We start from the raw sequence: 288,358 nt of genomic DNA, 5'->3' as shown, positions 1-288,358 counted from the left end.
GAATCCCAAGAAGTAAAAATGCCAGATGGGACTGTGTGATGGAAGGAGTGCCATAGTGCTATAATTGAGTAAAAAATGCAAATTCTTTTTCTTGTTTATCTAACTGAGATGCAGATCTCGAAACAGTGGCGGGAGAATTTTGAACTCAACTAAGAAGAATGAGTTGGGTGAATGAAAAAACACAATTTTGATTTTCAGTTGACTTACTTTTGACACTAATGGTGCTGATGTCAACTGTATTCATGTGGGAATAATATACACATATTGGTCAAGTAAGTTTAAGTAAGTGCTTCACTTTTTTCAGTGTAGGAAATGGGGAAGAAAAGACCTACTGGAAAAATTGTTGTGCACATTGCAGTAACTTTATACCTTCGCCGCGAGCTGCCTCTGCTCCTCTTCCTTTCTCTGCTCCTCCTCCCTCTGCCTTTGCTCAGGTGTCAGGTATTTCTCTATCTTGATCTAGAAACACACACAGAAACCTACTGTCTTCGACAAGCAAAAGTCAAATTAAAGGTTCTCAGGATCTCAGAAATCATTATAATAATAATTATAATTATTTTAAAAGTTAATTTTGTTGTTGAGGATTTGCCAAAAAAACCTCTCAGTCTCAGCCCCTGGCCAGATGGAAATGTTCAAGGTGCCTGCCCTGACCTGTTACCCGAAATCTGGAAGCTTCTACTACTAAAGCTCTTTTATACATTTCTGTGTTCAAAGTGAGAGCAATAAAGTTATGTGGAATGCATTTTGGCATCAACTGCTCTTGAGGGACTCACAGGAAACCCAGCCAAAAATCTGTAAGCTTCAAACTGAACCAGGGATGGTACACTACACTTCTGCTATACTAATGAAGGAGCAGAACATTTGTCAGATCGTATACCTAATGATCTCAGAGTGCCCTGCTATAACACGCAAAGGACACTCCCGGGCACAGCATGACTCGCCTGAGTAAGAAGTTATAGATGCTTCGAGACATTGAATAACAGCTTATAGAACAGGTTCAGAACATTACATCTATAACATTTCAGAGCTTATTTCACTTGATAGAAAGATGTAACTGGTTTGTATTTAAGTTTAAATTTTATTTTATTTTATATTGTTGCACTGTTAAATCAGAGGTTTCTAACTTTCTGGTTAAAGTAGCCCAAATGGACATTTAGGAAATTTTCTGCAAGCCAAGTAACTTCATTTTGTTTACCAAAGAAAAAAAAAGAATTTTAAGTTTGTTGGCTTTCTGTAAATGTCTTTTAAGGTAGTTTCATGCTTTCCCTTGAGAGGACACACATAAGACATTTTTTGGCTTGTGCTTGTTATTCACTGTTTGTAACTGCCTATTTGTGAATTCAAACCACACCCAAACTGAGCTTGAGACAGAGGAGGAGAACTCTGAAGTTTGAGAAGGAATATCGGGTGGCTTTTTCTATGCTTAAGGAAGCCAGACCTCCATACCACTCAGTAATTGAGAGCAGTCGTGGAAGAGTGAGAGGTGACAGGATGGTGGTGGGATGCGAAGTTTTTGGGTGTGGTTCTTTTCTTCAGCTTAAGCTATTTCAGAATTCCATTTCACTGAATGTTTCAGCACATTTTCTTGTTTCCTGAGCTCAGTTGCTCCACAGTCTCTATGGCTTCAGAGTGCCTCAAAGTTTTGGGGGAATTAGTAGACAAAGTAGAGCAAGTTGTCCAGGTTTTATTGCTTTGCTAGTATGATGTTAGTGACATTTTCAAAACAGTAGCACACAATATCGTCTTCATAGTTAGAGTAATATTTGTGACATTTGTAGATTAAGAAAACAGAAGTAAAAAAATAGGGAGTTTCTCCCATGTTTTCCCTATATGTAAATGAAGGCGCAACACATGGGGTTGCGACCCCTGGTTTGGGAACTGCCTTTAAAAGAAGAGAAAGTTCTGGGTTGGAGTTGCAATTATGCTTTCCATGCAATACTTTTATACTTCTAGATATGGAGGCTAGAATCTTAATCCTGCTGTTACCTCAGAGTCGCTGACCGTGAGCGCTCTCTCTGGCCTCTCGTTGTCTGTCAGAATCGGCTCCCACAAACTCTCCTGCAGCCCCAGCTCTGTCATAATCTCTGTGATGCGTCTGTTCTTGTCTCTCACACGGCTGATCTCTTGCTCCTTCTGCTTATATACAGCCTCAAATTCTGTGTTAAAAGCTGTTTTCACTTTGTGGATAACATCCTAGAATTAAAATATTTAAATGGTCTCAAATATGCTGCCATTTATTTTGTAAGAGTTTTAATATGCACTTTGAAAGCAATTTCAAATTGCCTGAAAGTGACATTTTGTCTTTTTATAGATAAAGACAATATGATATATGTTACCTGGAGCAGTGTGATTTGGTTGATTTTCTGCTCTCTGGTGTGCAGGTTGAATTGGCTATAAAGGTAAGGGTTTGAGCCTCCGTATTGAGAGCTCAGACTGCCAGCTAAAGCCAAGCTGTCTGCCTCATGCCCTTCCTCCTCCTCTTCTTCCTCCCCCTCTACCGGAACCTTGCTCGACCTCTCCAAACTTTCTTGCTGGAGCTTGCACATATCGAGTCAAAAAAGACATAAAATATAGTTAAATGCTTTAAAAACCTACAATTCATTGATCTGTCTGTACAGTCCATTTACTGAAACTAAGCTGCAGAAATGACCCGTTTTGAGGAAGTTTTTGTGATGTCATAAAAACTGATTCATTTACATATATCCGCCTATTTAACCTATAACAGTTAAGTTTACGGTGAGATTGTAAGGAGTGTTTTAGTCCAGACTGCTTTTTAAATTAGGCACAATACCGAGTGTGAAATAATAACAGAGATCATTTATATATATCCGTTTTAAAGGCACAGTAACAAAACCAGCCTGTTTTATTCAAAGGGACTGTTTTTGGTAAAAAAAATGCATAAATGTCATAAGTGGATCTCTGAGGAAAAAATACTAGGAAAATCTCAGATATGGCCTCTTTAAATCTAACACACAATACAACCTCAGAATAAATACAAATAAACACAAATACAGTAAAACCAGGATTTTTTGTTTTTTATGAAAGCTGTTAATATGTTGGTAAGAAGAATATGATTAGAAGAACATAGGTTTTGTTTCTGACTTTTCAGTGTACTCCAGCCATTGCTTGTATTTATTACATTTCACCAGCAGCACACCTCAATTTAATAAAGAACTGATTAACCAAACTAGGTACTGGATGGTAAAAAAAACAATGGGCATCCTAGAAGATAGTTTATTTGTATTTATTCTGCTGTTGTTAATACATGCTTACTGCCCAGATAAATAGCTTTACATATCATTTTATGGTTTAAGATCTTTGAACAGTACTGTATAAAGTCTATAACATACATTAGACTCAGCCTGTTCGATGTTTCGGATGGTCTCCACCCTTTGAAGCTCTTCTAGTTCCTTAGCTGAGCGTTCCTTCATGGGATAGTTTTTCACTTCATACTCAGAGTGGAAGGCCTGAGGGGGGCAGCCATATATGAATAAAATAATACCCACAAAAGAGTAATGGAGAGCCACAATCCTCATATACAGTAAACAATTGTCAGAACTAAAAAAGACTCTTGTTAAAACTATAATACAAGTGCAAAATAGTTGCTTTAAATTCCTCTGTAAATTCATGTCATACATGCAGCTTATATGACAGAAATCTTCACAATCTTTTCATTTGTTTATTTACCTTAATGGCTTTCTCTTTGACTTTCATACAGTCCCAGCATTCTTTCTTGAGGACCTCACGTAGATAGCATTTGGCCAGATTCTCCAGCTCAATCTCATTTCGAACCTTACATAATTCATCAACAGATTGAAAACATCAAGGAAATTTCAGTCTCAACAATGTAATGGTGGTGCTTCCAGCTTTTTGACAATCTTTCCCATATTATAAGAAGAGTAGTTGTACACACTGAGCATCGGCAGTGTATCCAGCTACATGATTGTCCTGTCAATTTTTACCCTGATGACCTCCTGCTCTCCCTCAGCCTGCAGTCTCTTCTGCTCCTCTACGTCCAGGTTAAACTCCTGCTGCTCCAGCTTCTCCATGTCCGGCAGACTCTCATTTTCCCGCATCATAACCTGGATCTACCAGCAGAAGAGCAAGAGTTAGGTCATTTGAGCAGCCTGTTTTGACTCGTCCACTCGTCATGGAAGATAAAGGAACTATTTAAAACGTTCTTGTTATGCTTCTCTTGGGTCTTTAATAATAATAGTTTAACAAAAAAAACTTGGAAATCTGATTCCTTCTCCAGTATGTAGGCTCAGTAAATACTGATAAATTGGTATGGCCAAACTAGCAACTTGGCTCACAAACAATCTGAGGGACTGAAAAAGAGAGGACAACTAAAAAGCAAAACAAACAAAAATGTCAGCATTTACTCAATGATAGCTCCTCCAGAAGTAGATAATTAAAGCTGACTAAATCATGTACACTGTTGGAACAAAACCTTGTATATCCATTCTTGTTCGTCCACAAAGGGCAACTGGACTTTTCTAACTATGCAAAAATAGTAAAAACAGAGAAAAACAGAGAAACAAGGTTTTTGTCACAACAGCAACGATATCTCGTTTCTCACTGTTTCTCGAAGTTCTTTTATGCTCTTCTTAAGGCTCTTCCTGGTTTCTGCAAACTGATGGCTCTCCTCCTTGAGTACCTGTAGAGATAGCAGACTTATTCAGACTCTGTTGAGGGTGGCAGTAAGCGGATATATAAATACATATACAGTCTATTGGAGATCCTCCTGATTTATGATGGATATCCCAAATGGTGTATACATTCCAGGGCAGTCCTTGAATTAAACTCTACGATTATGATCTCGCCCCACAGTAAAGCCTCACAGCTTCATAATGGCGAACAGATGGAACATTTGATAACTGCCGCAAAATTGTATGGTAGTTGTGATGCATGAAATTCAATGAGTAAAGCCAATTCAAAACAAATACAAGACAAGATCTTTTGCTGCGAAACTTAACACTGCACAGTTGTGAGCCTGCAGCAGCCATACAAGCGTTTAACCTGTGTAAAAAAATATACCTTCCTTCCATTACAAATTTTGAGCAAGACGCACAACCACAATACATACAGCAGTTTCTTGCTTTACCTATGGATCTCCTTTGTTCCAGTACAAATTGTTTAGGATGAAGAATGGAGGAATATTGTACATTGTTATGGATTTCCTACTGCCATTTTTAGCTTTAGTCTAACAAGGCAGATATAATTCTAGCAATTAGAATGTCTAAAAATATTGCTTAAAATACTGTTCTTAAGTGACACCAAAAGAGAATATTTACTTCTTCTAGTTTATCATCTAGCCATGTGGAATTGGATGGAGTCGCAGAGGGCAGACTGGTGTTGCTCTCGTCCTTGTCAGTTATATCAGTTATTCTCTGGGTCCTTTCACTGACCTGCATTAAAAACAGGTAAAAAAAACATACATAATCTCCAAAACAACATGACAAAAGAAAAAAAAAAAGAAATGTAATCTGTTCCACACAATCTGGCTCTGTTCCACTTATTCATAATTCTGGATCCACTTCTGCTTCATTATGTTATTGGAATCTGACCGGTTCTGACCTGCACTAGCATAAAAATATGCTTAACTCTCAGCACTAAAATCCCATCCCTGTTTAGCACTGCAGTTTATTTGTGCTTCAGATGTTCCCTTCTGACTAGCAGGGATGTACAGAGAATGCTTGATTGAGTTACCTAAGTACAGTCTGGCTAAATTGATTCTTATCTTTTTAATTTATGCTTTTTCTGAGGCAATCTTGCATTTCAACAACCCTTCTGCCGGGGTGATGTCAAGTCCCAGTAAAGTGAAAAGCAAAAGAGGAAACCAGTTAGAACCTGTTAGTCATTGGACGAATTATAAAGCAGTGGATAGCTGTATGGTGCTATACCTCTCCTCTGTGAGACAGTACAGATGCCAGTGGGGATTGAGCCTGCTGTTCCCAATCAGCCATGCTGCTGAGGACAGGGTTCTCAGAGGACATTATGGCCTCAAAGGACATCACCATGGACAGGCCATACTGGGTAGCTGTGTTTGCTTTACCAGCTCCAGCCACCTTTAACCTGATCAAATTTGCATTTTAACAGTTAGGTTTTAAGTAGTTAAGTAGGAAACTTTTCTGCATTTCACGTTAAGTTATCCAAAGTAGTGAACAGTCCCCCAACAAAGTAAAATATATTGTTTGTTACAAACAGTGATTCATAAACAATATTAAATTTCACACGTATTATATACTCATTCACAAACGTTGCTAAACGTTTTATTGATTTTCTAAGTGAAAATAAGTTAACACATCCTCCACAGAAAACACACATCAGTGTAATTTGACTGGGGTGTTCAAACTTTTGCATATGACTGTGCATTTTAAACACAGGATTAAAAACAAGACTGTCTCTTTAAGAAATATCCTGAAGTGTTTTTAATAAAACAGTGGAAGCCATCCCTACTAATGTCAGTATGATTGATGCTACAAATCTTTTTATAGCATACAATCTGTAGTTGATTCACAGTGCATATTGACTCCAAAAGCCAGTTAGGGAAAAATGAATATTATTGTGTGTTTTGTAACACCTCTAGCAGATACAATACCACTATAAAAATATGTAATGACAATTTATTTTACCTGAGCCTGCTACAGACCAGAGAGCCATCTTGGAAGCCAGTTGTGATGAGTGTCTGATTGTCAGGTGTAAAAGACACAGATCGAACTCCTCCCAGCCAGCAAGAATGGCACTGCATTTGCACATACCTTTCCTGAAAGAGACATAAGGTATAAGAATCGGCTGTAACCGCAGCGCACAGAGAGTACTCGTGAGTGAAGCTGTGAAGCAGTGTAAATCAGATATTACCACAGTGGAGACGTCACGGATGCGGAGCAGTCCGTCTCTGCCGACGGAGGCCAGCCAGCTCTGATGGGGAGAGAGATGGACAGAGGCGGGGCCCAGAGGATGCCCCTCTACTTCTTTCTCTGGACTCAGTGGAACTGCTTCCTGTGTGCTGGTCGATTTACTTGTAATCTGCCAATCAGATCAGAAATGTCTGTCTTAAGCATAATTATATGCTTAATACCTTCAGAGGGCAGAATAATGACAACATTATATCGAACTTCTATCTATATAACCATAACAAGTTTACAAAGTGCTTTCCGTGGAGAATAAAGTGCTTTACATGGACAATAAAATGAAAGAAAATAAAATTAAATCTGCGTCCAAAACAACATACTACCAAACTAAATATTATGTCAAAACCAGTACACTACCATCAAAAGTCGATTTATTTATTCAGTATGTATAGTATAGGAGTATGTGGTTTTGGATGCAGCTTTAGTGAAATACAAGGAAAGAAAAGAAAAATAACTGATAAATAAAACACAGTGCGACTGAAATGAAAATAAATATTAAAAATAAAATATATATCTTCTGGAAGACAATGATTCTATTTAAATGAAATATTAAGTAATGGTATTTGAAAAATCTTTATTTGAAGGCTACCTACAGAGAGACTTCATACCACATGTATAAGCACTAAATAATATATTTATAAACAAAACCCCAATATTTATAAACAGCTTAAGCCAATTATCACATGACCTCAGATATAACATGAAGTAAATTACATGGTGTTGACATAAAGGGTCTTAAACTAAAATGACAGACATTTGCTCCATTTACATGACACTGTTATCAAGCATCAAATTGATCTTTAAGAGCAGAGGCCTAGTTAAGAGCACCACATACCAGTTCTACAAAAAGACTGTATCGATTATACTTTTTAATTTAGAATTATACAAAACTGATATATGCTGTTCTTAACTATCCCTCTGCCTTAGAAGTTTCATCACTTGCAAAGGATCCTTCACAACAGTGTTGTAAGTAGAACAAATGTCTGTCACTTTAATTTAAGGGCCCCTGTTTCAGTGAAATGTCACTCAATTCATAAAACATTTTATATCATATTGTGATTACTCGCACAAGCTGTTTATAAATATTCAAGCATTGCTTTTTAAATATGTTATTTAAAGCTTACGCATGTGTTATGAACCATTTAAATAAAGTGTTACAGTTTATTTTAACATGCGTTTTAAAACAGAACAGACAGAATGCTTCTTACTACTGGAAGTTGAAATCTCTGCAGGACTTTCTTCTGCTGGCAATAAGCAAAGATGTTTTTGGTACCCAGAACACATGAGGAAAGAGAGTGTGGGGTCTCATAAACCCAGCTGTGAAGAACATCTTTGCGCAGGCAGCCACGACGATCCACGCAACTCTCTGGACCTGCATATGAGTTAACATAAGCTGCATCACAAAGCTTACAAGTTTGTAATGCTTTTAAAATGAGATATTTCATTGCCAACCTCATATAAGCAAAAATGTTTCTGCCTTTTTCTGTTTCTTTTCAAGTCTACCTTCGAACTGCTGCACAGACAATGAAAGGAGCAGCAGTATGTTCCCCTCTTTCTGTTCCTTTTCTTTCCTCTCCTTGCGGCCTTTGTCACAGAGCACCAGCACTTTCACCTGTTTGCTCTCTTTCTGATACTGGGTAGACAGACTCACAGTGGCACCCATTGCCTCTGAAAAAAATGACAAAAGATGTAAGTTAAAGATAGACTTATGCTTATAAATTAGCTGTAGTTACTGTATCTGTAGATTACCTGTGTAGCCAATAATCTCAAATGCTTTAGATGGTCGTGCATCCAGCACAAATATGTGACGATCTGATGCTCCTGTGATTAGGAAATTGCCTCCTTGATCAAAACTGTTAAGGACAAAGGTAACAATTTAGTACAGGACAGCATTCATGAAGCTCCATGACACCTACATAAGCCTTTCATGATGAGTGACATATACCTATATAAACATTTATAAAGACTCTTTCCAACAAACATCAGTTGTCACAAAGGCTGCTTTAGTCAATTTCACACCAGAAAGTGTTATGACAGCTGATGCCTGTCAGAACAGGCCTTTACATAAATGCTAAATAGGCATATGTCAGTTCTCATGAAAGGCTTATGTAGGTGTCACGTAGCCTTATGCACGCTGCAATACATAATTTGCGAGTTCAGATGGTGCCTTCAACATATGGTGATAGTACGAGGGGAGACTGCGTGACTGAAGGAGGGCAGAGAACTTGGGCCAGAGGTCTGAGTGGCTGCCTCTTGAACCTAGAAGGCCAAACCCTTTTTGAACAGTGGTAGGATTAACAGACAGAACCGAGGAACAGGAAGGAGATGGGATGCTTGTGGGCACTGCAAAAACTTCATGAGAAAATGAAGGTAGAGAAGGGAATATGTAGGGCGTAAGACTGAAAGGAACAAGGATTTCAGGCATGATCCCCCCTATAAATCTAAGTTATTCCATAACCCCATTAATAATATAAAAAAAATCTTAAAATGCAAGGGCCTGTATGAGGGCCCACACTTCAGCACCACACTCTCACAACTACTGAAATATTAGTTTCAAAATAGTACCTAACACTTAAGAGTAATAACTGAATAATCAGCCTCTGTGCAGCCTCAGAAACTCAATAAAGACACTAACATTTACAAACGTTACCACTACCGTTGACTGTAACGTTAACTGTAATAACAGCACTCACACTAGATGATCTACAGGCACATGGTAGAGATGGATTCTATGGACCAGTCGTGGTTGCTCCTTCCTTGTGAACTCCACGAACAAAACGTGCCCAGTGACTGTGCCCACAGCAACGTACTGAGCTATAGGACAACATGCCAAGCTAGTCACCTGCAATCACATCAAAACACATTTAAACAAAATCAAGTGCTGGACATATCTGCCATAAGAATTTGTATTGTAATTTGCATTGTAATGTAAAAGTCAGATTCTCAATGTGGTGGTTAATAGTTTTATTCTCTATTTGAAAGTATGATAGAATGGAATTAGGTAAATGGAACAAGAACACTGAAAGCTAAGCAAATGGTACTAACATTTGTCTGCAGAGAGATGGAAGCAATGCAAAGTCCTGCATCCAGTGACCACAGCTGTAGCTCTCCACATTCTCTGACTGACTGGAATCACATACAAACACATGGACAACACATTAGTCTGTTTTGAGGAATATGCTAAAATGCTATAAAAAGATTAATAAAGAAATAAAAATGAACAGAGTAAGTCTAAATGAATTTGTTTACATACAATAAGTAATTAAATTTACTTAAAAGCAAAATGCAAGCTAAAAACAAAAGATTTGCAGACAGTAGTATGCAAAAGTTTGAACATCCCCAGTCAAGTTACATCTTTTGTTGATTTTCTAAGTGAATATAAGTTAAGACATCTGCTACAGAGAATGCTTAATTATGGCATTTTCCTGCAAGTGTCAGTGCAAAATTTCTATTTATTTGCTGAGTTTAACATAAAATATAAAATGTGCTATAACTTTTGCACAGGCCACATTTTTTTCAAATTTCTTTCCAATATGTTAAATTCAGCAAATATATAGTAATTGTGCATTAAGATATGCAAAAGTTTGTTCTCTATAGAGGATGTGTTAACATTTTTTTACTTAGAAAATCAACAAAACATGTAATTTTACCAGAAGACCCCAAACTTATGCATAAGACTGTCAGAGCAATGCAGAGAAATTTTGTAATTCAAAAAAATCTTTGTATTATTTTACCACACAGATGTTATTTTCAGTGTATGATGGAGCGGCAGCCACAAAGTCTCCACACAGAACATCCAGAACTTTGACAAACTTGTCTGTGAGCCTTGGTTTAAATCTGTAAATGCGTCCCTACAAAACAGCAAAATTTAGGACAGTCATTTAAAATCTGATTAATCTGATGATTCTGATGAATCATACAGTAAAAATGCACAGAACTATACATTCGATTAATGTTCACTGAAAGACTTTCTTTTATTAATACAAACTCCACAAGTTTATATAAAAATGCAATTACCTGATTGTATCAACTATTAAGTCTAATGAACCAAAAAGACAAAAAACAGGCATTGGTTAAAAAAGGGGACCAAATATTTGACATGGTGATGCAGCTATTATTTGTGTTAGGGTTCTCCTGCTCTTCAAGGCTGGGCTGATTGCCGTTTTATGTTGTAGCAGATCCACTTTATACCACCTTAGTGCTGACTTAAACATTATAATCACACAGGGCAAATTCATTAGGTCCCAGTCCAGTGAAAAACTCAGAGTAAACCAGTTAGAGCCTGCTGATAGAATCAGGCACATGAAATTGCCAAAAGCAATGTGATTGTTAAACAGATTTAACACTTACAGTGTTGGTAGACAGCAGTGTGTCACAGTCAGGTGAACAGCAGACAGTTGAAGCCGGTTCCTCTAAAGCCCAACTCTCCACTACCTCTGCTTGATTTCCTTTAATCTGGATGTTTCGTAAAACACAATCCTGCAACAAAATACCTTGAAGAATGAATTAAAATAAGATGAAGCTGAAATCGTCATATAATATTTAACAGCTACAACCTTGGACATTACATACAGCACATCTGCAATGAAAGGCTCAGAAGGTAAATTCATCATTTTAGGTCAATGTTAAGGCCAACAGCAAAATGTGGTTGTTGGGGTAATAATAAATGAGATATTCATACATGTCCTGTAGCAAAAACTCCATTGCTATGCAGTGCCATGCTCTGAAAACTGCCTTCCTGCATGGCCAGATCCCCACCGCCATCTGTAAGATATGATTAAAGCAAACTTTCCTCAGCCACAATCACAAAGTTGAATAATGGCAGACACAAAGGTGGATAGTGAGTTACATTTACTCAGTTATATGTACTACAGTGAAATGTGTATGGATTTGTACTTTCTTGAATATTTTCAGGTGATAATATTTTTATTTCAACTCAAGTGAGGGAAGGAATCTATTTTTACTTGGTTATATTTTAATATTTAGTTACTAATTCCTTTTAGACTAATTCCTTTTAGAGTACTCTACCAACCTGTGAGTGAATATTTAACAACCTTTCTGATAAAATCTACTCTTTTCTTGATTTACCTGATGGGCTTCTCTCAATATGCGGTGTGTAGAGGACAGACACAAGCAGAGTTTCAGGGTTTACTAGCAGTAGGAAGCCTTCTTTGCAACCTACATACAGTTGTGAGGAAGCTGACCAGCAGATGGCACTTGGGCACAGCGTCGGCTTCATTCGGATCTGGGGCTGTTAAAGCAAAAAACAAGGAACTCTGTGAGGAGAGAAGGGTGTAAACAAGTCAGTGTAACTATAAGTCACACTGTTATTAAGATATCTGTTAAAGCCATACTCTATGACTTTTAATCTTCATTTACAACAACTTTTTTGCATGTGAATGTTTTGGAAAGAATTTGTGGTTGATACCTCAAGGGATCAGAGGGGTACTCTTATATCTTTGTGAAAGAACTGAAGGGTGCAACATACAGTACTGAGCAAAAGTCAGAGACGACCCTTCATTTACTTAATTTCCAGTCACAGTCAATAAGTACAGCCCTTAGTCTTCAGTCTTAGAAGTTGGTTGAATTTCTACTTCTCATGATCCGAGTAATCCAAAACACATTCAGTGACGCTGAGCTCTGGACTCTGGAGTGGTCAGTCCACTGAAACACCTGTGAATTTTTCAGATTTGAAGCAAGAATGGAGCTTGATTTTTCTCACAAGCATTAAAGCTTTAGGTACTGTTTATCTGATGCTTACAGTTTTGGTGGTCTACCAGGTCTTGTGTGGTCATTAGGAGTCCCATTTTCTCTATATCTTGTGATAATTTTATAAACTCCAGTTCTGGAAACTCTTGTTTTTTTTTTTTTTAACTTATTTTCCTTTGACTTTTGCCTTCCATAAGAATCTTATATCTAATCTCCTCAGAAATATCTCCTGAAAAATTAATAACTTGAACTGGCTGTTGACTGGAAATTAAGGGTGGCTTCTGACTCTTGCACAGTAAGTAAGTAAGTAAGTAAAGTTTATTTATATAGCGCTTTTTACAACAGGTGTTGTCACAAAGCAGCTTTACAAGGAAATGAGCATTACAAAAAGAAATCCGGGTCCGAGCCCCCATGAGCAAGCCAGTGGCGACAGTGGCAAGGAAAAACTCCCTAAGATAAACAGGAAGAAACCTTGAGAGGAACCAGGACTCAGAAGGGGAACCCATCCTCCTCTGGTTGACACCGGATAGTAAACATTGTTAGTATAAAGTATTATAGTACAAAAACAGGGTAAAGGTGAAGGAAACAATTAATTTGAATAGCTGTACTGTACATACAACCTCTAAGTTCAGCTTTATAGCAAATGAAGTGGCAAGATCATCATTTTATTATTCTAAAGTAACTTTTTATTACAACTTTTTAATAACTTTTTCTGAATATGAAAATTTATCTTAAAGGAAAAGAAATCTAGATTCTAGAAAACAGTCCACATGAGCAACAACAGTGAAATTTATTCATGTTTGATAATGTTAAGTAACCACTGCAAAAAAGAGTGCAAAGGATTACCACAAAGTTATCTGCTCTGTCACCGCTCAGCCCTGCAACAGCTGAAGTGGGCATCTGAGGACCGTAGTAAGTCAACTTCCCATTTGTGATATGAGAAGGAATGACTTCTCGCTCAACCACAGAGCCATCAGAAGCAGGGAGATCAATAATACTGTCACACAAACAAAGAAAAATGTAAAGCACTTGATATGTGTTAATATAATTCTAACAGATGAACTGAAATATGGTGCCTATCAGTGGTAAGAGTGACATCTTCTGGACAGAGGCCATGCCTACCTGGGCTTCATCATATGAAAGTCCTTACTTCTCTCAATATTCCAAACTGTGAGAGACTTCGAGTTTGCAGCACAGATTTGCTGCCAGTTCATTGGATTGAAAGCCAAAGCTGTAATGTCCTCTTTAGCCAGTGGATGGCAACAAATCTGAGCTCCACTTTCCCAGTTCCTGTGAAAAAAAATACGTATTAATCTTAATCCATTAATGTTGTATGTTTCTTCTTTTACACCCTTTTGACATTTTATTATTCAAATAAATAGAAATATGTATTTATACAAATACGTATAAAGCACATATTCTCAGCATTGTGGGAATGATTAGGGATTAAAATTAAACACAAAATATTTGTGTAATAGAGGCGTCAGCAGAGGCAGAGAGAGATGTGAACTGTTATATCTACCTGCACAAACCTGCAAACATTTTATTTCTGAAAACATTTAGTGCAAGTTACTGTGGCCAAAAAACATGTTACCATGTTTGAACAAAAAGGAAAAAAAAATACTTTGTAGTTTTAGGAACATGAAATCAGTCCACTCTTAAAGAATAAATGAATGACCAGTAACATACAAACAAACAGTATGCTTAAATCAAAACGCTAGAGCCATACAGTGCATATTTAATAAAATTTTGTCTTAATACATATAAAAGAGAATTGAAATGGGCAAAGTCAAACACTATTTGCCATACCATACTGTGATGGTGTAATCAGGTAAAGATGAGCAGCAGGCTAAATAGGGGCCTGAATCACTCAGCGCCAGCACCGTATAAGCCAATTTAGCTGTGCCTGTAAAATAAAGGAAAATCAAAGTATACACTGTGGACAACACACACTTGAGACTCCTTGTTTAAATGACTGCTTAGTAAGGTATTTTATATCAGTTGTTCTCAAATTGAAATCTCTGGGCCCCCCCCAGCCAGTCCACAATTTTGCTCTGTCCATTTGTGTTGGGAGTTAAGATCAAGCAAAAATGTGAACCATTTAGGAGAGAACCACTGTTTATATAATAAACTTGATTAGGTTAAGGGTTGAATTAAGAGGTAAGTTAGTTTTTATGGTATTGTATGGTATTATGCCATTTTTGTGCTGTAAAGTATATGGTATTTTTACATTGTACTGTAAAAACGTGTATAATATGGTCAAACTTCTATTATATGGTTAAAATGCTGGTGTTCAGCATCTAGACCAGTGGTTTTCTAACTAGGGAGCCAGTGGAAAGGGCTCTTCAACAATGTTGGCATGTTTTTTTTCAAAAGTCTTTACACTTACACTAACTGAAATTCATTATGGTTTGAGATTTATGGCAAACGGCCGATTCATATGGCTATAATTGATCAATTGACTTTAACCTCTCCCAAAAAACAAATTTACGTAAAAGTGAGGTAAAAGTATGGCCTTGCATTCTGTATAGTCAATACAGAACCTGCAATAGAAGGTTATTATTTTCATGTTAACTAGGTGAACATTGCAATTCCACCAATGTTTCCAAAAAAACACAAAAATCTGGAACCCTCTGATCTAAAACTCGGATTGGATAAACAATGACGCACCTTGAAGTTCACACCTCAAGGAAAGCTCAGGGTAGCTGTACACAAATATGGATGGATGAAGTTTCTGTTCAGAGAAAGCAAGAATCCTGCAAAGCCCATTTGCTGTGAAGGTCCCGATGCCACTGCCAGGACACTGAAGCACATTTTGCACTTTTGTCTCCATGTTGAGGAAAACTATGTAATTCCCACAGATGTAGCAGACTGTTTTCTTATCCACAAATTCAACATTGCTGCTAGTGAATCCCTGCACCCACCTTTCGGAAACAAACAAACAAACAAACAAACAACCTCTTAGCTAGGGCAACGGTGCTGCATATTAACTGCATATTAACTTTGATAAAATAACTAAATTACTGTTTCACTGGGAAACCTAGGGCTTAAACAGCTAGTCTCAATTTCAGCTATCCAGCTAAAGTTACTCTAACCTATATCTTTGCTAAATTAGCTAGTTAGCTACGTGGGATCTGAGAACTGCTGTACTTTTGGACGTATTAGCTAAAGATAACACACTGAAAAACAGAAGAACTGTATTTTTAATTTTAAATATCTGATCGTAGTGGCTCTGTTACCAACCTTACTTCCAAACTTCCCAAAATATCCATTACAAACTGAGGCTGCTCAGGCCGAATAGGTGCTGAACTGACATTTGTATGCGTTTCCTTGGTAACTGGAAACCACGCCTCCGAAACCACGTGGGGTAATTTGCCAATTTCTATTGGCCGCTAAGTCCTAAATCTAAGCAAACAGTGACCCGATGTTTTTCTCATGATATGATTTTGTCTCATACGGACCTAACTAAAGACTATACTGTTTGTATATAATGTGTAGACTTTTGGAACTGCAGGTTTTCGTTACTCCAAATAACTGTAGCCTGAACCACACTTTTTGCATTGAAATATAAGTATATTTCATTCACTAAAACAAGACGTGTGCGTTTGATAATATAGCACTATTTCATTGTCTTGTTTTGGCAATACTGCATGTAAAGCATTCATACAAACTGAACTAAGTTAGAACATTAGAATAAAAAGACAGTCTTTTTTATTTTAAAAAACAGGGATAAATGTACAGTCCCAATTACATTTTGGAAGAATGAACCATACAAATTTACATTAAACCAATTCAAATAAAAAGACTACACATACATCCGCACATAAATAACAAAGTAAAATAACATTAACATTAACTCATTATCCTAATGAGTCAGGACGATCTCTTTGCACTTTTGCAGAACATAGATGCTGATTTTAGGTGCTTCACACTTTGTTTATTCTTCCTTTATAAAATTATTTTTTTAGTATTCTAGCGGCACGAATTGGCACTTTTAATTTGGCGGTTGATGCCGCTGTTTCCAGCCGAAGCCCCCGCCCGAGCTGGTGACGCTGTAGCTCGCGCGGTGGGAGCGGCTTTGGGGGGCATGACTCCGGTAACGTTACTCATCCAGTGAAAAGTGAAATGACAGACCACAGCGTTCTCTGACTAACGAATGACAGGTAAACCTACACCCTGAAGCTGTTTCTCTGTCGGGTGCTGCTTCATGGAAATCGTTTAATTTCATTCATAGTCCGTTTACATTGCAGATTCGGTTAGCCAGCGGCTAGAGCTGCTAGCCACTAACGCTGGGTTACCATTCATCTTCGTCTAGTTTTAGCTGGTTAGCTAGCTAGCTTAGCTTCCTGAGTGTGAGTCGAGCGTTAGCTAGTGATATAGCATGCTAGCTGTATAAAGATTAAGCAACCTCTGTGAGTTTCTGTTTTATGGTTAGATAAGATATTTAGCAGGTCCGTGACCGTAGTGTTAGTTATCAGAGCGACGACACTCCCATGTAATACAGAGCGCCTGATGATAATGGTAGCTAATGTACAACTCGATTTGAATACACAATCAGGAAGTACGTTAGAAACCGTCCCAGTTGGCTAACCCTTAGCTGGCCAGCTAACTAGACGTTCGAGCTTCTTTTAACGTTACTCCATTTGTCACAGCGAAAAAAAGCCCAACTGGCCAGCAGGCTGTGTGATATTCGACGACCAAAAATAGCATTGCTTGCATGTCCTTATAGACTCCGTGAGAGGAGTGTAGGACATGCCATCTCACTCTGGACCAAACATACAGACTAGTTAGGAGAGGTTAGGGTTGTGTATGCACGCTTTTTAAATAAATGTGGTTTAACATTCACTCGCGAGATCAGCTAAAGTTGGGCTAGACATGACCAACAGGCTTCTGTAAATGTTTTCTGTACATGCTGACTGACTGCACAGGTGCATGTTTGCAGTGAGTCAGTCACAACCTACCTTTTTTCCTTTTAACCTAATAGAATTTTATAAATGAATCTTTATTTCTCTAAAATTATCAGTGATCATGCTTCTTTACTAAATGAAAATGACGAACATGAGGTTATGTTAGATATTAAAATAGTACTTTGTGGTGGACATGATGAGACAGTACTCTTAGAAAAGGCCATCATGAACTGAACCAGAGGTCTGTATTGAGTTAGTAAGGAATAATTTTGTTAATCTGGTTTATTTTGCAGCAGGTGAGTTGCTGGGTGAAGGATGACGATGGCGCATGTCGGGGCAGTGGTTGCTGCGATCGCTGGTGTGATGGCTATTATGCTTCACTCTTCTATACACAAGATAGAAGAAGGTCATTTAGCTGTTTACTACAGGTAAGTACCAAAGGTTTGTTTTGATGTATTTTTAATTACTGGAACAATCTGCTCTGTATACGACTTTCTCAGCATATATGTACGTTTGGTCTGTAACTGTAACTCAAGATGTAAAACATATTTTGAAACACAAAATTGAGCTTCATTGTTTTTTTTTTTCCAGAGGTGGGGCTTTGTTGACCGCTCCAAATGGCCCGGGCTATCACATCATGCTGCCTTTTATCACTACCTACAGATCAGTGCAGGTAAGCTATTTTCTTTGAATGCATCTCAGTATGACCATATAAACAAATATGTTACATTAGTTGGTGGAGAAGTGTAAGAGTTCAGCCCTTTCACAGTCTGTTCAGTCCTTGGTTTCTGGGCTATGATTCAGGTTGTGTGGTCGTTCAGCTTAATCAACATTTAAACTTCAGATTTTCATTTATTAAACATAAATTTAGTGTACGATGTGCCAAACACAAACTAGAAATATTTTCAGAACAAGAAAGAAATAACTTTTAAAAGTTTTTGTGTTCCAAAAAAACTGTTGCCATGAGGTGAAAATCCAGCCATATGTACTGCATTAACAATATTTCTTGCATTATTATTATTATTATTATTATTATTTGTGGCACTAGTAGTGATATTTTGCCATTTGAGTTTCCATTCAGCAATAGCCTTATTCAGCATATTGGCCAAATACTCCCTCACATGTGCTTCATAAATGGATTGTGTCTGAAGAACTAGTTTTTTAAGTTCCCATGCATTAGTCATGTACTGTGCTGTGACTCTCTGTTGCTTGAGAAGTCCAGTTATCCATTGTAATTGCGCTCTGGTCTGCTTGGAATGTCATACTTGGCTTGAGCACATTTAACAGTGGTTAGTATCTTATAGCTCAGGCATATTTAGCAGCAGTTATAATCTACTGTTTGAAATGGGCAATGCTGTGCAGCAGCCTTTGTAGCCTGCGCGCTGTGTGATTGAACACAGAGCAGCCCTCTCTGTCAGTGAGACAATAAAAAAAAAGTGGTTCACATCACACGCACTGTAAGGAGATCCATTTGCTGCCGAACCACAGATTTCAGTCAGGTTCAGAACCGCTAGGTCACTATGAAGTGTTTTTTGTGAAAGCTGTTGGCATATTTCATTCACTTATATCATTTCTCCACATGGCTGAGTAATTATCATAAACTGAGTCTGCGGTTGGTCATTTGAGGTTTGCAAACATGACTTTTTTTTAATACTCCTTCCTAATCATTTCCTCTCTGTTACAGACAACAATGCAAACGGATGAAATAAAAAATGTGCCTTGTGGAACAAGGTAAACTTTTAACCATTGAGAGTTTGAGAGGTATAATTGTTAAACACGGTGTGATCTTTATAATATAGCATATACTTGTATAATGTTCTTGATGTATTAGTGAAATCACCTGGTATGATATTATGAGGATCTTTAATGATTTTCTTTTTTTTTCTCCAGTGGAGGTGTCATGATTTATTTTGATAGAATTGAGGTGGTCAATATGCTGGTGCCATCGGCAGGTAAGGATACTGATAAAACACAGATTGAGTGAAATGGGTGCAGTCAGTTTAAAACGTCTAATCATTATCTTTCCCCGGTTCTTTTCAGTGGTGGACATTGTGAGGAACTACACTGCAGATTATGACAAGACACTAATATTCAACAAAATCCACCATGAGCTGAACCAGTTCTGTAGTGTTCACACACTACAGGAGGTCTATATTGAGTTGTTTGGTAAGTAGCAGTAATGTCAAACAGTTTATCCTGCTGAGTACTGTCTGGCTAAATGTTTACATGGAACAACAGTGTAGGCCATGTTTTGTGTGTCTCAGGCCAACTATGTGCCTTGAGTTCATTGCACTTTTGTTGCAGCTGAATGTCAGATGAATTACAGCCTCATGTTTATAATCTCTTGTCACAGACATAATTGATGAGAACCTCAAGACTGCTTTGCAGAAGGATCTGAATTCCATGGCCCCTGGTCTTACTATTCAGGTGAGATTTTGGAACATTTTCAACACTCTTGGTTCCTTTGTAATTTGTGTTGTTTTCAGCCTGAAATACAAAGAGCCCTGGATAGTCTTCACAGTACTATTGTGTGTCTCTTTGCTCCTGTGGGCGGGGACCAGTCAATAGGCACTGACAGATTTAATCATTTTGGCTTGGTCTTATTGTAAAACATGGGTGGATCTGATACCTTAGAGTTCACTTTAGGATATCTCACTAAGAAACTCAGTATACCTTCATATTATCAGTCTTTATACAGAATCTTTACTATTATGTGAGGTACAGAGAGCTCCAACAGTGTTTGGATAGAAACTATTTTTTATTGATTTGTACTTGTGCTCCTGCTCTTCAAATAGCACAGTGACTGCTGGGGTTAAAGTGCAGACAAACTAGTAAGAAATCATACTTTTTGTGTTTACATTATCTCTTTAGTGGAATCATTTCAAGGCAGATGAACAAGTGTTTAGGAATAATGTTGAGAACGCTTGCCCACAGTCCAGAGCACAGCAGTTCCTTTGTGAATCATGGTGTCTCTAGTTTTCTGGCCTGGTAGCTGAAGCTGTCAAGCAGTTTGTCAGAACCCAAGGAAAGCCCAGTTCACCCTGTGCATCAGAGGTCAGAGTGATCTTGAAGTGTCCAATTGAGTTTGATGTTCGCTGTCCGGTCTTTGCAGGCTGTCCGTGTCACCAAGCCTAAAATCCCTGAAGCAATCAGGAGAAACTTTGAACTGATGTGAGTACATTTATCTTTGTAAATGAAGTGTGCAAGGTGCTAGTTGTCCTGCAGTAACCTTAGTTTTAAGTTCTCTGATGTGGCAAAATAATGCTGATAATTTAGGGATGCACTGAAATTTTGGACACCAAAAAATTTCAGGTGGAAAAAGAGGAAAGAAAGCTGAACATTCTAAACTACAAAACAAAGGCTAAATAACCTTACAATAAAGTGTTGAAATCTACAGACTTTACAGACAATGGTAATGAGAAAAGGTGTTTAAAAACACTGTTTCTTTGTCTCTTCTCCTGTGCTGTGTTCAGTTTGAGCGGCAGCAGATTGACAGTTTATAGTTTCTATAAAGGACATTAGACAAGTGATTTATTTGTAATCACGGTGCATGCAAAGTATAAAGAGGGAGTACAACATCCAAAAAACGTCTTAACTACATATTCGATTTCACTTGAAACACAACTTCCTGCTTGATATGCAGAATACAGCAAAACAACAGAAACAGAAAGTAAAGTCCCTGCTAGCACAGCAACACTGTCTGTAGCCACAGTCAAAATAACCAAAAAGTTACAAAAGACAGTGCCAAAGTGCAGAGTATAACAAAAAAGGGAATTTTTTACCTTGGAGGACCAGCCATTTTGTTGTTGAGAACGTTTAATTTTGTAGTCACTTATTCTAGCCTACATACTGTAATTAAGTTAATTTTATGTAAACTGTTCTATTTATTATCAGCTTTCTTAATTTTAGGCCCTGTGTCTTTTTAATTCTGGCCTGGGCCAAGCATTTTCATTTCGGTGCATCACTAATAATTATTCTGTATTGAATTGCTATTGTACCAAAACTTTTAACAGAAGTTGATATAACAAGGTTTTATCATGAAATTTATTTTTTATTTCATCATGAAATGTTCATACAATGTAAAGGGTAGTAGATGTTCTCACATTTTGGGGGGAAAAAATTAAAGGTTCTGATATGACAGCAAATATTTGTTGTGATGCCTCTTACAAGTAACCATGATGCCTCTTGCGTGTAATTTTACAACATTTTGGTACAATTCTTTGTACTGTAAACATTGTCCCAGATGTGTCCATTAGTGAAAATCTGCTTGGTGTAACACAAATTAAGCGTCTGTCTCTTAATGCAGGGAAGCTGAAAAGACCAGACTGCTCATCACAGCTCAGACCCAGAAAGTTGTGGAGAAGGAGGCAGAGACTGAGAGAAAGAAGGCCATCATTGGTGGGGAAAGGCACCTGTGATATTATGCCTTTTATCATATAACATATTCATCTTAAGATAAGGGTTTGACTGTCTTTCATTTCTGTTGTATGTTTTCATCTCAGAGGCTGAAAAGATTGCTCAAGTAGCTGAGATCCAGTTTAAGCAGAGAGTAATGGAAAAGGAGACGGAGAAGAAGATATCGGAAATAGAAGGTGTGATTAACAAGGCACATAAATTTGATTAATTCTGTTCTGATAAAGCAGATAAATATTGACATACTCGACTGTCCATAACAGACGCTGCTTTCATGGCCAGAGAAAAAGCCAAAGCGGATGCCGAGTTCTATACAGCTGCAAAGTTTGCTGAATCCAACAGGGTAAAGCATTTCTCTTCAGAATTCATATGAGGGGAAAAAGTGTGTCATTCTGGAATGCATTTGTTGGTAGAACATGAACGTTAAGAAGTAAAAAATTGCCAGGCTTGCTGTGAAACCGGCTTTTATTGAATTGATAAATCAGAGTCTTATTTTCTTGCTCTTTTAGCTTAAGCTGACCCCGGAGTATCTGGAGCTCATGAAATATCAGGCCATAGCAGCCAACAGCAAGATCTACTTTGGACAGGACATCCCCAACATGTTTGTAGACAACAGTGCCTCTGCCCCAGTGAAGGGGGCTGACTCATCTGAGCAGCTGGAATTCTTAACCAGGCCAGACAAGGCCAAGAAAGTGGCTGCATCCAGAACAGAAAAAGAGGGCCACTGAGGTGCCCAGGTCGTCTCCCCCGTCTCTGTCTGTCTATCTCTTTGGGGCTGGGAGCGCTTGTGTGGCATGCTGGCATAGATCCTTTTCTGTCTGGGCTGCAGAGGGTGCTGGGTGCTTAATAACTGTGTAGTGAGTCATCCAATGGAGGACACTGAACATGAGAGGCTGTGTTTTACTCCCAACTGCCAGTGGTCTGGGAAAAAAGGCACAGAATCGTAGGATGTGACTGAGATTTACAAAACTTGCTAATGGATTAATGATGTTGCTGGGATTTACAAGACAAGATGAAATTTACCAAGTCCACAGCTGTATGCCCTAAAATGTCCCATGACTCACATAGCATGCGTTTCCATTTCCCATGTTTGCTTGCTTGTTCTTTTTCTGATTTGTGTTACATGCATATTGATATATATGTGAAAATTCAGAGATGATCTTGAACTTTTGTGTTTTTCATAACTGGAATTATAAGGCTTCACACTAATTGAGACATTGAAACAGGGCAGTGGATTATGCAGCCACGAGAGAGTGATTTTGTTGCCAAAGTTAGCTAATCTCCATTTCATAATGTAAGTGTAGCACTGAGGTCTTAATGCAAAGCCCCATTTCATCTACAATACTATTCTTACGTTAGGGGCCCTTTTTGATGAAGGTTTTATTGAATACAGGCCAAACAAAACACATTTTGAACCAGTTGGTGTTACTCTTTAATGATTTGTTTCAAAAGCACATAATCTGTCCATGTTTAATTTGTCCAGTCTTTAAAAATGAAACCTGTTGATTTCATGCTTATGTTTTAAGCTGTGTAAAACCGATAATCCACAAATTAGTTATAGTGGGTATTAGTGCAGTAGTTCGTTTTGTCCATGTAGAAACTGAATTGTGGGTGATAGTTGAGTTGTCTGTGATGTTTATGGTGGGTTTGGTTATGAGGCTTGCGTTTTGTTTGATTTAATTTGGTGGTAACAGCAGGGCTTGAGTATCTAAAATGTCATTTCCTGCTGTAACTTAGGCCAAATATGTACTGGCTAATTTTGTTTTAGGACTGAAATGGGCAGTCTGCCTTTACAGCATGTCCAGATCGACTCCATTAGCGTGAAGGGAGCGTACAAAGGGAATTTAATCTAAATAAGGGCTGATGTACATACAAAAAGGAAACTACCAAATGAAGGGCTATGGAATTAACAATATAAGGCAAGATTAAGCAGCACAACTACAAGAATAGTACACTGGAAAGCTATTTATATGTCCTTATTTCATTACATTTACATCACTTAATGAAATTATTGGGGCTTTTAATAATGAATGAGAGGGAAAATTATCACCTCTGTTGATGGTATTATTCTATTAATTTCACTAGGCTGTCACCACTAGGGGGCGCTCTCGACTTATGTTCTTTACTCACTTAGAGACTATGGAGGAAGAATGCTGATTGAGCCTCAAGGACAAAGAACACTGGGTAATGGATAGGCTTGCCTTGACCGGATTAGATGTAGGTTTAGTTCCAGTGCATTGAATGAAACAAAAAGTGTGTATGTAATGTATGACAATAGGTGCTAACTCTTTTCCAAAGCACTGCAACCTCCTTAATTTTAGCTGTTTGAGGGAGTTAACATTTGTCTCCTTTTTTGAATTACTGTAATGCTGCAGTGCTTTTTAGGTAATTCACCTCCCTGTGTTAAGTTGAAAAGGGTCTGCTATTGTGATCGATTCATCAAGCCTCTGACCACATTCAGATTGTAATTTTTTTTTTTACACATTTCTATTGAATTAAACATTGTCTTCTCTGTCTTTTTGCGCTAAATTGAAGACGTGAGCATTGATCCAACCACTCCGAGCACATTTACAAAAGTGTGTATGACTGATTTGGTTTCCTCTCCTGCTCTCTAACATTAACTATTTTTTCCCCCTTCTGATTTTTAAAGTTAAATTCTCTTAAATGATTAGAGGAAAAAGACAGACAACCATGCATTAAGTGATCACATAGGTTGTTTAATCAATGAAAAATTCCAAGCTTCTGAGATTGAACAGTTTAATAATTGATTAAATGAGCTTTTGAAACTTTTCTAGAGGCAGATATGATTTCAGGTGCATAGAATAGAGGGAATGAAGCAACTCTGTGAATGTTACTTTTATACATATGCATAATTTGAACTCTTAATTTCTCAACATTTATATGCAAAATTTGTAACATTTTGACAAAGTTCAGTTCTGTAAAATAAACTTATTTTGATACCACTAATAATGGGTGTTTGTGTTTATGGGAACTGTATGAAAGGTAATAGTTGTTAACTATAATATTAGTAGCTGTTAACTTCTATTTAATGTTCTTATTTTTGATTGTGTAAAATTTATGAGTATGCTTTAACAAATATTTATTTTCTATGTTAACTGCTGCCTCTATCTATCTATCTATCTATCTATCTATCTATCTATCTATCTATCTATCTTCTATCTTTCTATCTATCTGCATAGTGGACATAAAATGACAATGTTTCATTTTTATTCGTAATACAATTTGATTGAGTAACAATGGAAAAGTTAGTGTAAAATATATGAATTAGCATAGCTCTTATTAAATGTACTGTTTTATCCTCTTTTAGCCATCTTTTTCCAGTAGGTAATATTTACATACGTATGTAACTCATGAAAGTTACTTACAGCAGCTGTGAAAAAAAGGAACCTGAGCACTCTTGACAGCACTGCAAAAAAGTAATGCTTGTTCTTCTGACCCACATATCCATGTTTGCTTTGGAAATGAACTTGAAATGCTTCAGCCAAGTTATTTGTCTAAAGACAGGAAATGCCAAGGATTTTATCCCAGTGTAATGAATGAATCTTTGACTTTTCAGTGTTGTACTTAACTGGTAGTTCATGGGATTAAGAAGGACAAAGAAAGGAAATGGTCACTCAACGTGACCATTTTCTCTAACTGGCCTGGGACACAGTGACGTTCAAAGTTCATCTTGACAGTGACATTTTCTCTAACTGGATTCCCTTATTTTAAATGTCCACCTCGTTTCTCAGGCAGCAACCTAGTAACTCAGCTAAGTAAAAAGTCTTTTCCTTTCAGCTTACTGTGTTCATACAGATTCTGACTTAAAATACTTGTTAATGGGGAAACTAACATGCTGCATGAATCTAAACTGTTGCTGAACCTGTCACAATAAGAGAAAGATCAGCATATGCTAAATATTCTCTCTCTCTCTCTAATTAGAGAAAGATTTGAGTCATGTATCTGCATATATGGTGTCATATGTCTAGTGAGTTTATCCATCTTAAATTACTAATCTTAAAACTGGAAGTGATGTAGTTAATGATTCAGCAAAAAGCTCCTCCCCAGGACACGTGTGCTGCTGTCCTGCTTCCTGGATGTGCCACCACTTCCCTTACCGTTCATAGGAAATCTGCAGGACGTAGTTCCACCCACAGAGACAGAGAGCTGACCACGTCCATTCATGTTATGTTTGTGTCAAGGCCTGCTGATACTATCAGGACTTACTTCATAAAAAATGTCATGTCCATTTGTATATTGTTATCAGCAGGAACTTTGCTGATCAGATTGAAGAACCTCATATTTGCCTGACAATACAGTTGTAATGACTCCCTAGTGACAATACAGGATGTATTGCTCACTAACTTTTACTCGGTTCAGGGTTCTGGGCCAATTTTTCTTTCTGTGATTTAAAGACCGTCTAGACCTACTACATGTAGACTTTTAGAGAACTAGAACATTAGATTTTCACATTTTTTGTTTCATTTCATTATTCATAAATTGAATATGAGCATCTAATGAGCAACAATAACAAACGTTTATCATGGCTGGTCCAGTTCAACTCGAAATGGGTCTTTAAGTCCAAGTTTTGAAATGTGATGAATGACAGAAAAAAGGGAAACAAGAAAACACCACCACGAGGACACAGTCCAAATGGGAAAGGGTGGACGCTCTGCGTTTTGCTCACAAGATATCTATTATGTCTATTTTGTCAACAACAATGGAGGACGCTGAAGATCCCCACTACTTATTAAATCTTACATGTGCTTTGCCTCTAAATCTTACACTTCAAACTGCCTCAGAAATCTCCTCTCATCTGCCCAACTGAAAGTTCATCTTGACAAGAACAAACAAGGTCCAGGCAGGTCTGGCTCCAGAGCATTATCACCATGCTTCGCTTGATTTTCCAAGTATTAGCAGTCATCCAGTATGCTAACCACAGATGCTGCTAACTGCAGCACAAAAGACTCTGTTTGCAACAATCAAAAAACAGCTTTCATCCTACGTTAGAGCCACCCTACGCTCCTACAACATTCTGTAGACTGAATCGCAGGGCGGTTTAAGTACATTTTTCTCAAAGGTCAACTGAGGGTGCCAAAATTCAAGCTGAGGCTGAAGTACATGTTTTTGCGCCCTCACTGAACCAGGCCTGCAGCCAGGACTGATTTCCTTTTCTTTCCTCTTCCTGACTGCAAACAGGGCTGTGCCCAGCCTACTGCCACGTCAGGATGGGTCATGTCCAGCTCTTTGCTATGGTCTCTGAGACACAGCCGTTCTCATGATCAAATTTAAGAATTTCTGGTGGAGGACAAAACAATTGCGTCCTGTGTTTAGCATGGCCCATCAGCCTGCTCCCATCCCCCCGGAGTGGTGTGCTAGCAGTCCAGCAGGGAGTCATGGGGTAGATGCACTCTGTCTGGAAGGACATGATATACACCAAGCCTGCCCTCTCTCAGCCGGGACAGTGTTAGCACTACAGTCCAAGGGGATTTCTGAACCTCATACCCCAGAGCTAGGAATAAAACATGAATTATGTTGTTGCACATAGCACTGTTAGCATTTCTCATCCCTCACTAGAGAGTGTTGTAATGCTCGACTATTTACAGCCTCAAATTACCAAATGAAGTAATTTTACTTTATGTTAAAGAAACATAAATGGGAATGTTGTTTAATAAGTCTGGTTTATATGGCTTTCAGTTTCTTAAAACAGTTTATACTGAAAATACAAAGGCACTGTTAGCTTTGAGGTTTAGCGAATGACTTTATTTTGACTCAGCATGCAGGCTAGCAAGTGTGTCATCACTACTAGTACAAAGATGCTTTGTAGAAAGCTTGTCTTCACATTCCATCTGCTTTATATGGTCTTGTAAGGGAGGAAGAGTTGCCATTTTATAGCTTATCACACACTTACTCATACAGCAGCTCTGTCTTGGGCGAGAGGGGGTGTGTGAAGTCTTCTTGGGGTTCTTGGGTTTCTGTGGATATCTCCACAGATATCTTTTTCTGATAACACTGCACTGATAGCAACTTTGGAGGTCTGTTAGTTAGGCTGTGGGCTGTGAGGTAATCCTTTAGTCTTTGTAAATTCTACATTTTTTCTCTTCGATGTCATCAGCTTTAAATACCAGTCAAGTGACTACTTGTGACCATCCAACTGCTCAGAATAATGATCAGACAGAATTCACTGAGCTAAACTCTCCCAGCATAAATGTTTGGGATATGTTTCTTGCATTAATTTATTTTTTTTCCTGGTGGTCCATTTTTGACAGTCATATGGGTTTATATATTTTTAAATTATGTTTACACATGCAACCTCAATCACTCAAGTCATCCCGGAGGGCCGGAGTGCAGCATAATTTAGGGATTTTCCTGCTTGAACACACCAAATAAACCTGGCCATTCACCAATGACTTGAATCAGGTATGTTAGAGTAGGGAAATCACCAAACTGTGCTGAACTGAGAGCCTCCAAGACCAGATCGGATGGCTCCTGCCTTAAAATTAAAAAAGTTGTTTTGGTTACTGTGCCTTTGAGTGTTATATGTAAGTAATATGTGTTCTGATTGGCTGTTATGTATTGTGCTTCATTCAAAAAGCAGTTTGGGCTGAAACACTCCTTATGCTTCAGTGTGGGTGAGCAAGCTGTGTTTGACTGAATAGGTGAATATATTTAAATGCATTATTTTTGTTACATCACAAATACAATGAATTCAGAATGGGCTGGTTTTGCAGCATAGTTCCCATGTATGGAACATTTGGCCTGGAGAGTGAATGACACGTTTTAAAACTTTAGTATTACATACTTACAAACTTTTTTATTTAAAAAAATAAATTCATTAAACAAATTCTCCATGATATGAGACTTTAATGCACCAAATTATCATGCATTAAGCAAAAATCAAAAGCAGTCAGTTTTCAAAAATAACCTTTGATTTATGAAGGAGTTGTCCACCAAACGTGTGTCTGGACAAGAATAGTTTATTGGTCCCTAGGGAGTGGAAAGGATGCGTCTTTTAGAGAGACAGACAGGGCATCTTTGCTGTGAGCAGACAGCGTCTCTGCAGATTCCATTACAGCCAGAGCTCACCACATGGACGGCTCTGGCCGCTACACTAACTGGAACCTGGAAATACAACTGTAAAGTAGATGTGTAAACGTGCACTGATCAGTAAAGGCATGTAAAACTCATTAGTAGTGATTTAGCAGATGTGTTTACCCTACACTCTGTGTCATTTCTTAAGCACTACTGCAACTTTTACAATGCAGTAGGTCTGCCTCTCTGACCCCTTCAGTAAAACATGGCGAAAAAAGATTAATGCTGACATGAGTAGTGATCTGAGGATTTATAGCCCAGTGTTACTCACAGCACATACACAAATACATAAACATGTCCAGACCATTGTTTGAACCCCCACTGTGTTGTGGTTCCTTGTCTTCTGCTTTTCTGTGTTTCATTAGTGTATGGAGAAAGTAGGTGAGAGCATGCTGGGAAAGTCTCATCATTTGCTGACTGGAAATGCTACCATGTAGAACTTTAACACGCAGAATGCTAATATGTAGACTTTTAATGTGCAGGACACTAATGTGTAGATTTTAACCTTACCTTATTCACACAGTAATTATCAGATGTTTCCTATTATGCCTAATGTTCCTTAGTCATTAATCTTATGGGAGTCACTGAGAGAGCATAAAATAAAACAAAGTTTCAGACAGCATAGTCATACCTTAATTGCTCTTTGTCTTCCCGCACTGAAAAGAAACAGATGGCTCCGGGGAGCGATCAAGGCTATCCTTTTCATATGAACTCACAGGCAACTGAATCAGTCAAATTTTAAAGGGCCAATATAATGAGAAAATACATTTTTCTTTCTTTCTCACATAAAAGAGTTTCATTTAGTATATTAACACTCACTCTTTAGTACATATATGGAAACTAAGCTGCAAAAACAGCCAGTTTTGAATTCATTGTTTTTGTGATGTCACAAAAAACAGTGCTTTTACATATATCCACCTATTCAGCCTAAAGCAGTTTTGTCCTGCCCTTTGATTCTGAGGGTATAGGGAATGCGTCAGTATGGACTGCTCTTTGAATGAGCCACAATATAGGGCAGCCAATCAGAAAACAGGTCAGTTGCATATATCAGCCTTAAAGGCATAGTAACAAAAACAGCCTGTTTAATATTAAGGGATGAATTGAGGTTGGAAAATGGTCATGTAAAAATGTGTCATGAATGTTTCGCCTCATAAAACCACATATATGTCATAAGTGGACCTCAGCGGAAAAAAACCCAAAACAAGAAAAATGAGGATATAGGCCCTTTAACTCTTTCCTCATTTCTACCAACATCATTTCAGGGAACCAGCAATTATTTCGGACAGGCAGAAGAAGAGTATTGTCAAGACAGAATTTGATTATCATTCCATTCCATCACTAATCCCATCACACTCCCTGGCTTGGCGTGATGTTCTTCTCAAGCTTCTGCTGTCAATAAACACTCATGAATGACTCTGACACCCCACCCTAATAATTCTCTGAAGTCTGTGTTTCGGTTTGTATATCATCAGCTCACAATTAGTCATTCGGAAGTGATAGCAATGCCATTTTTCTTTTATAGCCTTCTGCACTGTGAGTCATTTGCATTAGTTCACTCTGCCCTGCTTCATTTTTGCTTTTTTTCCAGCTTTGTGTTATATCGTCTTCAGGCTAATAAGCGAAGGACAGTGTTATGCCAAAAGGAGTATTATAACAGGACTAACTGTGAGAATAACATTCCACATAATGTATTCTTGTAAGTTATTATGAGCAAAGCGCATGTAATGCATGTTAACTGTCCATACTGACATCCCACTTTTTAGAACCTTAGTATCTTCAGCCTAACAGAAAGGAGCACAGAACAGTATTATATGTCAAAAGATATACCATAATGGGAGAATCACATATTTTCATATATTGTAATATGCAAAGTGTAAAGCTAGCATGAACAAATCACATGTAACATACTGCAAGAATAGCAGCCATACTGACATCCTGTTTCCTGGGCTCATGTTTGCTTAGCCGAGCAGCAAAGGAACTGAAGCATGCTTGAGGCAGTGAGTCAGTGGCCTTTACCACTCCCGGATCAACCAGATGCCCAAATTACCCAGCTGCTGGCTCCCCCCAGCCTGCTGTCTCACCACCAGCTTAAAGAACTGAGCTGAGACTGATGTTTTCTCTGAGGTTTCAGCAGAGGGTCGACATTAGACTGAATAAGCGCTATATGAAAAATAGAAACACACGCATATTTTAACTGGTAACAGTCTGACGGATCTTTCACTTAAACACATTGGTGTCATTTCCAGGGGAACTTGCCAAATGAGCTAGTGCGGATGTGGGTGTAATAGTGTCATTTATGCTGCAAGTTATTTACATCACCAACTACTAATGAATTGGGCATTGCTCTTTATATGCATCAAAGACACCACAGCAAACAGTGGGTGATCAAACATATGAAGATTATGTTATAGTAGGCAATTGCATTAGATCTGGTCACTGCTGCTATAGGACAGCCCTGCTCCTGGAGATCTACCCTCCTACAGACTTTAACTCCAACCCTAATCCACACCACCAGATCCTTCTAATTATTGCCTTCAGAAGTCCTTGATTACCTGAAGGAATTATTGAAGGAATTGATGACAAAGTTTTAAGAAACATCTCCAGGAGCACAACAGTTTTATACAGCACAGCTGGCTGGGAAACAGTGGGACTGATTGCATTTGTAAGAACTGCAGCTGATAGTCAGTTACCCTGCTGTGGGTCAGAAAAAAACCCTTTGGTTTCTTTTAAGTCTCCAACTTTCTCTGACATCTGTAGTCGGTTAAACTGTGACCACAAGCATGGCAAAATGGCAAATGCTGCAGTTTTTCCAGTTTTTACCTTCTTCTGCAGTTGAATCTGACTTCAAGGTTCTCAGTTAATATAATTTTTAGATCTGAATAAAATTTAATTCTAAAATAATAATTAAAAGCAAAATAAAATAAACACCTAGACAATAACTAAATGTCAAGGACTTCCCATATAATGAGATATAAGATTAAGGTAAATAAGACTATCAGGTCAAATATATGCATGGCTAAATAAAGCTTTTAGATCTATTATTTAGATTATGTACAGATTCTCAGCATGTGTCTACACTGTTAACTTATTGTTTATTTGAAACGATCTGCTGCTAAACAACATTACCTTAAAAATATTAAGCTACAGAACAACACAAAAGCACAAAAATCCAAACAGACAACGTGTTTTAAGCATTTAAGCACAAATTAGGCACATTGTGATTCTGCTGGTACACTGAAGGTCACTGAGTTCAAGTCCTAATTCTTTTGACAGCACGGACATGTCATTAATTTAGATTAAACTGTCCGCACCAGTGGTAGCAAAATTTAGATGTTTAAGCTGCAATATGCAAGATATTCTTGCTAAAATTGAAAGAAGTAGCATTATTGAGTCAGGAGAAAAAGACATGCTCACATATAGTGTGCTGCTGTGAGTCGCCTTGTAAAGCCTGAAATAATCGGAGGTGTTGGGTCTGATTTTGTGGGAGTTTTTCGGACCACTTCATACATCTTTACGTATTAATGTCACACTCACAGGTTCAAAAAGAAGGTCAGGCTCGATGTTCAGATCTCAAATACAAAATCAACAATGTACTGATAAAGATATGATGACAACAGCACATAATTCACTTACATCCTTGGCATGTTTACCAAGTTTTGACTGAGCTTTCTTTGAACACCCTTTCAATGCCTTCATGATAATCAGATTTGCCTGCTTGGGGAAGGGGTCCGAAGCACAACCAATGTTACAAAATGTTCTTCCGTACGTTGTGTGCTATTACACATTTCCACCAGAGAGGTCTCCAGACCCTCAAATCTTACACAGTGTAGCCTTAAAAATTGCAAGTCTGGAAAATCAGATAATGTATTGTTAACGTTATGAATTTTTATCATCCAGTCTTTGTACACCTTTATACTGAGCTATAGTGCTGTGTCCCTGAATATTCATCACGGGATGTTGTTGCGTGTTTTGTATCGCTCCAGGTGTTTTGTCAGGTCCTCGATACGCAGATCCTTCAGATGGACCAGATGCTCCAGCCTGTTCACCTTTATCTGTAATATCTGCAGGCAGAATAATAGGACACTCACTTCACTGTATTGTTCAGTCTACTGCTAGAATTATCACTTAGTGGCCCACTGACCCTATCTGGGCCATGATCTGACCCAAATCATGATAATTTAAGATCACTCATCGGAAGAGAAATCCGTCAATTAAAATGAGATAATTTTAAAGAGTTTTTAAGCATAAAATATTGGATCGGTATTGGCCAAAACCCGAGCTTTCAATATCGATACTAATATAAAAAAAAAGTAATTTTATGCCACCTTAAATATGTAATAACGAAAAGAGTTTTTTTTTTCCCAAAGAGAGGAATTGTGGTGCATAGTGCGTTAAAGAAGCCGTGTGAGCTGTGTTAGCGATAACATGTTCTTTAGTGAATTCCACTGCAGATCAAACAAGGCAGGCTGAGCAATTTGACACAAAGACATTATCAAGATAGATTTTTCTGTACACTCTTCATTGAAATGTTGATCATCTGCAACAGTTCTCCTCTTAAGACATTTTGATAAAAAATGACATCGAATCTATTTGATGATCCAGCTCTACGGCAAGTCAAGATCAGGAGAGATATGTGTGGCATGCTTACATTACAGAGATCTACACCCATCTTACACTGATTGGTCACATGCTGAAAATCCTCTCAAAAGGAAAACTCGGATGGTCAAGGCTTGCAAATTCTAAAAAAACACTTTAATAAGACAGTTCACTTAGTTATAATTAAAAAAAAGAAAATTAAAACATGCTTCATTTAATAAAACTCAGTGGCCAATGTCCGGCTGCTACAAAATTATTTTGGGCATAACGATCATGGTCAGACAGGGTTGATATAATGATGATAATAATATTACTACTACTACTACTGCTACTACTACAACTACTACTACTACTACTAATAATAATAATAACAAAGTAAACTCAATACAATAATAAAACCATAACCTAGCATTTTAGCAAAAGACAACATATAGCCTATATAAAATAATAAAAGCAAAGAACTGCAATAACATTTAATTTATTTTTAAAACATTTATTTATTTTAAACATTTAAGGCCTTTCTAAATAAAAATGTTTTAAGCCACCTAAGGTTCACAAAAAACTGCCAGCATTAAATCAACACCTAGCCTGAGTTTCCATTAGTAATTTTGTCATTCACACGACCATATATGTGCACCTTTGTATGTATGACAACCACTGACTACATATTACTTGGACGTCAGGCCATTCTCAGTACTGCTGTGACACCAACTGTAGCAGGGTAGTATGTGTGCTGTTGGTATGAGTGTATCAGGCACAGCAGGGTTTGTGGGCTTTTATGTGCATCAGTATCACTGCTGGGTTGAGAACAGTACACCAACTCAAAATATTCAGCCAATAGTGTTGCTGTAGTCAGAAGCTGACCATTAATGAATGGCCAAAAAAGATGGCTAAACTTTTGCAAAAAAAAAAAGATGAACTATAGTGTCTAACTGTACACCTACAATGTAGGTGTGTCTAATAAAGTGCCCAGTAAGTGTACAAAGAGTTCAAAAACTTCAGCAACACTGCTGTGTCTGACACACTCATACTTTTATGCCACACACACTAACATGCTACTAATATGTTGGTGTCACTGTTGTGCTGAGAATGGTCACCCAAATCTGGTCAACAGTGGTCCTATGGTGGTCCCTTTTCATTGATCAATGTGTTGGAAGGTGACAACAAATTGTGCAGCAACATATTGGCTACACTTAGTAAGTGTATACCTACAAAGTGCACCAACATGGTGCTATTTACATTCTACTTCACAGCACACAGGCATAGGACGTATGTGTTTATATGACCACAAACATACAGTGAAACTAAGTACACATCCTCTACATAGAACCCGCTTATGCACAATGTAATGCATATTTGCTGTTTATTTGCTGAATTTAACATACTGGAGAGAAAAAATATATAAAATATGGCCTCTGCAGAAGCTGTGGCACAATTTTTTCCCCCAATATGTTTAACTCAGCAAATTAATAGAAATTGTGCACTGCGTTCGCAGAGAAAAGCCATATTTAAGTTTCTTCCCTGTAGAGGATGTGTTAATGTTTTTTCACTTAGAAAATCAGCAAAACTTCACTGGGTGTGTTTAAACGTTTGCATACGACTGTAAGTGATGGCTGTGAATGTATTCCAAAATGATAAATGATTGCATATTAGCAGAAAATGCAGTGACACCCTGTCCAGATTAGATTTTCACCCTAATTCCGCTTACACCATTACAATTGCAACAGCAAGAGGAAGTAGTTTCTCAAAGGAAAAGTGACTTGTAAGGACAGTGCAGGAAAGACAAATTTCCTCTTGCACCACAGTGGCTCTACGTCACTTACCATGTCACTGTGTTCTTGAACTAAGTTTGCTTAAGGTTGGATATGAGAACATTTAGCCATTACCCAGAACTTTACAACATCCAGTTCTATCAGCGGCACATCAACACTAACTTCACTATTTTTCAAGAACATTTGAAATCGCACACAAGCAAACAAGCTGGTTGTGAAAAGCATGAGTACACAGATCAACTGCAACAATGTGCAGCGTTTTTTAGCACCTCACCTCTACAGTCTCCTGCAAAGCTAACAGAGCTTGCTCCTTCTCCTCCAAAAGCAAGCGGAAGGCTGGGTCCACATTTTGGCCTGGTACTATAAGAGGACTGTGAAAAAATTTTAAGGAAAATGTTGTTAATACACTGTGTGCCTAGATAACAGATAAGACTACAACTCCTTAATTTTTTAAATAAAGTAATCCTTTGATATAGTATACAATATACTTTACATAGTACTTTATTTAAATAGTACATACAATTTTCAGGGTAATACCTGGATTTATGTGCCTTTTTTACATGGGCTGCTGTCTTGTTAGAGGTCTCAAGAGTAACCTGGCGATTTTCTGCAAATTCACAAAGAATATTTGGGCACATTACCAAGCCAGTGCAATAAAATAATGTCTTTATTTTTGGTAAACATACAATACTTTGCCAAATTCAGAGAATTTCCAGAAACAGCCTTTAGGCAGAAGTTATTAAATTTTTAAGAGAGATTTTGGATAAGATTATATAAAAATATATGAGATAAGACAAGACAAAATAAGATAAGATGGTCCACTTGCATCAGGAAGGGGAAAGTCAAAGGAAAATAAGTGAAATAACAAGAGTTTCCAAAACTGGAAATCACAAAAAAACATTAAAGGATATTAAAAAATAGGAATCCTGACAACAGTGTAACTACTGGTAGACCACCAAAACTGTCACCATCAGATAAACAGTACTTAAAGCTTTCATCTTTGAGATATTGGAGAATATCAAGCCACACTCTTGCTTCACATCTGAAAATAAAATAAAATAAAAATACAACATGAGGAAATATAAAGTAAAAAAATTACTGGCAGATTCGTATTTGTAGACATTTCTAAGAGTTTATATTTTTTAATTTGAACAAAAATGATGTCACTGCTCAACAAAGAGTTCCCCCTCCAGACTCCAGAAAAATACCCTCACAATCAACCCCATCAACTTCCTCTCTCCCTCCAATTGAGTGGTACACCCACGTGTGGGGTTTTAATAGCTCCTGGGAATCACTTAGCAGGCAAAGCTAATCTAATTAGACTCTATGTGAACCCATTAAACACAATGAGGTCAAAAGGACAAGGGGAAGGCAACGGAAACCCAGACTGCAGTCTACTACACAGACCTGGAGACTTTTATTTGGCACTTAAGAGAGTCATCAGCACCGGCTGTGTTTGGCCCTTACAGGGTCCCATGCGGGAGGGAAATGACACACTGAGACTGAATAATAGATAATAATAGTAATAGATGGTGAGGAAAAAAGTTGCCTTTTTTAAATTTAACACAAATGTATTGTTCTTGCATTAGCATTAATATAAACTTAATTCTAAGAATTCTAAGGAGATTTTTTTTCTTTGTGCCAGCAAAAGCATTAAGCCATGTGTGGAGTCTGTGGACAGTGATAAGGGCCATCTGGTGAAAAGAGCTGATATGAAGAGCTTTCTCTTACAAGAAAAGAGGGAGTTGGCCTGGGTTGACCTCACTGAGGAAAGAGGCCACAATTAAGACCAGATGATGAGGTGTGGGAAACTGAAGGCCGACATGGTTGGCTCAATTCCAAGACATGAGGAAAGCATGGACTAAGGCTATGATGATGCTGGCTCATTTCCACTATCCCCTAGAGTTTGTTTGTATTTGACTGTGATGAGTCTGATATATCTGTGAAGATAAAATTTTGTAATGCTCATATTAGTGTCACACAGGACCACCTATGATGAATGGGCCTATGTTTGAAATATGTAGATTAATAATGTAAAAAATAAACTTTGGCTCTATTAAGTACATGTTATTAATTTATCATAACTTCCATTATTTTAAAGAGACTTGCTTTAAGTTTTCCACACCTCCAAAGTCTTAGAAGTTGGTTGCATTCTCTGTTTCTCACAATCCAAATAATCCCAAACACATTCAAATGATGTTGAGGTCTGGACTCTGAGATGGCCAGTCCACTATTTGGAGAAAACCAGCATATTTCTGAGGAGAATATATATATAAGATAATCTACTTGCATAAAAAAGGGGAAAGACAAGGAAGTAAGACAACAGGAGTTTCCAAAACTGGAATTAAAAAAATTATTAAACAATACAGAGAAAACTGGATCAGTGAAAGTCCTGGCAGACCATCAAAACTGTTACCATCAGATAAACAGTATTTAAAGCTTTTGTCCTTGAGAAAATCAAGTTCCACTCTTGATTCAGATCTGAAAAACAGGCAATTTTCGTCCTTCCACTGTGAAAAGACAACTCAACGCTATGGGTCTGAAAGGATATGTAACCGTCAAGAAGCCATACCTGAGAAAAGGAAACAGACAGAAATGAAAAAAAATTGGAGACCAAGAAGCTGTTGGTGTTCTGAGAACAATGGACTGAGTCTAAACCTCACTATCTATGGATGTGTTTGGGATGAGACATGAAAAGTAGAAAATGAGTCTCTTCCAAATAATGGAAGCTGTAAAAAGGCAAAGAGTGGACATATTAAATGCTGAAAGATTAAATATTATTTTAGTTGTTGAGGCTTCTGTGTGACTTTATGGTAAATATATGTTTTCTGCTTTTTTTACCCTGATGTAGAAAAATAATAACTTGTACTTAATGTCTGTTTTGACTAGACATTTTGTACAGTGCTGTATATTCATTTAATGCTATTATTATTATTATTAATATGATTATTGCTATTATTATTATTATTATTATTATTAGGAATAGGAGTTTTAGTATGGCATCAGTAATAGCAATAAAAAAACAAACAAATCAATAGCATTCAAAGCAACCAGCAAGATATGTTAGATACCCAGCACACAGACCACAGACCACAGTGAGCACATTTTCACCTCAACAGAAAAAAACCTTCCTTTCAAAACCAAAACCTTTTTCCTCTCAAACCGAATGTGTTGCACAACCATAATTACATATTTTAACAACCTTTCTTGTACAACTTAATATAAATGCATAGATCACTTTCATCCAATGACAAAAAATAGACCAACTAACCCTAAAAAGTTTACAGAACAATACATTCTAGGAATGCTGTGATCCAGTTGAAATTTCAGAATTAATCAGACTATAGGCTTTCAGTAAATGTAACCTGATTAGATTTGGACCTGTCATTTGAGCAGGTTAGGAAATAAGAGGAGGTTGGGGGAAGTGCCCCTATTTTTATAGCTTTTCTGCTGCTTACCTGAAAAAGGACTGGGTGGGGTGAAACTGAGGTCAGTGCATTTAAGGGTAAATGCCACTCACCACAGTGTTTGCTACTATATGAGTCAAAGCTTAAGCAGAAAATTAATGTGACACAGAGATCATTATGACCACACAAAACATGAGTGTTTAGCTTCCCTAAAAGCTAATGCTGATCTGTTCCCAGGTGATACAATCTGCTGTCGTTCAGTGGAACAGATGCAATGAGCAAGCAGAGGAAGTGCAAGGTTAGGATTTTAGATTTGCACTATGGTGAAGTGGGATGACTGTCATGAAGTGACCACATAACAAGCAAACTGTGCTGATGATGTCTGAAAGAACTGTGGCTTTGCAAACATCAGTAAAGTTCAGGCTGGATCACATGCTTTGAAACATGCCTACCTGTGTGTGTTTTTTCATTCACAGTGCTGTAGTACTCCAAATCCTACAATAAATTGAAACAGGAAAGTGTATTATTTATGCACGTATTAATGACAGAAAAGACATAAATGCACACAGTCAGGGGGTTGCAGTAACTAACTTGTGTGCCGTCTGGAACTCTTCCCGCTTGCCTGTCCTCTAGTCTCTCTCTGAGTGCACACAACACTGACTCAATGCTGCCTGGAGTGCTCAGTGCTATCTTCTTCACTGTGTCCTCTGGTATGTGGAAATTCAGCTTGGAGAAGACTTTCCTGAAATTAAACCAAAATGCTGGCTACTCATTTCATGCAATCATGTTGTTGGTAACAACAATTGGAGAAACAAAGAGAAACACATTTTACTGCCAAAAATGGAATTTTATTGCGTCCTTGGAACACTGAAGAAAATATTAAGGGCTTTCCTAAGAGAAACCTACGACAGCACAAAGAAGTACACAAGAAAGTCTTAGATCTTTTCTTAAAAAAATATCAATTGTTTTCATATGAAGGCAATAGGTTATTTGTCATGTAGACTATCAATATAATGTGACATTTTCAACACTACCTAAATTATACCATATTTCCTTCAAACTGTTATTCAGTTTAATCACATTAGTGCATGAGGACAGCAAAATGGAGGTAAAAGAAAATCAAACCAAACAACAGGAGCGGGAAAAATCCTCCTTGGTTTATTTAACACTTATGTGTTGTGGAGATCATTAGAAATTACAGTATAAGAGGTTTGCCTCCTCAATTCTTACAGTCTAAGGCAAGCGTGAAGAAAATATTTAAAACTCTTTTTTCAATTGTTCTTGAGAAAAAGGTTAAAAAAGAAATGAAAAAAAATCTTAATAAGTTTTTTAAAAGTATAATTATCTATCTCAACTTATTTCTTATTTTATGTACTGTGCAAATAGTGCATTTAAAAAGATTTTCTGTCTTACAACACTTCTGTGAAACCAGCCCCTGGTTTGTAATGAGAAAAAAAGCTGACTGAACATGTGGAAAGTGACTATTCTGTGGGAACCATGGAGACTCATCGGCATGAATTTGATCTTAAAAATGATTGTATATGAAAATTCATGTTTGATGAATTTACAAAACATGATTTTGAAATGAAAATGTGTGTAGAACAATGCAACTTTCCAACCTAACCTACAAACTTTTCATACTGGCAGTGCCAGTGTGCTATAGGCGTTAGAATGTGAGATCTGTTTGAATAAATTATTATGCATAGGCCAATGCTGAGAACTTATCTGAAGAACACATCTAGAAGTCAATTTAGGTTTGTTTAATAAACGACATCCCATATTTCTAAGTGAAACATACTGACTTTAATGTCGGCACTAAGTCAAACCCAAACAGTCAGCCGAGTCGGATTATGACAGCTGAAAGCAGAGAAATAGCCAGCATCACATTCTGAATCATTCCCTTGAGAATGTGTCAAGCGGCACCAGGGTCATATAAGCAGAACCTTTGTTTTTCTTACTGTCTGCATGAAACATAAATAAATTTGCTTGCCTGTTCAGAGTGTTCCAGTTACTCAGCTTTTGTTGAGTAGAGTGTGCGGGAGTGTAGTTGTGCAGCTCCACTAGCTTGGGGTAGAAGTGCTTCACAACTTCAGCAGCCATAACTACAGACAAGAAAAGCATAATGATGCAGTGCACTTTCCTCATCAGAGAGCTGCTTTTTCAGTCACCTTCAGCCATTCGGGCTTTCTAACAATGTTTAAACCATCTGCTGCTTACAGGGAGTGAAAATATGGATAGACGTTAGTTACACAGTTGTCTTTTGTCTTCAGAGCAGCTTTTAATCCACTTGGATTGGAAATTAAAAACTGGACCCTTTCTCAAGAACAACAGGCTTTCAACCATAGTGGCCACTGGGAGCAGGCAATGTGGGCTGGAGACTTCTTTTGGCTTTTTCAGAGGAAAATCCCATCCAGATGTTTAAAGACATTCTTATCAGGCCATGTTACTTTATTTCAAGGCTCTGAAGCTTCATGTTTAAGCTTGAAAAAAAAAAAGATTGTGTGTAATTTAAAACTGACTATAGTTACCAGGGATTTCCAAAAAGAAGTAATATCATGAACTAAGTGTCTACTTATTCCTTTCAGTGATTTCCGCAATGGTTCCTCTTTTCTTACTGTTACTCAAGCAATTACATTAGTCAGTTAAAGGAAATTTTGATGGAAAATCCTATGCATTTCCAAAGGACAATAATTTTACTTCTATTAAAGTATATTAACGAGGAAAGTAATCGACTCTTTTCTCAGTTACATCGTTGCCCTTCATGTCTAGTTACTTTCCTCAGTCAAGTTAGTTACTTTCCTCAAGTCTTTTTATTATATTCAGTTCCATTGTGATTTTGACAGTATCTGTAGTGCTTTACTGTTACTCACAACTCTTGCTTCAGAGCTTTAACATTTTATTTAAGATTAAAAAGATTTTTAAGATGAAAATGAAAAAAAGATAGACGATACAGCTTTTTATTTTCCAAAACCGATATTAAAACCTTGAGTACTGGACGATACAGATCTGACTGAGCTTTAAATTGAGCTAGATATATCATGAATATAGTGGGTTATACAGCTGTAATCAATTTAGCACAGTGTTAGCAACATTTTCAACAAAATCATTTTATACTGGGCCTAGTCATTATTTTTTTCTCTCAGTAGTTGTAATATTTGTCTTGTTTATTTTGTAAAATAAAAGTCAATATGCATTTAAATTATTTTTGAGGAGATAAAAAACCAGTAGACCTTGTTTGCAGGACAGTATTGTGGGTGGTCTGAGGGTGGACCAGCAACGGCATATAGCGGAATGCCGACCTTCTCAAGCCATATATATATATATATATATATATATATATATGCTTGCTATCTGGGAAGTTCTGTTACCCTCTCCAAAAACAAAAAAAATTAGTATATGCACCTTTGCAAAAGCATGGGTCCTATCCCCGGCCCCTTCATTGCTCCTTCTCTGCTTAAACTGATAGAATGTTTTATGTTCATGTATTTTGTATATTATGTTGACATTATTGTAACTGTACTATTTGCAACAAGCTCAGCCGTGTTGCTAAACAGTTCAGTTGGCCTGGTTCCCTCCCGTTAGCCAGGCTAGCTAATGCAGGTAATCGTTTCTCTCTCTCTGTCTTAATGAACCAAACCCAGGTCCTCCAGTAAAAAGAAACCAGTCTATTTTGTCTGTGACGAGATCATGGCTACAGACACCATGTTAGAGGTCAGCTCAGAGCCCTAAAAACGTATTTATTAGCTACATAAAATTATTCAGTAATTTAGTGGCAGTTTTAACACTTACCCTGCATACATTTAGGGCCAGTTAATGAAGTCTAAAGTCATAAAATAAAACACTGCAGCAGGTTAACCGTTACCTCCATCACTGAAGTCGCGGGCTATGTTTCTTTTAGGTCTGGAGAGTTTTATTTTATCTATCCAAGCGTAAAGGTCTTGCAGCGCTCCTTCGCTTAAGTCTTTATTCATAATGAGAGCGGCTGTTTAGTATTAAGAGGTGAAACAAAGTTAGCGTTATCTGACGACCAGCGCCTCAGTTTCACACGCATCAGGTTGTTTGAGCTGTTTCTAAGCAACCGAACTACGGCACGTGAAAAGGGCCAATCCTTTTATCCTGAAAAGGCGATTCAAAATATCCCTGCCCTGTCAACTAGAGCTGCGTTCAAAACCACACACTACTGTACTACATACACTACACTAATGAATGGACTTCTATTGTTGGTGGACTATTTTCGACATACTATTTAGTGTGGTAGAATGCGGTTTTGGACGCATCCTAAGAAATCTCTGAGTTTTTCAGCCAACAGGCAACTGAAATGTAGACTTCTGAAGCACTGGAGAACAATACTGTGAAAAAAGATATTTTATTTATATTTAAAACATAAATAACAATTAATTAAAATATGTATTAGAAAAAACTGTTTAAATTCTTACAGTTAAAAACAATCAGACCAGCTGAGGACAATTAGGCAACATGAGAAAACATTCAATGGGTGAATTAGCCAACATTTGATTGCTTTTGTCTGAGTGCAAGAAGAAAGAGGAAAACTAAACCAGGACAAAAGGGCATCCATCTTAAAAGACTTCAGCAAAGCAAACTTACAAAATAAATGCATTTAATAACAGCCACCTGACTTTCAGAGAAACCTCTGAATGATATTCTTGTATTACATTTTGTCCTGCTTGGCAGAACAGGAAGATGCTACAAATACATTCATTAGAAAATAACTGAAATAATCGAGACGTACCAAAACAGTTCAGCTATAGCAAAATAGGAGCAAGTCCCTGAGTGCATACAGATATTTAATTCTGTCGAGGATACATTCCCCATCTTCTTCAACTGAATCTTATTACTCAGGTGCCAAGGTGGAAACAAAGTTTCAGTTGACTCATCCTCAAAAAGGCAGCCCCTGCAGAGGCATTAAGATTGCTCATGAAGCGTTTCCTGGTGCTCTCAGTGATTCACTCTGCATCAGATCATCTGAACTTCGTAGGGGGTTTCAGAGGAACCTTTGGGGGAGCTATTACCTATTGCACAGAAAAAGGGCATTAAACCATTAAAAACTAAGTGAAATATACAGACAATGAACAAGCCATGTAATCTGTGGTGCTCAAGGAAACCTACTTGAGGTGCATTAGATGCTAGTTGTGTGCCCTGATGGTTTTACAGGAGGCATTGGAGGTGATATTGGTTTATACACCTACAAAAGTGAGCAAAGCAGGTATAATTATGTACTGTCTGCTCCTCTTCAGGAAATCATTGTCTCTGAAGCTGTGACAGCAGCATGTGAGAAAGACACAAATGTAATAGAGCTCCACAGCTGGACTGATGCTACTATTTAGGAGTGGGAGGTGGCAATGTTAACTGGTTTGGTTACTAAAATAGAGGTGATGCCAGTGACTGAAAATGTACAGAGAAACTATATTAGGTTATCAAAATATCAAAAGTATCAAAATCTTAGTCTGTTAAAAGTGGAAGTATAGAAGCAAAAATATACTACAATGAAAGTCAAAAAGTCTTGATTTGAACATACTCAAGCATATGCAAGTAAAAAAATAAATGTTTAACTGATAAAATATTCAGTCATATTGGCATAGTTATGGACAATTTCATTTCACATTCAAATAAAATAAATAACAATAAAAAAGCACTAAAAATAAAAAAAAAAACTGGCAAAAGAAAAAAGTGAAGTACTAAGACATTTGAAATGCAAGTAGTAGTTTTTCTCTTGGAAATGTAATGGAGTGAGAGTGCAAGTATTCAATTAAAATAGTACTTTCAATATAAATACTAATCTTCCAAAATAATATTTTAAGTGGAAAAAAAATAATTAAACCATTAAGATACAAACAATGCCATTTTTTAGATTATCTTTCAACAGTTAAATTATGCAGAAATTTTGAAAAAATGGTGGAATTCCCGTTTAAGTATACTAACAGGATTCTATCACTTAAGCATTTTCCAACTTTGGGTGATATGTATTGTGATCATAAAGACTTACTGGTTTGGACATCAGAGGAGGTAGAGGTCTTGAAGGAGGTAGAGGTTTGGATGGTGGAAGCAAAGCCTTTGTCTGATGTAAACACAAGAACAACAAAAACAAAATCCACAACAAATTAAACAATAAAATATACTTAGCATCTAGTGCCATATGAGTAGCGGACTATTTTCATCCTTACCTGAGTAACAAAAGTGTTACTTGGAACAACAGAAGGTGGAATTGAAAGTTTTACAGTCTAAAAAATAAAGCATAAAATAATTGTGAACATAGATAAATAATGCACACAACTGTTCACAACGTAAGACTTTCAAAAATAACTACACTGAATTACCTGTTCCATTCTTGGTTCTGCTAACTTTGGAGGCTGTGGGCCAGAGGTGAGCAGTAATTAGTATATTATATTACAACATATTCAGTGCAGAGTTTAGAATATATCAGCAATATATTGCAATATATTGTGTTTCCCTATGAGTGTCTAGTTCAGTGGCTGATCAATGATCCAACCTGTGGTGGTGGTCTGCTAGGTGTAGTTGGGGAAAACAGAGGCTTGCAGGCTTGGGTTGCAGATGACTCCACAAAAGTGGGCTGACTGATACGCGGGGGCCCACATCTGGGGCTGTTCTTTGCACTGCTTGGCTGGAACACTGGGTTGGACTGACCTGAGTAGGTGTGTGTGTCCTTAAAGGACCTTTTGGAAGAAAAAGCACTCTTTTAAGAAGGTGTACTACATGTACATGACAGGATAGATAACAGCTGGCTATGCAGAAATTGATATTTAAAAGACCCATATCCTACATTTTTCTTGTATTTTATTGTTTTCTTTGTGGTCAACTTATAAAATCTGTGGTTTTACAAACCAAAAATGTCATAATTTACTTTTACATGACCTCTCTTTGTCTTTTAGGATTAAACAGGCTGTTTTTGTTACTGTGTCTTTAAGATTAATATAACCTGAATGAGCTCTGTTCTGATTGGTTACTCTGTATTGTGCCTCATTTAGAAAGCACTCAGTGCTGAAGCACTACTTTGAACTTCAATATGAATGGACAGGGCTAAATTGCTGTAGGCTGAATAGGTGGATATATGTAAATGAGTTCTCATGACATCACATAAACAACTAATTCAAAATTGGTCATGTTTGAAGCATAGTTTCAATGAAAAGACTTTAAACTGGGTAATAAATGTTTTTTTTTTAAATTGTAACAGTGTTTACATTTCATTCAAACTCCTTTGTTTCAAAAAAGTGAGGAACACAAATTCTGACCTTTGCTTGTTGAACAGTGTCTTTGGTTTCTTGCAACACACTGAGGCTCCAATAACTAAAGTAATCAGTAGCAGGATGACTATAGATGTGGTCACACCAATGATCACAGCCTCTTTTCCTGTCAATACTAACAAGACGTTAGCAAGAACCCATAACACAAACATGCATATTAATATGAGAGTAGGTCTCTAGTTTGATTAGATTGTGTAACATAAATTTTACATGTGAAAATGTGATATTTTGGTTGCAAGTGACCTACTGTCGGACAGTTTCACATCACAGTAGGGGGGAGCCCAGCCTGCATCACAGTGGCACTGATTTCTCATGGTTACACACCTATGATACATTAAAATAGTACAGTTAAGCAGTGGAAATCTCCATGGCCATCGGTTAACGCCTGCTGAATACTTCAAACAATGGACAAAAGGTCAGCTCAAAAGGGCATGCACTCCTATTCTCTAAAAGACCTTTTGCAAATTCCATTTTAAATAACTATTACGGAAACCTCAAACAAAGTGTTACGTAAATCAGCTCTTCATAATTTATCTTCTAATCTTTTCATCTGACACAGATATTAGAAACCAGCCGTGTCCCGTACCCCACGATTATTGCATTTTGCAGAACAGTTCTTGTTTTTGTAGACGCTCAGGTCTTGGCAAAGGTTGTTGTAGCACACCTGTAAACAAACAGATGAACAGATGTCATTCCTCCAAAATGTCAAGGAGACATCAGTGTAGCAGATATAAATGAAGTGTCTCCATCACTCTAAAAGCACTGCATACTATGCTGAGTTCATTCACTAACCTTATTTGTCCCACATTTGGTACCTGTTGGCACCATCCCTACACTGTCTTTGTCAAAGGTTTCCAGAGCTGTATAACACGTTTTCGCACCGAAGGTAGAGAGATATTTTTCCCTGGTTATTGGAAAATCATTTCCACCTGAGCAGTAAATTTTTCCACATTTGATGTGCCTAAAAGAAATGAAACATTTGTTACTGTAAAGCAAAAAATATTTTCCATTTACAGACAAGGCTTTTAAACAGTTTCAACAAAGACTAAATATTAACATCAAAAGCTGAACTTACTGTTGGTCACAGTTGCCAAATCTGGGCCTTGCACAACTTTTATCAAAGGTATTGTGATTAAAGCAATCTAAATCTACATCAGCACCTGGAAAGTGAAGAGATATTAAAATTGTAATAAATGAGCAATTTACTGATATGGTTAAATTTACAACAACAACAACAAATAATGATCCATATTTTAAGAGACCTAGCCATTACAACTAGGAATCATCATGAGAAAGAATGAAAGGGTTCTTCGATTGGCTTTGCAATGGTACCTGGGCCCCACAACGTCTTGCAGTGCTCCTTAAGTGTCGGACACTCGCCATTATAGCAGTAACCCTGGCCGTAGTTGCACGGAAGCCCATTCATCTTGTAGTCATCTTTAGGACATTGGGCTGATTTTCCAGTGCAATACTCCTCCAGATCACAATCATGAGCACTGCGTCTGCACACGCTGCCTGCGTCCTTCAGCTGGAGGCAAGAAAGAGAGGTTACTAACTTGTAAGCTCATAAGCAGACTTCAATTTGCTGTGTGTTTGCAGAATGGAAAAACAATGATAACACTTCATCAATTTCATGTCAGATAAAATGAACCCATATTTCCAGCTTTATTTCCTCGATAAACATTACTGAGCAGACCTCAGTCAGATGAGTCAAACTTTGACCAAGCACTCAAAGGCAAAGGTCAGAAATAGGTATTATATCACTCTGATAATATAATAAACATCATTCTAAGTCATATACATTGTAATTTTCTTTGTTAAAGGCAAACAAAGGAAGAAAGTAGTCTAAGTAATTAATATGCAGCCCACAAAAACATGAAGCTAAAAGTGAGGTCGTAGTCTATCCAGAAATCGTTGCAGAATAGATAAAGCAATCAACATGATCAGCACCTTAACATCAGTTTCTAATTCAGCTTTATGTGAGTGAATGAGGGATTTTTGTTTTTACCTGACATTTTTCACAGCATTCCCCATGTGCACACTTTGAGCCCTCTGTCAGTCTGCAAGTGGTGGCATTACAGCAAGGGTTCTTGCATTCCTGCATTAATTGAATCATATGAGATCATAAATACAATACAGCTACCTCTCTCACATTCTCAAAGCTACACTATGTAAGTTATGAGGATTTGGAGACCTCTCTGGCGGAAGGACATTTTGTAACATTGGTTGTGCCTCGGACTAGCATGCAGACTCAGTAACTCTACTACTTTCCATTTTTTGGCATGTTTCACAAATTTCTCCCCTACCTCTTGTAGTGCCTAATTCCATCCGCTAGCTAGGACTCCTCCAATCACATGATACTACTAGCGCTAGGAGGGTGAAGGATAGTGGGTGAGGGCTAGGCCGCTTGCCACTTATGCAATGTCATTGAACAACTCTAGGATAGGTAGAGCCATTCTACCCACCCAGAGAGAACAAGGTCAATCATGCTCTCTTGGACTCCCAGCCGTGGATGGCTATGGTATCATCGGAAATCGAAATTGCGATCCCCCGATGATAAGCCAAAACTTAGATGGTTGTGCAATTTTAACCACTTAGCGCAGCTTTAATAATACTGAAAGAAAGTATTTTGTATGTCTTACCTCCACTGTTCCACAGTCGCACTCCTCGCCTTTTTCCACAAAGGCATTACCACACACCGGACCACCATACAGATCTTCTTCCTTTGGAACATTCAGCAGGCAGCTGCTGTCATAGTTCTGCAAAAACATCTCCAAAGCCATTTTACTGCACGTGCTGAAGGCTTCAGGGTAGACAAGTCTATTGGAAGAGTGAGAAAAGAGAAATTACAATCAGAACAAATACTCTTTCTAATGCTTGTGCAATACTTGTGTTCTATCTAATGTTGTTAACAGAGAACTGTTATGAAATGTTGCTTCTTACCCAATACTATCTTCCATGATACAGCCCTGGCTAGATCTTGATGAACAGCCACAGTTTGGCTCATCATGTGACATGCCCAGGTTATGGCCCATTTCATGGGCAATGGTGGAGGCCACGCCGAGAGGATTTATACTGTGGTCCTGGGAAGCAAATATTTAGAATTGCTGTAGTGATGTCTCTTTATTATTGTATCATTTTATGCTGAAGGTATTGTTCATTGAAAATCAGCCATCAGTGCTTAAACTATAGTGAGCATCAACTATTGTTCTTTAAAGGAATAATTCACTGACAAATAAAATTTACACATTTTCCCCGCTATCCCAAAACATAACTAGTTGTTCCTTGCTTTAGTTTTGCAGTGGAGCTTTGATATAATGTCATAGAAGTCTATGAGATGTTAGGTGACATAGACTTCCATTTATTTTAAGCTACATTAGCCTTGTAGCTCCAGTTCAAAGTAAACGCAGCAAAAATTCAGACCCCAAACGTGTCCATGTACCATTCCTTTCAAGGACAGTAGATTGTGCTGATTGTTGTTGTAGCACTGAAGACTGATACTGTCCCTAAGTCCATAAAACAAACCTCATTAACAGCTCCAGATTTGGGAGAGCACATAGCATTTAGAGGAGCCAAACCAACAGTTGACCCGTCAAAGTCTGTTGCGCTGAATTATTTAAGAAAGGAAAAAAAAATATTGAGATCAATATGGAAAATGTTAAAAACACTTACAATGACCAGATTACAATTATGACAACACAGCAGAAATGCAGAAATGTGTCAGATGTCTTGCTTTAAACAAAACAGAATAACATACGAATTACTCACGTAACAAACTGGGCACTGTCGTGCTTCTTCCTTGTCAGGAGGTTAGTCTGACGCCACTTTAAAAATCTGTCCAGCATGAGGTTCGGCCCAGAACTGACCTCAATCTGATCTCCCCTGGACCACACCTCTAGTCCCACTAACATGACACGGATGTTCAGATGACGATACAGCTGCAGAAAAAGTGTTGTAAAATAATGTATTATGTGCTTCAGAAACAAAACATTATCATAAATCATGACTGTATGCCATGTCTTTATAATGTCAAACAAAACAAAATGTATGTCTTACCTTGTCTACATGATTAGCGACTTCAAGCATTCTCTTCTGCACATCCTTCAAGCTTCCAAATTTGTTGTACTAAAATATAGATATATATTTTACAAAATTAAAGTATTAAAAAAAATAAATCTTGGACATTCCTCATACACACACACACACACACACACACACACACACACAAAAAAAAACTCACCTCTTTATAATCAACTACCAAAACCATCTCAATAAAGCGCTGTGCTCCAATGGGTGCCTTGTTCTAGGTAAAAGTGGAAAATTGTGTTAGGCTCACACAGCAAGAGACGAAGTTGCTAAATAGACTGTATAAAATTAACTGAAAGTTGCAAAACATGACCTATTAGTTCCAGTACCATGTTTCTGCTGTTATACAGTCCAGAAAACCTTGGTCCAAGGTCGTACACTGTGTCGTTTATGTACTGAACAGCTGCCCTCTTAGTCCTCAGGTGCTCTTGTTTGTAAACTGCATGGTCCCCTTTCAGAGACTTCTTCAACGGCTCAATCAGATAGACCTGATTTTCCGCTCTCACAAACCCTCTGCAAAAGATAAAGTTGTGGATTTATAGTGTACTGTTTGTATAGTGTACATTTGGCAAGGGTGTATTTACAGATCATTCAGGCCTTTTCAGATCACAAAATTAGCTGATTATGTAAAACAGTAAAACTGTATCTTCTTTACCAAAACAGATCTTTAGTGTTTCCCATAACACTGTAATGTTTTAGTTTTTCATTTTCAGCCGTCAGTTAAAAATAATGCATGGTAAATAAAATTTTTCATTTGCTTTAGGAAGCATTTTTTTCGTATACAAATGAAACCCACCATGACTGATGTGATAACAGGGTAACAAATTATCCATATGTAAATCAACCTGAAGAGATGACTGCAAGTAATTTGAGTACTTCCTCAGGGAGCAGATGGTAAACCAGATGGTTCCTTAACTAATAGCAGTCTATGTAAATACTTTCTAAATGTCTACACACTTTCTTTGTGCTTCTACAGTACTACTATCCCACTGCTTATGTTATGATACTGGCAAAAAAACTCTTCTTTTTTCATAACGCTACTGTACAATAACAAATCATTACAGCCTATTAAACCATTCTGTTACAGGATTTTTGACTTCATAGTTACTGCAGTGAGTTTACTATTACTACTAATAAAATAATATATTACAGTGACATGCAAAGAACAATGAAAATAAATGACATTTTTTGTTTTCTGTACAGCACTTTTTGTATAAAAAAGATGCTAAAAGTTTTTGAATGGGTAATAAAATTAGAGTCATTGGCTTCCCTTTTTTTGTATCTATGCTCTCAAATAGACTAGAGACATATTAACATATTCAACATGTGTACTGAGGTCACTTCAGAGAAATAGGATTTAAATTAGCACTATAGGCTGTGATACATACTTTCACATGATATCATCTTGAACACAACACAACATGAAATCAAGCTTTGCAAATGTTGTGTAGCTCATCTCTTTAGGTCTCATTATAAAAAAAGCCTTAAACTGTATTCACTGTTCATATCTTTATTGTACAAGGTCACTTTAACACTTTTCAAATTAGCTTCTGCATATACATACAAAATAGGATAAGTTGTTATCATATAACGAGGTAAATCTCAAAATAGGCCAACTGAAATAACAGTTAGTTTTAAAATATATGATAATTACACATGATCAGCCCAATATATAGTGTGTCCTTTATGACATGATCTGTCTTACCTCATTCCAGAGCACAGGCCAACACTGACTGAGGAATCCTTTACATTTTGGATATGTCCCTGATAGTAGCAGTGATCCTGCAGAAAGAAAAGGAGAGACCACCGTTAATCAAACACATTAATACTCCAGAGCTTCATAAACACTTTTCTTAACACTTTAACTGTCTTACCGTGGTAGATGGAGGCGTCATCACCTTCATCCCATCTTCTGTGTAGTAAGTCAGAGTATAGTGCTTTCCTAAGAGCTCCCTGCAGTGAAAGCAAAGCATGAAATGGAAATGGGGTTAATAAGTTTTAACTCTGTGTGTGTGATATTATTTTTACATTTGCTTGAAAAAAGATTTTCCCACCTGTTCCTTTCCAGATATATTGTGAAGTTTTTCCCATCAACAGCTAAGGCATATTCAGCTGTGTCAGGATATTTCTGTTGACATAAAAGAAATCATTATGTTATCATTATATATCACACACACACACACACACACACACACACATATTCATATATATATATATATGTTTTATATATATATATATATATATATATATATATATATACATAAATTACAGTAGTAGTTGCATTCGCTTAGTAACATAGTTGCATGTGCTCAAGTAAAATATTGATGGATTTGTCCTTTCTTGAGCATTTTCAAAATGAACAACACTACCAGTCAAAAGTTTACCTACTCCTAGAAGGATTTTTCTTTATATATATATATATATATATGTATATATATATATATACTCTGACAAATCCATCAATATTTTACTTGAGCACATGCAACTATGTTACTAAGCGAATGCAACTACTACTGTACTTACTATATATATATATATATATATATATATATATATATATATATATATATATATATATACATATATATAAATTTCTAAATCGTACAATAATAGTGAAGACATCACAACTCTTAAATAACACATATGGCATTAAGCATTGACCAAAAAATCTCAAGTAGCTTCACGAGGAGCCACCTGGGGAAAAAAATGTAACTTTATTTTATAATTATTTTTTGTTATAAAGATGTATCACTTTGTTTTAACTAACAGGCTTCATTTCCTGGGTTCTACTGTAAGTCTTTAAGTCACTCAGTTCTTCAGCAGTAATGAAAGAGAGTCACACCTGTTGAGAAGAAACGCTCCTCTTCATTCGACCTTTTAGGGGCTGAAGCTGGACAACATCATAGTGCATCACATGGCTAAGACGTGGATGTGCAGCGGCGCAAAACTCTGAACAGAAAAGTCCAAAAGAACATTTTGTGTGTTTTTTTTTATTATTTATTTATTTTATTTTATTTTTTTTTGATTAAGTAAGTCTTAATGTATTACTTTTGTGATATTATTAGATTTGCTGCTGCTAATATTTTACTGCCCTTCACACTAATCCACACCCGACTACCGGCAGCACGTGCTCAAACTGCCCCCCAGCTTTCACCAACCACAGAAATCACAGCCATCTTTAGACTTACCCCAAACTGAGACGTGAAAAAGCAGTGATAAGAGTAATCCAGTATAGTGCATCGTTCTTCTGTCAGACCTCTCCACTGAGTGAAAAGAGCCGGACTCCGAGGAAGTCCACTTATTCAGCGTTCTAGTATTGCTCCGCCTTTGTGTGGTGAGTGTGTGTGTTAGAGTGTGACCTCTTCATCCGGTAAGAGCAATGAGCTCAGTCACTGAGCCAACCACAGCCAGCCAGCCAATGTTTCTCAGAATAAAGACATCAGAACAATTCCTGTATTATCTGCGGATGACCATCTTCGGAACTAGTCTAGTCCACTCTGTAGCCTTCATACAATATAGTGACTCCGTATAGCAGTTCAACATATTCTGCCAACAAATACAGGAAACACCATCTGATCCCAGCTCAGTTATCCATCAGACTTCATACTGTACAAATCTACAGGAGCAGAACGCACAAGAAAAGAGAAAAATGGGTTCTTTTGGTTCCCTGGCTGTAGTTCGTCGGTTTGAATCAGAACCAGAGAAATACGAGTAAATGTAATTTTTTCCTGAAGTTAAATTGTACATTCAGACCATCAGAAGCCACGTTACTGTGGATAACGGTTTTTCAAGGCTGGAGGGAAAAGTGTAAGTGCAGCCTTAGCAAACTGACTTTTGCTGCCACCTTGTGGAAACATTTCGCCACCTAAATCGTCAGGAACCCCTAAATTTGATCACATAAAATTATAGTAACTATTTATCACAGATCGTTAGAACAAAAGTAAGGGGATAAAGCGAACCATATTACAAATAATGTTCATACAGGTGCAGTGGAGTTTGGTGATTACCAACAAGATTTCTTGAGCTTATAATAACGATAATAACGATAATAATGATAATAATAATAATAATAATAATAATAATACTGTGAGTTTTTTTCTACAGCCCAAGGTATTTTAAACTGCGTAAGGACAATTATACATTTCTACTGGAACAAAAGGCGTTTCATCACTTGATCATTAAGAATAAAAATATGATGACCCCATTGGTCTTATCTCATTTTCTTGTCAAAAAACAATTTCTTTCAGGCTCCTATATAGGTTTTTATATATTTTTATTCTTTTTTTAATACACCTATATTGCTGTTACAATAATATAGAATATAGAAATATAACAAAATATTTATTTATTTATTTATTTGTCAGTTATTCAGAGTATGTGCTTGCAAAATGTGTTAAAAAAATCGAAATACTGACATCTGGTGTCTGTAGTTCGGAGCTGCGCTGTTCGGGGTCATTAGGACCTGGGAGACTCCGCAAAGTGACCAATCAGCTGCAATGACGTTTCAGTGACGTTTCGGGAAGTCAGCCGTGCGTGTGTGTGTGAAGACGGGCTGTGTTTGGAACGGTTCAGCGGTATGTTACAGTCCAGTCTGGTTCAGCTTTTAAACGGCTGCGATGCAACAAAAATCGATATTCATACAATACCGGTCCTCGAGAAGAGTGCGGAGATCCAGTCTGTCAGTGGAGGAGAAGGAGCAGAGGAGAACACCTCACCCTTCAGATTCACACCTCACACAATCCGATTAGACAAAGATGATGGGTTTTTTGAAGTATGTATCTTTCTCAGCGTTTTACTGGATGGTTCACTGTACCATAGGCTTGACAGCAATACCCCCAAAATCCCAGATGTCTTTATGTTCCTGATATTCCTTCACAGTAGCTTGTTTTGAGTGATCAGCGCATCACCAGGTTGTTAGCGTTAATCGAGTCTGATTGAAAAGTGTGATGAGAGGAGTTAGCTTGCTGTCCCCTCAGCTGGCTGCACTAAGTCTGGTTTTCCCCGACAGGATGGCGATGTGCACCGGCATTTATACCTGCAGGATCTCGTAACAGCTCTTGCGGATGAGACCCAGGCGCCTAAGTGAGTGTTACTGACTGCACATATAGTTCACCTGTTCACTGCGTCAACCGTTACAACCGTTATGATCGTGCCAGTGTTGTCATGGTGATTTATGAGTTATTTTCTGCATGAGTGGACATTTACACAGTTAAATCAGTGTACACTTGTTTAACTCTTTACTACAGTTATGCAGTACACATGAAAACATATGTTCATGTTTTTTGCTAAGGCTGAGCTCCATACTATTTACTCCTATTTTGTTCAGCAGTGTGCAGTGTCATTCCTGTAAGCTGTTGCCATATGGCAACAATTATATTTTATCTTTATATATATAACCCATGGTGTCCAAATTGGTTTCATTCATGAAAAAATTAAATTCCCCACTTGTATTTTGATTTTTTTTCTTGAAGTAGTTGTGTATTAAAATTTTGACCTCAACCTGTGATATTTGTGTGATTAAACAGATGTACAGACTGCAACAGGAAGGCATATAATCACATAAAAAATACAATGTGATGTTTTCTGTTTCCTAAAGAAATACAAAAAGGTGTTTATTGTAATCAGTTAAACAGTTAAAAGAAAGCAATTGTTGCCATAGGGCAACACCATGCAGTAAAGCATTAATTATTGTAATCATGACAAAACGTGATATTACTGGTTAACATTTCCTGCCTGCTGATGCACAGTGATGTAACAAAAATTAGAAGACACTTTGGATGTGAGCAAAAGTCACTAAACATATCTTTTTTTAAAATGGTACGGTATAATGAATTGTCCTTAATCTGACCAGGGATGTGAACTAACTCAAAAAGGTCAGTTTTGATTTTAGGTTGACTTTAAAAAGCCTGTGTGCTGTAGACAGGCTCAGTCTGTATTGTTTTCTTGTCACCACATTCATCTTTCTGTAACTTTCTTGCAGTGTTTCAGAGTTCAGGTGTCACATTGCAGGCTGTAAGCAGTTATTTGACACTCTTGAGGGATATGAGCACCACTACAATTCACTCCATCGTCATGTATGTTCCAACTGCAAGCGCTCTTTTCCATCAAACCATCTACTGGACATACACATCCTGGAATGGCATGATTCCCTCTTTCAGGTCATGGCAGAGAAACAGTGCATGGTAATATAAATATTTGCATTCATGTAGTGATTAAAGTAAGAGCATAACTGCAGTGGTTGCATTTGCACAGCTGAAATATTATCAGCTCAGGTACTCAGTGTTTAACATTACAACATTCTGACACTGGATTATAATACAGTATTAAAAAATACTCTATTAAGGTCAGTATGTCCTTATAATTCAGTGTCAGAATATTACACTGACTGGGCTTTTTTTTCTAATGTCATTTTTTCTGATGTCAATTATAAATTCCAGGGGTTGTGATTTTTGGGGCTTATTTTGTTAGAAGGTTGATGCTGCAGGTGTTGAAAAAGTTCTATCTGAGATCATTTATCTATTTATCTATCTATCAGAGCCAGACCTATTTCATATACAGTACTGCGCAGAAGTCGGAGAACAGCCTTATTTAATTTCATTTTTAAATTTAATTTAAAATTGATTTAATTTACAGTCAAAACAGCCATGAAGGACATGCTATTAATTAACAGATTTTCCAAAATTGGCATAAATGGATAAGGCTATAGAGAAAATGAGACTCCTGCCAACCATGCTAGACCTGGTAAACCACCAAAACTCACCATAACATGAAGTATTTAAAGCTTTAATCTTTGAGAGAGAGGAGAAAATGAAGCTCCACTCTTGCTTCAGATCTGTAAAAATCCACAGATGTTTCTGTCCATCTTTCCACTGTGGGCTCCATGCTATGAGTCTGAAAGGATGTGTAGCTGTTAAGAACTTTACATTAAATGGGAAAGTAAAAAGAAGAAAAAGTAAACAGACAAAAATAAGAATATTTGCGTATTAACCAAATAATCTGATGTTCTCAGGACAATAGACTGGCAACACCAGAGTCCAGACCTCAACATCATTGAATGTGTTCGGGATTATTTGAATTGTGAGAAGCAGATAACTTGTAAGACTGAACTTGAACTGGTGATATGGGAAAAAATATCCTTGCAGATATCTTGTGAAAACTGAAAGCAAATCTCCTGAAAAGAATGGATGCTGTAATGAAAGAAAATGGTGGACACATTAAATATGGAACATTTTGATGTGATACAGAGGCATCTGTGTAATTTCCTGTTCAATATATGTTTTCTGTTTCCTGACCTTGGAAATGAATAACTTCTACTTAAGGACTGTTTTGACTTTTTTATATGAACAGCGTTCTGTAGAATCAGAACATTTTAACACATAAAATATTGACATTTTAAATAAGTCTCAGCCTCAGAATCAAAACTCATATCAAACTTAAAAATATCTATTGTTATGGATTGTTAACATGAAGTGCTGTACTGGATAGAAGCTGGACATTCTCGGGTGAGTTTGCTTTCTTCTCACAGCTGCCTCTTATCCACAGCTGATAATCACATTACATTTAGAAATGTTAATTAACCTGAGCAGCCAGGCTAATAAGTTAGCAAACAGTAAAACCAGATTACAAACCAAAAATAGTTTCTACTTTTGTTCTGTTATGAATTATGTGTTGCTGGCTGTACGAAGTAACAGTCTCTACAGAATGTAAATATTATCGACCCTCTCTCCAGGAAAGCACAGAACAGAGGACTGTCTTTGTTTTACTCTTTTTCTTAAGGAAGGGAGTTTGCTAGAACAGATACAGTACATTCAAATCAGAATCATTACAATGAAAGACAATAACTCATAACAGTGAGTGGCCCATTGCTTTTACTGTCTAATTATGCTCATGGGACACTTTTAAAGTAAGCCAGTTTTTAGTGTGAATGCCATGTAGTGCCCAATACAGAACTATCTTTGTTAACAGCGGGAAATATTTATCATTCGTGATAGTCTGCAGCTGATTTGTGTAGATTTTGCTGCCACCCTTTGGAGATAGTGAGTAAGTTGAGTCTGAGTGTTTTTGAGCAGGGAAAACTTTAGTTGCCACTCTTTCCTGTAGGATCTCTTGATGTATGCTATATGTAGGAAAAAATAGTAACTGTGTTGTTGCCTTGCAATGTATTTTAGCATCCTGATGGATTAAAAGGTTTTAATATAGCCTGATTTTGCCCACATACCAACAATGGAAATAATCGCTTCCTATTAAAACAACTGTATACTTAATCTGTCTATTGTAATATTGCTTTTCAGTATCAGTGCTTGGTCGAGGGATGTGGACTGAAATTCCGGACCAGCAAAGAGAGGAAAGATCATCTGATCACAGTCCACAGCTATCCATCAGACTTCAGATTTGACAGAACTAAGAAGAGCAAAAGGTAGGACATCACTTAAATATTAAATTCACTCTACGAGTGCTGGAAATGCATCACCATTACTTTTGCATCTATTTGTATTTTTAATTGTGCTTGTGTAATGAAAAGTTTGGCCTTTTTTTTAATTCATGGTTCAGCAGAACAAAAGAGAAAAAGACTCTTAAGCAGAGGGAAGTTTGTATGGTGGTCTCTGGCAGTGCAGTTAATCAGCATGGAGAACCAGAAAATAGTGAGGCGATGGATGTTTCGCTGCCCCAAGAGTCAGAGAGGCAGGAGCTTGTGCCTCCTGAGCAGCAAAAACCACGTTACTCATATAAGTGAGTATTTCTCAGACTTTCTCTTTATATACCATAGAAGAATGGCAGTAATTTTTTTTTTTTACTTTTTTTTAATTGTTGTGCTTTTTTTCAGAGTGCCATCCTCGATTTGCTTTGGCCAGGGCTCAGTAAGAGGCTTTAGAGGTGGAAGAAAGAAGAAGTAGGCCAGACCTTTTATTTATTACTTAAGCACATTATATTATATGATGTGATGATGTGTGCTCAGAGTGATGGCAGTATTTTTACAATAAAATTAGCCAAAAAACACATTAATGTGGTGCACTCTACTGCTTATACCAGCAACTTGCACATAACAGCAATACATGCTGAAGATAAGGTTTGTCAAATCCTTTTCTTGTAGTGCCAAAACTCCTAGCTCTTTTCATTTTGCCTTAATATAAACTGTAAGAATGTCATTTCTCCCTTATCTGTCACTGTTTAATTAGACTTCATCAATTCACACAGCTCAGAAGTGTGTTGCAATAAATGACTGTTTCTGATCTGTAGTTCACATTCTGTCTTTATGAGACTCTGCAGCTTTTCAGAGCAGATTCAAATGATGGAAACATGATCTAAATTTCATCTAAATTGAGTTTATTCTAAACAACTATATTTCAATATCTAATGAAGAATACTAACAACTTACATTTACATTTTGAGCAGAAATTAATTTATTTAAAATGCTAAACCTACATGAATTTTGTTTTTCAGCTCAGAAATAAATAGATCTGCAATAGAATTGTGAGGAATTAGATTTACGCTAGTTAGCAGTGTAATGCAGTATGTTAAAAGTTTACTCTAAACAACACAAAAGAATGTAGTTTAAATTATTAAAATGTAAAAACAGCATTGTAGACAAGTTCAGGGATTAAACCCTTCAATCTATAAGTGATGCGTTAAATAACAACACACTTACTTGCTTCACCCGTTTTAACACGTGTTATATTGTTTTCGATCCAACACATTCTGTATTAAAAGTAACACGAATTGTGAATATCTGTAAGTGTGTATAGAAATATTTCAACACATTTTGTGTCAAAAGTAACTCAATGTGCCTGGTTAGAGACAGAATGTGTTGTTTTTTTAACACATCGCTTTTTAAACGTGTTTAAGAAATACAGTTCATAGTGCTGCGTCTAAAAAATAGCCTGCAGAAAAACGACACACAGTTCACTTGTTCCAAATTTATTTTTCAATACAAAAGATTATTTTTTCTAATTTTTATGTACAAATATATACAATAATTTACAGAAGATAAATGTAAACACAATGTATAAATATCAGCAATTCTATTCGTAATTTCAAAGGTGGTTGAAAATAGCTGGATGCTAATATATACGCTTATTTACAATAATAAAAAAAATCTAGAGGTTATTTTACAGTCTATCGTACTATAGCGCGGTACATAGAGCCTAAAGAAGTCCAGGCTAAACCAAACCCAGTGAAAGCATCAGGTTGGGGTCACTTAAATCCAATCAAGCGTTAAGAGTCTCCAATGTGAGCTCGATTAAAAAAAAAACAAGGCTCAGGATTTAGATTTCTCATCACTTGTTTTCTGCAAAACCAGATAATTAAAACCAGAAAATTTACACAGAAATGTGTGTGATGGTTCTCTCAGTGTGGTGTTGAGAATCGCTGGTAAGAGCAACAGTGCGGATGAGCGCGAGCTGAGGGTCATGGACACTCTCAAAAGTGATGTGGTAAATAACAACATGCTGACTTGTGTTACCCGTTTTGTGTCATACTGTTTTCTGATTTGACACAATCTGTGTTAAAAGTAACACAAAGTGTGTTTTCCGTAAGTGGGCGCAGAAATATTTTAACACATTCTGTGTCAAAAGTGACTCAAAATGTGTCCCCGACTGAACGCGTCTAGTTAAAGACAGAGAGTGTTGTTTTTTTTAACACATCTGTTTTTAGAGTGAGGCTCTTTCTGATCAGCTCACCAATATTTGTTTTTTTCACTTAATTGTTTTGTTTAAATGCAGGGCTGCAGTTTACCAGATTAAACTGTCCGATTAAACGGACCCTCTTCCTCTGACACGGTCAGTTTCTGCACGTGTTTGTCCGCAGACATTAAGAGATGAGGCTTATTGAATCATTTCTACCAGCACATGTGACAGATGATATCAGGCTCTGTTCTTGTTGCGCTATAAGCAACAGGTTGGATGGTTTTTAAAGGGAGCAGCTTTGCACCGAGTCCTGAAAGCGCTTTTCTGCACTGCATTATAACCTGTCGCCGTTTTGTTATGGGCCTGTGTAACTTTAGGAGAGTTAAGTTGGTCCATTTTTGGACAGGAAATACAAATTCAGCACAGCAGTCTCGCAGTGATGCGCTCAGTTAGGACAGATAGTACATCCCGTAGGTCACAGGTCCACCGAACAGTCCGGGCAGGGGCAGTGCGGGCCGCGGGAAGGCCGCCGCGTGGCCGTACAGGCCCGGAGAACCCGCGTGCGCTCCCGCCGCCAGCGGGAAGGGGAGCGCGAGCGCCGGCAGCACGGGCTTGGCCGCCAGCTTGAGCTTCTCCAGCTCGGCCTCCTGCAGTCTCTTGGCCTTGGCCCTGCGGTTCTGGAACCAGATCTTGACCTGCGTCTCGGTCAGGTTGAGCGAGCTGGAGAACTCCGCGCGCTCCGCGATGGACAAGTACTGCTTCTGGCGGAACTTGCGCTCGAGCGCCAGCAGCTGGGCCGTGGTGAATGGAGTCCGCGGCTTGCGGTTGTTCTTGTGCTTCCTGAGCGCGCACGGAGACGGACTGGAGTGTCCTGTAGGGAGACAGCAACGGGCCGAATCAGCAAGAGCACCATCGGGCCAAAACAGGTTACAGAGACAAGGCATTTCTTACTCCTTAAAGAATCCCTGCACTCTCAGAACAAAGAGTACTGAACTGTCACACTGGGGTCGCTGGGGTCTTCAGTACGTTTATTTAGGGAAGAAAACTGTACCAGATTCCATTGCAGTTATATTGTTTAAGCTGTATTGACTCCACACACTCTGCCTCGACTCCAGCCTTTTTATTTTATTGTCCTAGTTTCAAACATAAAAATAGCTTTTTCCTGAGAATGACTTGTTTAATGTATAAAGCTGGACCTTAATGTTGTACATTTTCAGGAAAAAAGGTACAAAACTGTCACTGGGGCAGTACCCCTCGTGTCACTGGGGTGGTACCCTCAAGGGTCCATCTCAGTACCTTTGAAGATAATTGTACCATAATCCATTGAAATTATATTTTCTAAGTTATATTGACTCCACACACCCCGCCTCGTCTCCATGCTTTTTATTTTATTTTTTCTGTTTTAAAACATTAGGTTATGAAAAGGTACAAATGTATTCTTTTCCACTATGAAAAACTTACTTAAGGTACACAATTGGACCTCAAAACTAGTGTTGTACCTTTGAGGGCAGGTCTACATGTTTATACCTTGATGAACGAATCATGTACCTTTTTTATGACTGTATAATACTTAAGGGGGCTCGGAGATGCGCTGATTGGCTGTGATTCAGGCACAGTGTGTTATGGTCAAATGGGGCACTCATGCCCCAGGCCCTGAATGATAAGGGAGTTTTTTATTCAATTCCCACTAAAAAGTTGCTTACTTAATTTAATAACTTTGGTTCATTCAGAATGAAGCCACCAATAAGCATCGCAGTACTAGTGGAAAAATAAAACAAGTTAAAGTGTCCTCTTATTAACTGGAACAAAAACAAGTTAACGTGTCCCCCTGTTGTCTGAATCCAGCCCTAATATCTCTGTCTACAACAATTTGTCCTTTCACTCTTATATAAATGAAGAAATGTTCTACTTAAAAACATGTCCCCACACTGAACCCCTCAGAGAGTTTACACTCTTTTTTTTCCTGACACTTACTTGGCGGGGAAGTGTACGGAGGGCTCTGAAACCAGCCTCCTCGTGTCTTCTCCTCGCGCTCCTCCGCGCCTCCTCTTTTTCCCGGGTTTGTCCCGCTCTCCAGCGCCGCTTTCCTCTCCGCGTACAGAGCTGAGGGGGAGAGCCGCAGGCGCTCCTCGGCCCCGGGCGCAGGGCTCGTCCCACCGGGTTCCGCTGCGGGATATGAAGTCCTGGAGGTGCCCTCTGTCTGATATGAGCGCCTCCACGCTGAAGGGCAGGCTCAGCGCCTTGCTCTTACATCCCCTCGCCGCGCTACTGTCGCTGGCCTTCGTCTCCTCCCCGCCGTCCTGGAGAAGTGGTCCTTGCACGGAGCTCATGGTGGACGGTAAAGGGGCCATAAAACTCCGAAACACACGCCGCTCCTCTCCGCTGCTGCTCCGTGGCCCCTCCGCTCTGCTCCGCTCCCCCTCGGCCTCGCGCCGCTCCCACCTATAAAACTTCCCCGAAACTTCGCCTTTTGTTTTTTTGACGCCGCCGCCCTCCAATCGGCTCCGCGCTGTGCCCACGTGACTTTCCCCGGCTCTCGTTTCGATTGGTCGGCTCGGTCTCTATGGCGACGTCAAAGCGATTCTGAAGGAGTCGGGCTCGCTCCGTCACTGCGCTCTTTACCGGAGCGCGCTCCGCTGATGGCTCCAGGGCTCCGAGTCTGAGAGCTTATTTGAGGACTTTGTGTTGTAATTAGGCCGAGGGCTCGTGTGTGTGCAGAGAGAGAGAGAGAGCGAGCGAGAGAGAGCGAGAGAGCCGCGCTCATTAGCTTAACCCTGATTGAAACCAGACGGCATGATCAGCCTCCTCTTTGGCCTTCTCTCCGGGAGGAACCGCGGCCGAAAACGTCTTACGGATTAGCTGCTTTTTATACACATATTTAAAATCACTCTTTACTCCTTCTGTCTTTTACGGTCTTAATTGTCACAGGCTGTTTAGAATATTAAACATGCCTACAAACTAATGTAAGTCGTATTAAAGACTAAAGGTCTAAACTTCCACCGTGTAGATCATCTTCCTCCTGATAGGCCTGATGATATTCGGACACAGTTGATGAAGGACGCGGGAGAGTGAAGGATGATTGTGTCACGCTGCATTAGAGCAGTTTAAAGCCCCCTCGGCCCTTTAAGCTCGCATTAAAAAGGCTCCATTGAAGCGGCCCTTCACCGTCAGGCAGAGCGTTTCATAAGGCAGACATGAGCTGCTCTGGAGGCGCCAGGCTCGGCGAGATCAGAAACAACAGCACCTCAGGGAGAACATGCAGGAGTTAACTGCTCCTCTCCTTCTAGAGCTTAATGTCAGCGAACTAACGAGCGCTTCCCTCAGACAGACAGACAGACGGACTGACAGACAGCAGCACGAACTCAAAGTTAGACTCACTTTGCGGAGACAACTTTCAGAAATTATCCTAAACTCGTGCATTCGTTCACCTTCATACTGTTTAAGCACAGAGACGCAGAAAAACAATAAAGCTGCGCTCTCAAAACAGATGTGTTAAAACACACCCCGCGCCCTTTCTATTTATAAGAAAAAGTGTTAAAATAGATGATGATACGACACAAAAATGTGTTAAAACAGACACACATGGCAGCCTTATGACACGGTAAACTAAAACTTTTGACTCTTTAGCTCTTTACTCTTTAACTAACTTTTGACTTTTTTTGGATAAGCATATACATATAAATGAAATCATATATATATTTGTATATGTACACACACACGCACACACGCCTATATATATATATATATAATTTTTAAAGCACATTGGCATACAGAAATAAAAATTTTTGAAATACATATAAAATATTACGTATTTAAACACATGAATAATACATTAAATAATTAATTTTAATTATGATTCTTTTAATTCAGACTTGTAGACTCAAGTCATAAAAAGTCAGTTTGGTCACAAAATTCCACATATCTCTTTAAATGCCTTTGATTTACCCTAATGTTTGCATTGATTTGTTTTCTGTGATGGTGTAATTATGAGCCATTTAGTGCAGTCTTATAAAATGCCAGTTTAATAAAATCCCATTTTCCTCCTGTCAGTACTGAGATAAGTAAGCATTTTGTCTGCACTGCTCTGGGTAAGGTGGTGTGTGTGTGTGAGTGAAATGCTCTGCGGGTGTAATGCCTGACCATGTAACCTCCTCTCATGAGAGCACCAGTGAAATGTTCTTCAAAACCAGTGCACATATTGAAGTGTTTACTTCACTGGAGGAAGTGGTCTTCTGATTTATTGCAGAGCAGAATACTGTAAACACTGTGCCTCTATGCACTTCTCTTTACCTCCGAATGACAGAAACTGACAGGAGGTTTGGCTATTAAAGGGCTGTGTGGATCTGTCTCTGGTAGAGCTTTGGGGGCTCTAACTGTTTACCTATGGGTCCTATTAAGCATCATGAAGTGTTCTGGGATATTAGAAGACAACATGAGTCTCATGAGAAACAAGCAGCCTACTCACGATGAGATCTTTCCAAATCTGATACACTCAACACTAATGAATTCATGAAACATGCACTTTTGATGTTTATGATTTGGTACACATTTCTTGTTAAAGCAAGGCTTCTTTCTTGTACTTCAGCCTTTTGTCTACAGATGTTTCAGGAACCCTTTTTGTAGAACATCGTCGATGTCCAAAAAAAACATATGTATCCCCTTTTTTTCATTTGAACACAGCAGTGGTGCTTTATATTGTGTAAAATCATGATGAATGGATGTTTTTGCCCTCTCCTGCAAAGTTACTATTTAAGAGGTACATTTCGTTCTGACAGTGAAACATTGTAGATTTTCTTTAGATCAGTAAGTCTCTTGGAGATTTTATTCCAAGTGACTTTAGAGCATTTCTATTTGTCCATGCAGCATGAAATTTGTACACAATGTAAAGGACAGCTGGTGTGTTGAAATCATGTAGAAAACTAAAAATCGACAAAAATGGAGATGCATAGTTTTCTTTGCACAGTATATATATATATGAGTGCATAACAGTTGAGTGAATTGATGCTGTTTTTTGTTGTGTTTATCATCATAGATTTGCATCCCTATTTAGTGAATTACAGATAATGTAATGTACAATAGTAATGTAAAGTCACCCATGCACTAATACAAGCTGTAAATTCAAATAATTGCAGCGCTGCTCCATGACCTCCTTATTATTCATTAGAATATTTTTTTTTAATACAAATTCATCAGGGATCTGCTGAGGTCAGACCTCAGGATTTAAACGCCTACATTATGCTTTCTATCAGAGGATATCAGTGTTGCTCCTCGCTTCTTTACGGCTATTAAGTAATTTCCTTTGCCGTCATCTTGGGGCATTATTTCACCTCTTGGGAATTCACTGTCATTCGGGAAACTTTTTTTCCCACTATCCCTCTCACCCTTTTTTTATTGAATAGTTAATTTTTCCTGTTGGCCTTTTTGGGCTCACTATAAATGCTTGAAAAGTCAACACGAAATGTTTTTCTTTGGGAATCCCTCATGACTTGACTATAGCTTTGCCAGTGGAACAATTGCTTTGGTGCAGTGCAGTCCTGTTTATGTTAGATCTCTGTGTGTGAGTTCAAAGTTTTGCAAAGATCTGATTCGGGGTGGAATGTTTGTCTGTGTCCAAGGGGGGTTACATAGATTTCTCATGCATCCTCCGCCTTGATTCTCAAGCTTAAAAAAAAGAAGAAATCACAGAAATGGACTGTGTAAGGAAATCACAGAGTCTGAAAAAGACTTTCTGAATGATGCATGTTGGAGCAAACTGCATGGAGACTTTTTATTTTCCCCATTGAAAGCTTTGGGAGCATTTGAACTTTAGAACAAACGTTTCTGATATTTGTTTTGGTGGTGTTAACTGCAGCTTAATTTGCCTGTGGATTTCTTATAATTGCGTACGGATAATTTTTCTGTTCTGGTTTGTGGTGGAGTGTAATCAGCGACTGCAGGGTTACACTGCCATCATCTTGGCATGGATGACAGTAATAGATAATGACAATTAGTACCCCACACAAATGGAAACATGTTTTGCACTGAGTCCATCACATGCCAAAGCACTGGGAAGCACCCCCCTACCATTCTGTAGTTTCATATTCATTGCCCTGTCTGATCCCTGACAGTTCAGCTTTTATAGAGGCATGAAGAGACTGAAGCATTTAATGAGGTTCATGACAAACGTGGATTTTTATAAATAAAATCATCCCTCATTTGCTGATAGTTCATTCATGGGATGACAAGTTGTAATTGAATGTCTGAGTGTCTTAAAAAGGAATCCCACCAATTTTGGTCTAAAACCTGTACGTATATATATATTTTTCAAAATAAATTAATGGTGGAGAGGTACAGGCAGGGTGTTCTGAGGCAAAATATTTTATTACCATATAGTGCTACCAAATAGTAGTATAATTTACCACTTTTTTCCACAATTTCACCGTTATCAACATTACATATACAAACTCAGAAGAAACATATAGGTTCACTGGTCATTTTCAATGGTAAATAAAATGGCTATGTATTGCATACATTGCAGTCTCTGGTTCCTATTACCACACTTGTGGAATCAGAGCTAGTTTCTTTGCAAAAACACCATCTGCACAAAAACACTCTGAGTGACTTTGTTTACAAGCAAAAACAAAAAAGCTTTGGTTACAATTAATTTATGCTAAGTTATGCTAAATTCTGAAAAATTGAAATCCCCTTTAAATCTTATACAATTTTTTTTTAGATTCATACAGCGTCAGCGACTGTAGACCAATAGCATACAGGCCAAAATGATAAAAGTAAACCGTTATGGTGGATATAAAAGATGTAACTGTTGTATATTAAATGAGATCAATGAGGTCCATAAGCAGTTTGAGGTTCATGTGCTTGAACTTTTGCCCTCAGGTTCTATTTTTTAAATCAGCTCTTGTGCAGAGGATAATAACTTGGCTTGTCAACATCAATTCACGTACATTAAAGTAGTCACGTTTTTGTGTGTTTTCATCTGTACATCATGCTGTCTCATGGTGGGGTGCAGGATCCACTAAAACTTGGCGACTGTGAATCTGTTGTGTATTTAGTGTTATTTCAGCCGAGATAAAGTTTTTCATCTGGATTCCAGTGTGTGGTATGAGTCTGTAATAAACAGCTGTGTGAATTACATTTAAATTCTACATAGTTTAATATATTTCCTGATAAACGGCAAAAAGTTCATATCGCTTTTATTCGAATGTTAGGATAAGGGCTGTAGCAGTAATGGGGTTTTGTGTTAACCCATATCCCTTACCCCCTCACACAAGCACCTTTATTTAAAAACTTGCTCTTGAAGTGTAATCTCGCTGTTTTGCTTCAGGCTCCCCTTAGTGGTGCCCTGTTTCAGATATTTCCTCCTCCGACTCCAGCAGACATTTCTGTCACAGCGTGGAGGCGAGTAAACCATGTCAGAAGTCATTACAGAGCTTGAAAGCAGATCTGTCCCTCAAGGTCAGCCTCGAGTGGGATGGACTTTTTCACAGCGTGGACGAGGCTTCGTTCCACTAGTGGACTAATCCTAAAATCTTAAGTGTAGTAAGAGATAACATGAAATCATAAGCACACAATTAGAAGAAGCCTTATAACTCTTCTGTTGTCAAGAAACCTTACATTAAGTTCAAGCACAAGTGGCTTTTTTCCCAAAATTGTAACTTTACAGGAGAAGGAAAATATACTTAACTTATAATGAAAATTAATGTAAAAAGATTTTTTCCAAGTAATTTTGGACAATTCACAATGTAATGGGCAACTGGAATTGAAGAAAAAAAGCATTTTTTCCTTTAATATATTATTTAGAACATATTATAGGCACTGTGTGTATACATATATATATAATATATATATATATATATATATATATATATATATATATGTATGTATAAATTAACTGGGCCAATAGAAATGCTCTAAAATTACTTACAATAACCTGCATTGGAAGTTAAGAATGTTTTTGAGTTTTCCTGTAAAGTTACATTTTGGAGATACATGTTTTCTTTTTTACAGCGACAATAAATAAGAAAACATATGTTTCAATCATGCTTATGACAAACAGAGATATAGCATATCTAGTTCATTAATAAGTCGGTCACTAGGTCACAGTAACCATGAACATCCATATCGCGCACATCACTGTCATTGTGAGGAAACATATAGTGATTACAATGAAAATGATCTACATTATTAAAGTTTAACTTGCATGTATATTTCATATTCATGTATATTCTTGTTAATTTGTTTGCTTGTTTGTTGTTGTTGTTTTTTAACTAATTGTCAGAGAAGCTTGTGAAATAGCTGTTCTTGTTTAATATAGTCTGCAGAGCAAAAGTTTCTTCATTGCTGCAGGGCTGTTAAGAGAGCTGATAAAATGAAGTTGTGACATGTGATGTCCTTTAGCAGTCTCCTCAGATGAAAGAACTCATGGTCTGTATCAGGCTCCAACAGGATTACATTTGAGCATTGTTCCTGGCTTTTAAAGAGGCAGTGGGAACTCTAAACTTTGCAGCAGCCTGACAGTCAGACAAAAGAGCACACGTTCAAATGGTGCTTGAGAGGGAGTGTTGACATGACATGCACAGTGCAGTGGATCTATTCCAGTGAGGGGAAATTAAAACTATCATTTACGTCTCACAACTGTGGCTTTGGCCAAGCCTGGAATGAGTTACCTCAAGGATGGCGGTAATTGCAGTATCAGTGATGAAGTCAACAAACAAGAGGTGGGCTTGGCCTTCTTAGAGTCTTTTCTCTAGAGTAATATACCTGTTCTTACCCAAAGATTCCATTTGATTATTTATTTTCATCATTATTGTTCATGTTTGGTGTTATTGTTTAATATTTAAATGGACTGAAGCTTCTTTATAACTGCGTTTTTTAGGTCATGTGTATAAGCTGCTGTTCCTTTGAAAGATTAGAGCATAAAATTTGGTTTTACAACTTTTTTGCTGTAAACTATAAAGCATAACACAGTGTGCATTATTACTGCACATGCCGCTGTGGTGTTCTAAGGCTCTGGCCAAAAATATGTCCAGTATTTCACTGTTTTTCTAACCCATTTTAGTATATATGTGCTTTTCAGGTGTGTCGCTAAAGCTAAAGCTAAGGCATGTTTCTTGTTCAAGCACAGCCTGAATATCAAAGGTAGCTGCTGCTTAAGTTAAGATGTGTGACTTAGAAAAATGAGCAGTGTGGGTTATTTCTGTAGTGGTATTTCCTCACTGCCTGACCAGCATTCCCCCCAGTCCCTTTGAACCAGAACCCATTGGGCTGTTGAGAGTGAAACTGGCAGAGGTCAGGCCTCATAAATGCTTAACTATCTCGAAAGGGAAACTGCTTTGGCAAGTCAGCCTTAGGTTTACATCCATGCGCGTAAGGTTTCCTCAGGATTTTTTTTTTTTACTCAGCCCTGTGGGGGCACTTAAAGCAGAGGCCTCGGGTGACACGGATAAGTAGAAAGTATGTTGACCCTTTATTTGACTTAACAAGAGCTTGACCTGACCCAATCATTTCAGGCTAACGTCATGGCCCCAGACCCAAAGTCGCTTGACTTTCGTTCAGAAAAAGAAAAAAAAAAGCCTGCTTTAGCTCAATTGCCATGCTCTTGTTTTTGAACAATTATAAGGGTAAGCTGCCCATGAACTGCTGAGCTGCCCTGCTGAGGGATTTAACCTACCACAAAGCTTTTGCCCACTGCTCGCTTTATCAGAAAAAAGAATGCTACGTCCGTTTATGTAGTCAACCAAAAAGATATTAATATTAATGAAGTCAGATTTTTTAAAATGATCATTCGTCAGTTTTTATGATCATTCTTTTAGTTACAACTATTGATTAATCTTAAGGTTTATTAACCAGTAAATATGTAAAAATGATTCTCAAACAGCTATGAATTACTCAGTAACTCATATAAATGTTTTAGTAACTACTTTTGAATGAATTTTTCCAGTACTAAATTATTCAGTATCTACTATGAATTATTCAGTAAGTTCTATCATTTATTCAGTAAGTTCTATCATTTATTCAGTATCTACTATGAATTATTCAGTAAGTTCTAGCAATTATCCAGTATCTACTATGAATTATTCAGTAAGTTCTATCATTTATTCAGTATCTACTATGAATTATTCAGTAAGTTCTAGCAATTATTCAGTATCTACTATGAATTATTCAGTAAGTTCTATCATTTATTCAGTAAGTTCTATCATTTATTCAGTATCTACTATGAATTATTCAGTAAGTTCTATCAATTGTTCTGTATCTACTATGAGTTATTTAGTATTCTAAATTATTGTGTATCTACTATAAAATATTCAATAAATGCTATCAATAATTCTGTATCGACTATAAATTATTCTGTAAGTGCTATCAACAATTCTGTATCTTCAATGACTTATTCACTAACTACCATGAATCGTTGTTATTGCTATGAAGTATTCAATAACTACTATAAATTATTCAGTAACTATCATAAATCGTTCAGTTATAGCTATAAATTAATCAGTAACTACAATAATTTGTTCAGTACCTATGATGATTTCTTCAGTAACTGCTATGAAAGATGCAGTAACTACAGTAACTCATTTGGTAACTACTAGGAATTATTTACTATCTACTATAAAATATTCAGTATGTGTTATGAATTATTCAGTAACTACTATGAATCATCAGGAACTGCCTACAAATGATCTAATAACTACTATAAATTATTCAGTACTTTTAGGAATTATTCACTGTCTACTATAAAGTATTTGGTAACTGCATAATGAATTATTCATGAAGTACTATGGAACTATTACAAAATTATATATATAGTTATTAGAAAAAGGAGTGCACATCTATACATTATGGTATTAATGCTAATTTTAAGTCTTTCTGTCTGTACATGGAAAATATGTCTTTGCAGACATGCAACAGAAACAGAGTTTTACCACGCGTAGCGACACTGAAGTGGAGTTTGTGTAAATCTGTCAAAAATGCACACATATTATGGCCTTTAATGCCTCTAGACTTATCATTCAGCTATTAAACTTAGGGGTTTATTATTTGGTAACTGCTGTAAATTACTCAGTAACTGCTATGAAACTAATATGAAACTTATGTAGTTATGAGTGTGAGCAATGCAAGTCTGCACAATTCAGCCTATTTGTCTCTCTTTGTGTCTGTTTTCAAGCACAGAATTTTAGAATATATTACACAAAAAAATGGTACTTAAGGTGTACCACAGAGTCGACAATGACGATTTGAGGTCATTTTTCTGGGCTCTCAGTGCAGACTTGAACGAGAATATTTGAGGGAAGGCCAAGAACAATGAGAGTGGTCACATGGCTTTCACTATAGGGATGAGAACTAATTGTGGCCACTTTGTGGTTTTAGTGAGCAACCAAAGAATTTGACCACACGTTCAAATGCTCGCTCTCCCCCTCACAGTCTCTCTCCAGTGGCCAGCCATACAATGAATCAGTTTTCACAAAAGCTTTAGCCACAGCGTCAATTTTCCCCTTCACTAGAGCCCAGCTTTGACTGAGGCCTGACTGCAAGGCACGGAAATGTTTTCAGGGCACACTTTCTGCAGCAGAACTCACTGTTTTATCAAAGGAGCTGTTCTGCAGAATCTCAGAGAGCGATCTGTCTGGCCAACGTCCCCCACAAACTGGAGAGCATTCTTTTGGTGAAGGGTTATAAAGAAAACATCTATTCTAAAGTTACGATAGCGTGCTTCAGTTGTGACACTCTGTATTATGTTATATTTTACGTTCGCAGTAATTTCTTGTTTGCTTCTTCTTAAAAGCTTCCTTAATTTTTGCTGTAACAGCAGATTCTCTGTGACTACTTGAAAGTGTTCAGATTCTCTGTGGCAACTTGAAAGTGTTCAATCATCTTATTCATGCTATGATTGAACTGCACATAGGCAAAGAGAAGAATGTCGGAGGATTAAACTGTTTTCTTATCTGATTTCCAAACACAGATAATGAAGATGTCTGGCTGCGACTACTTCCATTATGCAAGCTCAATTTGACACCTAATTTTTATCAACCACATAAGAGCTGGTTTCTGACCGCAAGACTTTGTGAGGCTGGAGGCGCACTGGAGCCTTTTGACAGGTATTCACGTGATTTAAAGGTTTTCCTGCGATTACAAGTGAGACAGGACCTGAACAAATAAGTCAGGCTGATTGTCCTGAGATTACAATTTCCAAGTCCTCCCATGAAACGCAGAACAAAGAGGAGGGAGGAGAGTGAAGAGGCCCACTGAATAAACAAGCCTTAAATTCTCACTGAATCTGAGACAGTCTGGGTTTATGAACACTTTGAGCCGAGGCCCTCTCGTCCTCACCTCGTGCATCATCAGATTCCTGGTGGTGACCGAGAAAATGTAAAAATGAGAGCTAAATGTTTATTTTACACTTTGAGGAGGCTTGTGTTTTCATGTTGACTCTTTTGAAATGCAGACTGCTGGATGAAGGGCTGGAATGAGGAGGAGGGGGGGCTTGAAAGCGGGAGGATGAAAGCTTTGTTGTGCTTGGGTTTAATGAGCTGGAAAATACAATTGCACTTTTCTGACTGTGAAAATTGCTTTGAGGGCATCATAAATTAGCTGCTGGGAGATAGTTGAATTGACGAGGCTTTGTGTGATCCCTGCACATTGCTCTCAGTGTGTCAGGCGGCGCCTTCTGAGAGACGCGGCCAAAAAGGCACTGGGGAATTCAGGCCCTCAGTGTCCGCACAGTCAAGCGCTTTTCATCCCTTTAAGGCCCACTGCTGTTTGTGAAGTCTTTCAGGCCGGGCGAATCTGTATTCTCTAACACGCAGCTATGAGTTATGCCATTTAGTCACACTGTTACACTCCACTAAGATGCAACAAGTGCTGTGCAGTCAGACTTTTTTTTCAGATTCATCTGCCTGCTTTTATTGGTTTTGGAAATCTCCTTATCAGCTGAATTATGATAGGCAGCCTGTGGTTAGTGGATTATATGTGCTTATTCCATTTCTATGAGCTTTACTAATACCTCTGTACACTCATAGAAGATTGCAGTAATACTTTGCCAGGGAAGATTAATTTAATTTTCATTTCGGAGAAATTGCGAAGGTAGAGCATTTACACAGCACCAATGAAATTACATGCATAGACTTTCTATGCCTTTTTTTTTTTCCTTTTTTCATTTGGGATTCAGCTGCAGTTCTTTTCTTCACACAGTTATAAAAAGCATACCTTTCCAAACTGACGAAAACAAGTTGTGGTAAAACTTCCTCAGTCATGGTTCATATTCCACACAGTCATTTTGTAGGCTTCTGCTAGGCTGGCCAAGGCACAGTTGAGGCTTCCATTGCCTGCAGCCCTGCATATCTCTGCATTCTAATGCGTGGGTCCTGCTGGGTTTTTAACTTTTGCTCTATGTAATTGATGGCTTCCACACTCCGGCTGAGTTCCTCGGGCCTTTCCCTGGCGATTGTTGGTATATTTCTGTAGTTAGGGCTCTTTAGCTCTTCTATTGTGCTCGCAATAGAAGTGCAATAGGGGGCTGAGGAGAGGGGACTGGGAGAGAGAGAGAGAAAGTGCCCCCTGATATTTAGTCAACTCCGAAGGGCACTTTTCATTCTGGCTTTGCAAGCTTGGCACATGCCTTCTGTTACTAAGTGGCTTTGTATTGAAAGACTCTGCAGCCTCCATTCTTTGGCCCACTAGGTGCCCAGACTTACAGCTCTGGCAGCTGCTGGGCCCTCCAAAAGAGGCTATAGACTGCTCTCTGCAGGTGAGCTCTCCTGCCAAAGCAATTTCCAATCAAAGGCTCTTTTCACCACACTCAATGGGAATCTGACTTCGTATGTGCCACTGCCCGAGAGAAGCATTCACAATGGGCGCCTTCTCTAAACAGCATTGCTCATATGGAGTGCGGCCATTCCGGCCCCTTTTTTTTCTTTTTCTGTTCATTTTTTTCTGTCCATGATCAGAGCCAATGGTTGGTGTATGTTCCTTTTTTTGGATGGAGGATAGGCAGCTTTTTTTCTCCTGGTAATTATCATACGAGTTGTAACACATTGCTCATAAGGTGTGGCTCGCTCCTCCTCTCCCTCTCAAAGGCCTCCTCTGTTTTTCTCAAGAAAGTGCTGGCAAGCCAATACATCTATTCATTTGACTACTTGAGTGTAATTGCCTCGCGCTTTGAAGCCTGTGAGAAGCGAGTGATTTCACCCCTGCCCTCAGGCGATGCTGGTGACATCTCCAGCGACCTCTGCGAGCCCCTGCCGTTGGCAGAACACCTCCGCCAGGGCAGCCACCATACCGAGCAAGGATAATGCAGCCCTGGCTGCTCAATTTCTCCTCCTTTTCATCCCTCTCTTTGAAACTTTTATTAGCAACAGCTTTCACGCTCATATCAAGCCCACAGTGGACAAGGGAGGAGGGCTCCCTGACGCCACTGGCCCAAAGTCACTGGAGTGCTTCCTTCACATCAATGGGGTTTGGAGCAGAGGCCATATTGAGAAAACACTGCCTGTTGAATTCACACCAGTAGGCCTATTGCCCTTCTCCTTTCATCTTTCATATCTCTTTGGCAATATCTGAGAAAATCTCCTTTGACTTGCGCCAAGGCATGCGGTATATCTTGATCAGTGTCCTTTCCCTGTTCAGCATATCTTAAGGGTATTGCAGTTGTGCAGCATTAATTAAGAAGTAGAGTGTTTGAATGAATGTACTGTATCTTGGATTTTGTTGCTACTCTCCTCAGATGTTTGCTTTTTCTCATCTGAATGAAGATCAAAAATATGCTCAGCCTGGATTTTTCATGCTTTTTTTAAAGCAATAAGTTGCTTTCATTTGGCATATTTCATGCAAAATTCCATGTTATGATGAGAATCATTAATACACATGGTTAAATAAAGTAGCATTAGATGTGCTATCAGAGAAGTTATATGGCACAGACATCAAACTGAGACAAGGCAGCCTTACCACACATAGCACTGAGTGCCTGAACTAATTAAGTTTGCTAAGTAGATGTTATCAGTACCGGTCTAATTTCACTAAGCACTGTTGGAGGCTTTCCTTGAAACAGCTCCACTTCTAGTTATTGCCTGCCCAAGGCTGTTTACTTTGCTCTTAATTGCATTTGGTATATTTGCTGGTTACCCTGAATTTTTACGCACAGATTTAGGTAGTGGAAACTTAATGGAATTATTCTGACTCACACAACACAAAACTATTTCAGTCTGATTTGAAGTGCTACCACTAGTCTCTTACTAGCAGTAAGGGTAAGCATAAAGATTTACTATGTTGTAGAAAAGGAAGAAGCTTCTAATGGTTCTGAGTTATATAAACATAACTCAAACATATTTACTTAACATTTTCAAGGCAAATGGTTTTCTAGGATCCTTTAAGATCAACTTATCAAATTTCACAGTGAATAAATAAATATAACTCAAAAATCAACTTATCAAATTTTACACTTTTAGAATAGTCAAATGTCAAGTATGGATATCTACATGTCACTGTACAATTTGTAGAAGTTCTAGAGTGCATTATGTAACATGAAAGAACTGACTTATTCTGTCTTTTTTTATTTGGAGAATGATCTAGTATAACTTGTAAGGCTGGCTTTACTCAGTGAAACCTTCATGCAACTTTGGTTGCTTGAAACCTGCATGCACATAAATTGCACCTGAGTTGCATAAGGTACAGCATCCTGCAACTCATTTGAAGGATCTTAACTTTGGAACATGTTTCATGAAACGTCCAATCAAAACGGCAATAACGCATCATGTGATCATGTCGAATGACTTTCAAACCATTGATTTCACTGGATCAACAAGCAAGAACATCAAACAGAAAATGGTTTATTGGACAGTTGAAAAGGAGACCCCTCAAACCTGTGATTCATCTTCTCCTTTTTTGATGCCTCCTGATTTTAGAACTAAAATTCACAACTCAGATTTTTTTGGGATCCAAACAATGAACATTATTACAGAGGGTAAGACCGAGATGCAGTCGGCAATTAACTTGTTGTGCTTCTAGGACAGGATGAGTGAGACATCATGTAGGCTATAACTGTAATGACTACTTAAACATTAATTATCAAAAGTGTAACAAACCCACAACAGATAAAAAACTTAAAAAAAAATATTTAGTAAAGAACCATAGATAGGGAGATAAAAGATAGATATATAGATAAAAAAGAAGGACAATGACAGCTGGAAAGAAACATAACATTATAAAAATGCTGCAGATATGTAAATGACTCCTGAATAAATGACTTCATAGCGAGAACAATTCGATGGATTAAGAAAATGAGCTTCTAGTTTGGCTAACTTGTGGAGTGTGTGAACTAAATATGTGGCGTTTTTTTAAATTGCTTGAGGTAACTGTCAAGTTGCATGGAACTTGTGTTGCAGGCAACTCACAACATGCAACTGGTAGAAATGAAAGTTTCACTGCAGCCTAAGACAGCATTCCAAGATGGAACAAAGCTGTTTTGAAGGCAAAGAGTGAAAAAATCACATGAACAGCCGCCTGTTTATGTATCTGGATTGTTCCAAATTCAGTTATTATAATTGAATCACTTTGATTACTTCTAAACATCAATACATGTTTAGCTTTGCCTTCACTTACATATGTGTTTTGTGTGGTTATAAAGTTCTTAAGCCCTTGTTGTATCTGTAAAGGCCCTGTAGCATTAGCTTTAGATCCTTTTAGGCTCTCTGTTAGAGAAGCCCTTGCCTCCTTTGATGACGAAGATGGAAAGCAGGTAGACTGTAGACAGACAGACTCTCTCCCCTGGTCCCTTTAAATTCCTCAACCTCAGTGATGTCACCACTTTAGCATATCATGTCTTCTCAGAGAACAGAAAGCCTGAAACCTTTCCCACAGTTCAGAGCTAATGTTGGGAATTTATGGTCATTAAAGTCTAATCAAAGGTTAATTGCTTTTGATGGCCTCACCATGTTATGAATTTTTTACTTACCTCTGTTTATTTCATGATGTGATGAAGTTAAATGCCTTTGTAGACTGATATTCAAGATCTTAGTCTTTCTGGCAGAGTGTATTTTAAAATGCAGTCTGAAGACACTGTGTGCTCTGCTGTTCACTGAGAAAGAGAGAAAAGTACACAGGGTTATTATGGGTTTGATCCGACTCCACACAGCTCTGATGCTAGTCTCAGGGGGGTTAGAAGGTCAAGGGATGCTTTCATAGGAGCATGGAGCGAACTAAGCCTCAGGAGACGACAGACTGATGAGATTGGATGATATCACATACTTTGTGTAAGGCATTATACAATAATACATGTAATGAAATACCGAGAGGCCAGATCTACATGTCACTGTCGGATGGAAGGCAATAAAACGAAAAAGGGTTATGAATATTGCATGCTACTTGTATTATTTGCTTTGAGGTTTTTAAGAGAGAGAAGCATTTCCTGTAGCCAAGCCAGCTGGTAACAATTTCAAGACATATTAAAGCAAGTCTTTGCCAAAGAGCTTCCCTTTGGGATACATTCAGGAGACTATGTAAACCAATAATGTAATTATGATCCAGTTTAGCAAGAATCACTAAGTTCTGCATTATTTATATTAGAAACAGTTTACAAAAAGGCCAGGCTTCTCTGTTGACTTTTAGTAGCTTGTGTTATTTTAATACTGTGCTGTAAAATTGCTGTTTTTTCCATTGGCAAGGCGTGGCGAGTTGGACCATCCTTTGGCAGACGCTGAAATTGTTACTTAATCCCACAACACTGTATCAGTCACCTCTTGAGCTACTGCTCAAATATGTCAACATGAAACCATAATGGTTTAAGTGTTTGTTTTCTGAAAACCTATGGCTGAGCAAGGAATCACACACAAGATCTGAACATTGGTCCTGATGATTAACCTCTTTTATTACATCTTAAGGGTTATTACTCAGTAACTACATGGAGAACAGTGCAAACTTGCTGAGTTATTCTTAATTTACAGGAGTGAGGAATGCAAATCTATAACCACAGAACATAAACTATAGTTAAACTATGTAAGCATGCTCATAACCAACAATTAAGAGCAAATAGTTGATGAGGAAGGTAGGAAACAAAGTGAAGCTTTAAAAAAAGCTTTAGAGAACAGTCAGAGATGTTTGAATGTTGATAGCATTTAAAGTCAGTCACATCTCAGTGCAAATGTAGATGCTATTTTGCATTAGTTTCATGTGAAGGAGCAGTTGAACAGTATGGAGCAGTGTCCGCATGGGGCGTTTGTTAACAAGCACCACATTTGACCTTGGTTGTATGTTTTTCTCTGTGTGTCATGTCTTATTATGAGCTCAAAGAATTTAATGGTCTAGTGGTGCAGTGTTTGAGGGAGAAAACATAAGGTAAATGGTAGTGCACAGGTTCACATACACTGTCAAATTGTTGTGGCCTCTTGTCTGTACCTCATTCAGATAATTCATAATGTTTTGGTATTTGATAGAAATGCTCAATATGATATTTATATAAACATGTGTGTGTGTGTGTGTGTGTGTGTGCACGCATATGCGTGTGCACTCTAAAAATAAAGGTGTCAGTAAGACTTTTTTCAGGAACAATGAAATAGAAAAAAAACAATTGTGGTTCCTTAAAGTACCTTTCGATGACTGGTTCTTTAAATAAGCATTGAGTGTGTGTAAAGAATCTTTTTAAAGCAGGGGGACCGGTAGTAACTTTGGGGCTCCTGAAAATTTCCATGTGTGGGCCTCTTACCTCATTTGCCTGAGCAGAACCTGTCACAACATTAAAACATGCCATAAAAACCATAATAACCCTATGTTGTTATAACTCCATAGTTCCAACTCTTACTTTCACCACACTGTCCTCTCTAGCATGTATCAAGCTGTGAATGTAATGAATATGTTACATAACTGCATTTCAATATATTGCATGCAACTGGCTGAAACTGCAGTGTTTGTTGCTTATCAAAAGCATTGCATCTTGGCGGTCTCTACAATGAACTGTTTCTGACTAGGATTAGAGAGATATGTTATTCAAAGCCCACTAAAATCTCCACAACCATACTATCTATAATATATACTATATACTACCGCACTATACTATACTATACTATATATGTTTATCCAACAATAGGTGAAATTCAGGCATAACAGAGATAATCTGGTTTAAATTCATACTTTACTCAGGCTGAAAGAGAGAGAGAGATGCTAGAGAGTGTCTTTGGCATGTGTAGCAAACACCGAAACTCTTTCTATTTCATTTTCATTATCAAGTTCAACTTTTACATTTTGGTGGTCAAGAGAAAATAAGGGAAAACTCAAAAATGAAAACAAAAAAAAAATCAGTAGCGCATAGGGTTTCATTTAGACAGCTCAGTTGCATAATTTCCATTTGACAACTGCAAGTACTAGAAAGGAAGCCAAGAAACTGCATGCAAAAAATAGATACAATCTTTGTGGGTCTTTGTCTCTTCAGGGCCCTTGGAGTTGTCCCCCTTGAGGCACCCTTGCCTCCAATTAATGTCAATGTTCTACACCAATGAAAGGTGAAAGGCTTCCACTAGCCCTGTATGTTTATTCAGGAACCTTTGTTATGCATTTGTATGTAAGTTTTCCTTCAAGTAACCACTTACATTTGTGGAGTGATTTGAGATGACATTGTTTTCCAAAAATACAGTTGTCTGTAAAATGTAACATTAGATTTCCTATTTCACTTTGAATGGTTCTTTTAGATTTCAGTCATTAAATACCGTGACCAAGGCCATTTCTTCTCCCTCTCCCTGTGTGCACAGTTTAAACCAAAGGAAACATATCTGGCTTTCCACGTTTCACTGTTTGCTTTATTTGTTACAGTAAATAAGCTCATGGTATGTTTCTATTTACTTAAGACCTCATATACACTGAGAGATGCAAAACAAAGGAGACACAAAGCATGCACAGTGAGTCTGCAGTGATAAGCTGCCTTGTTGCTCTGGTATTGTATGTGGTTTTTGCAGACGTGTAATTAGGGTTTCTGAGGGCTGGAGCCAGACTAGCCAGAGGACAATGGCTCTGAACAATATACACAGCCCAGAGACGCGAACCCTCTCTCCCCCTGCCCCAGCTCACACAAGGATGTCCAGTGTGGTGCATAAAAGAAATGACATGCAATTAGAGAATGGATAGTTTGGGTCAACCGCTTGTTTTGACTGCTGACTGTTTAACCTGGCATGAATGCAATATCTCACTTCAGAAAAGGGTCCATGGTAATCCTTCCTCAACTCAAGTTGGGGAAAGGGGGGAGGCATAAAAGCCGTTATTGTTATGTCACTCTGCACCATACATCGTGAAAACACACAGGCGGATCTTTTCTTCAATCTTGAAAGATGAGTGGGAGAGAGTGAATGAAACATTAAGTTCACTAGATATTCTTTTGTGACAGTTCTGTAGATTTAACCTCTGTAGGTTGTTTCCTTAGTGATATTAAGTAATAATGTCATTCATACTGTTTTTTGGTAATAATTTAAAGGAACACTCCATCATCTATAACGTGTGGTCGATTATCATGAGCAACACTTTCCCTGTACTTGGCAAAGAACACAAACCCTGTTAACCTTTAACAGGGTTTCTGTTAAAGGTTTAAACATACTTATAATAGCTGGCAATGAGTAGTTGTTTCAGCACCTGCCCATTGGCTTCTATTATAAGGGTGTTTCAAGCCAACAAGTTTTCTGTTCTTTTCTAACTACAGGGAACAGTGTCAAAATTATTGTTTGTGGTCACTGCCCATACAAACTGGAGTACACCTTTAAAACTGAAAATAAGAGATGTCTTTGTGCCCCTTTGATGATTTGGAAAGAAGGAAAATGTCAAGAACAAGGAATATTTGTTATGATTCTTTATCCAGGCCTGTTTGAGAGTCCATAGTCTATTGCAGTATCATCATATTTGGATTCCAGAGCTGGGTTTTTGGAAGGAATGCCCCCATCCCTCCTCTGTTCCCAGCGTGAAGATGATGTTCCTCTGACCCTGCGGCATGTACGGCCAAACTTCTCTCTAATCATGTAAGAGTAAAATAAATATTCAGGGGACACCTACATGGCCGTAAACAGCCCTGCTTTGCATTAAGGGATGTTAATAAAAATGTCATCTTTTGAGCACGGGCTCTATTGCCTTTAAATCAATTGGTTTTGTCGCGTCCTTCAGGGCTCGGCTTTTGGTGCGGGCAGACTGCTTCAATTACTCTGATGGAACCCATGTGGCCGCTATCAGCACTGCCATCTTCCCCCCACGGCCTCTGAGAAGACTGGCTCCTCTCCATAATAAGCACAGAGCAAACAGTCTCTCCCTCTCTCTCTCTCTCTCTCTCTCTCTCTCTCTCTCTCTTTCTTTCTTTCTTTCTCTCTCTCTCTCTCTCTCTCTCTCTCTCTCTTTCTCCCTCTCCCCCTCTCTCTCTCTCTTTCTCTCTCTCTCTCAGGCTGTAATATCAGCCCACACCTCTGCACTACACCTCCATGCTGACCCACATTAAAGCCAAGTCACAAGTTCAAAAGCACACGTCGCGAGCACCTCCTACTCAGCAGCTTGGAGATATGGATTTGTGTCAATTTCTATAATGGAATTATAACTGTTAACTAAATAAAAATGATCAAGAGGAGTCCAAAATCGCATTGACCCCTTAAAACTTTCGGCCCGTAAGTCGGCCCACACTTCCACACTTGGCCCACAGCTCCTCACTTTTATTAACTACACAACCTGCATATAATAGTATATGCAGTACTGCGTAAAAGTCCAGACCAAAGGGACCAACTTTCATTTATTTAAGTTTCCAGGCAAAATGGCCATTAAGTACAACTTATTCCTTTTTCAGTGTCAGGAAAAGAACATAAAACACATATTTAATACAAAATTACACAGAAGCTTCAACAACTAATATATATATATTTTTTTCAGTATTTAGTGCATCCACACTTTTATAACAGCTTTCATTTTTTCATCCTTTAAGTTTTTCAAAGAAATCTGCCGGGATACTTTTTCCACACCTCCGAAGTTCAGTTTTAGAAGTTGGTCGCATTTTCTGTTTCTCACGATCCAAGTAAGTCCAAACACATTCAAGGATGATGAGGTCTGGGCTCTGGGGTGGTCAGTCCACTTACCCTTATTTGATTTGCAGTTTTTTTTTTATTTGCTTTTCTCAGTAACAGCTTTTCGAGAGCTACACATCCTTTCTGACCCATAGCTTTGAGCGGTCTTCTCACAGTAAAAGGATGGACAGAAACGTGTGATGTTTTTCAGATCTGAGGCAAAAGTGGAGCTTGATTTTCTCCTCAGCTTTAAATTCTGTTTATCTGATGGTGACAGTTTTGGTGGTCTACCAGGTGTTGGAGTTTGGAGTCCCATTTTCTTTGTCTTTTAGTCATTTTTTGAAGTTTTATTTGACCTTTTGCTTCTTTATGTAAGTGGATTATCTTATATCTGATCTCCTCAGAAAAATCTCCTGAAGAATGAATAACTGGTACTTTAAATAATAGCCATTTAAACTGGAAATTAAATACATGAAGACTGTTCTCTGACTTTCGCACAGCACTTTATCTAAAGTAGTTACTACATAATAAGTTTAAAGATGCATAACTGAATTATAAAGCTAGGGTTCAGGCTACAGAGGTTGTGCGAGTCATATTTACACAGTTTCCACTCCAGTGTAGCTGTGCATGGTATAAACACTGCTCTGGAGCTTATCAGCAAGTCCATATTGATATAGTGTAATGTGATATAGTTGTCAAATTTGTCTTTCACTTTCTTCACGTTTGGCAATAACTGTGTTGATATGGTATGTTTTCTTCATGTGGAAATGACACACACATTTGAATCAAGTCAAGTCAATGCATAATTGTTTTCAGTGTTTTTACCATATATTGATGGGCTTTTAAAGAGACCAAGATGCATTTCATAAAGCATAATGTGGAAAGGCTGATAGTGAAACACATCACAGCTCTCTTTGGCTTATTGACTCTGGCTCTGGTAGCGCCTGTCTGACTGGAGGGAGTGGAGTGAGTGGTCTATGGGAAGCCCCCCGGAGCCCTGGCAGGAGCGTGAGGCCGGCGAGGAGAGTCAGACGCAGAGGGAGATTCCAGCTCTATGGGTCACTGCTGCTGCACTAGCCATGCAGCCCATTGATCTCCAGCCACTCAGGGGCCGTGGCACCAGTCCAATTAAAGTGTGAAGTCCTCAGGGAGCACACACAGCGCTGCTGCCAGGCCAGCGTGAGCAGGTTAGACTATTTGCCCTTGAGCACATTTCTTTAACCCCATCTAAATAACACAACTACCGTTTTCATTCATTTTCTGGTGGCCACAAATAGCGCTGAAAGTTCCCAAATAGAGCATACAGGTCTGCACAGTGCAGTTAGGAAATCAAGGCATGGCTCTTGGTTTTCTATTGTTATTGTACTGCAAAACTGTAGCAACCATTACAAAATATAACAAACATTTAATTCCAACAAAGAAATTCAAAGCATACATTTTATGAACTAGTATGAATGTTTCAGATATCCTTCAGCCAAAAACAAAGTCCGTACTGACTATGTAAGACAAGAACATTTTACTGACAACAAGCCGACAAATAATCATAGTTATTATTAACATCATGTGTTTGTATGTTCAAATAACTGCAGGACTCTCAACTGTGTATACATGCCTTAGCACAAATTTAAGCAAGACACTTGCCATTCAAATATCACGTTTTTTTTTCCTAAATATATTCTGAACAAAGATGAAAAAGAATACACGTACTTATACAAACTTAAAAAGGAGCAAGAGTCCCCGTTCATAACTTTTGGGGAGGGCGCACATATTTATTTCATAAGGATGAAAGGGCAAAATTCATGAAATCTGATCTTTCTGTTGCAGGCACCATTTCATGCTGGAACAGCATGATCTCCACTATAATTCAGAGCCATTGGAATGGATGGGACTTTGACACGCAAACAAAAAATTTCTCTAAAGTAAATGTTTCTGCTCGAAGCCAACTGTGATTTGGAATAGCATTATCAAAGCCAACTGTGCTCTGCAGGCCCCGACAGCTCGGAGATTCATGTTTTGCTGCGCACCCAGAGTAGTCCTACAAGCGCAGCCTTTTACTTTAGTGAAATTATTACTGCTGATGCTCTGTCCAAACTGGATCTCTATGATTTACATTACCCTGCTCTGGCCACGATACTAATCAGAGAGCACAGTTTCATAGAAGTGCTCACTGCTAGTGCTCTAGATCAAAGCAGACATTACATTTAGCAGTGAAGATCTAAGAGAGTTTGATTAGAGGTAATCAAAGCCAAAGACCCCGAGCACACAGGAGTTACTCTTTAGATTAAGCTCTGTCAGTAGATTTACAGCATGTTTAATGTGCGTGTAGCTCAGTGATCAGCGCTGAGGAAAAGCAATGGCTGCTTCTTATTGGATTTGTTTCATGTTGCTAAGACAACAGAGATTAAAATGCTGGAAGATGTGATAGTGTGGCTCAGCCAGAGAGAGAGGAATCGACCCACAGGCTCAACTTCTTCTCAACTGTTTGATTTTTTTTTCTGTAATTCCATCTGAATAAGGTTAAGAGGACCCTGTAAAAAAGAATAAGATCTCATATTTTGACCTGCTGCAAGTCTGTATAAACTTTGGAGCAAAACACTTATAAGCAACAGCCTGAAACTGCTTTGGCTTCATCAGTGCTGTGTTATTTCAGGGTAACTATTCCTCATCTCTCTGGGATACAATCCACACAGGTTAGTTTATCCCACCTGCCTTAGAAAGTGAGCTGGAATTGGAAGATCTGTTTGATCTGTTTGTGCCGATTTACCTCACGCGACAAAAGATGAAAATGACAGTTTGTTTAAAAACATCCTGGGAGTTATCGTTCAAGTCTGCAATAATGATAATGAAAAAATTCTCTAAATCTACATTAAGTATTTCTCAGTATTTTATGTGAAACATTAAGTATGCTTCTGTTTCAGGAGCCTATTGTTTGACATTATATCTGGAATTTCTGTATAACTTCATTCATATTGATTTCTTGATTCTTAAATCTTTTTTTTAGATAAACAAAAACGTTAATCAGTTCTCATCCTCATCAAGGAGAATTCTACTGGGTTTTCTACATTTCTGTGTAATGGTTAAGATGTAAACAAAGTCATTCAGAGTGGCTTAATGAAAAGTGCACCATTCTAAAGAAACTTGTGGGGTCAGATTTCTTTACAATGGCGGTGATAGGAACCAGAGGTTGTGATGTCTATAACCCAAATACATTAATTTTATTTACTTTCCCGAATGACCAGAGAACCTACACAGGTCTTCTGAGTTTTTATATTTAATGTTCATAATGATAAAATAGTAGTAAATCTGAAAAAAAAATTGGGGACTATGTTACTCCATCCTGTATGTACCTCTCCACCATGCATAGATTTATTTAAAAAATAAGTTTTAGACCAAAATCTTGTCACAAAACTATCATAAAACAATGTCTCAGGCATCAGGCAGAGAATCTTATGTACTTCATGTAAAAACTTTCTGTGAGGGAACTTTTAGTGGCATTAAACTCTTTGGACGTCTGGTTCAAATCACCTCCACTGAGAACAAGCTTCTCTATCATGGAGCATTTGACATCAAACCACTCTGAATGACTTTGTTAACACTGTAATCACTTAATAATGCAGAATTTTTGAAAAAATCGGTGGAGTTCCACTTTAAGTTCATTCTGAACCAGTTTTGAAGGAAGTGAATTTAATGTTCCTTAAACACAATTATTGATCAATCATGCTTTTTCTGGAATATTAGACGGCATATTACCATGCTCAGTCTAAAATGTGTTAAAATTGAAGGTAGAAGTACATTTTCATTTTATTTTTTCTTTTTTAAAATACTTTGCATAAAGTTGGCCAAGCTCAATTAGGAGTCACTCATTTCACATCAATCATGCTTCTTAAACATTTGTTCTCTCACCGATCGCAAAAACTGATTGCAATTATTTTCTGAAGTTTCAAAGCATTTTCCTTGCTGTATAGTGCAGATACTGTTCTTGGCAAGCAATGCTACTGTAATAGTCAGCAGGGTTATCTGTCACTGCCCTCCCTCCTGCATACGCAGCTCTGACTGTCTTTAACCCAGCTGATAACGCTTTAGCCCTCTCGTAAAGAATAGGCCTCTTTTAAGTGATCCATTAACATCCTGTCCCCAAGAGTCTGCCTCTGTCTACTGAAACTAACCAGGAAACCTTGAAGGAAAACAGGATGGCAGACAAGCTCTGAGATCAAAGACCCCCTTTCGATTCCCCCTGCTCGTTCCCCAGACATCTCCAGTCTTCCTCCCTAATGTTTTCAATTACAGCCTCTGAGAATGTTTCAAATTGTAACCTTATCAATTAGTCAGCAATCCCTGTGTTTGGTCCTAATGGCTCTAACTTAGCAGTAAAGATTTAGTACCTGAGAGGCTGATATCAGTACAGGAAGGAGGGGTCTTCATGTAGAGGAGATTTACTGCTGTCTGCCCTGCAGGACTGTTCCCCAGCGCTGCATTCTCTGCTCTACGTTCGGCCTGCTGTATCCAATTGATTTCGCCTCTTTTTTGGAACTCTCTGCACACAAAGATTTATGACAAAAAGAGGCATAATGAGACTGAAAAAAGTTCTGCTTTCTTATAAATAAAAAGGCTCCTGTGAGTGCTGGTATTGCATGTTCTACTGGATAAACTTAGGAAAATACAATTAATAATGTTTGACGTCTTTCCTCGTATAAAGTTAGAAGCTGGCTCCAAGCCCTATGTTTGAATTAGGTGAATGGACCATTATTTCATTCTGTAATTTAGCAGTCAAGTTACTGCAGCAGAACTGATAACCTTTACCCTCCGTGTACAAAAGCTTTTTTTAATCAAAAAGCATTCTGTTATAGCAGCAGACTTGAATTCCAACATTCCAAAGAAAAACCTTCAGCTCCAAACACAAAAATATGTCCAAGCCTAGACTCTTAAAAGTAAAGGTGCCAAAAAGGGCTCCTTGCCATAGAAGAACAGTTTACGGTTCCCAGAGCATGCAGACCAAAAAAAACCCAGCAACAGAAACATTTAGTTGGTGTGTCTGATTGTTGGGAGAGTCTCTTCTTTCACTCTGGTTCCTTTAGCTGGTCAGTTCTTTTTCTGGATGTTCTTGTGGACAAGTGAAAACATCTGAATGTTAGTATTTCTTGCTGAATGTTTCGGCATGCTCTGGCCTTAAAAGAACCTTTCAGTTAATGGTTGTGTAATGACCTATTTTTATGCTTCAGCATAAAAAACTTAGGAAGAACTTTTTTTAGAAGTTTCTTTTTATAAAATAAACTCTATATAATGTAAAGATCACCTACATAATAAAAAGGACTATTAGGAACCAGAGTGTAAAATAACATACAATAGAAAGAAAGAAGAAAACAAGAAAAACACAGAAGATATACATTTGTTTTGACATGTAATGGCATTTAAAATAATATTGATTTACTTAGTTAGTTAATTAGTAAGTTGGGGTATTTTTTGGAGTTAGAACAATAACAGCATTTTCTGAGTGGACCAGTAGTTATTTAAAATTTTTTTTTCTGGAAACAGACTTTTCCCCAAATGACATTAACAAAAAATAATAGAATTTTTTTAAGGTATGAAGTTTTCTTATGATGATCTGCAGTATCATAGGGCTTCCTGTATTCAGCTACACCCAGCGCCATGCTCAAACAGTGAGCTAAGAGACCTTCAGAGGGTTCCGAGGTGCCCCTTGCTGTTTGTTGTGGCCGGCTTGGTAAGACACTTGGGGGGAGGCAGGGAGCTGGGGGGGATGGGGCTGGGCTGAGAGGGGTCAGGGGGGCTCCAGCTGGCAGGCAGGGGCCACAGTGGGACCTGGAGACAGGGCCTTAGAGACGCCAGCGTGGGGGAGACGCTTTCACCTGACTGAGCGCTGGCCATGTGTCCACCCCAAACTGCCTCCACAACTCCACCACAGGGACCCCTGAAAGAACCCTGAGATGAAGAGCAAAACACAGAGTGGGCATTTCTCTTTGACTTATTGCTCTGCTGTTAGTGCCATTCTACTCACTGTCTTTCAGAACAGACAAACTGTGAGCTCCATTATTAGCTGTAGTTTAGAAGCTCAAAGCCTTTGGCTGTGCTTTACTTTGATGGCTGTCATTATAATTAAATGCATACTGCGACCCTACAACATGACACAGTGCTCAATCACCCATTTATTCAGCCAGTCGACAATTAATTAGACTCATAATGCACAGCATAATTACAGACATATTTGAATCAATTGCTGATAACGTACAGTGGAATGAATTAGCTCTGAATCCTGGGAGAAACCGTGTTCCGAAAGCATGGAGGAGTTTTCCGCTCACTAGAACGAATCAAGGAAATCAAGGAAAGCAGCCAGAGCTGTAACAGTTTGAGTTCTCATGTAGGACTCATTTGATTCCTGGAAAATGTCTGTTCATCTTCTGTCAACACTTTGATGAAAAATGGTGCCCTCAAATATGGCATATTTTTGTTAGCCAAAAAAACATAACTTGTGTTTATCATTGATGGATTTCAGCCACAGAGAGAACAATTCACATTCCACCACTTAAGTGCAATGATGTGTAATAACTGTCTCCGCAGGTTTTTTTTTTAATAATGTCTGGGAAATTAGGATGCTGTATGTCAGTCATGTTCTTGACCGAGGTTTATGCTTTATAGCTGTAACCTATGAGAAACAAAGCCCCTGATGACACTGTTATGTCACCCACCACTCAAGTTATGTCTTTATGAAACAGAATATTTCTGCACAATTTTGCTTTTTGTGTTTTTGCAGAATGTACTGTAGGTCCAACATTAGCTGAGAGACAAAACATACAGACTGATTTTAGATCATGCTACCTGAACAAATTACATACAGTACTGTGCAAAACATCTCCCTTCTTTAAGTTAATTTCCAGTCAAAACTGCCACTAAGGTCAAGTTATTTATTTTTCTGCATCAGGAAAAAAAGCAAAAAATATTTATTGCATTTAATGGTTGATTGATTGATTGATTCTTTTTATTGCCACGTGATGTGTCTGTGGTAATTGTTTACAGTGCATCAAGATGTAATTCAACTCTGTAGTAGCCCAATACACATAAACATAGAATGTAACACATACATACAATACAGTACACAAAATATTATTAGAAGCTATGATTATAGCTTCCACTGGTTTTGATAGACTTGCTTTACATTTTTCAAGGAAATCTAGTCATGTTGAGGATTTGGACTCTATTTCTAGTCATATTGAGGATTTGTACTTTATTTCTAGTCATATTGAGGATTTGGACTCTATTTCTAGTCATGCTGAAGATTTGGGGTGGTCACTCCATTATTCTGAGAACACCAGCAACTTCTTTATTTAATTAGCAAATGTTCTTCTTTTTTAACCTTTTTATTTTTCTCAGTAAGGGCTTCTTGTAGGCTGCACATCATTTCAGATTCATAGTGTTGATTTGTCACCTCACAGTGGAAGGATGGACAGAAAAACCTGTGGATTTTTTCAAATCTGGAGCAAGAGTGGATCTTTATTTCTCCTCTCTGCCAAAGTTGTGCTCTATAAGTACTGTTTATCTGTCTTTAACTGTATTTTGGCTTATCCAAAATATCTCCTGAAAGACGAATGAACTTGTATTTAATGGTCATTTAAATTGGAAATCAAATAAATGAATTCCTGACTTTTGCACAGTACTGTATAATTACAGTTACTGAATAATATGGAACAGTTATTGAATAATAAGTTTAAAGATTTATAACTGAATGATAAGGCTAGGGTTCAATGGGGTTAAATGCCACAGAGTTTATGAGAGTCTGTCATATTTATAGCCATGCCTGTGTGTTTCTGTCATATTTACACTATCTCCGCTACAGTGTAGCTCCGTATGGTATAAACACTGCTCTAGAGCTTATCACCAAGTCCATACTGATATAGTGTAATGTGATATAGTTGTCATATTTATCTTATATCTAAAATCCCCAAAACTGTCTCCTCAAAACTGAAAAACTTGTACTTGACTGTGTTTTTACTGAAAATTCTGTCACTGAAAGCTTAGGAGTCTAACTATAATTGAAATCTGTTAAAATTGAGAACACAATATATAGAGAATATAATATAATAAGTAATTTTTTCTTTTCTTTTTTACTTTGGTACTTAATATAAAGTCAGCCAAGTCCAATTACCAGTGAGACACTCATTTCATATCAATTATGTTCTTGTCAACCCCCTGAATGGAGTAATTAAATTAAAACGAAGCGTTTTCATCTCACTCTGACAACCGAACAAGGGGAGTCTAGCCTGCCAGCTGTTGCTCTGCTGCCAAAACACAAAGCAGAAAGTCCATAATAGACACAACGTTTTGTCTTAGAAAAGCACTGTTTTGGGGGGTGGAGCAGCACCCATAATGACAAGATCAGATAGAAACCTCTTTACTCATCTGAGGTTATTCTTAAATAGTTATCCGTCTTCATCTCAATGCGAGTGATTATCTTTTTTTTGATAAATAATATGTGACTATAAGTGACTATATATTGTGGGTAACTATATAATTCCTAGAGGTGCTTCAACAACTAAACAACAGTATGACACAAAATTGTAGGATTTGCAGAGTCTGAATTAAATAAACCTGGATTTACCATTTGCATGACATATAGCCTAAAATTAATTAGTCTAAAACACTGAATTTTACACACATTTTGCCAGTACTGCACAGCACTAGAGTATACTGTTATAATCTCAGAGATTAAAGTAAACACTGCTTCAAACCTCTTTAACTTTGTTTGTTTTTTACTCTTTTTGAAATTAATTGATCATGACAGCTACTCTTTGCATTGTATAAATACCCAATGATGAATGGACCAGTAGAAATGTCGAAGATACCAATGAAGATTCTCAAAAGAATGTATTTACATTACAGCCACCATAATGCATGTGTCCCAGGCTTATAGATATTTGTAATTTTATGCATAGCAAAACATCATCATTCTGTGATGATTCGTCATGCATGCCGCATCCCAATCCTCTGCATAATGCTGAAAAACACAGGCCTTCACCTGCCTATGTAAACAAATGAGCCAATGACATTTTCCAAAGATACAAGCAGAGTCATTTAGTGCTTTTGTAACATATTTTAAGCACTGCTCTGTGTGTGTGCGCTGGGTGATCCAGCTGAGACAGGGCCTTTTGTGAGTCCTATTAGAGGTTATAGGGCTCTGTGACTGTGTAAAAGCATAAAACAGGTCACAGTTGAATGTTTGAGTGTCCATTTTCACATTAGAGTAAGAGCGAACACATGTCCTGTTGTGCGGCTGCAGTGTCGGGTTTCGAGGCTCAGCGCTGGAGCCTCGCTGGAGATGGCTCACTGCAGCTGACCTCAGCACCGCCGCTGCAGCCTGGCCAGCTCTCGTGACTGTTTATTAAAACTGCATGATTCACGCTTTGCACGAGTCTACCATATTCCCTCAGTGCAATGGTGGCTTTCATCAGCAGGGCATGCTGTGGGCTGATAGCCCGACACCAGGGGTCATTGGTCTTTGACTTTTTCCAATCCATGAGTGCATCACTTCACACGCACATCTAACACTTAACGCTCTGAGGGCTGGCTCAACAAAAAATCTAATTTAGAGAAGAAAAAGGGGGGTTTTATGAAACATTAGCATTTGCAGAGTGGAAAATGTGTTTAAATAAAAAAAAAGTACAGATCACAGTAAATAGCTATTAAAACCAATTTAAGTGTTACCAGATGTTTATGCATGTGTTTGTGGGACAGAAGGTGTAGCTGTGTGTGTGTGTGTGTGTCTGTGCGTGAGACAGAGAGAAAAAGAATGAGGGAGAGAGAGGGAGAAATGTATAATTAGGCATTTTAAAAGAACCTAATTAAAGCAACAGTAAAACTTGGGGCAGTTTGCAGATATGGCTACTTTTTTGATGGGTAAAGCCTTTTGGTACAGATTACTGAGCTTAACCCTTAGAAGCCATAGTTGTTGACGGTGCTAACAAAAGCATGATGATATCTGACATGGATTGTTTCACACTCCTAGCTCATCAAAACATGTGGATTTGTAAAATTGTGTCGAAAAGGCAGATTCTAAACTTTCAATCACTACCATCTTTGTGTTTGTAAGCAGAAGAGGAAATGTTTAATTATTATTTAAATTAGATGTGCAGTTAATGTTGTTCTCTGGAAAGAAAAAAAAACATGCTTACAGTTTTGCCATGCTTTTGTCATTTCTTGGTATCGAAACAAATGGAAAACATGGAAATGCAGACTCAAACCTGTCTAAACAGAATGTGAATCGAACAAGTAGTTGTTGCCGGAACAAAACCTTTTATCTCCAAAATGGAAACTTTACAGGGGAAGGAAAAAACATTCTTACCTTGCCATGGATGACAATGCAACAAGATTTTTTTCCAAGTAATTTTGGGCCATTTCTTTTGGTCAATTCATCAGGACATTTTGGCACAATGCAAAAGATAACTGGAGTTTTCAAATTGTGCAAAAAAGTAAAAAATTACAAAAAATAGAGATGCAAGGCTTTTGCATGACAGCTGTAATTATTAATCATAAAATTCTATTTAAATAGCACAGCAAAACAACAGTAATAACTCTAGACACCTAAGGGCTAACTATGTGCTATGTATATTTCCTGCCTCGAATTTACAGATAAGTGTTACCTTGTCAAAGTTTAAGGTCTAGTTATGCTTCTTCTTCACTCAGGTGCTATCTCTAGACATGGCTTCAAAGAGGAATTTCACAAAATTTCTGTATAATTCTGTCACTGAGATGTAAACAAAGTCATTCAGAGTGCTTTGTTTGTGAAATGGTTCATTGTGGAGAATCTTGCCAAGATTTCTATACAGTGGTGGTGATGGAAACCAGGGGTTGTGATGACTACAATGCAAATGTAGCCATTTTATTTACCATCCAAAACCACCAGTGAACCTCTCTGAGTTTTATATATGATGTTGATAAGGACAAAACAGTGGTAAAACAATCTTTAAACAATGTCTCAGGCGTCAGTCAACCATTTCATGTAAGAACTTTCTGTGACGCAGCTTTTAAAGGCATTGAACACTTTAGATGTCTGGTGCCCATCAAAACCACTGGGAACAATTTTGACTCAGTAAGTTTCTCTAGAATGGAGCATTCCACATGAAATCACTCTGAATAACTCTGTACATCTTAACCATTTAATTATGCAGAATTTTAAAAATATGAATGGAATTGCCCTTTATCTCAGGCATACATTAGCTTAATGGTGTCCAATCTTATCTGCAAAAGGCCAGTGTGGCGGCAAGTTTTCATTCTAAACAAGTAGGAGCACACCTGACTCTACTTTAATCAATTGGTCAGTCTTCAAATAACTGATCATGTGCGTACCTGCTCAAAACTGCCCGCCACACCGGCCCATTGCGTTAGCCTGAACACAGAACTAATATAAAATCTCCATTACGCTGTCATGAGCTGTTATTCCAACTCTTTAATATACAGTGACAGGTTGGTGGCTTTTCAGTAGGTGTTTCTGATGCTGGAGGTACTATTTAGCAGAGTGACATCAAAAAATGGCTAGTGAAGAAAAGCTTGGGATAACGCTTATAAACATATCATCAAGCGCAGTGCAGCGCTTTTACACGCGGCTTTATGACCCACGGCAGAATTACTTCCCCAAGTCAATAGTTTCTGTCACATTAACATTTGCAGTAAAACTCGGCAAGGCAGTCGTAAATCAAGCGTCTGTCAGCAGACTGGCTGCTGCCTCAGAGTGAGTATGGAGTGTGGAGCTGGAGTGTGGCTGGAAGTGTGCTGTCTGTGAGGGGAAGCCACAGTCTGCCCGAGAGTGTGCCAAGTGGTTCCAAAGACACACACACACATCTTTAGTACGGGCCACATCTGCCTCGTGTGAGGGAGGATACAAAAGATCGAACCCACTGCAGCTGTGTGGGGCAAAAAAATGATGATGATGTCATGTGCGAAGTGTGAAGACCCCTGCCCACAACATGCAGCCACAAACCGAGTTCAGAACAAAAGAAACGGCGGAATCGATTCCTGTTCCATTAATGTGGCTTGAAGGCTGCTGGTGTAATATGTTGCAAGTCTTTTGGGCTGCTGTACAACATTCTGACGTACAGAGCTTCCCACTCCAAAATATGTGACATCAACATCACCCAAGTGGAGAAAATATTTGGCATAGTGTTTAAAATTCACTCCTGAGACTCACATGTGAATACAGCATGCTATAGTATGGCTGCAGTTCATTATAGATTGGGAGTCAGCCATTGTCGCTAAGTCAGTCATCACGTTAGCAGCAGAAAGTCTCAGCCGCTTCCTTTTCTGCTTTAGGTCCTATCATATTCAGTTCTTAAGCAGCTTAATGGCCATATAGTGCGCAAATGGGTGTTGAACTGTCTGGTGGTGTTATTAATGGCCATTACTGAAGGGGGTTTTGTGCCATCTCTTTGACCACAAACTGAGCTGCTAAGTGACAAGACAGATTATCTCAACCCACAATAGAGGCCAATCATATTCCCTAAAGTATAGAGTCTAAACTTTCCTGAAAAGCATAAAGACCCTCACATTTATGGACCAAGCAGAGAGAACGCTCCATTCATGAGTTAATAGCCAAATGAACGTCACTAATTCAGCAGTTAGAGCAGTGCAGAATTCGCTAACTCTGTGCTGCAGGGCATGACTGAGCAGGCTTTGTTGGCCAGTACACTCTTAAATATAAATGGTTCTTGACTTCTCTTGACATCTTGGTTCTTGAATGTATGGTTCCAGGAAAACCTTTAATCAGTTATTAACATTATGAGGAGGTTCTTTCAACTTTAGAAAGGTTCCTCATAACTGTATATCTCATTTACACAAAATAGTTCTTTAACTGGAAAGTTCTTTGGGAAACTAAAAGTGGCTTTCCCATGGCATTGCTCCAAAGAACCATTTCTGGCACCTTTATTTTTGATTGAATGATTCAGTGAGAAATCTGTTTTACGCAATTGTCCCCTTACATCAAACATAGTCTTTGGCCTAGACATGTGTGATGTCTAAAGTTTGTCTAAAGTTTGTCTAAAGAAATATGAGGCTAATGTACACTGTTAAATATTGCCAGGATTTCCCAATATTTAACACTAATTACTGTATAATTACTGTATTCGTAATTTATTGTGAAATCAACTCATAAAACAATATTGTCTGAAATAACAGGCCAAATTACTGTGAGACTAGTGGAGAGCTGTACCGCACAACATATATATGACTGGGATATGACAGCAATTGAGAGTTAAAAAAGTGTAAACATTTTCATAAAAACATTTAAGTTTTTGTAATGCTTGTACAAATCATAAGCAGGTAAACTGGTTGTAAAATATGTATTTGTATTTGCATTTAAAAATGCTTGCTTGATATATTTGTGTGCATACACAATGCAACACTAGGTGAATGAAGACTGCGTTGATGTTTTTAAGTTTATTTTAGTTTTGTTTTAGCTATTTCAGGTTTACATTATAGACACACACACACACACACACACACACATACATATATATATATATCTATATATATATATATATATATATATATATATATATATATAAAACCAAAATAAACTAAACAACAATGTCCATTTGTGTCCACAATATTTGTGCGTGTGTGTGATATGCAATGTTATTTTTTTTCCTTATTTAATTTTACAGTAAATTACTGTCCACTGAGTTGCATTACTTTTACGGTTGTTACTTTAAGAGTACAGCTGAAGACATCTATCACAGTAATCTTGTGGTATAGATGACTGTGGAGTCACAGTATACTTTCGTTTATGGTTATTTACTATTAATATGGTTTGGTTATTTACTGTGAAAGTAATGATATTAATGGTTACTATTTACCGTAATTTTACAGCGTACATAAAAGGTTTTCAGCTACATTAACCTTGTTACTCTAGTACAAAACTAAATAAGCAAACCCTAAACATGTCTTGGCTGATCAATTACATTTAAGGTGAGATGAAAAAGTGTATAATCTTGACTGCTCCTTTAAGAGAGCGTTAACAGGTGAGCTGGAAGAAGGCTGGTAATAACTTCCCTTTTCTACAGCTAGAAGTCTGTTCCCACGAAAAAGTGAGCCAGAGCACATTGTTCTCTGCCCTCTCTCAGCCAGGGGAGTCCAGGACCCCCTTCACTCTCCACTGCCACCAAGCCCAGCTCAAAGCTAGAGAGCCCGTTTAGTTCCATGACGATGGAGCGTATAACAAGGCTCTATAGAGCAGTCAGCTGACGGCTGTCATCAGCGCTGCCTCTGACTGTCCTCTCTCTCTTTAATTACCCATCTTCACTCTCACAGCGAGGCCCTCTCACAAATTACACTGCATTGTTGCCCGAAGTTTGGCCTGTCATCGTGTGAGGAGGGGAGCGTTTTCAGCGTCGCCGGTGTGGCCCCTGGTGCCCGACCATGGCCAAACTCACACACACATATACACACATACACACCCTCATTCGCCCGGCCCTGCCATTACGCCTGGTGCCAGGTGACTCGCTGACCCAGACGGCTTTCTGCCATGTCAGCAATTCAAACGCCCGGCGCCACCGAGTGGGCCTCGTCCCCCGCGCAGACAATGGGGTAGAATGGAGCTCCTCTAAAGATGAGTTAGGGCTCTTGTAATTCACCCCCTCTCCACTTTTTCAATACCCCGTGGATCACCAAGCAATAAGAGCCAAAATTACATGCGGGACTGTTGTTGTGCGACCCAAACCAGATTCTGTCCCAATCACCGCTTATTTCAGGCTGTCCAGTGGAATGCCAGTGAAAGCACAGCTTTGCTCCTTAGCTGTTATGTGGCTCAGGCATTTATTTTGTTTATAGAGAGTAATGCCACTCAAACAAGGTAAATACATCTTCTTATGTAGCTTAGAGATGATTTGAATTGTGTATATTGAGGGCAGAAATGTTTATATGCTATTGAAGACAGTTGTAAATTGTATGTGACAGGATTAGAAGGTGCTCTGCGTAGGCCTTCCTTTGAGAAATAATTAAGACTACAAGCAGTAACAGCCAAGAGCAGTGTCATCCGCACAGGCACATGGTCTTCATTTAGTGCTTTTGTGTAGTGTTTGTGGTGTTGTCAGTAAAATGATAGCCAAAGGCTTTCTGCACGCTACATTACTAGCTTCCAATAGAGGTCTGAATGAAAAGCTGTGTGTTATCTTGCTGAATGAAGCTCTCCTGATGTACGTCTGCCAGTAAAAATTAAAATGTGAATTTACTGCAGAAACATTGGCCCATTCATCATCATAACATCTCATGTCATGCTCAAGCTTGCATGGAGGTCTAGCAGAATGGTTTGTGATTAATGTATTTAAAATGCAGTTAAAACTGTCTCATATGTTTTATTTCATGCTGGCAAAGGTTCCGGTTATGGTAATTGATGCTCATTGACTTCATTTAAGAGTGCCTTTTTTAATTAGTCCTGGAAGTTGGAGGACTGCACGCGCAGAAACTTGGAAGTCTTTGCATAACCATTTGCGAGTGAAAGCCAGATGAAATTTGGATAGACATGGTTTTATGTGTGAATATTTTAAACCAAATGCTACCAATGACAGTCTCATTTTGCTTTATATAAAACTGTATAAGAGAGAACATTTACAGTTTTCACTGACACCCTAGTTACAATCACGTCAAGGACACAGAGTTATTGGGAACAATACAAATCATTGGTAAGTGATTTATACTTAGTTATCAGTAGCTGGTGTAATTCATGCTTTCATTTGTTATTCATTCAAATTTGTTGGCAATGTTCCCCTAATTGCTTCGATATTGGAACTAGACAGATTTGAATAAGTCAAGTGCAAGCAGACACATATGGTGGAATAATTACCACCTTCTTCAAAGATAAATTTGTGCAAAGATCCTAGTTGATTGTGTAATGGGTAAATCATTATGCCCCTGAAACAGTAAATGAACCAATCAATCTCCTTATTAGACTGTTTGAAAAAGGTGCTCTTAAAATTCATTCAAGCTCTGTAACAGAATTGCAGTCACATTGCAGCTTTAATCACTAATGGCTGTTCTGTATTTGAAAACACATTGTAAATGTTAATTGTATGGCCCAGGGTCTGTGAGCCAAACATTACACCGATTTCCTCACAGTTACCACACACTCTGCCAAATGTGTTATTTGTAATTACTCACATATGCTAAACAATTTTGGAATTTTGTTGCGGTGGAGGTTGAAACGGATGAAAATCCGTTTCAAAATGGAATCCTGTCCCAGTATCTAAGCAATGAAACCTGATTTTTTTTTTAATTATTAGGAATAATATTTGTACACTGTCATGTCTATATGGCTGACTAGTCTTGTACTGGAATCAAGCAAAACTGATGTTTAAAGCTTTAGAAAAGTACATTCTGAATTCCCAGGATCCATAAGGTGATACTTTGTGTTTCATTCTGCAGAAAGCTGAAGAAGGATGCAGGTGACAAAGATGTTTTCTCTCTATCGTTTTAGCTTTTGTTTTATGTGTAAGATCATACTTAAGCTGTTTTTTCAGTCTTTTTTGGATTAGTGTACATCCTTTAATAAGCAACATTATATGTTTTATGGCTCAGGCACTGACAAAACTATTGTTTGAACAGTTCTCATACACATGGTGAGTTTGTTCCAGCTTATGCAGCAGAAAGCAACAGGTCCTGGATGAACAGATCTGCTGATAAAGCCGGCATCACTAATCAGAAGTCAGTATTTCAAACTTTCAGCCATGCTAAGAACACCGGTCAGCTATCTTCTTGTGAAGAACTCACATTTGGCACCCATTACAGTGAAAATTTGAGGTGGAGGCCACAGAAACTACACGCATACACATGCACACCCACAATCCTGTGGCCACAGTCTGAGGAGAATGCATAATTTAGTTGTCTAAGAATCTGCTTGTTTTATGGATGACATAATTAAACACATTAAATCTCTATAAAGCTGTAAGCAGAATATATAGTACAATCATTTATGTCCTATCAACCAGTCTATGAAAGCCTTTCCAGGCCTCACACTTGGACAAGAAACAAATCATATTTTTTTTTCTTGTTTTGTATGCTTATGTAAGCTCAGTTGACAATCATGTGACTTAGGAAATAACAACAGTGTACAAGCTATAATATATTTACCAAGTGTTCTCATAAGCTGTATGTAATTTATCAAATTTTAAAGTGTAAACTCTGCCTGCTGTATTGCATGTTATTTGAAATGCAAGATGTATATTGTCACTGTTATAACAAAGCATCTCTGAAATGGTAATGGTAATGGGCTAAAAGTTCTTAATGACAGTATACATTCATGTAATACTGGATGTAACTCTGGATGCTATTCCAAGAAATTTTGGACAATTTCTATTAGTAAGTTAATCATAAAATGTTCACACACTGAGAGGAAAGCTGTCATTTTCAAATGATTGTCAAAAAAAATGTTATCATTGGTTATGAGGTTTTGATATGACTGACTATGCTGACCAGATTGTACACTCTCAGGAGAAACTGTGCCCTTCAGGCACAAACGCTGCCACTGTGGTGGTATCCTCAAAAGCACATGTTCAGTGCACAACATAATTGTACCATATTCTGTTGCAGTAATATAATTTTTTTTACAATGCATTGACTCTATCTAGTGCTATCTTATTTTTCTACTTAAAAAAGTTGTTACATCGAGGTACCAGTATGCACTTTTCTGCTGATTAAATGAGTGTAGTGTACCTTTAAAATGCATTTAAGTTACACGATTAGACCTTAAGAACCATGTTTTACCTTTGAGGGTACGTTTAGAATGTTTGCACATTGGGAAACTAAGATTTACCTTTTTTCTGACAGTGTATATGTGCATGTGTAATTATAAAGCACCTGTGTTAGACCATGTAGCCTTATGACAACACAAAGTGTCTCCACAATGTAAACATGTACGTATATAATGTACTAATGTAAAATGCAGTCTGTAACTGAGTATTAAGGTAAGCTTTAGGAACAAGGTGGTTTTTCTTTAGTGTCTGCTGTATGAAATGCACATGCTGTAGAATTTGTGAAATGTTTGCTGTAAAGGGACCCCAAGGTCCCTAGATAGATCCAAAAATTTATAGCTGCTCATTTGAGCCAAATTAATCCATATAAATATATCCATTTCAATATGGGAACTCAGTCAAATATTTGTTTTGGTGGTTTTCCCCCCATATAATTTAAATTGCTGCAAGCTGCTACACTTGGAAAATGTTCTGGCCCGTAATATTGGTTCTCTGTGCATAAATCACACCATAATGCTGCCTTTAAATAGTTACAGACAGACAATTTATTCTTGGCGCACTTTTCAACGCAAACCTACGCCAGCGTGAGTGTGTCACGCTTTGTTGCCAACAGTCATTATTTGCTGACAGCTCTTAGTCATTTTCTTCCTTATTGCTGCTTTTTTCACATTTTGAAATGTTAGACTCACATAGTTCAGGGCATCGCGATTAGCTGAGGGCAAAAGCAGTAGATGAAGAAATTGTACTGAAAAAAGGCGTTTAGTGGATTGGAAGGATTAACTAGTGTTATGTGTGGAGTCAGGGTCAATAGGTCAGGCTCTTTATGACAAATGCTCATCGTTCTACCATCTAAAAACAATATGCTTCAACATAGCTACCGTGAGAAACTCTCCAGCCTTTAAGCTGCTTTATGGAACATGACATTTTTGTTTGCATCATATTTCTGATATTTTCCCATCAGTCCTTGAAGTACCTTGTTGCTTCGTTTTCCAAATAAGGCAACTCTCTACCATTTTTTTAATACAACCCCTTTTCCAAAAAAGTCAGGACAGTGTGCAAAGTGTAAATAAAAACAAAATGCAATCATGTGCAAATTATTTAAGCCCTATATTTCATTAAAATAGTACAAAGACAACATATCAAATGTTAAAACTGAAAAATGTATTGTTTTATGAAAAGTATACGCGCATTTTGAATTTGAAGACAGTAGCATGTTTCAAAAAAGTTAGGACAGGGGCATGTTTACTACTGTGTTGCATCATCTCTTCTTTTAAATACTCTCAGTGTTTGAGAATTGAGGAGACCCGTAGCTATTATTTTGAAAGTGAAATTTTTTTCCCATTTTTGTTTGATATAGGATTTCAGCTGCTCAACAGTTTGGGGTTTCCTTTGTCGTATTTTTTGCTTCATAATGTGCTGAATGTTTTCAATGGGTAACAGGTCTGGACTGTAGAGCCATGCTGTTGTAATACATGCAGAATATGGTTTGGCATTGTCTTGTCACCTGAATGGCAGCATATGTTGCTCCAAAACCTGTATATAATGTTCAACATTAATGGTGCCTTCACAGATGTTCAAGTCACTCATGCCATGTGCACTAATGCCCCCCAAAACCATCACGGAAGCTGGCTTTTGAACTGTGTGCTGACAACAAGCCAGATGGTTTCTCTTCTCTTTAGCCTAGAAGATGCAACATCCATGATTTAAAAACTAATTTCAAATTTTGATTCGTCAGACCACAGGACACTTTTCCACTTTGCCATAAACAAGCTTGGGCCCAGAGAAAGCAGTGGCATTTCTGGATCCTGTTCACATATGGTTTCTTTGCTATTTTACATCGAGAAACATTATTCTTGAACTGTTGCGCTATTTGCCCATGCAGTCTTTCACAGAGTGGTGACTCCCTCCTCATGTTTACTTCTGAAAACCTCTCCTACTCTCGACTACTTTTTTACACCCAATCATGTTACTTGTCATGTTAACTGAATTAATTGTGAGATGTTCCACAAGATGTTTTTTTAACATTACATAACTGTACCAGTCTTTTGTTGCCCCTGTCCCAACGTTTTTGAAATGTGTTGCTGGCATCAAATTCAAAATGGCCATATTTGTCAAAAAAACAATAAAATTTTTCAGTTTCAATGTTTGATGTGTTGTCTTTGCACTATTAAATGATTTGCACAGCAGTGTCCCAACTTTTTTGTAAATAGGGTTGTGACAATGGGAGCCAAAACAGTTTGAATTTTGCAAATAATGCAAATATAAACCAAGACTTCACCTGTTGTTTCTTGCTTTAAGAGTGCTACAGATGAATGTGTCCTGTAGTGTACTACAGTTATTGACTAATTTCACCATGAAGTTCTTATAGGAATCTTGTAGAAATTCCTGCAGTATTACGACAGATCTTTTTCATAAGGGAAATCCCTGACTGTGGCTCTCTTTACTTCTCCAAAGTCACACCATAGGACTAAATGACCATTCAATCAATGATGTTCTTTATTATTTCACTTTAGACCAACACTCCCATTTGGAACACTCTGCTTACTCTCTCATCAGTAGTTGAAGCTGGTTTAGTCAGCCATGTATTTGACAAGTACAGGCCCATATCAGCTGATTCCTCATGACGGCATGGTTCTGTCAGAAACATCTTCTACAAATCAGGACTATTTGTTTGAACTCCACTCTATGTGGAACTGATCCTGTGCTGAGGCTGGCTTGCAGTGCCCTGATAATTGCTCAATCATAACAGAAATCAAAATCCAACAGCGATCCCCCCTGCCTGAGATTCAGCAGGCACAGCCTTATCCAAACGGAGCTGGCACTCATTTTCTCATCGTCTGGGTCGGAACGAAAGCCTGCATGCTTTAAATTAAAGCAGTGTGTCCCAGCTATTCAGTGAGAGCGCAAGGCTAATGGAAACCAACTCTGCTCTTTTATAATTCATTTGTACCATTAGCATATTAGCCTCGCCTTAATGACAGGATGTCATTAAGGGATTTGGTCTATAACTAATGACAATATTTGTGCTCCGAAGTAGGTCAAACAAAGTAGCCAATTACGCCTCTCCTTATTACCATGATGAAAGCTGAAGATTAGTCTTGCTTACTTTTGGGTAAACTGTTTACTAATAAACTTCATGGCTTTTTGAAACTCTCTCCTAAACAAAGAAATAAACTGAATGAGTCGATTTAATGGTTCTTAAAGCCATGATGAAAATAGCGTTGGAGCTGGAGTAGTGAGAAAGGTGCAGTTAAAATAGAAGTGTTATTGTTGTGCAGCTCAGGTGTTCAATTCACTTTAAAACACTTTTAACTGAACTGAAATTTGTGAAGAAATCATTGTTATATTATCTTGTGATGATTGTATGAAGTGTAAATGCATTGTTTTGTGTTATTTCTGTATCTTTTTGTTTATAAAGTGACACATATCTTTATCAAATGCAATGCTTATTTTAATAAATCCAACAGGACACGTGATAGCTGCAAAAACCCACACAGTTACATATGATTAGATGATAAGAACAATAGAGGTTTGAGCTTTGATGAAGAAAACTGACTATGAGTTGCACTGTGCTGTTGTCTGATTCCATACAACAAATTGCCAATAAATAAATGATTTATTGATTCTTATGGGCAACTGAAAAATGGTGAAAAATCCAGTGAAAAGATATTTTTTAATGGATTTTTTGTAGATAAATTATTCAGGGAAAGATATGAATTAACATAGTATTTTTGACTTGAAAACTCTCTCTCTCTCTCTCTCTCTCTCTCTCTCTCTATATATATATATATATATATATATATATGTGTGTGTTTTATATATATATATATATATATATATATATATATATATATATATATACACACACACACACTGTGCTGAAGTTTTATGCACCTAATTTTTTTAAAGCACATCATTTAAAGCCATTGTTGATATATTATGAGCTAATTTGAAGAACAAAGTTTGGTTCCAGATGTTTCCTCAACGCTCCCAGCCATCACATGGATTTGTTAAATTCCATCACCGGCACACTTGATTTAACTTAATGATTCATTGATTAGCAAAAAACAGGAATTGGATGATAACTTCAAATAATACTGGGCTGCCATGACAATGGAAAGTTTGTGTGCTAATGGAATGGAATAAACGCTTACTGTCAATATAAATATACAAAATCAACAAAATGGAACTTTTTCATACAGCTGTATGTACATATACATAACAAGTATTTCCAAAATAATAACTTACAGGAGTAGGCAACAAAACACGGTTAATTTTTAATGTAAGATCATGTAAAAATATTATTTCATTGTATATATATAAATATATATATATATATATATATATATTTATATATACATATATATACACACACACACACACACACACAATAATAAAGCTACAGAAAGGGGCTATTACTAGTTAATACTAGTGGATCTGTAAGATGAGGTTAAGAGTTTATCCAAGCAAAACCCTCTGGAAACAGAGAATTTGTTGATTTAGTTTAGCTAAAAATCCCTATTCTTTATTTGACTAGTCGTTTAATGGGGCTTTGTTGTGTGAAGATACCCTCTGTTCATTTTCTGTGAAGACTGATAAGAGTAAAAAGTCGATGCTCATAAGGGAAAGACTTAAGCGCTGCAAATTCTCCCTCATTTTTGACATTCCAAGAAGACAGTCGCCTCTGGGTGGCAGCATGTTTGGGAAGTGCACAGCCTCCTCAGGAGAAAAGGCTTGAAAGCTGCCACACATGGATCTAATATTGTTGAACGTAGATACAGTAGATGCAGACGACATGGAGCCATCCTTAGTTGAGTGGAGGAAGTTAGCGGTGTACGTGTCTGCCACTGGTTCTCATTTGCAGGCGCAGAACTTTTGAAAAAAGTTCAAACAGTCGTTTTCACAAACAGCTATGTGCTGCTAGCCCGAGCGATTTGTCAGAGATGTTAAGATTAGTGCCTGATGCCTGAACATGCTGAATACTCAGACATGATGAGACTCATCATTAGAGCAAAGGGTTATCACATGCTCTGATGTGTTTATGAACTCTGAACACATTATGTTTACGCTGTCAGGTTTACTGTACATAACGTATTTAAGCACACTGTATTTCATTCTGGAGATCAGACACATTGTAGAATCTACCTCTGCCTTTTCTTCTAGTCTAAAAATTATGGGTGAAGAACAATTGTTTTTGCATAACATGCATGAATAAAAATCTAAATATTAAGCCACTCTGAATGTCAAATGATGAAGGAAATGGCAGTATTTTTACTGAGCTGTGGCCTTCTGCACAGCCTTGCTTATTTTAAAAACCTACTCAGCAGGATACCGATCAACTTGTAAAAAATCAAACTCACAGATATTTGTCAGCCTGAAAATTAGGGGTTTCAATCATGATGTCTGAATAATTAAACAGAGAGCAGTCTGAAAAGAACCGGAGGGCCTTCTAAGAGCAGCAAGCGTGCGCTGGTTAATATCATTTACCACCACTTAGCTGTTAATGTACTCCTTGTATATTTAGTCAGGACAACTCAACACAAGCTGTGGTTTCATGGATTTACAGTGATATGTCAAAATTGTCATCCAAATTAATTGGTGCGATGCCGAACAGGAGCAGAAACAGCACATCGGGGTAACAGGCAATGTTCTAAAGCCTGGCCTGCAATTTTCCTGGGGTTTGATGTATGAAGGAATGCAGACATAGGTAGCACACTCATCTCTCTCCAATGCCACAGACGACTCTGTGACCAACTAAAACAAATCATGTCAGGCTGCAACTGTGGGGTGAGAAAATAAACAAATCAAGCTCTTTTTACTGCGCTCATTCCACTGCATTCAGTGGAAATTAAAAAATGCTATTCCATAAATTTGGTGCCAGCCATGCTTAAAATAAGACCATGCTGACTGTGAAGCTTACAAGTCAATGTGTTTGACTAATTCAATATTGTCCAAGTCTTCCAAACTACCTCAACAATGGCTCGGTTGCTCATGAAAGTCTATAATTAATTTTGTAATATCAACATAAAACCACAGTTTACAGCTGCAGAATTCTGAAGAAGAATATATCAAGGACATGCTTTAGATGCCTCAGTGTTCACAGTACACTCTGTCCGAGTAATTGCAGGGGTGGTTAGCAGGCCTGCATGAAACATCAGCAGTTTATTTTATGCAGGCAGCGAGAAGTCTGCCGTATAATAAACACAGTGCAGTTTTACAGTGTACTACAGTATACGTTATGAGCTGGCAGAGGTGCCTCGCCATCAGCATCAGTATCCTTGGGCAAGCTTTCACACAAAGCTCGTCTTTCGCTCTGAGCCGTGAAGTCTGAGTGCGCCGGACCTCTGGAACATTCCTGGAGAGGCTCAAAAGAGAACATACACAGTGGGAGATTGGACCCAGCCCAAAGAAAACACGGCCAAGTTTGCATTTTGTGGGTAAATGTGATCAAATCAAACTTACCCTCACCTGTTATGCGAAAGAAAAAATATAAGCCATGGGCAAATTACATTGTTATAACCAAAGATTACGACCAAAAACAATACAGTATGCAAGCCCTTCCATTGTGGAGGCATTTCTGGAGTTTGCATCAGGACAGTGATGATGTTGCTGACATGTGTGGTTTATATATGTACACCATCATCAGCTAATATGTCAGCAGGCTCTCAGCATGAGGTTTGTATTAAGCACTCCTGTGTGCTGTTGGGTCTAATCATACAGCAAAACAAACTTGTTCACATTTTACCACAAAAACAGAGTATTTGGAAATAGAAAAGGTTTTTACCCTTTCCATCTCCTTCTGTATCTTTTATGTACTTCAGTTACAAGGCTCATTTACATGAAGTCTCTCCTCCTCACTCTTACATTTAAAAGTACACATTATTATTTCTTGCTCACAAGACTCCTCAAAAAACTTTATTTGACGTAAGAGAAAACTGTGATAGATTTTGCTTACATATTCCAGTTTTATGAAATGCTGCATGCACTTGGCAGGGGCCTAAGATATGCACATTTGTAAATTATTACATTTTTATTTTATTGTGCCTGTTTTGATTTAATTTGATTGTGCCTGTTTGTTTTGATTTTTGGTATGTTATGATGATTTGTTAGCACAGTTTTTGATATTGTTCTAATGAAAACATTCGGCCCTCTCCTCTTTGTGCAATTTTCCACATACAGTCGTATGTAAAAGGTTGAACGCCCCTGTTCAAAGTACATGATTTTCACATCGTCTACTGGGAACTTAAAGCAGCATTACCTAATATTTTTTGTTAAAACTCAAAGAAGTAGCTTTACTGAGTCTGGAGAAAAATGTACACGCTAAATTATGGTGCATGTCCACCTCTGCAAGTCACCCTGTAAAACCTGAAATAATCATCTAAAAGTCAGAGGTACCAGAACGGATTTGGTGAGAGTTTTTCAGACTATCTATTTATGTATCTTTACGTATTAACGTCACAGGCACAGGCCCAAAAAGAAGGTCCGTCTCGATGTTTAGGTCTCAAATGCAAAATCAACATTACACGGATGAAGATATGATGTCAATAGTAGATAATAAATTACAACCTCGCAAGACACGTCCTTCACCAAGTTTTAACCAAGTTCTCTTTGAATACTGTTTTGATGCACTTACAAAAGTCAGATTCATCCAGTTGTGGGGGTCCAAAGCAAAACCTTGTTACAAAATGTTCTTTTGCAAGTTATGTGCAATTACATATTTCCACCAGAGAGGTCTCCAAACCCTATACAGTGTTGCTTTAAATATGGCACTTTCTGGCCAATTTTACTGCACAATTTCTATGTATTTACTAAGTTTAACATATTACAAAAACATAAAACATAAACTGTGCCAGAATTTTTTACAGGCCACACTTTGTGTTATATTTATTTCTTTGTTTATTTTTGTTAAATTCAGCAAATAAACAGTAATTGTGCATTAACGTGCAGAAGTGTAGATGACATGTAGACTCTTTAAAGGTTTTTACTTAGGAAATCAACAGAGCATGTAAGTTGACCAGGGGAGCCAAAACTTTTGCATACTATGCATTCTTATAAAAATGCTAGAAAGGGTTCCTCAAGGCCTTAGAAGAATCACTTTTGGTTCCTTAAGGAACCTTTCAATGGGTAGATCTTTAAAGAATTGTTTTCGCAAAGAGCCTTTTATAGTTTAAAGATGTTTAAGATTCTACACTAATTATTTTTTTTTCCTGGAACTGTATATCCAAGACAAAAACCATTTAGGAACCTTCATTTTAAAGAGTTTAGATAATCAATGCAAGCAAACTCAGTCCACTGAGCATAGATACCATCACTGCATCACTGCATCAATCTTTCATGTGAGCAAATTAGAAGAAGATACTGTAATCTGCCTGCATGTTCAGTGAAATAAATTATAACTACAGACACATTTCTGTTTGGAAATGATGGATTTCCTCTTGAAACTGAGACAGTTTCTCTTAGACATTCATTTCTGTTCACTGATAAAATTTGTGATATGTTGTTTGCTGTCACTTTCTGTATTACTCTTTATAATTTTAAATTCCCTCCATCTACTTTCATTAAAGCATATGTAAACCCCCAACCACCTCAGCAAAATGCTAACAGAGGGGAGTAGGGGGGCTCGATCAAGCATGAGGTCTGTATTACTGGCTCTAATAAATACTTTGTAGGACTTTATTTAGTTCCATGCCGTGGGCCATTTGCTCCCACAGTCTGTCACTCAGCAACTGCGCGGCCGATGGTGAGGAGAGGCACGTCAGAGCTCTTCTAATTAAAAGCAGCCCAGCCGGGTGCGGCCACACAACAGCCCAGCGCAGAGCTCACACAGCTCTATATCTTACCCAGCTAGCGTCCACAGAGTTCAGACCAGACTGGATACAAGACACCAGCACTCAGCTCCAAAACACCGCAACAAAACCTCTGTCTGGAGTCGTCTCGAGTTCTTTCAGATGTACGGAAGAATGAGATCAAACAGAACTAGTTACTGTCTAATAAAACATATATCTCAATTTTTTTCACTTTGTATTTTTCTATATCATTTAAGGACGGCAGCTGTCTATTATATTATGTGAAAAAATCATGATGAATGGACTGACAGAAATGCTGAAAATGACCTCTTTACATTAACTTACATTAAAAGTAAAGAATGTTTTTGCCCTTTCCTGTAAAGTTTCCATTTTAGAGCTGAAAGTTGGACATTTACTTTACATTAATATTAAGATAAAACAGATGCTACTAAAGTATTTGCTATTTTAATGCTTTTTATTGCTAGTACACAATAAACACAGCAACTGTCACCATTGTTACCTACTATAATTTTAAAATCTTACTCTCTTGCCTAAAAACTTGCTAATGGACAACAGTAGTGCAGTAAAGACACTACACACTACACATTATACACAAAGCAAGCACATCACACACTTCCACTTTACCTGATACATTTCAAAACTACTTACAACGCTACTGGAATTAGGGTCCATTCAAAAGTTGTTTCCTGCCATAACTGTTAAGTACTGTTTGTTATAGCATTGTATATCTTTTTGGAGATTCATAACACATGTAAACTCATTGCTAATGTATGTTATATACAAACTATTGATTTTTTCAGTGTTCTATGGCATTTTTGAGTCATTGTTTTGCAGAAGGAGAAATTGTTTTGGGGTTTGAAGCAGCTGTTTCACAAACATGAACTCTGTTTCAGGAATTTGGTCCGAGCAACTAAAAGTAACAGACACAAACTGAGGTAAATAGATCAGAATCACTTTTAATATCTCTTTTTATATATCTAAAATGTCAGTTATCAATTATGACAATAAAACCAACAAATTGAACATCTGTAAAAACAGGCAAGGCTAAAAGTAAAAGCTTTTCAAAGAAAGATGGTTGCACAATGCCACAGCCTTTTACTCATGTCAAAATGTGCTGAGACATAGTCAAATAAGAAGCTAGTAATTATTACTTAAAACATAAATATGTTAAAAAAAATCAGATTTTGTGTTCATTGTTACACATTGCTGCTCAGAGTTGAACTTGCTATCCTATATTTAAGAACACTTTAATGTTTATCTTCCTCTCCTTGTTGCCTTTTTGTAACACCATATGGCTTGCCCACACAATGACTTCATAACACATGTATAAGTATTGAATAATATATTTATAACATTTAAGCTTTATAACAGCTTATGTCATTAATCACAAGATTACATAAGATGTTTTCTGAAGTAAACGATACATTGTTATAAAATGACACACATTTATTTCATTTATAATACTGTTATGAAAAACCATTCCCATAGTAGAACTTGGGAACGGTGGCAGTGGCCTAGATAGTAACACCATATATCAGTTCTATGTATTTCTAGTGCAAAAGTACAGTTTTTTTGTGTTAAGGAAAGCTGTGTGACTGCAGACATGAACAGCTAATTCTGCTTTTCATGTCTGCAGCCAACTCAGATCTCTTTAATAGAAATTGTTCATTGAAATAATGATCACTTAAGTTCGAGGCACTTAATGCCTCAGCACATTTGGACCTGAGTAAATGGCCTGTGGCATTGTACAACCATCTCGCATTTACTTTTAGTCTTTCAGCCTGATTTTACAGATGTTGAGTTCCCTGGGCTTCATTGCCTGAATTGTTCATTGTTGCCTTTTACTTTTTTAGCAAGCTAAAAAATATATATTATATTTAATATAAAAAAATAAATATTATTATATATATTATTATATATTTAATATAAAAAATATATTAAAAGTCATTTTAATCTATTTACCTCAGTTTGTAAGTTGCTTTTACTTATTTGGACTAAATTCTTAAAGCAGAGTACAAACCCTGCTTCAAACCCATCAAAATCTTCCAAAGAACTGATTTATAGTGTTGTGATTACTGGCATATGCTGTCCATAAATATTCAGGTATTGCCCCATAAATATGCTACGCTTAATGCATATGCATGTGTCATGAAGTCCCTATGTAGGTAGCCTTCAAATACTGAATGTTCTGTACTATAATCAGGTCATTGTCTCCACAGTGTGATATATTAGGCATGCTTGCCTTTTCCTGTTATTTGATCAGAAAGTCATTCCTAACTGACAGAATTCAAAATTTTGGCAGTTAATAGTATCAATACTGCATTTGCTCCAGCATGTGAGTACTGTGCCTCCTTCTGTTGTTTTCCGTCACTAATGACTGCTGTACAGTAAAGATCAAAGGCATGTATGGGGTCTGCGCTACATTAAAAGCACAAGCAGTCTAATTACAGGCATATGTAAGTTCCATGTTAGTAAGAGATGATAAAGAAGCTGCTGTAAAGAGATGCCCTAGAGCTTGCGGTGGTGGGCTAGTTTCAGTTTCCGGGTGACCGACCAAACTGGTATAATCCCTGCCCTTTGGATGAGCTTAGAGTATTTAATCTAATAATTACATCACAAAAAGCAGATGTATAATCATAAATAGAGCATTTTAAACAAATGCTCCTGGAATTACATTCCAGTCAGTTTAATATAAATGGGGACAGGAAGAATGTCTATATTAAGACCTCATCAGCAGACATCATGAAAATGCAGATACAGGTTAAGTAAATAACTTGAAAGTAAGCATATTTTTGTTATCAAAACTTGTTGACTTCATTTTTTCATCTTCTTTTTGTACCATTTGAAAACACCAGCTGTCATTATTATCATTATTATTATTATTATTATTATTATTATTATTATTATTATTATGCAACAGCCAAAAAAGTGTATCATAAATAGCTATTTGGACAAATTGTCAGACAGTAGATCTGCCTCCTTGTAGTTTGTATAAAGTACAGAGCTAGCATGACTTAAACACTATATCCAACATTTACAACAGGCACAGATCAAGCAAAGGTCCTGAAGTCAAGGAATGCGATTTCCTTTCTCTTAGATAAGCTGCAAGATCCTAAATATATTATTCAAACAATCAGATTATAGATCAGTTCAATCTCAGTTGGTGCAATCAGAAAGAGTGTGATTTTGTTCTGTATGCATGTTTAATAAGCTAAGTGACATACTTTCATGGCCACAGTGACAAATAATATATTTTCTCAGTTAAGCTCAATTAAATTCAGTACAAATTTTAACTGAAAGCTTAAACAACTCTCTCTCTCATCTTGATCACTAACCTACATCAGATCTGCTCCTTCAGTCTTGTCAGGCTCCTTCACCTTCTTTCTCTCCCTCTCTTCTTCTGTCTAGTGATACATCATTTTTATTAAACTCAGATTTACAAGACCTGAAGGAAATAATGAGAAATCAATCAATTTTTTTGTTTGTTTGTTTTAACTGGTAAAAATCTTCTCATCTGACTGACCTTTAACGGAGCAGGTGCTTCTTAATTTCCATCTACTGGTGGAGGAATTTACAGATATAGAAACTGTGTTATGATCAGCATCATATGTCCTTTTCACTGACATTACCTTTGTGTAAACAACAATATACGACAAATACTTGTGTTAGCTAAATAAAAAACAAAGCTAGCTAGCTAATGTTACTGTTAGCCTAACCGCTTTTCTTTGCCTCATGTAAACCCATCGTTAGCTAACCTAGCTAACAAGCAACCGAGAAAAACAAACAAACAAATAAAAAACAATAGCCAGCTATACTAACTAGAATTTGCCTCAAATCCATATTGTAGGTGGGTATATTCACTCTTGTTACTGTATATTATAGATTTTTAACAAGGTCTAATGTTTATTTTAGTGAAGTTTTAGTCTGTCTAATCCTGTCTTCAGCTGACTGACCTTACTTTGCAGAAAGAGCTAGTAAAAACAGAGACCGCTAAAGCCCCCTAAAATTGGCCCAGTGACATCCATGGCTTTAAGGATTATTCAATTCAGTTTAATTAAAATTTATTTGTATTGTGCTCTTTCACAACGGACGTTGTTTCAAAAAATCTGAGCCCCAAGTGAAAAAGCCAAGAGTTTTCAGTGCAAGAGTAGGAAATCTTGAAAGGAACTCAAAGACTCAAACGTGAAACCCATCCTCCTCTGGTCGACACTGGATAGCAAAACAATAACACTACAAGAGCAATGTGAATAAAGAAGAAAGAATAAGGGATGATTAAAACAGAAGAATGATATCCTATCATCATGCTCAATTTTGTTTCAGCTAAACTTTCAGAAATTCCTCTCTGACAACTGGCAACCCTATAAAGCCACTGCTCTGAGGAGTCCATCCATTTAGCTAGTAAACAAGGCCTTGCAGGTGAGAGTGACTCAGACTGACTCCATTTCCTCAGCTCTACCCAGCATTCTGGGTAAACATCATCCTGTTATTGAGGCTGATCGGGCTAATGAGGCCAAGTGCTTGGCACTGAGATCACAACACGCTCATCTGTCTTCAATCTCCCCCACACAGCTCGGCAGGGGGGTGGGTGTGGAGGTGTGGAGATGTGGATGCCCTTAGTCACTCTAGTTTGGCAAATACATCTATTACAAGAGGTACTTTGTCTACAGAAAACAAAAAGGTCTACACAATCAAAAACATCATTCAGTCAAATTTGAGTTAATCGGTTTGATATTTATACACAGACATAGAAAAAAACAAAGACAATCCTCTACATGTGGCTTGTATATTGTCGCTGTCCAAAAAACCCAAGTATCTCCATTTTTTTCGATTTTCATTTTTCTACATCATTTGAGCAAAGAGTCTGCCCTTGACGTTGTGTGAAAATTTCATGTTGATTGCACCACCAGAAATGCTCCAAAATTGCTCGGAAAAAGATCTCTTTACATTAACGTACATTAAAAGTAAAGAAGGTTTGTGCCCTCTCCTGTAAAGTTGTCATTTTGGGGATGCTTGTTTTCTGCCTGTCACTTTTCAATATTGAAAAATATAATGTGTGATCCCTTTTTTTTCATATTGTCCACTTAATACTGGTCAAGGTTTTTAAACTATGCATGAAGTAATGCAACACACATCTAAGATATCAGTAAATATTCTCACTGGATCTATTTCTATTGTGATAAATTTAGTGATGTATATGAAGCTATTCTTTGAGAATGACCTTGTCGAATGTCTCCTGTTTTCACATCACAGAAGAAATGCCAACCAATAAGCCTGTTCTATTGGCTCTGTTTATTGGTAATTATAAACAGTTGTGTTCTGTTAAAATTCAACAATGGCATACTTTCAGAAAAGCCCAGCCATACACATGGTCATAAATGATGTTAGAGATTTGATAAGGGTAGTTTTGCACAAGTAGGCACTGTATTAAATCAGCCTTACAAATTTGATTGCCTTGCTCATACACACTTAACTGTGTAAGCAATCTTAGTTTCACATTTATAAATATGTAAAAATGTGACTGAAAGAATGCTAACAAATGTATTTAAAAGTACTTAAGGCTTACAGTACTATGGAAATATGAAATTGCTTATGATTGCATAATGCTGCTGTGTACTGCTGAGGTCCAAAGATCATCAAAAGTCTATTAACTAAATGAACTTTACTCTTTTTATGACAACTTCTGCTGTGCACCACATCCCTGTGCTGATCCAGCTCAATAATCATTGTGGTATTAAGATTTAAGGAGCAACAACAAGCCACAATGTTCAGGTATGTGACTCAGGATTTAGAAAAATGGGTTTCCCACGTGTTTCTTTGTGCTAGAGAAACTATATGATATTGTGTATAGAGATATTTGAATTATGAATAATGGAGTCAATATTTCTTTTCATATTAAAGGTTTTGTCTTCTGATCTGCTTGTCAGTGCTGCTGTATGGCAGCTCAGCAAGCCCATATAAATCATGGGTATGTATATTTGATTGTGTGGTACTTATTCACTCGGTGAATTTAATGTTTGTGTTGTTGAATTCAGCTTTAATACATTGAGGCATTCATTCCATGATCATCTCTGGGTCGTCTGCATTAAAACACAAATATCTCTACCACTCACATAGACTGATGTTGGTTTCAGGTGTGTGTTTGGAGCTACACTTATTTAAGAGCAAATTTCTGTCCCAAAAGTTATAGAAAAACTCTGAAGGCAAAACATTAAGACAGCCAATTACATTAGAAACCAGATTTAAAAGATCTAAATACTTATTTACCATACAAAAGTTTGAAATCACTTGCCATTACCATAATAACTTACACACTGAGGATTTAAATATCACAGTTTGTCACAAATTATTATTATGTCAAAAGATATTTAATAGAACACTATTTTTTATTAAATATTTCAAAAGAATTTGTGAGCAAGAATTTATTAAATGATAATTAATAAGCTGAAGTTATCTATTTACATAAATTTTCAAATTTATCTGCCTTGAGATTTGATCAAATATGATGTATTATCATGTATTATCAGGAATTATATTAACATTTATTAAACGTAATACTCATATCTAAAATTTCTTCATTTTTATTTACAGCTTCCTAGAGTCCTACTAATTTTTGAAACCTCTACAATTGCACCGGACTGGGATACTAGAATCATTTACATATAAATTTATCTGCCCCACTGGTTTCAGATGGCAGTGTATCTGCAATGTAAACAGTGGAGACTAAACACTGAACACAGGGAGAACAGCTGCACCTGCTATAATGTATAATTATTAGAACATTATTGAGAGCAAGCCACACATTTAATGTAAAAAAAATTATAAATTTAATAAATTTGAAAGTTCCTTTCAGAGTTCTGTATCAGAAGAAAGATCATTTTCTGGTCTCTCTTGATGAGTAAAGTCCAGAACATAAATCTGAGGCAGAGCTGTTTCCAAGAATGCTGATAAGACAGATGGCATTACACCATTTACACCACTTAATATCTCAAGATCAGTATCATTAAATCATAATCTTATGATCTGCTCCTTGCACAGGGAAAAGAACATGATACAGCACTTCAAGAAACAAGGTTGTAAGAGCTTTCCCTCAGATACAATAAATAAATTCCTTTTTAAAAAACCCTAGACATTCATACTTCAGCAAAAACCATATCATCAGTCTGTCATCTTCACATCTTTCCTCCACACTAGGTCTGATGAATTTAATGAGAAGATGACATTTGGACTAAAAGAAGTTGAACCGCTGGAGGACCTGGATCTGACCGACGCTGACATTGACCCTGGCATGTTAATATGGAAAGCTGTGAAACAATTTCGCCAGCAGAAATACGACAAGCCCGAAGAGGACAAAGACATGCTCTACCATCCCTCTGAGCTCAGAGCTGGCAAGCTAGACAGGGATGTCCAGCTACAGTCCTACGGCAAGGCCCGGCTGTATGAGGAGCCTGAACAGGATATGGATGAGCTGTACCATTCTGAGCCTGAGAAGCTTGTTGGAGAGCTGAAAGACAAGGCTGAAGAAGCAGAACCATCTGAAAAGCTCATGTACATGAGCCCAGAAGAGGACAAAGATGACCTGTACCATGGACACATTCCATCAGGGTCTGTACTGGAGGCTCCAGTGGTACAAGCTTTTGACAATAAGCTCAAGATAGTTTACAAAGAACCAGAAAAAGACCTAGATAAGCTCTACCACAGCTAAACAAAAATATTGAGTACAAAATAATGCAGGATTCGTTATGTTCAACTAATTATTAAATGAGGTCTTTGTATGTGAAAGAGAAGTTTCATTTGAGTAATTTAATTACATTTAAAGGCATAAAATCACAAATAAAAGTTAAAAAAAACACACAGGTGACTACTGGATGACTAATGGTTTAACTGGTGATGAGCATGTTGTGCGGTCATTGTTACTGTTCTTGTTAAATAAATCATAACACTGATCAAATCATCTCCCACCTTGACCTGGTTGAAATGTATGCTGGTCTGTGCTGTTCTTTCAGTTGGAATTCCAACAGAAACAAAGTTAGAGTAAAAACAAGTTTATTTAAAATGTATTTTCAAATTTACACACGAGTAATGTGGTTAGTATTGCGCTAATAGCTGTGTAATTGTGCAAAGCTGCACTCCAATCAGTTTTGTAGCACCAACACTGGGGCTGGCACAAGAAAAAGTCTGGCTTAGATATTTGGGAACGTTGGAAAACAGCTCATGGTTCCACCCAGCTGACACCTGTAGCATGAGGACTACTGATGTCTACCAGCTTGATTTCTAAACAAAGTTATTATCAAAGCATTCATTCCAGTTAACATTCAGATTCACATTTACATTCACTGCAGGTTTCCAATATGCTGCACAATATTAATTATATGCAAAAGTAAGTATAATGCAAAACTTCAATCATTTTTTAAAATCTGTCTCTGTTCCTCTGTCAGTATGTAGTATGTGTCAGTGGTCAGCACAGTTCTCCAGGAGGAATGACTCCTTTCTTGATGATGAGGTTGCCGTACAGAGCCGTCTCCCTGTCAGAGACATAAAAATCCATTAATATACTGAAACAGAAATTAAAGTGGTACAGATCCGTGACATGGAAAAAAACACTGTACCCTGTTGCCACCACAGCAAAAGCTTTCTTGGCACGTTCATAGAAAGCAAACCGTTCAACTTTATCCAAATCCCCCTGCAAAAACAAGTGAAAAGCAAATTCCATATATTTTTCAGAAGAGTCTCCTTGGTTAAAACTGTTCATAACTGCAATGTTAAGAGGCCTTATTGAAATAAATTTGGTCAAAAATGGTGATTTGGTCATAGGGTGTGAGAGCTATTAGTTAATTACTGTTGAGACATAGACCTTTACTGGGCAACTTACATGTGATCCTGCTTGTTTCAGAAGTTCAGAGTAGCGAAGCCACACAGTCACTTGCAAACCCCGCTGCCTGTCACTCTCCACAAGATCCATGACAGCTGCCTGAAAGGAAAGGCCTTATTCAGTGACTGATATACTCACAAACCTTCCTCAGCTCCTCATGTAGCTTTAAAAAATTAATTTATATTTGTGCATGTTTTGAAAATACAGATAATTTTAAATTCAATATATTGAAATGAGTCAAATTTGTAATATAGTCTAACGTTTTGAATTAGAAAATAAAATGATTCACCACAGAGATTCTGACTCACTGGATGTGAAACATAGGTATCAAGAGGAAGAAGCTTCAATATCGCTTCCAAAAGCTCTGGAATATGCAAACCTAAAACCATAAAACAAGCCAAAATATTGTGTTATGCATAACTTAAATCCAGAATTACTTTTGACATATCTGTATGTGCACCAACTAGTCCTTTACAGGTCTTTTCTACAGACAGCATGTCACTTTACGTTTATTTCCTTATCGGTTGACATTGTTTGACACACAGAGAGATACCTACCATCAGCTCGTATCTCCATTGGACCAGATTTGCAAACAGAGGAGACAGGGAAATTTGCATCTGCAAGAACTACAGACAGAAAAAAGAGGAGCAAGAAAAATGCTCTACAGGTCAGTCTCTCCCAGTCTCTTCTTTAGTTTAAAAGGAACATATAATGAAAACTGTTGTAGTATATAACACTGTTAGAATTTCAAAATGAGCCCTCACTCTGCAGTCCATTATTGAATTTGTTGTTCTTGTGAGGTCACAAGCCACCTAGCAAATTTTTATATGTATTTGCCTACTCAGCCTACGGCAGTTTAGCCAAGCCCATTCACATAGAAGTGTTACATATAGTGTTTCAGACCCGCCTGATTTTTGAATGTGGAACAACACGGAGCAGACAATCAGACGTCATTTACATATATCAGCCTAAAAGTCTTAAAAGCAAAGTAACAAATAAAAATTATTGTTTAAAATTACAGGATAAAGAGAGTTTTGCTGACTTAATTGTAAAACCCACATAAATGTCATGAACTGATACCATATCAACACCAAATCTGCAGTGCATGATACTCCATAATTCAGAGACAGTTATGGCACTAGAATATCTCATATCTAAACAATATACTAATCATGACAACACAATCAACATATGTAATGCAAATTTTCTGAGCTTAAAATGATCATGAAGAAATACTACAGAACATACTTACAAATAATAAATGAATTAGTTAATTAATTAATACATACATATAATCATAATATGCCTGCAAAGTGGAAATTTTCAGTAGCCTACACATTTGTCAGTGCATTTTTAATGCATAATCTGAAGGCATTTGCAGGTCAGTGCAACTTGTAACCGACAAAGAAAGTACATCTATAGAGCATAAGAAAGTACATTTGCAGAAGTAGGCCTTCAACCTACAGTGGTAATAAAGTTTACAGCGTACACGGTGGAGTAGCCTGTAATGTTTATAGCCCACAAGAGACGTGTTATCGTCTAGGCATACAGGCTATCAGGGGAATATCGCAAAACTGATTTGAAACGACACGCACTTCATCAAATATCCACTCAGAACTAAATCCGTTTGGGGATTCTACACCATGTAAAGCTATACAGGCTGCAGACCTGCTGGCAACCACGGAGTCATTAGAGTCATTACACTGTAGTCAACAGTACACCTAACCAGAGTGAAGCCAACAGTCACATCAGTAAGTAAGTGATGGTTTAAGGGCTGCTGCTTATAAGCTGCTTACCCAGCTCGTCTCCATGGCCCATTTTCGCCAGAGCGTACAGTAACTCAGGCGTTAATATAGACGGGATTCCTTTTAGCACAACCATTTCAAACAGCAACACAAGACACACTCGAAACTGAAAGAAGTCACGTGACACTGTGGCGCTCCTGTATTGGTCAGAGAGATGCGCGTTCGCGTCGCGGGCCGCGTTCTCGTCTCTGTAGCAGCCGCGCTGTTAAGCTGCTTTTCGCACCGGTTGGAGAGAATCTGCTGCTGAAAACGTGCTCGTCTAAACCTGTCCGCACGTCCCAATGGAGGAGAAAACCGGAAAGTATCGCCGTTAAAGTGACAGGAACAGCCAACTTCACTGTCTTTAATCAGCAGAGGGTGTAATTTTCTGTCGATAGTAAACCAGTGTCCTCATCTCTAATGAGCTTCCACAGCAGTAAAGCCCAACAGTTAAATGTAATCATATACACTGTTACTAATGCGCTGTGATTTTTCCTCAGATGTTAAGCGGCTTAGCAGCATCACTCAGATCTTCGGTCTGTCTGCGGAGTCTTTATGCAGCACAATTCACCATTTTTACGCACAAAATTTAAAAAGTATAATTTTTACAGTAAAGAGGTCGCTTGAGAAAAATGGAAGTGTTAATGAAAGTGTTTTCCTGAGGAAATATCAAACAATGCCAGACGTCAGAGAATAGGCCTATTCATAAAATATAAACGTTATGGTGTTTGAGCTGAGCAGCGTTAGGACATTCACAAAAACGTATACAACAAAAATGCCTGAAAAACAAAAGTCTGAATATCCTCTCGGTGCATAGCGGAAAGGGAAATACAGGGGGAAGTTAAGCCCGTATGTGAACGAGCGGGGAAAGCTCAGACTGCAGATATATTAAAATATATTACTCCGATCCCCAAATATATCAAATATATATCAAATAAAGCATATATATATATATATATATATATATATATATATAAATATATATGTGTGTGTGTGTGTGTGTGTGCGTACAAAAATGTATAGCGTTATTATTGTTAAAGACAGTGGATGGTGGATGATTTTACACTCTACTTTTTTTCGGGATCCTTTTGGTTTGAAAAAAGCTGGAGGTGTGGTCAACAGCAGCGCAGACCAGGTGATCTCAACAGCTGACCCCCCCTGGAAATAGACAGTTTCCCTCAACCAGCCGGAGTATGAATGATTTTAATTTGAAAAAATTAATCGAAATTCTACGAACCTCTCCTGCTTAAGAGAGTAAATATAACTAATTTAGCACAGCACCCACCTTATTAAATAAATAAATTAAGACAATACAATAGTACAATATAATAAAATGCTGCGTAAGAAAAAGTTAAAAGTACAACGTGTGCAGTTTAGAGACTAAGGCAGCTGCAGAGAGAGAGAGAGAGAGAGAGAGAGAGAGAGAGAGAGAGAGAGAGAGCAAGAGAGAGAGTTAGAGAGAGAGAATGATGGAAGGAGGAAAAGACTTCTCGGAGCCAAGAGTGTCTGATGAGTCTGAAAGCTCTTTTCTTTAAGCGGGGGAACCACGCTGCTCTCGCTTTGGTTCTGCTGTTTTTTAATGAGTTTATCACGCTATGAGGGGCTGCCTCTGCCAAAATGTAACGTTTTGCCTCTTTTGTCCGAGCTGAGCGCCTCAATTGGGTCTACATTTATTATTTTGACCTTTTCGTTAGCGGGGGACGCACTTCAAAGCGCCTCCGCTGCCTCGCGCGCTTTTATGAAGACCTCTGGGCCGTTTCGGTGAGGAGAAAGGTTTTCATTCACCTCTCTCAGAACGGGGTTTTGTTCCTCGGGCCAGAGAAGAAAGCCGGCTGAAGGGAAACAGTGAATGAAAATTGAAATCAATTAGGCTATGGACTTTGGAGGAGATCTGGGGAGTCGCCGTGAGAAGGAGCCCCGAGATCTTCAGTGAGGAGCAGTCTGAGTAGACTGTAGAAATGAAAGACTGGGTTCATAATTAAATTCGCTCTGCTCCTCTGTGACCTACACTGCATTTTAAAACGATAAAGGACACAAAAAACTAAGAAAAACGCTGTTAGAAATCCAGTCGCCCAAACGGGCCTGTGCGTGGAGTGGCTAATTTCTTATAGATGATCATGAGGTTTTCCTCACTTACTCTGAGTTAGTCTACAGCCGGATCCTCTCTGTTAACACAGAGGAATCATCTGAAATGATTAAAGTTGGAAACGGCTTTGATGAAGGCAATGTTTTGAATGAACGCATCAAATTACAGATACATTTTTGATTTGATCTATTATTACTTACTTCAGTATTTAATCAGTTACTGATTTTGCCCTAATATACCATATAATTAAATGAGTGGCAGATGTGACAGCATTTCATTATCCTCCATTTTATTTTACACGCAAGATTTTGCTCTCTTTAGGGAAAAAGCTTTACAGAAATTACCCCAATAATCTACGTTGAGGTAAATGTTCTCATGTGCTGCTGAATTTAGTCACTCATATTTAGTTATTACAACAAATTAATTCTCAACAGACTGAATCGAAACAATATTCGCCTTTTTAACGTCAACAGCTCTGAAACTGAGCCCTGCTGTCTGCACACTAAAATAGCCATTAAACGTCCAAAATGCTTAAATATGAAAATAGATCTAGAGCGGGGGAAGTTGTGTGATAAAGCATTTTAAAGCACTAGACGTATTTTCCTACTAATTTTTACTGTCCGCCAACTTTGAGGAACACTTCTGCTCCATCATCCAGCCTGTATTACAGATCGCTGAAAATAACAGATCTGTGCGCTAATATCACCACCTAGTGTTCAAACCAAGCAACTGCAACATGAACCCATCTGCTCAAACTATTTGAATTTTAATGGCATTACATCTTTACAAAACGTTCAGCGTTGTAGTAGAGGTAAACAAATATTTCCTCCAGCCAAGCTAATACATTTACTCCCTAAATGAAATTTCTGTCTAAATATGAAACAAAAGTGTATTACAAATAGACAGCATTTCAACACTAGACCAGCGATGGCAAACTCCAGTCCTGTAAGGTTGAATTCCCGCAGAATTTGATGATTTTCCTGCTCAAACACACATCATTCATTAACCCATTAGCTCTTCAGTTAATTGCCATGTTAAATTGGAGTGTCAGAGCAGGGAAAACACCAAACTGAGGGTATTTATGTCCTCTGCTGGTATTTACAGTGTTTATTACTAAACCAGGGTATACATATTTTAGAAATTAGTCAGATACATTTCTCGAAATGAGTTTTATTTGAAGACAATTACTGAACATTAAACAGAACATCTCTCAATGATAATGTGAATGATGAATTTAGATTGAGAGAAAAGGCAAATGTCATGACATTTCAGCTTGTGATGCTTCTTGTACAGTTTGTGAGCTCTTGATCACCTGATTTCACACTTGACATAAAATCAAGTTAAGGCAAAGTACAGTCTTTCAGTAACAGCATCTAATCACAGACTAAACATTAGTGTATTTAAAAAATCACCGTCTTCTGATCTGAACCTCTACTTGTCCTGGAATGCGGCTTTCCTCTTCTCAACAAATGCAGTCATGCCTTCTTTTCTGTCCTCCTGTTTAAGAAACATCAAGTCCAATCTTTAGAATCTCTCTCACAGGAGAAGAAAGTAGTCTTTAATGAGTTTAATTCTAAAACTTACTGTAGCAAAGGTTGAATAGAATAATCTCTTCTCTAATCGATTGCCTTCAGTCAGCGACAGTTCAAATGCTGAAAATAAAGGATAGCTGTTACATAAAAACACACATCAATGCAAAGCATGAAATTACACACTGCTGTATTTTAGTTTGTTAGTGTACATAAATTAACTGGGACAATGTCCACTAAACTTTTGTTTTGTGGCTTTGATTGTGGGTTAATTATTATGATAATTTGTTAATAATAAGGAGTTTGTGAAGAGATAATGAAATACATGTGTCAAAAGCATCGGAAAAGATTTATTCATTCAAGAAGATGGTTCATTTTGTGCTCAGGATGTTTAACCACACAAACAACTGCACCAGGGTTTGGTTCAGTCAGACAAAACCTGCCAAATGTAAACATGCCCAAAAACTACAGAAATGTAGTTCAACAACAGTTAAGCCCTTAAAATCCCAGGGTTAGTAACTACAAAGGCTTTAACGTAATCTGGTTGAGCTATTCTTAGGTTATAGAAGTGTGTAATAAAACGGCAGACTCATGACTATGTATGGGGTTAATAAAGGTAGACATCCCTTACATTTTTATCTATCTGGAAAATAACTACATATGTGAAATCCAAAGCCCACTCACCTGCATTAACAGCCTCCTTTGCCATTGCTGATACAAGTTTGGAATTGCTGGCTATTTTCTCACCACATTTGATTGCTTCAGATACCACCTGGTCCACAGGAAACACTTTACTTACAAGACCTGTGGAGGTTGTATACTATTACAGAAGGCTGAACATGTATAGGAAACAGAGTTTGAAATACATAAAAAACAATATTTGCCTCTGACATGATGCAAGTTTAACCTGAATAACAACATGGATGTGAAAAAGCACAATAATACTGTTTAAAGCAGGGGTGCACAACTCAGTCCTGGAGGGCCAGCATAGTTTGGAGGTTACCCTACTCAAACACACCGACTAAACCTGGCAATTAATTAAGTCTGATCAGGTGTGTTTGAGCAGGTGCTGGACACCGGCCCTCCAGGACTGGAGTTGTGCACCCCTGCTTTAAAATACACACCAGATTGTTTGGCCTCTTGTGCTGAAATCCGGACTCCTGTGAGGACCATCTCCATGGCCATAGATTTACCCACAGCCCGAGTGAGTCTCTGAGTACCACCAGCACCTGTACAGGAAAATGTCTATGTAAAAACAAACTTACTCCCATTTCACTGCAAGATCAAACACCTGTCAAAACTCATAACACCACTTTCACTGACTCAGAGACCGAAGTACGAACAAATGTTTACCTGGAATGGTTCCCAGCAAGATTTCAGGCTGTCCAAATTGTGCCTTTTCTCCAGCGTAAATTATGTCACACATCATGGCCAATTCACAACCTCCACCAAGCTACAAGCAGAAGATAAAGATGATAAAATAAAATAGCTGCTTGATGGAAAATATAAGTACAGCTCTTTTAAATAAGGAGGTTAAAAACATTTGATTACTCACAGCAAATCCATTTACAGCAGCTATAACAGGTTTTTTAACTGCTGATACTTTGTTCCAGTGTGCCAAGAAGTTGCCACCATAACACTCATGAAAAGTTCTATTCTGCATCTCTTTGATGTCGGCCCCAGCTAAACAAAACCAGGATATGGATGAAACATGTATCTTACGGTCTGAAGAATCCATACTTTACGTAATTACGTAAATAATATCTGAATCTCATATTCCATACCTGCAAATGCTTTTTCACTGCCTGTGATGACTACTGCTCCAACCTCACCATCTTGTTCAAAGCTATCCAGGGCTTGATTCACTTCGAGAATCAGGTCATCACAGAGGGCGTTCAGGGCCTTGGGTCTGTTTAACTGGATGAAACCAACATTCTTCTTTTCTCCTTTTTTGTCAACCAGGATATACTGGTACTGGCCACCTATGAGACATAGGAAAAAAATCCATATGTACCGCTTTTTCAGCGAGTTACTACACTCAATATTGCACTTTTATCCCTAATCTTAGCTGGTTTGTAGTTGTCTGAATGCCCAGCTAGGAAAGAGATTTTCTTAATCAGTTTAGAACTGTTAAACTGATATAACAGACGTAACACTACTGCACGAAGGCATTTAAGCGCATAAATAGAAATAAAAACAAAATAGCTAGTTGTTGTTTGTGAAGCCTACGTTCACTTGGCTTTAAAGCAGGTGTTGACTCTGACCCTGATAAGCTCAAAAGGTATGTCACCACTCAAATATGCTACATTTGCCAAGGTTAGACTAAATAACTGTACACTGAGGAACATGCCAGCTTCAGGTTGATGTTCAAGAAAATATTTTCTTTCTTTCTTTCTTTCTTTAGCTAGCTAACGGTAAGGCGATTCACTGTTTTTAGGCAGTGGTTGTCCAACTGCTAACTGAATAACAGACAGCTAGCTAGCTAGCCAGCCTGACTCCTTTAGCGTTTAAGCTAAGCTAGCAGACCTACGTAAAGCCTTCGTATGTTAAGTTAGCTAACTTAGCTAGCTAGCAAAACGTGCACGTCTTGGGAAGCAACTACCCAAATACAGTCAACTAATAAACAGCTCACAAATGTGGCTAACTGCGTCCACTCAATTTCACATTGCAGACTTTTTATTGATGGTCTCCAGTGTCCAGTCGTGCGCTGTTAGTGTTTTAGCCATCAAGCTAGTGACATTAAGCGAGGCGCTCAGAGCAGCGCTGAACCGTAATGACGCACACAGACAGACCGAGCTCAGCCAGTCAGCGGGTCACATTGAACACAAGACAGTTCACCTACATTCAAACGCGCTTTTATAGGTACATTTACCTGAGCTGTACTGTCGGAGAGCTGCAGATGCAGACGGAATAAAGGTAACTGGCTTCAAAATTGAAACAGCCGATCTGCAAAACACTGCCATGTTGTAAGTTGCGAGGTTTACGCTCAACCTCAGCAGCGCTGCACTGGCAGGAGTCGCTCTCAGGCAGGGTTGCCAAATCCAAACAGTTATGTAAAAATCCCCCGTGTCTCAGAGTTCCCTGTATAAAAGTTGGAGCAGGGTGCTCTGAGAGAAATGCACGTCAGTTTACTAACTTCTGCCCTACGACTAGAGTCTAATAAGACTTTCACGCAACCTTTTTGGAGTACAAAATATTCTAAATTAAAATCAATCTCTTATTTTTAGAAAAAAGTTGCCAACAACTTTATTCTGGTTCTTGTTTTATTTATATTTTAGATTTGTTTCAATTTTACAAAGCAAACGTATATAGACCAAGAAAACTGCACAGAAAGCAACCAGGCAGACTGTTACTTTACAACTGATAATATTCAGTCTTACACAAAATATGATCTTGTGCACACAATAGAGTTTTAATGCCAAAAGAACACCAGGAGAGCACTTGATCACCATAATTACCATAATTAACCAGTACTACATGAGTATTGGATAAAAGAAACTGTATTCATGAACACGAGATCCGTAGGGAAAGCCTTAGTCCATTAACTAAATTAAAGCTTTTCTTACTTTTTTCAGCCAACATCCTCTCTTTCAATTGTCCTCCTTTTTTCAGCCAGCATCCTCGGTCTCTTCCTTAGTCTTCCCACTTCACACACTCTATAAACACAGGTAAACACTCAGGTAAAGCATAACTGTTTTTGACACAGGCTGTTAAACGGCTGTGAATCTTTGGATGCTGACTGATGTCAATTCATGCTTTAATAGTAAATAACTTATTTTAGCTTTAAATCTGTTCAACCTGGCCCGTTGTTTGGCTTGAGCTGAAAATTAGATCCTTTTCTGAGTTTAGATATGTTTTTCCCTGCCTATATTTATATTAGTAACACTGATATAATATTCATCTATATCCTGCTTCTTGTTCTCCAGAAAAATATTTTGCTTTTACTTACTGTTGCCTTGACTGGCGACCTGTCCAGGGTGTATCCCGCCTTCCGCCCAATGACAGCTGGGATATGCTCCAGCACCCCACCGCGACCCTAGAAGGATAAGCGGTTTAGATGATGGATGGATGGATACTGTTGCCTTGATGTGTTTTAATATACTGTAGTAGCTTTTAAATGGCAGTAGGGGGAGCTAAAACCTCAAGTAGAACTCAAAAATCAAACTTTTAAAACAATTAAAATAATACAAATCATTTATATGTATTGTTTATTTAATCATACCGAAAATTATTTGTATTATTTTGATAAACACTGGATAATAATCAAGATAATTTCATGATGTACATGTGCTCCATTTAGCCAAATGGGCTAATTTTCATCTGCTGTCCCTGTACATACAGGCTGATTTATTTACATGATTTGCATCTAATTTATATAATATCATATGCAAATGTATATAGAATCTTCTGCTTCGTAAAGCTCAGTTTATGAGGTATGACAAAGCACTTGACCCCCTTGGCCCTCATGAAACAGTCAGGAAATGCCTGTATAACAATGCAATGCACCACAGCACTGTAATCAAAGTAAACAAAGTCGCTTCACAGAGAGACAGCACAAAGAGGCTCTTGTTTGAAAAACAGTAAGTTGACAAGCCGTTTTTGGACCAAGTGCTTACAGAATGAGAACAAGTATAACTGGCTTCAAACACAATAAATACTTTATTGTTTGCTAACTATAATTTATTGTATAATTTATTGCTGATCTCCAATCAGGACTGTTTTTGGTTTAAATTCTATTTCAGATTTGCTGTTTGCTGTTCAGGTTGCCTTATACACTACAGTCTGAATGTTGGCAACCGACCACACCAATGTTTGTTTATTTCTGATTAGATTTAATCTGCACTTGTTTGAATGCAGTCCTGTTTTAGTGATCATACGGAAAATAGATCATATGGGTCCTTTTGTTTAAATGACTGCAAATACATACAGTGGGCCCACTTTAACCATTTATTCATTGGTGAATTTTAAGTTCTTTAGGTAACATCATGAAATGTTTTAACAAAATTAGATTTGTTTCAGTAAAAAAAAGCTTTTAACACAAAATCAAACAGTTGACTCTTTGTGTGGAGAAAGCCTGGAGAAGAATTCCAACCCGACTGCACCAAGGGTACAGGGTCTGGGGCTGTTCTTCTCTGGTGTTGGTGAGCTTCATTGATGGAATCATAAACTCAGAAGTATACAAAGGCATTTTGGATGTAAACCTGGAGAAGTCTGCAAAAACCTCTTCACACTGTCACCTTTTAAAAGAATACTTTGCTAAAAAGAAAATGTCCTGGAATGGTCTGTGTAAAACAAATACCACTTGGTTTGCCATTTTGTTTCCTGAAAAAACAAACATAATGCATTTTAAGTATGACAGAAATGTCCACTGTATGAATATTCATTTATAGTAAATACCTGTGGGAGAGAGAAAAAAACAAATATGTATTTCTTAGTCAGGAAATGTGTGTGATTTTTATTTGATATTTTACAATGGCTGCACTTAGTCAACACATACATTATAAAAAGTGCTTTTACATTACAGAAGTTCAGTATTATTTCTTACACATCCTAAGCATAGCTTGGAAAGTGCTCAAGAAACTCTAAGCCAATTGGTGATATAATTTGGTAAGAGTTAAAATTTTGGATCCCAAACACCAAAGCCGTTATTCCATAGGCACATCTTTAAATAAAATTGCAGCTGTAGGAACACACAGAGCCAATGTCTACACCTCAGGCATTCAATTAACTTTCCAAATTGATTGTACAACCACACTTAACATGTCTGACAGCACAATCTAGTTCTACATAATAGGCCACTGTGTAAATACATGTGAAATAAACCCAAAATCAAATAATCAACACTTTGGGCTCTTCCTCAGCACAGTAGCGAAATGGCAAACTACAAAACATCTGCTAGAAAAATGTCTTAATTACCATGCTATGTAATTTAAAAGAAAGTTATGCAACTAGAAGCATGATGACTTAAGCTAGAAACACTTGGATTAAATATCTCACACACTGTCACTCACTCTCAATGACATTAAATAGAAAATGAACTCACTCTTACCCTGTTCAATATTATGTACATCCAAAGTCATGAACACAATAGTCTACAATAAGGGACAACGGCATTCAGGTCAAATCCATTCAAATCTGTTCAGAGAATTTTACACTACAGTCAAAAAACAACGCACTGGCTAAACATCTGTTGACCCTAGAGGACAATCTGGATCACAGGGAGCAGAGAACAGCCCATGCACTTAAGCAAAACACTGGATCCAAAATTACTGTGTAGTTTTGAAGGGAAATAAGGGAAATCAAGAGATGAGGGGTTCTGAGTGATGGCTGTCATTGTACAAAAGAGCTGTCTTTTTTGTACAATTTTACTGAGCCGTCACTTTAAAAACGGATTCTCTTTATTCGGCTCTCATACTCTTCACTAAGCTGTCTATGAGATACAGATCAGCTCAGTCCCTCCCCGTTCCTCCAGGGCACAGTGTCCTTCAGATGGCCTCACACAGCAGCCATACACTATTAATGGTACCAAGAGCGATGTGCTGGTTCAAACACAATCATTTCTGAACAAGCAAACAGCACCAGATGGAATGCATAAAAGTAATACGTCACATGAAGAACGATTAAACCTCAATACTGTTCAGGTGCATGGTGATGGTCCATACATCTGATATTCTCATAAATTAAAAATAATAATAATGAACTTACTTCCTATCTACTGACCTTTTTCAGTTGTTCCACATAGTTATGCTATTTTTCCACCTAAAATGGGCCCATAATTCCACTTTCTAATCGATTTCTTTCGGTGGTTACACAACAAACCTCTTTCACTTCTAACTTCCTGCTATAAACATCATAATTTATCATAATTGCAGAGGAAACAGTAAGCACTGGGATTCTGCTACCCCAAAGCACACTCCTATGTGGAAACTATGTCGAACAACTTTAGTCATTGTAAGATCGGTATAAAGAAAGATAAAAATAAGTAAAAATGACAGAAAATCTCTAAAACCCATAGGAGACCTCATCTCTATCCATCATTGACCTCATCCTTTAGTCATACCTCACATCAGAATCTGTTTGCTTGTGGAAGACTGATATTTGAACTGCTGATAAAAGAAAGAAAAGAAACAAAAGTGTGGCCAATAAATTGGCCATATTCTTGTATTGCTAAATTACTGGTACCACTGCAAAATACTTTGCTTAAGATGACGAAGCAATGCCAGAACACCAATTTATGGCACAAACTGGACAATTGCTACATGACTCTTTAGGTTAAAGTGTAGGTTTAAGCACCTGCAGAGCAAAGCCTGCTAATAAACCACAAATCAAATAAATCAATACATCATAAACCATAAATTTCATGTGAATACAATCGATCTGAGTTCAGCTGGATAAAGAGCTCTGAGTCTCATTCTGTGCTCTGATAGGGTCATTCAGTTCAGAGTGACCATCAGCAGAGTAAAAAAACGTACAGCTTAAGAGTAAAAAAAACTTACAGCTTAACGATCTTAGTCTTTACTCTGTTTACGGGAGGCATGTCACATCCCTTTAGATACCTAAAAGATATATATAGCAGTGCCCCAATAAAATACTTATCAATGAAGAACTTCAGAGACATCCCTTATATGACAAGAATACTGTACTTTTGCTTGAGACATGAGACTCAGTCTGTGCCTTGGGTTATGGTAGATAATTAGTAATAGCTTACAAATGATGCTGATACTAATTACCATAATCTTCTATATGTAAGCAGATGCAGAGGTGATAAAAAACACTTATGGGAACATATGCCCTTCCATCTGGGGGGAAAACCCACAGGGTGCTTAAAGTTCAGGGAAGAGTAGAAAGATATCAAAGACATCTTGAATATAACAAAGCAGAGAGAAAGACACAGCTATTGAACACAGGCCACCCCTTGGCATTGTAATCCAAGACATAACTGTGTACGGAATGACACAAAGGTTAAGTTATATAATATAAACAATATGGATTAGTGCTATTAATTAAGATACTTTATAGCTAAGCTTGCTTCTTCTTCCCTATTAGCTATCGAGTTCATAACGTTACATTCAAGAAACGATTCAGCCCTATTTTACTTCAGACATAATTTCCACTAAGCGGAAACAACAGAGAATGTAAACATCAGGAGGTGAGTTTTTGTAAGTGTACATTTTGCAAAGTCGATTTTTTTCCTATGAAAAAACAGGCAAAACGGCTATTTGACTAACATAAATTCACAAAAAAATTACCATGGGCTTTGTACACTTTGTAATCTTGTACCTTGTATTAATTTTTTTAATTCTTAGATTGGTTGTAATAGATTGCTTGTTATTGTTTTCAATGGCTTGTATGATCTTGCAAACTTCATTGACCAGTTCTTAATTTCTGGTATTCAAACACCTAACTCAAATAAAAACAAAAATCTGTATGTACTACATTCTACATTAAGTCAGTGCAAGATATTTATTCCCAGAAAAAAGAATGGTTGCAATGAACAGCAGTTGCCCAGTGTAGCTAAGGTATTTACATAATCATCAATCGTAGATGATTCTATGCAACGTAGAGCTCACCAAATAATCCTCACTGCCTCTTATTTAGGTCATTAAGCTGATATAAATCACAGACACAGGCAACACACCAAATCTGGGTGGAACGACAAATGCTTAGAGCAATCTATGACTATAGCAATCCAAAGACATTTGAGACTACTTTCCATGAGCATTTCCAGTCCTCCTGTTTACTCATTTTGCTTTATATTTTTAAACACACATACCATATTTGATTTCCTGAGTCCCTGAAAGTTTTCACCAGCACTGCGCAGAACTATGAATAGGCAGTACCTTTTTTGGAGCAGCAAGATTCCCCTGGCGCAGTGTCGTACCGCAGAGTGCATACAATTACACACGGTCCCTGAAACATAATCTACACAAAAACAAAATAAGCTACAGTTGTGATTTCAGGAACATCCAAAAAGACACATAGCTGACATTGCAACCATTCACCTGTTACATTTCAACCTTCAATGTGTAGCTGGAAGAAGGGGATAAGGAAAAAGAAAGAACAGAGTGAGGAAATATAGGCGGTGATGATGTCTTTACGGGAGCACAAGCCCAGAGGCCTTCACTGTCACTGCCTTGCGACACGCAGGTGGGCTTGGTCCCCTGTCAGAAGTTCTCTCTGGAGCATGCTCAGGTGTGCTGGGATTTAGCCTAGCTTGGTGATCTGTAGACTCCCATCTATCCTGATCATATCAATGGTCAACAAAGACTTTACTTTGTGATAAAAGTCAAACAGCTGATGTCCATCCACAAAGATCCGAAAACGCTGGTGTTCACAATGGATCTCAATCTGTGAAAAAAGGAGCAAAAATACAGGAAAAAAGGTACATTCAGAGAGAGAAAGAGAGAGGGGGAAGGACAGAGAATGAAAAACCCTTTCAGTCACTGAGTCCCATATTGTGGGCAGATTGCAGAAAGGAAACACTGGTCTGGTTTTGCATGCTTATCTCAGCTCAGTATTGGATCACTGATTGATCTGAAAGTGGAGTGACCTGTTTTCTCCAGCCCCATTCACCAACCTCATTATCTCAGCCATCTTTACCTTCAGTCACTGTACAGCTCATATAGCAAAGCGATTTTCCCCTCTTTCGTCTACTGAACATCAGTGACCATAGATTTTGCACTGTTATTCCAGGTTATTTAGATGGTATGCATTTTCTCATTCCAGAAGTTACCTTAAAAAAGCAGCATGCTTCAATGAATGATTTAGCATTTCCTAACTGGTAGTATCATACTTAAATAGTTATATGAACTGCAAATGTATTAAAACCATGTAAATGTATTAAAAACGTTTGTTGGATATCGTGAATGCCTTCACATTCACAAAACCCAACTCAGAGGCATATGAGAATTGGTGATCAAGCTTACAGGACATGATAAAACATAGTATTAGGGATGTATGATAGTACATCCTGCATCCCTAAAACACAGTATTTATAGCTTTTTTCAGTTATGAAAGGACATAGAGCAGGCTGTGATAATGCAACATACAATCAGTGCAGCCCTCATCAACATCGCTCTCTAATCCGGCACAATCAGATTCAACAACAAAAATTCAACAGCTAAGTGGCAGAAAAAAGGAAATAGCCATGCTGTGGTGCAGGGGTTAGTTTTAGGTCACATGAAGCTAGTGGCTGTTGCATAGCCAGATGTAGGGCTGTCGCTATTGATTATATGAGTAATTGTGTAATCTACTGGGTTTTTTTTTTAACGATTAATCGAGCAATCAGAGTTTTTAAAAAAGGCCAATTAACAATTAACTTAACTGAACATCAACAATCCATGCATAACTTTTCAAATATTCCAAAATACATTAATGGAACGGGATAACTAGGAAGCCTAGAAATTCTTTATATATGAATGTATATATGTGTGTGTAAGTATCTAATATATACTCTACATAGCAAAAAATGCATATAAATGGGTGACTGTGTATCAGTCTCAGTTTCTTCAAATTATGCCAACTAGTTGCTGCCAGGAAGACAAATATTAATATATTTTTTCTTGAGTTTGATTGATTAATTGTGATAGACCTAAACAGATGCCATCCTTTTGTTTCTAATGCCTGTCTGCAAAAGCTGCACTTAAATAAATCAAGCTTCGCAGTCTCAAAGCTTTATTTAAAGCTCTGTAAACTTCCCACTGGGGATCAATAAAGCACATCTATCTCTCTCTCTCTCCATATCTGTCGGTCTACCTAAAGATTTCACTGGATTAAGCCATATTGAACTCTTCCCTGTTCTTTCCTGCAACATTCAGTGGGACTCCACCCTTGCCAAAACCACCACCCAAGACTTCTGATTTTAGAACTCAAGACTTCTGAGATATCTCTGCATAAGGTGGCAAATCTTAACACACCTGACTGTCAATATTGATTTAGCAAGATTTTACTATTGACACCTATAGAGTAAGGTCTGTTAATTACCCTAAACGGCTGGTCTTGAATGAAAGGGAAGTATGGAATGGCAGCCTCTTCTTCACTCCACTTGCCAGAGATCCTCGCATTCCGCAGGAACTGCCGTTCAGCAAATCTGGCGCTAAGTTTCAGGGCCACATCTGTGAGCTCTTCTTCATTCTTCTCTGTACTGCAGCTACAGGTCAGACTGACATCAAAACTGAACAGAGAACACAGATTCAGCATGGAAAAACATGACAAATGATCCTTTGGGCACAGCATTTACAGTGAAGTGCCTTAAAATTTAACGTATAGTGTAACTGGCATATACAATAAACAACATGTTTTAGCAAAGCTAAACAATACTGCTCAAGGGTATTTCCTTCACTGTTGTTCTGAGAGCACAGTTGCACACATTATTATAAACAGTAATTATACATTCCACCAGAAGGCCTACAAATCCAAATACTGGCAATGTGCTTGGCACTTGGGCCAATCGTCACTAAAGCATGATCAAATTAGGCCACCTGGTTACAGTTTCACTATTTGACACTGTAAAAGAGACATATTGTCACTGTCAGAACAAATCCTCATCTCTCTAAAATGGAAACTTTTCAGAAGGAGAAAACATCCTTAAAGTTTAACAATGTAAATTAATGTAAAAAAGATTTAATTCCAAGTAATGTTTGACCATTTCTGTTTGCCTATTTGTCATTACATTTTCACACAGTGTAAAGAAAAGCTAGTATTTTCAAATTATATCAAAAAAGAAAAAATAATTTGTTGATTTAACTGGTCTGAGCACCTCTTGTGGGCTGTTTTTGTGACATGATTTATCTGTCTATGCATTAAGCCTAAATTTCAGCTGCTCATTCTCAACTACATAGCTTACATATAAGGTTCATAGTAGTTATCAAATAGCCTAATAATCATTATTGAAAAATAAGTCTAGGGTCTCAGTGAGTGAGTAAAAATGTAGCCTGAATCACTGAAAATGTGTTAATGAGAAACAAAAAACGCTTTAGTTAAAAAAAAAAAGAAAGAAAAAAAGCCAAAACAGGATTAAAGTTTATCATTGTGGCCACATTTGGACTTTTGGTTTCAGTGACACACCTCACAAACTCTCTGAGATCACTTTCTGTAGCAGAGAAGGTGAACGCCCATGGAGCACAGACACCCACACACCCACACACACACAGGAGCCCACACAGTCCATTTCAGCTGTAGTCCAGTAAGCAAAGGCCATGCCCTGCCTGTAATAAGAATGCTCCAGCAGGAGGCTGGCACCCAGGTAAGACTAAACCGCTCCTAATACTGGTGATAATGCTCTGTAGGGTCACATGCCTTTTTCTACAACACTAAATTCCAATGCTCGCCTACCTGAATGGCTCTGGATCCACAATGCCCATGACGATGATCTTCTTCCCTGGCCTCATCCCACCTCTGATCCGTCCTTTGAACGGAACCGTCTATAAGATTAAAATCGGGGAGGATTAATCAGAGCAGACTAGCCTGACTGCGGTAGCAGAAGAACCCACAGATTTCCAGTGTTATAGCGGGGCTACTCTACCAGAATCCGTGAGATATCCTCTTTGTCAGGGGAGATCAAGCCAGGGTCTCCTAATGAATTGTTAAGATGGTCATCTTCGGTGTTCTTGCAGGTTCATCCGAGAGAAAGAGACAGAAAGAGCGATTTAGCAGGAGCAAAAATGACCGCAAATGCTGCTATACGGGCTAATTAGAGACGATATGATGTCGCATGTAATGTGGATAGACGGCTTAAAGCGCCCAGCGTGCTGATGCACACAGTAACAATGCCAAAGTGCACACCTTACCACTGCCATTTCTGGAAGGCCAGCTAGACAAAACAACATATTACGACATGGAGAAGAGCATCACGGCCTGGCTTTTTTCTCCCAGTCTGAGGCCCTGCAGTTAATCCAAATCGCCCAGAAATCCGTTTCTTAAAGGTTTGGGGCGAAATAAGTCTGCGCTGCTCCAGAGACAGACACGCTAACACGACGCGCATTAGCCGCAACGCAGGACTGTCTGCGCTCAGGATTTACACGCCGTAATTCACTGCGGGCTCGTATCGCGTTCATGCATTTGGCACATAAAACATGAAAGACGGTAAGATTTTAGCAGTGTCCGTTACTCACTATTGCGTCCTTCTCCATGCTCGGCTCCGCCATCTTGTGCAGAAGAGCATTAGGATGTTGAGCAGCAGTCAGAGGGAGAGGGAGAGAGAGCAGGGGAGAGAGAGGGACAGAGAAAGAAAGAGAGAATGAGAGAGAGAGAGAGAGAAAGGGAGGGAGAGGGGGTCAGTGCCCTGACAGTGGGAGAGTAACCGCCTCGTGCCCACGGTCAGCAGGGCACAGCCGCAGCCAGGGACGGAGCTGTGAGAGGGACAGAAAAGCGAGTCTGAGGCGCCTCGGCGGGGAATTATGCTGACGCGCGCTGGAATAAGGACGGGCTTAATCCAGAGACTACATGAAGCTAATCTGGAGAGCTTTCAGCGACTACAGAGTCTGTCTGTCAGAGGTGGACGAACAGGGTCGAGATGTAACATAATAGAAGTTTTGGGAATATTCAGAATACAGAAATTAAGTATCTGAATTCACTCCAAATTACATTTCGTAAAGACAGTATTCAGAATACAGTTACTTTACGTTTACATTTTTAGAAGAATACTTTTATAATACTACCAAATTAAAAAAAAAAATGTACATCATCTTTTAAAGAAACACCATCAATGCTTGTTTATTGACAATTTTAAAATCAGCACATGGCATGTAGCAAACATGCTCATTAACTGTAAAGAGGAACTCAACAGCTTCTTTACACTGAAATTCCTGCTAAATCAATGTGATGAGACAGTTATTCATCTCCTCATGCATCCTTATCAAGATGCATTCTAAATGTATTCTGAATACTGTAGCATTGGAGTAGAGAAACAGAGGAGGTCCCCACAAACTACTGGCTTCACCCTGATGTTAGCCCAATCCCCAACACAGAACACAGTAACTAAACCCACTGACACAGAATAACACTATAAACACGTACACATAACTTTAAACCAATAAAGGGGCGTTAACAACAACGATAAGTCCCTTTTTAGGATGGCACTTGCCTACCACGAGTCCCCGTGTGTGGATGCTCGCTTGACTACACCTTCCGAGCTCCTCAGAGTCAGCGCTAGCCAGTAGCAGGTTACTACAAAACATTACTTTTTAGTGTATTGTAATGGGATGCATTACGGAATACATTTTGTGTTCAGTATTCACTCATCACTACTTTTTCAAAGTATTCTGTCCAACCCTGTGGACAAAATATATTATTTCTACATTGCTTGAGTGCATGTAGAAATATTTGTGATAAAACATGACGAGTAAATTCTCTATCTGTATTTCTACTTAAGTTAAAGTCTGAAAGTGTTTGCGTTTAGATCATTAAAAAGTAAATGCACTGTGATATTCAGTGAACAATATCTGTTAAAGGAGGTCTGTACTGCAGACTTAAAAAGCTTAAAAGGCATGTACTTTAACTCAGGTGGATGCGTTTTGAAGAGTATAGCTATTTTTTCTCAAGTAATATTTTATGAAGCGTATTTCTTCTGTCACAGAAGAAGTACAGAAGTTTTGTACTTTGTCCACCTCTGCTGTCCACGTATGGGAACTTCAATTTAGGATGCTTTACAAATATCATTAAAAGTTCCACCATGGTTCTGTAAATGTGGGGAAAAAAGTATGGTTCAAACTCCTGAACACTAAACCAACTCTTTCGCACTGGCGAGGGGTGAGAGGGGTAATGCCCCCAAGTGACTCATTAAGCTGCTTGGTCCAACTTATGTTTTTCAAACTTAGAATGGCTTGTCTTAAAATACTCCCTTCAAGCCTTATTTGTTGTTCAGGTGTGAAATTGACTGAGGTTACATTATCTCATCCCTATAGCGAAGATATTCCACCAGTACACAGAAAGAATGCACATAATACACACTGATTACTAAAATTATAACTGTAACTCTACATTTACACAGGAATAAGTAATATGTGATGAAAACTGCAGAGCAGTCTATGCCAAATTTGTATAAAAGTAGCAAGATCTACAGATCTCCATTGTTTTTGAGAGACTGGCCTTTTAGTGTTCAGAACCATCACAACCTACCAACGTTCACAGTAAGAACAGGCAGAAATGTGTGCACCCACAAGCATGTATTTGCTACATTAAATAATAATATAGGCTCGCAAATATGAGAAAATACTCAATAAATAATTATTCCAAATTTTGCTTAAGTACATGTAACTGAGTAAATGCACTCAATACTGTCCAGCTCTAATATTTAAAACCATTAATATTACAAATCCTGTGTTTTTGCTGTGTAAAATATTTTTTTTTTGTAAAAATATATTTTACTAGGTTAAAATATTTCATTCCTAATTTGTGATTTGATTTCGCTGAGCTTCATTGATAGCCTGAAATAAAGATGGAATTTAGCTTGAAATAAGAAGAATTTGCCAGTTTTTTTTAAAAAAAATTCTGCTTAATTTAATAAATAAAATGTAAACAAAATCATTCAGAGTGGTTTGATGAAAATGCTCTGTTCTAGCTCTATTCTGCATCAACTTGTCGAGTCAGAATTGTTCACAGCAGTGGTCGTAGGGACCTGGTCTTCTAAGCATTTAGTGCTCTTAAAATGCTACATCACAGAAAGTTAATACTTGAAATGTTATATCTTGTTTTTTTTCAGATGTCCCACTATTTTGTCATCATCACAATACATAAAACTCAAAAGACACCTGTAGGTTCACTGGCCATTTTAGATGATAAATAAAATTGCTATAATTTTGTATAGATTGTGCCTCCTGGTTCTCCACCACTGTAAAGAAAATCAAAATTGGTAATTTCTCTACAGTAAACCATCTCACATCAGACCACTATGAATGACTTTGTTTACATCTCAGTGACAAAAAGTGGAATTGTTTTAGAATCAGTGGAATTCCCCTTTAAGATCAAGCTAGGAGCCAGAAAAGCTGGTTGTAAACAATCCTTAAACACACTTGGGGGCAGTGTTGTGCAGTAAACCAGTAAACTGTTTAATGACGTATTATATGAGTTCAGTCAGTGGAAGACAGTGTGGATTCCATACCTATGGGAGATATACTGGCTGGATCATTACTAGTATAATTATTGAGCTACTAAAATCTAATGTTTGCTTTCATTTTATTTTCTGTAAATTTCTTTTAATAGTGATATTAAAGTTCCCTACTCCTTCATTTTCCCTCAGATGTCTGTTGTAAAAAAAAAACACAGAGGACTCTACATGCACTCTGCCATCTTTAGGTTTTTGCAGTAATGTGTACTTATATGTCAAGCACAAACTGGCACTCCAGTGACACCTGAGACAAAAACCTATCTGACTTTAGCATAAGCAAATCCGTTGTGGTCAGGCATTGGGTGAACACAGTTTGTAGATTCCTGGTGTTCTTCTCTGAGTGGCAGCAAAAGGCAGCATGCACTGTGACCCAGTCCACGCATAAGTGTATTTGAGCATGCAAATTTAATAAGTGTTTATTTAGCGGGGCCAGGCTGTAATTAGGTTAATGCTGCAGCAGCGCAGGCCTCCTCTCCCACTGCTCCATTCTCCTCACCTGCTCAGGCGGAAAGCCCTACAGACTGGCCTGGCACTGGGCACAGCTCTGGCCGTGCCCACCTGGGCCTGATGGACATTTCATCTGTTTTGCCCGCTTGCCTAGCGTGCTCTCAGCGTCCGGCACTTTAACTGACACCAACCGTCAGCCACCCAGATCTCTGCTGAACAAACTCATAGAAACCATTAAAGGTTTCTGTTGGTTCCTGGCTGTGTACAATAGTCAGTAATGGTATTTTGGGTTTTCCTGATGGGTCGATATCACAGTGTAAAGGATTGTAATGGTTTAACATGTGTCCTGGGACTGGTTCCAGATACATTTGATGGTTCTGGACGGTTTCTGCAGAGCAGGTGAAAATGAAGAGCTAAGGCCTGTGTTAGCTGAACTGATGCTGTCTGATAAAGATGTCCTTAAAAGGACCTTTAAGCTTCATTAGTTCCTATCATGTAATTCTCCCCATGATGTTGCTTATGATTCTTCATCTGTTTTTATTCTCACTCTCTCTCTCTCTCTCTCTCTCTCTCTCTCTCTCTCTCTGCCTTGCTGAATATGGCTGTTTGTGTGTGTTTTCTGAATGTCACACTCCCACACACTTCCTCACACCCACTGCTTCCATGCTGCAGCTGTGTGTGGTCTGCCTCGTACTTCCTGTTCTGGCTCCTCTCTCTGGGCCTTTCCCCTCGAACACTCGCACACTGGAAATCACATGAACACGCTCATACACACGTATGCAGTCACACGCGTTGTCTCACGCACCCCAGGGCAAACACGCAGGTGGGCTCAGTGTGCTTTACTGTGGTCCTGTAATGATGAGTTCTTGTAAAGGGCCGCCAGGCCTAAATATCATGTTAAATGTCATCCATTTGTCGATGATATTCAAGATTGTTTCTCTGTCTATCTCACTCTAACTTTGTCATTTAAAAAGTTTATTTATATGGAATGGAAAACTACATTCAGTGTATGCTGTAAAAATTGTGTAAAAATTATTTTAACCTAAAACATAAGTAATCTTTTTGTCTTAAACATGTAGTTAATTGCTAAAAGTAAGTGAAAAGAAAAATAACATTACATCTTACATTAGATTATTTTAAGTTATTTTTACATTGTTTTATTTCTCTTATGCAACATTACTGTCTGAGGTTCAATAAAATCAAAACTGTTAAGCAGCCAGGTTACTTTCTATATCAAAACACTAAAGTGCAGAAGAAATAATGTTTGTGAGTGCTAGTTTAACAGCATCTTTAACATATAAAACTCTAAAGGGCCCAAATGTGTCCACACTTTAATAGCTATATAACTTTATATTAGCTTTATAGTGAATGAACAAAATTTTAAAGGGGATTTTTCAACATTTCTCTGTAATTAAACCATTGTGATATGAAAAAGTTATTCAGAGTGATTTGATATGAAATGCTCCATTCTACAGAAACGTACTGAGTCAGAATTGTTAACAGTGTATGGTGATAGGATGTTTAATGCCTCTAAAAGCAATCTCTCAGAAAGTTTTTACAGGAAATGGTTATGAATATCATGGCTGATGGCTGAGACACTGTTTTTAATGATAGTTCTGTGATAAAGTTTTCCCCTTGAACTCTTATTTTAAAATACATTGATGGCGGGGTGATACATGCAGTGTGTTGTAAGGTAAAAAATATTTTTTTCCTTTAGATTCACCATTATTTTACCATGATCATCTTTACATATAAGCACTCAACAGACCTCCACTGTAAAGAAATCTGCTTTGACAAGTTTCAGTACAATGCACTGCTTGACCTCTTAACATTCTGACTGACTTTGTTTACATCTCAAGAATAGAATTATGGAAATGGAAGTTTAGTAACTGAATAATAAGCCTAGAGTTTACGTTTAAGGTTACGCTAATGTACTTTTTTTCATTTGTGCGAATTCTGAAAGATAAAGGTTTTTTCCATGTACTAGTGGGATACATTAGCTTGACGGTATAAGTAAACATGTATTCATATTCAGGAATCTTTTTTTTTCCACATCCCACAAAGACACTCATGGTAAATTAAGTCATCTCATCAACCCTGAATCTTCTTCTGTTCAGGTTCCTCCATCTCTCAACTGCTCTTCAGTATCTCCACTGTGAGCTACTCTGCCCTTCATAATCATTAACTCTTGGAGACCTTTGGCCCTGACATATGTCTGCACCAGCTCAGTGTAACATGCTGAAACCTTTCAGTCAAGATAAAACGCTAAATCTCTGCAATATTTTCATTTACAAAGTTATAATAAGTGTAAATATATTTCCATTTAAAAGTCTTTATCTATTTGGTCTTGCATGGAGGCACAGTGATGGCAGATGACCTTGTCACTCTGTGCTATTTCAAAGCATGTGGCTTAAACAACTTGCAGTTCTTCATGTGAGCTAGACATTAAATGGGAATTCCACCAATTTTCTTTAAGTTCAATTCAGTCGTTGAGATGTAGACATTCAGTCATTCAGAGTGGTCTGATATGAAACGGCTCACTGTAGAGAAACTATCTGACTCAGATTTCTTTGCAGTGGTGGTGTGAGCAACCAGAGGTAACAACGTTTACAGCACAAATTATTTACTATTGAAAACCACCAGTGAACCTACAGGTATCTTCTAAATTTTTATATGATATATGTTAATAATGGTGAAATAGTGGTAAATCTTTTGGGAACTATGTTGCCTCACAACACCCTGCATGTACCCCTCCACCATGAATAGCTTAAAAAAACCTTCTAGGCCAAAATCTTATCTCAAAACTATTGTGAAAAACAGGCATCAAGCAGCATTCATAAACGTTCATAACCGTTTCATGTCATAACTTTCTGTGACATAGCTTTTAGAGGCATTAAACCTTTCAGATGTCTGGTTCCAGTTACAAATGCTGTGAACAGTTCTGACTCTGTAAGTGTCTCCAGAACCGAGCATCCCACAACAAGCCACTCTGAACGACTTTATTTACATATTAACTATTTATTTGTTGTATGTTTTGAAAAATAAGTAGAATTTTCTCTTTAAGAAGTGAGTTGAATAGCGATATTCACAGTCAACATTTATGTTTTTGGTTAATGTGAAAAAAGTGTTAAATTTAATAGAATCTACTTGCAAGTATATACATCATTTAAAGTTGAATAAAATAGATCATACACATCGACACAATTTTGTTTTTGAGTTTTCCTCTTTTTCGCAATAATAATATTGATGTAATATATTTTATTCATGTAGAAAAATGCAGTTTGACTCGAGTCAGTTCAGTGTATGATTGTTTTCAGTGTTGGAGAATATACGGTTTTGAATAAGTGTCACTCGCAGGCGTTTGTGTGTGAAATGTTTGATTCATAATGACGCCAATCCAGCAATGTGGCATCACCAGTTAAGCATGTTCCTCACGGGAGGGGAGCAGAGAGAAATGTGGGGGCTTCTACATCCTGCACTTCACATTCCAGCCGGTGGGGGCGCCGCTGTGCTGACGTAGGCGTTATATAAACATGTGTGGCCGCGTGTGTGTGTGTGTGTGTGTGTGCTGAGCAGGACTTGTGGTTGGCGGAGAGAAGGCGTGGCTCCATTCCCTCCACAGCCACAGCGCGAGCAGAACACGATCATTCACATATCCGCACAAAGCCAACCTGACAGTGCGAGGGGGAGGGAGAAAGACACAGAGAAAAAGAGAGGGAGAGAGAGCGGGAGGGAGAGAGAGATAGAGGGAGGAGAGCGAGGGGGAGAGAGAGTCTGCTGCACTCTCTTTCTCATACACACTCTGTGTCTCTCTCCCTCCCTCTCTCCCTCTCTCTCCCTCTCTATGTCCACAGAAACAAGGAAGGCTGTATATGGCCTCTGTGAACTGAGCAGAATCCAATTATAAATGCAGCTGCTTAGGCAGTTTGTCTCTCTGACTATGTTCACTCTTCTAATTGCTGAATAGTCCCGTGTGTTATTCTGTCACAGCAGTTGGAATATTTACAGAATAATCAAATAACCATGCTGCTGCTTAAAAAATCTGTTCTCTCCCTATAATATACGGCAGACGTTAAAGAGAGAATATGTTCAGAGAATAAAGAGAGAGACTGAGAGAGAGAGAGTGAAGAGGGCCACTATGTATAGATAGTGTGCAGGGGGCTCTGTATAGAGACTAAAGGGGAATTCCATTGAATTTTCAAAAATTCTGTGTAATGCAGCTGATTAGATGTAAACAAAGTCATTCAGGGTGTAATGATGCATTGCTGAGAAACTTACTGATTCAGATTCCCTTACAGTAGTGGTAATGGGAACCAGGGGTCGTAATGTCTACAATGGAAATGCAACCATTGTATTCACTGTCCAAAACCACCAGTGAACCTATGTTTTATGTGCACCCTTACCACAGCCTGCACGTAGATCTCTGCCATTAATGGATTTTATAAATGCTTTGTAGCACCTTTTTTTAAAATCTCAAATCTATAAAACAATGTATTTATAATTATTTCACATAATAACGTTCTGTGGTGGAATGTTTAGCAGCATCAAACAATTCTGACTGTAAGTTTCCCCAGAATGGTACATTTCACACTGAATCGCTCCAAATGACTTTGTTTACATCTTAATTCTTTGATTATGTAGAATTTTGTACAAATTGGTGGAATTCTCCTTTCGAGAGAGTGAGAGAGAGAGAGAGAGAGAGCAGTTGGCCTCTTGGACAGGTGTGTGTGTGGGGGTCAGTGCTGAATGAGAAACACTGAAGTGTATTTTTGAGTTGTTCTTTGGTCAGAGTTGTTGAAGGATCAGGAGAAGCGGTGAACCCTGTCTGATACTGTGAGCTCAGTGTGATGAAATATTAATAAACAGTGCTTAAGTCACAGTGTACATGCATCAGGTTGAATAAAGAAGCTGAATGGTGGCTTTAATCAGATTAATCAGGGCTTTTACGCAAATGCCTTAACAAACACTGAAATCAATAAAGAATGGTACATGCAGCAAGAGCCTACACTTCCTCCTCTGCAGCAGGATAAGAACCTTCTTATAGTGGAGGACTTACTCTTAAACACAAGAGCAGCAGAGAGGGGGAGAGAGAGAGAGAGAGAGAGAGAGAGAGAGAGAGAGATAGAGATAGATACGAGATCCTTGATAACAAATTCTTTATAAACAGTAAATTGATGCAGAGGAGTCAGTGCTACCTACTATTTAAGTTCATTTAAATGCGTTATGGATTTTGAAGATGCATTCAGAATCAACTGAAACGATTCATTGAAAGGGCCTCTTCCTGACATAAGCAGTGTAAGCAGTCACTTAGGGACACTGAGCCTCAAGGGGCCCTGCAAGTATATGGTTTTCGTTGTTGTTTGTCTCAGTTATGATATTGGCAGGGTAGAATCTTGTGAATATATCACTGATGAGTTTGCTTCCAAAAAAATCAATCAACCTTAATCACACACTGTAATTAATTTTGTTTGTATTGATTTTGTTTTTATCTATAAAGTCATACTATAAATAAACGAAGTAGGACCCCTCAAGTAGGATGTCACTTCATTGTGCATACTTCCTCTTTCTTTTGCAAGTAGAATGTTTTGGCACAAGAGCTGCCATCTTGTGCGTATGACTGTAATCACTCATTGACTCACTCAGCTCTTTTTTTGACTATATACAATCATATGCAAAGGTTTGAAGACCTTCAGGCATGTCACATTTTGCTGTTTTCGTGAAAATAAGTCCTGCACAGAGAACACTCTTAAATGTGACATTTTCTGCACACTTTAGTGCACAATTTCTATTTATTTGCTGAGCTTAGCCCTTGAAATGGCCAGGGTCTGCGAGTGGGCCCAAAGTTTCATTACACAATTCTGTAACCTAAGAATAGCTCAACCAGTTTGCACTGAAGTCCCTGTAGTTGCCAAATGTTAAGCTTCAGTATGTAATAAGCCTGGGATTTTAGGGGTTAATATATTAGAAACTACAGTTTATGCTTTAATTTTTTCCCCAATTTGTCTGTCAAATTTGGCAAATAAACAGTAATTGTATATTAAAATGTGCAGAAGTGTGTTCTCTGTGTGCTTATAACAATAAACAATGCGTAATTTGACAAGGGGCACCCAAACTTTTGCATACGACTGTATGTAATGCAGCTAAAATGAAAGGAAATGCAAGTTATGGTTTGAGATAAGAGAGTTATGCATGAGGTATGATGATTCAGTAGAAATACACAGAATTATTGCGTTTGAGTTATGGGAGTTTTAGCATTGCACTGCATTATTATTTTACAGCACTAAATTTGAATGTATTACAATTACAATTGGGTTTCAGCTGTATAATTTACATTAAAATGTGTTTTGTCATTTTTAAAATAAATAATATAAACATAATAATGTAAATACTAAGTAATTTATACTATACTAGATGTTTTATATAAATATATTTCATGTTCCAACACCAGGCATGTCTAAATCAGCTCAGTGTGGCACAAAACTTCTGCAAACATTCAAGCTACACAAACTACACATACCTACTTAGTTCAGTTAATATAAGAGAATCAGACAAAACAGTGACAAAGTAAGAGGACAGTGTAAACACAGTGTGAGACCTACATAATGAGTGACAGTTACAGTGATTGCAGTGTGAGTGACTCAGTCGTCACATAGAGTGTACATAAAAGGGGGAAAAACATCCTCAATGACCCGGCAGCAACTAGGCCATGCTCCGGCTTCCCCTTCCCTACTGCCTCACTCAAAGGCCAGATGCAGCCCTGTGCCGTCGACTAAAAGTGGCACTGCTTTCCACAGCGCTATGGCCCCAATGCTGGAAATAGACTCATGCTAGCAGCTCATGAGTCACCAGTGCAAAATGGTGGCAACTGTTGATGCAGAGAAATGTCCAGCATCTGCTCAGAGACACAGAGGGAGAGCAGTGGAGAGAGTGGGACAGCCTGAGAGAGTGATTCAAGAGTATGAGGTTGCTGCTCAGCAAAGACTGACCCCTCATAACTTACAACATAATAGCTTTTATAGTAGGTACTGAGTAAGAAGTCTTAAGATTAATAACAAAACAATAAGCCTGGAGTTAATCTATTAATTCTAAGCACATGGGCTGTATAGAGACCCACACTAAAGAGTGTATGTGGGCTCATATTCACTTTCAGAACTACATAACTTACATATTAGTTTCATATTAGTCACAGAAAAATAAGTCTGAAGATTAGTAACAAAATAAGACTGAGGTTTAATGGAGTTAACTTACTAGTTCTAAGCACAGAGGTTGAATAGAGGCCCACAGTAAACTCTTAGGGGTCTGTGTGTCGGCCCATGTTCACTCTCAGAACTCCATCACTTACGTATCCGTTTCATATTAATTATTAAATAAACATTAATAACTCAGTTATAAGCCAAAAGCTTAACAGAGTAACCTGATGTGTGAATTAAGTAAATATCAAATGAAAAAAGGACAACAATGACATGCAACGTATTTTTTAATAGTTTATTGTATGATATAAAACTACAAAAGTAAGACTGTTTCAAATTCATAGACACCTGTCCATATTTTATATATATTCTACAGTCCACACCTTGATGCAAATACAGTGATCATCAGTTGATGGGTTCATTTTTCTCTCAAAATGAATATGTTGGTAATTGCATAGAAAAAGGCACAGCTCCAAGGTCTGTGAAAAATACAGCCTCTCTTATTGAGCAGAAGAAGAGGTAACTGCCCCCCTCCTTCCCCTTCCTACCAGTGGTCTCTCTCAAAAACCACTCAACTACTTCTGTTTCCCCAAACAGGTGGCCTGTGGCACAGGCTGAAGACGGGAGACACCATGTCAAAACTAACAGTAACCAGCATCAGAAAGCATTCACTTCTGCTCTTCATATGTTTTGGCATTGAGGGTTAGCGACAGACTTTTTCCGAGAAAAAAAAAGAAAGAAAAAAAAGAAGCTTTGGAGTCTGAACCTCTGAAGTTTGAAGAGAATAAAATATTGCTTCACAAACATTTTCCCTTGCGCACGAACAAAAACACAGACATTAAATACTCATATTTAAATAGGGGTAGGAGGTGCAGACCTAGAAAACAGCCACAAACACCACCCCGAAATTATAATATAGGAAAACAAAATAGAGACAAAATAATGCATTTTCAAAACAGAAAAAAAATGGCTTCCAACCCAATTCATTAAGCACGATACATTCCTATAAGCAGAGTACATTCCTACCATACATTCTGTACACATTACAATCCAGATGGTAGCTTCACATCAAAATAAATATATTTACACAGGAAACAAAGAATAAATAAATTAAAACAAAAACAATCACTCCAAATCCAAACATCTTAAAATAATCAGTAATTGTAATTATGAATGAATAGTATTGCCCGCTTGGCTCTCATACTCCCGCTCATCATCGTGTTTAATTCTCAGATAATCTCTCCAGCGCTCCTGTCTATGACCTGTTCAAACTGACTCCCAAAGCAGGCTTCTCTGTAAACAGTGAAATAAACCTGCTATCTGAAATGGTCTCCACTGTCTGATGATGCCTGCATGATTCCATGCTATGAAACCAACATGCTCTTGAAATTTAACTGTGATGGGAAATGATATTGATCATGAAGTCATCGCTGAAGAACAGTGCTCTCCAGTGAATGGGTCTATAACCCTAAGCAGACGATATGAGAAATGGTCCCTTTGCGCATGAAGGTCAGAACTGAACTGAAAAGACAAAGTCCAGTTTGACTGAATTCAGTGGTTTGTAGTGAGATGCAGAACAGAAGGCATTTCTTCAGTGTTCTGCTGCACACAGGCTGTTTTTAACTACTGAATAACTGATGGTAATGGAAAAGTTTGGAAATCTAAACAAATCCTCTATGGTAATTTCAAACGCTCTTATATGCACAATCTAATTTCTAATGTCCAGTGCTGTTACCCCTTAAGATCTTTGTGACCATCTCTACTGGCCAAAAACCTATAAGCAAAATCCCAGCTGAGAGACAAAAGGGAGACGAGGAAAACGTTGCTTAGACACGAGTAGATGGCAATCAGTAAAACTCAACCAAACAATGGTATAAATAAGGTCAAATAAAACCACCCACCTAAAATCCTATAGCTGGCTTTTGTACAATTATATTGCAATGCTGCATGCAATAGTATGTATACCGTACCGTTGGAGAATGCAGGATGCGGAAGAAATGTTTGGCAAACAAGCGTAGATGACAAAATGAAAATAAAAGATGAACAAAAAAAATCACCATAAATTTGAGGCTGCCTATGACATCAGAAATGATATTTTTTGCATGAACAGGCACGCACACACTCACTTCCTGCACACTGGTGTAGTGTTTTTAAATGAAATTGCATTTCTTATGAGCACTGAAAATCCAAAACATAAAAAATGAGGAAGTTATGTTCATGCATTTCAACAGATAAAGACAAAAGGGGCTAAAAGTAGTTTACACTTTGCTTTTGATCAAGAGGGAATTATCTGCATACATTTCTTACAGCATAAAGGGACATAACCTTCACTTGGTTATTTCCCATTCAGGAAAAGGACTCCTTGTCACAGGACTAAAACTATACAACGTTGTGCGCATCGATACAATGTGCACTTATTGCCTGAACCCAAGTGACCAATGCAGATCTTTTCAAATCTGTTTGAAGGTAAATTTCTACACTGATCCCCAACATTTACACCAAGTTCATGTATAAATAGGCCAGTCAGGGTAAACTATGTACACTTCATATTAGAGATTGTAGAGTGGGAGTTTGGTTCAGTCAGGACATTAAAGTTGGAGCACAACCATTTCAGTATTTCTCCAATGTCAGTGACATATGAATAATAACACTAAAGAAGCACATAAACCAGGTTCCTCTTTTAAAATGTTGTTGTGCTTTTAGTGAAAATGAAAGTGACACGCAAATAGGCCTGGCATAGCACATTCTTGCACCTGTATGGTGACAAGGGGGAAAGAGAGCTGCTACTCCTTCTCTGCTTATTTTGAGAAATGAAAAAGAGATGATAACAGAAGGACAGGAGATTTACCAAGTGGTCATTTTTCAATGAAGGCACTCAAATCTGACAAGAAGCCAAGTGTGTTCCTTCATGTTCATTTTTTGGGAAAGGCGAGCACAGTGCATGCACAGTGTTTTGAGAAGTAGTACTGGGTGACATCACCATTGATTATTACAATTGCCTTGTCTTAAAAATCAAAAAACTGTACAAAACACCCACAATGTTCTTCAGCTTTTTTTTTTTTACACTTCGTATCTAAAAAAAAAAAATCTTTGATTTATTTTTGCATCTACTCCTCCTCTTCCCCTTCTCAGACCTGGTCATGACCCTACCAGGACCTCCATAATGTGGTCCAGTTCTGTGAGGTCCATTTTGAAAGGCTGGTTGGAGCTGACAGCGGGGGTGGAGCCACTGTAAGGGGACAGAGTCTTGAGGAGGTCATCGGCTGTCACCACGGGGGCCAGCTTAGAGGGGGCGGCCCCTGCAGCGGATGTGCAGGGGTCGAAATCGTACATGGATGTGTCGATGTCTGCGAAAAGGATATCGTCCAGGGCCAGGTCAGTGAGAAAGCCTGAGGAAGAGGAGGCGGAGGGGGAAGTGCTCATGTCCAGGCCGTTAGGAGGGAGGGTCTCCATCAGTTTCGAGTCGCTGGCCGCTATGGTTGCAGATGGACGATCCAGGTGCAGCGAGTTTAGGCCCTCCAGCTTGGGGCTACAGGGTTTGCTGCAGTCTTTGGAGTCCGAAGCCCCAATGGCCTGATTAGGGGGCTGGAGGGGCATGTGTAGGGCCACTGTGAGTGCAGAGGGGGAGGTAGTTGTAGGCCCTGCTGCTGCTTGGGCTGCTGGACACAGCTCCTCAATGTCATCCAGGGCAGAGGAGAAACTGTCTCCGCCCACTTGTGGATGGAGTCTGGACGGGACGTCCTGAAGGGACTGGGGCGAAAGAGAAGGTGGTGTGCAAAAGGCAGCACTGTCCTCTTCCAGCAGCGAGGCTGGGGTGAGGCACGCATCCAGCGGCGTTTGGCCGGCCAGAGGCGGGGCTGGGGGCAGTGGAGGCGGAGCAGGAGATACAGGGGGTGGGGCCAGGGGGGTGGCTGTGGCAAGTGAGAGTGCCCCAAAGGCTGGTTGAGCCTCCCGAAAGCCCTCATCCACTGGGTCATCCGGCGGAGGAGACGGGGGAAAGAAAAGTGGCCGCAGGTTGCCCTCCTGCTTCAGTTCCTCCTGTATGCGCCGCAGCATGTTGTTGATGAGCACACGCTTCTCCAGGCTGGGCTCGGCCAGAGCCCGCTGGTTATATAACTTCATCAAAGAGATGTTGAAGATGGTCTGCCTCTGCAGCGTGTAGGACACCTTGGAGAGGCCGTCGGCCGCCAGCGCTTTGCCTTCCACGCCCTCGTCATCCTCGTCCAGCTTCCGCTTTGCTCCTTTACCCAACATATATCTGTATCAGAAAGAGAGAGAATGCATGCAGGATAAAGAGAGAGAGAGAGAGAGTGAGAGAGAGTGAGAGAGAGAGAGAGAGAGAGAGAGAGAGAGAGAGAGAGAGAGAACATCAGATGCTGAGCCAAAACCTTCTTTCTTAAGTACGATTTAGATGGGATTAGTTTTACACGGAGAAGTTTGGTAATAAAATTACTACCAGATTATTTCTGAGGTTTTAGTCCCATCCCAATCCATCATGTTGTTCAGTTTTTACAAACTGTGCATTCTTGCATATGTACCTACAATAAAATAGACTGCAGAAACAACGTATTGTTTCATATACTGTTGGAAAAGAGCTTTTTGCAGAGTTTCTTAAAGGGAAATTCCATTGTTTTTTCAAAATTTCTACATAGTTCAGTCACTGAGATGTGAACAGTGAATGGTGGCAGATGTGAGATGTGAAGTAATCAGAGTGGTTTGATATGAAATTGTTTATTTTAGAGAAAATGAACGACTTCTTTACAGTAGTGGTGATAAGAGCCAGAGGTCACAATGTTTACAATAGAAATACAGCCATTTTATTTACTATCCAAAACCACCACTGGACCTACATGTATCATGTATTTATCTATATTGTAAAATACTGGTGGTTGTCTTGCGTGTATATCTCCACCATGAATGGATTAGAAACAAGTTTTAGGTCAAAACCTTACATCAAAACTATCATACAACAATGTTTTAGGCATCAAGCAGCATATTCATAACTATTTCATGTAATAATGTTCTGTGAGGTAGCTTTAAGAGGCATTTAACTATTCAGATGTCTGCTTTCTATCACTCCCACTGTTAGTATTCCAACTTGTTAAGTTTCTCTAGAACAAAGCATTTCGCAAACCACTCTGAATTACTTTGTTTACATCTTAACTGTTTAACTATGCAGAAATTTTGAAAAATCAGTGGAATTCCCCTTTAAAAGTAGAGACACTCAAGGAACTATTTCCTTGTATTCTCTGTGGCCCAAATCAAACTGGCCTAAATGTATTATGTTAATCTTTAAAATCTAGAAGAAGGTTTTTGCAGAAATAAGCCTGCTTTTTCATGTTTTTGGCCACAAATGTGCAAATATCTGTCATGTACAGAGATCTACCACAGGCGTCCCACAATAACATCACTTTACATATACAGATCCCAAAAACTCATCCCATCCAAATTGTCCTTTATTTCTCATCTCTTGGTAAATGACTATAAGTTACATATACCACATTTTAGTACACAAACAAAAACCATGGTCATATAAATATTTCCATAAGGTTCTAGTGAAAGAAAATCAAACACATAAGCTTAAAATGTGTATGAAACATACACATTTCCATAATAACAATGATTAGAAAGAACAGTGATTTGTAAAACATACTTTATCAAACTTAAGCCAAGAAGATAAATCTACAAAATGAAAAGCCATAAAGACCAAATACCACAGTAAAGTACAAAAATGCTCCTTTGGCAGGAACCACGTAGCATTTAGTTGATGAGATGGTATGTTAAAACTTGTTAGGCACGTAAACTGAAGTCATCATAAATAAAGGTAGATAAACATTATGAGCTGGTACATGGTATGTCGGACAAAATACACGACCAACGAAATAGACAGCCAACCCAAACAGCAGTTGGTTGGAGCATCAACAAGTTGACTTGGGTTAAAAATAAAAAGACCGTTTCTATTACCAGATTGTAGCTTTGTTGCCATGACACTGGCCCGCAAGCTGTCATCATATTAGCATTCTGAGCCTCCAGTGGGGTGAGATTCACTACAATCTCTGTGCAGCCGCCGCAGAGAAGAAAGAGCACACAACGACTCACGTTACAACTGTGCCAAACAGATAAGGTAACACAACATGGGGACAGGGCTTTACGCAAACTAGCAACTTCATAAAGCACAAGCAATTCAACCTGCTATCAGTCACTCTGAACTGTTAGAACCATATAAAAGAGTTCAAACAGGGGTGTAAATCTCTGATCTCAAAAAGATTTGATTTGATCATGTTTTTTGAGAAACTAGTCAACATGTCATGAAATCTCAAGCCTCAGATTATTTATAGCATGCACAAATGTAACTGGAGGAACTATTTACACAGTGATAGTAAACAGGCAACAAAAACAAAGCATCAAACTTTTTAAACATGTTTAACATTTGAAAATAGCCTGAGAATAGTAGCTAGAAAATAAGTCAGTACTTTTTTGAATATTCAGATTATAACTGATCATAACGTAACTTAACATAACTCTTTTTTAAAATTCATGCAGTCGAATGCAACTTCAGATCATTTTTCCGATGCAGTTTTACAGTTCACATGTACAGAGAAGAAGCGTGCAGGAGTGATTACAGGAATCCTGCTCTGACTACTGCTTCCTGAGCCGTGCTGCTGAGATGAGGGAGGCAAGTGTGTGTCAGACTTTCAGTAAGTGCTCACGGTGTAAATGTGTCATGCGAGAACATGGCACTGGTTTTTGGCTCCTGTAGTGTCTGCAGGACGCAGGGGGAGTGGGCAGAGGGCAGTGGGGCAGCAGAGTGGTTGGCTGTGTGAGAGAGAGGGAGAGATGCGGCCAGGGAGCGGACCCCTGGCCCCATGTTAGGAAACACCAACAGCACTCTGAGGCTACTGTACCGGCAGAGAGAGCATACTCGAGATTTACAACCTCTCTCAGGGGCCGCCATGTTGTTACAGTACACTGAGTCACTACGGCGCTGCGGAGAGAGTGGGCGAGAGACAGAGAGACAGAGAGTGTCAGAGAGGGAGAGAGAGAGAGAGAGAGAGAGAGAGAGAGACAGAGAGAGAGCAAGAGGCAAGAGACAGAAAGAGACAGAACAGGAGGTGAGAAAGGAGGAGAAGGAGAAAGGGTAGAGACAGAAAGAGAGACTGAGAAAGAGGGAGAAAGAGTGATAGAACATGAGGAGAGAGAGAGAGAGAGAGAGAGGGGCAGGGGAGAGAGAGCAGAGGGAGAGACAGTGAAGGAAACAAAGATAGTGGGGGGCAGAGAGAGAGAACAGGAGGCAAGAGAGAGAGAGACAAAGATCCATATTATAAGATCCTGTCAAAAAACAAAATTATGACAAACAATGAGTTCTAATTCTTAAACTCACTGTCAGTTTTGTAAATTTTATAATTATATATGCTGAATTTATCTAATTTCATAACACTTCACAGAGCATGAAAATGTGCATATGTCACAGTCTTTGCTCATATAGATTCCATACTGCGGTAACGTCCTCAGACAGCAGCAACAAGCTCCGTTCTCACTGCATACAGGCACATTCTTACATGTTGGCTTGAACGCGAGGGAGAGAAGTTTATTTTGAAACATTCAATTACACGGTATGATAGCGAAATAAAATGAGGTAGTCTGCATTCTTCAAATGTTACCATTTTTCTACGTGTCCAAATAAACACGTTTAATGGGGGCAGGAAAAAGAGAATAACAGCGAACACTGTAGTGTAAGCAAAATGACAAAGACGGGGAGAAAATGAGGAGGAAGAGGGGAGAAAGAGAATCACATCCAAGGAGAAGAGAGAGGAAGAGAAAGGGAAGAGACAGAGATGGAGCAAAAGAGGAAAAGCATGGGATGAGACTGAGAAAGGGTGAGAGACAGGAAGAGAGAGGAAAAGAGTGGGAAGAAGGAGAAAAAGAATAAGTGAGAAAGAGAGGAAGAAGATGAAGAGCAAAAGAAAGAGGAAAGAGACAGAAAGTGAGAGAGAGAAAGAGAGAGAGAGGGAAAAAATAAACAGCAAGAGAAAGAAAAAGGCACAACAGATAAAGAGGTAGGAAAGAAACAGACTAAGCAAAAGAGAAAGATAAGGAAGAGAAAGAATGAGATAGGGAATAGAGAGGGAAGATGAGATGGAAGAGAAAGAAAGAGTGAGAGAAAGCAAACAAGAGGAAAGAGAGTGAGCAAGAGAGAGAAAGAGCATGCGTAAAAGACAGTGGAAAAGGAGAAATATCGAGACAGAAAGAGAGAGGGAAGACACCGAGAAAGAGCAAGAGAGAAGAAAAGAGACTGGGAAAAGACAGACAGAGTGAGGGCCAAATTCAGAGGAAAGAGAAAGAGTGAGAGAGAGGGAAAAAGAGGAAAGAGATGAAGAAAGAGTGAGAGGGGAAGAAAGAAAGAGAGAGGGAAGAGACACAGAAAGAGCAAGAGAGATGAAAGGGTCAGAGAAATACAAAGCGCAAGGAAAGAGACAGAAAGAGGAAAGAGATATAGACTGAGCGAGAGAGGTAGAGAAGAGACAGAGAAAGGGCGAGAGAGGAAAAAGAGAGGGAAGAGACACAGAAAGAGTGGGAGAAGAGAGGAAAGAGAAAGAGTGAGAGGAAAAAAGAAAAAGAAAGTTGAAGAAAGAAAGAAGGGAAAAGAAAAGCAGCAAAAGAAAGAGAGAGGGAGAATATACAGAAAGAGCAAGAGAGTGGAAAGAGAGAGGGAGGATATACAGAAAGAGCAAGAGAGAGGAAAGAGAGAGAAAGATAGGGAAGAGCGAGGGGAAAGAGAAAAGAAAGTTACATAGATTGAGCAGGGGAGAGAGAAAGAGAAAGAGAGAAAAAGAGAGGAAAGAAACATTGATCGAGAGAGAAAGAGGGAGGGAAGAGAGAAAGCAAGAGGGAAGAGACAGAGATGAAGAGAGAGTGAGAGAGAGCGAGAGAGGGCAAGAGAGAAAGAGAGAGCGAGCGAGAGCGGGAGAGAAAGAAGCCTGTTTGTGAGGCCTCTCCTTATTACCATAAAGTAAAGCCCAGTAGCAGTAGGCAGCATTGCAGTGTGCTTGAACCTAATCCAGGCTGACAGCTTCATGCACCCTGGCCCTGTCTGTGCGCTCACACACACGCACGTGTGCACGAACACTGCGCAGCCGCAGCACTGCCAGGCATTTCCACTCAGTCAGGAAGTGCAAGTGGCTGGGCCCGCTGCCTCGCTGCCTGTTACCATGACAAACACAGTCAGCTGGGAATCCACCCAACGAGATGACAAAGAGGTAGAGGAGGGGGGGAGGGAGGGAGAGAGAGAGAGAGAGAGAGAGAGAGAGAGAAAGAAAGAGAGCTGGAGAAGGAGGGGGTGAGGGAAGTTAGAGGAAAAAAATAGAAATGTTTCTTTTCTCTGTACAGCTTCCGAGGCAAAAGATTTGAATACGAAAAATGTGTGAAGACAAGAACAAGTTGAGTCTACCGCAGAGCGAGTGCATATTCCATTTCAAAACATTCCAATCACACACCAACAAACTACTCTAACAAGGAACAAACAAGCTGAGGAATAAACAATCTATACTCATTTTAAACATTAATATATATTTTTTTTTTTCGTCTATTGTACAGATATACCTGCAGGATCAATTTTAGGTATCAACAAGCAACATTTGTCAGTGTAGCTCTTGCTGTTGCATCCGAGGTGTTTGTCTACTAACCCAGCCGCTATGAACTTGTTTGGCCATATTTAAATGACCACAAATACTGATCAGATGGTAAACGGTAATCTTGCCTTGCTAAATACTCATACACAAATTGATCTGACAGAATTATTATCAAGAAAGGCAGAACGCACTTGCAACAACACTTTTTTTACACTGTAAAAAAGGATTCAAGGCAACCAGGTTACTTACTTTTTAGGTTAAATCAATGAATTTTTACAGTGTTTTAGTTTTATCATAGTCATTCTGACCTAAAATATCCTTCAATGAATAGAACACATTAAAATAAGGAACTGTAGGACAAGAGCTCACACAATAACAGACCAGTCACTCAGTGGATGCTGAATATGTGATATAAAAGAATGAAAACTAGGAATTAGGAATTGCAATATAATGATATTTATGTTACATCACATCACATCACTACATGTTTTTCTGAGCATATCATGGGTATCATCATTTCAAACTGCATGTTTTACTGAAAGAGAGCACAATCAGGCCTGTTTAAGTGGATTTAGTGCAGTTCAATATGAGAAACATTGAGTTAAAAACCATTGTATTCATAGTTTTTGATTTAGAATTGTTTCCAGCTTAACAAATCTTAGAAAAGTGCAATACTGTGATGCATATCTGTAATGTTAAAAAACTAAATGTCTTGAAGTGTCGTGATGTGTTTTTGTCATATCGTCCAACCCTAGTAGGAAATGAAAAGAAGTGTCAGTGCAGGTCATTCAGTAACACTTTCAGCCTGTTCTTCTACCGCTGCTGTTGATAAAAGACTGGTTTAGAAATTAGACGTATAAATCATAGTGATGTAAGATAACAGCCCTGAAAGAGCAAACAAGAGAATATTAGTCAAATTACTTATAAGAGCATTTGGGACAGAGACAGTTTTAGAGAGATAAATCAGTTTTCAGAGATAATTGGATAAAAGCAAAGGATTATTTTAGAAGACAAGTTTCAGAATAAACTGAAACTAAAAAAATGTTGCTCTACAGTGGAAAGAGGGAGAGCGTGGAATAGTTTACGTACTTGTCAACCATTTTATTGTTGAAAATCAAATATCAGAGAGGGGACAAGGTAAGAACTTGCTTCTATCTTCACTGCTTCTATTGTTAAATGGGTAAAAAAAGCAGGCTTGCTTCACTGATACCCACAGGCTTATAATTCAGCTAATAATCTTAAAACATATTATTTAATAACTATTATGAACAATGTGAAAATTACTATGAAGCTAATATAGAGATTGTGTAGTAATGAGAGTGAGGACTTGAAGTGTGGGTCCACACTTTAAGGGGTTAAAATAAATTACTAAATTAAAGGATGATGGATTTGCTCTTAAATAAGTATGTACATAAATAAATACCACAATACAAGTGTGGAGAAGAAAAAGGCTACTTCTCATAATTCCCATGCACACTCTGCTCACCATGAATCATTGTCTTTAGCTTTAAGTGAAGCTTACAGATTCAGTCCTTTCCAGTGAGCTAGAGAGAGGAATGTGAGGGCAGCTGAACGAGTCCCTGTGACTCAGAGCTCCGTCTGCAGCGCTTAAACGCCACTGTTACCCCACCCTGCACATTCTTCTACTGCTTCTCCCTCCTTTTCTTTCTCCTCCACCCGCCTCTAGCCCTTCATCCTCATCCCTCCATCTCTGGAGTGAAAGGTTACTTGGTATGGGAGAGAAGCTGTGGCTGAGGCAGACAGGGCCTGGTAGTTAGTGTCCTCTGGTGCTGGTAGAAGTTTAGCAGAGTCTTTAGTGGTGGTTAAGGCTGGGATTTGGAGAGAGAAAGCTGGTTGTGGGTCAATGGAAAAGAGCAGCTGCTACTTATTGCCCCTGACCTGAATCTACCGAGCACACAGAGACAACAGGAGGAGCCAGAGGAGAGAAAGAAAGCTGGGAGTGCTGTGTTCCAGCCTTGCTCGGCACACTCTGTTCCCTCGCACACACACACAGGCACTCAGGAACACACCAGCGGCTCCATCTCCACCGTTAATGCACCAGCACCGAGCAACGACCCTGTTTCAAACACCCCCCACTGGCATAAAATCTCTCACTGAACAGAAAAGACACTACATCAAAAGAGAGCTCGTTCTTCTCACTCTCTCTTTTTTTTTGTGTGCTGTAAAACGGCTGGCAAAGGCTCGGTTTTACAGCAGAGTTTTAAAAGCGCGGCTTTAGCGCAGCTCACTTCCTGGATACAACTCCTGCCAGTAGCTAAGTGTGTGAAACAGAGCACTGGATAAATCCAGAATTAGTGTAAAAACCGAGGCTGAGGCTTTTGGACAGGAGAACACAGAGCTGCCAGAGCAGGAGCTGGAAAAACGCCGCAGTGCCGCTAGCCTGGCTGCACACTGTGTGCTAACCCAACACACAACAGAAAACTTCACATGAGGGAGCAGACGAGATGGATGAAGTCTATTAGCCGATGTGCTGGTTGGAAAAGCACAGGAAAACTGTGCTGGGGACAGAGTGAGGGATTGAGGGAGTGAGCAAGTGAGGGGGTGAGTGAATGAGGGAGCAAGTGAGGAAGTAAAGCAGAAAGTCAGTGAGTGAATAAAGGAGTGAGGGAGTGAGGAGGCATGTGAGTAGGCGAGGGAATGAGGGGCAAGTGATTCAGCAAAAGAGTGTGCGAGTGAGAGAGTGAGTGAGAGAGTGAGCAAGTGAGGAAGAGAGAGTGAGTAAGTGAGGGGGAGAGTGAACGAGGGAGAGAGTGAGTAAATGAGGCAGTAAGTAAGTGAGGGTGTAAGGGAGCGAGTGAGCAGGCGGGGGAATGAGGGAAGTGAGTGAGCAAGGGAGTGAGGGAGAGAGCAAGTGAGGGGTGTGTTAGAGAGTAAGTGAGTGAGAGATGAAGTGAGTGGATGAGTTAGTGAGTTAGCAAGTGAGTATGTGAGCAAGTGAGTGAGTGAATAAAGGTGCTAAAGTGCGAGTGAGTGAAGGGGCAAGTGAGTAGGTCAGCGAATGAAGGGGCAAGTGAGTAAGCAAGGAAGTGAAGTAGCGAGCAAGCGAGAGGGCAAGTGAATGAGGGAGGAAGTGAGGAAGTTATTAGGTAGGGAGTGAGTGAGTGAGGGGGTGAGTGAGTAGGTCAGGCAATGGGGGGCGAGTGAGTAAGCAAGAGAGTGAGGGTGCAAGTGAGTGAGTCGTTTAGTGAGTTGGTGAGTGAGCAAGTGGGGGAGTGAGTGAGGAAGTGAGTGAGGGAATGAGCTAGCAAGAGGCCGAGTAAGTTAGCAAGTGAGCAGGTGAAGAAGGGAGGAGACGAGAGAATGAGCAACTGAGTGAGCGAGGAAGCTAGGGACTGAGGGAGCAAGTGAGTGAGGGAGCGAGCACTGAGTTTTTCAGTGATATTATGATCCTGTAACAGGATCTGCACGTTTCCATGCCTGAGCTTCTGACTTCCCCTCCCCCTCACCTCCGTGCTGTGCTATTTCAGGTCCTGAGGGTACAGATTCACACACATACACATGCACACACACAAAAACATGCATGTGTACATATATAGTTGGCATTTCTGCAGCAGAGGTGGTCAGTTTCATGTGGACGGTGTGTTTAGGCTGCTAACACACTGACAGCTACAGCAATCAAACATCACTCCCCCAGCCTGCATGTAATAACACACACATTACTGTGTCAAATGAGAGAGAACTGGGAGGAGAGTGACAGAGATAAAGAATGATAGGCAGAGAAAATGAAGGAACGGAGGAGAGAGAGAGAGAAAGAGAGAGAGAGAGAAGCAGCGCTCTCTCTGGTGTCATCTTACAGTATCATTACAGGCACATAATCCATGATCATCCTCCTCTCCGCCTGGCCTCTGTACTTACTCAGCGCGCTTTGTCACGGCACTTGACGGCACAAAGACGGGGTGTCATTTGTGTGGGCCCTCCTGACGAAGGCTCAATAATACTGAGCACAAGCAGGAGAGGAGAGAGGGAGAGAGCGACAGAGAGAGAGAGGGAGAGAGCGACAGAGAGAGAGAGAGAGAGAGAGAAAGAAAGAGAGATACAGACAGTGAACTATACAGAGAGAGGCAGACCAAATGACATATTTATGGCACAGCAGAAGCTCGGCAGACATTTGTGTAGTTCGTAACTAAACCAGCTGTGTGAATAATGAGAAATGTTACTGCAACTAAGCCCAACAACTCAACAGAATAAACAAAATACAGGTGTTAAGACAGCAAGCTTTTAATGATTATATCACTTTCCCTCTTTGCAATTACATTAACCTCAGATTTCAGCCTTTCATTAAAAGCATTTAAGCATGATCTAAAGACTGCACTTCTTCTTTAATAATATGAGGACAAAGACATCTTGCTGCTGTAAAATTCACACTGGATCGAACATTAATAATAAACAGTACTGACCACGCAAAATAAGCTCTGTACTGGAAGTAACTGCACTATTTATTATATTAATCTTCATAATTTCAATATAATCTAAAGTCAATGATTTTTTTAAAAACCATTATGGTGAAACATCCTCGTTGCTGTACAATCTTCTCCTTAACAGTTGTATCTGTCTCCACAATGAACTGAACATTATTAACAAACCAGACAAAATGAGCTCTGTACTTACACACCAAGCAGTTCATTACATTAGAAGTCTTCATAATTTCAATATAATCTAAAGTCAGCGATGCATATTTTTGACAGCTTCCTTGCTGCTGTAGAATCCTCTATTTTAACTGGGAGTAACCACACGAACTTACACATCAGTTCTCAAATTCTAGTAAAGTAGAGAAGAGAGCATAGGTCAAGGACAGTGACTCATTTTGTAACTGACATTCTATGATTACCATGTTAAACGCCTTCTCGCACTATTCACTGTCTCTTAGCGTGTGCCGCAGTGACACTGCATTATTCTTTAGCATGCAGGCAGAATGGATAGGGCATGGTGGCCATAAGGAGCAGCCAGTGTTTTGGATGTCAGGCACATGTGCAGTGAGGCAGCAGCATGCAGACTGCAGTCCAGGCTTTACGTCAGTGGCAACAGCAGCAGAGAAACTTGCAGAACAGCTCTCTGCATGCAGAATGTGGCCTGACTACTGTATCATACATCACTCTACACAGGAGCACACTTCTTCACGTTACAGACACATGCAGTGTTACATTTCCACATGCTTCCAAAACAAGATTAGGGCTATCATGACTATTCGATTAAACTTGAGTACTTAATTTATAAAATAATCCATTAAAATCTGCCCTCAAATTGAATTGCTAGTAATTGCCCTGTAGTTTGCATAATAAACTGTCCTACTGACCTTTCATACAGTAAGAAACAAGCTGATGGAAATAGCCATTTATATGCTTTTTTTGCCTAATAGTGTTTTTATTTTATTTATTTTTATCAATACTTTTTAAAGGCTTTCAAGTTTTTAGGTCTTCCTAGTTTGTTGTTTTTGTAAAAAGGTATTCTGGAATATTTGAAAGGCTAAGCATGTTTTTGTTTTTGTTTAAGTAAGTCAATTTTTGTAGTTTGCCCTTTTCTAAAACACTTATCACTTGATTAATCAGGAAAATTTACCAAATAACTAAGACAATCAACAGTTACAGCCCTAAAACAGATAAGACTTTTTGAAAGAAAATATCTTAAACAAAAAGAAGATCCAGACACCCAGGCATTTTAAAGGTTTCAGAGCTATATTATTCTTGTTTTTCAGAAGCAGCTCTGAAATTTGCTCTGTCCTAAGACAATACATTTAAACAGTAAAGGCACTACAATCTGAACTCTGGTCTTCAGCTGTGTTAAAGAGAGTTTAAATGCTGGCAGAGAGCAGAACACTTTTCAAACCGGTTTGACCAGAGGGGCCAAAGGCTTCATGCAGTGTGCGGGGGTGTGAGACGCACACTTATCACTGTGGCTCAGGGAAAATAAAACCAAACTGCTAGCAATGACAATCTCCTAATATGTATCAAGAATTTAGCTGTCATCATTTCTAGCGGTTGTTACTGCAGTGTGGTTTAACAGATTAATAGAAAGATAATGTCAATATGGCCTGTGTTAATGAGCATGTGCAGCTTAAGAAAATTAAATAAAATCCTGTCATGTATTAGAGGGCCCACATTTCTTGCATTTTATTTTTCCCCTGCGGGAGATGATGTTTGTGTGGTTTAATGGAACGAAAACTATAATAATTCTAAGTCAAAGGCTAAATAGATGGATACATGTAAATGTACTGGTTTCTGTGACATCACAGAAACAATGGGCTGTTTTTGCAGCTTAGTTTCCATATATGGATGGCATCGACTGGGGTATGAATTTAAAACTTTATTTACAGAGTACATCACACTCTTTTTGCTTCAAAACAGTGAGGAAAATTTCATTTATTTGATATGAGCCCTTTAAAAATTTTAACTCTTTAAACCTACATTTCCGTTCCTCACTCTCCTTAATTACCTAATTTACATATTAGTTTCACAGTACTTACTGAACAATTCACTGTAGTTGCTGAATAATAACCCTAAAGTTTTAGAGAGTCTGCAGACTTATCTAAATCACTCTACATGTTGGGTCTCTTTCTCTAACTATGGGTTGCTTTCTTCCTCCGCAATGTAAATACCAAAGTGTTTAATGAGAGCTTGCAGTATAATGACTTTGTATGCATTCTGAGGGTATACAAACAGCACAAAAGAGCCGCTTATACTGGCACAATGGGCTGAACAGTATGTGTAAGCGTTCACCTCGAGAATGCTCTGCATTCCAACTGACTGCACTGACCGAGTCCAGCAACTTGAGATGTGAAAGCTGCCCACAACTCCTGCATTAACTTAAATGACCTTGCTGCATGCCACTTAGGCTTGGTAATACATGGCTGGCCCATCCAACATCAGCAGGCTAGAGTTTTACTACACAGTCAGACTCCACATACAGACACACACACCCACATACATGTGATACACACACGTCCTGCCCAGCAGCTACATTCATGAGCTACATGAGGTCAAAAGGCCTCAGCCAGGGGAGATCCTTGGACGTCTGGATATACACATATATACACATTTTCTTGCATAGCATTGAATGAGGGAAAGAAAAAAAAGAGAGAAATGGAGATGAACAATTTGAATAAAGCCTGTGAGTGGAATCTACTTTAATGTGGACGTTCACTAGCAGGTCTAACTGGACCTTGATCCCTCTTGAATTTACTGTGTGTGTGAATGTGCATGAGTGAGTGAGTGAGAGAGAGAGAGCGAGAGAGAGAGAGAGAGAGAAAGCATGCGTGTAAATGTCCTTTGGACTTTGCCTCTGTCTCACCAGGGGACTTAAAAATTACTGCAGAGTGCAGTTGTAGATTTCACTGATTCTTTTTCCAAAATGATAAGACATATTGATCTATGCAAATATAAGAGTTTCATATATTCTGAATATATGTCAGAAATAATGGGAATTAAAGGAATAGTTTACTGAAAAATCACATTTGCTCTATTTTTCCTCTCACTCCAAGCATAGTTAATTGGGTAATCAGTTTGGTGTGTTAAGTTTGCTTCTTTTGTTTTGCACTGGAGCAAAATGCAGCAATGAAAGTCTATGTCTAAAGCCCAAAACCTTTATGGGTGACACAGACTTCTATCATATTAGCCCTGCAGCTCCAGTGCAAAACCAATGTAGCAAACTTTGGGCACCAGACCAAACACGTTTATGCTTGGGGTGAAGGGGAAATTTAATGTTTCGATAAATTGTGGCTTTAAATCTTTCCACGTGGGATGCCACAAATACTTCCTTGGTTATATAGCAAGCAATACCTTAGCTGTCCCTCGTCTCATTCAGTGAGAGCAAAACACTGTCAAACACCATATTTCGCCCAGGGCTTTAGCGTGCGGGCTTAATTTGATCTAAAGCTAACGGTGGTAGCACGTCACCGGCTTACCTTTCCAATAGGATGCTCAGTGTTATTTAATGACTATTAGCCCATTGACAGCTACCACTATTATCTTAACCCCAACACTGATTCCCTTTTAGTTGGCTTCTAAAAACAGTCCTCAAACATGAGGTATAATAAAGCATATAATACGAATATACTAAAAAGTAACATTTCTATAGGTTACCTATTAGTGTATCTCAGTGACCAAGCGGTAAAAACAGCCTATCTGTTAGTCTAACAGTCGGCTTAGTGAGTGACCTCGAGTCTCGTTAGCTGTTCGCTGTCGACTGTAGCAGCATTCATGCTACCAATATCGCACAGCCACATTTATTATTAACGTGTCATATGTTAAAAAGACTTCTAAAGGATATAAGCTACTGGTTCGGCATGTCGACTACCAAAAAATCTAACAGAAGTCAGTAAACAAAGTCGGCAAATCTGAGAGCGACCAATCCACAGCACATCACCGCGGCGTGAGTGAGTGGAGAAGTCTTCGGTTTCGGCTGTGCTCTCGACATGCTGCTCAACTTTACGACGGAGGAGCAGACAACAATACAGGAATACATTACTGCTGCCTTTTCCCCGACACAGACACACACGGGCCGGGTAACACCAGCGCTGCTGCTTCGTGAGCCAGCGGGCGAGTTTCACAGAGTATTTTAGCTCTCGGAGCTGGACACTCACCACGGTTAGTTGGAGCGGAGCTGTGAGCTGAAGCATCGGGAAGGATCGCTTTATTGTCGACAGCGCTACTTCCAAGCAGAGCGGCGGAGCGACGCGGTCAGAAAGTCTTCACTGAGGGAACATGATCCTGAGCGAAGAGCCCGCGGTGGATGAAACACGAAAACAGGACAGCAGGGAAAAAGACGCCAGCCAGTTGTAGTAGAGACGGAGACAGACTGAGCACAGACCACAGTTACACTCGGAAAGGTGTGACGTAGAGTGAGGCTCAGGCTGCGCCGTGCCTGGCCTCGGAAAAGTCCGCCCAGAAACACACACACACACACACACGCGCTCGCTCGCTCGCGCGCGCGCGCACACGCACGCACCAATGCACGCACGCAAGCTCAGCCCCTGCCTGTGCCCTGTGCTTCCACCCACCTCTTAGAAAACTGTCTCTCTCTCTCTCACACACACACACACGCACACACTCACATAAAGACTGCTCCTAAAAGTTTTTTTTATTATTTCTAATTAATTTACCCTGGGCTCCAATCACATTATTATATTTGAACACCATTTTCATTACATTACCTTTCATATGGTTCAAAATAATTCCTTTATTACAGTTGTTTCCCAATTATTTTCCCAGCATTTCACTGACTAAATATCATAGTAATTACTTAAATGACTTCTCCGTGCTGTGCAGCAGTCTACATGTCAATGTAGAAAAGGGTCCAGTGTCCTGCACAGTTTGGTAGTTTCTCTACTCAACCAAACCCACTAAACCTGGCAGTTAACAGATGAGTGTAATCGGGTGTATTTGAGCAGGTAAATGACCAAACTGTGCTGAAAACCATCCCTCCAGGACCAGAGTTGTACACCCATGGTCTAGAACGACCAGCAGTATAAAACCAGTATTATATCCAACCCTCCGTATGCACTGAGCTGAACAAGCTCAACTGCCACCACATGGCAAGATCCAGCACTGCATGGGTCACCGTAATGGCTCAGTGTCACATTTTTACACATGAGACGTGCTGCCTTGTTTATCATATGAAGTAATACATTTATCATCATTGTTCTGTATGGTGTATGAAGTAAGCCTAACTAAAGGCAGATTAAACTGGCTGCTTAAACAGTGTTGATTTTGTGTTCTTCTGTATTAGTCTCCTGACTCATACTGTTACAAGTCTAATTTTTGTCCACTTAGTAATAAAGAACAACCCACTAGAGCAAGGACTGCCAATAATCAACAAGGAAGTAAGAAAGAAAAGAGAAGAAGATGAAAGAAGAGAAACAACATACAAGCTATACAGTTCAGATGAACTGTGGGCTTCCAGTAGCAGGTTCTTATCACTGTCATGTGGAGATATTTTTAGTTTTCAAGTGTTGAAACATTTCTAAGTCAGAGATAAGGTGATCTTAATCAGAAGAGAGGATGAAGGGTCTAAGACATGGTAGTCGATTGTTCTTCAAAATAAACAGGGTAGAATGATGGACACTAGTATGATGTGCCGGAACATAGCAGTCATGGGTTTAAGGGCTGAGTGAGACAATGTTGTGGGACTCACAGACATGAACAGTGTGGGCAGATACAAGCAGCTGTCTAGTACTAAAGTTTTTCCATTTGCTCAGTAGACTGATGCACACAACTTGCTCCATTCTGTCCAGTTTAAATGAGATTTTGTCACTACATACTTTTATCTTCTTTTTAAAAGTATTTTAATATAGCTCATTTTTGTTAATATAAATGAGCTTAATGAATGCTCAGTGAAGATGAAGCATTTAAAACACACCCAAGGGTTATTTTCTTCTCTGAACTATTCAGAGAATATTCAGTATTTTAGAGGTCATAAAGTGAAGAAACATTTGTAGCTGATCCAAATTTTACTTTTTCCAATGTAGTAAATCTAATGCAGACTTACCCATTATTCTAGACAAACTAATGGAAATACTTGAGAAAAAACAAACAGAATATCAAGCCTCAACTATTCGCCATATATTCCAATCTTTCAATTAAGTCAAATTAAACTGTATGCATAACATGAAAGGAATATGAATAAATGAGGTACACTGTGGAAAATGAGTATTCAGACATTTTTGCTTTTGTTACTTAATATATCGCTGTTGTCGGAAGAAAACCTTGTATCTCCATTTTTGACGTTTTTCAGTTTTTGACATAATTTGAAAATACCTGTTACCCTCTACATTGTATGTAAATTTCATGATGAATGGAATAAAAGAAATGACCTAAAATTACTTGGAAAAAAGACTGGTTCCATTGACTTACATTGAAAGTAAAGTAGGTTTTTTCTTTCTCCTGTGAAGTTATGATTTTGGAGATAGGAAGTTTACTTCCGACAACAGCGATAATAAATTAAAATTGCAGTCCCTCTCATGGACTTTTTTAATCCTTCATAAATTTTCTGTAAAATTCAAGTGAGGAGACTGTCTAGGTCATGCAAGCACCTTTACCTTCTTTTTCAGAAACCAGTATTTAGTTATTTTGGCTGTATGTTTGATTTGTACTGTATGTTTGAGTTGTTGTACTGTTGAAATGTCCATCTTCTCCCCAGATTTAGTTTCTTGGCCAGAGAGATTAAATTCTTCTCTAGTATGTCTTGGTACATCACACCATTCATGTTTTCTTTAATAATGTGTAATGCCCTTTGCAAAGAAGCAGCCCCACATCATGATACTCCCACCTTCATGCTTCACTGTGGGTATGGTGTTCTTGGAATCATTGGAATCCTACTTGTAAGCCTCTTTTCTTTAAATATGATGAGCTGAATTATTGCCAAAAAATTTAATTTTTGTTTTTTTATGACCAGATTAAATTGTTCCAAAACAGTTCTGATTGTCTAAATGTTCATGTGCAAAGTGAGACACATCTCTGTCATTCTTTTTTAGCAGAGGGGTTTTGTTGTTGTAGGAATGAAAATGATCACACTACAGTTCATTGCTTATTGTTCTCTGCGCAACTGTTGTTCCTGCTGCTTTCAGGTCATCCTGCAGCTCTTTTCGAGTGACTGCTGATTTTTCTCTTACCTTCCTCACCATTAATTTGAGACCGTGTTGTGAAATCTTGCATGGTGCTCTGTACTGACAGGGACGTTTAAGGTCTTTGCTAAGGCTCTGTAGCTTTTTTCATTCAAGCTTTGTTTACTAATGTTGTCCCTGAGAGCTTTAGGAAGCTCCTACATCTTCACCATGACTAATACTTGTTGCATGAAATCTTCCAAATCTAAAGCAACATTTTTTAGTGACACCCTGTGCAATTTGTATGAAAAAATTAGTACAAGATCAAAAGACATTATGTGTGTAAATCTGAAGTGGATATATGCACAGGGCATAAAATAAATAACACGAACAAAAGTGTCTAAATACTTGTTTCCCCTCACTGTAGTGTAGGGTTTTCAAATGAACGATATGCTTATCATAGCAGGCCAAGAATATAACTGAGTTAATGGTAATATCTGGGTTATGCTAAGTAGTGGACAGTAAGGCCACTTTGTTTGCTTTTCCACTATGCCTCAACGCCACAAAGCACATTCATTTGGTAAGTCAGTGGAGGTGTATGGCTCACCTGTCTGAATTGTAGAGTTAGAATAATTCAATAGTAATACATTTTTTAGGACCTTTTAAGTGAACCAATGTAATTGTACAAAGTAATTAAAAGACAATTCGCATACCAACACAGCTGTATATCAAAATATCAGTAAAATTCAAAACAGATAAACAGTAAATAAGGCGCTAAAAGGTTAAAAATCAGGCATGTATGGAAATACTTAGGTGCATAAAGAAATTTAGAGTGTCTGAAGATCAGACAGGAACGGAGTGTATTCTGCAATTCTCATGCACGGCTCTCACCAGCAAACAAGTCAAAGCTTGCAAATCTGAGACTGATTTGCTTCTTTAAAACCACCTTCATATCCACAGACTGTCCTGTCATTAGAACCATCAAGATAATAATGGGAACAAAACAAATGCTATTGTCCATTCAAACTGTATGTTATACTGCACCATTCAACCATGCAGAATAAACACTCTGAAACTCTCACATGTTCATTCTACATGGTACATATATTGTGACTCCAGCAACACAGTGGTGTGCATATTTTTGCTGAGGTATGATGACAGTGATGTCATAGGTGACTGCCTCTCTCCTATTTTAAGTTTCTAGTGTGTTCAGATTTAGGGCCGCCAGCTTAGGAGCTAACTGGCTGCAGTGGCTCAGCAACCACGGCAAGTAAACACTGTCCGAGAGCTCTACAGAACACGGTACTGGCCTGAAAACGCCTGCAATGCGTAAGTATATCTGAAAAAACTTAGCTCCGTCCAAAAGCTGGAACTGTCAACAAGCAGGCCCTGCCAAAGGATTGTTTTGGAATGGATCTGAGCTGGTGCGAAGCTGTGTTTCTCTGCCCATCTCTGTGTGTCATGAGTGAGGAGGAGAGTGGTGAGCAGAGGGGTGGTTCTAAATAAAGATTTCAGGTCAAAAACAGGAAATGGCTCAGTGAGCAGTCGGGGCAGGAATGAGAAATGCTGGCTGTTGGGCGGCATCCACAACATCCCCTTTGTTCCCTACATGACTAGCAAGAAACCATAGCCTTTTCTATTTCTCTCTCTCTCACTCTCTCATGCTCTCTCTCTCATATTCTCTTGCGCACTACAACACTGCTTGATCACTTTTACACTACATTATTGGAGCCTCCTGCAAACTGCCTCCACACTGAATGCTGCACGACCAGTGTGGGCAGCATGAGTCACCATTAAATCATAAGCAACAGTTTGGATCCCAGAATAATCTAATTCAGACTTGCTCTGGGTGCCTATATTTAGAAAAAAAGGCTTATCTAGAAAAAATCCTGCTTTTGCCTGACATTTGTTATATCACTCTATGTGAATGAACAATCTCATTCACGACTGAGTGTGTCGTGATGCCAAAAACCTAAGTTCACAAATTTGTTTTATTCAAGATGTAAGATGAACATTTGTGTCACTTAAGGCATTGCAGAGTGACATTACCTTCCCTCCTCAAATGACGATCATTTGATTATTTGTTTTTATGTAATGACGGGATGTGGGGTCTTACATATGTCCCAAATTATCACTGTCCAAAAAATTGAGCGTAGCAGCTGTTTTTTATATTGTGCAAAATGTTTATGATGAATGAACAAATAAATATGCTCCAAAATTACTTGAAAAATTAAATCTATTCAAATTAACTTATAAGAAATTTTAGGACTGTTTTTTGTCTCTTGTAAAGTTTCTGTTTTGGAGATACTTGTTTTAGTTTTTTGCACAGAGACTACATGTTTTTCATGTTAATATTTCTTAGGCCTAACCATAAATCTAACACCCTAACATCAGCTTCAACAATCAAAATGAAACGGTTTTACCTTGAGATGGAATATCGGAACTGATGGGTATTGGTATTGGGCCGATATCAGCAGAAATTTTTTGACTGGATATCGAATTGAATATAAGAATAATCCGATCTAGTCCTGCAACAAATCTAGCCTAAAACAGCACACACTCGCATTGTGTGATGTGATACTGTTGGCTGTGTAGTTCTAGAGATAGTAAAGTGTTTGAGTAGTTTTCTTCAATTAAAAGCTCATTTTGAAAATGTGTTGTTTCATAATTCAATTCAATACATTTTTCAATACAACAAAATTAAAGGGCTGGCTGAAAATGCACCTTTTGTAAACATGTTAATGTTTCCATTTTCAGTTTATTTGGAACAAAAGCTGTGCTTCATAGTGTCCTGATTTAACGCTGTAGCCACAAGCTAATATGTTAGCCACAAGTAAACATGCTTATCATGATACAGCGATAATATGATACAATTCAATGCTTCAGTACAATTCAATACAATTTGATATGTTGTATTCCTGGCATCAGCCAATGCTCAAGGTTTCAATATTGGCATCTGAAATGAACTAGTGGAATTGTGCCATCTCTAGTTTTGCCCTTTCGGTTTAAAAAAATAGCTTCTGTGAAAAAACACTTTACAAAGTCAGGACCGTCTAGCTGATTCTGAAAATCTACATAAACAAGACACACACACACACACACACACACACACAAATACACTCACGTGTATATGTACAGACAAAGAGGCTACTTGATTACAGTGCTCTTAATTACAGGCCTCTTCAGGGTCCTGGTGAAAAAGACACAGAGAGTTGTGGTGCCAACTAAACTCCCTCCCTCCTTCTCCCTTCTCTCTCTCTCTCTCTCTCTCCTTTCTCTCTCTCACTCTCTCCCCTCTTGCTAACGCTCCCTCTCTCCCTACACTCCACATGCCCCGAGCCCCCCCTCCTCCCCGTTCCGTAGAGGGCACTTGGCACGCCTCTGCCCCCCTCATTATCTAATTTGGCTCATTAGCCATGCAGCCACACATCAGCAGGGGGTGCCTGTGTGCGCTTCCTCATTTTAACATCATAATTAATAACGGCCTATCAATAAACAGTCGTGTGTTGCAGACAGGCAGCTTTTGGGCAATGATGGCGCAGGGCGGAGAGGAGTTAAAGCAGGTTTGAAATGCGATTCCCGATTTGCTCTTTATTTATTTATCATTTGCCACGGTGCGTGTCTGAGGGATCTTGCGTTCCAGGCCGCCGGGCGAGCGTGACGCTGTTGTACCACTGGCTGAGACGCAGCAGAGCCATCTCCTGGAGCAAGACTTCCAGCTGCCCACTCTCCTCCTGCCCACTCCTACCCACACTCCTCCCACATAGCAGCCCTCCCTCCCTATGCCCACAGACTGCCAGGGGTGAATGATATGGACAAAGCATCATTTTACTGCTACTTATCATTGCTGTCTTAAGAAACAAATAATTTCTTCTTTTTCTGTTTTTTAACCTTTTGCCTCATTCAAAAACACTAACTGCCCTTTACATCACGTGAACAACTTTTTTGACACTATTGTGAAAAGCAAACTTATCTAGTGACATTAACAGGTGTCTAGCTAAAGGTTTATTCATCAACTTTAGCAGAAGTTAACAGAGGCCAGCTGTTTTGAAACAGCAGTCAAAGAAACACATTCATATGCCTCATCACTCCAAAAACTCACACAGGCCAGAAGATCCAAATGCGGATGCTTAGTAACAATTAATTTTGTGACAAATATGATGGTTATATGAGCATATTTTTTCTCCCTTTTACAAGGCATGGGACAGCCACTGACACAATCATTCTTTCTCTAAACATTTATTCACAGCTGCCTGAATGTGAAGAGAATTTTGCCAGATGTTATGAAAATAACTGGCTTCACTTTTAAAACATTTTTTTTCTCTCATTTTGGAGATACCAGGTTTTCTTATGACTGTGTCTATAGCGCATTTAGGATATGCTTTGCAGAATATTAATAAAAATACATTAGGGAACACGATGTAGTTAAAGACTGGCCTGAATTACTTTGACCAAATTTATTCATGATTTTTGAATGCCTTTATGTGCAAAAACGTCCACAGAATACTCATCTAGAATGATAATGATTGGTCAGATGCTCAGATGCTGACCAAATTTTTGATTGGTTAGAATTTGATTTGCATATTGCAACCTTGTTCTATTGCTTAGGCCAAAACTGTGGTAATGATTAACAAGTGATGCATTGTGCAGCCCTAGACTTACCTTTCAGCCAAGACACACCAGGAACATGCATATCAAACTCAGTCTGCTGACCATCCGAAATCAAGACAATAGCAAAAGAAAAGGGTGTGGGTGTGGGTGTGTGTGTAATGGGTGGTGGGCTGGTTGGGGGCATGGCCTGGATTGGATAAAAGAGGAAGAGGACGAAAGGGAGGGGAGAAGGACTGTCCTCAACAAATCAAAGAATGGAATAGAGCAAGCAGTCCAACATGCAGAAAAAATCAGAACACATGCAGAAGGTGAGAATGTGATAATGAAGGTATAATAACCACCATGATGGCAGCAAAAACAGTGGATTATTGTCAGTGATCCACTTCACTGACAGGGCGGAGATGCAGAGCGATTGGACTGCAGTAGAGACAGGCTGGTGCCTTCACAGCAAAAGAAAGGGGAAGCCCATGCACTTTGGGTTTATTCTGTTGTCATGGAGAACAATATTGATACGACACCATATTTTGATATCCCTCTACACACATTCACACATACACACACAAAAGCACACACTCAGAAACATGTTCACATGTGCGCAGACACAAATACATACACGCCTGCCCGTGCTGGAGGGAAACCAAGACATTAATGGCTGTGGTTTTGGAAGTGGGCTCCATATGTGACAGGCCTCCATTCATCACCCTGTTTTCCCTTTTCATTTCGCCTCTCCTGGACGGAGCCAGAGAGCCATTTCAAAAAAACCTCAGCTGCGTTTATGGAGAGCAAACTTTTTTGAGAAGGCAAACAACAATCCAACACGAGCAGAAAGGTCTAACACTAAAGAGCAAGACAAAAGGTTTTGGCACGGACGGGCTCTAATAAAATCCTGCAGGAAAAAGGAGGCGTCCCATTAAAAGTTGATTCAGCAACTATGAATGTTCTACGTGGAGGAAGAGAAATGTTTAAAGGTGTGGATAAAGTAGAACAGAAATCCAAGTGACATCCACTTTTCTAGTGCACATACCTTGTCATATCAACTTCAAAAAGGAAAAATATTTGAAAATACCAGGTACTCTTTACATTGTTTGAAATTTTTATGTTACATGGACTAAAGAGATAAAATCTTGCCTATATTTGTCTCAGTACTGGGGAAGTTACTCAAAAAGTAATCCACTGCAAATGACTAATCACTTCTCTCAAGTGGGATAACTGTACTCATTACTTCCTGGAAAAGCTCACTATTCATTACTTTACATCTTGTTTACTCTCTAAAACCTACACATCTGTACCAATTGGAAGAACACACTACTCCTTTTAGTATTTTATTTAGTAAGAAATAGCCAGTTCCACTAAAGATCATTTAAAAGGCCTGCCACTATCCCTGCCTTCGCTCTGGACACACACAGTATGCAAAAGTTTGACCACCCTTGCTCAAATTATGTTTTGTTAATTTTCTAAATAATAATAATAACTTTCTAAAACACATTCTCTAGAAAGAATATATTTAAAAATGACATTTTTTGTAAATGTTTGTGCATAATCACTAACTATTTACATTTACAACTTTAACATATTGGAAAAATTGGTTTTATTGGTTTTATTTTTATCCTAATATGTTAAATTCAGCAAATAAACACTAATAAATAATAAACTGTGCAGAAGTGTGTTCTCTGTAGAGTAAGAAAATCAACAAATCAACAAAAGGTCATTTGACCAGGGGTATCCAAACTTTGGCATACGAATGTACATTTAAGATTTAAAAAATTATGAATGCCTGATGGCATTTCAGAACTTGTCAGTAGAAACAGTTCAAGTTAATAATAAAATGTACAGCTTACAAGGCTGGATTTTTTACCCATCAGTTTCATATTAGTATGATTAGATGTGTTGACAGATTGTTTGCCAAGTTTCTGGTGCTTCCCACGATCACATGTTCACACAATCGTCAGCTGACACAGGGAACATATGCATGTGCAAATTACATACAATCCAGAAAAGTTGGAACAGTGTGCAAAATGTAAACAAAAAAGAATGCAATGATGTGCATCATTTAAACCCTGTATTTAATTGAAAATAGTACAAAGACAACATATCAACTGTGGAAAGGAGCAACAAAAGACTGTTAAAGTTGTGTAGTGCTAAAAAATACCTGGTGGAACATCATATAACTAACAGGTCAGTAACATTACTGAGTATAAAAAGAGCATACTAGAGTCTTTCAGAAGTAAAGATGGGGAGGGGTACACCACTCTGTAAAAGATTGCGCAGACAAATGAGCAACATTTGGAAAACCATTGTCTGTGACAGTTTGTCACTGCATCCACAATACAAGTTAAAATTCTACCGGGCAAAGAAGAAACCATATATAAACAGAGTCTAGAAATGCCACCGCCTTCTCTGGGCCTGGGCTCTTTTAGGATGAACTGTGGAGAAGTGGAAAACTGTCCTGTGGTTCGACGAATCAAAATTTGAGAGTCTTTTTATAAATCATTGATGCCACATCCTCCAGGCTAAAGAGGAGAGGGACCAACTGGCTTTTTATTACCATACAGTTCAAATTTGGGGTGGTATGGGGGCGCATGTGGTGGTATGGGGGTGCATTATTGCACATGACATGAGTGACTTGCACATCTGTGAAGGCATCATTAATGCTGAATGATATATACAGGTTTTGGAGCAACATATGCTGCCATTCAGATGATGTCTTTTTCAGGGAAGGCCTTGCTTATTTCAGCAAGACAAAAAAATCACACCACGTATTACAACAGCATGGCTCTGCAGTAAAAGTGCTCAACTGGCCTACCTGCAGTCCAGACCTGTCACCCATTGAAAACACTTGCCATATTATGAAATGCAAAACACAACAAAGGAGACCCCAAACTGTTAAGCAGCTGAAATCCTATATTAAACAAGAATGGGAAAATATTTCACTTTCAAAACTACAGAAATTGGTCTTTTCAGTCCCCAAACACTTACAGAGTGTTGTTTAAAGAAGAGGTGATGAAACACAGTGGTAAACATATCCCTGTCCCAACTTCTTGAAATGTGTTGCTGGCATCAAATTCAAAATTGGCATATATTTTTCAAAAGACAATAGAATTGCTCAGTTTCAATATTTGATATGTTGTCTTTGTACTATTTTCAAAGTGTCCCAACTTTTTTAAACACAATGTTGTAGAAGGACATGTATGAATACTCTATATTAAGGAAATATGTTATTTAAATAATTGCACATAATTAATATTGCTCTGTTAGATATATATGAGTAACACAAGTAATTCTATTTACGCAGTAAACTCTAATACACTACACTGCTTTGGAAAAAAGGAATTACATTACTGTAACATGTTACTTTGTACCATGTTACCTCTAAAATTAAAGTTGAGAATTTTTTCCCTTCTAGTAAAAAGTTATCATTTTGCAGAACATTTCATTTGACAGTGTTCATGTGTTTGTGTATCTGTATGCGTGTGTCACTATGAGTCATGCTGTGCATGTAAGAGTGTATATGTACATCTGTAAGAGAGTGCAGTGTATACATACAGGTATTTGATTATGAGTATTGCCATTGGCAACTACTTTAGACATTACGCTATCACATTGTTTTAATAAGTATTATGTACATAGTCCTCAAATGTGGCAGTAGGCACTGTTTATATGTGAACCAACACAAACGTACAGTAGCAAGGCTTGTGCTGCTGTTCAGAGACAAAACCAGCCCGGTGAGTGTGATGCATTCCAAAAGGACTATTCATAGAAAAGTCATACTGTACCAAGCCTACACTTGGAAAGCACACTGACTGCAAAAAGCAGGCAGCTTCAGCAATGTGTGGCTAGGCACTTTTTGCTGGTGGTAAATGCTCCTCTATCGAGACATGCTTTTCTCTTGAGCTGACTAATTCAATAAACATTCCACAGTTTGGACATTGCCCCGTCTTCAAAGCTGGAAGCTGTTTTTCTCGCAGCTCCACTGAAGCATATCTGATTTTCCTCATCCCACATCAAGCAGTTGTTTGATAGCAAACAGTTGACAACGCACAGTTGCACAGATAAAAGAGAGGTGGATTTATGAATATTAGTCACATTTGTAGTCACATTTGTGCATGTACACAGTGCAGTCAGCTGTATGAGACAGTTTTTAGCAGCACAAGAGTGAAGCACAGTGGCCAAGCTTGCTCTTAGCCATCTTGCTACAGACAAGAACACAAGACCGACAGAGGAGGATGAAAAGCAATGAAACGATCAAATGAAAGGCAATCATTTTGGTATTCAGTGCTTTTTCATATCAAACACTTCCTTGTTAATATGTCTGTTCAGTTCCAACCTGTGGGCTGCTCAAGAATGTCTTTTTCTTGAATTCAACTTTAGTTATTCTCTACTCTGGTAAAGTAGGTTCTCTACTCTGGTAAAGATGACATGATACCACTTACTCTTCTCCAATATCAATTCCAATATTGAAACCATACCAAGCAATTTTTGTTTTAAAACTACTCAGCTTTAAATTGCCTTTTTTAATTGAAACACTACACATAAAATGGGCATCTAAAAGTAGGCCATCCGACTCAAAAACTCAAACACTCTACTACCACAAAAGAAGAAATTCACAGCTAGCAATATCACATCACACAAAGGCTGAAAGATTAATAATTTTAATATTGCAATTGCAAACTGAAAGAGTGCCATTTTTAAATAGCAAAAGAAGGTATTTTTATCGTAGCCTACATTATTGACAACAACGAGCAATTTTTATCATAGCCTACATTATCAACAAACAATCCTGACATGCTTTAAGTGGGGAAATTTACCCTAATAACCCCAAGTTTGTGAACTAATTGTAGAAGCAATCAAACATCCACATGCTGTGACATTAACTGGCAGTTCAGCACACTAGGCTGTGTTCAAGCCCCAAGACAGAAAAAGTAAACATAGTTGCCTTCATAGGCAAAAAAACAGGCCTGAACCTTACATAATCATAATTGAACAGTCACTGTATAGGTCAATATTGTTGTTTCAGGCCGTATGTAATACACAAACACAGTACATTGGTATCTAATTTTAATTAGGCTATTTAGAATAGTAAGGCTATTCAATTATTAAGACATGCGATGTTTTACTTAATTGCAGGTACATGCACAGATGGACCTCCCATTTGCCCTCTTGGTTGGTGTGTATAATAACTGCATGTTATATCGCCTCTGCCATTCTTCAAGATTCATTTCAGTGAGATGAGGCTCAATCTTACCCTGGGAACAGAGCTCATGGGATGATAGGATTCGCTCGAAACAGTTCTTGTGCACCCCCTCTGGTTTTGTCAGTCGCATTCTGATAGGCTATCCACATGCATGCACTTCGTGCCATGGTTTAATCAGTCCAATGGGAAAGTTCTGCAAGCAGCTACCTGTTCTGCACACCATGTCAAGACTTCAGGAGCAAGCTGGATTGAAAATGTGAATGAAGTTCATGGCAACACATTTCTAAAACTTATTCAACCATTTTCTTTGAAGCCTTTAGAAGACAGTAAATAAGAAATCCTCATGTGTTTACCACCGCAAAGCACATTATTTCTGACAGGTGTCCTTTGCTTGTAGCCCTATTTTAAAAATTGCCTGCCCCTACATGGCACACTAAAAGAACAGCTGATTATTTGACATGCCAGTCAAATGACCCCTACCTGTCAAAGTAAGCGGTTCTTCACCACATTATGCGACAAAACAAACAAGACATTCTAGTCTGGCAGAAGTCTGGCATGTGAGACAGACATAAAAAATATATAATGCATACATGTAAAATACATGCATGTATGATCTCATGTCCTCACATTGTAAAAATCTGTATGTGTGTTTGTGTGTCCTGTGCAAGTGCTGGCTCTACAGCAGGAGTCAGAGAGACCCCTTAGTGTGAGGATATATACAGTCTGCTGCCCCAGTAACCAGCCACCATGCTGTAACAAACACATTACAAACCAAAAGAACATTGCAGTGTCCTCACTCTGAGATCTACACTATGCAGCACACTGAATAAAATGTGTTTTTTTGACCTCCTTTTCAGCTGCACGCCGTTACAGTCCTGCAGTTCCTAGAAGGTAATGATATGATAGGCAAGCTGCAAACCAACACTCAGTGTCCATAAGCAGTCATTAGGTGAAGACAGCGAGTAAATGAAGCAGGTCAGATGCCTAAACATCCTCTTCAGTCAATATTCCAGCCAGTTGCATTATTCACCAGCAGCATTCTGCAGTACAGGTAGATGAGGAACTAGGAGGAAATTTACAGGCTGTGTCTGACAGCACAGACTGTGGATGTTTGCTGTAAAATTTGAATAAAGTATGAGTACATTACTATCTTTGGAAATCTAATTTTTGAGCAGTTACAAGCGCTCTTCTTTCATAGTGTAGTAACTTAGCAGTAGACATCTACTTGTAGTATGACAGCAAACATGGAGAAACAACCGCAGTGAGATGCCCTATGAACTCTGGCAAACTAATGCTAAGAACATTGTTTCATATATATCCTTAGAAACTCTTATTTATACATACATATCATTTTCAGTGCTTTTAAAGCAACATTAAATTAAACTAGGCACACATATGTTGGACTAATTCATTATATATATTTTTGTAAGAAAGTAGTGGAATTTTCTGCACAGCCTCTTATTTCATCTCTTATGCTGATGTAACATATCTTTGAACATGGATATTTTACAAGCTGGCCCTAATTTTTATTTTTGAAGAAAAAAAAATATGTCATAGGGGATATCAGGTCACAGCAGATTTTGTTTTTTGCAAAAAAAAATAAAAGTGTTTGAAATTTTTTATTACACATCTATGCTACAAATGAAAACATAAATTTAGTTTCAATTACAAACCATGTACAAACATTTCATCTAAAAGTGGAGTGAGTGCAGACATTACAACAAACCCCATAGGTGGGGTTAACTATAACAGACTGAGGGGCTGGGACAGTCACCAAAAAGTATAGTAAATTAATGCAAAACACAATTCTTCAATGCAAAACTTCAATTCTATGTTGTCTGACCAGACAAGCTTTCCAAACTTAAATGCATAAAAGTATATCCATCAAAATAAATGTTGTTAGTAAAAAGAGGCTGTGTTGAATGTGGCAAATTTATTTTGGATCTTAAAGTAGAAGAGCTAACGTCAGCACAGTAAAATTGAATTTTTTTTTACATAACAGAAAATGTCCACAAAATGGACTGTTCTAAATTTATATGGGAGGATATATACTTCTTTCATTTTTCACTTAAGCCTGGCTAGCTCTTCCTGTGAGTTGTTTACATGCTTCAAAATGGTGCTACATTACAGCCATCAAGAAGGTGATTAAAATAATATAGGAGTGCATTCTGTAACTTATAACTCATACAACTCAGTATTTAAAAAACACAATGAAAGAAGTTACTTTTATGGTATGAATATCATGGACGGAGTGAGGAGAAAGCACGAGTCACAGCAGCTACTACTCCACGCAGAATACAAAAAGTCTGAACGGGCCAAACAAGTATCTCCAACAGGGATGCTAATATGCTAATAGCTTCTAACAGCTAACTGGTTATAAAGCCCACGCCTATTCAGTTGAAGAATCCACCTCTATTTAGTTGTAGAATCCACCTCTATTAAGTTGTGGATACGGCAGTTTGCTGGGAATGATTAAGCCATGTTAAAATAGCACTCATTTTAGCCAGAAGGTAAGAGACGCATTTTATTTACAAAAACACATGATCTGACTGTAAATGAACTTGTACAGATCTATTATTCTATTTTTAGATTTACCCTTATAGCTCATACAGTTTTTGCTTACTTTTACCATTCTAAGCCGTGATAACACACGTGTTTGCCAGACACATTATGTGCAACATGTAATATACACCTTGCACTTTTGTTTATATATTTTTTTTTTTTATTTTATACCTTCTAGGAAAATGATTTGTGTCAGTCATCCTTTCAACAAGCACTGTTGTCTTTTTGGGGAAAAACATTTCTGGAATTACCAAAAGATCTGTATTGAAAACAAATTGTATTGTGATGCAAAAACAGCATTATGTATCTTATAATGAAATCATATCGTTGCACCCCTATACGATATCCATGTTACATTTTCCCCTGCTCCCATCTGTACAGTACTATCCTAAATTAAATATCATGTCATAAATTTAAGGATATAGCGTCCAGCCACAAATGCACCCGATCTCTCAGCAGGCATTCAGCCAGCTTTTCCCCTCCAGCTTTCTCCACTCTCTCGTTCTTCATGAACCCTGCATCATTTTCAGTACGATATACAGCTTATCCAGCGCAAAAATTCTCCTTTTTTTGGAGTGTCATGATGATCTGCTTCTGGTTAGCTAAATGCTCTCACTACCACATACCAAACATTTGTAACAACTATTATTATTATGATTATTGGTATTACTATTTGTATTGGATGGTATTCTTATTCTTCAGAAACACTGTATGTGATATAGACTATCTTTATCTGAGCTGAACTAATTTCTCCTCTGTTCACAGTCTCCTCTAGTCTTTACTGGGCAGCCACTGTTTCCCCTCATTTTTTCCTTCTTGCAATATGCCGGTAGAGTGCCCCACCTCTGCTACTCCCTCTCTCTCTCTCTCACACACACTCTGTGCTCTATCTGTACGCTGCCTTCAGGGCTTCTCCAGCAGAGGGGCGAGAAAGGCTTCGGCCCTCACAGCTGTTCCCAATGCTTTAGACCCTATCGCTCAGCAACCGAGAACAAAACAAAAGCACATCCCCTCCTCCATCCCCTCCCTACTGCACCAGCACTCTCCATCAGCCATTCACCCTGCCCTGCACACACACACACACACACACACACACACACACCCCAACCTTGTCCTCTAACCCTCTAACCCCCCCACCACCCCCCACCACCCTTAGACTCAAACACCAAGTCCTTTGTCCACATTCACTTGGCAAAATATATATTCCACAGTAACAGTGATTAGGAGTCTGGCCAAAATAGTAGAAAAAATGCTGAAGAAGACTTGAGTCTCTGTTGTTTGCTGTAGATAAATAAGTAGCAACAAAAACTACATTGTCAAGTATCTCCCTGACTCAGTCTGAATTGATGGTGTTTTCTAAGTGTCTTTATTTTTGCAGCTATACTGACGTAGCTGCATAGCATCCAGTTTACTGTGCATACCTAAGGATGTGTAGATGAGTGCATCTGAGAGAAAGTTGTGTGGTTAAGTTAAAACTACTAGAATAGTAACATTCTGTATCAAATAATATTCAAGATGCTATAAATAACACATACAGTATGTCAGCATGGGTATGGATCTGATATAAACAGTGTAAAAATAATTACACTGACACTGCAAATACTGCACTGGTCTGAAACACAGGAATCGTTTCTGGTGTTTGCAGTCATGCAGAAACACAGCTAATGATAGAGAGAGGCTGGCAGAGAGAGAGTCAATAAGCGAGAGAGACAGAGAGAGGGAGAGAGAGGGAGAGGGAGACACATTTTGAAAGAAAAGAGAGAGACTAAATGGCAGAAAAAGAGAGAAAGGGATGAAAAGGGGAGGAGGAGAGAGACACTCAGATATTCGGAGAAGAGAGCGACAACTAGAGTGAAGAAAGAAAGAAAGAAACAAAGAAAGAAACAAAGGAGAGACAGTGAGAGAAAGACAGGTAAGAGGGAGAGAAAAAGTGAGAAAAAGAGAGAAGGGGGAGAGAAAGGGAAGGTGAAAAAGAAGAGAGTGAGAGTAAGAGTCACAAAAAGAGTAAGGGAGTGAGGGGGACAGAAAAGAGTGAGAATGAGAGCAAAAGACAAAGAGGAAAGGAGAAAGAGAGAGCGGGAAACACAATGAGAAAGAGAGAGAGAATGACAAAAAGAAAACAAAGACAGAAATAGAGAGAGAGATAGAGAAGAAGAATGAAGCGGGTAGAGATTCAGTCAGAAAAATGACAAACAACTAGACAGAAGGAGAGGAAGAACGAGAGAGAGAGAGAGAGAGAGAGAGAGAGAGAGAGAGAGAGAGAGAGAGAGAGAAGGCAGCTGGCCAGTGGCTGTGTCTGTGACTGCAAAAGCAGGAGCACTCCCAGCAGCTCGTTTGCTTTCTTTCTTTCTGTCATTCTTTCTCATACACTGTGATTTCTTTGCCTTTCGCTGACAGGACCAGGATGAGATAGAAAGCCAATATCTCTTCCCTCATAGAGCTGCTCAGTGTTCATCTTCATTACAGGCCACAGACAATAGTGAAGTACAGGTTTACAGGCCTTTCAGGTGAGCAGACAGAGCTCAGCCCCGCCAGCCACAATCCTGGCAGCCCACCCGCACTCATCTGGCACACGGTGCCCCCCGCGTATGTTCTTACTTTCAGCCAGCCATTTTGTCCCTCGCTCATTATAGCGTCAGGCAGGTTGGATTAGATCTCAAGCATCTGTTTGGTGAAGCAGAGAAGGCATGTGAATGCCACACCTCTCCCCGAGACAGCTGGAGTGCCATTATTGCCACAGGCTGACTCAGGTGACCGCTGATTCACACCGGGTCACACGTGAGCTACAGCAGCATGCCCTTCCATAGAGGGAGCCATTGCTGAGCTATACTGATGTGTTGAGTCACTTAATTCTTTAGTTTAACTTCTTTAATGCCACTGTATAATAATTCTGTATTATTCAGTTTTTAATCTTAAAACTTTATGAAGAATTATTCAGAAACTGCTACAAGTAACTAGTGTTGGACATACACCGATCAGGCACAACATTATGACCACCTCCTTGTTTCTACACTCATTGTCCATTTTATCAGCTCCACTTACTATATAGGTGCACTTTGTAGTTCTACAATTAGACTGTAGTCCATCTGTTTCTCTGTATACCTTGTTAGACTCTTTTTACCTGTTCTTTTTACTCTGTTCTTCAGTGGTCAGGACCCCCATGGACCCTCACAGAGCAGGTACTATTTGCGTGGTGGATCATTCTCAGCACTGCAGTAACACTGATGTGGTGGTGGTGTGTTAGTGTGTGTTGTGCTGGTACGAGTGGATCAAACACAGCAGTGCTGCTGGAGTTTTTAAACACTGTGTCCACTCACTGTCCACTCTATTAGACACTCCTACCTTGTCAGTCCACCTTGTAGATGTAAAGTCAGAGATGACAGCTCATCTGCTGCTGCACCTGCTGCTCAGTTTGTGTTGGTCATCCTCTAGTCCTTCATCAGTGGTCACAGGACGCTGCTCACAGGACACTGTTGGCTGGATATTTTTGGTCGGTGGACTATTCTCAGTCCAGCAGTGACACTGAGGTGTTTAAAAACTCCAGCAGCAGTGCTGTGTCTGATCCACTCAGACCGGCGCAACACACACTAACAGACCACCACCACGTCAGTGTTACTGCAGTGCTGAGAATGATCCACCACCCAAATAGTACCTGCTCAGACTGACAGACTGAACAATGTACGGAATGACATTTGGAATTTTAGTAGTGCGGTTGATCCTTTTTACAGTGTCCTTTAGCAAATGTATCTCGAGATATTATGAGATAATTTTGGAGTTCTCTGAATTTGAAGACATTGGTTTGGTCCCTGAACAGGAACAGTAGCCCTATTGTGGCCCCACCTACAGACAAATTCTAGAAACGGTACTGCATCAAAATATTTTGATATATATTGCAAGCGAATCTGTGCTGTAATGTAGCAGTATAATGGCTATAAATATTTTACTTTTTTTTTTTTAAATAATGCAGTATTTGTCCTTGTTGTGTCTACAAAGGACCACAAAAATATTTTTAAAGAATTCAATTATTCCTTATGGAATTTTTTTAATTAACTTTAGACTTACTTATTGATTTGTTTACATTTAATGAGGCCATACTGTAATTATTCTGAAAGCTGCTGTACTCAAAGCTTGTGTTCTTAGGTGTGCTCATGTTTTGTATTTGTATGTACATTGTTTTTTCTGTTATTTATCTATTTATTATTTTTTATTTTGTGTAACCTGGTGAAGCCAAAGACAAATCTCCAAAAAAGGACAAAAAAAAATATTCTATTCTGTTCTATTATATATTTTTTTTCTCACAGCTACACATCCTTTCAGACTCATAGCGCTGAGTTGTCTCCTCACAGTGGAGGGACAGACTTGTGGATTTTTTCAGATCTAAAGTAGAGAGGAGCTTGATTTTGTCCTCTCTCTCAAAGAAGGAAGCTTTAAGTACTGTTTATCTGATGGTGACAGTTTTGGTGGTCTAGCAGATCTTGCACTGCCCCGCACTTTTTTTTTTAACCTTCCCTATGCAAGGAAGATCAGAAATATCTCCCACTTGTACCAAATGGACATTTTGACTGGAAATTAAATGAATGAAGGGTGGCCTCTGACTTATGCACAGTACCATATTTCAAACCTAGTAACTACTATGAAACTAATATGTACGTTATGTGGTTGTGAGAGTGAGAAATCGACGTGTTGGCCGACACACAGGCCCTTAGTGATGAAGGGATTAAAAGTATCAAATCACTGACAAATCAGGAATGTTATACCTTGAGATTGGTAGTCCTTGCAAGATCAGCTCTTACAACAACAAACTTACAAAAAGAAACAGTAAAATAACCCGTCAGCTCAAACGCTGCAAGACAGTGTGCAATGAAAAAGACAGTGATTAGGCCGGCTCATGAAGGCAGGAGTGTAGGAGTGGGCGCAGTGTGGTGTGTGATAATGGAGAGTTTTATAATAAGGGTGGAGCGGACTCTACTCCACTCCATCCACATAATGAGTGGCTTGCAGAAGAGGGCCAGGCTTGGGGAGAATGTGCCCTTTATTCCTGCTGCTTGTCGCCTGACTGCAGCCTCTGTTCACCAGGCCTGGCACACATTTATGACACGGGGCACCAAACCAGCTCTGGCTACGTGTCCTTTACTACAACACTGGGCTCAGCCGGCAACAAACCATGCATGCTGGGAAATGGAGCCACAGCTGCCAATCAGCTGCTAATTATCCTTATGGTGCAAACAAAGTGACCAAGCAAAGAAACTGATGTGGACACAGATTAGGATCTGATAGTTTTTTAGCACAGGTGGATAGTAAAAGCAATATGCACTCAGTTACATGAATTTAAGTGTGTTTCAAGATACTTTTCTTGCAATAATAATTGCATGTTTGTGAAGAAATGTGTTATTGTATGGTACAAGCATTTTCACTCAACTGAAAATGACTTATTTACATTAGATATCGTAATTATTAACTAACAAAAGAGCAATATGTAATTTTATATACTCTAATGTAATGTAATGTAATGTAATCTAATGTAATTTTATACTCTACTCATTATCAATCAGAGAAATTCTGCCAAATGTATATAAAGTCTAAATTTTCAACTAATATTACATTTGTGTTTTTAAGCACAAAAGGAGATTTAATTATGATTTTAATTTGTTTTAATTTGATAAAATATTATTGTTGTGCATACTTGCTTTGGAGAAACGATCCTTTACTTTTTTACCATGTGTTTGCCATATGAGCAAAACTGAAGCATAGACTCAAACCTGTCAATACAGATTTCAAATAGAATGTAATTCCTGAATAACCGTGTAATTAATTATGTAACAATTATTGTGTAATAATTAATATTTAAATTCAAATTTACATTTTACACAGTACAGCAAAACATCAATAACAACTCTAGACATCATAATTAGTTTCCTTTTGCATTCTTGCTTCTTCTTCATCTTCTCACAAGTAACCAAATCCTTCAGAAATACTGAGTTTACTAGTAAAAGCGGTCTAATATAGGCACGTGTAGACGCCGGCTCTGACAGACGCCAAAAGTTGAATAATAACACAGTAATCAAATAACAATGTACTGAGAATTTTTATGATCTAGAATGTTTTCTCTTATTCTTACTTAATGCAGGGTTGCTTTACTGCTTTAGACATTGTTTTACTATTAATGATTTAATCATTTTTGACTTTCTTACAACACACATACAACATAAGGCGAAAGAGAGAGGGGGGATATGGAGAGTGAGGCAGAAAGGAAAAGAGAGATAGAGTGATAAAGGGAGAGAAAAACAGAGATAGAGGAAATGAGAGATAGATAGAGAGGAGATATGGAGAGTGAGACAAAGAGAAAAAAGAGAGAGGAGATATGGAGAAAAAGACAGAAAGGAAAACAGAGAGAGTGGTAGAGGGAGAGAAAAACAGAGAGGAAATGAGAGAGAGGTAGAAAGGAGATATGGAGAGCGAGGCAGAGAAAGGAAATGAGAATGTAAGAGAGATAAAGAGAGAGAAGGAGAGAGGCACAGGTAAAGATAGAAGATAGAGGGAGGAAAAGAGAGAGAGATTGAGAGAGAGATGAGATATGGAGAGAAAATAGAAAGAAGAAAAGAGAGAGATAGAGAGGGGAGATATGGAGAGAAAGATGGATAGAAAGGAAAAGAGAAAGAGAGGAGATGTGGGGAGAAAGACAGAGAGAGGAAAAGAGAGAGGTGATTATGGAGAGAAAGACAGAGAGGAAATGAGAATGAAAGAGACAGAAGAAAAGACAGAGAGAGAGAGAGAGAGAGGAAAAGAGACAGAGAGGGAGATAGATAGATAGATAGATAGATAGATAGATAGATAGATAGATAGATAGATAGATAGATAGATGGATGGATGGATAGATAGATAGATAGATAGATAGATAGAGAGAGAGAGAGAGAGAGAGAGAGAGAGAAAGAGAGAAATTCTACACACATACATACGTATGTGTGTTTGTGTGTGTGTATATAAACTGTCAGGTCAGAATGGTGCCCAGTGACCCAGTGACTCAGGCTGTAGTATGAGTGTGTATGTGTGTGTATGTGTGAGGTGGGGTTGATGATGTCGTTTTCTGTCCTCAGTGCAGCACGTCCTGACACACGCGCACTCATCTATTCTGCTCATCTATTATTCAACAACAACAATTCACTGCACAATAAGACAACAGAAGACTCATCTCAACTCTGCACTTTGTTGTACTGTAGGAGAGAAAAGCAGCCTTTCCAAAACTCACACTGATCAAAATATTTTGGCTCATAACAGAACACAACAGAACGAATACACAGTCACACAGTAATTACTAAGACCAATACATCCGCTGCTTCCTGATTTTAACTGGTGATTTGCAGTGTTAAATGAAATTAATCATATAAAATCTGTGTCAAAAAAAAAACTGGCAAATGTGCGTCCTGCACTAGTCGTGTAATATCAAATGCACATTAACAGCAGAAAGTGTCTGGCTGCTTAGTCATCAGAATTCCCCTGCTTTCTAGTTTCACACACTGGAGAATAATAACGCACGGCCCAGGCAGGAAACAGCAAAGCACGCAGGCATGAAGAGCAAGATCCTGCTCTACACTATCAGATCCCACACTACACTATCAGTTACTTAGCAGTCAGCATAATCGAGTAATTAAAAAACCATAATAGCAACTGTGATTTGGAAACATGTTAAAGAATTACTGTGGAATGATCCCTAAATGAGTGACTTCAGCATAACACTCACAGTTTAATCTACAGTTTGTCTCTAGTTCAACAATAACATGGACAGTTATTTTACCAAATAAAATGAACATCGAACAATAAATAATGTATCTATAATTCACATCTTCAATTTGAGCTACTTTACACCAGCTATGAGATGTGCATGAAACAGTCAAACATTTAGTTAATTACAATGACTCTGACGCAATGCACAAGACCAATACTATATAAAGTACACACACACACACACACACACGCACGCACACACACACATAGAGAAACACAGCTATTGGCCTCTTGTCAGTCTCACAATGTAATGGAAGCTTTTAAACTGTCCACCAGAAGTGTATTGCCATTCTTACATCTCCTTTCTTTCTAATTTAAGAAACCTGCTTACCAACCGACAACACTTCTCACATAAAGAGGAACTATAGCACTGCTGCAAGCAATAGGAACTATGTGAAAAGTGGCAAGTGGTACACAATATGATAGAGTGCCAAGCATTCACAAAGATAGAGATGGGAAGATCTACAAGCATTCTACATGTATGAAATCAAATGGAGTGGCTATCATATCGTTGCTGTCCAAAGAAAACCATGTATCTCTTTTTTTATTGATTTTTATCTTTTCAACACACCAGCTGTCCTTTATGTTGTGTAAAAATTTCATGATCCATGGACCAATAGAAATGCTCAAAAATCGCTTTAAATAAAATCCCTTTATATTGTCTTATATTGAAAGGTAGGAGTGTTTTGCCTGCTCCTGTAAAGTTACTGCTTTGGAGATACTTGATTTTCTTTAGACACCAACGATATGCAATCATTTGTTCCTTTGCCCCTCTAAACTGGACTATATGCATCATACTGTAAATGCATATTGCAAATGCATACTGATTAAAGTCTACCTATCTATCTATCTATCTATCTATAAATGAGTAGAGAAACATAACACGCGCAGATGCTTCCTGACTAGAGGTGTGCACAGGTACTCGAGTACTCGGATAACCATTCATGGTGCCAGTATTCGAATACTACAATCACTATTCGTTCAGTTTCATCATAGGCAGACAGAGAAAATATAGAGTCTAATGAGTCAATAAAATGCAGCTTTTATGTTTTAACAGGACTGTAAAATGTTATGGTTTCATTTGTATTTGTGAGTAAGTAATCCATGTATATCTGCCTGATTGTGAGCACTTGGCCAAGGACGTGACTGAGACAGCAGAGATAGCGCAGCTTTACTGCTTACTACTGTAGCTCATCTTAGCTAGCTAAAAATTGTGGAAATATATTTTTCTGAATACAGTAACATGTTGACACAGCACTGAGGAGAAAAGACCTGTGAAAGCCGGAGAGTCCTCATTAGCATCCAGTTAGCTGTAGCTGTAGGCAGACTTTGTTACTCATCCAACACAAAAACTATGATTTTCCCAGCTTTCTGAGTAATAAGACACATTTCCAACTGCTAAATTATTGTGCTACTGATTTTTAGCCTCTTAACACCTGAGCTGAGAGACATATGACAAATTCGGCCAAAGTGCTTTTTTTTCCATTGCTGTGGTTAAAAAGGAACTCCACCAATTTTTTAAAAATTCAACATGATTAAATGGTAAAGATGTAAACAAAGTCATTCAGAGTGGTTTGGTGTTAAATGCTTCATTCTAGAGAAACTTACCAAGTCAGAATTGTGCACAGTGGTGGTGATAGGAACCATATGTCCATCTTTAAAAGCTACCTCACAGAAATGTATTACATGAAATGGTTATGAATACACTGCTTGATGTCTGAGACAAAGTTTTATGATAGTTTTGTGATGAAGTGTTGGCCTAAAACATATTTTAATCAATTTATTTTAATGTATTCATGGTAGAGGGACACAAGAAGGGTGTTCTGAGGTAAAATAGTCTTTTTTTAGATTTTCCACTATTTTATCATTAACATTACATATAAATCTCAGAAGACAAGTGTTTGGTCACTGGTGTTTTTTTTGGTAGTAAATACAATAGCTATATTGCATTGTAGACCCCTGGTTCCTAACACCACCACTGCAAAGAAATCTGAGGCGGTTTCTCTACAAATGAGCCATTTCACACCAAACCTCTCTGAATAACTCCTGAATAACATCTGAACCACTGAATTATGCAGACATTTTGAAAAATCTGGAACTCCCTTTTAACCTGACATCCACTCATTAACTCTTTTGGAAACTCGAATTTCAAAATTAGTTGGAATGCACATCTAGAGAGATACCGCACTATACAACATAGCAAATATCATGCATAGAGACATAAAAATGCTGAGCAGACCCAATGGGCCCAGTCATAGTAGGTTTGCAATGCATAAACACCTCATTACAAAGACAAAAGCACATTTGAGAGTTCAGTGGTGCAGAAACCATGATGTAAATATGATGTAAATCATAAGTTATGGCATTCAAAGTCTCTATATCTCAATCCAGTTGAATGCATATGATATGCAAGCTGCCATAGCTTGCACATGTTGACCATTCATACATACAGTGTTTGCACTGCAAAGCAATACAGAACGCAAGTTCTTCAGACATACTTTTTTCCAAACACATAAATAGTCCAATTAATTACTTTTCTCAATAAAATATAACTTGTACATTTGTTTATTATGATTTGCAAGTGGGTAATCGTTTCATCCTGGTAGACCAACTGGATAATGTGTATGCAGTTATAGTAGTTTTAGAAGTTTTACTAGTATGTCAGTTTTATGAAGCTTTATGTTTCATTTTCATTGCTTTTCATAGCTTACTTCCCTGTATTTTGGTGCACCTTTCCATCTTCGACATACAGAAAAAATAGACTCCACACATACTTTCCAAACACCTACTGGGGTGCACTGCTGCACAGCTCGCACAGCCTGTGTGAACGCTTTATCCTGTTAATATGTGCTGAAATGAAAAGAAAGACCTTCTGCACACCACACAGAGGTAGTATGTGTGAAACATCCACCACCATCAACAAAACACCAACTGAACGACTAGCCTTAGGTAGAACAATGTTCTATCCCACCATTACCCTTCCAGAGACTTGGCCCAACACCTTTCTAAATCACTTTATATTGATATTTCCTCTCATTTGTCACCCCTCTGTGTATATCTATACACTAATGGGACTGTACACACTGCTATGAAATGTTAAGTAAAGAGTGTGAGAAGTTAAGTGTGATGCTTTGTCAATCTGTGGACACAAGCTTAGAGTGTTCTGTTCTGCAGTGGAGTATTCCTTCTGAGCACAGCTATCCTGAGGCCAGTCCTAAGGCTGCTCTCCACATCCTCCTCCTCCTCTAAAGGTGGGCCAATGAAATATTAATGCTGCAGTACAACAGGCTGCAGGAGGGAGGCCTCTCACACTGTGAGAGTGTTCGCCAGTGTGTGTGTGTGCGTGCATGGCTCTAACATGACTGCAGCTCCAGAGACACTTGATCCCTGCACTTCTACTCTGACCCTGGAAGCGTCCACTGCTACTGCCTCCACACTGGAGTTAAGAAAAAAACTGTTATTAAAAACTAATCAGTGCTTTGCTCAGACCTGAAATTTGGATATGAACCCAGCTACAGCCTATCAAGTCCAACTCAACCACCATTTCAAACCAAATCTGACCCGAACTGGCTGTTTTACTTCATGTTTTACTTCCATTTTTTACACATGTGGACCTTGCTGCCAACAACACAAGTACCTCTAGCGTGCCAGATTAAAAATGATAATAAGGTAATAAGGGAACAATGATTTCCATACAATATTGAAAAATGGTCAAAACATTGGAAACAGTACATTTAAAACGACATCACCAAGACGCACTTCTGTCTCTTCCAAGGATCTCTCATCTGCTGAGTTACATGAAAATCACTGTCAATGCTCAAACTAGGCATCAGGGTATGCAGAGTATATCAAAGTAAAGTGAGCAGAGAAGGGAAGGAGTTTATGCTCTCCCTCTCAAATGACTAGGCTTTTTTCTGAAGTCACTTATAAATACTAGGGATTGTGATTTTTGTATTTTTTATTTTTTTGGAAGGCTGACACAGATGGCACTGCAAAAGTCCTATTTGAGAGCTTGGATCTACCTGAGCCAGACCAATCTGTATATCCTTGCTGTCACACAAAAGCCTTGTATTTCCGCTTGCTTCAAAAACTGAAAAACATCAGTAACCCTTTACATTGTGTCAAAATTCCATGATGAATGGACTAAATGAAATGGTCAAAATATAATTAAAACATGACAATATAACCGACAATATAATTACAGCTCTCTAGAATCAAGACAACTGTAACATATAACATATTAAAAATCAATTAAATTCTTAACTTTAGAATCAACCAAATATTGCAATGAATCTAGAAATATGTACATTACTTCATCCCTAGAAGATAAGATGAGTAGGGGGAAAGATTCAAGCACAGAGAAAAAATACAGCACGTTTAAATGCAGGCTAAAATCATTTAATGGTAGGAAATTTGAACCTGAGCAACAAATGTTTGAGAATTGATGTCTGAACCCAACCAAACCCACTGTGAACAATCTTGTTAAGTTCGTACAAATATCAGGCTCTAGTGATCAGCATTTCTGATTTGGCAGCAGAAGAGAAGTGAGGTTCTAATAGAGCTGTGCTGAAATGCAGTGGTGAGTGTGTGAGACCACAGACACGTGCCTGGCTGATGGATGAGCACAGTTTGGGTTTCCTGAGGTGGGAGGAACACACCGGAGGAACATGAAGCAAGACACGGAGCTACTGGTGTGAACAGGCTGAAAACTCACAAATCAGGTGACAGGACAAACTATGAATTCTCAAGGATAGCAGACAGACAAACAATGACATGGACAAAGTGAACTAAGCTTCTGGCTTCAAAAGCTACAATACTGATATCTTGATATCCCTTCTAGATCAAAACTTAAAGATTATGACAGTCAACGCAGTAGGCAGAACATGGGTCACTTTTATCACTAGTATGGTTATAAGACTAAATATGTCATGTATTTTTTTCAGTGTTAAACAGAGTAGGTGTTTCCTGCTAGTCATAACAGAAAGCAGGTCACTGCCTCAGGCCCTGGGTGAATTCCCCTATAGACAAATAAAGAAATAAGGGAAGGCAATACTCTGCAGAGTCAACATGACAAAATGCATATGTGGTCGGTAATGCACAGTTGGTCAAAAAAGCAAACACGGACCCTCAAACATTGGAAAAGAGCTACAGACAAGCTATCTGCATTCAGGCCAAAGAGCTAATGGTATACAACCCTGTGAGCAGCACTAGGCTAATGAGGTGAGCACAATCAGTCTGAGCTCTGAGCACAGCACACAGAGCAGCGCTCTAATCTGGATTATCAGCAAAATTAGATGTGCTTTAAAGGCTCTAATCCACATAGACAAAACTACAACCACCATCATTTGATAGAAAAACAATAAGCGTGGGTAGAAAAGATGTAAAGCCCATAAAGTTCTCACTGTGGAATTCCAAAGCTATCGGCTTAGACAAGAAACCGTGGGTTGTGTCTCCAGAGCTTCCTCACATTTACAGCCTGTATGGGAAAGTCAAAGTTTTTTGATGTGTCAACCTGCTTCTCTAGTTATAAGAGGATAATAAGGCTTGCTTGTTAAAAGATAAAACTTCTATAGATCTGTGTAATGACATTAAAGTAAGTAAGCATCCATTGGTACACTGTAAATAGTAATGCACTGACCCATGAATAAAATATACCACATTGACACAGTTGTTTCAAATTGACAATAATTGTGTTAATGTAATATGAAGAGTTTAATTCCAAAATGCTGTATATCCATTTGTAACAGTTTTGAAAGAGTTTTTGTTAAGTATAACTGCTGCTGTATAATCAAAAACATATTTTTATTTTTCTAACAAAGGTGGAATTAATCATAATATAGCAGTGATATTTCTTGTACATGTAAAGCCCACTCTAAACAATATATATAATGAAAAATCTTTCAAGTTATTTATATATTTTATTAATGTGTAAAAGATGCTGCATGTGAATGAAATACATTTAAATCATCACTGTTTTTTTCTGTATGTGGTCGGAACAGGCTGACGAATCCAAAAGCTTCAAAAGTCCTGTTCTTAGAAACCAGTTATCACAAACATCAATCAACCTCAGTTTCACATACACTGAAAAAAGTGATGCCTTTGCTTTACTTAATTCAAAGATGTACAGCATTTCCACACAAATGAAATGTATTGCACTAACACAATTATTGTCAACTGAAGTGAACTGAAAGACAGAACTGTGTTGATGCAAAGTGTTTTAGTCATGTGGAGCTGCTGAACACATTTAAGTCAAGTCCATTCAATGCATCGCTCTTTTTCAGTGTCCTCTACATTCCTAAAAAAGATGGTTCTTCTAGGGTTCTTTAGTAAAGGGAATGGCTCTATTTAGAACCATGAGTTTTATATAGAACCATTTCATGCTTAAATAGTTCTTTGCATTTGGTAATGGTTCTATATAGCACCAAAAGGTTTCCTCTGATGTTATGATGTCAAACGTGTGCCAACAGAAGAACCCTTTTTGGTGCTATATAGAACCATTTTCAAAAAGGTTCTATATACAACCATAAACAACATCAATCTGAACAACCATTTTACCATGCAAATAACCATTTAAGCATGAAATGGTTCTATATACAACTTTTTAAATAGAACCATTCCCTTTACTAAAGAACCCTTGAAGAACCATCTTTTTTAAGAGTGCATGATATTTCAGAGCAAGTCAGCATTGCTGAGGAGCTCAGTGGAGGTCAGTGCAGCAGCACAACACCAGGCAAGTCTCCGTGCTCTTATAAAACACTTATATAATAGCACTGAGGCCAGTGTGTCCCGCTTTCACAGGGACTGAGGGGAAACACTGATCATAAGCATGTCATGTGGTTCCTCTCGTTTACAACAGTAGCACTTCTGCAGCTCGCATGAACGCTTAAGCAGCGCGAGCAGCGTTTAAAAGGCCCACCCTAACCACATTTTGCCCATCACTGAACAGAGGTGAACGCAAACAGGTTAATTCAGAGCCAAACCGCACATGCACGGTCACTCTGAGACCCGTCCTACTCTCTGACCCACATCAAGACGCGCTTTACAGCAGGCGAACTGTTCGTTTAGTTTGAAGTGTGAACATGAGGAGTAGCATAGAGAGAGCTATACAGTGTCCACTCACCCGTTTTTGAAGGACTCGTCCGGTCCCGTTTAATAAAAGTAACTCACGGACTGCCCCTGCTGACACTTCACAAGAACGAGACAGGCGCGAGCCCGCATGCCGTTCGGTTGACCGTCGAGGGCCCCCTTCGTTTCACGAGCCACTTTCTAGGCGTTATCATCCGTAGAAGCACGGCGGCAATCGTCTCAGTGTCAGAAAGTGTGAAGGGGGGCACAGACTCGCAAGCCAAGCGCCTCGACTGTAACTGCCAGGCATTGGAAGTGATTGACAGCTCGTGCGGTGGCTCGAGGGTTGAGTCTCTGCGCTAGGCCCCACCCACTAGGTGCAGCAGCCAATAGGATCTTCAAGGCAAGGCGGTTCGTAGCTGTGCTGTTATTTAAAGAGGCTGCTAAGAGCAGAAATCGTGTTGCAGAGAACTTAACTTCGTCCGCTCGGGCTGGTTCAGAATGTTTGCTTTATTTATTTAAAACCACGAAAGCGCATAAACAGCGCTAAATGTGCATTGTTGCTTATGATTTCTGTGAATAATATCAGAAGAAGCGCCTGGCTGTAATATCCATTCATCGTCTTCATTACTTAGTGAGAAGAAATTAAGTAGCGGCTGCTCTTCTAGAGGAGCCTTATAGCAGGCTTGAGGCAGATCAGTATCCTTGTAGCAGTGGAGGAAAGAAAAGGCAGCATGCTCTGGCACCATGCCTACCCACTGCTTGGCTCAATCTTTTTGTTACAAGTTCAATCTGTGCTGCATAACAGGAAATGGAGAGCTCAAGAAGCTGAAAATAGTCATATTACAGCCAGAAAACATCCTAATCTACTGTAGCTGAGAGTACAGTGGAGATTGTGCTTTCCCTTTTACTCATTTGACACACAATGCATAGAGCTTTTTTAGTGTGGAGTCCAATGGTAAAATGAATGTGCATGTGTTTGTGCACGTCGGTAGCCTATATTGTGTTTGTCCAGCATAAGTGGGTGGGTTGATGGGTGGGTGCTTGTGGAGCACGCTCGGATGGAGTATAAATACAAACAGTGATTAATCTTGGGCCATGACAGTTGATTCTAGGGTAGTCCTCGCTATCTTGCCTGAGCGGTGATTATCTGCTTTACCAGGGACTCTCTCTGTCCAGTACTCAACAAGTAAACATCATAATCTATGTGATGAATGACCAACCTATTTTTAATAGTCCTTGATTATTGTGCCCAACAAAGTATTGCTGTTATTGCTAAACACCCAAAAAAGTCACTCACAGTTTACAGGCCTAATTCATAACTCATAATAAACAACAACTTTTTCAGTCCCTCAGAAAAGACAGCAATAAACATTGATTAATTACTACAGGAATAACAAACATAAATAATGCTTGATCATTTTAAATCCATATCTGTAGTAACATCACATACTATAAAGTCAATAATAAACGCCCTTATAGTTCTTGGATAAACCATGCAGACTCTGACTGCATAAACTATGTGTTGGTTGTATTACTGTCCATTATTACAGCAACAAGCAGCAAGTTGTACTGCATTTTATTATTGGACCCACAAAGCACTGCACTCCAGCAGACTGAAGGGGGACACTCTCGCCCTACTTAAGCTGTTGCCAAGCATGCACAACAGTGTGCTGTGTCACCTCCTAGTGTTCTGGACTTATTATGGCACTGTTTTTGACAGTTACAGAGCCCTCAGCCAAGTTGGTGTTACAGCCAAACCTACGAATATGCTTACCAAACAAGAGCTTTGCAGCATATTGCCATTAGAACATTCCAGACAGGCCACATTTCCATGTGTTTGGAGTAAGTCACAGCAGAAGCTGCTCCTGTGCCAGTAAAAGAGGCTTTAGTACGCCATCTAGAGGAAAGAGAATGTTAGTGCAAAGTTGAGGTATGTGTAATGTAGTAGGTCACACACTGCCCATACCCACCCACACACACACCCACACACACGCCCACACTCTTACTCTGTCTCTGTCTCTCAAACGCACACAAGCTTGTATTGCTATCTTTATGAGGTAAACTGTGTAGTTAAATGTTGTAAATACACTGAACCTAGCCCTATGTTTCCTACTTTTTCAAATGATAATGACAATAAGAGTAATAATAATAATGATATATAGCATTTTTATACATGAAATGCATTTGTATTTTCTGCTTTGCACAATCCAAGTAGTCTTAAACACATTGAATAATGTTGAGATTTGGGCTCAGCAACAGCAGCTTCTTTGATGAATTACATAATATTTTCTTTTTTGTCCTTTTCTCAATAACAATGTCTTGAGGGTTCTCATTCTTTCTGACTCATAGTGTTGAGATGTCCTCTCACAGTGGAAGGCTGGACAGAAAGACCTGTGGATTTCTTTCAGATCTGAAGCAAGAGTGGAGTTTTAAGTGCTGTTTATCTGATGGTGACAGTTCTGGTGGTCTATCAGGTCTTGTGTGGTTCTTAGTCCCTTTTTCTCTTTACAGTTGAATGTTAAAGTTTGAATACTCCCAGTCAAATTACAAATTTTGTTGATTTTATAAGTTGAAACATCTTATACAGGGAACTTAAATAAACTTGGGGAAAAATATTCTAATATTGGAAAAAAACATAAAGCACAAAATATTTACAATAACTTTTGCACAGGCCACACTTTGTTATATTTTTTCCTCGACGTTAAATTCAGCAAATAAACAGTAACTATGCATTAAAATGTGCAGAAGTGTGTTCTGTAGATCTGTAGAAGTACACATCTGTAGAGAATATGTTAAGCTATTGTCACTTAAAAAATTCAACAAACATCAGTTGACCAGGGGCACCCAAACTTTTGCATAGAACTGTATATTTTAATTATAACTCCTGTTTTTTCCATTGACATTCCCCTTACTCACGCCAGTGGATTACCTTATATTTACTGTGCTCAGAAATATCTCCTGAAAAATGAAAAACTTGTACTTAATGGCCATTTTGACTGAAAATTAAACAAATGAAGTGTGGTCTCTGACTTTTGCACAGTAGTGTACATGAAGAGAGAAGCATAATGAACACCAGAATGGGATCAAAGGTAAAGAAAACACATTCAGTATGTTAAACAATAACAGGCAAAAAGAAATGCTGAGGTAGAACGACATAAAAAAAACAGATAAAGTAACTAAACTAAACACAACTATGGAATAAAAAACAGAGAAGAAAAAAAAAACATACAGACCCCTATATTCTCCTGGGGGCTCCTTCCCAGAGTGTCAAATTTTTCATATTTTCATTCATTCTGAGAATATTTGGTTCCCACAAAGAGCTAACCACATGGGCGCACACACCCTTTCTCCTCTCTCATTTTAAAGCATATTAAGTGTATTTATTTTTTCTTTTTTTCATATATGAATGGAGTGAGACTACAGTGCAGGGTGCTGGAGACAGAGCTAAGGAGACTCCATCCTGTGTAAAACCAGATTCAGCTGGGCAGGACCGTCCTTTTCCAGCTGGCAGGGAGCGTGCACATTACAGCAGCTGGTTTACTCTTACATGGTGTGAGAGGGCTCTGAGGTTGCATTTTAAGTAAAGCATGTATGATACAGCAGTCCAGCTCACTACAACGGCCCATTTCAGGAAATACAGCCGCTGTTCCTGGCCTTAGAGCTTGACCCTGAGAGTTCCCCCTTTTCCTCTGTCCCGGTGGGGTTCAGGGCAGTTTCAGAACTCTGGAGGAACACAGCCAGTTCCATGTGCTGTTCCTCTGGCAGCTGGGAGAGTTATTTTTGGAATGAAACAGTCACGTCTATAGGCACTGAAGAGGCAGACTGCTGAAAAGACTCGTCTATTCAAGTGCCATGGTATTCATTCATCCAACATATTTCAGTCTATACATACTGGAGTAGTATATATATATATATATATATATATACATATATTTATATATATATATACATCAAAAATTATGACTTCAAAAGCAAACAGGTCACGCCTGTAGCCTGTAAACTCAAAGAAATAGGCTGTTAAATTTCCAAACCCACAAAAAAGGCTTCTAAAGGCCCTAACAGTAGTAAATAATCATCATATAGTGTGAATCTGAATAGCAGAAATTTGCATATGGCCTAAATTTTTTTGTTCTTCAGCGGTGTCAGTCTCAGTTTAATCCCAACTCAAAAATCTACTCCCTTGCATTATCAGACACCGGCGGCAACAGCCCAGGTTGTTGCATCATTCCGTCTCGGATTGTTCGGGCGAGCGCAAGTGCGCATGCGTGCCGCCAGTCCGGCCCACCTCTCTCGCTATTGGCTCGCGCAAATGCTGCTGCCGGTTCTAACGAATTCACGAGCGCTCGCGGAGCAGCATCGCATAGAAGAAAGGAAGAAACGAGAGAAAGAGGCAGACTTAGCTTAGCTTTAGCGTAGCTTAGACACACCACGTTTTTTGCCTTTTTTATATTTCTTTTTTTTAGCTAGGAACAAATGGCACTTATGGAGGAGAAAAAGAGCGAGCTTAACGGCCACGCCGTGTCCGTGGCCCCCACCAAACCGACCAAGAAGAGCCCCAAGGAGAAGTTGCTGATGTTTCTGAGCAGAAACCTCCTGGTGATCCTGACCGTGTCCGGCGTGCTCGTGGGCGTCGGGCTCGGGATGATCGTGCGGCGCGCGGAGCTCACGCGCGCGCAGATGACTTACTTCGCCTTCCCGGGAGAGATGCTGCTGAGGATGCTGAAGATGATTATCCTGCCGCTGGTGGTCTGCAGCCTGGTGTCCGGGGCGGCCAGCCTGGACACGCGCTCGCTTGGCAAACTGGGCGGCATCGCGGTCACCTACTTTCTGGTGACCACGCTCATCGCCTCGGCCATCGGCGTGGCGCTCGCCTTCATCATCAAGCCGGGGGTGGGGGCCGGAGCGCTCAACACCAACGACCTGTCGCTGGAGAGCGTGAGCACCAACAAGGAGACGGCGGATTCCTTCTTAGACCTGGCCAGGTGAGGAGCTTTGAAAGAAGTGATGATGTCGAATATGTGCATCACTCCTATAATATGAAAATCACGGCCATATAAATTAATTGCATCACTTTTTTTCAGTGTCGCTCACAGCGCCAGTGCTGGAAGCTCCTCTGGCTCCGCGCATTGGAGGGGCTTCCCTGCTTCAGCACACCTGATGCAACTCCTCAGTTTATGTAGACACTTAAAAAAGATGGTTCTTTTTTGACATTGCCTGACATGACTTGACATTGTAATAATAGAAGAACACTTTTTGGTGCTATATAGAACCATTTTAACCTCTTCAACTGCTTGAAACCACCGGTGGTTAAAAAACGCACTTCGTCATGTTCTTCATAACTTTCATATTTCATAAGCTACATTCAAAAAGTGGGTGTCATATGAGAGCTGTAACTGTCGTCTTTCCAGTCAAATAGTAATGTAATTTTAAACCCTTATAATAGAAGAAGCTGAACTCACAATTTTTTGTCTACTGAAAGTCGACCCATTTTTCCACAAATCTGGGCTATAAACTATAAACAGATGGTGTCTCTTCAGTGATATACTCTGTAAAAATTGTTTTTATGAAATAATACAAAGAGCGTCTAAGATTTTTGGCTTTCAGCAGTAAATTGTAAGCATATAGCAATATATGTATGATCATAAAACACATGTTTTGTTCATTTAAGGGGAGCTTTTAAAAAATAAATAAATAAAATGAAAAAATTACATTTATTTTATGCAGTTACTGAATAATTTGCATTACGATTTGGTCATGTAAATTCAGATTGAAAAACCAAAATATACCCTGGAGAAAAAAAAAAGGTTCTATATAGAACCATATGCAACACATTCTCTATCAATCTGAAGAACCGGTTCTCCATGCAAAGAACCGTTTAAGCATGAACTCATTCATCAAAACAGAACCATTCCCTTAACATTTACCTTCAAAGAAACCTTGAAGAACCATCTTTTTAAAGAGTCTACAAGATTCTTCAGGCAAGAAAAGATCAGGATATCTGTAAAACTGCTTTGTGACAGCTCCTGCTGTGAAAAAGAGCTATATAAATAAAACAGAACTGAAATGTAATAGGATCAGGAGGTTTGAAAACGTAAATGTGCAGAGCAGGGGGACCCTAGGACTGGGAGGTACACTCTCAGGAAAAAAGGTTCTAAACTGTCACTGGGGTGGTCCTGCTCTTGTCACTGAGGTGGTTATAAAAAGGCACAAATACAAAACTTTTTCCTTGAGAAAAACTTATTTAAGGTAGTTGGACCTTAAAACCAGTGTTGGAGCTTCGAGGGTGCGTTTACGTTGTTTACCTTGGTGAACGAAAAATGAACCTGCATAGTACCTTTTTTTGGACAGTGCCCTACACCATGAATGAACGTTTATAGACCTGAAGGATCATCTGCAGTGTTGAAATAACATATTCAGTCTTATTAAATCCCACTGAACGCGAATGAACTGTAAGATAGCTTCAGATGTTGAGAGCTAATGTCTATGACGATGGCTGTTCTGCAGTACCTTTTTTCTGTGAAACAGCATTATTCTTTTCTAGAAGAAAGCCAGAGCGAGCAGTCTGTGGCTTCTAGCACAGTTAGCCATATATAGGTTGCACACGAGTGCTCCAGATGCTGCCCTGACATAAATAAGTGTAATTTGGAATCTCCATCTCCTTTCTGAATCAAGATTTAAAGTAATATTTTAAGGTTACTGGCTACAGAGTAAGTGGAAAGGGACCAAAGATAGTAGTTTAGTCACTGTGTGATGACTGCATTAGTTCAGTCATGTGTGTGATGACCACAGCCTTCTGGGAATAAGATCAGAATGGAGAAGAAATGAATTTGCCAGGTCAGTGTCAGTTATAATGTAAATGTGATTATACTCTCCACTACTAAGCTTGAATCCCTGAGTGTAGCACACACTCATTGCACAGTGCTTGTGTGGGATTGAGGGAAGGTAAACAGCTGGCTAAACAAACCTGTGGGTTGCTGAGTGCTAAAGGAAATTTTGTTTCCTAATGTGAGAAAAATCGATTGTGTCAGCTGTGTGATATACACTGACACGTGCGAGAGCGAAGAGTGCTTTAGGAGTAGTGTAAACCTGTTCTACCTGAATATAATTTGATTGCAAATCACTTTAACTGAAAGTCTAGAAAGTTCCACAGAATACAACTTTTAAGGGAATAAACCAGTTCATTCAAGTGTGTAATGTAAGCTTTAAGAATGACTGCAGCATAATAAGCTTAATGCAGAAAGCCATTCTGTCTAGCCTCCGTTTGCAGTTTGATCAGGTTAATCTGTTCCTTAACCCACATCATATGATGATGGGAACAGTCACTGAGCTGAGGCAAGATGGATGAAGGTTTCAGCTAAAAGTTATGGACTTTATACTCTCTTGAAAAGCAGTGTGACCCTCTTGGAAATTTTTTATCTCCAGTTCTGCTGACTGCTGGGAAATAATCCATTTGTTTCCAGGTTGTTCCATATGTTTTCATGCACATTTAACAGGTTCAATATTTATTTTTCCTAAATCTACAAAAACACATTTGTACAGTTGTTTTGAATTATGGGTTAACCTTTAAAAAGCTGAATAAATGTTATTTGATTTTTATAGTAGAGAAAATAGACTAATAAACTGTGAATACTTTAGTCGTCAGTGGTCTAAAAGGAGACAGCAGTGCTATCCATCTGAGTTAGTGAGAAGTTAATTCCAGATGTGTCACAACACTATGGCAATTTTTCCATTATGCATTTAAAAACAAGAACTGACCTGCATCTCATGCATCTGTTTTTTGAACAACGGTATTCTGTTAAAAATGCAGGTACTAAAAACCATAGAACTGGAATCTTCTGTACTATACTGACAGCATGGTTTCAGTTTTCTTTTGCTGAAAGTTTTGACACTTCATCCAGTTGAAAAAAACGCCTTTTGTGTTTTACTCTGTTTGTTGTTCTTCACAGAAACCTGTTCCCGTCTAATTTGGTCGCAGCTGCTTTCCGTTCAGTAAGTACTTTCTTCTTTTCTCACTGTTAACAACAGGCCAAGTTGTTGCCATAGTAGGCTTATTCTTTTCTCTGATGCCTGGCAACCTAGCTTGCTTTACTGAGCTGCAGCACACGGGCGACTGCTCAGCCTTGTACAGGCTTGGGGAAAGCAGAGGAAGGGTCAGAGGGTTTTGTTAGGGGTGGGAGATAACGTCAGTGGGTACAGCCCAGAGTGTGTGCAGCTCACACTTACCGGCTTCAGTGACTCAGGCTTTAGAAGGCCAATGATAAAACAGGGTCATGAAGGACTGTTTTAGTGCGGCCAGAGCTAAGTAAACAAAAAGATGGCACTGGGGTCACAGACACATATAATGTAATTTTTTTCCTTTCGTGACATATGGTAGAAAAAAGTGTGGATGTAAATAGGAGGTACAGAGCCATATGAGAGTAATGAACACAGATACATTCTTGGAAGGGTATTTCTGACACATAGGCTCCTTTTCTATTCAGCTTTACTATGAATGTGAAGTCTTAGAATGGATAGAACATATATTCACATTGCAAAAAAGTTGGGACAGAAGCAACAAAAGGCTGGTAAAGATGTGTAATGCTAAAAAAACACCTGAAGGTTAATCGGCAACAGGTCAGTAACATGATTGGGTATAAAAAAGCATCCCAGACAGGCTGAGTCTTTCAGAAGTAAAAATGGGGAGGGGTTCATCACTCTGTGAAATACTGCATGATCATGTAGTGCAACAATTCAAGAATAACGTTTCTCAACATAAAATAGCAAAGAAGTTTTGCTTTTCATCATCTACAGTACATAATAACATTAAAAGATTCAGAGAATCTGGAGAAATCTCTGTATGCAAGGGACAAAGCCAAAAACCAGCACTGGCTGGCTGTGATCTTCAGGCCCTCAGGCAGCACTGCATTAAAAAAAAGACATGATTCTGTAGTGAAAATCACTGCATGGGCTCCAAAAACCACCGTCTGTGAACACAGTTCATCGCTGCATCTACAAATGCAAGTTAAAACTCTAAAACGCACAGAATAAACCATAAATGAACAGGATCCAGAAACACCGCCTTTTCTGGGCCCGAGCTCAGTCAAACTGGACTGAGGGGAAGTGGAAAAGTGTCCTGTGGTCCGATGAATCAACATTGGAAATTCTTTTTGGAAATCATGGACACTGTGTCCTCTGGTCTCAAGACCACTCAGCTTGTTATCAGTGAACAGTTCAAAAGCCAGTATTCATGATGGTATAGGGGTGCATTAGTGAACATGGCATGCGTGAGGTATACATCTGTGAAGACACCATTAATGCTGAACAATGTATACATGTTTTGGCAACAATTGCTGCCATCCAGACAACATCTTTTTCAGGCCCTGCTTATTTCAGCAAGACAATGACAAACCTCATTCTGCATGTATTACAACAGCATGGCTCTGTATTAAAATAGTCCAGGTGCTAAACTGGCCTGCCTGCAGTCCAGACCTGTCACCACTGAAAAGGATTGGCGCATTATGAAATGAAAAATATGACAGTGGAGCCCCTGAACTGTTGAGCAGCTGAAGTCCTATATCAAGCAAGAATGGGAAAACATTTCACTTTCAAAACTACAGCTGTTGGTCTCCTCAGTTCCCAAATGCTTACAGTATGTTGTTAAAAGAAGAGGTGATGCAGCACAATAGTAAACATGAACCCGTCCCAACTTTTTTGGAACGTGTTGTTGGAATCAAATTCAAAATGGGCATATATTTTTCAAAAAACAATAAAATTTCTCAGTTTCAACATTTGATATGTTGTCTTAGTAATAATTTTCTTTAAAATATGGTTTACATGATTTGCATATCATTGCATTCAAATAAAAAAAATACTTACATTTTGCACAGCGTCCCAACTTTTTTGGAAATGGGGTTGTATTATGACATTGTCAACGTATTCATATACTGAAGTGTCCATCTTGCTAGTGAATAATCTAGTTGTAGTGAAGACATTATGAGGTAGGATTTACTTTGTTCTGATTTCTTGCCTGACCATTGAGACTTGCACTATTCAATTCTGAATAAAACTGAACTGCATCCAGACATGACTGCAAAACTCATGTCACCCCAAGTTCAGAGTTAAGGGAACTTCTGTCAATTATTGTCTGATCAGAAAAGCCATTTAAAGAGTAATTACTATTGCTCACATTGATGTCTGCAAAGTTTATTGCACATTGAGTGTTAAGAGTTTGGGCTTGGCTGAAGGCTATTGCCTGCACAGTTAAAGTTTCTGAAGAAGAGGGGCCCTCTGAATAGCATGGTTGTAGAGGGGGGTTGTTCTCATTGTCTGTGCGTACCAGTTGCCAGGTTCTCTTTAGCTGTGGATTTTAAATGCAGCTTTTGTGGACTTCTAGAAAGTCTCACTCAATTCAGAGGGATGTCTAAACTTGTCAGTAGGACTGCACATTATGGGGGGAATATGAGACGTGTGATAAACTCCCAGCAGACATATGAGACAAAACAAAGATTAAAATGTACAGTTTCTGTCTGTCTCTGATTGTACATTCTGTGCAGATCTTGAAAATGACACACTCCATTTCTAACTCATTAAAGTTTATTGAACTCCTGATGCTACTACTACAACTAATACTACTACCAATACTAATAGCAAGAATATTATTATTATTACTTGAATAGCCTGTTGCAGCACACAGGCTACATGTAAGTCCAGCCCATGGTTTGAACACCTACTGATGGTTATGCTCAGAGTGGTGATAAACAAAGAAGTCATGAAAATAACTTTAGATTGAGGATAAAGGCTGGTTTCATTTAAAACTAGAATATTATAAACTGTTTATTACCCTGCACCCTGCGTGCCAGCCCAGTGAAACAAGTACAAATAAAATATAACAAAAGCTGACGGCATGGTTGCCATGACTTATGTGTATCTCATTACACTTTCCCTCTCTGTTTTACACATAGTATGCCACAGATTACAAGATGATTGCAGTGGGAAACAGCACAAATGGAACCCTCAACCACCAGAAGGTATGCAGCTTGTCTTATAACTTATGTCTACAAACACAGTGTCAGTGAGTTTTCACGAAAGAATGACATATTACATTTTATTACATCATAAGCCAGGCTGTGATTTCTGTGAGCATTTGTTTGTTATGTATAACAGAAAGAGAGTTTACATCACTATACGGATGTAGGTATTGATGGCATTGATGACATTGATCCAATAACAGGTATCAGGCTGATATCTGCAGAAAATGCTGAATCATCTTTTTTTTCTCTCCAATATGTTTGTTATGGGATCAGTTCTACTTCTAACTGCATTTGCATAGGTCTTTAAAGTCATTGTTTTCACTGTACACAACCTACAGAATCACTGGTCCTAGAACTACATTAGTCTGGACCATTAAATGTAACAAATCTGACAAATACCACACATTCACTTTTTTCATGTCATGTTGTTAGTTGTGTATTTCTTTCTGTGGGGTAGTAAAGTGTTTGGGCCTACTTTTAGATCACTCATCTGAGGTTAAAAAAGCTCATTTTAAGGATTAGACTGTCAAGGTTTCAGTATCAGTGTCTAAAAAAGTGCTATGTATAAATGTAGGAATAGTAGGGTTCTTCTTTTTAATATTTGACAAGCTGGTGTTATTATTAATATTTGACAAACTGGTGTTATTATTCTACCAGATGAAAAGATGTGAGTAAGCCTTTACCTTTCAGCTAATTTATAAATTGCTTGCTTGGAAGTGAATAATTAAATTATTCACTTTCAAGAAGACTTACATCAGAGCTGCTGGTTTGGAATAGCTTTTTAGGCTTCAGATTAATGAGCATCAAAGCCCAATGTCCATTCTGAGGCTTTTGGCACAGGCCGGGCCTTGGTTCCCTGAGTACTGCTGTGTTTTGTCTCAGGCCCTGCTTATGCAGGCTGTTTGGCAACTCTAAAAGCACATGCTGTTTATTTGCATGGGACAGAGTTGACACAGCCGTTCTCGCCGCTCCTCGGCTACTGAGCACTCAAGCAGCTGGAGATGGCCAGTCCTTCCCAGGGAGCTTCAGTGCCCATGTACTTAAAAACTAAATCCCAGCAGTGAGCATTCACACTCCCTCAGCACATGGAGATTTTTCCACAGAAAAGGAATCTGTCTGGTTTTCAATGGAATTTCATTTGTTTGTCTTGCAAAGATGAGATTTATGATCTTGACAACTCAAATGAGATAACTGTCTGTACTCTGTCGTGGTGCAGCACATGGAGTGTGTCCCCCAGCACCCCCCCCCCTTCCTGCTCCCCCTGACCATCACATGCACACACACACACACACACCACCCACCATCAAACAAAAAAGTGAGCGTTTTGTGGTACTTTGTTCTGTGAAGCTCACAGTAAGCAGTCTGATTGGTTACATTTAAACCAAGCAATCATAAAAAAGCAGAGGTCAAGTAAAGTTTATTTTTAACTGCTGAAATCGTTTCTTCATTCTGCAGTAGTTGTCATGTCCATAGCTGTATTTCTTGATATCAAAAATAAATGGGATTTTCAAATCACACCCTATCATGCCCTGTGGTTAACAAAATAATTCCAGACCCTTAGGGCACAATAGTGGCAATTTTCAAAAATCTCATTCAGTTTTTGTCATAGAGAAATCCCTCTCAGACCCAGGGAGCATAACACCGACTACACAATGATGCACGACTTCAGAGGTGTATTGTGCTGACTGTGATATGCAGATTGAGTGGGATAATTAAATACATACCAAGAACACACTGATGAGCCAAAATATTACGACAACTCCCACATGAAGTGAATAACATTCATTATCTTGTAACAACGGCGCATGTCAAGGTCTGGGATATATTAGACTGAACATGAACAGTAGTAGATGTGTTTAATGCAGGTGAAATGGGCAGGTGTGAAGAGTGCCCAAGGTTCATCAATGTGTGAGGGCAACGAAAGCTATAACATCTGGTCCAAACCGACAGAAGGGCACAAGTCACAGAATTTTTTAATGATGGTGGAGGAAGGTGTCTCAACACACAGTTGCATATGGGGCTGGGTATTCATAGATCAGTCAGAGTGCTCATGGTGTCCCTTGTCTACCATCGAAAGTGCCTACAACGTGTAGGCAAGTGTCAGAACTGGACCTTGGAGCAATGGAGGAAAGTCGTCTGGTTAGTGAGTACTGTTTTTTTACAGCACGTGGATGGACAGTTACACGTGCACCATTTACCTGGGGAAGTGAGGCACCTGGATACGTTGTGAGATGAGCTGGTGGAGGAAGTATGATGTTCTAAGTGATATTCTGCTGGGAAGCCCTGGATCTGGGCATTCATGTGGACATCAATTTTACACGTGCCACCTATCTAAACATTGTTGAGGACCAGATACACCCACTCATGGCAACAATATTTCCATGCCTAGGCGGTTCGGAGCTGTTTTGGCAAAACACAGAGGACCAACACCATATAAGTGAGGTGTTCATAATGTTTTGGCACATCACTTTTTTATACAGTGTTATGCAAGTGAAAAAACTTGACTGGCCCAAGTACTCCTCCACCCCCCCTCTCCCCCAGCGCACTTCCGTTCCATGGTCAATCAGAAGTCAACACTACAAGCCAAGTGATGAGCCATGCTTGGCTGTCTGGCTTGTCCTCCAAACAAGAAGGGGGAGGTGGGGGAAACTTCAGCTTTGTCCTTTCCAATCCTCATCACCTCTGTGACCCCTCTGCAGCCATGCCTGAAAGAGAGGCTCATCCGCTTTGGCCAGTTGAAGGCCACTTATCCATACACAATCACATCAGAGTCACTGGCAGAGAGCATGGCTGTCTACCAGTGAATCATCTGAAATGAATTTCATAGGAATTGGGAATGGTGTTTGATCATTGAGCTATTAAAGCTAAATCTTTTACAGCTTGCTTATTTATTAAGCTTTTTTTCAACTTTTGATTTCCAAACATGTCCTTTTGAGCTGAGGTCACCCAGTTCACCCAAAGCACGTTTGTGAAAATAAGCTGTGGTGATATTTAATAGATCAAGTATATTTGAAAGCAAGCTAGCACCAGGTTTCTTATGTTAGCACAAAGACACAATATGACACAATACTGGCTGGTTGCAGGTGCCAGTGGGAACAGATACAGATGGGATGAACATTCTTGGCCTGGTTCTGTTTGCCATGGTATTTGGAGTGGCCTTGAGGAAGTTGGGAGCCGAAGGGGAAGAGCTAATACGTTTCTTCAATGCCTTCAATGAAGCTACCATGGTGCTGGTGTCCTGGATCATGTGGTGAGTGGAATGCACACAATAAATGCCTGCATGGTAGCAAGGAAGAAATGGTGATAGCCAGATTCAGACAATGGCAAATATGTATCCAGTGCAGTAGAACTATTTTGTGTTTATAAATCAAAATTATGCCCTTGTATTGATGTTGCTAAGCTCATATCAATTGATTGATGGACTAAAGTTATCACAGGACATGGCCACTGGGAATATTGTGAAAGCCCTGAAAATCAAGAAGATCCAAAGTTTAACCTACAGAGCTTAACAAATACATATAGGGTAGTGATTTTCCTCCCTCCCTGATCCAAGAGCCATGATTACCCTGTTACTAACTAATATGACAAATTAGATTTAGAACAGGATATTGTTATTCTAACTTGTTAAATAATATGGACAAAGAATATTCAAAAATATTAAATGCACTTGTACAAACAATTTATCTTCAATTCAATTCAAGTCTCACATTAGTGTGCGTGTGCAAAGGTTCTGAACTCTAGCCCCTCATTCATTGCTGAACGCAGGTTACTGTTTGAGGTTCACCTTGGAAAGAATTTCGCAAATGTCTGTGGTCAAGGGCACATACTCTGTCCCCATTACCCATAACTCTCTCTGAAAAACAGGCTTGTATGTGACGTCAACAGATCAACAAAAAAGAGTATCCAGTCATTGTTTTTTCAGTGTTTTAGACTTCACTTTTAGTATGTTTATTTATGCATGTCAAAATAAAAGTTAAAGTTTAATGATGTTTTTAGCAACATCTGATCACAGTTTGTTGTTAAATAATAATTTTTTCAAATAAAATATTTCTGACATGGCCTTGAATCATGGTGCCATGATATTCTATGCAACAGGCAATAAACAATGCCATCATTTATTCTTTAGGTATGTACCTGTTGGCATCATGTTCCTGGTGGGCAGCAAGATTGTGGAGATGGAGGATGTGGTTCTGCTGGTCACCAGTTTAGGAAAATACATCTTTGCTTCTATCCTGGGTCATATCATCCATGGTGGCATCATCTTACCTCTTATCTACTTTGGGCTTACACGCAAAAACCCCTTCAGTTTCCTGTCTGGCCTAATCACACCCTTTACCACGGCCTTTGCTACCTGTTCCAGGTAATCCATATTGTTCATGCAAAATGTTTGCATACTGCACTGTCTGAAAGTTATGTTGAGTTAACCTAGACGCCCTAGCTAACTCAGATATGGCACACATTTTGACTTGTTTACTTAATATCTATGTGTGGTTTAAGGTTGAGTGGGTTTTCAAAACAATGCAACTCAGACTTTGTCCTTTATTTTCTTGGAAATGGCAAACCTTCTACTGCAATTAATAATTCCCTGATCTGTTGGCAAAGGAAGTTGATCACCTCCCCTTAAACCCTCCTAACATTCTTGAAGGGTTTTCTTAATTATGCGTGCCCTCTAGTATGAAGTCTTGGTCCAAGCGTATGTATAGCTAATACCTCTGTAATTATAGGATATGTGTGGTGGCAGCTACACAAGAACATGCCCACTTTTGTCTCTTAGGGTTCTCCAATCTTCCTTTGATCTTCTTTTCATTTTGGCTTGTGTTCTCTTGCTTTTTCTGTTGTTTCAGCTCAGCAACGCTGCCTTCCATGATAAAGTGTGTGGAGGAGAACAATGGTGTGGACAAGAGGATCAGCCGCTTTATCCTACCCATTGGAGCCACTGTCAACATGGATGGCGCCGCCATTTTCCAGTGCATTGCTGCAGTGTTCATTGCCCAGCTCAACAACGTCGAGCTGAACGCTGGCCAGATCTTCACCATCTTGTAAGCACCTGAAGGAGGAGCAGCTTCTCAGAGAATGGCCAGTCATGATACAGCAGGGGAGCCCATGGACAGGAATGCTGTTATTAATACATTGTCTCAGGGTGTATTAAAGGAACTGTTCAGTGTTTTTGATCCTAATCTGCAATTGTTACCTCTTACAGTTAATTACCGGTGACAATAATTTCACTGAATTTTCCTGTACTTAGGGAACAACTGAAGAACTGCTGACTCCAAACACTCTTAAAATACAGTGAATAAAAAATGCTAGAGTATTCCTTCAAGATAGGGGTGCCCAAGTCCAGTCCTGGTGATCTACCCCTGTGGAGAGTTCAGTTCTAACCCTAATCTAACACGCCTAATTCAGCTAATCAAGGCCTTCAGAAGCATACAAATACTAGAACCGGGGAATGCATATATATTTAGGGTTGCATTGATTCTATATTGGTACTGGCGTTGATACTGACACTTAAATGCAGTATTGATATTGGCAGTAGAGAATACCCATTCCATGGGCTACAGCAGTTGGAACTCAACTAAAGAGAGCACCACATTGGCAGTGTGAATTGACAAGCATTAGTAAAAATGCTCATGCCAAAATCTGCAATGCCACTATTTTGAGGGAAGACAATAGTAGTGGGTGATATACCAATTCTTCTCCAAAGGAATTCTTCCTAATGCAGTAGTTTCACAGGTATGCCACAAATAAGCCAGATAACGCAACATACAAAAAACTCCAAAACATGCTTACAGTAGCCCTTTACCTAAATGGCTGAGTCAGGGATCTCACGGCAGCTTAGCATAGCAGCCTGCTTGCTGGGCAGTGTGCCTCAATCTAACCTAACCTAACTAATCTCTAGCAGAGTCTGATACTTGGAGATGTAAATGCGAATATATGGGACACACACATGAGACAAATGACTTCAGGCAAGTAACAACATTTAGCACCATTTTTGCTGTAGCAGAGAAGCTACTGCGTTGTTAGTGGGAGGTACCATAGATTTATCTGTAGATTGTTCAGTTCTGTTTTGAACAGTTTTGCACAATAAAAATATCTTTAAATAATTTGTAAAACAACACTGCGTTTACCAAAATAAAATGTTTAAAAACTGCTAATTGTATAAATCTTAGGATTTATAGGCTTGTTAGATAAGATAGGGTTAGTGTCAGGATCTGTACTTGGTACCAGAAGGGAAATAGTGAATGGGTATATAATTTGCACTGAATCCACTTTTTCCTTTCAACTACCATTTTCTAAAGCAACTGCCCATCAGCTTCTATAATACATGTGTTTTTATTCAGATTTTCAGTTCTTTGTTAAGTACAAAAAACACAGTGTAACCGTTGTTTGTGGTTAACTGACCATATAATACAAAGACAACATGTAGAGATAAGACTGTAAAACACTGGAGCATTCCTTTAATAGACACTGAGAAAATGTATTATAGTCAGAATTCCTGCCCATGGATTTAAAGTGGCCCATTTAGACCACTGTGTCAAAACAAAGCAAAGGTATTGAGCATAGTCTAAATTCACTAGCATGAGCAGCACTCTTACTTCGCAATCTTTCAAGCCCCTCTTGCTGTTACTGACTGTTAAAGACTGAAATAAACAGAGAGCAAATAAATTATAGGCCTAGATGGAGAAAGAGAGGAAGAAATGTTTTTACGCTTTTTGCAGGGTGACCGCTACAGCATCCAGCGTTGGAGCGGCGGGCATTCCAGCAGGAGGAATTATCACCATTGCCATCATTCTGGAGGCCATTGGCCTTCCCACCAATGATCTGTCACTGATGCTGGCTGTGGACTGGATTGTGTAAGATAGCTTGTCCGTCCACTTCTTTCTTGTTTGTTTGGCAACAGGCCATTGTTCATACTGACCTACATCCAGTGGAGCTTTTGTTCCCTTTTAACATTTTCTATACTCTGGCCTCTCTCTACATGTACTTCTATTTCTGTGTCGTGTCTCATACTCTCATTTCACATGTACCATATGTATGATGCAGTTCAGACACGTGGTATATATTTATATCTGTGTGGCATGTGTGTGTGTTTGTGTGCGTGTGTTTTTGTGTTTTCAGAGACCGTACTACCACTGTGGTGAATGTGGAGGGAGATGCCCTGGGTGCAGGGATTTTGCACCATATAAATGAGATGGAGCTGAAGAAGCAGAGGCAGCTTGGGGAGCTGCAGGAGGACCAGGAGCTGAAGGAGGTTAAGGTGGAAGCTGTGGCGAATGTCCAGGCCGAGGAGGAAACCTCTCCACTTGTCACACACCAAAAACAGGGAGATGACTCCTCGTCACGTGACACAGTCGATGAAAAGGATGGCATGGAGTCAGTTCTGTGAAATTTCTAGCTAACACTTTCTTTATTTCTCTCTCTTCTTCTTCTTTCTTCAAACCACTAAAGGCACTATATCAGCTCTGAGCATTTTTAAGCTCCATGCTGAACGTTTACTCCTGTCTAAAACCTGGGAACAAGTGCCATATCTCCTGAGTTGTGAAATTGAGTGTGTATTTGTTGTGGTATTGGCACAATAATGTGGGTGACATAGTGAAATGACCAGTTTACCTTGGTTTACATTGACATTGTCCTTTATTGTGCCAAAACGCTTGTTTGTTTTTATTGATCTTGTTTTGGGAAGAACTTTGCCGATTCACATGTTAGGTCTGAAAGGGAATACTCCTAATTTTAAGTAGTTGTTTAAGATAGTAAAGAGAATCATTTACAGACTGACCCCTTGTTCTGTTTATGTGCTATATTTTAACTTGCCATGTGAAACATTAACAGTTTGGAAGATGGACACGAAAATATTTGCTGTAAATATTTGAGTCCCTAATGGCATGTCTTGTCACAGACTGATCAAGTTCCGGTCTAGTGATGTTGAGATTTGATGGGGGCTGTGATGCGAGGTGAATACCTTAGCATTTCTGCTAGTGCATGGTTTTCATTGTTTTTTAGTACAACACAATATAGTGTTTATACCCAACACCTGGTGTCAAATTCAGTCAGAGTTTAAATACTTGAAAATGAGTATACTTGAAAAACATGATAAATTGGCAAATGTAAAAAAAAAGAGACTGGTTGCAATACTCCGAGTGCATTTACTTTCTGTTTCTTATATGCACATATATGGGCATTCGCAGAAACATCACTGTAGGACCATCCTGTAGTGACACCCAGTGGTGAAACTGTGAGAATACATGTCAGTTATTACCACTTATCTACTTGCTTCTGTCTACTTAGATTGGATGCAATGTTCCAGGTACACCAATGTTCAGCGATGATGGAAACTGAAAATGTGATTTGTGTATGTATACTGTAGAAATGCTATGCTACTGGATGCAAAAAAACACTAGCTACATATATTTTAAATGTGTGGAGAATAATAACTGCTAGGTGAACTATAAATGACTTTGTATAATTTATTTTAATTTTTGTAACTTTTTGTACAAAATTGGTTGAACATATTTTTCTTAATCTAATTGCCAAAAAGCTTCTTCTGTCAAAATGGTATAGACTGCTGTTGGCTGTTGTAACATACTAACATCAATATATTTGTTATTAACATGTATTTAAGATGGTTATGATTCCATTGCAGATACACTGTCTTCTTAAAACTGTGTTGTTGTAACTCTTTTTAACTGCTGCCTTTACTTCTCAGCTGTTATGTGTTATTAAATCAAGAGCAAAATATTATTGTCTTTTCCCTGTCAAATTCTGGTATTTTGTTTCTGAGTTGAATTAGGTATGTTAAGTGAGGTACGCTCTTAAACTCTGCAATACTGTGGCCATGTAAGACTGAAGTCTGACATCTTTGCACTAGAAAATATGTATTAATCTTTAACAGTCAACAGCTGAGGGTTAGGGACAGTTATGAGGACATGCTTTGTCCTTTGGGTAGTGTATTGAGAAACGCTACAGCTTATTTAGGTGGAACACAACACTGAGTTCATTATAATGAAAAAACAAAACCAAAGTCCCTGTAGTAACTGAATAATAAACACTAATATGTAATAAGCCTGGGATTTTAAGAGGTTAATAGGGAGTTTGTCCCCCCTTTGCTGCAGTTACAGCCTCTACTCTTCTGGGAAGGCTTTACACTAGATGTTGGAACATTGCTGTAAAGATTTGATTGCATTCAGCCACAAGAGCATTAGTGAGGTCAGGTACTGATGTTGGATGATCAGTTCTTTAATACCACTCTGACTCAACCCAAAGGTGTTGAGTGGAGCTCCATCACTTCAGAGAACACAGTATTACCACTCTACATACCAATGCTGGGGGTCTTTAAATCCCTCTAGCCGATGTTCGGCATTTGGAATGACCTTTGGCTCATGTGAAGCGTCTTGTTCTATTGTCAGTGCTTTTTTATGGGGATTACACCTGTGTCCTGTGTCAGCAATAGGTCGCACCTTAAATTAGCTAAATTCACTAATTAGAAGGAGTACTTCTGGACATATAGTGCGTTTTTGTTGGTTTGTTTTTATTAAATCTGTGTAGGCGAACATCTCTAAAAACACTTAACCACATTTATGTGAAAAAAAACACATTTATGTAAAAAAAAAGAAGTAAAAAGTTAAGAAGTATAAAGTTAAGAAGTATAAAGTTAAAAAATGCAACAAAAAAAACATAGCGTCCTTTTGCCTTGAAAAAACCCTCCATTCGTGGATGAACATATATATTTCTATTGCCTTTCAAACGAATTTATAATATTTTAGTCTGGTTGTTCTTTAATGTTTTCCCACCAGTATTGCAACGAGATCCGCCTCCTGCGTCGGGATTGGTTAGAGGTTCATACTCAAAATCAGTTCGCCCAATGAGAGCATGAACTATTAGCCAATCTCAGCGCAGGAGGGCGGGGTTTGTCTGAATACAGGTGGGGAAAAAGAACGCCTCTTATTGGCTGCGTGCAACAGTCTCTTCCGTTGTTCCTGCCTGTCTTTTTTATAAACCGTTTCGTTTCGATCAGTTTTGCTGAGCTAGATTTTCATGAATAGCTTATCAGTGTAAATTCTGTGTTTACTCCGCTGTTTCAACCTCAGTTTTCTCAACGGCACATCTGGAGAAAAGGTACGTTACTCACACTGAGCCACGACACACAATGGCTGACTAAAACCATCGAGGAAGAGACTTGGTGATGATCAGATGCTGCGTAAAATCTTGTAAGTGAAAGTGAAGTTGGGTGGGAAGCAGGCAGATTATAATCAAGCTCTGGCCTACAGTTCCTTAAAAATATACCCGGAATTAATAGACTTTTCCAGTTTGTACCAGGCTGTTTTTAATTTGCTCTACAATCATTTGTTGTTACTAGTTTATAAATAGTTTTTTTTTCCCCAGACAGTGCTGGCCTTTAGTCATTAGTGCTCATATTTCTCATGCTCTAAGGTCAGATTACATCTCTTAATGGGTCTTTCTGTGTTGCATGTTGACCAAGCTGTTCTGGACGACATCAAATATTACGAGGTGTAGTTTTGTATTTACATAGACACGATGTATAATTTACATAATGACATACATGATTACCAAACCAGACATCTCACCTATTTGTTGTTGAACCAGGTAATGGCTACAGATGATGTTTGCTAAATACAGTAATTTAGTCAGGATCTGAAATTCAAAGTAACGGCTTTTGTTACAGCTCCTTGACGAATGGGATTGCATAATTCAGGATGCTTGGTTGCTGTTCTGGTCATTTGTTTGGTGCCTTCAACCCTCTTGTTACCTTGGTGGCTATCCACACAAGCCTGTGCAACAGAGTGTAGCATGGTGCATGTCTGTGTACCCTACATAGGCCTCTCTAAAGACCCCTCCTTTGGACCTTCCTATGGTTACTACACATCACACCCAGCTGTTATAGTCACCACATCCTCATTTATAGTCCTGCTGTAGTTAGACTGCAAAGCCTTTAGATATCACTTGAGCTCAGAACATAAACGTCCGTCATTGTTCAAGACAACTGTCCTGTTTTTCTCTGTGACAGATAGACAAGTAATCTTTTGCTGGATCTGACTCACCTGTGATTTCATAAAAAGTCATTACAAAACTTGACCAACTAACTGACAAAAATGAAGTGAACACCCTTCATATTTATAACCTAACTGATATTTCATTTTTTAGGGCATAACATTTCATAAGGTTATGCATTTGTAATTGTTCTGACAATTCTCAAGTTATTTCCAGCCACAATCAGATTGCTATGTGATTCTTCATGATGATACTCTTTCTGAAGAGTGTAATGGTATTACTTATGATTTTGTACTTTTTTTGACAGTTTGGCTAGCACTGGGAACAGATGAAGCACACCAGCACTTTGCTTTGTTGCTATGGCTCTGGGAGTTGACAGGGCCTTTTTAGACACCTCCTCTCAAATAGAGCCTAATGAGTTTTTATTACAAATAGACAAATACAGATAACTGACAAAACATATTTTACGACAGACATCCTCCATATATGTAACCTTACTGGTATTTCCTATTTTCAGCACCAGCGTAGCATTTCATGAGGTTATACAATAACATCAGTTCCCCTTTGTCTTTTGACAGTGTCAGAAGAAATATAGAGAAGTTCTAGAGCAGACAACATTGTTCGTTGTTCTCTGGCAGGCTATGATTGACCCTAACCACGTGACCAGCTCTTTAGGCATGCCATCCTCTTTGATTTGCCATGGAAACCAGCAGCACTTGAAATGGGCCAATCAAAAAGGAAGACAGGAACCTCCTAGCATTCCAAAAAACCCACGACTGCTCATCAGATTGAATGAAATTCATGATGAGTGCACTGTGAGCAGTTTTTCCAGGGGCAGATATGGAGCATTTGTAGTGGTTCTAATGGATTTAAGTAATTCACTGACTATCTGTGAATAGATATTACATTTTTATATTGCTGTTTTATATTTGATATTCCTCTTCAGATTTGCTGTTACTGTTCATTTTTTATGCAGAGTACTTTACTATAATGGCTTCTGGGTTCTATGGTAGTGGACTAAGAACGATATTATTTTTCAATGTCAGGCAAGCCTGAACATGTACTTGTAATGGGTTTACTGATCCGTAGCAAGAGCAACCACATCATTACATTGAACTCATCTGAGGGTGCTCTTTGTTTTGATGATTCTTAAGTAACTTCCAGCCACAAGCAGATTTATAACATTGCTATGTGATTTTTACATTCTGAAGAATGTAGTGATATTACTTCTTATTATTTTTGCACTTTTTAATTTGACAGTTCGGTTAGCACTGACAACAGATGAAGCACACAAGGACTTTGCTTTGTTGCTATGGCTCTGGGAGTTGACAGGGCATTTTTAGACACCTCCTCTCAGATGGAGCACAGGAGTTACGGGAGGTGGAAGAGCAGACTACCAGCGTTCATTCAGGGTGACCACACAAGATCTCTTACAAAGGAGACTGGTGACGAATCAAGACCATCGCATGGCCAGGACGCTAAGGACTCGGACAGAGAGAGGACTGCTAGCAAGAAGACTGTTACCATGGCGCCCACCTCTAGGTATATGACAAGCAGGAGGTTGTATACTGCCAGAAAGCCATTGATCACAGCAGAGCGCCACATTTCAATCTTGAAGAATCCTCTCACACAAGAGTGCTCCGAAACGGCAAGTTGCTAATGTCTGAAATAGATTTTTATTATATTACTGTTTATACGTTGGCACATTAGTATAAAATAGTAGTATATTTTAATGAGCAATAAAAGTGATCTCAACAAAGTGATGTCATCATTGTTTATTTACAATTAGAACTAAAATAAGAAATATCTTTCAACTAAACCTTATTTTATTAATTTCACAGGTTCAAATGAGCAGTGTGGCAGACCATCAGAAAGACATGGAAGGAATGGTGTCTAAGCAGTTAGACACGTATACTACAGAAAACATCAGTATTCCCCAGGTCATTGCTTCTTCTCCTTCAGCATCCAGAGAAGACCTATTTGCTTCTTTGAGTTTATCAGACCTCAGGCTTTCTTCTCATGAGGAGCCTGATTTCAGCTCTGTGCCTTCATCTAGCAAAAATGAAAGACGGAGCCTCTCTAGTCCACCTTTAGATGACCTTAGCCTTACAGTGCCACTAAGCCCCAAGTGGAGTTCCACCCAACGCACTTTCTCTCATTCTTACACTTCCCAAACCCGCCCTTCTCGAAAGACGAAAACAAGAGTATTTGAGCAGGACAGAGATTCTCTTTTTAAGACTGGCTCTTCACGGAGTTACAACCAGGAATACTCATCTAGACTTAAACCCATGTCCATGTACCAAGCCAATTACTGGGCTTGTGCCATCCCAAGTTCTTTACCACCTTCTCCAGACCGCAGGTCTCCCAGCTGGGATCCTGACAAGGAATATCAGGCTCTCCTGGATTACACATACCCTCTAAGGCCTAATATGGGCAATAGCTGGAGTTCCAATGAGAGTAAGTCTCTGTTGCGAACTGATCCACTTCTGGAAGACTCTGGCATTGAGCTGGACCGTTTTTGCAGCGCTTCTAGCCTTTCCTATTTGGATCAGTCCTTGACTGGAATAAGGCGTGCTAGAAGTGGCCCAACTTCTGGCCAAAGGTTGTCTGGGCTTCAGAGTGTGAATCCGAGGGAACTGTCACATTCCAAGTCTTCGGATGGCAGATTATCTAGTAGCCTGTATTCCTCACTGGACCAGGTGGGTTTATCAGTGGAAAGTCTAGACGGTGAAGGGAAACAGAACGTTCACTGCAGGAAGTTTGCTGTCTTTTCTACATCCAGATCTGCTCCGACCTTCATCAGGTCCACATGCATCTTACCCCAGCCTGGGTCGCTTGGTGAGTTGGATGAGGAATTCCTCCGGTTACCTGAACAGCTACAGGAGCTTCAAGATCTATCTCACCAGCTGAGGGACATCACAGCTCAGATGACTCAGCCCGTCAACACAAGCTGGGAGTCTCTGGAGAAGGAGAGTGCCTCTGGTGCCTATTCGGCAGCACGGTTGGAGCAACGTGCAGCCGAAGTCTCTGCTATGCAGGAAGAAGACAATGAAATGGATGAGATGCATCACAGGTCTACAGCTGAAGTTCCTGTACAAAGAGAGAAGCTCTCAGAGCAGCTAAAAGGACTTGGTGCTAGAGTGCAGATGATCAGCAGTGAGGTGAACAAAGGCAGCTTGAGTGAGGTGGAGGCCATCATAGATCAACTGAGTGGAGCAACCTTGTCTGAGTTTCAGAGGAGGTCAGGGACTAACCTGGCCGAGGAAGAAACCAAGGAGTCCCTCCTGCAGCACATACAAGTGAGTGAAATGAAAGTAGGGCTGCACAGTTTATTGTTTGTTAACCACTGTTGTGATAACAGCCTTCGAACAGCTGATATCACAGAAGGAAGCAAAATGCAAATTAGCTTCAAATCAATTGGCAAATGTTATATTGTGTTCTGTGAGTCTCTTGGTCCAGGAAAATCAGTTTGGTCAAACACAACGCAGGGCAATCTTTAACCATGTTTATTGTGTTGTTAAAACTTGGACAAAAAAGAGTAAAAAATACACTTACATGATAATGGCAATTTTTGCTAGCGTCACTATGGGATTACCTATAATAATGAACTAAACTAAAAACAGGCGTTTGAAGCTTGTGAAAGACGTTCCATAAATATCCAGCTGCTGAAGCCTTCACCAATGGCAGAGCTCATTAGGCTGTACCTTTCCAGATATCATGGAGAAAAATCCTGAATGGAACATTTACCATATTTGAAGCCATTTGTTTCCAACTAGAACTTAACAATGAGATAAGAATATTAGCACAATACTTGCAGAGCTTAAATACAACAAGCATGATGATTCCATTAAATAAAAATGCACTAACAATTACAGAAATGTATTTTTAGTTCCTAGAAATCATTAGGCATTCTGTAAAGGCCTAGAAGGCCCTCAGTCTCTTCACTGTTTTGTACAGGCATGTCAAACTGGGGACCTTACGGGCAAAAGTGCTGCGGAGATTAGTGTTTACCCTCATCTAATGCTCTGTATTCAGTTCACGAAGGCCTTGCTAATTAGCCAATGAGCTGAATCAGTGTTTAATGAGGCAGTGTGCTGAAGTCTGCAGTGTTTTGGCCCACAAGGACTGGAGCCTGACACATATGGTTTAGTACACAGTGGTTGCAATATGTAGCAATATAATCACAAGATGGTATCTTGTCTGTATCGTGCAGCCTTAATCGAAAGATTCTAATCAACTGAATTTAGGTGCTGGCGACATGAAAACTAATGCACTTTTTACTCTTTTCCTTTTCCTATCAGGCATTCTGCTCAAACTTAGAAGAATTAATTCAGTGGTTGTACAAGGTGGTAGAGAAGATGGAGGTTCTTTCCCCTCCTTCAGTGGACATCGAGAGTGTTAAAGCTTCTCTGGCTCACTATAAGGTCAGTGACGTGAATGAGATATAGGATATGATATTAAATTGATTTTTTAGACAAGTCACATACATATCATTAGCCACTATTAATGACTGCAACCATGTTTTTTTCCAGAGTTTTTCAGAAGGAAATTCAATCCCACCAGCCTCTTACAGCATCTGTCCTCCAGACTGGAGAGCTGTTACTGTGCTGTATGAACTCCGCCTCTCCCTGTGAGTGTCTCTGATCGTTCTCCTAGTCACATGCATTGCTATTAACAGCCAAACAATAAAAACGTCTTTATACATTATGGGACCAATTAGATGTATAATTACAGATGTATTGTGCTGTTTGTGTGTGGTTATGGTCAGCTAGTTCTTGCTAAGAACTAGCTGACCATAACAATGTGATTTATTAGGCATTTATGATGTTATCTTCTCACGACTGTAATAGCTCAGTCTCCATAAATATTGACAGTTGACTGACAGTTTTAGAGTTTACACCTGCCTTCTTATGTCTGTACCCAGAGTTTCATTTGTCTTCTCACCTTGGTGGCATTCTCAACATAACTTTCCACACCTGTCACTGAATGTCAGCCGTAACATAGGGCATAACTTGTAAGAGATATTAAGCAAAACAAGAAAAGCAACTTTTTCAGAGAGAATGTGGAAGTGTGATTAACATCTTGCGTGGTGTTACTGATACTTGAAAAGGATCTGAGCACTGTGAATTAGATGTTGGTTGCAAAGGCTATTTGGGCTTAATGACAGCCTTCTTACTTCCCAAGAACACTGGAATGGCCTGTTTTTCCCTGTAGCACATGGATACAGCACCGCTGTTTCAAACATGCAGTTCAGTGTAATCCAACACCCACAGTTCTGTCTGACAGAAACAGGAAACTACTGGGAGAATAAGACCATGCATGCATGGCTTAGAGGGCAGTGTTGTTGTTGTTGTTCTATTCCTGGACATTTCTATATCAGTAACACTCTGTCACAGTCTTCAACTGCAGATATATATCATAGGGGTGTAGCAGTACACATATTGTCTATGTTTGATATGATTTTTGATTCTGAGGTTTGATTTGATGTTATTTGATATTAGAATGTCTTGACCCAACAAAAATGTAATTATATAACACTAGGTAATTACAAATGTTGTTTCAAAACAAAAGATTGCAAAGTTGCATGTCCTTATGCAAAATAGGAAAAACTGACCCATAAACAGTACAAAAATAGATTTGATGCACCCAGATGTCTAGTTTTGATTATGCGCTAGTTTTGGTTTCCACAATAGGCAAAAGAGACTGAGGGGCATATCAGTGATAAAGTTTCACATTTTGATACGCTGTTTTGAACGGTGGGTTTTCGGTACTGTATTGATATTGTTATACCCTTAATATATCAAAACTATTCATCAAATCACCAGCATACTACAAAACCCATAGTCCATAGCATCCTTTGTTTTCATGTTTTTTCCTTACTTGAATTTCAATTGTTGGAATCCAGTTCTGAAGGAGACGTTGATGTTGATAGAGAGGCAGTCGCGTGTATTAGAGACTCACTCGGAGCACCTCTTCTCCTCTATCCTTTCCGCCATGGACTGCCTTACTGAACCCAGCAGCCAGGATGACACAGGTAAACATTACATGCCAATACTCCATATATTGTTTTAGAGTTTTAATATCTACCTGATTTTTAAATTGAGAATGCCTGATTACTGGAACCAAGTGTTTCAAATTAGGAGTTTGAAAATAATTAAAAACCGTTCAATATTAGAAACCATTATAACCGAAAACCATGAAGACTTTTCCCAGATCTTTAAAAGAAAACTCGCATATATCTCCATTTTTTAATCATTTACACATAGCAGATGCTCTTTACATTGTGTGAAATTTTTTCATAATGAATGTAACAATATAATCACACCAGATTTATTTGGAATAAAATCTTTTAATGTTAACTTACATTAAAGGAATGTTTTTGCCTTTTCCTGTGAAGTTACTATTTTGGAGACATGTTTTTTTCAGGACAGCACAATATACTAGAGTAAAAATACAACACAGCAAACTAATGTAATATTTTGGAAGAATACACTGGTTAAACTGCTTGTTGGAATGCTTGTTGTGCTGGTTGTTGGCAATTTGACGGAAAGGAATAAAATCTACGATAAAACTCATTATGCAATTGTCTATCATCTGTAGGAAAGTGTGGCATTGTCTGCCACCTTTACTACTGTAACCAGTCCTTTTTCCTTATTGTTTCAAGTGTAGTAGTCTTTCATTCTTCTCATTCTTTTCCAACAGAAAGGATATCCTGAAGGTCTGGTCTCCATGTGCGAAGAACAGTATAGTTCAGCATGCCTGTGTCCTCGATGAGACTCTCTGTACCTTAGGGGGCACATGCTACAGCAGGGTTGCCCAGTAGAGGTCTGCAAAGACCTTAAATGTGCCCAATCCTGGTCCTGTAGAGTTTTGCTCCAAACCTAATCTAACTGATCCAGGTAGTGAAGGCCTTCAGAGACATCTGTACATTAGAACCAGGTGCAGTGGATCTGAACTCTCCAGGACCAGTATTTGGCACTCCTGTGCTACAGCATTTAGTATGTCTTCACTGTTGTATCAAAACTTTGTATCTCCAAAACAACAGCTTTTGTAGGAGGACGAAAAATATTCTTGAATTTAATGTAACAGGATTTTATTCCAGGATATTTTAGGCCATTTCTTTGGTCCATTTTCATGAAATCATCATACAATACAAATGGCAGCTGGCATTTTCAAATGGTGTAAAAAATGAAAACCAAACAATGGAGTTAAGAGGTTTTGATGCGATAGTGAAGTGCAAATCAGGAAACAGAACAACTGACTGAAGTATTTGTTTTGATCCAGGTATTGTTCATGTCACCCAAACTGTATTACAAACAAAAATAACAAAAAGTGTTAAGTCTAATTTCCACTGTTTTAATATGGATCACTGTGAGAGAACATTTTTACCACCATTTGCCATAATAACATTTGTTATTGTGATGTTTGTGCTTTACAGTTTTAAACATGTTTACTGTGCCTACTGCACCCTGTCATTTTTTACTGTTGGCATGCCTGTGTTGTATGTCAGCACATATTGTTAGACCACAAACCAGCAGAAGTATTTAAATGTTTTCACAGTTGAATATGTATTACTATTATCTTACTGAAAGTCATGATAGCATTTTTGGTGACACTTCCTGTTACGGTGGACTGAAGCTCTTCTCGGTCTTGGTACAGTTCATGATCTCAGGTTTATTACTTCATTAAGTTTTAATAATAGACAGCTCACTGGCCCTCATTTGCATTCCTTCAGCTTTAGTTTCTACCCGAGGAGAAAGGTCCAGATAAGCACACCGCATGCCTTTTCTAGGCACTGATATCTGATGTTATGTATGGTTTTATGCCTAATAGACTCAACATGCAATAAGTTAAAGCATTTGTTAGACACTTAAGTGTTTTTAATAGCTATCTGATATTTTTTGGAACATGGACTGAAGTCAATTATGGATTGTTTCCATTGCTTAAAATGCAGTTTTCTAACAGTGACACAATAAACTTTGTTTAATCAATTATTTTCTTTGTTCCTCTGTCAACAATTACAATACATATTTGATTAGACTTTTAAAAGGCAGGGTCTTATACAAAATTGTTCAGATATTGTGTAACAGAGAACAAGTTGTGCAAGGACACCACGTGGAGTTTCAGTCCCCTCCATAATCGCCACAATTACCTTTTTCACATTAAGGAAATGAATCTAAAATCTGGTTACGCAACAAGCAATGTCATAGTGAGGACCTGCTGAAGTGGAAAATTACTTGCCTAATGTATACTAGGCATTAGGCAACACAAACTAGATGCAATACCATTAACAAGTTCATTCAAAGCGGAATTCAGTTGCCTTTATTATGAAAAAAGAGAACATAGTGTTTTATATGCAGTTGTGCCACTTGCAAGATATTCCACAGGTAATGGCTATTCTGAAATTGATTTTAGATTACCAGAACGATATTTCGTCCATATGAATGTTGAATAAATAATCAAAACACATACATGGTCTCTACAAGTTCTACCAAGAATTGCAGACATATCTGATATTGTACAGTCTGGTGGTACAATATTTATTTTACTTGTTTGTTAAATGTTACATGTAGCGCCAACAAAATTACAATAGTCTGCAGCCACAAATTAAATGCAAAAGATTCAAAAGTAAAACTACTTAGATAATGTATTCAATTCTACAGAACTGGCAATTCAGATCTTACATATATATACATAATGTATATGTACATATATTTCACTAGACTTTTTGACATTGGACAGCCACTGTTGTGCAGTTGGTTGAAACGCAGATTGGCAAACACCTGGAAAGGGGACGAAAACCTACACATGCCGATATAAACAGTAAAATAATCACAGAAAAAGTAAGAAATAAAAAGGACAGAAAAAAGAAGTCATTGAATTTTGACCACAGTAGACCTGCAGTAGGAATGCAGTGAGATAAATACACATATATTTCTTAGAAACCTGCACACAGACACACAGTTGTGTGAAAATGAAATCTCTCTTTTTGGGGGTGGGAAGGAGGGTGGTTCAAAGCAGCCCCAGACCATTACCAAAAATCTGACCTTTTATCATTTTTAACTTGTGAAAGGGGAGGGGCCAGGACGGTGGCAGATTCTTCTATGGTTTTTGGTAGTGCGGCTACATACAGTACAATTTAGGCAACTTAGATCGTTTCCTGTCTCTCAATCTCACCCTTGTCTCTCTGTAAGTAAGTGGTCTACCTGTCTTTCTCTGGTTTTACTGGGGCTTGTTCTGTGTGATTCTGGGGGCCAGGACTTTGGAAAGAAGCGAGAGGTGGCCTCAGCAGCAACCCCCAGAGGCAGGCTTCACTGGAGTGCTCTGGATCTTCACGTTGGACTTCTCAGTGCCTCCAGCTGTTGCTCCAGGACCCATTCTCTTCTTGATCTCTGCAGCCATAGTCATGAAGGCCTGTTCCACGTTGGTGGCGTTCTTAGCGCTAGTTTCCAAGAAGGGGATGCCAAGGGAGTCGGCAAATTCCTGTGGAAAGATAAAGCTTCTGTTAGTTTTTTCACAGTTACCATGCAGAATAAGCCTGTGAAAGACACAAACATTCAACAGTCGAACATTTTATAGAACAAGTTACTGTTATAAACCACAATGGATGAAACTACAGGAAAAGGCACATTACCTTTGCCGTTGTGTAGTCCACCACTTTTTTTGTTGTTAAGTCACACTTGTTTCCCACCAATAACTTGTTAACATTTTCACTGGCATAGCGGTCAATCTCCTGTAGCCACTGTTTAACATTATTGAAGGACTCCTGGGGAATAATAAGATCAACATCACAAAAACAGCAGAAGCACACATGGAATCAACTTGTCTTCTCAAAAATATGAGAAGGTCTCAGAGACACAATAGCAGGCTCACCTGGTCTGTAACGTCGTAGACAACAATAATGCCGTGTGCTCCTCTGTAGTAGCTTGACGTGATTGTGCGAAACCTCTCCTGTCCTGCTGTGTCCCACTGTAAAGAGTAAACAAAACAGTCAAACATAACTTACTCCTTTGGTAAGACAGAAAGAAACATATGCAGACAGTAGTTTTAAAAAAATATACACTACCCCAGAAAAGACTGATTTCACTCCATTCTGAACTTCACAAAGCAGACTTTCATAAATAGACAGCTATTGGGACACTGTTTATAAAGCCAATGCAGAAAAATGTAGTACCTAAATACCAAACCAGGCATTTAAAGCAACAAAGTATAATGGTAGAGCAGGTTTTGTCTTTTACCATGTTCTCTCTTTTGAGATTATACAAAAAAGCATAATGTAGCCTTTAGCCCAGGTTGCTTTTTCCAAATTATTGGGCATCCAATTTCTGCAGAACAAACTGTTCACATGCTACTGGAATCAAAAGGTGCACTGAACGAAATAGTAGCTTATCATTATTTACTGTATAACTTGCTTTATTATTTAACATACATTCAAGACATTTAAGACAGTGTTTGTTACTTAATCTACAGCATCATATAATCTGAACTGACCTTCATAACACTTAAGATCACTTGTGATTTGTTCATTTGTGATAACTGTCATTTTGTGTTAGTTTATATACAATAGTTTACAGAATGTAGATTTAAATGTTATGAACCAGATACAAATAGGTATTTTTAGCCTTTGTATTTACAGTCATGTTGGTCTAGTTTTCTAACTCAAGACTGTAGGCACTGTAGTCATTTTACAATGATCTACAACCAAGTTTTTCAAGTTCTTATAGCTTCCTAGCTAAAATCTGTGAAGTTCAAAAGGTACTATATTTCATACATTTATCTCCAAATATGTTTTTACCTTATTAAAAACACTGATTCCAGACTTTTAAATACTAATTCAAACTGAAGAAGACTTACAATTTGAAGTTTGATGGTCTTTCCATCTAACTCTATAGTTCTTATTTTGAAGTCCACACCGATAGTGCTAATGTAGCTTTCTGTGTATGTGTCATCCTGGAAGAAGAAGAAAGGAAGTTTAAGTAGGACAAGGGCACTTAAGAAGTCTCGCTGATCTCACAACTGGTTCAACCAACAAATAAAGTAAGCACGAAAAACTCTAAACAGATCAGGAGAAGCAAGTTAAATATTGTAAAGGTACTTTTATGAGCAGCGGGGACACTTCAAACTGAGATCTCATCTGGGCTGAACCTCACATGCAGGCATCTCTCTTCCATAGTCAAATCTGGGTAGCTCTGAATACAAGTTGAACACTTACTGCAAATCGGAGGAGAAGGCAAGACTTTCCAACACCAGAGTCACCAATCAAGAGCAGCTTGAATAAATAGTCACTGTAGAGGAAAGAGCAAAAAATAAATAAATAAATAAATAAATAATAAAAAAAAATCAGACTTTGACCTTGAGATACCTTGAGATCTTTAAGCTATGCCTCATTCAGGGGACCTCGTTTTTAAGGAAAACAGCTGTTGGGCAAGAGTTGTTACAAAATACAGTTAGTACTCCATTGTTTGTTCTTTGACAAGATGTGATAAAAGGTATTATTAGAGGCTTGTGGAAACACACTATCACAGGTTATGCAGAGGCAGGGTCTACACTTGATCAAGCTGGGTGGTGTCAAGACTTGCTAATATCGCATCATTAGTGTGAAGGAACATAATTCTGAACACAATGGAAGGTCATAGCAGTCAGTTCTTCCACAGTGAGTGGGCCCTGACAGCCACAACAAAAACAGCAGGGCCACTTTGAGATTAAACACACTGCTTGTTTTTTTGGGTAATTACAAAAAGGTACAGAAGTTTCCTTCTCCCACTGATTTAAAAAGTGTATATTATGTTCTGGTCAAACTACATAAGATGATTGGCCAAATAAATGGGAAACTTTAAAAAAAGGACAAAATATGTATGGAAAAAGAATATTGGGTGGAATAGTATTAAACTAATGTAACTATTTTAGGCTAATAAGTTAGCAATAGCTAGCTACTGACAAGTAGACTTTGACTTTTTTTCTTAACCAACTTATTAACTCAGGTTCAGCAACGGCTTCAGTGTTACACCATTAAGAAGAAATTCAGTTACGGCATTGTACGATCAGATCCCTTTGCAATGTTGCAAATAAGTTCACAATCATGAACGTAACAAGCAAAATGACAATAAAAAATGAATGTCAATCACACACATATGTTTAATATATTCATGATATATACTTCCTCTCAAACGTTAACAGCCCCAGATTTTTACACTTTCCCAGCATAAACGTTTTGCTTGATCCAGTTCAGGAAGGACCTCAATTAGACGATGAACTGGATTGTGTGTGTTTCAAAATATAGAAATGGGACTGTGATCCCTTCGTTCTAGTCTGATAAAGATACCTGTCTATAGTTCAGAACGATAAGCCAGAAGTGAGTAACAAGAGTTTTTCTTTTTTTGAACACCAACTGTACACCACTCATTTCCCATATTCATTAAATCTGGGCCGAAATGCTATATGATACTATAGCTTTCCTATACATGAAATAGGTCAGACATCAGAGAAACACTGTCTAAAGTTACTTAATCATGAATGGGACAGTTACCAGTTCAACATACATACAGGAGACTACAATGGCAGTTTATAAAGCACTCTGTGCATGTGGAGCTTGAAGTTAGGGAAATCTGAGTAAGCAGATTAAGCATTCCTCCAAAGGGGAATTTTAGCTCAATGTGCTCAAGCCTCTAGTCAGAAGCCACCTTGATAGTGTTGTCACCTCAAGGTGAACTATTTGGGAAAAACTGTAAAGGCAAAGACAATTGTGGGAGGGATATGAGAGAATATAATAATGAGATGCTTTGTTTTGTGTCGTGTCAAAATATAGCGAGGATTTGTTTTGCTGTTTGTGATAAGGAGGGCTTGGCCTGCTTCCAATCTTTGTGGTTTTCATAAGACCACAGAAAGAGGGGAATTTGCATATGCTTCTGTATCCTGAAAAGCAGAAGCAGTCTCTTCTGTATCTGAATATGATTTTAAGACATCAAAATCAATGTACCCATACTGCTATTAAGGACAACAAAACAGATTAAAAGGAGGATGACTATATGTCATTATGTTTGAAAGAGACATTACTGTTTGCAGTACATCATCAGAAATTTCCCTGTAAACAAAAATCCAGATGTGGTTCTGTATTCAATTAGCAGCACTCAGGTACTCAACATGTGCTCTGTTTCCATGTTTGATTTCTGTAAAGTTATAAAAGAATATCTATAAATATCCAATAATGATTAAAGGAGCCTAAACCTTAAAATGTTTACTGCTCTCTGGACACTTTCTTACTAATGTTTAATATGGGAAGGTCAACTTTGCTGGCCTATAGAGACTTTAACTGACAGTAATTACATGCTCACTTCTATTACAGCAATAAAGACTAGGCCTAAAATAACAAAAAACCTGTACAATGCATCCAAACCTAACCTTTAGCATGAGGATAACGTTAGAACACCAGCACCTTTCAGTGAAAAATAAACACTGAGAATAAGATAAGCTAATAAACAGAAACCAACAAACTGCTCAGAATTCTGTGAAGCTCCACCCTATGTTTAATTTTATTATTTAACACAGTGAGCTATTTATCTGAGTTTACAGGATGTGGTAAATTAGAGCCTACCAATAATTTGACATGCTACAGTTGTCTGTTTAAGACTCACAGGTGTCGGTTTCCTTTTTGACTATATTAAATTATGTCAGGTGATATTATCAGTCATCTTAATTTTCTGCTCCTTAAAATCAGTACTGGTCATATATCAGTATTTAGGCCTTGTGAATATGAGCAAAATTTTGGTATTGGAGGCTTGAGGCTCTAAAGGGTACGGATCTGACAAACCTATTCCTTGACCCATAGGAAAATACAAAAAACAACTGAAGTTTATCTCTATAGATCCTCCTGGTCTGGTCCGGTTTACTGGTTCAGCAGAGCAGCTTTGTGCTTTCTTGACTTCTCTTGCTGTAATTAATTTAAGTCATACTCTCGTTGTTAGGCTGATGACAGCTGACAAAAACCACTGCTGTGGAGGGACGTTCTGGTCAAACAACCTGACCAAAATCTGTCTGCATAGCTAAGCTTTCCTAAAATGTTTTCAAACTTCCAAAATAGAAAACCAAACTATACTTAACACTGCACCAATGTTTCATTCTGTGAGCAATATAGCTAGGGAAAAGGGCTCTTTCTGTCCTGTATTACAGAACGTCCTGTATCTTCTTTGGTCTCAACTAGTATGCAATATCCTTTGAAGGTTGCATCTGCACACCTCTCAAGCACAACTTGTAATGAACCGAAAATAATAGCAGTTGCAATATGACAATATTTATTGTTATTGTGATAACTTACTTCATAACATGTCACATATATGCTTCTTTGAGTAGACTGTGAACATCATGGAATGTTGAAATGTTCAATGCAAATCATTGTATTCATTGTTTTTGATAGTATTATTTTTTAAATGTGGCACTTCTGTTTCTTTTTTGTCTGTTCCAATCATATCAGAAAAAAATAAATATCAAAACATTGTATATTGTGAAAAGTTCTTTAAGTATCGTGATATATTTTTGCCATAGCACCCAGCTCTAGCAGCGACCTCAACATTAGCCCTGAATTATAATTGCGGTGAAATAATTTGACTTTTGCTTTTTTTTGCTTTGACTTAACCACTGTTGAAACGTAGAGGCAAAAGAGCATTGTATTGTATGATCTAATTTTGCTGTATGATCATCCATGTGGTTCAGGTAAAATGAGAACATGAATACATCTAAGATAAACAACTACCGTGTAAAATCGACCTTACTTTTTTGGGAGAGAACTGAGAGAAGTGAATATATTAGAATAACATAAGTAAAATAAGGTAAAGTAGTAAGTGGTAATAAGATAACGAAAAAATAGCCTAATAAATCTAATCAGTTGAATGGAATCACTAAACGCGTTTACTCAACATGTAAAATATAGGCAACACATGCTGAAGCCAACGGTCTTTCCAGTTGCTCAGCATTTAGTGAGTGTTGTAAGAACCATGTCATATGACATGTGACTTACACATGACTGTCTTACAGCTGAGGAAAGGAAGGGTGGCTTCCAGTCCTAAACATTCACTTGTCATTCGCTAACTCAGATGGCCTAAGTGTAAAGCACTACTGGATAAATTCAAATAAAACAGAATCACAATAATGACAATAACGAAACAAGCCGGGAACATAATTAAGAGAACATCCCGAGTCGGATCTGCGTTCTATGGCTAAAGAGAACACGCCCCAGAACGGCTGTTCTCTACAGTGAGATTGATTTAGACACTCCGTGCAGGGCCGCTTCATTCTGGAAATATAGTATGTACACGTCGTAGCAGAGAATGCAGTTGGAGTGACAGAGGAGGATTTTCTTTTGAGAAGGCAGGGTGCTAGATATAAAACTTTAGTTGTTAAGTAAAGCAGAACTTTGTCTTGCTCAGTTCCTAATCAGCCGAACAAAGTACTTCAAGCTAGTCTGCATTTCAGATACAACTCGAAACATTACTGTACACAAACTACTGAGGGCTTTTATTTTAGATTAACTTAATTATCGAGCTACTTAGCTACCTATGAAAAGTAAGCTAGCTGGCTGCTATCTAGCAAGCGATGACTGAACGTTTGATTATTAATGTTTAGCTAACTGGTTTGGTTTATTGGAAGTGTTTGCAGGTCAAACCCGGCAAGTCACTCAACCGACTCGATTTAAAAATCCACCTACTTGGCAGGCTAACCAAACATCTTTGAAATCTAATTCCGGCACAAATTCGCTCTCTTTTACAGGCTAACTATCTTAACAAAGCTATGTCTTGTCTAATTCAACCGATTAACTAGCTGTCTAACTACACACAGAACAATTCACCGAGCAAATGTGCTTTTCTGGACGCAACAGTTCACTGAATTAATGTTAGCTTAGTAAGGCTGTAAATGATATGTAGGTTAGGTAGCTACCATCCGCTGGTAAATCAACAGTTAGTTAACATTAGTGGTGTTAGGCGGATGGTCAGCATAAATAATTAACACAGATGTTGGTGGATTACGAATCATTTAAAAATAAATGACAGCCATGTGTTACTTGTACTGAAAACAATAAAACAATGCCTAACCAAGGCTGCTAGTAAGCTAAAGCAGGCTATTTACACGTAGTTGTCGCTGCTGGTTGCTAACTAGTTTAGCTAAAATGGTTTAGCTGTCAAAACTGGTCACTGTGCCACTGCTGGTAGTTCTGCTAGCCGGCTAAGAGCTAACAGGCTATCGAGTCATTAATCCACTTACTATTCAGGATTCATCGTGGATTTGACACCGTGAAAGCAATTCTTCTTCTTAAACAACCCTTCGGTCTGCGTAGATGAAGTGGAAACAATAAACTCTCTCCTCCGACGATATAAAAGTAACTAGCTGGCTAGCTGCTCCCCCCAAAGCAGAGGCTACTCGTTTGAAACTCAAAATGGCTGAATCTTCATCCAGGAAACAGCGGCTCCTCAGCGGGCTGCGTAAGCCACCGCTGTGCAGGCTCCGCGGAAGTAGTAGTTCGACGACGCCGCAGTTTGAATCCATCCAACAAGAACAACACAATGCAAAAGACTACAATTCCCTACACCGCCCAGCGTAGATAATGAGTTCACAGCAGTTTAGGGCGCCTCACTCGCCACTGCTGCAATCCTGCCCTCTATCATGAGGGGTAAAAATTACGTCATTAGTGAAACGTGGCACAGGCTGGCGTGAATATGAATCACGGATCAATAACGTGTGTGTGAAGCTATCCTGAGTCAGGCTGATGTATCATTCATTGTTATATTTCATTGTCTTTTGATCTGAGTGACAGCCTGACAAGTAACCACAGCCCTCTGACTTTACTGAAAATGTGACATGAGATATTTTCAGAGACTGAACATAATGCAATACTACAAATGATAAAACAGAATACTTAGTATCAGCAAACATGCATGTTCTTAATCAACAAGCTTTCAGAATATACAGTTTCTACAATTTAAAAAGATGTTTTTTGGACCTTTTAAATATAGAACAAAGTTGGGACGCTGTGTAAAATGCAAATAAATGTAAATAAAAACAGAATGCAATGATTTGCAAATCTTATAGAACCATATTTTATTCACAATAGAACATAGAACACATATCAGATGTTGAAAGTGAGACATTTTACCATTTCCTGAAAAACATTAACTCATTTAGAACTTGATGGCAGCAACGCATCTCAAAAAAGTTTGGACAGGGGCAACAAAAGGCTGGCAAAGTTGTGTAATGCTAAAAAACACACCTGGTGGTTAATCGGCAACAGGTCAGTAACATGATTGGGTATAAAAAGAGCATCCCAGAGAGCCTGAGTCTTTCAGAAGTAAAGATAGGAAGGGGTTCACCACTGTGAAAGACTGCACAATAAAATTGCGCAAGAATTAAAGAATAATGTTTCTCAACATAAAATAGAAAAGAACTTTTGTTTTTCATCATGTACGGCACATAATACCATTAAAAGATTCACAGAATCTGGGGAAATCTCTGTATGCAAGGGACAAAGCCTAAAACTAATATTGGCTGGCTGTGATATTTGGGCCCTCAGGCAGCACTGCATTAAAAACAGACATGATTCTGTAGTGAAAATCACTGCATGGGCTTAGGAGCACTTCCAGATATCACTGTCTGTGAAAACAGTTCGCCATACAATCCACATATGCACGTTGTATATAATAATATACAGTTCATCCTGATCGACAACACATTGTGATACAACCTGTTTTTTGCTCTTGAGAGTGAATACTTGAAAGTTTATTCTTACACTGAGAAAGCAATCTTGCAGGGGCAAAGTCAGAAAACACTTAATAAGAAATTACACTCTTCTCTACTGAATCCATCCCTTGGTTCCAAAAGGCATAAGGGAATTCCACTGAGGAAGCTGCACCCACCTCTCCCTGAAAGAGGAGGACAAATTATTGAGGTTAAGCAATACAGATTCACAGAAACCATTTCTAGTTTGTTTTATGTTCTAGGCCATGTTTTAAGAAGTCCTAGACACAAACTGTTTTTGTTCTATGCATGCTGTAAGCCTGTGTGAGGTGAATTTCTGCCTCTGAAATATGGAAATGTGCTTAAACAATATTAAAGTCATCTGGAAACACTGACAAAATTTTGTTAACATATGACAAAATATGCCTTTTAAGGAGCAATGACTTAATAGCAGTTCCACCATGTAATAGTGTGTCTTTGCTGGTACAATAAGAAATCATACTTATTCTGTTCTTCAGTGTGTTGGCGTAAACAATATAGCTTTGAAAATAGCTAAATGAGAAGAATATAAAAAAGTGAAAAACAGTTAAATGTAAATAAAGTTTCCTAAAAAAACAAAACTGCACTGGCACATACAAAGTTGTTTTACCTTCATGCTCAAGGCGACAAGACCAATCTCAAAGCATTCACCTTCTCCTGTTCTCCTTCTTATATCAGCGAGGACAGAACAACAGGCTTCTTTAGGAGATGAACCCTTGCAGACAGGAACATAAATACACACACTGAAGGTTAGCCAAGCGGCTCTCTACATTTCAGACACTACATAAATCAAAATATCCCTATCACTGTATACAAATCAAAATGAGATGGATTTATATTTGACCTCAAAGTCACTCAGATACAATTTGCAAGCTACAAATAATACACCTGAAAGGACAATGACTGAGCATTCCAAAATGGGGAGGTAGTAGAAACAACAAACATACAAAATAGATAAAAGACTACAGACTACAAATCAGAAAGCCAATCATTTCAGAATGTCAGAACATTCTCTCTGACTAATAATACTTCAAAAAGTACAGCTAAACATACCTGTCTCATCAGCTGTACAATATGAAAGCTAGGGCAGTAGCACATGATTTTGTCCCCATCACCTGTAGCTATTTGAAACAACGTACATACAAATACCATCAGTACACTCACTGTACACATTGAGTATTACAGTACATGCCAATTTCAAGCTTTTTACAGGACAATCCAACCAAGGACGTTGAACCTTGATAATGGAAAGATACATAAAGACTGACAGAATATATATATCCCGTTGTCCAGGTTCAACTTCCTTTGTTAGATTGTCCTGTCAAAAGCTTGAAATTGGCATAAACTGTAATACTCTTAGCGTACAGAGACAGTCCTTTTAGCGGCTAATTTCAGAGTCATACTTTACCTTAAGTGAAATGATTCAAATGAAGAAAAAATAGAAAACACCAACCTGCAGCGGCACCAACCTAAAATACAAAAATCAGAATTAAACCCACACTTCCTCAACTCTGAGACAGCACTGGAAAATTCTATTTCATAACAAGGTGAATACAGGTGAATAAGGAATTTGCTTATAAAATGCAGTATTCTGAATCCAGCTTTCTATAACACGAGACAACTTACAAAAATGTCCCCAATGCATTGCAAGATGAGAGCCTACCGTGTGGTCAGCATACAGGCCACAGCCAGGAAGTGGAGAGTCTCCCACTCTCCCTGGAGCCTTGAAGGGAGCTCCTGATGTTGAAACTCCTATAAGCATTAGCAAATCATAACTTTAATAGGTTTATGTAACAAGACTGTATTTCAAGCAAGTTTGGACCATTTATATTCTATTCTATGCTATTCTATTCTATTGCGCCATTTCTATACTATTATATTTCTAATTTTGGACCATTTCAATGAAAAGGACAGCAGGCATGTTCAAATGGTGTAAAAAAAGGAAGAAGTTAGGTTACAGGATTAATAAAGTATGTGATATATGATGTATATGCATAGGGTTTATGTATTATGTGGCTGTCAGCAATCAAGGACCCTTTGTCCATTATTAAACTAGGAAAATACAGGCAAGGTCATCTTTGGATGACACTCCTCAACATTAGCATACATTTTTTTTGTTTAATGAAACTATTTAAATGGAGAAGTCAACCCAATTCTAGATCTAGAGTAAGGTAAATGCTCATCATTTATTAGTGCTGCACCTACATAAATGTTTATTTTCACCCACTGACATGAATTACAAAGGTGATTTATGGCTACATTTGTCATATTGGTAATATCAATATCAATTTCTTGCAACTTGTACTTTTTCAAGAGTGAAGTGAATTTCTGGGGGAAAGTACAATACTGCTGTAAACAGCAATACCAAAATATGAAAATAAATGGAAAATCTCACCAACTGTGATATTTCCTGTAAGATCAAGAGCAATGAGGCCTGAAAGGAAAAGCATGGTAGTTACAAAAACATGCATGTATCTTTCATTTATTTAGTCATTTATTTAGTGAGTTGGCCTATCACAAATTGTTTAAAACGTTCCTTCATTGTTGCAGACCAAAGAGCTAGCATTACAACTGAATTGTATTTTTAATTGTATTACTGATCACTGCTTACATTGAGTCTGAAACTTTTGACTGACGATGGTTGATTGCACTTATGACATGAATAAGGGGAATTAGTAATCAAAACTAAGCAATTAGTAATCAAAAGTAATTAGGCACTGGATAGATGGAACAGTCTCTAACCAATAAACATCCAGTAAAGACCTTCCTAAAAAATTAGAAATAATATTCAAACCGCAACAGTAGCTACACTACGTCTTTGAACTGGGGTTGTATTCTGATATCAGTGATAACAATTAAGCCAAAGACCATATTTGATAGTTCAAAGGTGATAACTGGTGTTTTGATCAGAGAACTAACTATTTTAAACTACTTACTAAATTATACTAAATAATACGTATATTTAACGTTTTACTCCCTTTTACTGTTAAAACTGATTTTTATGGGGCATTAATAAGCCATCTACACTGCTGGGGGTCTCCCAGACATACCTTCAGAAGGTTCAGATAAGTTGTTAACTATGAAAATAGTTCATGGTTTCCAAAATGCACCTACAGCTGAACTCCAGAGCACCTCTGTCATATTGATGAAAAACACCTCTGCATTTTTTATATGTAAAGCACTTGGATGTGTAGCAGTCTGAAGTTTCTCCAGCAGGGGGCACTATTAATACGCAGGTCAGAATCTGACGCACGTGACTGCAGTACCAACTTTCAAAATGAGAATAAAACAAAATAGTTTTCAGTGTTGATTTACTTAGTATTACATTGTTTAATATGTGATTTTCAATTAAATTAGTTAATGTCAAAAAACACTTGAAGCTAAAATTAGACAGTAGATCTACACTGCAGTTTGTGTTTGTGTGTTTGCGAGGGTTGCCAATATAATCGATGAGAAAATGTGGTATTGTAATCCTTTTTAGATATAGCCTAGGCCTTACTGTGAACTCCAGTCTCAAATTGTGTTTCAGATTATGCATAACTGAACCAAACATAATGGCCTGAATAGTTTGCCTGAAGAAAAACTGCTCAGTTTGTGCATCTTAAAATGTTTCAATAACTGAAGATAGAGAAAAGAAACTGGCTCAGCATGATGCTTACCTATAGTATCATGGCCATCAGCTTGCTTCCTCTTTTCAAGGAAGTCCTTCAAGTGCACATGAAAAACAACAAGGCATCGTAAGCCACTGTGACATTTTAATATTTGATTTACTGACAGAAATACTGAAATACTGAAAAATGATACACAGATAATACTGATACTGCAATGAAGAAACCTAATAAAACCTCCTATGCTGTAACCAACACTGGATGTGAGTACCTGATAGGCAGCAAATGTATGGCTAGAGAGCATGGTGTCATTGGGTTCAATGGTAAAGCCCTCTTCTCGTGCAAAGGCTTCAGCTCCTTCACCAACTAGAAAGCTGTGAGGGCTTCTGTCCATTACCCTGCGTGCTACCCGACATGGCTGCCCAACCCTGAGAACAAAAACACAGAAAGTTCATATAATGTGCTGTAAACAGATATACTGTGACAAAACATAGAACTTGCTGCAAACAAACGTACTTCAGAGACAATCAAAAGATATTTATTGTTTGCAAATATCCATATCTATTAATGATAATATGTCATTTGGTACTATAATATGCCATTCAGATGTATTTTATTATGTGAAGCCACTTCAATTTTAAATGACATCAATGTCACCCTTTACCCTCGTAATGCTGCTACTGCACCAAATCGCCCTGGCACACCTTCCATTATTGCTGCATCACACTCCAATATTCCCCTGCTATTGGGGAAGCCTCCTCTTCCAACTACATGACGGCCTGTCTCCACATCATTCTCAACATCTGCAAAAGAATAAATACTGATAGCAATAAATACTGAAATCTTTTTCATTTTTTTTTTCATTTAAGTAGTGAACCTTATTAATGATCCTTACAAGGTTCACTTTTTCGCTTTAAATCAACCAGTTTCTTTTTTAACAAATTCTCACAAAAGGTTCATTTAATGGAGGGTATGCTCTTCATCTTGTGAGAGTGAGAATGTTTTTATCTTTGAAATTGAAATTGCATATATAATTGCATATATATTACCTTAAAAAAAGACTTTCTAGAGCATTAGGAATGTTCATTTGGAAATTCACTATTTCTATTTACTGTCTTAAATGTTTGCAGCATTTTTCTGCATAATTTCCCATTATTAAAGATCTTAATTTAACAATTTTTATTCATACATGTAACATTGTATTAGTGTGCAGGCCTTTTCATAAAGAAAACTCAGATTTTTATGCACCTACAAAATTATTGTTTGGAGAGTTTTTTTCTTTGGTTTATAGCTTGAGGGGATCACAGCACATCTGTACTTTTTTATAAGTTATTTAGATGTAACTGTCTGCATCCAAGAAAATGGTTGAAGGGTGCAGTAATAATGCCTTCTTGGAAAAATATAGGGTCAAAAAAGCCTACAAATTGTATTTTTACCTGTGAAACAATTTTTAACTCAAATTTTTTTAATTCAAATTTTGCCTATAGAAATTTCTCATTCATGTGTTTAATAGAGCTGTAGAAATAGTACATTAGAAATAGCACAAAATTATTGTGCAAAATGATTTTACACTCTGGCATTAAAAGCATACTCCCTAATACATTGTATGGCCAAAAATATGTGGACATCAGATGTCTCTGTATGCTGCAGCGTTAACATTTCTTTCACTGAAACTAAGGAGCCCAAACCATTATCCCTCCTCCACCAAACTTTGCTGTTGGCACTGGTAGGTAGCGTTTTTCTGGCATCCACTAAACCCTGATTCATCCATCAGACTGCCAGATACTGACGCATGATTCATCACTCCAGAGAACACATTTCCAGTGTTCCAGAGTTCAGTGGTGATGTGCTTTACATCACTCCAACTGATGCCTGGTGCCTAATGGTCTTAGGCTTATGTGCAGCTGCTCGGCCTTGGAAACCCATTTTATGAAGCTCCTTACACTTGTGCTGATGTTGCTTCCAAAGGCACTTTGGAACTCTGTAGTGAGTGATGCAACAGAAGATAGTCGATTTTTACATGCTATGCGCTTCAGCACTCGGCGACCAGACTCTAAGTTTGCATAGTCTACCACTTCGTGGCTGAACTGCTGTTTCTTCTAGATACATCAGTTTCACAATAATATCACTTATAGTTGACCAGGACTGATCTAGCAGGGCAGAAATTTCCCAAACTGACATGGGGCAAAAATGGCATCCTATGACAGCGCCATGTTTAAAGTCATTGAGCTCTTTAATAAGACCCATTCTACTGCCAATGTCAATGGAGATCGCCTGTTAGCAATGAGTGTGGCTGAGACACTTGAACACAATAATTAGGAGTCCACATACTTTTGGCCATATAGTGTGTATTAACCTGTTATGTGAGTGTGATAAATTATTTTGTGCTGTATTTATAACCACTTCATATTTGCATGCCTTATCCATAAATGTCAAATTGTTAAAGGTAAACTGTACAACTGTTAACATTTATTGCTACAGTCCATAGTCAGTAGTTCATTCACTGGAGGGACAGGCACCACTGCATTGTCTCCTGCATAGTAATCTCCTGCACAGGAGATTGCTTTGTATTTTTGTACTGCACATTACTCATTGTTTTAGTATATTTTATTCTATTATTGATCTCTACTTTCTTTTACATATCTGTAAATAGTGTACGGCTCATGTGTTGCACTTTACTGTGCTGTGTAGTGCCGCAATAGCAGCATTTCCCTCTAGGATTAATAAAGTTATCTATCTATCTATCTATCTATCTATTTATATATCCATCCATCCATCTATCTATCTATGTATGTAGCAGTTAAACCCAGTATTTAAGATGACACCCACATCCCACACACCACACCATAAATGTTTCTGTCAATGTCTTTCACACTCTGTATTGTTTATGCACTGATATTTTTGTGATGTGTATCATGTAGAATGTGTAATTCTGTATATTCATTCTGTGTATGAATGCTCCATGTTCTTTAGCTACTGTAGCACCCAAATTTCACATCTATTTATCTATCTATATTTGAAATACTAAATAAATCAAATAAAACTACCTTTTGATGTCATGTTTATAGGTTTTATATCTTCATTGTATACATTTTTTGTATTTAAAATAACAAAAATGTTGCAGTGTATGCCACCATACATCTTATACTTATTATACTCTGAACTCGACCATATTATAATCTCTTCCCTACGTATGCCCACACTATTGAAGGTATTCAGAATATCTGGTTAAGTATAATGAAGTCAGTTCAGCCACGTTGTCCAAGATGTCGTTCTACAACACAAACAAAATGTCCACTTACTTGCTTAAAAGTATGCAGTGGTACAAAATAAAACAAATGGTATGGTATAGTTTAAGTTTGCACCAAATGCTCTACGAATGTTTTTTGCACTCCAAAACCCCAAACTAAGCAAACAAATAAGTCAGCCCAAAAATCATTTTTGCACAGCTGCGTAGGCAAATTTGAAGACCGTTAATCTGTAACACTGTAGAGGAATGGAGTAATGAGAGTCACATTTTCTTCCGACACCACACTTCATAACGGCATTTTATTTACCTGCTATTGCCCTCTCTACAACATCAGTGGCATTCTGTCCAGCTAGAATCATACACCGCATTTTCTCTACTGCGGGCTGTGAGAAGGACCAAGTCCCCACTGCTGCCATCCTGCAGGTTTTTTCAGTCTCTGCTTACCAAACCTTCCTCTCAACGGCTAAGAAAGGAGGATGAGAAAAATAATTATGACCTGTGTTTAATGCTTTTCTTGTACCATTGGCCGTTTGGTTAGCTGTCTCGCTTGAATCAGTGCTTCCGTGGTCGCTTTAAGCGAATTATTACAATTAAATAATTTGTTTCATTTCATTAGCTTCAAATAACTATACTTAATACACTATTGCTTTCGTCATCGCTTTGATTTTATTTTTATACTGAAAGAATCCCTTTGATTAATTTAGCCTATTTCAGTTTCGGGGCACGTATTATATAAAACAGCGGAAGTAGTTCAGTAAAACTGGCGGAACTTGTAGAGTCTCATGTTTTGCGCGCAGGCAGAGACAGACAGAGAAGGTAAAGACTAAACGCACTTCCTCGCATTTACACCGTACTTGGATAATTAACAGAGTCCACTGGTTTGTTCAACCATATGGGTCCTTCAGCAGCGTTTGCGCCTGTTTCTGATAGTGTAGTAACCCCAACCCCGTCTGTTCGAGCGCTGCTAGCGACCCCAGGCAGGCTAGCGTTAGCGCGGCTAGTAACGAACAGCTGAGATCCTGCATTTTCTTACGGAAGCTGACCAACCTTACTGACTAACCTTATTGTCGGTATCTCACCGGCTTACAGTGTTTTAACTAATGCATTTTGCATATCCTAAACGTTTACAGACCGTCCCATTGTTCCCTTTAGGTAACTCATGTTCAGTAGCTGTCTCGCTAATATCAGTGTAAATCGGCGCTCTATCATTCATTCACTCTGTGAACTGATTTCCTTTAGTTAGCGTTTCATCCACGACTGAACGATTCTCATCTGTTGTGCATGTATGTGTTTGCACTGTAGGAGCTCTTCAGTAACTCATTTTTTTTTGTAATCAGCTCCTTATCGCGCATATTTTAGGCTTTCACTTATAAATAGGGGAGCAGGTTATTGTATTTTTCTGTCAAGAAGCACTAGACTTGGCGGGATAGTAGACTGGTTCAAAAGTGCATATTCTTACTGGCTTTTTCTAAAAATAATGCCGTTCCCAGTTTGAGGAAGAACGGGTAACAGGTAATTGTGTATTGTGTGCAGATAGCGGGAAACATAAAAACAGTGTCTAAAACCTATAAGTGTCAAGAACATCTTAACTGGTGGAGTGAGTGGTCAGTGTGATGCTCATTTCACCATTTAAGAATAGGTTTTGTGAGAAGATGCTTTCAGAAAATCCAGCTCTGGTCAAGTAGAACTTGAACTTGAAAATGCTGGTGAAGTTTCTATATAATTGAGAAATGCAAAGTGCAGGAATTCTTTGTTTTTGGCAGCACAGTTGTAGGACTGTTTCAGTAGTAGGTTTTTAACCTACTGCTTTTTTTGCAGGCATGCTTGACCCAATGTGTACATCTTCTAATTGCTCTGTTTTTTTGGTCAAGGTCTTCATAACTGAAAGCTGTTGGACATCTGAACCCAGTATCTGGTCCGGCCTGTGCTGATATTATTCATTTGCTGCTGGCTTCATAACTAGACAGCATGGAGCAGAACAACAGCTTGCCCCCATTTCCACAAAGTTTAGCATCTCCTCAGGTAAACGGAGTACTAAACAGAATACTCCTTCAGTCCAATAAGACAAAAAAGTAGTTTTCCAACAGAATGTGAACCATTTTTGAACTACAAACCACAAATAATTGTGGTTAATGTAGTGCTGGGTACTATTGATAAACACACCACACCTGGCATAACTTGTTTTGTTTAGAAAGTTTTTCTTCATTTAAAGTGACACCAGAGAGAACCTTACACAGTACTTTTAACCTTAACTAGACAGAAGCAGATAATTCTAGAAAGGGAATCTACATTTTTTTCTTCGGTTTTAAACTGTTATGTCTTGGAAGTGATACTCATTATCTGTCAGATATGTTGCTAAAATGACACAAAACTGAAAAGCAGTATCACAGTGTATGAATATAATGGTATATCAGTGTAGAAGATACATCGTCTAGATCTAGGTCAATGGTTAAGTTGTTCTTTTGCAGTGTATATACTCCTGTATATACACATATCCAAATGTACTTTGGATAATGTAAACTCAGACATGATTTATTATACATCTTATTTATAAATCATTTTTAAGTTTTACCCTTTTTAATCCAACATCTTTACTTGTGATCCTTCATAGGGAGCTATGACACCTGGTCTCTCCATGTTTAGCCCAATGATGCCATATGGTACAGGGCTTACACCACAACCAGTGCAGAACACAAACAGTTTGTCAATCCTAGAGGAGCAGCAGAGGCAGCAACAGCAGCAACAGCAGCAGCAAGTCTCTCAGCAGCAGGGTGGGATAGTGGGAGCATCAGGCCAGACGCCTCAGCTGTACCACTCACAGGCAGTTTCCACCACCACAGCACTGCCAGGCAACACCCCGCTCTACACCACCCCTCTGACCCCTATGACACCAGTCACACCTGCCACACCTGCCTCAGAGAGTTCTGGCATTGTCCCCCAGTTACAGTGAGTTCTTTCACTTTCCATTGCTAATTGTGCTGGTTGATGTGCAGTAGCTATCTACATCTTGCATTACCATATTTGTTTCAAAACTACAGACCTAATAGTTCAGTAACTAATTACTATTCATGTATGTTTTGCATATGATAAAGAAATATTGTGTCAACGGTGAACTTGGGGTGTAAGCTTGACCTGAAGACAATAGCACTCCGAGCCAGGAACGCTGAGTATAATCCTAAGGTAATAGCTATTCATGTGTCATTCTTTAAACCTTCCCTCAGCCAGTTTACAGCATTATCTCACAGATGGATTGTTTTTGAATTGTGTTGTTTTTTTGTTTTTTTTAATTAATGTGAGCATAATCCAAACTAGTCTGGAGCTAAACTGCACCATTAGCTCTGCTGAACAGATTATATTAACAAAAGATTTGTCAGTTAGCTAGATTATTTAAGATCAAGACTGTCCAATAAGGTGATGGGTAACTGACATTTTTTTCAGACCTCACTTTTGGTGCACGTTATCCAGATCACTGGAAAATGCCATTTAGTTGAAATTGAAAATGATCAACTGTTTGGCTACAGTGTCTGATTTTTCTAATTGTGTATTTTGTTTTCCACATTTTTATTTTTACATATTAATGTTTTGTTTATCACAGTTATTTTTCATGAAGTGATAAAATGTGTCAATATCTCAATCACTTTTAAATATTTTAAATATTTTAATAACATTTACTTACAGAAACACACACTCACAAAAGGTGTGTGCTGTCTAGGAACATCCAATGCATTGTAATGGGAGGCCACTCTGTATTAGAACAACTAGAGCAGCCCTGAAATTCATTTTTTTGTCTCTTTCATATACACACACATGCATGCATGACCATGAAACACACACAGTCAGGCCGTAGATACACATTCCAAATATAACTTCTTTACTTTATTCTTTCCACACTGACACTCTGAATGGATGGTTATTTAGTGTTGTATGAGGTCCTTTTGATTAATTTCTAAACATTGATATACAGAATTATGTACTTTTTAATGTACCTTGTATCTGCACTCACTGTCCATTTAGTTAGGTCCACTTAAATTATAGCCCCACTATATGGGTGCACAGTTACAGACTGCGGTTCTTCTGTTGCTGCACTGTTTTTCAGCTCCATCCACCCTATCATTGGTCAGTTTCTGACCACAAGACCACTCTTGTCCAGATGTTGTTTTGATGGTGGTGCATTCTCAACTCAGCACTGACACTGACATAGTGGCATGATGGTATTTTAGGAGCAGTGAAATCTGTGAAATGTTCAGAGAAGGAATACTTGTGGATGAGGACTGGAACCGCTGCTCTGAGCATTTGAGTTTTTTTGTTTTTTTTTGTTTTTTTGTTTTTTTTTATAAATGAATTCTGCAAGAACAGTAGTGCTCATTATGTGGAATATGTGGTATCTTTATCAGTTGTTCTTTCTTTTTTAGCGTTTTGCTGCTGTCATTATGAGAATACGAGAACCCAGAACAACAGCTTTGATTTTCAGTTCAGGCAAGATGGTGTGTACAGGAGCCAAGAGGTAAGAATAACATTTGTAAAGTTACTTTAGTGCTGGTACTGGTGGTGTCCACAGTATACTCAGAAAAAGCATATTGTGATGTAATTTATCACAATAACATTGTGATATTGCCCCAACCCCCAATTGCAGTTCCTAAAACTAAAGCAACATGCCAGGCTCTCAGTTTAGGATAGCAATAAATGTGATAACCTAATGCCAATTACACATACAATCTAAACCCCTTCAAGTACGCAAAGCTGAGGAAATTACCTTGTTACTGTCCAGTTGATATGTAACTCTCCCATCACAGAAAACCTGAACCGTAGTGAATGTGTGCATTTGTTGCCTTGTCCCTGCAGTGAGGAACAGTCTCGCCTGGCAGCCAGGAAGTATGCCAGAGTAGTTCAAAAACTGGGTTTCCCTGCCAAATTTTTGGACTTCAAAATTCAAAACATGGTTGGAAGTTGTGATGTAAAGTTCCCAATTCGACTGGAGGGCTTGGTTCTTACCCATCAGCAGTTCAGCAGGTTTGTTTTTATGTCTGTCCTCTAATGCTGTTTTTTTATGTTGTAACAAAGTCAGCAGGACTTGAGTAAGTCTGAATGAGGAATGTGAATGAATAGACTATTTTTAGGTATAATAAAATATGAATGCAGTACTTAATTTTTATTTGGTGAATGTATTTGACCAAGTGTAATGCTGGGTTTTGTGCCCAAACAACATTCTTCTGGAGAGCCACAATAGGCAGGCAAAGGTTGCAAGTGGCAGGAAGTGGTAAGGCTTAACCTGCTAATGGGCCATTTATTTAAAGTGGTAGCATTGTTTGCACTCCCCTTTGTCAGTAAGTGCAACAATTATTCTATATATCTCAGTATCCATTATCAAATGCGTAAATTTAAAGCTTATTGTTTGTGGCTAACCCTCTAAAATGTCTCCTCTTTTTCAGTTATGAACCTGAATTATTCCCTGGGTTAATTTACAGAATGATCAAACCCAGAATTGTCCTTTTAATATTTGTTTCTGGCAAAGTTGTTCTCACTGGTAAGTACTTTGCAACAAAGTAAAAAGTATTTTGCAACAAATACAGTTTGAAGTAGCAGATATTAAAACACTTGAATTGGTTAATTTTATTTTTTATTTCTGTTCTCAGGTGCAAAAGTCAGAGGTGAAATCTATGAAGCATTTGAAAATATTTACCCTATCTTAAAAGGATTCAGGAAGACAACATAGTTGTATTTGGTTGCACCTTCCCTATTGTCTCTGTTTGGCAGAACTGACATCAGTTCTTCTAGTTTCGTTTTAATTATATGTAAATACGGACTTATTCTTTTCACTTACAGTGAATGCAAATAACTTTTATTACTTTTTAATTTTTTATTCAGCTATTTTTGTGGCTGTCATAGTCCACACTCTTAAATGAGTACTTTATTGGTTTTAATGTTTCTGCCATCTGTTTGTACATTATACCACACATTCCTTTAATAAGCTGGCAGGTTACTTCTTGGAGTTCCTGAGCGGTGACACATTGTCAAGTTACAATCAAAGTGTTGGAAATCGCAGCATTGTCTGTCAGGATTGCAGTTAAGATTCCTTTGGACCCATAGCGAGTAAGCTGTTGATGGTGAGATGATGCACTGATTAGTTTGGTTGTTGAAACCCGATTTGACAAGGATATGGTTTAAGGCTGACATTTTGTGTATTGGGTCTGAATGCAAAGTTTTTTCTTGTCATTTCAATGTAATTCACTGAAGTACTGTGAGTCTTCCACTCAGCCCTAACCCTTATAATAAATTACAGAACCGTAGGAAAACTCATAATAGGTATTTGTAACCAAGGGGCTTTCCTTAGTATTACCAGTAATGACATTCAAAGAGTACAGAAACAATTTATTGAGACTGTGTGTACTTTTTGTCTGTGCAAGAACTGAAGCTTCTAGCCCTTGTAGATCATTTACTGTATATTCATGCAAGTTTTGGGATGGCAAAGAGCCTGGAATTTGGTTTTTGTGCAACTACACATCTGTTCATTATATGGGTTGCCCAGCCCCTTGTAAAGCACTGCAAATGTAACTTTCTGCCTCAGTTGATTTGCTTTAAAACAAAGGCAAATAAATATTTCATATCCATTTACAGTGCGTGTTGTATGTGTACTTCTGCCTTTTAAGTAGATGTCCACCCTGTTTTCATGATCCCTACTTAATTCAGTGACAACCACAATTTGTTTACATTATTTTTTTTTAAATCCTAGTCTTCTGACTACTGAGTCTAAGCCATTTCTTAATTCCAAAAACGTTTATTAACAGAAGAATCTCTTTCTATCTGTGTAAAGTTAACGAGGACGATCCTCTGAAAAGTCTTGTTTCCAAATGAACTCGGAGGAATATTTGTTGCCTTGGTCGCAGCTGTCAGTACATGTGTAGATGGCTAGCATTCCCCAGTCAATGCTTGCATCTGGTCTGTCCACCTTTAGGTAATTCAGCAACTGAGGCATGATCTGAAATTAACATAAGTTCCAGTTTAAATCATTACACATAAGAAAATGACAGTGATTTATTGTGCTGTATACTATATTAACTAATATTAAGACAAATAATTCTCAAATACCTGAAATTCAAAGTTTCTGTTGGCACCACATGGGCATTTTGGTACATCTGCTGTACTGGGCACATGCTCAGATGACACCCAAAGTGGAGCCCCTCCTCTGCAATACCGCAAGACCTACAAGCAAGAATCAGTGTGTCAGACACACACAGTTAATGTATTTATCAAGTTAAATGATTCTTGGATTGGATTTAGATTTCAGAAAAATTGTAATGCACAACTCAAAGTGTACGTCCTATGTAATAGGAAGGAGTTAAGATTGTGATAAACTACTTGTTTGTGACTAACCTGCTCTGGCTCTGGAGCTATGCGCTTCTTAAACTTCTGAAACACTTTACTGTCCTGGCTTTCATGGTGGGCCATACTTTCCAGCTCCTTCTCATCGAGTTCTGTAAAAAAGATCACCATTGTCACCAACCTTAACAGCAATAGCCAATCCAAATGTTAGAACCTCAAACTTTTTCCCAAAGTTACCTGAAGAAGCACGATCCACTTGTTCTAAACATTTTGAGTCAAGCGACTCTTCACCCTTTATTGGAAGTTTCTCAGGCTCTGTAACCAGCTCCCATTCAGGAAATAGAAATGAATTCGGTACCTCTGAAGAAGAGGAAGCTGTTGGTAAAATTAGTTCAGACAAAAAAAGTGGAGTTTAGTTAAGGTGATTATGTTCAGTGGTAGTTATTAAAAAGTCGAGCTGTCCCAATTCAGTGACTTGGATGACAGAAAAGCTTTAAAGATATTTACAAAACAACTGCATATGTAAAGTTAATGGAATACCCTCAGCGGAGCACTCGTTCTTGTGGCGCTGTTTCCAGTCTATGGTCTGGTGCTCTTTGCTGCAGTAGGTAACTGAATGACAGCGGGAACAAGCTTTCTGTCCAGGACAGCCACAAAGACAACACAGTTTAATACTAGAGCTCAGCAGGCGATGTTCATCCCCACTGTCAGCTGGCTCCTCATCAGGTGGTGGATCATAGGGGTAAAAGTTATTTTTCCTTGGTAACTGACTTCTGTATACTAAGGGAAGAAAAAAAAAATCTTTTAGTGATAATTAGGTCAGAGTATTGTTGGAAAAAAATGAATTCGATTCATGTGGTTTTAATATAATTATTTAAATTGTAATGTTATATATATATATATATATATATATATATATATATATATTACATATATATATATATATATATTTCACAAAATTTCACAAAAAATGGACATATCTAATTTTCTGCTTTTAGTATGTAGACTAATTTGCGTAAAGCATACTGGGAATTGTAGTGCGACAAGACTAAAGGATGGACACAAAATCATGAATTGTGTCAAACCGATGTGGCTGAGGGGTAAAACTACACAATTTAAATGCCAGTTTCAAACCGTAATTCCCCCTTTAACAATGTTAAGTGTAAAGCAGCCGCACATGTTTTTGTAGTCGAAGTGACATTACCTTTAAAGCACTGGTTGTCGTTCCGGGTGTAGCAGGCTGGTGTCCTGCAGCAGAACACGAACAGTGAGCGGTGAAAACTTCGCTCGAAGCCCACAATCGGAGCATAGACCTGTAAGAGGAACCCGAGAGGGAGCTGGCATTTCTCACATAGTAACTCGGGGAGCTCTGGCAGACTCAGCTGGCTCAACCATGCGGGCTTCCCTCCGACTTTACTAGGAAACTGGGCACTGAGCAGCTGCCAAGGCTCTGCCTCCTCTAAAAATCCCAAAACAACCCCAGTTTCTCTTTCAGACTCTGAAACATCTCCAGCCATCATCACCAGGAGTCGAGTGCCCTGTCCCCTACAATGTGCTTTCCTGGGTCCGTCTGCAGTACAGTTCGGGTAAAACAGGAGACTCTACGAAAAGTGCCCGCCCCTTTACAGCAGCTGCAGGAATCACTGGTTTAATAAAATAGTGTACTTTCATAGAGACCTCCTTTATCTCCTATAGTAAACCCAGAGATTAACTAAGTAACGACATTAGTTTGAGGCTAGAAAAAGCAAATTCATTTGACTTATATTGATTTTAATATGTACTACTATATATAATAATTTTTTTTTCTGTGTATTTTACAGACAGTGACCAGCCTCGAACTAGTGTTGTCACTCATTTTTATTAATACAAAGAAAGCATACCAGCATGCATGCCCCTATACAGAAAAGAAAGGGCAGAGCGGTATTGTATGATATCCGGACACGGCGACGGCGATTCTCCGCAGTGATTTCGTTTAGTTGATCGCACGTCCACTAGGGGGCCTGCTTGAGCTAAACGTTTGTGAGCCAAACGGTTATAACTGCTTAGCACAGAATCACTTTGTTTGTCAGATACATGAATTGTGTCCTGGTAGTGCTGGTAATCATATCAGTTTCATTTACAAACCGTAATATAAATATGTAGTCAGTCTGCTTTCGCGGTAGACTATGACACTTTAATGAAGAAGATAGCAATATTCATCAAAATCTGAAACACACTAAAACAGGTCCACAACAGCTCTACTGTGTCTTTTGAAACACACACACACACACACACACACACACACACACACACATCTAAACCGCTTATCCTTCGGGGACCATGTCTTGTCGAACTTTCTGAACACAAATCTGAAGTTTCCAACCGATCAAAGCGCTAAAAAGTGACATATAATTCAATCAAGTCTCTTAACTGATCAAATTAAATTCAGTATTCTGATCACAAAAAACTACTGATTTTAATAAAACAATATAATATCCTAATTTAATAGTGAGATGAACAGTGTGGAAATTGTCACCCAAAAATAAAATAGGAACTGTTGGTTTTTTCTTCAAAGTTTAACAGTGTAAAATTTAATCAGTCCAGACCAATCTGTGGCATTTTCCCTTATCGGGCTAAATTAGTTGAAGGACATGAAAGGGTTAATGGAAGTTCATTATAGGCCTGTTTTGCCCAGTGATAGATTTACTAGCAGCTTGTATAAAGGCTCAGTTCAGCTCCTCTGTCTTTCCACAGTAGAGGGGAGTTGTTCCACTGGCCTGGATGAGTCTGAGATCTCCCTCCACTCTCCCTCTCTTTCTTTTTCTCTGGATGATGTCATTCTGTTGGAGTAAAGCGATGGGGCTGGATCATCTGAGCGAGCAGAGGAGTGGAGGAGCCGCGTCCTCACCCGAAACCAGAGCGCAGACTTTGTTTTTATTCCAAAGACTCTCTGCTCGCTTTTAGGCGGCGCGTTGTTATTTCACTGGAAGTGATTTTTGCATGGCTCTTTATTTGGCTGTGGAGAAACTGCTGAGATACTGGACCCAGTCAGTCTGAACTGCTATCGGCTGGTGCAAAGCGTGGAGACAAATGGATTGGCGAGATTAGGATCAGTGTGAGGGCTTTTCAGCGATGCCTCCGCAGGGTGTTGGGGAGTACAAACCCGTCCCAGAAACTGCAGTCCCACCGGTTCCGCCCAGAAGGTTCCGCAGTAAGGATCTGTCCAAAAAGGCTCGTCTGAGCTCGGCGGCGGAGCGCAAGGTGAAATGCGTGCTGGTGGGGGACGGTGCTGTTGGTAAAACTAGTCTAATAGTGAGTTACACTACCAATGGATATCCCACGGAGTACGTCCCAACGGCTTTTGATAACTTTTCAGGTAAATAAATGTAATAATGTGATGTGCGTTTAGTATTTGCGGAGCGGATCAGTGATCTCGGTATCACCCACATGTATAACCCGTTAACCCGCTCTAACCAAAAGATCTACAGCAATACTATGAGAAGCAATAAAGCTTCTGTAGTGCTTTATGAGACTGCTATAATAGTCTGTAACATTTCATCTTCTGTAATATTTCTGTTATACTGTCTTATAGTGATCTATAATACTTGTGTAATGTCCTGTAAATTACAGACTGAATGCACTATAAAATTCTTGTATAATCCTGAAGAAATGCTTGCAGTATTACTATGGATCTTTTTTCATAAGGGCAGAATTTTTCCTTGTGATTTTTATGCATGTTGATGAACCTGTTTAAATGGGTCATTCATAGTGCAACATTTATTTTCCCTAAATGTAGTCTAAAAAATCTTATGTTTTAAAGTGTAGAACTCTAAATAGCACTGTATAACACAGTACTAGACTGTTTTTTATGGAAAAGAGGGGTACATGGTGGTGTAAAACAGGACAGTGTAATACGGTAATACAAAATGCACCCATTGTTTTATTCTGGATTACCAAATTCTGTCCTTTGCTCAGTTAGAAAGAGTCAGATAAAGTTTGAACAAATTGAAGTTCCTTGTGTCCAGAAATACCCGAATCTAACCTTAACCTTGTTAACTTTAGTTACCAGTGTGAACTGAGGGCATCATTTTATTCTGGATTATCAAAGTTTGCATTGCTTATTTAGAAACAGTCAGATAAAGTTTGAACAAACTGAAGTTTCTTGTGTCTAGAAATACCCGAATCCACCCTTAACGTAATTAACTTCAGTTACCAGAGCGAACTGAGGGCTTTAAAACTGTCTTGCAAAACTAGTTAAAGATCTTTTGGCCTACAATATTTAGTAAACCTGAATATGGTATAATAAGGTTCTTATCCAGTTAATCAAACAAGCATTTGAGACGAGTTGGGTTCATTTGATCAATATCTGCTTGGCCTGTCTTACTCCATGACCCATATATAACAGTCCATGCACCAAATGAAAGTAGGTGAAATAGTGGCGGGGTCCCAGTGGAATGGTCTGTCTAATTTGCATGTGTTCTCCCTGCAGCGGTGGTGGCTGTGGATGGCAAGCCTGTGAAACTCCAGCTGTGTGACACTGCAGGCCAGGTCAGCAGAGCGCCCTCGTTATCACCAAACACACACCAAGCTGCTCCTATCACTGTGTGGCCCCGGCATCCGTCATGGTGTAAACATATGACACATGCTGTTTATGCAAACGTGCTGACTTCAGCCCCGGTTTGCTTTCTGTAAACTCCTAAACCAGTTGTTTATCCTGAAGACGTAGAAGAAGTGAAAGACCATGGAACGTGTTGTAATTAGTCATGACTGGCCATGAGCAGAGGGCGAGTGAGGAGGGTAGAGGTGATTCAGAGTTGTTTTGCTGATTCATGATAAGGGCTTTTTGGTAAAGTTCAGTGAGAGTTTGCCATGCAGATCAGGTTTTCAGCTTCATCCTGGGGGAGTGAGAAAAATGAGGTTAACCAGTCAGATACGTCAGCTGTCCCTGGCTGTGTGGGAGGGAGGAGGAACGAGCTCGAGGGGACTGCAAATGGGAAGCTCACTAATTGTGATGAATTGGTCCTGATCCGAGAAAAAAGCAGACCTAGTTTCAGTTGAGGCACAGCTGGGGCTAGTCAGTGGAAACGTGAGACCCGGAGTGTTTTCAAGGAGCTGAGCCGACTGGAGAGAGAGTCAGCAGGGAAGTTAGCCAAGAGGGATGTGGAGCACTGCTGTCTAGACCTGGAAAGAGAATTAACTCTGTTTTTGGGTTCATAGGGTTCTATGTGTCTATCTCTTGAAAAAAGAGAATTAAGCAGAACCCAAACTTTTGAAGAAACTCTGGCTAAATAACTAAAGATACTGTGAATTGCTATAAGGCAACAGTTAAAGAGTGTGCTGAAAAAAGTGGTGTATTGAATTCACTTGATTTAAATCACGTCATTTCCATATGTATAAAATGTATTACATCAATGCAATTACTGCCAAAAGTAAGTAAACTGAAAGACAAAATTGGGCTGATGTAATGTATTTTATTCATGTGGCAATTATACACACATTTGAATCATGTCAATACAATGCATCTCTTTTTACAGTGTAAAAGATCTGTTTAAATGAAAGCGTCTTATGTTCTTCAGCTAACGTGCTATTGTTTACACAAACAGTGAATAAGATACCACATTAAATACCACATTGCCTCAATATTTGTTAGTCATTGAGAAAGTATTCATATATTTCTATGTCCAAATGTGCCATTTAATTATTTTCAAATATGTATTGGTGTCACTACAACCACAGTGATTAACTTTATTAAAAAAAACATGCTTCACTCGTATGAATCATAAATACTTTTCCTCTCTTGTGGTGGGAAGTGCCCAATTAACTGATCTGAGAGGAAATGAGTTTTGGCTTATGAGCTGTATCCAGTCTGGAGCCTTTGAGGAAGAGTGAAAGCGATGGAAAGCTATGTTAATAAACAACACCAGCTCGCTTTGGCATGCTAGAGTTTATCTTGCTGCTGGCTGACATCGTAAGTCCAGATAAAGTCAAGATATGGAATCAACTTGCCACTTGTGTTTTGAAACGTGCCACTTCAGAGGATTAAAGCCACATTACTGTAGATAAGCTTGCTGATTGAAGTTGGGGGCCAGTCTGTGTTAAAGTGTATCACTATCACCAAGCCTTATTCACTGTACGTTTTCCCTTTAATGTTATTCTATACTCTTATCTTCATAGACTCAGTCATTTGTTGAAAATTCAGCACATAGCCAGTAGGTCAAAGTAGCTCAAACTATGTGTGTGTGTACAGTTTTGCGCAAACCATTTATCTCAGCACTAAAACACTATGCAACTTTAGAAAAAAAAAACACACACACACACACATTTTCTAAACAGCTTATCCTTCTCTGGAGCCTATCCCAGTGGTCACTGGGCAGAAGACAGGATACACCCTGGACAGGTCGCCAGTCCATTGCGGGGCTAGAACAAATACAAATAAACATAAATATATATAAAATTATGATGAATTTCTTATTTTAAAAAATGTAGCTGATATCTTGTGAACTAGTTTGAGGAACACAGGTTTGGTTCCAGATTTCTCCTTAGTGCCTCCCTGCCATTGCATATGTTTGTTGAAGGGACCATACCTTGGAAAATTTATTACTTCTCTTTTTTGGTAAATAAAAGAGTGTGATATAATATATAAACACTGTTACGTTTCAAAACTGTGTTACAATGTCACAAAAACATAAACATATATAAATCTGTCTATTCGGCCAGGAATGTTTCAGCCTGGTCAGCTTTTCGAATGAGGCATAATGCACGGCAACCAATCAGAACAGAGCTCATTTACATACACCAATCTTAAAAGCGCAGTAACAAAAACAGCCTGTTTAAGGGATAAAAAGAGGTTGGAAAATGGGTAATTATGGCTGGTTTTGGTACATAAAACAATACAAATGTTATGAGTGGACCTCAGGGGGAAAAAATAAATACAAGTGTTTGCATGAGACTAGAAGAAAAATGTAGGATATGGGCCCTTTACATTCCATCAGCAGCACACCTGAGTTAACTTAATGAAACATTATTTAGTCAAACCAGGTGTTGGATGATAACTGCAATTTATATTCTGACGCAACGAGGAGAGGTTTGGAAATGCTTTAACAAACACACTGACATACGTGAAATAATAATGCATTGAGGGCATTTAATTTGAGGGCATCCGAATCTTTCATCAGACTAATATTTGGTGCTCTTGACTAGGCCTCATTCAGTTATCTAGGACTCAGTTCCATTAGGAATGATTGTTCATAAGAGTGTCATAAATGAAACAAATGCTTGTAACTTCAGTTTAAGGGCACATAGATCAATACAATGTCATTTACTTCACAAAAGATCTTACATAGTCTTGTGAATACTGACATCAACTGTGCAGACATACTCAAGTATTGCTCCAAATACAGTATTACCATTTTTTAAAACTTTTGATGCTGTAGTTTGTAGTTTGAAGTGAACCAACTGTATCAACCTGAACTATATCATTCCAATCATCATGCATTCTTATCCCACACATTATTTTGTGCTATTGTAAAATAAAATTACTATTAGTAAAGTGAGTATATTAGTTCATTAATATCTCATGAAACTCATGTGTTAAAACAACATAAATGTAAGATATATAGAGAAAGTCTCCCCCGTCTTTCCTTGCTATTTTTCACTAAATGTGTTTTCTGCTTCTCTTGGACAGGACGAGTTTGACAAGCTGCGGCCTCTGTGCTACACCAATGCAGATGTCTTCCTGCTGTGTTTCAGCGTTGTCACACCCTCCTCCTTTCAGAACGTGCAGGAGAAGTGGATCCCTGAGATCCGCCGGCACTGTCCTCGAGCTCCCATCCTGCTGGTGGGCACTCAGGCGGACCTCCGGCAAGATGTCAACGTGCTCATCCAGCTGGACAAGTACAAAGAACGGCCGGTGGAGCCACAGGAGGCCAGCATGTGTGCCGAGGAGGTGCGGGCTGTGTCCTACATGGAGTGCTCGGCGCTTACCCAGAAGAACCTGAAGGAGGTGTTTGATGCGGCCATATTGGCCAGCATCCAGCACATGGACAGCCAGCAGCAGCAGAGACTGACCAAACGTACACCTGATAAGATGAGGAAACTCTCCAAATCCTGGTGGAGGAAATACTGCTGTCTGGCATAGAGGAAGGTCTGAGCGTGTACTTTTGAAGACTTCTGAGTAGTCAGACTCGAGCTACCTTTTGGTTGGGGAGGGAGAAAGTGACTGCATCCAGAAGGTCATGGAAATTAGTGAAACAAAGCACAGGAGAAAGGAACAAGTAAAATGGAAATATTCACTGCATATTAACTTGACTGATCCATCATTTACAGTGGAAAATGGAAAGACATCCGTATTGAGTTAAATTGCGTATGTATTCTTTGCCTCTTAACATCTGACCAGGGACGGCAGATGAAAATGAGCCTTTTTGGCTAACATTTACAGTTCTGTCGATACTGTCTATAAGTGAGCACTGTCCCTGAAAAATGAATTAGTCTTTCATCAGAGCAGCCATGTTCTAATTGATGATCCATCCATTCCTTTTATATTCTCTTTGATTCAAAAAGCTGCAGAGTGGAGTCACATGCAATAATACGTCTCCTTATTTTTTCAGTGTTGAATTAGCTGTTAAAGTCTTAACAAGAGTCCGGTTGTACACTGAATGAGTTAATTCAGCATTGGGCTTTTCACTGTGCAGGGGTACCTCTCTAACACTAATGCAGTAAGACGTCCCTGAAGTTTTCCTCTTTCGTCCAGACTACCCAGCCTACACTGTGAAATTGCAAAAACTTCTTGGGCAGTCCAAGCAGCAGTGCATTAATTTGCCATTGTATATTTATACTCTTTCCTTCACCGTAAATGCGTTGCTAAATCCTAATTAAATGAACTGGACGACTGGCTAAGGCTATCTTGGTTTCCTATGGGCAAGTGTCCAAGCCTAAAGAGTAACTGAAGTGTTAAATCACTGTCTATCAAAAAAAAGCATTCAGTGAGTTTTGGAGTACAAGCAGATATTCTGGTGCTGTTTGACATCTCTGTTTACTGTCATTGATCCGTGCAGTTAATGGACAGCCCTTTTCAAAAACAGCTGAACAACAGCATCCCAGCAGTTTGGCCTCTCTTGTTTGTTTATTTTATTGAGTTAATCCAAGGCTTCCATTCAAAACATACCGTGAGGTCATGGTCACTCAGGCTGAGTGAGTATTTGCCAGACCAGCTGAAATGAACCTGAGATGAGGGGTCATTATTAAACGTCATCTTGCCAGCTGTGAAGTGAACTGTTTGGTTCTTCAGTGCTTGAGTTAGAAAGAGGGTGTTTGATTTGATTTGTACTGCTTATCTGTTATGGTAAATGGTGGAATATGGGCCAGAAACATTTAAAGCCGCCTGAAGAATGTAAAATGACATTTTCCCTATGAAATTAGAGATTATTGACCATCATAGCGCCTTACCTGAGTTAAATTGAGTTTTCTTAAGTTTCAGAAAGCCTTAATAATGCTGTTACAAATGCAATGTGACACTTGCAAATATCAGTATAGATGTGTGAGGTGTGTTTTATTTAGAGTCAATATATTTTTAAAGACATATAAACTGACCAGTGTTACCTTATTCAAATTCAATATATCAAAAGTATAAGGCTACCATGAGAAAACGGGATATTAAACTGGTTGTTTCTGGATGTATAATAGCCTGAACATATATAACATGTGAAAAATGTCATGTTTAACATGGTTCAACATGGTTTATGTATGTCTCAGGTAAAGCAGTATCATACAGGTTCATAAAGAGTTGTTTTATAATCTCTGGATGAAAAGACCCAGGGCAATATTTTTCCTTGTCTTTGGGCGGTTTTAAAACAAAATATTACTTTTAGACCAACTTTGTACTATGAAATAACAGTCATTCTCCAGTAACATTGACTATAATGACCAACAATAATAATAAGAATAGTTGTGCCATTGTGTATTACCAGTTACTCCATATTATTGCTCATCTCTGATTATGGTATATTGCTAGTGCATTTGAATTTCACATGCATGGAAATGTCAGAAGGCATAGTTATGATTGTGAATTCACAATGAATACAACGTTTCTGAAGTACTATCTTTATTTATAGACGACCTCATAAACTGTACACATTTGGAGGACATTATTCTGGTGTAAATAATTTATCAGGTCACCCACATCAGATGAACTGGACAAGAAACCTGCTGAAATGGGACATGTGAGCAAGTGAAAAAAAGAGAGAGATTAATGTTTCACCAGATGAGCAGTGGTAGACACTGGAGTATCAATAAGGCCCCCATTGTCAAACGTGCTTGTACAGCAGTGAACTGAAACTGATGTCTGTAAAGAAACTCATGTATCTTCACCCTGAAACAGAAATAGGGCCTCGTGTCTACCATTAGAGTGTACCTGAATGTGGGGAAATGTTATGAAGAGAATGAGATGGAGTCGAAATGATTGGCTTTCTGGAAGTGAATACTGTAAACCGTAAGTGTGAATTGAAGGCTCGAAGAATGGTTCTAAATTCTGAGCAGAGTTTAAAACACACATGCACACAACTGGAAGGGAAGGTGGTGTTGAAGGACTCTGAATGCATCTCTGAACATTAAAGATGGTACATTGCTGTCAATACATCAACATGTAATTGTTAAGTTACTGTATGAATTCTTATATGTCTTTGCTGGTGACATAAACTCTAAGACACGGGTGTGCCAAAAAGGGTTCTTTGGAGCAACGGCATGGAAGAGCCACTTTTGGTTTCCTGAAGAATCAAATCCACACTGAATGGTTCGTTTTAAATTATCTTAAGGCTGAATCAAACCTGTAAAGAAAGGTTTTGTTTCTCTGTTCTAAAGATGCCGTGTACAGAGCAGTGCTGCAACACTGTGAGCTGTCCTGTTTGCTGTGGGGACGAGTGTGCAGCAGCTGTATGATTTTCAATAGACAAAGATATTCAGGGGAGGAGCAAGATGAGGTAATAACAGAATATGTCAAATGCTGTACTTTTGAAAATAAAAATGCAGTTTGTGTACATGCAGTCTACTTGTATTCTCACTGTAAAAAATTGCTATAAATTTACAGGCATGATCTTCCAGTTATCTACTATATTCCTTAAATACAGAGGATTGCTGTAAAGAATGTGCATTCTATTTAGTTACTGAGGCTTCTTTATCTTTTTCTGGTAAATATGTTTTCTCCTTTTTCTGATGCTGCAAAACGAATAACTCACAATTAACAGCAATTTTGACTGGAATTTAAATAAATGAAGGGTACTTTTGCACAGGGCTGTTATTACAGCATCAACACAGTGCTGTACAGAGATGTAGTTTATTTTGCATGGTTCATCGTCCTCAGTAAGGAGGTGCTGAAGCATCTAGCCCTTAGCTCCTGTTATAAATGTGTTTTGTGGCTGTTGTCCTTGGCAGAATAAGCACCTGCATTAAAGTGATCTGTTAAGGCATTCATGTTGTGGTCTGGACTGCATGGGGATCATTTTCAAAGGCTGGTTTTATCTGACCATTAGTCGCATTCCCGCTTCCAATCTGAGCAGTTAGACTGGCGTCTGGATTCATTAAAGCACTGCCAGACTCATCTGTTGACTTTCACCATTAACACTCTTCACTGCAGATGTCTAGTAACTATGACACATTCAGGGCACTTTTTTTTATTTCATTGTCATCTGACAGCATTTCCTGTGTGTGTGTCAGATGAGCAGTGGAAAAGTTTATGCTGCAGCATCCTTGAGCAAAAGATCTCATGCTACATATAGCTCCCATTACAGAGACCAGAGGAAATCGGAGAGACATGAAGCCGGCGTGGATAAAGCTGACTAGGACTGTGCCTGCAGACAGCCTGTCAGATCATCTGTACTTCCACAGGAGGAGTTGCATAAATTGTTCTGTGCAGAGAGAAGAAGCTGATAGAATAGAGAGTGCATTATATAAACCCAAGACAGTGCTCCAGTGATGCAGAGCTGTACTGATCATGTTTCAGGTGATATAAATATATGATATAAGTATTGAGTATTCTGATCAATTTAAGCCATAAATCAGGGCATTTTTTGGACTAGTAATAAGCTAAATATATACAAAATCATCATTTCTAAGGCACTTTCTGTTGGGAGGTGTCTTTCAAACCTTTACCCCTAAATTTCAAATTTTTCGAAAGGGTATTTACAATTTTTTTCTATGTTTTTTTAAGATCTTTTTGATTTGATGTAGATAGATCTATTTCATAGATGTTACTATTTACAATTACAAAAAATATTGGATAAGTGTTGAGATTAATAGCCAAATAATAAGCCTGTAGTTTAACCCTTTGAAATCCCAGGCTCTTTACCTACTAAGGCTTATTACTCAGTTACTATAGGGACTTCAGTGTAAACTGGCTGGGCTGTTCTTAAGTTATAGAAGTGTGTAATAAAACTTTGGGCCTGCTGGCAGGGCCTGGCCATTTTAGGGGTTTAGGAGTTTATGGGACTAACCATGAATCATTCATCATTTTAGCACCAGTTCTAGGACTTTATCCCATAAATAGGAGACACAAGCCTGTATTTGCAAGGACATTTTTTGTTTTCCATATACCATATCCTTGATTTCAGAAGGATTACAACTAGCAAATAACTAAATGTGTACTGTTTACACCAGCAAGATTGAGATCACTGTAAACAGTGATTTGGAGAAAAAGTCATGTTACAATTCTTACTTTAACACTGAATTACATTAACACAAAATGAAAGATTACTCATTTCCAGTGTTGAAAGAAAGTAAGAATGAATGAATGAATGAATGAATGAATGAATACACATTCGCATCATTTATGCTCATTCAAAGAAGTTGTAAAAAAAAGTTTTGACATTTGTTGTTAACGAAGTATTGATTTCTGACACAAAGACAAATTGTGTTGTTTATATTCTTTACTTTCCATTAAAACTATTTCAACACATTTTAATGCCTGTCTGCCTTGGCATACAGCTACACTATTATTTTTCATTCCTTGGTCCTGATCTATCACCTGAAAAGACGACAATAATTTTGCTATCATAAACATATAATTGTACTAACAAAGTTAAAGCTTACTAATATTATATAAAAGTCTTTTTTTAAGTTTCCATGCTATAAAACATGTTTATTCCTGCTTAATCCCATGGGAAACAGGCAGCACTACATTACTCAATAGCCTCCTTTCACAGTGTCCCTCTGTTTTGTCCCCGGGGTCCATAAGCGTTCACAGTCAGCAAGAGGTAATGAAATTTACGTTGGCCTACATTGTGAAAGAACTGCTAACAATTCAGGTGAGGGTTAATGCATCTTCCCCATTAGCTGAAGTCTCCAGGACTGCTGACCATTCCGCTCAGCTTGCTGCTTTGTGTGATTGTGGGCCAGTTCCTGACGGAGCAGCGTTCCAGTGTCACAGCTATCACAATGGCCAAGAGCCCCCTGAAAGCAGGCCTTTTGACAGCCTCTGACACACTAAGGAATTCCAGAGGACCCAAGAAAACCACTGCCTGCTCCCATATAGCTGAGAGAACTCTTCTATCTGAGTTCCTTTACGGTTATAGAAGTTATAGAAGAACCATTTCTTAATACTGATACTTTATGGTCATCAAGATCAATCTTAGGTTGAGGTTCATGAAGTCAATTATTTTGACTACACACAGAACCTGACCACTGATTGTTTCCATCAGTGTAAATCGGTCTTACTGGGCTGCTGAGACACCACCATAGAAAAAAAAATGATCTTTGTAAGATAATGTTGCTGCAATAACAAAACTTCATATTAATAAAATGGTTAATGCAAGAATTTCGGACCATTTCTGTAAAACCTCACTGCAAATCTTCAAGAAAGAATAAAGTTAACACAACTTAAATACTACAGAAAGTCAGAGTAACTTAATCAGAAAAATTGAAACTGGCTCAAAAATGAATTGTTCCCATGGTAACTCAGTCATTTTGAATAAGATCATTTTTAGCATATTTTAAGTTAACTTTATTTAAATGTATTATATTCACTAATCTCATGCAAGTTTAAGCAAATACAAACAAGCCAATGATGGATTGTTTAAGATTTAGTGTGGCTGGATCGTTTTCCCCTCTTTTAACTATATATGCACACACCTTGAACATAATAGCTATATTTACTTAACTTTTCAAGCCAACGGATTTCCTAGATTCCTTTAAGTAAAATAAACGTATTAAATTCTACAGAGAGTAAGTAAACATAACTCGAAAAGAGTAGTTATATTTGCTTAACGATTTCAATGCGACTAATTTCCTAGATTCCTTTAAATAAAATCAGCTTACAGTTATATAGAGCAGCCTGTGTTGAATTCTGAGAAACCATTTACAGAACAGGCAGATTACACTGCTTCAAACGTCTTATGGCTGATGGAATGTTTTTGTACCATAATTGTAATAATACATTAAAGCACATAGTATCATCAGCTTTACTGTAAAACTAGGCACCAAAGTGCCTTCATCATCTTCTTTAGTGTAATTTGATTTTGTTTTTCAAAACTAGCTGAGTTGCATTAACGTCTGTGAGTAAATACAAGAAGTTTATATTTAACTAGTGGTAAGTTTGTTGATCTAGCTATCTAATAGCATACTTGCTTGTCTCACAACCTGTACTAACATAAAATAAAGCTTGTGATCTTCATGTGAGTTTGTGATGTAATGTTATTATACGGCAGGATGTAATGTAGAAGCTTTTACTTTGTATTTACGTTTTATCCTTTTACTTTTAGAGAATCTGGTTACCACTGCTTGTTTCAGCTAGCAATGAGTGTCGTGTCAGTGCCAAGCTAAGCGTGGTATAAATTTACATGCCCATATTGAGTTTTATACAGCTCTAGCTTAAACACTGACTTTTGAAGCTCGTGAGGCATACATGTAGCATATATTGACTTCATATATTGCAGTTTTATAGTGATTTCTTTACTAAATAATTAAATTGTGAGTAATCTCAGCTGTGTGTTCATCTGTGTGTTAAACTGTGAGTATCATTAGAGTGGCCTGCCTGTCTTGTTGTTTGTGTTTTTGAAAAGCTGAAAGGAAACAACAAATTCTTTGTTAGGATTTTTGACTTTTTAAAAGTATTTAAAATAAGTAAAACTGATGTTTTACATCTTTCAACTGACTGAACAAGCACATGGATATGTGATGTGGTTTTTGCAGACTTCACATGTGAAACACGTGACTTGCACTTTTATACTGCATTTAACAATACAGTACAGTATGTTATTACTTTAACAAACATTAAAGCATTAGTGCTGTGAAGATCAATTACTGCAAAGAATTGGCAGCTTTGCTGTCAGTAAGTTTATATACATTTACAGAGTAATTTTCTACAGTGCATCGGTCTATTTGTCATGATATGTTGTTTAGGTTCTAAACTGGTGTTTAGCAATCATGCAAAAAAAAAACAAACTTGTTTTGATATGACAGCGACAATAAGCCAAAATTGGCATCCTTTATATCCTTCACATATTTTTATCACTACTTGAGAATTAGTGTCTCATACAAAGATATGTGGATTGAATGTATAAGCAACAATTATAAGGCTAATGCACCATGTAGGTCTGACACGCTGTGGTCATGCACTATGAAGTCACTTCACTACTCTCAGTTCTTATTAACACTTCCAGATTTCATTGCATGTTACTGCTCTTATTATGTAGAATGATGTGTTCATTCAGAATGTGAAGAAAAAAATTGCTGCTTTCAGTCAGAAAAATGTTTTTAATGTTTTTACTAAACTGCCTTCCAACTCCATCAGCCAAAACTTCACAAACGCTTTTAAAACTGAAACCTCGTTTTCTGGCTTGCACTCGGTCTCCAGTTGGGGAATTAAGCTTTTAGATGTTGCAGATGGAACCAAAACACGCTATCCAACTCACAGGCACTGCAAGGCAACATGGCTCGAAACCCCATCTGCCTTTTTACATTACATAACTGCAAATAAAGAGAGTGTGCTCCATTCGACTGCCTCGTGAGAACATGTGGCAATAGAATAAGAAGTTCATCTGTTAGTGGGGAGCGAGTACCCCGTTCACAAAGCTGCAGAGATGTTACGTCAGTATGAAGACAGTGAGAAGAGGAAAGAACATTGGTGTCTTAAGTAAGAGCGCCCCTTCGCCCCTTTGTCAAGACTGTTATGTGGGGGTGAATATGTGTGTGTGGTTGTTTTTAGGTTTTTAGGTTAGGTTTAAGATCAGAACATTGTTAATACATAGGTAGTTTTACACACACACACACACACACACACACACACACACACACACATATATATATATATATGTCCACATATCTTTGTGTAACAGTGATGTATATATATATATATATATATATATATATATATATATATATATATATATATATATATATATATTGCTGTTGTCGGAAGAAAACCTTGTCATGATTCCATTAAAGATAAAGATTTCTTCAAAACCTATATCACCCATGTGAAAAACTAATTGCCCTCCTAAACCTAATAGCTGGTTGTGCCACCATTGGCAGTAACAATTGCAAATGTTTACGATAACTTGCATCGAGTCTTTTACATCGCTATGGAGGAATTTTAGCCCTCTCTTCTTTGCAGAATTGTTTTAATTCTGCTACACTGGAAGGTTTTAAGCATGAACTACCCATTTAAAGTCTTGCCACAGCATCTCAGTGGGATTCAAGTCAGGACTTTGACTCAGTCATTTCTAAACCTTAATTTGTTTCTTTTGAGCCATTCAGAGGTGGACTTGCTTGTGAGCTTTGGATCATTGTCCTCCTGCATAACCCAACTGCACTTGAGCCTTAGGTCATGAACTGACGGGTGGACATTCTCCTTCAGGATTGTCTAATAGAGAGCAGAATTCATGGATTACCACCACCATGTTTGACTGTTGGTTTAAAGTTCTAATGGTGGAATGCGGTGTTAGTTGTTGAGGCACTCTTGGTGAAAATTTGGTAGGCTGGCCACTCCTAGGAAGATTCGCCACTATTCCATGTTTATTTGTAAATAATGGCTCTCACTGTGGTTCACTGGAGTTCCAGAGCCTTAGCAATGGCTTTGCAATCCTTTCCAGACTCATAGATTTCATTGACTTTGTTTCACATCTGTATTTGAATCTCTTTAGAACATGGCATTATGCGCTGAGACCTTCTAGCCTGCTTCACATTGCCAGACAGGTTCTATATGAGTGACATTTAGATTCAACAGGTCTGGCAGTAATCATGCTTCGGTGTGCCTTGTGAAATAGAGCACATTAGTCAATTGAATTTGGTTATCTGGTTGATTTCGTAGCTAAGGCGGCTATGACTCTTTCACATATGACCAGGTAGGGCTGAACAGCATTTCCCTTTTTCCTTCAATAAATGATATCATTAGCCACGTTTACATGCAGCCTGATAATCCGTTAATAATCCGACTAATAGCTCAATCGGAATAGAACACGTCCATGTAAACACCTCAATCGGAATAGACTAGTCCGATTGAGACCATTCGGAATACAATTTCTATCCGATTGAACAAGGTGGGTAAACCTCTAAATAATCCGTTAAATAGAAGAATAATAGCCATGTAAACGCCTGAATCCGATTACATTCCAATCGGAACGTGTAAGTATGTTCTGCGCATGTGCGTCGCGTCATGGCGAAAGTTTATACCGTTCAGCATGGCGGAGCAGAAACTGGTCTGCAGAGGAGACGAAGTTTATGCTCTGAGCTTTAAAAGACGGCGGTGGGACGGACGTCTAGCTTATGAGTCTCAGAACACGACGTCTTCCTCTCGCCGCTTCCTTTATAAGCACATCTGAAGCACGTTTTCCTGAGTCTGACATCATTTTAAAGCAATTAAAACACAAGCGCGCCAACTGGAAACTCATATCACGCGGACTGGACCTCACGTGATGTTCGCTGTCATGGTAACGTTTACTCTAAACGCTACTCCACGCATGCGCGTCATTTTGCATCGGATTACTTGTAGTGAGCATGTAAACGAAGATTTTCCATCAAATCGTTGAATAGAGTGTGCATATAAACACCTCAGTCTGAATCTGTAATCGGATTGTATTCAATCGGATTGGCAAAAATCTTTGCATGTAAACATAGCCATTGTTAAAAACAGCATTTTGTGTTTACTTGGGTCTTTGTCTAAAATTAAAAGTAGTTTGCTGATCCGAACCATTCAAGTGTGACAAATATACAAAAAAAGAAGGAGTTGTAAAAGGGCAAATACTTTTTCACAGCACTTTATGCACGACCCCAGTGTCCTGACATTGGGTGGTGTGTGTACATGGAGGTGTTCTGAATGAAACTGGCAACAGATCATTTGTAATGGCCTTGGCAAAATGCCAGCTCTTTTAACCATCAGTAATATAATTGGGTCCTGGTCTTTCAATTGTGTGGAACAGTATCCACTTGAAACCATGAAAGAAAAGAGCAAAATATACTCTCGCCTTTAGTTCACTTTACTTGACATCTCATGAGAAGAACTTTTCACCAAGCACCTTTTTATGAACCAGCTACCTTGTGTGCAATCATGCAACGTTTATGAGCAGTTTTCTTTAATAACCTGTAACAAACTTCATCTAAACTTCAATCCATCAAAAACAACAAAAAAAATAACTTTTCATATCATAACTTTTCATTGAAGTTGAACTTCAACTGTAGGCTGAACACTACTGCATGGGCAGACCTTCACATCTGTGTGAGCATGTCTGGAACAAATTAAGCTAATAGAATTATTTGCACCCTGAGAGCTGATTTCTATGTGCTGTACACATTCAGTATACTGTGTCAGTAGTCCATTTGTAGAGAAGTTGGTTGTGTAACAGTGTGTGGCTGCTCACACACATTATCTACAGCACAGAATGAAGGTCTCAGGCTAATGACAACGTCTTCATGTGAATGTAGCGATGCTAGCAGCATGAATAGATAAATAATTATTTAAAATATTTTTTGGCCATTGCCATTTGATGACTGCTTTTAAAATATGAGACATTTTAATGTTATTATAACTTAATTTTTTATGTAATACAGCTTTCTCAATCATTACAGAATCATCTACTGCTATGGTAATCATTCTGGAGACATCTGAAATGTCTTAATCGTTTACATTGTCCTACTAATTCACTGAAACCTGTGAAGTTGTAGAGTGCTAACATCACACTAGAGCCATTTTACATATGCACTAGCAACAAAATTGGCTTTATATTGATGATTTAAAATGTTTTCATGGTAGTTACATATTAGTTCCTGAATATTTCACAGGAATTATTGAATAATAAGCAGTGGTTAACAGTGCATTACTGGCTTTGAAATATGAGTTATAACCTATTGATTACCAGCTATAATATAATCTGTTAATCCCTTTTCTCAGTAGTCAGCATATTAGTATATTTTGCACTGGTACAAGTGGATCAGACACAGCAGCGCTGCTGGAGTTTTAAACACTGTGTCCACTCACTGTCCACTCTATTAGACACACCTAACTTGTTGGTCCACCTTGTAGATGTAAAGTCAGAGACAATAGCTTATCTGTTGCTGCACAGTTTGTACTGGTCATCCTCTAGCCCTTCATCAGTGGTCACAGGACGCTGCCCACAGGTACGCTGTTGGCTAGATATTTTTGGTTGGTGGACTATTCTCAGTCCAGCAGTGACACTGAGGTGTTTAAAAACTCCATCAGCACTGCTGTGTTTGATCCATTCATACCAGTGCAACACACACTAACACACCACCAGTAGGTCAGTGTCACTGCAGTGCTGAGAATGATCCACCACCCAAATAATACCTGCTCTGTGGTGGTCCTGTGAGGGTCCTCACCTCCTGGTGAAAGAGAGCTAGCACAGTATGCAGAGAAATAGATGGACTACAGTCTGTAATTGTAGAACTATGAAGTGCACCTATATGGTAAGTGGAACTGATAAAATGGACAATGAGTTCAGAATCAATGCTTTCAACAGTACTGAACCAATTTGGTTCCAGACAAGTGTATAGAATGATTCTAATATGTCAGTCATACACAGCTTCACAGCCTTTAAATAATTAGTAAGACACTAGGAAGCTGTGAATAGCAGTGAAGAAATGTTAGACGTGTCCAGAAGGATGAATAGAGTTGTAGAAGATTCTAAAATGAGGGTGAAAGCTGTAAAGCTTTGAAAATTAAATTATAATGAAGTTACTATGCAGAATTCCTCATGCTTCAGAAGTGGTAGTCAAATATCAAATCAGATAGCTCAGCAAAAATCTAATGCAAATAGATTATTACAGCATGTTATGTATCATTTATGTTCACTTCTTGTTCATAGAATTCTTGGAATATTGAACAAAACATCTGATGGTTTTCTGAATAGTTTGTAATGTTCAAATCTACACTCTATAAATTATTACTGCATAGAATAATAATAAAAAAAAAAATCAATATGACAAGTGATTCCAAACTTTTGAATGGTAGCGTATGTATACTATGTTTATAAGTTGCTGTCCAAAAAAACACTCGATAACTTGTTAATGTTAACTTACACTGCAAGTTAAAGTAAATTTTAGAGTATTCAAATTGTTGGTCCATTCATAGTGAAATTTTCACACTATGTAAAAAACAGCTGTTGTGTTCAAGTTATGTAGAAAAATAAATGAAAAAATTAGATATATGTTTATTTTTGGACAGTGATGATACAAGATATATACAAGCCCTCACATCCTGACATTGTATAAAAACAAACGTGTGTGTGTGTGTGTGTGTGTGTGTGTGTGTGTGTGAAGGAGTGTTTATAGTTCAGACCAGACTGCCAAAGTAGGAAGAGCTGGTCTTAACAAACCATTTGCCTCCAAACCCGCAGCTGTTTGCAAATCTACCTCCAGTTTGTCGTATTGAGCGCTGGAAGCCTTTTGTAGAGCACGTTGATCTCTGCTGACCTCTGCCTCTGTTTGTGTTTCTGTCTTTGTTCAGCTACAGGCAACAGATCCTAATTCAGAAAATTATCCCCCTGCTCACTTCCCCCGTCACTTTCACTCATGCTAAACTACACTGCAGGTTTGGGCAAACCTCCTTCCGGAGAGGGGTCGTAGATGGCAGCTGTATCTTCAGCACTTCTGCAGGCGTATCAGGTGTTTGTGGGACAGATCAGTAGTATATTGTAATAATAAATGATCAGGTTGCATAAACCTGTCTCCTCCTGTCTTTTCTTTCTCCTACATGTGTTTGATTTGGTATGCTTTGCTTTGCTTTACTCTGTGAGTGAAATTGCTGCTCTCCCTCTGTTCATGATTGGCTCAGCTCCAGGCAACTTCTGGCATTGCTCCATACACTCTGTCTTGTTTTCAGCCTTTCTTTGCTGACACAATGTGAAAGCAGCAAGTGTTTTTCTGGGAATGGTGATTCACTTTCCTCCACATGAGGCCTGACACACATTTTGGTGGGGCTTGCTTTACACTCTTCATGACCCTTCAATATGTTTAATGTTGTTTAACATCAAATTTGTACTGTTTTTGTTGCTGAGATGACATTTATTGAAGAAGCACTGTTTGTGAACAATTAATCACGTACATTATCTCTGCAATGTATACTGTCACTCTTAGAACAAAACCTTGTATTTCCAAAATGGTAACTTTAGATGAGAAGAAAAAAACCTTAACTTAAACTTAACTTTTAATTGAAATGAATATAACAACATTTTTTTAAAGTAATTTTGGACCACTTCTAATAGTCCATTCATTGTAAATTTAACACAATGTTAAGGGTACAGAGGTTTCAAACTATGCAAAAAAAAATACAAAAATGGAGACACAAGGTTTTGTCACATCACTGCCGATATACACCAATGAGTCAAAACATTATGACCACTTACAGATGCAGTGAATAATAATAAACAACAGCGCATGTCAAAGTCTGAGATGTATTAGACCAAGCATGCCAAACTGGGGACCTTATGGGCTGAAGTGCTGTGGAGCATTTACCCTCATCTAACACTCTGAATTCAGTTCATGAAGGTCTTGTTACTTAGCTGATGAGCAGAATCAGGAGTGTTTAATGAAGTAGTGCACTGAAGCCTGCAGTGTTTTGTCCCGCAAAGACAAAGTAAGCGAGCAGTTGGTTCTTGCTGTTGACATGTTTGGTGCAGGAGAAATGGAAAGGCTTGAAGACCTGAGCAACTCTGACAAAGGCCAAATTGTTATGGCCAGATGACTGGGTCAGAGCAACTCAGAAATGGCAAGGCTTGAGGGGTGCTCCCAGTCAGCAGTGGTTAGCACCTACCAACAGTGGTCCGAAGAGGGGCAAGCCACAAACTGGCAGCAGGGTGTTGGGCGTGCTAGGCTCATTGATGTGCAAGGGCAATGAAGGCTATTTCGTCTGGTCTAAACAGACAGAAGGGCTACTATGGCACAAGCCACAAAAATTTTTGAGGATGGTTACGGGAGGAATGTGTCACAACACACAGTGCATTGCACCCTGCTGCGAATGGGGCTGTGTAGCCACAGACTGGTGCCCATGCTCACCCTTGTCCATCATCAAAAGTGCGTACAATGGGCACACAAGCATTGCAACTTGACCTTGGAACAATGGAAGAAGGTCGCCTGGTCTGATGAGTCCCATTTTCTTTTACATCACATGGATGGCCAGGAATGTGTGTGTCATTTGCCTGGGGAAGTTATGGCACCCGGATGCACCATGGGAGGAAAATAAGCAGAGGGTGTGTGATGCTCTGGGTAAAGTTCTGCTGGGAAACCATGGGTCTGGGCGTTCCTGTTGACATCATTTTGACACGTGCCACCTACCTAAACATCACCGCAGACCAAGTTTAGATTGATATATGGATCTTTACTGTCATTGTTTAAAAACAATGAAAAAAACATTTAGCAGTTCTAAAATTGACAGCAAGGACATAAATAAAAAAAGAAAATACAGACAAATAATCTGAACTTCACCCCTGATGGCAGTGGCCTCTTTTAGCAGGATACTGCACTCTGCCACACATTGTACACATTGTTTAGTAATGGTTTGAGGAATATTACAAAGAGTTCAAGGTGTTGTCCTGGCCTCCAAATTCCCCAGATCTGAATTCAATCTGTGGCAGCTCAACTTCCCAACTTACAGGACTTACTACAGAAATCAAAAGATCTGCTGCTAACATCTTGGTGACAGATACTAAAGAGCATCTTCAGATGTCTTGCACATGCCTCAGTAGGTCGGAGCTGTTTTGGTGGCAGAGTACCAACAGCATATTAGGCTTAGTGGTGTATTGGCTACATGAGTTGTATAGAGTAGCCCAAACCCATACTAGAGTAAATGTATTGTTATTTCACTTAAACAATGACAGAAACAAAAGTAAAAACAAATACTTTTAAATAACAGTTTGAGTAGTACAGTACAGTACTGCAGTAGAAATTACATCCATCAGCACAGATTTTGAAGTGTTCTTTTAGAAGCACATTTGGTCTAAAATAAAAAGCTAAACTTCAAAAGTCAGGAGTGAGCATTGACAAAGTAGAACAGATACTTTTACCACTATAACAGACTGAAATTAAATCCAAAAACACAATGAGTAACTAATGTTCATGACTAAACCAGAATTGAATAACAAGGAGATTACGTTCCTCATAAATACAGCGAACGTTAATGTTTTTGAAAATACCAAAAAATAAAAAATAAATAAAAAGTAAAAAAAAAAAGGAAAGTATAAATCCATTAAACCTATACTTAAGTGCGTGTAGCTAAGTAAATGTGAGTAGTTACTACCCATCTCTGTTAGCTACTAGCTGGTTCCAGCACTTTCTGGAAATGCCTTCTAAGATTATAATTCAATTTGGAAAATTTGGAGCATTGTACAACTTTTACTCATTGAATGGACTGACATGTGAGAACTTGTGCTAATGAATGCAGAGTTAGAGTGCTGAACAGAGAGGGAGATGAGAGTCAGAATAGACTGTGATCTTATCTGTTCCTGTCATGTCCTAGTCACTGAGCAACATGGCTTAAAACGTTGCTCATTAGAGCAACACTAGTTTTAATCTTATTTGTTTTCACCTTTTTAGCCATATTGCAAGTTTGTCATCCTTTTCCAATTTGCAATACTTAAAAAAACTGTATACTGGCAGATCGTTTGTTAACATCATTGTTGGTATGTTCCAAAATAACTTTAAGGACAGCAGCCTTTTTAAATTAACTCATTTTGCCATTGTAGCTTCTTCACACGGGCCCCCTATCATTGTAGACACAGGCGTCTACACTTTAAGAGAATGTCTTTGAATTATTAAACCACATGCTCTGGTGGTTGTGACTCAAAAGGGCTTAGGTTGTTTAGGTGACAGAAGTCTGATGGATATTGTTATACGTTCATTTGCTTGCTCAAAATGGTAGTGTGTGACTTAAATCTACATTTTTTGGCTTTGTCTGGCCAGAGACAGCATTTAGTGATTGCAATACTTTATAAAAAGTAAGGTAAAGTATACAACTATAAAGGCATAATTCTCTGTTATCTCCATCTGCCTCTCTCATGAGGGCTGTGTGATGTCATGATGATGAAGCGCAGGCTCTGGTCAACGTTAGGTCACGACTCCCCCTCAACAAGCTAGAATTCTACAGCTTCTGCTGATACAGTGTTTGTTTGGCTTTTGGGCGTGGGGGCTCGTTTTATCACACGAAGATCAACACAGCTGAAGGTTTTGATCAGTACAGCTGCTGAACTAAGATGACTTTCAGTTACTACTAAGACACTTTTGCAACCATTACTGTTAAAGACAACATGCATTACTGTAGATTTTGTATCATTTCCTGGGAATGATATGCTGCTGTCCAGACAAGCTCATTGTTTACTAATACCGGTTTCCTTTCTTTCTAGCACTTCAAAAGGACCAAATGTCTGTCTAGGAAAGCTGCATTACTAGATATGTCAACATTAAAAACTTTGATTATGCATCCATTTTCGGGAAGCAGCTCTCCTCAATCCATTAAGAATAAATTTCAGACAGCCCATAACAAACTACTTAGGATTGTATTAAATATCTTCCTGTGCACATTTGAAAGCAAATCATTTCAGAAAACTTAACCTTCTTCCTGTGGAGAAAAGAGCACACCAAATCAAGCTGATGCTTATTTGCAATAAATCTGCTCTTACTTATTTAATAACTTTACTTTAGTAGGAAATCTCCATAATTAGCAACTAGAGGTAGTGCAATGAATTTGATTTCTTTTAGATGTAATAGTTCACCTGATAGAATACTTTAGATATACAGCTGCAGTTAAATAAACTTTCAGTTTATTTACACTTTCATTTATGACATTTAGCAGATGTTCTTATTCAGAGTGACTTACAAAAGTGCTTTGTTGTCCACTCAGAGAATTTATCCAAGCTAGTACAAATAGGTCTCAAACTACCCTTCAGCTCAGACACTGCCAGAAACAAAAGCCAGTGCTGATATCTAGAAAGAAAGATAAAGAATTATGACTTAGCATAAGTGCAATACAATGCATAATACAATACAATACACACAAAATAGTACTTCGCAAAGAGATGGGTCTTCAGTTTACATTTGAAGACTGCAAGGGATTCTGTTTGCTGTTTGGACAGCCAGTGGAAGTTCATTCCACTCATTCATTCTGCCATAGGGTAAGGAGAGGCTGGTCAATTTTTGGCTTTGTAGGCAAATAGTGCTTTTAAATCTAGAGGTATAGGAAACCAGTGAAGGGAAAGCAGAAGTGAGTGACATGAGTTAACTAAGGTAGATGCACAAGCAGTGTTGCTGCATTCTGAATCAGTTGCAAGACTCCGATGGCCAACATATGAAGACGAGCCATGGGCGATTTGCTGTAGTCAAGCCTTGAGATGACAAGAGGCTGAACAAGCACCTGGAGGCCTCCCCAGGGAGAAAGGGTCAAATCCTCCGGATATTGAGGATAAACCTGCATGACCTTAAACAAACCTGTATGAACTTAAACAATTATCTACCTATCTATTTTACTCTTAGTTATAATACATCTTTAATTTTAAAAAATCTTGAATGAGACAGCATTATGTTTCAACAAGTGTGTTGTTTAGTTATCACAGCTGCTGTACTGTGTGTCATGGAATTTGAATCCACCAGCTTTTTTCCACACTCCTCACCTCTTATCCTATTTGTCACATGTTCTGTGGAATTGTGTTCCCTCGGTGTGGCCATGCCCAGATCCGGTATTTATACAGCATATTTTTGTGAGGGAAAGAGAGAGGCAGCTGTTATCTGCACTGATAATAGAGCTGTGACATAAGCAGAGAAAGCAGTGTGGGGTCAGCAGTGTTGTGAAACGAAGAGCAGGCAGTAAAAATCAGAGTTGGCAGGAGCGCTGGAGGCTCGCACTCACTGCATCGCAAAGCACGGTTTGGATAAACTGCTAGTTGCAAATAATTTGGCAGAGTAGCTATAAATCTGCAGGAGGCTGTTGTATGGCTTTCATGCTAGTAGTCTACTTGACATGCCACACACATTTTCTCTCTCTCTCTCTCTCTCTCTCTCTCTCTCTCCTTCTTTCTGTCTCTCTCTCTCTCACTCACTCTAACTCTGCCCCTCTCTTTACCTTTCTCTCTCTCTCTCTCCTCTCTCTGACTTTGTTTCTGCCTTTCTCTCTCTGCCTGTCTCTATCTTCCTTTTGCTATATATTTCTCTCTGTCTCTCTCTCTCTCTCTCTCTCTCTCTCTCTCTCTTCTCTGTCTCTTTTTCTCTCTGTATCTCTGCCCCTCTCTCTCTCTCTGACTCTATTTCTGCCTCTCTTTCTCTCTCTATCTCTCTCTCTCTCTCTGCCTGTCTCTGTCTTTCTCCATCTGTCTTTCTCTGCCGCTCTCTCTGCAACCCCTCAGTTTCAGACAGATGAATAAGATTAACCTGCACAGACAAAACAACCTACTTTGTTTGACATTTTTGCTCATTGATAAAACTGTAAGGCCCAAAAGCAACTTTTGTCATTTAACTTTTAATATTTTATTTTCATTTTCAGATTTATTTTCTTTAATGTAGGATTACAAACCTACACATTCTGGTAAATTATATTCATCCTACAGCCAAAACTGTTGCTGAGGCAAGACAAAAACATCTAGGCTATCTGTAGCTACAGTATACTGAGAAACCTGTTATGCAATGTTTTGACATGCAGCCAGTGAGAATATGTCAGCATATGGAAATCTCAGCTAAAAGCCACCCAGGGCCACTGCATTAAATTTTAACTTTCCACAAATCAATCTGACAGGCTGTGTTTGGTTCAACTGCACATAATCAGTTGCATTCAACATTTATTTTACATATTTTTGATTATCTGTCTTTCTCAAGGAAAGCGCACCATGTTAATGCTTTTTCTAAAGGCAATGAATTCTACAGAGTACAAATTATACACTGATGTTTGGTGGGTGGGTCAGCCCCCTACAGGGATCATACAGAAACAATATAACGTGTGCATTAGTAAACTGTACCAAAAACTATTAAACATTTTACTAGCAAGCAAGATACTTATTTAGCTGTGTATGTTAAAGTTCAGGTAGATCTTATATAGCAAAAATGAAATAAGGAGCTTAATATATTTTTTTCTAGTAGTGGAAATAGAAGATGTGGAAAACATTTGCACTCAAGGGTCAAAGAAGTAGTCCTGTAATTTATACCATGTTCTCATGTGTAAATATTTCTTTAAAAAAAAAAGATTTATAATTTAACTTGTCTTGTAAATCCATGAATTTCCCAGCACAGATTTGGTTCCATCTTTAATGAATGTAGCAGAAAGAAAGTATGACATAGTCCAAACAAATCAAATCGCATGTGTGTACTTTTCTTTCCTTCAGCCTTCCTCTGAATGGGCGAGTCCGGAGAACTGAAGATCAGTGAGCTGGGAGCAGGACGATGGAGCCAAGCACGTCCTCCGTGAGATAAGGAGCGTGTTTAAGTTTCCATAAGCCTTATCTGCTGGATCCTTTCCTCCCTCCTGCCGTTTCGTCCCATCACAGAGTTCATTTTTTTGGTTAGGCCTGAAATTACATCTACTATTTTCTTTTAAACATCAGCTGCCTCACACGTCTCACACTGTTTGAAAAATCAGAGCAGGCTTGAAAAACACTCTTGCATGGCAGGCTTGCTTAGGGACTGTGGATCAGGCAGAACTGATTATTGGTGCTGTACAGCTCCTTTTCTCTGCCAAAATGTGAAGACACTCTGTACATTACTGATTACTGCTGTAATCAGAAAAATCAGGTACATTGTGTTACTGTAACTGAACCAGGTTTGTGTGTAAAGAAAAGAACAAACTCTGTGGTGAGGAATCGTGTCACACAATAAAAACATGCAACAAGGGTTAAATCATTCTTTTTTACCGATGAATAAACCTATTGTGAAGAATAATGGTAAACAATTTTAAGATGCAGCAAGAGTAAAAAAAATACTATTGCTTTTTATTTGAAAAATATTACAATGGAATAGAATTGAATGTCTTAAAAGTTCAATGACATTCAGTTTGTGAGTTCTTGAGTCTGTACTTATGCTGAGAACAACAATAATAAATATTTTTCATAAAAAGGAGTAAAATAATGAGCTAAAAATATGTACAAATACACAGTCAAATGACAGGTTTTGTTGATTTTCTAAGTGAAAATAAGTTGGCATGCCCTCTACATGGAACAAGCTTAAATATGGTATTAAAAAAAATAACCACAAATATTTAATCATTTTATTTATTTATGTATTAATTTATTTATTGCTGAATTTAACTGATTGGAAAATAAATAAAATGTCGCCTGCGGAAAAGTTATTCCATGTTTTATATTTCACGTTATAAACAGCAATTGTGCATTAGAATGAGCAGAAGTGTGTTCTCTGTAGAAGATGTGTTTTCACCTAGAAAGTCAGCAACGCATGTCATTTGCCCAGCGGCGCCCAAGCTTTTGCATACGAATGTACGCGTGTGTGTGGAGGCTTTTAAAATATTTTGATTTGGCTGATTTTTATAGTGCAATGTGGCAGACATGCTCACTCAGACTGTACTGGACTTGCACTGGCTCAAGTAGGTTCAATAGGAGGTCTGTCTGTGGATGGAGAGCTGTCATAGGAAAGATGGACAGGCTGACCATTAAATGGACAGCAGTGTGAGTAGTCTCTAATCCTGTGAAATCCCTGTTGCCTCACAGGCAGTGTTTCCATCTCCCATACCACATGCTCCTCTGCTCCACTGGACACTTGCCACCTTATATTTAATTACGACTGACTGTGTTAGTCCATCACAGAAGCGCTGTGGGCTTTGTAGCTGATTGGAACAGATTCATCTGCCCTTTTTTAACAGAGATGTCAAACATTCTCTGAGGGGAGTTTTCAGAGCTGATGACCATGATTTACTGAGACAGTTGTTGCTGTTTTTGTTCACCCATGTGCAGACATTTTGAGTCACAAAGAAATTGAGAATTTGGATTGTTTTGGACAGTGTTTTTATTTTCTCGAGGCTTCATGCAACTTACAGCTAGGTTCGCTGGTCCAGCTCAAACTAGTTGTTTTAAAATGCATTTGAAGGTTATTGTTTCTGGTCCCTCAAAAAGTAAACTTCCTTTGTTGAGCAAAAACAAACGCTCCATAACCTAAAGCTAGCTCAGTGTGTACACTACTGAGTATCTGAAAAAGGAATCGAAGGAAATAAACATCTAGATGCAAACAGCCAAACATAGAAAATCTTTTTTGCCTCCTGAAGGATATGATAGGGCTTTATTTTAATAAAAAGAAGAACTATGATAGCATAGCAAGGATAGCAATATACCAAAGGAGCAATGCAATGATGGCAAAGTAGAAATATAGCAATACAACAAGGATTACTTTGCTACAGTAATGGCACCAAAGTGTCTGATGCCAGAGTACTGGAGGTTCAAATCCTCTTATGTTACACACAGAAAAAATATTTTAAAGGAGTACTTTGTAGGTATTAATAATAATTTTAATATTACATTATATAAAGTGGCGTCAAAATGTCTGAGACCAGTAGTGAAAATGCTTCTGTTGTGCTGTTGTTTTGTTACAAATGATATTATCAGCAAAATAGCTTGAGTGAAAAGTAGAATCTTCAAAATTGTGGCATGAATTTTCAAATGTCCTTAGTGTTTACTTCTTAGTATTTACTATGTTCCCAGATTGCTTTAATGGCAGAGTGAACTCTGGCAAGGACTCCACAAGTTTGTGTAAAAGCCTCTGACGAGCAGATAAATCTACTTATCTACTTCAGAGTCGTCTGAACACGTCCTTCAATGGAAGAGATAAGAAAAATTTGACCTTTTTGTACAAAGGCCTTAACACAATCAAAATCACAAAGTTGCTTAAATTTGAGTAGTAACCTAGAAATAGTGCAGAATCTTGAATAGTTCTTCATTTTACCCAACACAACTTTCTATTTTCAATGATTCAATATTCTAAAAGTTTCTGTCGTTTATTTTTAGTTTTAAAAAAAAATCCTAAATTTTCAATGTGGTCTCAGACTTTGGGACCCCACTGGGTCATACATCCATTTCTTGATAGTGCTGGTTCTTCCTGCACCATGCTCATTCAGTTGTACTTGCACTCATAAAAATTCATAGATACCAACACTCTGATACCAGCTGTGACACAAGCTGAGTGTACACTGCCACACTAATGAACAAAAGCAGTGAAGGACGCTCTACTTACACAGAGAAGTGTTACTGACTCCGTCACAGTTGCACACAAAGTTGTTGGTCACTTTAAATATTCCACCTTGGTATATTCCCACCAGGAATACACTGTACAATTTTAGCCCGTTTTGAACATACACAAACACAATCACAGCCAGTTCCCCAGTACGGGTGGAGACAGATAGGCCAGCTAAAGAGGTGAAAAAAGTCGCCATTTGCTACCAAAGTCCGTCTACGTCGACGTTACTCTGTTAGACTGGACAGAATAGAAAGTTATAAACATTAATACAGTGATTTGTTTTGTAATATAGGCTGCAGAGAGACTTTTACCTTACTGTGTACATTACTGCCTGCTTTTAGCGTCAGTGCAAAGTGTAAGCGGCACTGTTTCTCAGTGTGTTGTTTTAAATGAAACAGCTTTATTTTAAATTGTTCATAGACAGGGCTGTCTGTACATCCTGCGTTTCACCTAGCATAAAGTGTTTTCATACAGTGTGAGTACATAAATCATAGGCTTTGTCTAGTCAAATGCACAGTGTGACTAACCAAAAAACAAGATTTTAAAAAAACACACTGTATGTTTGACTCTAGAGGACATTCAACTACAGCTTAACCAGCCAAACAAAGACTCCGAGAAGACATAAAACTCCACACATGAGCTCCTTGGATGCATTAGCCTCAGATGTAATTCCTGCTGTCGCTGTGCTACAGAGATTGTTGTTGAAAAAGTTAGCTGTACAAAGGCGTTTTTCTGATGGGGAACAAAATCTGCTCCTCTCCACTGCAGCAGTACTTAATCCAAGGTAGCATTAAATCATACAGCATAGTTAGCTAATGCACATTACTTAACATCAGCTAGATTTTAATGATTTAACTGTTAAGGTACATTGCACTCAGGTTACTCAGTATGGCAAGTAATAAAACATATGTACTCGTTCTTGTACTTGATCTCAAAATGGTATCAATGCACCCCTAATTATATTAGTGTTGACAGTTACCCCTTAACCGACCAGGGCCCACCGGCAGGCCCAAAGTTTTATTACACACTTCTATAACCTAAGATGAACTCAACCACAGAAGTCTCAGAATAATAAGCCTTAGTATGTAATAAGCCTGGGGTTTTACAGGGTTAACTCTAATAACATTTTAATGCCATTAATGCATTTTCCCAGTTTGACCCTTTGAACCATCCACAGTAGTGCAGGCTGAAGCCCAGCTGCTTGAGTGCTGTATGCTGCTATGATAGAATTGTATCAATTGCTCAAATACAGCTTTTAAATAGCTTTAAGGCAAAACCTTCAGGGCACTGCTCACGGGAGACCTATGGATAAATCAGCAAGCAGCAAAGTAACAAAAACAATAAAAAAGATATCAAAGCACTTTCAGCTTACAGTTTCTACTGTCAGAAATGTCATCAAGAAATGGCAGTCAAGGAGCTACAATATAGCTACAATATATACTCTCAGAAAAAAAGGTACGAAACTGTCACTGGGGCAGTACTCCTCTTGTCACTGGGGTGGTACCCTCAAATGTATGTCTTAGTACCTTTAGTCTGGGAACATAACTGTACCATAATCCAATTAAATTATTTTTTATAAGTTGTATTGACTCCACACACCCCGTCTCATCTCCAGGCTTTTTATATTATTGTTCTGTTTTAAAACGTTATGAAAAGGTTATGAAAAGGTACAAATACATACTTTTCACCTGGGAAAAACTAATTTAAGGCACACAGTTGGATGTTAAAACCACTGTTGTACCTTTGAGGGTACATTTACATTGTTTGTACCTTGATGAATAAAAAATGTACCTGCACAGTACCTCTATTTCTAACAGTGTAGCTACAACCAAATGCACTTTAATTGTATGATAGCGCTAATTTGTAATGCCCCTTGCTTTTTTTGTAGGCATTTAATAACTTAGATTACCATTTGCTTATATGACCATTTAGTGCTTATATAGTGATGCAATTGAATATGCTAAAGCTGTCACCACACAATATATCTAAGAATGATAAATGCTATGATGTCCTTCCTTTCTATTGTATTCCATAATTAATCAGTCAAAACCCCTGCAATTTATATCAGTGAAATGAGCCCACAAAACAACAACAAACAAAAACACAAATACATTTTAAAAAGCAGCACATTTTACATATTACAGTATAACTATGGACATTTCGAATATGTGAGCTCTTTAATATCTCAAGTTTAATGTCCAGGAATAAGCATTTTCTTCAGTACTTACCTCACTACATTCTAGACTGCTTTATAATGACTCCACTGCATGTAGAGTCATTACAAAGTATGTGCATGTCACAAGAAGGTTGTGATGAACTGGACATGTATTTTTAAATGTATTTACAGGCTTATTGTGTCACTCTGTCTATTCAAGAAAAGAGAAGAATGCTAACTCAACAACTTTTTTCTATTACCAAGTGTTTGGTGAGAGAAATTACTAACCATGATGTTTAGCGTGCTGAGGGAGATGATAAAGTGGCCGTTGTGTGTGAGAATCTTTTCAGCAGAGAGACCTGCCATCAGAATAAGGTCCCCATGAAGGCGCAGTGGGGTCATCACTGACACAATTGACTTGTGGATCTCCCTCTGACAGCTGCACTCACCCCATTAGCATTCAATCCACAGCCACTTGAATACTGCCACTTTTCTGGAGGGATGTGTATTCAGCTTGTGCATATTGTCCATTTATCATGGTGTCTGTGGTCCTGAACACGACCAGCCAGCAGCCCCCAAGTTTAAAAGCACTGCCCTATTTGAGTGAAAGTGTGAGGGGCATGGGAGCCAGAGGACACGCCTGGGCCAAAACAGATCTGACCTGGAGAACAGGGGGGTTTTCCAAAAAGCAGGATTTCTCAGTAAAGCTGGCTAACTTAAGCCAAAAATGAGGATTGTCCAATACGAATGTCCCTTAGCTCGGCCCCTATAGGGCCAGTTCTGACTTTAGGCTTAAGTTGTCCGGATAATTGAGACATCCTCATTCTCTTTGTGAAATACCTCAAGACACTGTTTAAAAGGTGCATTGTATCCACTGGAGATTCATAAGGTGTGAGTAAAGACCTTTTCACCCTGGATTAGTTTTACCTAGGAATGTACTGTAATATAAATTATTATCAAGTAGATCAGTGATTTTAATTCAGTGCCAATCTGTGGTTAGTACATGTCTGGCAATTTCAAAGTGAACTTCAGTTTAAAAACCTGGAGCTCCCTCAAAATCAGTAGTCCTGACAGTAATACCTGGTAATACAGATGACCACACGCCGTGTTGTTACTATTATTGAATGTGTCATTATTTCAATCTCAGCTACCTGTAGCAATTTTGGGAAATTACATAGATAGCATATTTCATCTGAATCAGCCAGTTAAATAAATTACAGCATTCTTATTCTTAAGCTTATTCTTTATTCATAATTTCTGCAAAAACAAGAAAAAAGGCCATTACAACCAGTGTTGAACCAGGTTTTGACATAACCACGTTTTAATGAATGCATGCATGAATAAATAATTTAACAGGTCGATCTAATAAGTGACTGATGTCTGTTCAATGCCTTGGTAAGTCCTCCTTCTCTTCAGTTCCAGAGTTGAGGCTCAGCAGTGTTGGGGTTCCCATAGGACCCATGAATGCTCGCAGTGACCCACAGCAGGCATGCAGAGAGATCGCGGCTCGCCTTTTGTGCCTGTTTAGTGAACGCTGGAGTGATCAAAAAAGAGCCAAGTCCCTCCCCCTCTGTTCTTCTCTCTTCAAGCTTCCCTCCCTCACTCCTGTTGCTCTGCACGCTGCCTCCCAGGCTGTCTGTCTCCAATAGTGATGGGCTGGGAACAATGGTGAACTCTGTGTACCATGAAGTGCTGTGGAGGCGATGCTGCCTGAAAGAAAGCTTTCAGCTTGGGCTTTATACACACTCTGAGGGTCACTCCCTGGCGTAAAAGAAATTCTGATGGCATGTATCAAGGGCAATACTTGTAACTAACATGACCCCATTTTGAAATAGCTTTACATACGACATACAATTCTCATTTTTAAGCTCTTAAACCGAGTGCAAGAAACACATACAGCATTTTAAATGTTCTGATGATGCAGTACCATGCAATCTAAACTGACCTAAAATGTCCAACAATCTGTATCATATATTTTATACATGATTATTAAATGAGTTCTGACTCATGGCTGGTTGACTACAGTGTAAGGGAAAGCTAAATTTATCAGGCACAGTTTCAAAGGCGGGCCTACCAAGGGAATCAGTTAATATATTGCATGTCTTGCCACCCAGGCAGTGTATGAGTTTAATTGAGGCCAAATGTCAGAGCTGTCAGTGAAAGTTTATGTTTTACACTAACCAAAAAACTAGAAATACATGGAATGTACAAAATAATGGAAACACCACATGAAACATTTGTGTTCTTTGGCCATTTCATGTGATACATTTACCATTTAGTTGAACTTTGAGGGTTTATAGTTTTAGAATGTAGTCCATCTACACAATTTATTAGCCTCCCTCTACCCTGTCCATTGATCACCACTGACCAGATATTATTTGGGACGACTATTCTCAGTACAGCAGTGATACTGACATGCATTGTAAAAAGAAATCTGTGAAAAAACAGAAAACGTACAGGCAAAAAAGACTGGTACATTTTGTGTAGATTTAACACACAATTCTGTCAGTCATTTACTGGAAAATTCTGTTAAATTACATATTCTGTGTATATACATTGACAATTTGTTCACTTCATATAATGAACATTGTATAATTCTACAGTTTTATCTGTAAAATATCATATATGTTCAAATCAATTCAAGAAAAAATCTTCTGTTTCCTCCACTAGAACCCAACCAACATATCAGTTGGTTGATAATATTGCCATTATTGACAACCCACACATTTAGTGGCATCACCAGCAATACTGTTGATAATTTACTTAATTTTTTTAATAGACAAAAATTACATCCCAGTTGATTTTTCTAAAATAAATGACTAAAAAGTCAAGTTTCCATTGTTTTTTGTTATATATGCACCTTGATCATGATACACTTGAAATGTACCTATAATATTCATACACAAGGCTTATTTTTCAGTAACTACATGGACTACAGTGCTAAGTGAATGAGCTCATCTTATGTGTAATAAAGGTTTGAGTTTGAACCTTCCAATTACAGAGTTAAACAAATTATGAGACTGCGTTAATATTCATGCTCAACACCTTGAAACTTATGCTTAGCCAGATTTTTACAAAGGCCATCACTCAGCTACAAACCATTTTTTGATTAAATATATTGCTGGAATCATGAATATTCCAATATTGTAACACACAAAAACAACCTGTTTGCCGCAGCAGCCTTAAAGAGTAGGCTTCATACTGTGCATGCTGTTTGCTTACTCAGTGCAGAAGCTTTTTACACACTGTACACTGCCCCCCCCCCCGCACCCTCCTTTTCCCTTCTGGACTATCTCTCTCTCTCAGCTCTGGCCTTTCCTGGCCTCAGCACAAGGACAGCATTCAGGGTGTTTGCCGCTGATGTTTGTCAATGGGTCTGTGAGCTGGGCTTCCAGTCTCTCTGAGCCAGCAGAGAGGAAACTGTCTATAGGATAAACAGGCCTGAAGAGGCCTGCTGTGTTTGGAAGGGAGAGACACACTGTGGCACTGATCCTGCCTGTTGCAGGGCAGTCCAGTCAAAGCCTGTACTGTTAACGTACAGGCCTCCATGCACTTTAAACTAACAAACCATATGTTGGTTAGAGCTTTTTCGAGCAGTGGAAATGCTGGATGTTATTCTCCTGTTGATGCCACTACTTGCATAAGAAGGGCTTTTATGGCCTATGTTAGGTCTCAGAATCAAACAACCTGCCAAAAGGACTCTCTTCAAATGAAGGCTGTTCACTTAAAATGCTACTGCTGTGAAAAGAGCATGATCCAAACTGCATCCAAATGAGCAGTTTCAAAACATAATTTCCAGTAAAGTTCTTTAAGTTGTTAAAAGAGTCTATTGCATTTTTGTACTCATTCCTGTATGAGGTAAACTGGAAGTATCAGCATGCCTCTGTGTAGACATATCACCAGAAATAGGAAGAATATTTTAGACAACAGAATTTCATCTCCTGTCATGACAGCCTTTGACATGTTTTTATGTCCTGTTGCGTGCCCCACAATCTCAACCTGGCACAGATGCAGGCTCTTCTGGTTACTGGATTGAGCTGAAGTAAAAAGAACTCTCAATTTTTAGAATAACATCCTGGTTCAGTCAGTGCGATGACATTTTTAGATTCCAAGGACAGTTAACTTCCCTTCTTCCTGGTTACCATTGTGCTCGAGTGATAGCAAATCTCTCAAGTGAAGGCTGAAGCACCCCTGGGTTCATATATAAGCCCCTCACAATGGCAGAGGAAATGGTATTTTTATTGCATACATGCAAGTGTATCTAAGGTTTGTTGACTTCTGCTGTTTAGTTTGCTGTAGAATTAAGTGGTATCTGGGCTGCAAACAACAGCAAATGAGTAAATGAAGAAAAAAGGGCCCCAATCTAACAAGAACAAGAAAGTTTTGTCAGCCAAAGATGAGGTCAGTTGTTGCTGACTTCCAGCTACAGTGTGTAGTTTGAATGTGAATTGAATTGAAACAAAGAGAATTCCATTCAATGAATTTGACATGCATTGATATATTACTTCGCCCTGTTTGGTCACTTGATCATGACATTTTACACTTGTTAAAATGCATCGACTTCATCAACTTATTAAATGAACTGACAATGACACATAAAATAGGGTTTGACCAATTTTCCATAAAGCATGGTGCATATTATCACCCTCCTTCAGTCACTTAAACAAACCAATTGAATAAATGCATGTTAATCTGAGAGTCTATGTTAAAGCAGGGGTTCTTGATCCCAGACCTGGGGACATCAAGCTCTTCATCTTTCTGTTGCTTCTCAAATATACCTAATTAGCTAATTAGCAAACCTTTCTTAAGCTGAATCAGGTGCCATATAACAAGAAAACACAAAAATATTCAGTGCATGGGATTGCCACGATTAAGATGAAATGCACGGTGTTCTTTGAGCTTAGAACTCCTTTAACCATCAGTAGACATCCATATACTATGTCACACACCCAGTAAGGAAGGATATCAGCTAAACAGGAAATGTCAGAAGAAAGGACAGCAATTTCTACAAATCCTCAGAAGCTATTTATAATATATATATATATATATATATATATATATATCAGGGATTCTACAATGACCGTTGGCTCTGTGATTATGTTTTTAACCTCAGTGTGAGTTACTAAATTGCCAGTGAGTTCATCATTGGACAGTGAGGGCATAAAAATATTACGCAATGCGCCCACACTGATTGTTAGCAGTTTACTCTGGCTTTGTCTCATATGCTCTTCATTACATATACATTTAATGACATCCAAAAGTCATTCATGGATGTGACAATGCCTAAGATTTATAGTAGGCAATTTACATCTACAATCTGCAATCAATTACTCTTAATTGCTGTTGTTTATAGTAAATCCTTTGAGGGAAAGAATCTTGATTTCATTAAAACATTTCAGGATCCTTCATTTACTCAACAGTATTATTGCATAACAACAGGGGTGGGTAAGTAAGGGGTAAGTAATATATATATATATATATATATATATATATATATATATATATATACTGTAGTCACTACACAATTACTATACAGAGAGGTGACAGAATAAGCAAATGTTCCTCAGGTGAGAACATCACTGCTGGATGTGTCAGCAGGAACAGTTTGTTATAGAGGCGTTGCAATGCATAAACCTCTTGTTACAAAGACATGCACATTTGAGAGTTTAGTGGTGCAGAAACCATTAGCAATATTCTACAGAGATGTGGAAAAATCATTATGGACAGATGAGTCATTCTTCACCATATTCTCCACAAGTGGGCGAGTGCATGTGTGGTGAACACTGAGACAACAGTACAGGCCTGAGGGGGTCTGGTGGCTCCTTTATGCTATAAGGGCATTTTAATTTGTGTCCACTTCTATTCTTCGAGGGAAGGGTCCCT

At 38.5% G+C, this 288,358-nt stretch overlaps 18 protein-coding genes across 25 annotated transcripts in view; 7 read left to right on the top strand and 11 right to left on the bottom strand.

Annotated features, from left to right (window-relative positions):
• The window catches only part of cfap43 (cilia and flagella associated protein 43), a 23,957-nt gene extending 8,019 nt beyond the window's left edge, over positions 1–15,938 (bottom strand). Inside the window, exons 1-25 of the mRNA XM_036574681.1 lie at positions 15,867–15,938; positions 15,294–15,547; positions 14,433–14,529; positions 13,746–13,913; positions 13,470–13,620; positions 12,003–12,165; positions 11,596–11,678; positions 11,265–11,393; positions 10,649–10,765; positions 9,960–10,040; positions 9,608–9,756; positions 8,664–8,767; positions 8,418–8,582; positions 8,123–8,286; positions 6,862–7,029; positions 6,636–6,766; positions 5,904–6,075; positions 5,295–5,408; positions 4,580–4,657; positions 3,963–4,088; positions 3,688–3,792; positions 3,351–3,467; positions 2,337–2,537; positions 1,987–2,193; positions 370–459 (exon numbers count right to left, since the gene is read on the bottom strand). Of these exons, the coding sequence (XP_036430574.1) occupies positions 370–459; positions 1,987–2,193; positions 2,337–2,537; positions 3,351–3,467; positions 3,688–3,792; positions 3,963–4,088; positions 4,580–4,657; positions 5,295–5,408; positions 5,904–6,075; positions 6,636–6,766; positions 6,862–7,029; positions 8,123–8,286; positions 8,418–8,582; positions 8,664–8,767; positions 9,608–9,756; positions 9,960–10,040; positions 10,649–10,765; positions 11,265–11,393; positions 11,596–11,678; positions 12,003–12,165; positions 13,470–13,620; positions 13,746–13,913; positions 14,433–14,529; positions 15,294–15,547; positions 15,867–15,895 (3,363 nt within the window). The 5' untranslated portion in view covers positions 15,896–15,938. The remainder of the gene's footprint in view (positions 1–369; positions 460–1,986; positions 2,194–2,336; positions 2,538–3,350; positions 3,468–3,687; positions 3,793–3,962; positions 4,089–4,579; positions 4,658–5,294; positions 5,409–5,903; positions 6,076–6,635; positions 6,767–6,861; positions 7,030–8,122; positions 8,287–8,417; positions 8,583–8,663; positions 8,768–9,607; positions 9,757–9,959; positions 10,041–10,648; positions 10,766–11,264; positions 11,394–11,595; positions 11,679–12,002; positions 12,166–13,469; positions 13,621–13,745; positions 13,914–14,432; positions 14,530–15,293; positions 15,548–15,866) is intronic.
• A 734-nt stretch (positions 15,939–16,672) lies between these two features.
• erlin1 (ER lipid raft associated 1) lies at positions 16,673–24,913 on the top strand. Its single transcript, XM_036574689.1, has 12 exons — positions 16,673–16,786; positions 17,824–17,958; positions 18,122–18,203; positions 19,215–19,261; positions 19,421–19,482; positions 19,571–19,696; positions 19,884–19,957; positions 20,643–20,701; positions 21,837–21,928; positions 22,033–22,122; positions 22,207–22,286; positions 22,453–24,913. The coding sequence occupies exons 2-12, from the start codon at positions 17,846–17,848 to the stop codon at positions 22,669–22,671; spliced, it is 1,044 nt and encodes a 347-aa protein (XP_036430582.1). The 5' UTR covers positions 16,673–16,786; positions 17,824–17,845; the 3' UTR covers positions 22,672–24,913.
• A 7,957-nt stretch (positions 24,914–32,870) lies between these two features.
• Positions 32,871–42,967, bottom strand: spef1 (sperm flagellar 1). The gene is made up of 7 exons (XM_036573481.1): positions 42,673–42,967; positions 40,801–40,912; positions 39,402–39,552; positions 39,263–39,305; positions 35,941–36,010; positions 35,678–35,774; positions 32,871–33,096 (listed from the first exon to the last, which is right to left on the bottom strand). Exons 1-7 carry the CDS (start codon positions 42,779–42,781, stop codon positions 32,983–32,985), a joined length of 696 nt encoding a protein of 231 aa, XP_036429374.1. The 5' UTR covers positions 42,782–42,967; the 3' UTR covers positions 32,871–32,982.
• Positions 42,968–43,179: 212 nt separating this feature from the next.
• adam8a (ADAM metallopeptidase domain 8a) lies at positions 43,180–53,529 on the bottom strand. The gene is given in 27 exon segments (XM_036574680.1): positions 43,180–43,840; positions 43,938–43,967; positions 43,969–44,013; positions 44,815–44,886; positions 44,993–45,049; positions 45,146–45,178; positions 45,319–45,502; positions 46,079–46,205; positions 46,338–46,395; positions 46,397–46,414; positions 46,677–46,754; positions 46,883–47,051; positions 47,166–47,250; positions 47,423–47,618; positions 48,099–48,188; positions 48,733–48,910; positions 49,034–49,173; positions 49,616–49,697; positions 49,859–50,028; positions 50,147–50,215; positions 50,331–50,393; positions 50,506–50,689; positions 51,882–51,958; positions 52,051–52,129; positions 52,231–52,304; positions 53,019–53,125; positions 53,365–53,529. Coding segments are annotated over 27 exon segments (2,568 nt in total). The 5' UTR covers positions 53,417–53,529; the 3' UTR covers positions 43,180–43,789.
• A 1,169-nt stretch (positions 53,530–54,698) lies between these two features.
• znf511 (zinc finger protein 511) lies at positions 54,699–59,175 on the top strand. 2 transcript variants are annotated; one of them, XM_036574679.1, is made up of 6 exons: positions 54,699–54,947; positions 55,185–55,258; positions 56,157–56,358; positions 58,468–58,592; positions 58,730–58,906; positions 59,001–59,175. In XM_036574679.1, the coding sequence occupies exons 1-6, from the start codon at positions 54,753–54,755 to the stop codon at positions 59,068–59,070; spliced, it is 843 nt and encodes a 280-aa protein (XP_036430572.1). In that variant the 5' UTR covers positions 54,699–54,752; the 3' UTR covers positions 59,071–59,175. The 2 variants fall into 2 exon arrangements, with proteins under 2 accessions (XP_036430572.1, XP_036430570.1); XM_036574677.1 differs by having other exon boundaries at positions 58,727–58,906.
• A 781-nt stretch (positions 59,176–59,956) lies between these two features.
• msx3 (muscle segment homeobox 3) lies at positions 59,957–63,213 on the bottom strand. Its single transcript, XM_036573480.1, is given in 3 exon segments — positions 59,957–61,669; positions 62,773–62,992; positions 62,994–63,213. Coding segments are annotated over 3 exon segments (798 nt in total). The 5' UTR covers positions 63,150–63,213; the 3' UTR covers positions 59,957–61,247.
• Positions 63,214–114,997: 51,784 nt separating this feature from the next.
• On the top strand, positions 114,998–117,195 carry si:ch211-217g15.3 (uncharacterized protein LOC368914 homolog). The gene is made up of 4 exons (XM_036574675.1): positions 114,998–115,113; positions 115,243–115,309; positions 116,380–116,414; positions 116,536–117,195. The coding sequence occupies exons 1-4, from the start codon at positions 115,106–115,108 to the stop codon at positions 117,044–117,046; spliced, it is 621 nt and encodes a 206-aa protein (XP_036430568.1). The 5' UTR covers positions 114,998–115,105; the 3' UTR covers positions 117,047–117,195.
• A 175-nt stretch (positions 117,196–117,370) lies between these two features.
• On the bottom strand, positions 117,371–120,155 carry fuom (fucose mutarotase). The gene is made up of 6 exons (XM_036574676.1): positions 120,010–120,155; positions 118,771–118,839; positions 118,522–118,592; positions 118,214–118,312; positions 117,951–118,024; positions 117,371–117,866 (listed from the first exon to the last, which is right to left on the bottom strand). The coding sequence occupies exons 1-6, from the start codon at positions 120,092–120,094 to the stop codon at positions 117,800–117,802; spliced, it is 465 nt and encodes a 154-aa protein (XP_036430569.1). The 5' UTR covers positions 120,095–120,155; the 3' UTR covers positions 117,371–117,799.
• A 3,078-nt stretch (positions 120,156–123,233) lies between these two features.
• On the bottom strand, positions 123,234–127,254 carry echs1 (enoyl CoA hydratase, short chain, 1, mitochondrial). 2 transcript variants are annotated; one of them, XM_036574673.1, is made up of 8 exons: positions 127,179–127,254; positions 125,397–125,594; positions 125,168–125,295; positions 124,966–125,065; positions 124,737–124,841; positions 124,297–124,416; positions 123,668–123,735; positions 123,234–123,580 (listed from the first exon to the last, which is right to left on the bottom strand). In XM_036574673.1, the coding sequence occupies exons 1-8, from the start codon at positions 127,192–127,194 to the stop codon at positions 123,515–123,517; spliced, it is 801 nt and encodes a 266-aa protein (XP_036430566.1). In that variant the 5' UTR covers positions 127,195–127,254; the 3' UTR covers positions 123,234–123,514. The 2 variants fall into 2 exon arrangements, with proteins under 2 accessions (XP_036430566.1, XP_036430565.1); XM_036574672.1 differs by lacking the exon at positions 127,179–127,254 and adding an exon at positions 126,485–126,702.
• A 1,793-nt stretch (positions 127,255–129,047) lies between these two features.
• lgalslb (lectin, galactoside-binding-like b) lies at positions 129,048–136,990 on the bottom strand. Its single transcript, XM_036574674.1, has 5 exons — positions 136,725–136,990; positions 136,136–136,219; positions 135,946–136,034; positions 134,596–134,785; positions 129,048–132,960 (listed from the first exon to the last, which is right to left on the bottom strand). Exons 1-5 carry the CDS (start codon positions 136,755–136,757, stop codon positions 132,817–132,819), a joined length of 540 nt encoding a protein of 179 aa, XP_036430567.1. The 5' UTR covers positions 136,758–136,990; the 3' UTR covers positions 129,048–132,816.
• A 10,645-nt stretch (positions 136,991–147,635) lies between these two features.
• On the bottom strand, positions 147,636–196,048 carry sertad2b (SERTA domain containing 2b). Of its 3 annotated transcripts, XM_036574671.1 has the most exons (3): positions 165,580–165,888; positions 153,319–153,410; positions 147,636–151,612 (listed from the first exon to the last, which is right to left on the bottom strand). In XM_036574671.1, the coding sequence occupies exon 3, from the start codon at positions 151,606–151,608 to the stop codon at positions 150,493–150,495; it is 1,116 nt and encodes a 371-aa protein (XP_036430564.1). In that variant the 5' UTR covers positions 151,609–151,612; positions 153,319–153,410; positions 165,580–165,888; the 3' UTR covers positions 147,636–150,492. The 3 variants fall into 3 exon arrangements, with proteins under 3 accessions (XP_036430564.1, XP_036430563.1, XP_036430561.1); XM_036574670.1 differs by lacking the exons at positions 153,319–153,410; positions 165,580–165,888 and adding an exon at positions 195,804–196,048; XM_036574668.1 differs by lacking the exon at positions 153,319–153,410.
• A 4,035-nt stretch (positions 196,049–200,083) lies between these two features.
• slc1a4 (solute carrier family 1 member 4) lies at positions 200,084–215,495 on the top strand. Its single transcript, XM_036574667.1, has 8 exons — positions 200,084–200,733; positions 203,698–203,740; positions 206,692–206,757; positions 209,844–210,010; positions 210,887–211,120; positions 211,605–211,799; positions 213,477–213,611; positions 213,877–215,495. Exons 1-8 carry the CDS (start codon positions 200,225–200,227, stop codon positions 214,142–214,144), a joined length of 1,617 nt encoding a protein of 538 aa, XP_036430560.1. The 5' UTR covers positions 200,084–200,224; the 3' UTR covers positions 214,145–215,495.
• A 1,191-nt stretch (positions 215,496–216,686) lies between these two features.
• cep68 (centrosomal protein 68) lies at positions 216,687–225,755 on the top strand. Of its 3 annotated transcripts, none has more exons than XM_036574662.1 (7): positions 216,687–216,870; positions 219,025–219,412; positions 219,606–221,063; positions 222,066–222,188; positions 222,297–222,394; positions 223,670–223,798; positions 224,467–225,755. In XM_036574662.1, the coding sequence occupies exons 2-6, from the start codon at positions 219,077–219,079 to the stop codon at positions 223,773–223,775; spliced, it is 2,121 nt and encodes a 706-aa protein (XP_036430555.1). In that variant the 5' UTR covers positions 216,687–216,870; positions 219,025–219,076; the 3' UTR covers positions 223,776–223,798; positions 224,467–225,755. The 3 variants fall into 3 exon arrangements, with proteins under 3 accessions (XP_036430555.1, XP_036430556.1, XP_036430557.1); XM_036574663.1 differs by having other exon boundaries at positions 216,687–216,962; XM_036574664.1 differs by lacking the exon at positions 216,687–216,870 and having other exon boundaries at positions 219,212–219,306.
• A 316-nt stretch (positions 225,756–226,071) lies between these two features.
• On the bottom strand, positions 226,072–234,213 carry rab1ab (RAB1A, member RAS oncogene family b). The gene is made up of 6 exons (XM_036574666.1): positions 234,016–234,213; positions 228,977–229,049; positions 228,619–228,714; positions 227,638–227,733; positions 227,399–227,530; positions 226,072–227,247 (listed from the first exon to the last, which is right to left on the bottom strand). Exons 1-6 carry the CDS (start codon positions 234,027–234,029, stop codon positions 227,050–227,052), a joined length of 609 nt encoding a protein of 202 aa, XP_036430559.1. The 5' UTR covers positions 234,030–234,213; the 3' UTR covers positions 226,072–227,049.
• An 872-nt stretch (positions 234,214–235,085) lies between these two features.
• zgc:153169 (uncharacterized protein LOC767799 homolog) lies at positions 235,086–243,093 on the bottom strand. The gene is made up of 10 exons (XM_036574661.1): positions 242,687–243,093; positions 239,794–239,932; positions 239,401–239,557; positions 239,181–239,226; positions 237,917–237,955; positions 237,185–237,273; positions 236,975–236,990; positions 236,575–236,642; positions 236,132–236,236; positions 235,086–235,667 (listed from the first exon to the last, which is right to left on the bottom strand). Exons 1-10 carry the CDS (start codon positions 242,793–242,795, stop codon positions 235,575–235,577), a joined length of 861 nt encoding a protein of 286 aa, XP_036430554.1. The 5' UTR covers positions 242,796–243,093; the 3' UTR covers positions 235,086–235,574.
• LOC118810693 (TATA box binding protein) lies at positions 242,634–248,993 on the top strand. 2 transcript variants are annotated; one of them, XM_036574660.1, is made up of 8 exons: positions 242,634–242,802; positions 244,251–244,401; positions 244,991–245,325; positions 245,472–245,559; positions 246,792–246,883; positions 247,222–247,389; positions 247,809–247,903; positions 248,013–248,993. In XM_036574660.1, the coding sequence occupies exons 2-8, from the start codon at positions 244,348–244,350 to the stop codon at positions 248,090–248,092; spliced, it is 912 nt and encodes a 303-aa protein (XP_036430553.1). In that variant the 5' UTR covers positions 242,634–242,802; positions 244,251–244,347; the 3' UTR covers positions 248,093–248,993. The 2 variants fall into 2 exon arrangements, with proteins under 2 accessions (XP_036430553.1, XP_036430552.1); XM_036574659.1 differs by lacking the exon at positions 242,634–242,802 and adding an exon at positions 243,119–243,195.
• A 109-nt stretch (positions 248,994–249,102) lies between these two features.
• On the bottom strand, positions 249,103–251,284 carry pdcd2 (programmed cell death 2). The gene is made up of 6 exons (XM_036574658.1): positions 250,904–251,284; positions 250,240–250,479; positions 249,937–250,074; positions 249,751–249,851; positions 249,466–249,579; positions 249,103–249,355 (listed from the first exon to the last, which is right to left on the bottom strand). Exons 1-6 carry the CDS (start codon positions 251,217–251,219, stop codon positions 249,191–249,193), a joined length of 1,074 nt encoding a protein of 357 aa, XP_036430551.1. The 5' UTR covers positions 251,220–251,284; the 3' UTR covers positions 249,103–249,190.
• Positions 251,285–252,409: 1,125 nt separating this feature from the next.
• Positions 252,410–261,137, top strand: rhoua (ras homolog family member Ua). The gene is made up of 3 exons (XM_036574657.1): positions 252,410–253,054; positions 254,168–254,226; positions 257,363–261,137. The coding sequence occupies exons 1-3, from the start codon at positions 252,811–252,813 to the stop codon at positions 257,813–257,815; spliced, it is 756 nt and encodes a 251-aa protein (XP_036430550.1). The 5' UTR covers positions 252,410–252,810; the 3' UTR covers positions 257,816–261,137.
• Positions 261,138–288,358: the final 27,221 nt, after the last annotated feature.

This window comes from Colossoma macropomum, unplaced genomic scaffold, assembly GCF_904425465.1.
Source record: "Colossoma macropomum unplaced genomic scaffold, Colossoma_macropomum, whole genome shotgun sequence".
In the NCBI taxonomy this organism is placed as follows: Eukaryota; Metazoa; Chordata; class Actinopteri; order Characiformes; family Serrasalmidae; genus Colossoma; species Colossoma macropomum.
The sequence above is the reverse complement of the archived record's forward strand: the minus strand, read 5'-3'. Positions and strand labels throughout refer to the sequence as shown.

Coding starts and splice junctions, on each gene's coding strand:
- pdcd2 (XM_036574658.1), bottom strand. CDS start 251,219: ATGATGGCTGGAGATGTTTCAGAGTCTGAAAGAGAAACTGGGGTTGTT. Junction 249,852..249,936: donor AGTGGATCGTGCTTCTTCAG/GTAACTTTGGGA, acceptor TCTTTTTTACAG/AACTCGATGAGAAGGAGCTG. Junction 249,356..249,465: donor ACAGAAACTTTGAATTTCAG/GTATTTGAGAAT, acceptor TGTTAATTTCAG/ATCATGCCTCAGTTGCTGAA.
- spef1 (XM_036573481.1), bottom strand. CDS start 42,781: ATGAATAAAGACTTAAGCGAAGGAGCGCTGCAAGACCTTTACGCTTGG. Junction 39,553..40,800: donor AACTGGAACACTCTGAACAG/GCAAGCAAATTT, acceptor GTTTAATTTCAG/GAAAGTCTTCTCCAAGCTGA. Junction 35,775..35,940: donor AAAAAGGCACATAAATCCAG/GTATTACCCTGA, acceptor ATTTTTTCACAG/TCCTCTTATAGTACCAGGCC.
- LOC118810693 (XM_036574660.1), top strand. CDS start 244,348: ATGGAGCAGAACAACAGCTTGCCCCCATTTCCACAAAGTTTAGCATCT. Junction 244,402..244,990: donor AAAGTTTAGCATCTCCTCAG/GTAAACGGAGTA, acceptor GATCCTTCATAG/GGAGCTATGACACCTGGTCT. Junction 245,560..246,791: donor ACGCTGAGTATAATCCTAAG/GTAATAGCTATT, acceptor TTTCTTTTTTAG/CGTTTTGCTGCTGTCATTAT.
- lgalslb (XM_036574674.1), bottom strand. CDS start 136,757: ATGGCGGAGCCGAGCATGGAGAAGGACGCAATA. Junction 136,035..136,135: donor AGGATATCTCACGGATTCTG/GTAGAGTAGCCC, acceptor TTAATCTTATAG/ACGGTTCCGTTCAAAGGACG. Junction 132,961..134,595: donor TTCAAGACCAGCCGTTTAGG/GTAATTAACAGA, acceptor CTTTTTTCACAG/ATTGAGATCCATTGTGAACA.
- cep68 (XM_036574662.1), top strand. CDS start 219,077: ATGGCTCTGGGAGTTGACAGGGCATTTTTAGACACCTCCTCTCAGATG. Junction 219,413..219,605: donor CACAAGAGTGCTCCGAAACG/GCAAGTTGCTAA, acceptor TTAATTTCACAG/GTTCAAATGAGCAGTGTGGC. Junction 222,395..223,669: donor TATGAACTCCGCCTCTCCCT/GTGAGTGTCTCT, acceptor GTTGGAATCCAG/TTCTGAAGGAGACGTTGATG.
- zgc:153169 (XM_036574661.1), bottom strand. CDS start 242,795: ATGGCAGCAGTGGGGACTTGGTCCTTCTCACAGCCCGCAGTAGAGAAA. Junction 239,558..239,793: donor GCAGTAGCAGCATTACGAGG/GTAAAGGGTGAC, acceptor TTTTGTTCTCAG/GGTTGGGCAGCCATGTCGGG. Junction 237,274..237,916: donor TACAGGAAATATCACAGTTG/GTGAGATTTTCC, acceptor TAATGCTTATAG/GAGTTTCAACATCAGGAGCT.
- znf511 (XM_036574677.1), top strand. CDS start 54,753: ATGTTACAGTCCAGTCTGGTTCAGCTTTTAAACGGCTGCGATGCAACA. Junction 56,359..58,467: donor TGGCAGAGAAACAGTGCATG/GTAATATAAATA, acceptor ATTGCTTTTCAG/TATCAGTGCTTGGTCGAGGG. Junction 58,907..59,000: donor AAACCACGTTACTCATATAA/GTGAGTATTTCT, acceptor GCTTTTTTTCAG/AGTGCCATCCTCGATTTGCT.
- sertad2b (XM_036574670.1), bottom strand. CDS start 151,608: ATGTTGGGTAAAGGAGCAAAGCGGAAGCTGGACGAGGATGACGAGGGC.
- rab1ab (XM_036574666.1), bottom strand. Junction 227,734..228,618: donor AGACCATCAAACTTCAAATT/GTAAGTCTTCTT, acceptor TACTCTTTACAG/TGGGACACAGCAGGACAGGA. Junction 227,248..227,398: donor TGGACTACACAACGGCAAAG/GTAATGTGCCTT, acceptor ATCTTTCCACAG/GAATTTGCCGACTCCCTTGG.
- si:ch211-217g15.3 (XM_036574675.1), top strand. Junction 115,310..116,379: donor CAAGCCCATATAAATCATGG/GTATGTATATTT, acceptor CTCCTTGCACAG/GGAAAAGAACATGATACAGC. Junction 116,415..116,535: donor ACAGCACTTCAAGAAACAAG/GTTGTAAGAGCT, acceptor CCTCCACACTAG/GTCTGATGAATTTAATGAGA.
- slc1a4 (XM_036574667.1), top strand. CDS start 200,225: ATGGCACTTATGGAGGAGAAAAAGAGCGAGCTTAACGGCCACGCCGTG. Junction 210,011..210,886: donor CTGGTGTCCTGGATCATGTG/GTGAGTGGAATG, acceptor TTTATTCTTTAG/GTATGTACCTGTTGGCATCA. Junction 213,612..213,876: donor CTGGCTGTGGACTGGATTGT/GTAAGATAGCTT, acceptor TTGTGTTTTCAG/AGACCGTACTACCACTGTGG.
- fuom (XM_036574676.1), bottom strand. CDS start 120,094: ATGGTTGTGCTAAAAGGAATCCCGTCTATATTAACGCCTGAGTTACTG. Junction 118,840..120,009: donor GGGCCATGGAGACGAGCTGG/GTAAGCAGCTTA, acceptor TTCTGTCTGTAG/TTCTTGCAGATGCAAATTTC. Junction 117,867..117,950: donor TTTGCTGTGGTGGCAACAGG/GTACAGTGTTTT, acceptor TGTCTCTGACAG/GGAGACGGCTCTGTACGGCA.
- rhoua (XM_036574657.1), top strand. CDS start 252,811: ATGCCTCCGCAGGGTGTTGGGGAGTACAAACCCGTCCCAGAAACTGCA. Junction 253,055..254,167: donor GGCTTTTGATAACTTTTCAG/GTAAATAAATGT, acceptor TTCTCCCTGCAG/CGGTGGTGGCTGTGGATGGC. Junction 254,227..257,362: donor TGTGTGACACTGCAGGCCAG/GTCAGCAGAGCG, acceptor TCTCTTGGACAG/GACGAGTTTGACAAGCTGCG.
- erlin1 (XM_036574689.1), top strand. CDS start 17,846: ATGACGATGGCGCATGTCGGGGCAGTGGTTGCTGCGATCGCTGGTGTG. Junction 18,204..19,214: donor CTACCTACAGATCAGTGCAG/GTAAGCTATTTT, acceptor TCTCTGTTACAG/ACAACAATGCAAACGGATGA. Junction 19,958..20,642: donor CCCCTGGTCTTACTATTCAG/GTGAGATTTTGG, acceptor CGGTCTTTGCAG/GCTGTCCGTGTCACCAAGCC.
- echs1 (XM_036574672.1), bottom strand. CDS start 126,575: ATGGCAGTGTTTTGCAGATCGGCTGTTTCAATTTTGAAGCCAGTTACC. Junction 124,417..124,736: donor ACAAGAGGCCAAACAATCTG/GTGTGTATTTTA, acceptor CAACCTCCACAG/GTCTTGTAAGTAAAGTGTTT. Junction 123,736..124,296: donor AAAGGAGGCTGTTAATGCAG/GTGAGTGGGCTT, acceptor CTTTATTTTCAG/CATTTGAACTGTCGCTGACT.